Source organism: Sciurus carolinensis, chromosome 6, assembly GCF_902686445.1.
Source record: "Sciurus carolinensis chromosome 6, mSciCar1.2, whole genome shotgun sequence".
In the NCBI taxonomy this organism is placed as follows: Eukaryota; Metazoa; Chordata; class Mammalia; order Rodentia; family Sciuridae; genus Sciurus; species Sciurus carolinensis.
The window spans coordinates 37,497,160-37,785,517 of NC_062218.1; the positions used below are offsets into that span (position 1 = coordinate 37,497,160).

General features: G+C 35.9%; 4 protein-coding genes and 1 long non-coding RNA gene across 21 annotated transcripts; 2 read left to right on the top strand and 3 right to left on the bottom strand.

The window, feature by feature from the left end:
• Positions 1 to 1,446: 1,446 nt before the first annotated feature.
• On the bottom strand, positions 1,447 to 25,890 carry Tmem267 (transmembrane protein 267). Of its 7 annotated transcripts, XM_047556152.1 has the most exons (4): positions 16,514 to 16,630; positions 16,225 to 16,412; positions 10,237 to 10,622; positions 1,447 to 3,567 (listed from the first exon to the last, which is right to left on the bottom strand). In XM_047556152.1, exons 3-4 carry the CDS (start codon positions 10,549 to 10,551, stop codon positions 3,232 to 3,234), a joined length of 651 nt encoding a protein of 216 aa, XP_047412108.1. In that variant the 5' UTR covers positions 10,552 to 10,622; positions 16,225 to 16,412; positions 16,514 to 16,630; the 3' UTR covers positions 1,447 to 3,231. The 7 variants fall into 7 exon arrangements, with proteins under 7 accessions (XP_047412108.1, XP_047412106.1, XP_047412109.1 ...); XM_047556150.1 differs by lacking the exons at positions 16,225 to 16,412; positions 16,514 to 16,630 and adding an exon at positions 25,594 to 25,890; XM_047556153.1 differs by lacking the exons at positions 16,225 to 16,412; positions 16,514 to 16,630 and adding an exon at positions 25,219 to 25,250.
• On the top strand, positions 24,997 to 46,905 carry LOC124987150 (uncharacterized). The gene is made up of 3 exons (XR_007109145.1): positions 24,997 to 25,382; positions 43,711 to 43,814; positions 46,244 to 46,905. It is a non-coding gene; the product is annotated as an uncharacterized LOC124987150 (long non-coding RNA).
• Positions 27,026 to 51,487, bottom strand: C6H5orf34 (chromosome 6 C5orf34 homolog). 2 transcript variants are annotated; one of them, XM_047556141.1, is made up of 13 exons: positions 51,216 to 51,487; positions 46,185 to 46,412; positions 45,938 to 46,027; positions 43,143 to 43,789; positions 41,567 to 41,665; positions 40,300 to 40,423; positions 35,831 to 35,922; positions 34,900 to 34,969; positions 33,900 to 34,070; positions 32,913 to 33,007; positions 31,611 to 31,709; positions 28,201 to 28,241; positions 27,026 to 27,434 (listed from the first exon to the last, which is right to left on the bottom strand). In XM_047556141.1, the coding sequence occupies exons 2-13, from the start codon at positions 46,377 to 46,379 to the stop codon at positions 27,241 to 27,243; spliced, it is 1,917 nt and encodes a 638-aa protein (XP_047412097.1). In that variant the 5' UTR covers positions 46,380 to 46,412; positions 51,216 to 51,487; the 3' UTR covers positions 27,026 to 27,240. The 2 variants fall into 2 exon arrangements, with proteins under 2 accessions (XP_047412097.1, XP_047412099.1); XM_047556143.1 differs by lacking the exons at positions 27,026 to 27,434; positions 51,216 to 51,487 and adding an exon at positions 27,676 to 27,710 and having other exon boundaries at positions 46,185 to 46,434.
• Positions 51,488 to 55,663: 4,176 nt separating this feature from the next.
• Positions 55,664 to 83,001, bottom strand: Paip1 (poly(A) binding protein interacting protein 1). 3 transcript variants are annotated; one of them, XM_047556146.1, is made up of 11 exons: positions 82,850 to 83,001; positions 81,305 to 81,474; positions 74,800 to 74,985; positions 71,391 to 71,503; positions 67,743 to 67,854; positions 65,144 to 65,269; positions 64,080 to 64,186; positions 63,469 to 63,586; positions 62,735 to 62,789; positions 58,777 to 58,870; positions 55,664 to 56,817 (listed from the first exon to the last, which is right to left on the bottom strand). In XM_047556146.1, the coding sequence occupies exons 2-11, from the start codon at positions 81,401 to 81,403 to the stop codon at positions 56,724 to 56,726; spliced, it is 1,104 nt and encodes a 367-aa protein (XP_047412102.1). In that variant the 5' UTR covers positions 81,404 to 81,474; positions 82,850 to 83,001; the 3' UTR covers positions 55,664 to 56,723. The 3 variants fall into 3 exon arrangements, with proteins under 3 accessions (XP_047412102.1, XP_047412100.1, XP_047412101.1); XM_047556144.1 differs by lacking the exon at positions 82,850 to 83,001 and adding an exon at positions 82,087 to 82,594; XM_047556145.1 differs by lacking the exon at positions 82,850 to 83,001 and adding an exon at positions 82,327 to 82,591.
• Positions 83,002 to 95,258: 12,257 nt separating this feature from the next.
• On the top strand, positions 95,259 to 188,879 carry Nnt (nicotinamide nucleotide transhydrogenase). Of its 8 annotated transcripts, none has more exons than XM_047555540.1 (24): positions 95,259 to 95,440; positions 97,217 to 97,299; positions 99,679 to 99,801; positions 100,227 to 100,420; positions 104,428 to 104,657; positions 107,329 to 107,546; positions 111,346 to 111,433; positions 115,191 to 115,279; positions 120,216 to 120,403; positions 135,705 to 135,838; positions 136,235 to 136,426; positions 137,149 to 137,302; positions 139,887 to 140,048; positions 141,186 to 141,296; positions 142,528 to 142,673; positions 144,020 to 144,215; positions 146,776 to 147,009; positions 148,104 to 148,264; positions 150,525 to 150,704; positions 155,606 to 155,765; positions 157,925 to 158,006; positions 184,893 to 185,011; positions 186,105 to 186,220; positions 188,118 to 188,879. In XM_047555540.1, the coding sequence occupies exons 4-24, from the start codon at positions 100,270 to 100,272 to the stop codon at positions 188,265 to 188,267; spliced, it is 3,261 nt and encodes a 1,086-aa protein (XP_047411496.1). In that variant the 5' UTR covers positions 95,259 to 95,440; positions 97,217 to 97,299; positions 99,679 to 99,801; positions 100,227 to 100,269; the 3' UTR covers positions 188,268 to 188,879. The 8 variants fall into 8 exon arrangements, with proteins under 8 accessions (XP_047411496.1, XP_047411492.1, XP_047411498.1 ...); XM_047555539.1 differs by lacking the exon at positions 95,259 to 95,440 and adding an exon at positions 95,687 to 95,841; XM_047555536.1 differs by lacking the exon at positions 99,679 to 99,801.
• Positions 188,880 to 288,358: the final 99,479 nt, after the last annotated feature.

The window sequence follows — 288,358 nt, forward strand, 5'->3', positions numbered from 1 at the left end:
ACTGCCTACCAAATGATACATAAACACAACTGCTTTCAGTTCTGTACATTTCTAGTGAAATTCAGTTGAACACAGCAGGAAAGAAACCTGCACAGTTCTCAACAATGTTTGCTCACAGACCTGAACCAGTCATTGAGGAGTGAGAGTTGCTTCTCCACTCCACAAATGAAAAGACTTTGCTGATTTCTAATTTCTAGTTTTCTAGACATTTAGACTCATTATAATATTTGCATTTGACTACTTAGCTGGTGTAATCATATGAAATAGTGTGCCTTTAAAGGGGAATTTAATATACAGCACAATATACATCATTATTTATGCTTAACAGACTTCAGTACTTAAAATATGGCAATTATATTTAAAAGTTTTCACAGAATTTCATACCCAGAGGTTTGGGCATCACCTATTCTATCATTCTGATGCTTTCCTGGTTGCCACAGAACTGTGTAAGATGCCTGTGAGCCTTATAGCTATTATATCATAAATGGGACTTTATACTATGCAGACTTTATGCATATAAATAACTTGAAAGGAAAAAAAACTGTGCTGTTTTTTTTGCAACGGGATATAAAAAGCAAAAGTACTAGAAATTCTCTTGAAAGTTATAAAAGTAGGTTTGCTAATCACTGGGCTTGTCCAATTTGAAGGCAGAGCACAGGACTGAATGGCCTCAATCATCCTTCCGTTGCTCTGGAAACTCAAAGTCCAACAACGGAAACTCTCAGTATAAAAAGTGTGTTCTCCCACATATGTCCATAGACCTGATTGAAAATGCCCTGAGGATAAGTTGCTTTAGGATAAGTAGAAAATATAAACCTTTAGAGTTGTGCATACTGGATCTGTGGCTTATCTTCTTGGTCAGAGTTCCTTCCCCAAGGGTCTGTGAAGACTCTAACCTGTTACCATTTGGCAACACTTGGGGATGAGCAGGAAATGTTCAGTGCAAGCAGTTTTCCCAAAGTCAGAAGGAATAACATGGCTCAAGAAAACAGCAGACTGGGAAGTTAAACGGTCAAGAGAGAGACAGTAAGTGAACAGATTTGTAGAGGATGGGAAAACACAGGCAAACAAAATACAATCCAACTATTAGACGTGATGTTCCATTGACCCAAATTCTTTCACAAGGAGGAAAAGCCAAGTAGTGACTTTTGGAGATGGTTGCTATTTTCCTAGAGATTCCAATCATAGCTTTCAGGGACCATTTAAAGGAAGAGAAATGTTTCTGACAGTAGAGGTTAAGAACTGAGATAGACCCACATGTGAAGTTCGCAGTTAATGTTTAAGCAGAGTCATGGTCAAAGTGAATTCTCATTCTAATTAAGAATAGTTGGACAATTCCCCAAATGCCAACATGACATTCTTAAATAAGGTCCTCTATTTCAATATTATTTGTTTAATGTAAAGAAAAAAAGCAGAAAGGGCTTTGTAACTTAGACAAAGTTGCACAGATACAGACTTTATTTCCATGATTTCTTAAATCAAGATGCTTAAAAAAAAACTCTAATCAAATTTATCCCATCATATAATGTTCACTACTAAACTAAATGAATGTACATAACCATTACTCTTGAAAGATAATAACAGATCATAAGATCTAATAGACTGTAACATAACAGATTACAACAAATTTAACAGTAAGAAAAATGGTTACTTCTCTGAGGATCTTGAACCTAACTTTAACTTAACATATAAGAAAACTCTGCTTTGGATAAGGCATTGCTTTCTGAATTGTCCATTATTTCTAGAGAAAAAGGCACACAATCACTAGCATTATAAGTCACAAATCTGTAAGAAAATCTGAAGACAGCAGATGGCACATAGACCACAAAGAAAGGCAGGTTTCCTCTGAGTTACTGACTTTAATATCAAAGTAACATGAAACTGCAAATATAAAGTCTACAGCAACTGAAGTTTTCTACTAATCATTTAGTAGATCAGTCTGAAAGAACAAAGGAAAAACTACTAAATTTGGGGAAAAAAAGTTTTGTCTCTAAGTATCAGGCAGATTTTTTAAAATGATCTTATTAGTATAATATTTTAGAATAATGTATAGACAAAGTGATAGCAACTAAAACTATTTTAATGGCACAATCAGGAGTTTCATTTGAAATGACATGTACCAATGTTTTGTTAATACTATTTTTGTTAACATTTTGTTAAATTTAGTTATGGTTTTCAAAACAGTTAAAATACTGACATGAGATTCTTTAAAAATTTTTTTTTTCAGTTGTAGATGGACACAATACCTTTATTTTATTTGCTTATTTTTTTATGTGGTGCTGAGGATCGAACCCGGTGCCTCACACTTGCCAGGCAAGTGCTCTATCACTGAGCTACAACTCCAGCCCTGACATGAGATTCTCAAGTGAAGATTCTAAAAAATACTAATTTAGTAAATGTAACTATAGTTAATGTGTTATAAATATTTCTTAAATTGGTTTCTGAAATCTTAACCTAGGTCTAATGTGAGTCACTGTCTTTTATAAATATTATGTTGTCTTACAAGGGCTCTGAATCAGATTTTTGCCAGTAATCATAACTCATAAAGCACTTTGAAAGTTAAGTTTCAGTCAGAATTGACATATGTGGAACAAATACATGCTAGCCCTCACTCTATATCTTACTTACAATCTCATTTTTGGCTACTTCATTGTTTCAGTATCTCAAGAAAAAGTAGACCCAAAAATAGTTAACTTTCCACAAATTTGTCATCCTTAAATTTGAGCTTTTCATCAGGAAATGGACTAACTTACAGGTATAATACCAGACAACTAACTGGATGTTAATTTAACAAAAGTACTAATAAAGCCACAGAAACACAAGCAGCAATAAAAACATATCATGGCAAAAGTGAAAGTCTAATATTGCACTAGAGTGACATATGAGAGATGTAGAACAAATATAATTTTTGATGGTATTGAGGATTGTACTACCACTGAGCTATAAACGTCAGCCCTTTTGTTATCTGAGAAAGGGTTTTCCTAAATTGCCGAACTTGTGATCCTCCTACCTTAGCCTTCAAGTCACTGGGATTATAGGTGTGTGCCACTATACCCAGCTATAACAAACATAATTTTTAAAAAATAATAGATGCTTTCTGAGCAAGAAGTACTCAAAATTATAAAAATTAAATAATATAAGTATCTGTGTTTTCAAAAATTCACTTTAATGTTGGCTACCCTTTGTTATCATCATCTGAACCATTTGTTCTCTAAAAGCCACCTAGTTACATCAGACATCAATTCGAATTCCATGTTTTGAAGACATCACTTGTCTGGTCCCTGTTAAATACATAGCAAATGAACAGATATGAGGTAAAGATGATGTGGTTATAACATAAAGCCAGAATGGCAAAGGAGAAGTTTTTCCAAAAGGGCACATCCACAGGCCGTGACGAATTCCATCTCGAATATGGTGTGAGGTCCAGGATATGAATAACATCCAGGGAAGAAAACACCATGAGTCTTTGAGCTTGAAAAGGTGCATAGCAAACTTCAGGGTCAGAACCACAACAGGAATCACAGTAGAACAGTGAAGGAAAGGTCTTCTCGGAAGGCTCAAAGCTGCCTGCAGGGGAAGCAGGAAGTATCATTTCCTGCTTGGCAAAACAACACTTTATAATTGCTTCTGAATCTCAATGTATCCAAAGAAAATGTAAGTGAAACTGCCAGCTCAGAATACATATGCCACATTTATATAAAGCAAAGAGGATAAAAGCATGAGCAGGGTATCCTTTGCATTAAGAATGAAATCAAGGTCTCAGGACACAGTGATTAATTTTTTAAAGTTTCCTATTATTTGCTTAGAAAAGCCACAATATTCAAACTATGTTCACATAGTTCATATCCTAAATATATGGTTTGTGTAGTTTTGATTTTTAAAGTTAAGTTTTTGATTGACGCATACTAATTGCACATATTAATATTAAATGTACATATTTAATATGTAAATATACATATTAAATGTAGTGTGACATTTCAATACATGCATGTGATATGTGATGATCAATTACAGTAAATGGCACAGCCATTGGGTTAAACATCTGTCATTTCTTTGTTCTGGGAACATTTAAAATCCTTTCTATTAGCTATCTTCAAATATAAAATTAATTGTTGTCAACCACAGTCACCCTGCCTTGCTATAGAACATTAGAAGTTATTCCCCCTATGCAAATGCACTCCTGTACCCATTACCTATCCTCTCTCCATTGTCCCTACCCCCTAAATTTGGATTTTTAACGATTTGTCTGGGCCTAAGAGCAACAATAACAACAAGAAAATCTCACAACCAAATAAAATATTCCTTAAGTAATGAAGGCAAAAGGAGAATGTTTTTATTACAACCATTATGTATAAGCCATGACCACCTTTGAAATTTACTTACCATATTTAGAAACTTCATATTATTTTAAACAGGTATTCTAAAGTGGTGTTAAATAAACCTCAGTACATTTTTAAAATCATTGCAAAAAATATAATCGTTATTTGAACAAATGAAAATTTCAGGATTAACCCTTGAATGATCTGTAAGATTTTGTTCCCATCCACTTTAAAGGCTAATTTGAAGTTAGATGTTTCCTAGCAAAAAGAAAGTTGAGGATAGCAATAATCATTTAAATCTGAATCTCCCCACACATCCTCCAAAAACCCACAGAACAAGAAGGAAAAGGAAAACTATACAAAGCCCCAAACTCTCAGCATAGCTAGAAGTTAGAGAATGCTCCAACTCCAAGGTATGTGTAAGTATTAAAATAAACATCCAATCAATGCCCTCTCATGCTCCAGAATTCAAAAGCATGAATTTTGGAGAAGAGGGTAAAAAGAAAGGAGTGAAAGGAAAACAAACAAACAAACAAACAAAAAACTGGTTTCCTATTAAAAAAAAAAAATCCACTAAAGAGACTGTATCTTGTCTCACTGTCAAATCAGATTATCTTTAACTAAGAATCTTGTAAACCCACCCCCATTGAACTAGCATTCTTCAAACATCAGAGAGTTCATTCCACAGTCCTCTTGAGCCCCTCTTCTCCTCCATATTTTGGGTTGTTTTATTTCTAATTCATCAGAATACGTAACATTTCTGTGTTATCACTTTTGTCTCTACCTCTGTATTGAAGTTATATATCCAAAATACATTTAGCTCATCATCAGTCCTTTTCTCTGACACGGCCTTAACCAAAAATACCTTACAACAAGGATCCAGGCAATATCCCAAAATGAAATCATGACACAGACCAAACTTATAAAAAGTTCATATAGGAATAAAACAAAAAACAGAATAAAAACACTGCAGTTCTTGAACCCCATTCCTAAAAACAAAGGAACACAAAACAACAACAAAAACAACTACATAAAGCACAAGAAGGATATATCCCAAGACTCCAAACTAAATTTAATATCCTCAGAAAACTGTAAGGGAATATGAAAAAAGCATCTTGAATCAGAAATTAAAAGATGAAAGAAAAATAGGTTTTAAAAAAGATAAAAAAAACTAGTTGATTAAACTCAGTACAGAATACAAAAACAATTTATAAATGGCTATAATATAATATGCCCAAGGGAGAACCTGTCAAATGGAAACAGTGAAAAAATGCAGGAAACCAACCAAAAGGATGAACGTGATATGGGGAAAAAGTACAAAGAATTGGTAAGGATATTATTGAAATGAAAGTAAAAAAAAGAAACAGTACTGTATAACTGAAATCTCTAAAGAAGAGAAACAAAAAACCAGAATGAAAATAATATTTAAAGCTATACTCAAACTTCAAGACAATTTGGTAAAACTATTAATGTAAAGGAAAAAATTTTAAGATCTCTAAGAAAAATGACTAAATAACACAGAAAAGCAAGAGTTATTAAACTGACTTTGGACTTAACAATGACAACAAAAACAAAGTAAGGTAACAGAGGAACAGTATTTTCAAAATCCTTAGGGAAAGAAAATGTGAGCCAAGGATTTTATATTTAACCAACCTGCCTTTAAACACCAAGGCTATAGTAATAGTATATTAGTAATGATTTTAATATGTAGCATTCTTCTATTAGTAATTATTTTATACAAGGAAGAGCTCGCAAAAAACGTAACCTTATTGAGGAATCTGCAAGAGGATAAGCTTCACATAAATAAGAAATGACTAACACCTGAGTAAACTGACTGATGGTGAATATTTAATATATTTAAGTGTAAATAAAAGACTAAATGGTAAGGACAACAGTGTAAAAATAATACATAAATATTGTATGTTCTTAGAAGAAATAAAGCAACCAAAAAAGTAGGAGGAGAAGAGCAGAGAAAGAGAAAAGTAAAGTGAGCTCTATGATTATTGTTTAGCTGATAATTGAGAGTTAAAAGATATTATTAACAAACAAGATAGTAAAAGGTTAATTAAGAAAGTGGAAGCCTATAAATATTAAAAAAATGCACAAAACAATACTAGAATAAAAATATGTCTTCCTAAAGAACAAAAGAATTTTTAAAAATAAAATGACAAACTACATCATAGAGATATATCAAATATATCATAATACACATAATTGAATAAAATAATGGCCAATTTTAGACTAAATCTACCAATCAGGTTCATAAGTATGAATGGGTTTATCTCACTCATTAAATAAAAAATACCTTCAATTTGGCAAACCAAATCCAATGATATACTGTATATTAAGGGAAAAAATAAACAAAGATAAAATTCAGAAAAGCCAAAAATAAAGGGGCAAAGGTAAAGCAGACATGGGGGTGATGATACTGATATCAGACAATCATAATTTGAGTCAAAAGCATTTATCTTTAAAAAACCACTAAAAGGCTGGGGTTGTAGCTCAATGGTAGAGCACTTGCCTGGCATGTGTGAGGCACTGGGTTCAATCCTCAGCACCATATGAAAATGAAATCAAATAAAGGTATTGGGTTCATCTACAACTAAAAAAAATTCTTTAAAAAGCCACTAAAATCTACATTTCACCATAAAAATATAACATATGAATATCTATGTACCAAATAATACAGCAACAATTTTGACAAAGATGTAAGGAGAAAAAAAAAAAGATGTAAGAAGACACAGGAAACACACTAACAAATAAGGAGGCTTACATACAGTGCTGTTTAGGAGAGATCAGGAGAGGAATAAGGAAGGACAGAGAAGATATAACCCATAGAGTCAATAAAACTGATCTTACAGACCTTTACACCCAGAAAACAGAGAAATACACATTCTTCCTCAAGTGTTCATGAAACATTTTAAGAAACTAATCATATATTAATGAATATAACAAAAATAAATTTCAAAAATAAATACACAAGTGATTAAAAATATTAAATAATTACATAAGAGAAAGGGCCCTACACCTGGAAACTTAAAATTTTTCTATTGAACAGCTGTTTTTAAAAAGGGGAATACAAACAGAAGTACAGGGTTTCTCAAAACTAATCACAAAAAACTTCAAATTAGAAACCATGGAATACATTTAAAGTACAATTAATTAGAAGAAACTTTATAACCTTAAACACCTAGCAGTAAAAGTAATATGACAAAAATAGACGAAGTCTAGTCCCAGCTAAAGAGATTTTAAAAAGTGTAAACCAAAATAAGGTATGAGGAATAAAATACTATAGATCTTGTTGGAGTTATATCATTTCCAGTACTCTGCAATTACAAATAGCACACCAGTGAACAATGTGTGTGTGTGTGTGTGTGTGTACTGTTAGAGGTATATTTTTTCTTTTATGCTATGAGAACCAGACGGAAAGATTTCTGTACAGATAATCAGCTAACTAAATTCAAACAAAATGCTCTAGAACTTTCATTAATAGCAATATACATAGGAAAATGCTAGCTTTTATGGTAGCAGGGTTATTTCGAGCAGATAAGCTATAATATTTCTGATGTGAAAATCAAGTAAACTGTACAGAAAAACACACATGATCATTATCAGTACCTAATTTATGAATAAATAGAGTTCAGATCAATGACAGTTTCTGATGGGTTTAAGAGAACTTCTATAGATAACTTTACATCTAAATTAATTAATTCCCTCCCACCACAGAGCACTTTCATGCACTATCATAATAAAAGTTAGTTTGTAAAAGATCAGTCATGGCACTGACTGGAAAGACTGATAAGCCTATAAACATTTTAAAAATGTACAAAATAATACTAGAATAAAAATGTAAGTCTTCCTAAAGAACAAAAGAATTTTTAAAAATAAAATGACAAAGCACTTTCATGCACTATAAAAAGAAAAGTTAAAGTTTGTAATTCTTGTTAGTAAAAGATTAACCATGGCATTGACTGGAAAGACTGATAAAACTTTTAACAGGAAGAACATGGTTTTCAGTGGTAGGTGGGGTCAAGCAGCTTACAGTAATAACTTAAGAAAGCAATAACCTGATGCTGAGATGACTCAGTTATGCTCTGGATCTGTGCTGAGGGGTATTGATTCTTCACACTTTTATTTATGAATATAAAAAGATGATTAAAAAACCCTCAATATATTCTTGTTGCTTGTCTGATTTCTGAAATGTCAGTGTAGATTTCTCATGGATAGAAAAAGAAGAAATGGACTTATCATAGAATCCTAGAAGCAAAAATAGATCACTGTAATGAATACTTATTCAGTTTTGATATTTATTACTAATAATCATGTGCCACCTGACAGTGAATGTGAAAAAAATTCTAACACTTCATTCAAAAATAAGGACCAACACAATTCTATGCATCATCCCATTTAATCCTCTTAATCACCCTATGAGATAGGTGGTATTTTAGAGGACAGGGAGACTTGGAGAGGCAAGTCAACTTCCCCCACATTGTGCAGTTAATTGCAAAGCTGGGATTTGGTACTGAGTCTGACTCTATAGCTCATGAATTCTTTTTTTTTTTTTTTTTTTTCGGTACTGGGGATCGAACTCAGGGCCTTGTGCTTGCAAGGCAAGCACTCTACCAGCTGAGCTATCTCCCCAGTCCTAGCTCAAGAATTCTTAACACCAGTACTTCTATATGAATTTTTAAAAATACATTTATTCAACCCAAATGTTTTTCAAAATTACAACAGAATAAGTTCCAGACGAATGCACTTATGAATTACATTTTCTATAATGCTTCATAGCTTATCCTATCTCTGCTAACATTGTCAACTGTTTACAATCAACATGCTCATTTATCCCTCATAACAACCCTATGAAGTAAATAATAGTATAATCCACATTTTATAGATGAAGGAATGAAAACATAAAGAACAAAAGTGCTCTGCTAACTTCACACAACCAGGATTCAAATTCAAGTCTTCTGATTCTCATCTTAAGCAAAAATATTATGCTGCCTCTGCTCAGAGCAAAAAAAAAAAAAGGTTGAATTTTGTTTTTAACTGATAATTACTGACTTCCTTATTGAGTTAAGTTTCTAAGTAAGTTAGGCAACTTCTAAGAAACAGCTGGTATTTAATACATAATAGGAAGAAGTAATACTTTTTCATTCATTCCACAAATATTTACTCAACACCTACTAGGTGACCCAGGTACTGTTCTAGGTCAGTGATTTCTGAAGCAAAGTCCTTGCTCTACGAGTCTATATTTGTTTTCTGAAATGTTTATAGATCAAAAACATACAAAAAATAGGCAAATCTGACATTTAAACAATATTATCTCCACTAGACATTATTAGACAATATTATTCTCCATTAAGGACTGTATTCTAAACAGTCCATGGATATACATGCCTTTGGCCCGAAGAGGAACTGGAGGAATGAATCCATTCAAGTCATTCTCCAGGACTGAGAACCATCATAAACTATTCAACTTTCATGGTGCATTTAGGAGCTGCACACTAACTGTAAAACATGAAGAATAAGGGGAAAATTTAAGTGTAGTCCTAGAGAAAGAACACTGATGCAAAAAGAACTGAAAATGATTTCTGTTCATTTAAATCAGTTTGCTAATACGTCCTTGTAAGCTAGCACTGAACTTCTCAGGTACAATGGGGGTCCTTACTCTATGTGCATCCATAGCACTTTATAGTGGCAAATAATCTGATTGTAAACATGCCCATGTGCATCTATAGGGAAGTACCAAGTGTTCAAAAAGGCTGAATGAATGAGCTTTCTTACTGTAAAATAAGACTCTAGTTCTAGACCTTTTAAAATAAGCTCTCGAGCTCTAAATGACGCTATGAAGAAATCTGTAAAGCATGAAAGATATTAATGAAAAAGACCAGAAAAATTAAACATACATACTTCTTACCTTTAAAGACAGAGATCTAGCTAGAAGAAAGTGGTCCACATCAATAACAGAGGCTAAAAATCCAGCTAAAATGATTTCTCCAAAATCAGTCTTCTTCTTAATTCCAATGACTATTGCCCATGACCACATGCCAATCACACAATGTACTGCATTATCTGAGAGGGCACGAAGCCAGTCATTTTGCTGGATTATGGAAAACTGAAGAAGTTTGTCAGCTACTAAGCAAAATATCCCCAGACCAAGACTAGAAATAAGAGACTCGGTGCTACAAGACTGGAGTAAAGCATGAGTCTTCTCAGTCTCAGATGCCATCATAAACAATATGTCAGCATATACTAAAAGCCATAAGGATAAAACAGCATATTCTTGTTTTCATTTCCAGTACCCTAAAATAAAAAGCAGAGAAAAATATTAATGAATTAAATTAAATGTCATATAATATTTAAACAAAATATCAGCAATAACTTCACAAATATAAACACCAAGTTGTAAAAACTAGCATTTCTTACATGTTATATACAGTATGTCATATGGTTCAAGAATAATAGATTGGCTTTGCAGCAACAACAGTTTAAATGGTAGTACACAGCAAGGAGACTTTAAGAAAGCCCATTGACTATAATCTATTACCTTGGAGTCATCAAATAGTTCTGTCTCTCAGAATGTATGACATGGTAGTGGACATCCACTGTGTCTGTGTACCTAATAACTACTTCCCATACTTCTTTTGACAACAGAGTCCTCTCCCTTTGGGAAAACTGTGAATCATTATACCTAAACTCTAGAGTTGATCAATTGAGTTCTTTGTCTCCCTTGAAACAGTGACAATGTGAAGAGTAAGGGTTACCCAAGCTGGGCCCATCATACTCTACTTCAGAATTTTCCTAAGTAAACCTGGTGGGGAAAAGTCCTCTCCTTGGAGACCATGGACTCCAACACATGAAACAGCCTAGGAAAATAAAATCCCAAAGAAACACAAAGACAAAAAGCTAAGAAAATCATGAGTCCATACTGCAGGTTCTCAGAACTTCCCTAGTTCTTGCAGCTTACCATTCCATCATTATTATTATTATTATTATTATTATTATTATTATTATTAGGAAGTACTGGGGATTGAATCCAGGGACATTCTACCAGAGAATCACATTCTCAACTCTTTTATTTTTGAGACAGGGTCTCACCAAGTTGCCCAGACTGGTCTCTAACTTGGAATCCTTCTGCCTCAGCCTTTGAGTAGCTGGGATTACAGACATGAATCAATGTGGTTGGCCTCCCTTCAAACTAAAAGCTAGCTCAGAATTTTCCTAGTAAATTCCATTTTCACTTCTGTTGCCTCTAACCAAGAAACCCTAGCTGATATAAAGAAGCAAGCATAATTTTAAGCTGAGTTCTTATCCAGAATAGATTATTGCAATCATTTGTCCTGTTAAAGTTATCAATATTGTATGACATTGAAAGTTTTAAAATACTGTTTTAATGCCACGACTAAAGAATAAATGATTTACTGAGAATGATTCAATGTCCATTCTTCAATAAAAACTGCACATAGCTCACTGCAAAGATTATGAAATTTACATAGAAACATAAAGGACCTAGAAGAGGAAAACCACTTAGAAAAACAAGAAGTAAGTTGGAGGACTTAGACCATTAGATTTTGTCTTATTATAAAGCTACTGTAATCAAGATAGTGTGGTTTTGGTACAAAAACAGATAAGTGAATCAGTGAAACATAATAAACTGTGGAATAGGAAAGGACCCACACTTATATGGCTGATTAGTTTTTGACAAATATGCAAAGATAAATCAATAGAGAATATTCTTTTCCACAAATGGTGTTACGATGACTGCACATTCATCTTCGGTTCATACTTTACTCCACGTACAAAAATCAACTCAGAACAAACCACAGATATAAATGTAAAATAGAAAACTATAAAAACAGGAAGAATATTTTTAAGTCCTTGGGTTCTATAAAGAGTTCTTAGATATAACAGTCCACTAAAATATTGATTAAACTCAACTTCATCAAAATTAAGAGCTTCTGCTCTTTGAGACAGTAATAAAGGTCTAAAAAACAAGCCACAGACTAGGAGAAAATATTTTCAAAGCTCATGTCTGATAAAAGGCTTGTTTCTAGAATGTAAGAATCCTTAAAACACAGTAAAAGGAAAACAAACAAGCCAATTCAAAAAGTGGGTAAAAGATTTGAAAAGGTACATTACCGAACATGATACAAATATCCGACTAATAAAAAATGTGCTCAACATAATTAAATACTAGGCAATGTAAATTAGAACTACAATGTGATACCAAATACTCTTATTAGAATCGCTAAAGACATACAAATCCAAGTGTTGGCAATGACGTGGAACACTCAGAACTCTCATACACTGATAAATGGTACCATCGCTTTGAAAAACATTTTCCAAACTCTCAAAAAGTAAAACATTCCTACCATATGACCCAGTCATTCCACATCTAGGCATTCTCTCAAGGGAAATAAAACTTACAACTGAATGTTGATAGGGATCTTATCTGTATTAGTTCCAAGCTAGAAACAACCCAAATGTTCATCAACAAGTGAACAACTCAACAAAATATGGAGTAAAAAGAAATAAGTGATATGCATAAAACAGAGTTGATTTTCAAAATAATTATATTAAGTGAAAGTAGTCAAAACAAAAGTATATAGTTAAACCCCACAAAACTGTATAACCCAAAGGATGAACCCTAAAGTAAACTATGGAGTTTCGTCAGTACTAATGTAGCAATATTGGTTCTTTAGTTATAACAAATGTACCATGCTAATACAAACATGAATAATAGGGAGAAATGTGTGCAGTGGAAAAGGGAGCATATTGGAATTTTCTGCAATGTCTGCTTCATTTTTTTGTAACTCAAAAACTGCTATTCAGGTTTATAAAGTCTACTAATTTAAAAATAACAGTCTATTAACTTGGAAAACTTAAATGAAGCAAGTATTATAATTGTTAAATCTAGGGAATGAGTGTAGTGTAGTTCATCATACTTCACTTTTCTGTATGTTTGAAATTTTCATTTAGAAATATGCTTTTAAAAGAGTACACAGTATGATTCCATTTATATAAAATTCTAGAAAATGCAAGCTAATTCAGAGTGACAAAAACAGGTTAGTTGTTGCCTGGGGACATGAAAGACAAGAATTAAAAAGAAGCAAAAGGGGGCTGGGGTTGTGGCTCAGTGGTAGAGCACTTGTCTAGTATGTATGAGGCACTGGGTTTCATTCTCAGTACCACATAGAAATAAGTAAATAAAATAAAGGTCCATCAACAACTAACAAACATATTTTTTTTAAAAAGAAGCAAAAGGAAACTTGCAGCCAGATTTGTACGTTCAGCTTGCTTGTGGTGACAGTTTCAGGTCTCATAGTTTAATGTATATGTCAAAATGTTTCAAACTGTATATTTTAAATATATAGAGTTAATTACATGTTAGTTATACTCCAACAAAAATGTATAAGAGTTAGGAAAATACATTGATAATAAGAAGCAGGTTTTCTTGAAAGAGGAACAATCTAAAAATAAGACACTATGAAAATGAAAAACCTGATTGCCCAACTAAAAAGTCATAGGGGCAATGAGTAGTAGAATGAATTTTTTTTTTTAAACCAAAACAGAATCAGTTACTATGAACACTTTAAAAGAATTTTTCTGAAGTGTAGGGAGAAAATAAAGGACAAAGATTTGGGTAATAAAACAACAAAGAGAAAACCCTCAGTTTCTAAGTCACAACACAAAAGTTACCTGCAAAAGAGAGACTATGATCATTATCAGCCCCAAGTGCCAGCGTGCTATGGATTAACATTCATAGAGCTCTGAGAGAAAAGAATCATGACCGTAGGACTGTCACTTTTGTGACAATCATGAATTTTAAGAGTTTTACCTTAGAATTTATAACACCTGTGTATGATTTTAGGAGATGGTGGGGTTGAAGAGTAGATGTTCTAAATCTCTGTGGGGGAGGGATAAAGAAAACTTGACCAGTACAAAATGAAAAGCAAAAAATGAAAAGAAACCCTTACTCCTCTGCCACCTGTGCCCCAAAGCAACAGGAACCAAAGACACCAACTATAAATACTTCAACAAATGTAAATGTGTTAAATTTCTCTATAAAGAGACAAACATAATTAGACTGCGATAAAAGGAAACAGCCACTATTACTGTTCATAAGAGAAAACTTCAAATGAAACATCTTAATAATATGTAAAAACCTAGAAATGAGAAAAAACATGTCTAGAAAAGAAAATAAAACAACATTGGTAATATTAATGTCAAACATAATTCAAGGCAAATATGATTAAGTAGGACTAAAAAGGATAAAAAATTCACATCATAGTAACATTATACAAAGTTACATAAGTTATATACAAGGTAAGAGGATGTTTACCTGTCAATAGAGCAGTAAAACATAGAAATTAAATTAAGCAGTCAAAAGAAGGTAGAGCTGCAGGGCACGGTGGTTCATGCCTATAATTCCAGTGGCCTGGTAGGCTGAGACAGGAGGATCCCAAATTCAAAGCCAGCCTCAGCAACTTAGTGAGACCCTGTCTCAATTTAAAAATAAAAAGAGCTGGGAATTGAGTTCAGTGATTAGGTGTACCTGGGTCCAATCATTAGTGAAAAATACAAAGAAAGAAAAATGCAGTAACCTAATTAGCTCAAAAAATCTAAGCATAAACAGTGTGCAAGTAATACCCTTTGGACTCAAAAGACTTGTCTATCTTTCAAGTGTTTATGCCCTAAAATCATTTCAGAAAAGACAAGAGAGAATAAGAACTTTGTCTACTTTGTTCACTTCTATATCCTCAGCCCATAGTAGGTGCTAAGTATTTGTTGAATCAACCAATGAAAATTTATCACATACTGTATTTGCAATGTATCAGACATTGTATATGAAATATAGTACTTGAAAGGCATTTAGTAAAATGTAACCTCCATTCCTGGGAATTTGCATTTTAAGCAAGTATATATAATTCCTATGTTCACTAAACATTGAGAACTGCTAGTACTAGTTTACCAAAAATGTTAAGACCACGTGGTTTAGAAACCAAAATGATAAAAAACCAGAAACATTACCTTAAAAATTAAAAACAGCATTTCTATTATAACATTGTTCTGCCAATTTTAATCAAGGCAATGTGAGGGGGGAAGGAAAGGAAGGAAGGAGGAGATAAAGAAAACATCATTACATTATCAGCAAAAAAGACAATTACATTAGTTTGCAGGTGAAATGACTGCCCATCCATGAGGACCAATTGGAAACTGTTGGAATATAAATTTAAAAATGTGGAAAATTCAAGATAAATGCTAAAATAAATTTTCAATAGGTCAGAAATAATCATAAGACAAAAAGGGAATATGAACATTTATAATAGAAACAACTCCAAATACTAAGGAATACACTAAAAAGGAAATGTGTCTGAAGAAAACTACCCAACCTCACTAAAGGATGAAAAATAGTAATTTTCTTTTTCTTTTTGGTGGCGGGGTGGGGGATACCAGGGATTGAATTCAGGGGCACTCGACCACTGGGCCACATCCCAAGCCTTATTTTGTATCTTATTTAAAGACAGGGTCTCACTAAGTTACTTAGCGCCTGGCTTTTGCTGAGGCTGGCTTTAAACTTGTGATCCTCCTGCCTCAGTCTCCCAAGCTGCTAGGATTACAGCACCCAGCAAAAAGCAGCAATTTCTTGCAGAGGCAGTTGGCAGCACAAGTCTTCCCAAGAGGAAGAAATCTTCATCCAAGGAGGAAAAAGCTAGTGATCCAAAAGAAAAAGGCAGAAGGAGCATTTCCAAGAAAAGGCAGAAATTCTCTTCCAAGGAGAAGCAGGTCAGCAGTGGGCCTGAAGAGGCTCCTGGTGGCAAGAGTAGTGCCAAGAAAAAGAAAAAAGTTCCAAAAACTGTCATAGGATGACTAGAATGAGCATTCCTGGGGAGAAAGTTCTTACCACTCAGAGACATTTCCCAGTCCAGGTCCCAAACCCCAATAAAAAGAAATTCACACACAAATACAAAAATCAATTGACTAGAGTTCTGGTGGTTTTGTATTATGTCATCTCAGATGAACTGGACTTATATTTCCCTTCCTTGCATAGTTCTGGGTAGTGATGTTCACAGGAGACATTTTGCATGACATCTGGAAGGCAGAAATGAAAACAGTAGTTATATTTTTTAGTCTGAAGGTTGGTGCACGGCACACTGTAGAACATAAACATCTTGTCACTGATCTGAGCTCACCTTGTTAGCCTAGGGAAGCAGATGGACCTACTGTTCCTTCTGCTCCCAGGAGATGATCTTTTTTTAGTGTCTCCAAAACTTGGACCCACACAGGTCCTGCACAACATTAAAACTGGAGTTGCTAAGAGGCTTTGCAGGCTGTGTTTTCTCTCTGTGGATTTTGGTTTGTCTTTGTTCTCATCCACATCCAGCATCCCTGCCAGTCTAGCTGATCTGTAGCTATTTCAGGTTCAACCAGAGACTCAGAGACAACAGCTTGTATAGATTGCACTACCAGCTCCCACAATTTCACAAGATTTAACCCTTGTAATAGCTCTATTCTTTAGCATGCAAAGTAGTTCTGCTTCTTTGATGGAACCTAACAGATATACAAATCACACCATTTTATTACATCAGAAAACATTAATATTCCCTTCAAATTAATTTATAAATTTAATCTTATTTCAACCAAAATCATAAAAGGGGTTTCTTTCAGGAACTTCACAAAATGATTATAAATTTCATTTGAAAGAGTAACTGTTAATAAACTTTTTAAAAAGCAGAGTAATATAAGTATGAAAAGGTGTACCAAGTCTAGAACCAGACCAAGCATGTATATAGTTGGGGGTACTGTATACACAATTCCAGATTGGAAGAGGAATGATGTATTATTTAACCCAGATTCTGTTGTCAGTTGAAATTCTTAAGTGCATGCAACAGAAAACACTGTGGCAGTACAAACAGAAAACAAATTTATTAAGGCACTGAGAAATCATAAACTTGCCAGGTTTTGAGGGCCACTGTTTAAAGCTATCTTTAGAATCTCAGTCAAAATGACTTCAGACAACTGGTCTAGTGAAGACCTCTATGCCACCAGGCCCAAACCCCTGTCATCAGATATTATCTCTGGTATTGCTGCCAGTGCTGCTCTGTTGTTGCTGCCTGTCATAAAAAGATTCTTGCTAGTATTTGTTTCTTTGCTCTCCATACAAAATTCAGAGTAGAGGATGGTTTGTCTGTTTGGCCTAGTCTAGGTCATCTGCCCATCCTCTAGTTGTAAGAAATGTTGTAAAAGATAGTAAATGACCTTTTCAACATGTAAAGTGTCTATCTTTCAACATGGGTCTATCTTCTTTCAAGATGTATTAGAAGACTCTCTCAAATACACTACATACTAAATAGGAAATTACCAGTCCACACTGGTAATTGGAAGGTTAGAAAAGTTTGTAATTGCTAAGGACAAGAAAAATCAACCATCAGATGAAACCTAGCTTGGATAATCAGCTCTGTCTGTGTAATGCACAGTTTATACAATCAAGCAACTTTAGATTTTAAAATGTTGTTTCCACATTAGGGTTTTGCAACATAGACCACTCTCTAGTTAAATTAAGAAAGGGAATCAATTGGGTTGCCTAGCTGCCTGGAGAAGTTCCATGGTTGAACATTTCATTTCAGATTGGTTACCAAGTATTTTATGAATCTGTAAACAGACTTCTACATAGCCTAGATAGCCAAAGGAGCTTACAATTTTATAAAAATTTTTTGATAGAGATGACTACATAAAAGTGTTAAACATCTGCATGACAAAATTAGAGCAAAATCTAAAATTTTAGAACATTCATGAAAAAGAAATTTAGAACAGTTATGAAGAAAAGAGATTAGTGGCCCTAATTTATTAAGAGCTTTTAAAATTTGTAAGAAATATAAGTATCTAAATAATAACATGGGCAATTCAGAAAAGGAAGAAATACAAATGATCAAAAAATTATCAAAAGATTTCAACTTCATCTTAATGTGATTTCAACATAAAATTGACAAAAGAATACTAATACTTTTTTTGTTGGTAGTAGTGGAGGAAATGATCGCTCTCATAAACTAGTAGCAAGAATAAATTGGTATATCCCTTCTAGTAGATAATTTGCATATCAAAAGTCATTAAAAATGAGCAAAAACCTTTGACTTAGCATTTCCAATTCTAGGTCTTTGTCATAGGAAAATAATTAGATAAGTGCAGGGCTGGGTTTGTGGCTCAGTGGTAGAGCACTTGCCTAGCAGGTGTGATGTACTGGGTTCAATTCTCAGCACTGCATATAAATAAATGAATTAAAATAAAGGTCCATCAACATCTAAAAATATATTTAAAAAGAAAAGAATTAGATAAATGCAAAGAACTATACAAAGAAGTTAAGCATAGTATTGTTTGCAAGGAAAAGTTAAAAACAATATATATTTTCAAAATACATCACTTCTGAAATAAATTCCACATAATGATAGAGCTATTAAAAAATACTTATTCCCACCAGGCACAGTGGTGCACACCAGTAATCCCAGCAACTGGGAAGACTAAGGCAAAAGGATCACAAGTTTGAGGACAACTTCAGCAACTTAGTGAAACCCTGTCTCAAAATAAATAAAATAAAATAATAAAATGGGCTGGGGTTGTTGATCAGTGGTAAAGCATCCCTGAGTTCAATTCACAGTACAAAAAAACAAAAACTGGGCTGGGGAGATGGCTCAGTTGGTAGAATGCTCACCTCGCAAGCACAAGGCCCTGGGTTCAATCCCCAGCACTGCAAAAAAACAAAAAACAAAAAACAAAAACAAAAGAACAAACAAAAAAACCCCTTATACCCATATTTATGCACACAGAAAAATGGGCAATATTTTAAAAGAGAGCCTCTAAAATAGTAGATAAATATTATAGTTTTTCCTGCATCCGCCATTGCTGCCATTCCGCACTAGGATTCACTTGCACTTTCTGTAGTCCCCGGTTGCTCTGTGAGGGGGTGCTGAAGATCCCCAGGGAGCAGGCCTGGTTTTTGAGCCCCAGGAAATGAAAGAACTCAGATACAGCAAGTGAAGTTGTCAACATGTCATTACCAGTGCTAAGGATAAATGACACAAATATCCCTATGGAATAAAAATGGGCACTCTTCAAGACACTGCACTGTGACACAGAGATCAAAAGTATTGCACCACCACTTCCAACCTCCTACAGTTCTTCCTCATGGAAGAGGTTCCCCCTAGAATGCAGTGCCAATTCATCCTGAAACCCAGGCACCTGGCTGTGTCTCAGGATTCAAATGACTTTACCAGCATTGGAAGATATCATGCTTGCCATCAACCCTTCCAGGTAACTGCTAAGGCTGACTCCCTGCACAGAGATGATGGCTTCCTGAATCAGAACTGTCCTTTCAGCGTATTAAGATCAACTACAGAATATTCTTGCAGTTGTTTTGATTCTTGCTGCACCAATAAGAGACTTCAGGGAAGGAAGGAATTCCCCACTGTATGCTGAGAAGTCTGTGACTGCACAGCTTTCTAGAGGGATCTATATGTCTGTTCAGCATATCAACTCCAACTACATTGAAGTTCAAAGGGTTTGGATATTTCTGCATTGCAGCTGTTATAATTGTTTCCTATGGGTGGTTGAAGACATGCTCCAAGGTCCAGAGCTTCCTGGTGCAGACAGCCCAAGCCCTGTACCAGCTCTGCTGGGGGACAGTGAGTCACCCAGGCACTGTCCCACCCAACATGCATCCAGTGGGCCATATAGTGTGCAGAAGCCATCAGGCCCCAAGAGAGAATACTCCAAAGTGAGATCCCTTAAATGTTTGTATTTTCCTAGTTAAAGGTTTCCTAATATGTTGTGTTTATATAAATATTTAATACTTTATTAACTATAGTTTTATGTTTCTAAATACAAAAATTTTTAACATTGATCAGTACTGTATATGCTTATAATAAAACTTGTAAGCATAATTTATTATAAAAGGAAAAGTACCAAATTATTCATTATTTATATCTAGGGAGTTTTAAGGCTGAGTTCAGTAAGTTGTCATTACACAATAATTACAGAAGATACTCAACTGTTTTACCACTGAAAGACCTACCAGCAAACTTTGTATTAGGTAAGTATACAGATCTGTTATTTCTATTCTTACCATTCTTGCTGTAATCCATTACATTTAAAGCATTGGGGAACTCTGATGTTTCATATACAGTTTTTCCCTCCATCCCTCCCCCTGCCCTGCAATATGTTGTTCATATGGTTTCAATGCTGCACAAATATGCATTTTCTCATGCCTGTTTGCTTTGAATGCTATATGCTGATTGGTAGCAAGTTGTTACTTTTGTTATCTGTATACAGTTGCTTGCTGTAAATTAGCAGATTCTGAAAGAACTTTCTTGCATGTCTAAAATAAAAGTATTTTGTGTAAAAAGGAATATAATTGCAACTATCAAAGTTCCATGTAGACTAGCTTAAAAGCAAAAAAAAATTAGTTTTATTTTAAAATACATATATATTATATAAATTTTTCAACACTACCACAGCTACCTGAGAAAATCAACTCTTTAAAGTTAAAGAAAAAAGAAAAGTAAAAGTAAAAGTTTATTTTGGCTCGTGGCTTCAGTCCACAGTCATTTGGCCCTGGCAGCAAAGCACACTGTGGTGGGAGTACACAGTGGAGGAGGCTGCTTTACCTCCTGGTAGTCAGTAAGCAAAAAGAGAGGAGGATGAGGCCAGGGACCCAGTATCACCTTCAAAGGTGACCTAACTTCCTTCTACCAGGTCCCACTTCCTAAAGGTCCTTACCACCTCTCAACAGGTGTACAGGCTGGCAAACAAGTCTTTAATACATGGGCTTTTAGAAACATTCCTGAACCAAACTATAGCACATAGATGTATTAAAATCCAAATGTTGTTCATCTGGTTTGTTTCTCAGTGGTGGGATCACAAATGTGATCATTAAATTTTTGTCTTTTTAAAAATTTTCTAAAGACTTTCAATGTCTTACTACTATAACCACAAAACTAGTAAAGCTATTTTTAAAACTTAAAGCCAGAAAGCCTCTTAAAAATATAAAAAATTGAAACATATTTATGACACTGTAAATATATATTAATAAAAACAGTAAAATATATAACCATTAGCCTAATAAAACTATGTACAATCTCCTAAGTCAAATTTATTGTACAACATAAAAACTTGTTCACTGTTGTATATTAGTTGATACATACAAAGTCTGTACTGCCAAGAGCAGTGGCCCACATCTATAATCCCAGCAGCTGGGGAGGCTGACCCAGGAGGATCACAAGTTCAAATTCAGCATCAGCAACTTAGCAAGGCCCTAGGCAACTCAGCAGGACCCTGTCTCCAAATAAAATATTAAAAAGGGCTGAGGATGTGGTTCAGTGGTTAAGTGCCCCTGGGTTCAATCCCCTGTACCAAAAAAAAAAAAAAAAAAAAAAGGAAAAAATCTGTACTAAGATTTATATATTTTTGCATGAAATAAACTTAGGTTCCTTATGGGAACAATACTTTGCAGAGAAAAACTATTCTGTTAAAGATAATGGAGTCTACAACAATCCTTAAATTCTTAGTTATTTGCAACAATGAAAAATGTTTTCTAAAGCACTAAGATTGGGTTATATTCTATAGATTCTTTCTAGATGAAGAAACAAGGATTTCTAGGTACTTTCAACTAAGACATATGAACAAAATACAAAAGATACCTCCATTACAAGATGGTGAATCCCTTCTATAAACCTCAGGATGTATGATGCCAAAAATTATGATTAATCATTGTCTCTATTTTAGAAAATAAACATTTGATACTTCAGTGGATAAAGAAATTAATGTGTTTAAAATTTAGAGCATATAAAGTTTATAAAAATATCCCCTTGAACCAAAAATGCCACTGTTCATTCACTTAGCTGGATAGAAACCAGGACACAGAAACTTTGAATTAATGGCCAAGCCAGACAGGCACAGCAACTGCAGGAATAGTCCCTTTCAGTAAACTGTGGTCTATAAGTTAACCCTAAGGAGAAAGAAGGCCACACAGGTAGGTGAGTATGAGAACGTAGGCTGGGCACAGGACACCCAAAGGCCTAACGCAAAAGCTCTGCTACCACCCAAGCTATGTTTATTAATACATTTAATGGCAAATTTGTTTTCAAATCTCACCCCAGAAGACTGACAAAAATAAAAGGTAAGTATCTATTTAACTACAAATTCATGATGTCACTATAATCCACTGTATTACATCTTCTTTTGAATCATGAAACTATTTTTATGAGCACAATATTGAATTGTTACCCTGCATTTTTCATAAGTCCAGATTCTAAAAGGACTGGAAAGCTAACAATTGTCAAAAGTAAAGTGAAAAACCAAAAGATTACTTCAAATATTTAAATGATCCAAATTTAAAGTAATGGGAAAAAGGAAAACTTACTGATTACAAATAACTGTATCAAAGTTCATGAATAGGAATATATACACATAATAGTGCAGTAAAAGATGTATTTTATAACTGAAAAGATTCAAACAGATTGCTTGAAGAGAGGGGGAATAAGAAGCTCCTGAGTGACCTTGGAAGCAGATCCCTTAGCCTGTCAAGCCTTCAGAGGTTTGCAGTCCCTACCAACAACAGGACTACAACTTCAGGAGACCCCGGGCCAGAATCTACCAACTAACCCTCTTTTGAAGTCCTGACCCATAGAATGAATGAGATAATTGTTAACAGTTTAAAGTCTGTATGTTTTGTTGGAATTTATTTTGTAGCACTAGATATCTAGAATAGTGAGGTGCTGTCCCTAGAACAGTCTGTTTTTAAGATAGGACTGTTGTTCCAGGAACACACATTTCTGGCAACTATTCCACTCCAACTCTTGATGCAGATATTTAACATCTCTAGTTAAATTCTAAATATGAGAAAGCTAAATGTAATCACTATAATTCCTCTATTTATTGTTTCTGATTAGAACATTGCTATGGTCTGGACATGGTTAAATGTTCCCCAAAGGCTAATACGTTGGGAGACTTGGTCTCCAAAGTGAGGATATTAGGAGGTGGTTGGATCTTTAAGAGATGGGACTTAGTGGGAGATCCTTGGGTGTCTGCAGGCCCAGCTCTTGAAAGGCATTAAATTAGTTCTTGTAGAACCTTTGGTAGTTCTCCTGAAAGGGTTGTTATAAAAACCTCAGTTGGCTCCACCCAGTTCTCTGGCTTCCTGATTGCTTGCTCCTGCATGTGCTGCATCTGCCAGGACTAGATGCAGCCAAGAGGGCTCTCACTAGAACTGAGGAGATACAGACATCAAATTCTTGAACCTCCAAAACTGTAAGTTAAATAAACCTCTTTATTATAAAGTTAGCTACCTGAAGGATTGTTATAGCAAAGAAAAATAAACTAATATAGATACTAAGTGTACTCATTTTTCTTAATCCTTTTTCTTTCTTTTCCACTTCCTACTCCTCTCATTACAAAAAAAAAAAAAAAAAAAAAGGACTTCTGAACTTCCTAAACTTCTAAGTTTTATGTTTATTTTACTCCTTCACTTTTGTTGGGAGTGTTCCTGAAGAACAATAATTATAATTTTCTTTTAAACTTGTCATGCATATAATCTGATGTGCTTCCAATGTTTAACAAATGTTTCATTATACTAATACAAGAGGTGACCAAGTAAGCAATCCTTAGTTTATCAGAATTCCTTCCAGGTCTCTGCAACAAGGTGTGTGTCGTGGTGCTGGAGATTGAACCCAGGGCCTTAAGCCTAGCAGGCAAGCACTCTACCACTGATCTACATCCCCAAAGAATTCTCTGTCTATAAAGATATTTAGGATGACCTCTCCACCACAATAGTCAGACACCCAAACCACAAAATTTTCTCTGACTTGTAGAAGGCACTTTCTCCAATGGCCAACAACAGTCCCATTATAGCAAATGCCATTAATTACTGGGCCTTCAAAGGACAGAGGAGTAACTCCCATCTCCTTAACTCTGCAAACATATAATTAGTTGGTCTAGTTTTATTTGCTACTTGTTTCTTAAACATTATTTCTGCCCAAACAAGTAAGAACAAATTTCTAAAGTAAACCTCATCTTCTGATTCAATCTTCCTGCATCCCACCAATATTACAAATTTATAAAAGGTAAAAGAGGTCCAAAATCCAAAAACTTCCTTTATTATGCTTTACAAGTAAGTCCTCTTCATGGAACTGCAGTTGTTGTGAAACTTAGTATATTTCATTTCTTTAATGCTAAAACACCAAAAGCAGGTGCCAAATCTAATGCACATAACTGGCAAGGGGAGAAAACACAAATATTGCTCACTTTCACTGAAACTTTTTATAGCCATGAGATCTCTGCACATACAATTTTTAGTTTCTATGATCGCTACGAATAAAACAGTTCTTAATTTCAACATGTTCAGCAAATTCCCAGTCATTCTTTTCTGAGGTTAATGTGATGCAATGATTTTTAGAATGTCAATTTAAAAAATGGGACAGGAAGTCCTAGTGTTTGTTGGAAGAGACCATATCAACACATCAAAGAACTCTCCAATAACCATGGGCGCGAAGGTCTCTTCTACCTGTTAAGGACGGTAGGGGGCTCTTTCTGCAAGACCCTCTCACCCTGCCCAAGGCCAGGCGAACTCCAGGAGCGCAGTCACGGAGAGGTTGGGTATCTACGGGATTCAGAGGGCGCCGGCAGCCGGAGGGAAGAGTTGGGACTCCGCGCAGACCCCTGGACCACCAAACAGCGCCGGCCCGCGGTCAGAAACACTCAGCTTGCTCCGGGATCCCTAGTGCCTGCCCTCCCCGCCCCTTCAACCGGACCTTCCAGGATTCAGCATCAGGCGGGCGCCGCCTCCGGCTTCCCTCAGTGCGCAATTTCGCGCATCCATCCGGTCCCCCAGCAGCAGCTTAGCCATACCCACCCTGAGTGCTCCCAGCTGCGCCAGCAGCGGCCCCGCCCCCGGCTCGGTACCATCGAGACGCCAGGTGCGGGCCAGAGCGTCACCAGTCTCAACGTCCGCCCAGAGGACGCCGGGAAACCGACCTCACTCGGAGCTGCGAGAAGCGATGTACTACGTTTGAGCAGGTGGGTTCCTTTAACTCTCCACCAAACCTCCACAAAGGAGACCTTTGAACGACGGGGCAGCGGGTGTTAAGTGCCTTGTTGGTTTCCTTCTGTTGAACGTGAGGATTCCTTTCTCGGCTTAGGTGGCGCCAAGTCATAGACTTAACCGCTAATCTCCCCACGACGCACCCAAATGGAGGCTGGGAAGTTGGGGACCAAAGAGTGACCTCACCTAATGCGGGGCGCACCAACCGGTGTGGGTCTTGAAGTTTTAGCGATACTTCCAGCTCCTTTCAGTGGATCCTTCTGGGCTGGCGTGGAGTTTTTCACGAGAGGAAGGGAACCCACGGCTGCTCAGACCTGACGCTCCTCAGTAGCGCTTTACCGCCCCCTTGGGGATTCCTCGATAATTCTTTGCTACTGCGCTGGTAGATGTTGGAAGCCAGACTTTTGCACAGCGACGTGGCTAGAACACTTAAGCACGACTACCAAAATGTTCAGAAGACAAAAAAGCAACTGCATACAGGGCCGCTTGAAACTAACTGGACTCACTAGTTTGTTTACAGGAACTGCGGCCAGGTGCATCCCATCTGCCTGCCTCGCAGTTTGGGGTACTGTCTTCTTCAAGGAAACATCTACTTTAGAAAGCACCAGCCCCACAGAATCTCAGTTTCTCAGTTACAGAACTTTGATTGCTTGCCAGTCTAAATTTGAGTGCTTTTAGTCACGTTAAGGACAAACTTTCTGTCTGAATTCAGTAGTTTCATAGTATATTTTGGGCTTCTGGAGCTGAGGCATAACATAGATAGCCTGTGAACCAAAGCAGAACAGAATTTTTTTTTCCTAATTAATTACTACCCAAAGACACTGATACAACATATGCTGAGTGCTCTGTATGCCAGACACTGTAGTAACAAGGGTACAGAATGATTTTACGGAGGATATTCTACTGGAGGATTTTGGCCATAAGGAAGCAAACAAGCTGGGCAGACTGTGGTACGTGTGTCTCAGAAGTAAACGGGGCGATTATTAGAGTTGGAGAAGTTAACCAGTCAGGTAGTTTCGGAGGCCTCTCTGAAGATATTTTTGCTGATAACTGAAATGTGTAAAAGTCCAGAATGAGGAGCTAAAAAGAGAACGTTATGTTCATTCAACTCACTGACACAATCACTACGGATCTAGTACATTCTTTTCATTGTTTACCTTTTTTCTTTGTTGCTTCTTAACCTGTTAGTGAAGAGCATGATCTTTTATAATAGAAAATCAGAACATTTCTGGTTGTCTGCAGTATAATCTTACATTCTTTTCAGATGTGTGTTTTTGTTCTTTCATAGACAAGGCTATCATAAGTAGCACTTTTGGTGAGGACATTTCTGTTAATTCCACACAGTTTGCAGCATAAATCTTTTCATATGTTCAAAAGAAACAATTATCTGGTTCATGAAGCAGTTTAAATAAAATAGTCTTGGCTACTTGATCCTTAGCTTGCAATATTGCCTAGGTTGATTTTTTTGTTTTGTTTCGATGTAGTTATCTTTTCATAGTTCTTTTGGAGTAGAGAGACAGAATTGCAATGACTGAATGCAAAAAAAATAAAATTGAAGAGTAATATTAAATATGCCACATGATAAAAACAGCAAAAAAAAAATTTTACAAAGTTTTCATAAATCTGACATGAAAGAGCTCAAAATTGTTCTTTATTAATAAAACTTATCATATATATTTTAAAATTTTGCAAGTTAGGCAAAATAAACCGAAGTTAATTGTCAATTCTCACAGTCATGTAGAAATAACACATGCAATTTTTTTGGCTTACTAATAATTTTGTACCAGTCATTTGAAACAACATCCTCTTGAGATTTAATAATAATTCCATTTTTCACTTTTTAGAGTTTGATAAAAGACAGTCAATATCCTGAAGAATTTCAGAAGTTTTTTTCAATGCTACTGATACTCTCTTTTCATTAACTTCTTCTAACACGATTTCTGAAGATCTTGATTTAGAATAATCAGAAGACTGTTCATTTTTCTTGTTAGAAAACAAGTTTAGGACACCACTATTTTCCAATAGCACTGAGTTACTTAATTAAGGAGCTTTTCCCCACATTTTTAAAATTATATAAATGTTTTTATTTTTAGAAAGACTGGCTTTCATATCAAAATACTTATTTCTAAATTGCAAGTAAGATTTCTTGGATTCATAATAAAGTAGGGTCTTCAGAAATTAGAGTTCAACCCTTTACAGATGAGGAAACTATTAAGGCAGGGGAATATTTACCTGTTTGTTTGGATTGAGGCTTGGTGATAAGGAGGAAATGAATGAAAATCTCAGTAACATTTCTTGATGTTCTTAAGTGTTATAAAAATGGAACAAGAGTAGCAATGATAGGATTATAAGCAATCTGTGTAGTGTCTTTATTTTTTCTAAGTAAAAATAGATTTGTCCTCTGTTCCAGAACTACTTTATTATTTCTCTTGTTTTCATAAGAGAAAACAAGTTTAAATAAGTGGGGTAAGAATGAAAGATTTCATGAAGTTTTCATAAAAGAAGTCAGAAGTAGGTATTTAATAATTTTAATAATTTAGAATAATGCAAGTGAAAAACTTCCCAAACGACACCTTTACCTTAGTTCACTGTTCCTTGTTCAGTTTAAAATAAAGAGAAGTGTTAACATGATGTACCTTCCACAGACAAGAAAACATCTTATATATTTGCTGATTCAGTAAAGTTCTGCAATATATTAAGTATGGATTAATATTCATAAAGTACAATAGTGAATTAAGCCTCGAATTGAAGGGGATTAATTATGCAGGACAGTACATTTTTTTTAAAGGATACAGTTAAACTTCTGTATTTTTTCAAGTTCAGAAGCAACAGACCTGTGCAAGGAAAAAAAAAAGTAAGTTTATGCTAATTTTTTTTTTTTTTGTACCAGGGTATTGAACCCCAGGAACACAGCCCCTTTTTATTTTTAGTTTTGAGACAGGGTCTCACTAAGTTGCTTAGGGTCTTGCTAAAGTGCTAAGGCTGGCTTTGACCTTTCTATCCTTCTGCCTCAGTCTCCAGAGTCACTGGAATTATATGTGTACTTTCTTATCTTCCTACCTAGATTGTCTCTCAGAAGAAAAGATCTTTTTAAATTTTTCTGTACTTTGTTGGTTTTCTGATTAATTTTTTTTTTTTTTTTTTTTTGTACCAGGGATTGAACGCAGGGGCACTCCACCACTGAGCCACATCCCAGCCCTATTTTGCATTTTATTTAGAGACAGGGTCTCATTGAGTTGCTTAGCACCTCACTTTTGCTGAGGCAGGCTTTGAACTCCCAATCCTCCTACCTCAGCCTCCCAAGCTGCTGGGATTACAAGTGTGTGCCACCGTGCCTGGCTGGATTGCTGATTAATTTTAGAAAGGCCTCGTTTATATGCAACTCTTAAAATTAGATGGTTTGGGAGGTCCAAGTTTTTACATAGTTGAATTAGACATTAAAACAACTTTAAAAAAAAAAAAATTTCTTCGGGTATAGACTATCTACTCGTCTCATTTCTTAAGCACAAAGGCTTAACATAAAAACATTAGCTCTTACCATTTGAAAAAGAGAAAATGGGACAGTTGGTATGAGATATAGGTTTGAATGTATAAAACTATCAGAACCCCTTACATGTGTGTTCATTTATCCTATCAAGCTAGAATGATCTATGAGCAGTGACATACAACTACAAACTTGACTATTTCTATAAAAAATTAATGAGGACATTAGTCCAAAAATACGTCTTTATTCAAGTTACTGGAAAAGGCTTTTGTAGCTGGGTGCACAGGCACATGCCTGTAATCCCAGTGTTTTAGTCAGCTTTTTCACTGCTGTTACCAAAAGACCTGACAAGAACAATTGGAGGAGTATAGTTTATTTTGGGGCTCATGGTTTCCTAGAGAGCCAGCTCCATTCCTCAGTACTCTAGGTGAGACAGAACATCACAGCAGAAGGATGTGGTAGAGAAAAGCAAGTCAGGATATGGCCACCAGTAAGAGACAGGGATTAAGCTCAGCTCTCAAAATACATTCCCCAAAGGCACACCCCTAATGACCCACCTCCTCCAGTCACGCCCTTCAGTGTGCCTCCAGTCACCAATCAATCCCTGTCTGGGGATTAATGAACTGATTAGGTTAATACTCTTGTGACCCAATTATTTTACCTCTCAATTTTCTTTCATTGTCTCATACAGGAGCTTTGGGGGAAACCTAATTTAAACCATAACATCCAGTGACTCAGGAGGCTGAGGCAGGAGGATCACATGTTTGAGCATGTGATCCTCAGCAGTTTAACAAGACTCTGTCTCAAAATAAAAAACAAAAAGAACTAGTGATGTGGCTCAGTAGTAAAGTACCTCTCAATTCCCAGTGCCAAAGAGAAAAAAGTTTTTTTTCACAGTAAATGTGGCTTTATTGACTTTACTACAATGGGTCATATGCACCTTCTTGCCAGTTTGCAATCTTTTCTCTTGCTTGTACTCTAGTTATGGATAGTAAATGAGAAAGATCTTTGATCATTTTAAGCACCTGTGGAAAAGAACTTAGATATGACTTACTCCAAAGCCTGCTGATTCTTTGTTGGAACTGATGACATATTAGCTAACTCAGGCTGACTCCTTACTTCCTGGCGGGTGAGCAAGATCAAGGCCTCAAAGGCAGTTTCAAAAGTTAATGATGATAAATCGGACCACTGTCAGGGATTGGTTAACAACACTTCCGCGATCCTGCGGGCAGTCAGTCGGCCCTACCTTTCCCGGTCTGGCCTTGTTGGGGAGTGCTCCCTTCCCTTGTGTCTGGTCGAGAAGAGCAAGGGGGCTAAAGATCCCAACAATTCTTCATCATTGCAAAACACCTTTTGCATAATACAATTTTTTTTTCCCTGGGAATAAGCAACCATACAACCTTTAATTCTGTTGCTCACATGATGAACCAACTTCTTATGAAATAGCTTCTGTACTCTTTTTTTTTTTTTTTTTACTAACATCCATATTAAAATGTTGAACTGATAAGCTAATAATGGTGAATGAGAAAAAACTGAAATATGATTTAGTATCATTTTACAGTCTCTTCTTCCTTCAACTATGAGAAGACAAATCACAATGGAAATGTCTTATCCTTTGCAAGGGGATGGAGCACTCCTCAATTCCTTTAGCTTGTCTCTCTGCTGCTGCTTCCTTTTTTCTACCCATAGCTTCTATAAACAATGTGCATTTTCACTTTATAGTATTTCTTGACAGCTATTCTCTTTCAGTTTTTATATAAGAGGTCTGCATTTTACAAATGCCAGTTGTGAAGTGATCCCTTTTATAGCCATGGACAATTTCCCTTTCTTCTAAACTGTTTTCATTACCTATTCAAGCAACTTTTCAGCATTAGTTGAAGGATGAATCTGGAAAGGCAGATCCTTACATACTTGAGATTTTCAAGTAGCACCTACTGATTTGATTTGATTTGTTCCAAGAAGTAACTTAGGCTCCTAAATTGTTTCTGGTATCCTTTCCTGGTACATTCAGATTATACCCTAACTGATATGAATCTGCTGAATGACTTCTTCCTGCCATTTTCTATTTTAGGCCTTGTACTGCCTTCAAATTTGAACTCTATTTTCTACAAGATACATAAAAACCCTTCCTATACCCTAGCAGAGAGCATCTGCTCCACAAAAACTATCTTCTCACTATCTCCACAGGCCAAAAGATTCTTTTTGCCTCTGCTCTTGCTTTCTCCCTACATTATCTTATTTTCCCTAAATATTCTTTTAGAGCCCAGTCCCAGTCCTCTGCAAACTGAAAGGCACACAGAAGGAACTGAAATACTTGATTTGTTATTTGCTAATTAATTTGGGGCAGGTAATTAATATGATAAATTGTTTAAAAATCAAACTGTGCTGAAAGCTTATGTTAGTCAACATTTTATTTCCATTAATACTGATCCCCTTTATATTTTCCATTGAGTTTTGAATTTATCATGATAAAAGCCATTCATTTTGAAATTTTCAATGCAAAGTTTTTGTCCCTCAGATAAAATATGATTAAATGTGATAAATCAGATATCTGATTTGAAACAATTTTCAAGCTTAAGCTATCAAAAGCATTATAGGAGTTAAATATATTTAAAACTAATAGTTTTCTTGGGAAAACAGTTTCAGGGATTACTATTCGATACTTTAATTTCTAAATATTAGTTGGCTCTTCTAGACAGATTAAAAGAAATATAAATACCAATTTTCTTCAGGAATAGAAGCTGAAGGATGTGTTTGCATCTCTCTTGGACTAGTCTGAGTCAGTCTTCTGCACCATGATGTTACTTTTGTTACATAACTAGAGTGCACATATTAAAAGAAATACTTGAAAATGAACTTTTATATATTCTACACAAGTATACAAAAAATGAAAAAAATCATTAAAACAGTTTGGAAAAAAGGACAAAGAAAAAATTTACTCATTTTCTAAATCTTCCTCACTACACAGAAAAGGCAAGTTTTTTCCATTATTCATCAAAAATAAAATGATTTATTCACATAATAAAGATAACATTTAAGTCAAAATGAAGGTAATACTTGAATTTCATTTAAAACTCAAATTTAAATGTTTAAATTTTCAAAGTAAAATGAGTTTCCTTAAGTTTTATCACAAAAATGTATCTACACATAAGACTATGTGAGCATTTTGCTTACAAAATTTAAACTAGAAAAAATAAACACATATGTAAACACACACAGTTGTAACAATGTACAAATATTGTGTTTGATAAAGTCTAATAGGTAAAAAAAGCAACACTTCTTGAACATTCTCAAGTAAAATCACTAAAATGTCAAGATTACCATAAGTAGAATTACTATAACTAATAACAAATCATAAAAACCCAAAGAGTATATTCATAAAAACGATTTCAGGAATCTTCCCAATTTTAAGAATAATCATCAGCTAATCTAAATTTTACTTTATAGACACATACATATTTTGCTAATTATGATTGCAAACCTTATTTCATATTGGTTAGGGGATCAGAATTGGTTAGCACAGCTGACCACAGTGCAATCACCATAGCAAGTCAGTTATACCTGTTACACATATCATTTTTAAAACAATAACTTGAATACAAGGAAGTGAATTAAAGCTGAACTGATTTAGTCAGTTATTCTAAACGTCAGCAGAGCTGAACACTGAAACCTGATGGAATTACTTCATTCACATTATCCACATGGAGAAACTAAAAATGTATATAGAACATTTAAATAATGTTATATGCTTCTTTTCTGCCACTTAAAACATGAAAAAATTTTTTTTCAGTGATGGTAATCAAACCCAGGGTCTCAGAGTGCTAGGCAAGTCCTTTACCACTGAACTGCATCCCCAGCCTGAAAATAATTTTTTAAATTAGTTGTTGATGAACCTTTATTTATTTATTTGTATGCAGTATTGAGAATCAAACCCAGTGCCTCACACCTGCTAGGCATGTGCTCTACCACTGAGCCACAATCCCAGCCCCTAAAAATAATTTTTAAAACTGCTTTTCAGTACCTTTCATATGGTCCAGGGTGTTCAATTTCAATTAACTCATCTTGTCCATCGGGAAAAGTTAACTTACACCAACCTAACTTGAGCCCTTGATTCACCTTAAAAAGCAAGGAGGAAAGGAAAATGTTATCACTCTAAAACTGAAAACAAAAACATAAGCAACCTCTCCTAACTTCATTATTAGTTTAAGAAAAATAAGTAGAGTAATCATTAAAAATTTATTTTCACAATTTAAACATTACATGGCTATGGGTATTATTTAGTCACCACTCACATAATTATTAGAGAGAATAAAAATACTAATCCCTCGTGCTATAATGAGTTTATCTTTGTAAAAATGACTAATTTTGTCACACTGTTCTGACTTGTTAAGGAATTCAATGAAATCAGTAAAATCTCTTGACAGATTTTATACCTAAACAATAATTTGAGATGTGATATTTTATTTTCTTTGTTTTATATTCCATGGATAAACAACCAATAAAAATTATCTTTCAAACTATAGTTAAGAAATTACAGCTAAGGATAATGTATATTTCAAAAGAAAACAGAAGACAGAAAGATAGAATTTTGAATGTTTTCATCACAAAGAAATAATAAATGTCTAAGGAGATGTTTATCCTGATTTGAACATTTACAATAAATACATGCATCAAAACATCACATGGTATTCCATAAATATGTTCAATTTTTATATCAGTTAAAAGTGCTTCAAAAATCTTTACATAAAAAAGTAGATTTCAACTAGGCATGGTGGCACGTGCCTGTGACCCCAGTGACTGGGGAGGCTGAGGCTGGAGGATCACACATTTGAGGCCAGCCTTAGCAATGTAGTGAGGCCCTAAACAACTTAGTGAAATCCCGTCTCAAAATGAAAAATAAAGAGGACTGGGGATATGGCTCAGTGGTAAAGCACCTCTGGTCAATCCCCGATTCAAAAACAAAAACAAAACAAAAAAACATGTAGATTTCAGTCTGAAGGATACTCACCTGTCTTTTTTTGGTAGAAAAGCTGAAATTCCAATTTAGGGTTACAGTAATGCCATCTACAAAGGTAGCATGTACTTTGTCATCAGAGTAGGCAAGAAATCTTCCCACACTGGGTATGACGGATTCTTTCAAAAGCAAAGGCAGTATATTCCTATCGTTTATCCCAGGTTTCTAAAACCAAGTAAATTTAAAAAGCAGGAAATTAAAGTTATTCATTAACAAGATTTAAATAGTAATGAACTCTAAGGCAATTTCACATTCTGATTCAGAAGTTTAAAACTGCAGAATTTCTTAAGTATGTTTTAACTTTTCCAGAAGTGGATACCTCAAATAGTCTTATTTTACAAGTAGATTAGGTTTAATCATTGTAAAGTTACTGTTCTCCTCTACTTTACATAAAAAATAGACAAAAATTAAGAAGTATGGTAACACATAGGTTTATAATTCAATAAGCATGGATAAAGAAATAAACGTCTGGGGCTGGGGATATAGCTCAGTTGGTAGAGTGCTTGCGTCACACGCACAAGGCCCTGGGTTCAATCCCCAGCACCACAAAAAAAAAAAAAAAAAAAAGTCTGAGAATCACTTCCTTCAAATCAGAATTAAAGAATTTACTTTTGCAGTTACGATAAATGTAATACCATGATTTCTACTGATTATGTTTTTACATCCTTCAAATACAATAAATTCCCAGTCCCTTCCCCTCCATTAACAGCAAAAACAAAGTGGGCTTGGGGTGTGGCTCAGAGGTAGAGTGCATGCTTATCATATTCAAGGCCCTGGGTTCAATCCCCAGCACCTCCCCCAACCTCACCCCATCCACACAAATAAATAAAAGCCTGATTTTTCAGTGTTTGTCTGTTAGGGGAGTATTTTTCTGAATAAACCAATATTAATGTTACAAAGAATTTCTCACATAGCTTAGATGAAAGCAGTTTGAACTCAGAAGTATGGATGCAAATAATAAAACAATTTTTTAAATCTTGCTTTTTTAACATACCATTTTCCAGCAGCATATGCGATAGTTATGGCTTAAAGAAAGTCTCGTCTTGGCACAATGTTGAAGAATTCTGTGAACATGAGAAAACTCCTTAAACATTTGCAAATAATGATATCTTCCCATTTTAGTAACCCATCCACAATGCCATATAACATTTTAGATGGTCAATAAATCATTTCCACTGAATGGTTGTAAATTCTTTTCTTCTAGAAACCTTTAATTCCCTAGAAAATAACTACTGTTGTTTTCCTCTGTGCTAATCTTGCCTAGTTAAGGCTATTCCTTCAATTTTTATCAATAAAATGATTCCACAGACAGAATTAAAAGGTGTTCCTTTTTAAAGAGGCGATAGATTCACAGGCCTGAAAGGTTAAGCATAATCTAAAAATGGTGGGTAAGGGAGTCAACTAATTTCTGGGAAATCAAATTACAAATTCTGCTCCTTTAAATCTATTTTGAAAATTGTTTATAGACATAAATTTATAAAAATAAATTATTTAATTCAATAATTCATTTTCATTATTTTGGTTGCCACAAATTAAGAGAATGTTAAAAATAAATGTACTTTACCTATAATATGCTCTCATAAATCTTTATTAATTTGAAGATAATAAGGAACTAGGAAATTTTTCAAGGGTGTCATAAAAACCCCAACTTGATTTGAAGGAATAATAATGATGCCACACTGACCTAGAGTAAAGGTACTTATTTCCTTTAAGCACTTGGCTCACCATCTATGAATGTCTCTCCATAATTTAAAAGCCAGAAGTAGTCTTGTAATGATATAGATTACCTCATTTTATAAATTACGAGAAAAGTTAACACATATACTTTTACCTGCCAATTATTAATCTTATCTTTAACCACAGGGAAGTATATCCAAGGTTTACAGATGTTCAGCACTTGGTTCAGCAGAATATGAAGAACTTACCTGACTGCCTGCTTAATCAGAGAACATACAGAGAATGGACTTCCTGGTCTATCTGGAGGAAGGTTATTTACTGAGTAAATTTTCTCTTCTCTCTGAAAATTAATTTAAAATGAAAAATCTCATTGATAATATATTTTGCCAGCTGGGTGTGATGGCACACATCCATAATCCCAGTGGCTCAGGAGGCTGAGGCAGAAGGATCACAAGTTCAAAGCCAGTCTCAGCAACTTAGTCAGGCCCTTAAGCAACTCATTGAACTGTCTCTAAATAAAATATACAAAAGGGCTGGGGATGTCTTGCCACACATCCAATGTGGATGAGGGAAAGGGTTTCTGTCAGAGGGATGAGCTGGCTGTAAATTAATCACTAAGAAACTTATTTAATAGAGAAACCACAGGATACAATTATCTTTTGAATCAAGGGGCATGACAGATTGAACCATGCTAAGATCTGGCTCTAACAAGAAACGGAGCTCACTCTTGGTTTATGTATAGCAGTACAGATCAAAGGGAGAACAGTAGGCGCTTCTTCCATGAGAAACAGGAAGGGGTGGAGTTAAGCAAGCAAGCCATTTTGCTCTAGAGGGTGGTGAGCTACTGCACTGAAACCACATACTCCAGGCAACCTGGAACAATCGCTCAGTGACTGCCAGTTTCTGGGAGCCAGATTTCCATGTCTGATACTTACCAAACCTGATTTTATTTGCTAGTCATGGATGGCTTCCTGCAGGGATGTGGCTCAGTGGTTAAGCACCCTTGGGCTCAACCCCCAGTATCAATAATAGTAATATTATTTTGCCCTTATTACCTTTTTCTATGAAAAATATATTTATATAGTATTAAGGTAGCAGTTATTTTAATAGTCTAAAGCCCATATTTCAAAGGTTTTTTATGATGCTTTTCCATTGTCCAATTTTTTTAAAGTCCAGTTTTTTTAAAGTATTGAATTTCACATATTCACTTTAAAAAAAAAATTTAGTTGTAGTGGACATAATACCCTCATTTTATTATTTTTTATGTGATGCTGAGGATGGAACCCAGAACCTCACGTGTTCTAGGTGAGCATTCCACCACTGAGCCACAACCCCAGCCCCCGCATATCCACTCTTTTTAGTCAGTTTTTTTTTTTTTTTTTTTTTTTTAAAAACATAGTTTATTTTGGGCCTCACTGTTTCAAAGATATCAATCCATAGAAGGCTGGGCTCCATTCCTCTGGGCTCAAGGTGAGGTTGAACATCTTGTGGAAGAGTGTGGTAGAGGGAAGTGGCTAATACGATGATCATGAAGCAGAGAGAGACTCCACTTGCCAGATACAAAATGTATACTCCAAAGGTCAACACCCAATACCCACCTCCTCCAGCCAAACCCTACCTGCCTCAGTTACAACTCAGTTAATCCCCATCAGGAGATTAATTCACTGTTTGGGTTAAGGGTCTCATAATCTAATCGGTTCACCTCTGATGTTCTTACATTATCTCACACATAAGCTTTTGGGGGACACCTACTATCAAAAGTTATATTACAATAGCCTATAACTGACTGTCCAATTTAAATCTTGGCTATAGACTAATATAGTAACAAAACTAATTTTTCTACACATTAGCAGAAAATTTATCACATAAGCCACTCTTTTACCTGAAGAGAAAAGGCTACATAGGTTCTAACAATATTTTAACTGAATGAATATATCACTTTGTTATATTTATTAATGGAAGACCTACTGCTACAGTAGAAGACAATATTATTACAAGGGTTTGTTTGTTTGTTTGTTTTGTGGCACTGGGGATTGAACCCAGGGCATCATGAATGGGAGGCAAGAACTCTCCACTGAGCCACATGCCTAGCCCTTCAGGTTCTTAAAATTAAAAGAAAGAATAATTTGTTATTCTTCTGCATTTCCTCTTTCTCAGACCTTCTAGTGTTTCCTAGGGCTTGTCTCAAGGCTTTTCTTTTGACTTCCTGATTTCTTTTTAGGTAATCCCAACAGGGCTCAAAGCTATGTCACAATAAATAATCATGGTAGCAATAGTTAACATGTATGGAGCTCATTTATTCCTCAATTCTGAAATAAAAATTATTAATACCTGGTTTCTAGATGAGAAAACTGAGGCTGAGGGCTAATTAGCAATAGAAATCTTATTTGAACCACAAGAGAGTATATGTAGCTCATATCCTTTATTATCAGGGAAAGAAGATGGGTTTCTAAGTCAGACAGATCTGGATTCAGATTGCAGGTCTGCCTCTTACTAACTACAATGATGGCCAGGCTATACAGACTTTTTAAAACAGAATTTCTGGTCAATTTTACTTGATGTTATTAAGTTGTCAATTTCTACTCCAACCAACACTGAGCAGCACCCTTTTGTCACAGCCTTTCTGGCAGTGAATACTACCAATTTTGTTTTAGACAATTTGATAAGTGAAAAATGGCATATCATTATTATAATTTGTATTCCTGTGATGTAAGTAGTAAGACTAAACATGCTTTCAAATATGGGATTTTCATATATATTGCCTTTTCTAAGGCATAAACCATTCTTAAACTTCCCTCATTTTTCTATTCGGGGCTTTGGTTTGGGGTTTTTTGCTTTTGCCAGAATTTTGCATATTTAAAAATTAACAAAAATTTGAAAATCTTGTCAATTTTTTTATACTGTTTTTCTGTATTTTATACCTTAAGACTTCTCATACCCAAAGTTTATAAATGTTATCTTCTATATTTTCTTCTATCAATTATAAAGTTTGCTGTCTTACATTTACTCTTTTTAATTTACCTGGAATTTATTTTGGAGTATGAGTTAAAGCAAGAAGCAAAACAATTTTATCCCCCAAAGAGAGTCAATTGTTTTTAAAGCTTTTCATCAAAGCAGATAGAGAAGAATGGATGTGTTACACAGAGGTCTGAGAATAAAGCCCAAAGTAATCCACAAATAAAAAACCTGTTTGGAAATTGGGTGTTTTTATCTCATGCTTCTAAAGAACGCTATGAAATATTTGCCTTAGTAAACAAAAAGAAAAAAATCATTCTCCCGACAGCTTTGAGTAAAACTGAAGCTCCATGAAGATGTACTACATTTATCTTGCAATACTGCACACCCGCTAATAGCAATCAGCAGTGTGACTATGTTTACTCACCCTATTTGCCTGTTAACTTGATTGTGCACCACACACACACACACACACACACACACACACTTACATATACATTTGCATTACTGGTCACACTTTCATCTTTTTTCCTTATTTGCCTCTCTGATTGACTACTAGATTATGAACTGTTGAGGGCAAAAACTCTTTCATCTTCCTAACTCCTGGTGCTTACCAGTGTGCCTATCAAAGGGTAAGTGTTCTATTGATGTTTATTGCCTGAATGAACACTCTCCTAGAAACAGACCTCTGTAGATGATCTGCTCTAATATATACTGAAACATTTATACATGAAATGATTATTTGGGATCTACTTAAAAATGAAATCAGGAATGGAATAGGTAGGGGGAAGTACGGATGAACAAGTTAGATAATGGAAACTGAAGAATTCATTTAATTTGTTTCTCTACTTTTTTTTTTTTTTTTTTTTTTTTTTTGCAGTGCTGGGTATTTGAACCCAGGGCCTTGTGCTTGTGAGGCAAGCACTCTACCAACAGACCTATATCCCCAGCACTGCAAAGAGATATACAGTATATATCTCTACTTTTGTATGTTTGAAATTTTTTCCATAGTTTAAAAAAAACTCCCTACTGACTCAGATAATTTTATTAAATACTCCACTCTGTAAATGGAAAGGGAAAGCATTTTATTCTCTTCCTGCCTACAAAACAAAATAGTGTGATATTATGGTAATTACTATAATAGGGTGGACATCACCTGTCTGATTATCAAGAAACAACTTAAAACTCATTAACATATATCCACATTATTATTGTATGATCAGGTAAATATGTTATGTTTCAGTGTTTTCAAAAACAGAACAATATTATTCAACCATCTAGTTGTACATAAAGATGAATTGAGGTACTTAAAGCTGGGTTCCCTGGTACATGCCTATAATCACAGCAACGTGGGAGACTTAGGCATGAGGATCGTAAGTTCAAACCCAGTCTTAGCAACGTAGTGAGGCCCTGTCTCTTAATAAAATATAAAAAAGGGCTGGGGATGTGGCTTGGTAGTTAAGCACCCCTGGGCTCAATCCCTGGTACCAAAAAAAAGAGGTGCTTAAAACAATTATACAGTCTCTGTCTCTGTCTCTGTCTCTCTCTCTCTCTCTTCAGGGCAGACACTGTTCATCTGCCTAATAAAATCTCTTGTGTGAGTTCCCACGACCAGAATGGTTTGTCCAGACGCCTTTTCACTAACCTGGTGCCAATGCTGATATTAATTCTCCAGACTAAAGAGTTGGAAGCAATATTATATAAAAACAATTTTCCTATATATATTCTGATTTATAACAAAACTCTCTCATAGCTTGCTTACCTCTAATGATCCTTCTAGTCTAGGGTAATATGTAAAATAGTTCCCAAAATAGGCTCCCTCAGATTTGAAAACAGATCCATCTCCAGGATATATCTCTATTGAGTTCACATTTTTATGAGTAAGCCTAAGGAAAAGAAATAATAATTAATTTTTTTTCTAATTGAGATTAAAACATCTATGAAGGCAGTCATCAAAAAAGGGCCCAAGCAAAGAAATACTTTTTTGCTTATATGGAGAAGTGGATCATTTCATATTATGAACCTGAGCAGATAAGTCAACTTTTTTGCAAAAGATACATAGAAAGACAGAAGTTGTTTATGTATTTATTACTTCAACAACTAAACTCAGAGCTTTTGGAATTCAGTATCTTGTCTCATCCTCATGGCATCTCCAATGCCAATCATTGGGGCTTGTACATAAACAGTCACCAAGCTATGTCTACTGGATAGAAGTTCAATTCAACACTTCCAGGACCTGAAAATAAACTTTAATAAAATAACTAGTATAACCAATACCTGATGGTTGAAATAAACCGTCTGTACAGGAAGCTGTCCCTTATAGGTGACCAATTATACCCAGAGCAGCCACAAACAATCAAGGTATTGGTCATATACTATATAAAAACTGAAGTCAAGTTAATTTTATTGGAATATATATGAAAACTATATTGTCAGAGGGGGTGGATATTTATGCAGGAAATGGAGAGCCCATGCTCACACACACAAAAAAAGTTTACCTGTGCTCTTCTAACATTATTCATAGAAGTCAAACTTTCCATCTGGCCAATAGCATGATACCGTAGTCATCAGAGAGGTACCCTCCATTGGGTAGGATATCAAGGACTAGTGCTGGCAGAGAGCAACTACTCAATGAGTACTGGCTTTGAATCTTCCATTTGCTATTGTCTTCTCTAATTCCAAGCTCAATAGGTAACCTTGTGATGTGGTTAATTCAGACAATTAGGTCTTCTGATGCTTAGAAGGAGTATTCTAAATAACTGATATGAATATGATATTCACTAGCAAAATTGATTCCTCAATGGCTTTGAAATTACTGCAAACATCTTATAAATATGATTAATGTGAGGGGGTCGCAAGACCCATATGCACCAATAAAACAAGTTCTGAGACCTATAAAAATGCAAGATGAAACACAGGAACAAAGTCTGCCCAGCAAAACTGTGTCCTTTTTGCAACTCTGTCTGCAAGGACAGTCCCACCCCTCTGTGACAATGTAAACAGCTCTAACTCCAACACAGGTTCTTTACCTATATGTGACACCCTTATACCAAACCACTTTCACTAATTCAGGATAGGAATATTCTTCACCAGACTCTCTCTGTGCAAGTGAATCACAAAAATTCCACCTGTGGAGGATAAAATATAGGTTATTTAATTCTGGTTGCTCCAAATAATTGTCTTAAAAGTCAGGAAAATAGTGCCACTGTAACAACATTTATTTCTTGCTTAAATCATTAGATCAAAGTAAAATAAAATATGAAAGTATATTAATGAAGTATAAAAACAAATCTTATTTTTCCATTTATTTTTTCAGTATTTTCAATTGTCTAACTATTGCATCTCAGCACAATTACATAAATCAACAGCTTTACTAATCTTTAAAATTTAGACTGGATTCAAACAACTATTTCCTGAAATATTTATGGTGGTACAGACATTGTGCTCTTAGGACCTAAGAACCCAAAAAAGCAGATATGGTTCCTGCCCTCAGTGGAGAATTCACCCAGGCAGGAATGTTATATAGTAATTGTTGAGTATAAAGGGGAAGTATTGAATGCTATGGGCTTATCAAGAACCTAGCTTATCTAAGGTCATTGGGAAAAATACCTTAAAGAAGTGAGGTTTAGGCTGAGATATGGAAATAAGCCCAAGTCAGTCAGTTGAGGGAGAGTGCTCCTGACAAAGCAAAGAACAAGTATAGTGGTAAAAAAGAGAGCTTTGAGTGAACATTCTAGAGATTGCAAAAGTTCAGTTTAGCGAGAGTACAGAAAATGGGTAAGAGTAGTGAGAGAGTTGAGGATTACAGATACAGGAAGAGACTGGACCACAGAAGACCTATGAAGGTTAAGGATAATGTTTAAGGAAAAGAATAATGGCTTTCTACCTAAAGCCAGTGGTACGTAATTGAAAAACTTAATTTAGAAGCATAAAATTTCTTCTGAAACAAAATCCTGGATTTTCCAATTTTAACAAGATAATCATAATTGTCATTCCCTTATTTTGTTTTAAATAACAAATGAGTACTTATAGACTACCTGGGATCATATTTCAGTTCTACAAATACTTTCTGTGTGATTTTGCTCAAGTTATTTAACATTTCTTGGTCTCAAGTTCCTCTATAAAAAGGGGATGGTAATAGTACCTACCTCATGGATTACTATGAGGATCAATTAAGTAAGGTACAACAGTGTGTGGCATATAAGCTGTTGGTATTAGCTTACCCAAAGAACCCTGGGCAGATTCCTGTCCCATCACTTACCACACTTAATTAATCCCTTTAGGGTATGGTGACACTCACTAAACTCTGTGTTGATAAAAAGCAATGCCCGGGTCTTAGTCATCTCTACAGTCACTGCGCTTACCAAAGTATCCAGTACTACAGAGTTAGCCTCCCCAAAACATTCAATGCATGGACACAGAGTAAGAAACAGAAGTAACACCTTTGCTAAGAAAATTATTTACTATCTGTTAAAAGCAAAGATTTGTGTCAATTAAATTAACTTTCCATATAAGTACTGTCAGGTAATTTAGGAAGAAAATTATGCTTATGTAAAGACCAGTTCTCATAAAAGCTTTACGACCAATAAACCATTCTTTCATTACCTGTGCAGGTGTGGGGCAGAACAGCTAAGTAACAGGGTCCTGGGAAGAACAGAAACCTCTTTTCTTCTTTCCTCTGAAACATCAGAAGTTAAAATTCTACTCGTGATGATATCTACATCAGTTTTAGACATGTTGCTAACTTTATTGTGAAAATGAAGTGCTAAAGACAAAGGGTATCTCCATTCCTTTGGACAGGAAGTCACAGACCAGCACTGTTTTACCCATGTGTATACACATGTGTGATTTGCACCAGGAAAAGGCAGCTCCCCGCTCCCTTCACTTCCATTTACACAATTTGTCTTCCCTAAAGTTTCTTTGGATTTTAAGACCTGGCAATAAAGTTCATTTTCTTTATTCTTCAGTCTTTGTCCTGATAAGCCCTCATATGTACAGATTTTGCTGGTTTTTTCAACTAGTCCATCTTTAGGGGCTTGATTATTTTTTTCTGAAAATACTATAGATGACTCTGGCTTCTGGCTAACTTTACACAAAAAATGCACTGTAAATTCATGCTGAGATTTGGGAAGGCAAAGATACGCATGACCATCTAAAGATGTTATCTTCACAGTGCCACTCTCCATACATATGGTGCTATCATCTGGATCAAGACTGGGCCACCTGACTTCTGAGATGTCAATGAAGATGCACTGCATTAAGAAAAGAAAGGACACGGTGAGTAATTTCTGTTAACAGTCATATTTTTCAATACTTTTGATATTTAAATACTGTGTGAGAAAGCTCTTATTGCTTGTTTGTATTTTTACTGAAAAATGGAGAGCCTATATATAATTTTCTAGAGAATGTGATAGTTAATATTCTCTCTTTTAGAGAAAGAGGTGTAAAATACACACAAAATGAGAGAAAAGAAGAAAAAGAAAGAACCTTGATTATATTTAGTGTTAAACATATTTAGGTTTAAAATGTACAATGAAATTAAGTAGACTGGGAAACCTCCCACCCCAATACTCTGAAAAAGAATATAAATGAGGAAGGACCTACACTGTGATATATTACAATAAAAGCAATCAGAGCTTAACTGGTATGGAACCTGCACAAAAGTGACTTCCAGAACAATTCAGAAAATACAAAAACAGACTCTAACATATCTTAAATTGTTACAAGTAATAATATATGCTTTTCAAAACAAAAGGGATAAGACAGAATTACTTAATAAATGGTACTGGAATTACTGAATAGCTTTTGGGAAATGTTGTCTTAGAAGGTTATCATATTGCATGGACTAAAAAATAAAATAACATGTATAAAGTACCTGCCAAATGGTACCTGGCATATCATAAACTAAAATAAATTCCCAATGGCTTGAAGAGTAATTTTTAAAAATTTAACTACTCAAAGGTAAATTGATCCTGACAAATAAGAGACCCTTAACAAGTAACAGCGCCTATGTGTTTTTTCATCTAAGATATAAAAACAGTAGGTGTCGCATAACCGTCTTAATTAAATGTTTAATTTAATGTTTCAGTTTCCATTTATAAAAAACTTAATTTTAGGAAAACTACTGTCAAGAAATTCTCTTGAATTTACAGTGCTATCTATGTCATAATGCTAAAGTAAAGGCGTATATATTTTATGGCAAACCTGGTTTGTAAGAATGGTCAGGAATAGTTTTTTCTTTTGGAATTAGACTATCTAATTATTCTATTGCAGAACTAGTGGCAAGCTACACAATTTCAATGAATAAAATTACTCAAAAGACACAATGAGAATGTAACTTAGTGGTAGAGTGCTTGCCTAGCATGCATGAAGCTTGGTTCCATCCCCAGCACTGAAAAAAAGACAATGGAAAAAAAAAACCCTCCAGACTAAGTTAAAGCTCACGACTTTTTATCACTCCTTTGCGACATTATAAAATAACAGAATTATTCAGTAGGAAGAAAAGCATCATGACAGCACAAACAGGTAGCAGAAAGTTAAAAGATAGTCTGGGGATATGGGTCAGTGGTAGAGCCCTTGCTTATGCCTATCATACCTGAGGCTCTGAGTTCAATTCCCAGTTCAAAAAAAAAAAAAAAAATTAACGAAAGAATAAGAAAAATATACAGTCTTCAGAGTTAAAATAGGGTCAAATCCTGACTCTGCCACTTAGAAAATACCTCCCAACAAATTAGGTAAATTCTCTGAGACTATTTTCCTTGCCTATAAAAAGGGACTGATATCTAGTCAATATACCTGTTCTGATCAGCAGGTACCCATGCCATACAGGTGCAATTAAATATTTCTAATATTATTCCTAGTTCTTGGCATATATAGTAAAGCTTTAATAAATGATGGCTATTATTACTATTATTCTTCAAAGTGCAAACTCAAATATAAGCAAAAGAATAAAATTTTTATACATGTAATTACATATTCCTACTACACATTAATAAATATTACTGAAAATGCTCATGTAATTTCTTAATTTTGAGATTTCTTACAATGATAAACTCCCCAATCTGAAAAGTTATAATCCTTTTGACTATGAAGAAATTGTCAGGGAAATGAACTATGTAATTTAGCCCTTTTGTATTCTATAACTTGTTTTTATTCCCAAGTGACCTGGGGAAAAAAAAAGACAAAACATTAAACTACCAGTTTCTAATTACATATTCTCAAATATTTATTTATTTAAATGAGGGTTTTTAAAAAATATTTTTGTAGATGTTGATAGACCTTTATTTTATTCATTTATTTATATGTGGTGCTGAGACTCAAACCCAGTGCCTCACACATGCTAGGCAAGTGCTGTTGAGCCACAATCCCAGACCTAAAAATGAAATTTTAAGAAAAATTACCTTTTTTCTTTCAGAAGGTATGATGCTTTCAGATAAAAAAAGGCAAGTAGCTGAAGAGTTTCGAAAATCTAGGGCTCGCTGTAGTTGCTCCTAAAAAAAGAAATATCAGATTTAATCTTTAAAAATGTAAAACAATTTGAAAATAAGTTTACAGTGACAGTAATCAGAATACTAATTACTTTTCATATTCTAGCCCACTTCAACAATATTTAGTATTAAAAAGTGTAGTTTTTGTGACATTACTTACTCGGTAAGTGCTAATAACGAAGTGTGTCCTTTGACGAATTCTTTCTGGTTGTTCTAAAGGGTGTGCTGAAACAGGAGGTGACTTTTCAAATAAAAATTCAGAGCCACAGGGAGAAAGTTGCAATTTGGAACCATCAACATATTGGACCTGCACTGAATCATCTTCATAAAGTACCATCTGCACTTCCGCTGCCATTCCAACACGATAAGAAGTCCTTTCAAGGTGAGACTGAAGGAAATGAAACCACAATAGCATAGACAGTTCTCTTAATGTACAAAAGTTCTACCAAAGTAAATAGACACATTTTCTAAGAATATAAGAAAAACACACTGCCACTGCATTTACTTTTGCTGGAAGGAAAGTGATTTTTCTACAAATACTTCAATGATATAAAATTAATATCATTAACAAAATGCCTTGATTAGCTCCTAGGAATTCACTCTTAACATAGAACATTTGCGAAGATAGCTCACAAATGTTAAAATTGTCTTTATCATTTTTTGTAGATTTACTTTTCCTGAGATTTAATTGTTATAAATTATATGCTCAGGATATCATTTTAAATAACAAGCAAATTACACTATTGGGATAAGAATGCAGCAAATCCCTACTTGTTAACGCAATCCATATGAGTGATATGTTTTTCCCATCCTTTCAACCTCAGTCTGTTGGGTCTTGTTTTTTAATCCAATCTGCCAGTCTATGTCTTTTGACTGATGCATTTAGGTTGTTAACATTCAAGGTTATTACTGAGGTATGATTTGTATTCCTAGTCATTTTGGTTTATTTCTGGTTTTTAATTTGATTTAGTTTCTCCTTTGCTTGACTATTCCCTTAGTGTAGTTCCTCCTTTTGCTGGTTTTCACTTTTTTTGTTGTTGTTGTTTTTGTTTTTCACTTTATCCTCATGGAATATTTTGTTGAGAATATTCTGCAGTGCAGGCTTTCTAATAGTGAATTCCTTTAACTTTTGTTTATCATGGAAGCTTTTCATTTCATCTTCCAATCAGACTGGCAATTATCAAGAATATAAGCAACAATAAATGTTGGCAAGGATGTGGGGAAAAAGGTACACTCAGATATTGCTGGTGGGAATGCAAATTGGTACAACCATTAGAGAAAGCACTATGGAGATTCCTAAGAAAATTTAGAATGGAACCACCATTTGACCCACTCCTCGGTTTATACCTAAAGGAGTTAAAAATCAACATATTACAGTGACGCAACCACATCAATGTTTATAGCAGCTCAACTCATAATAGCTAACTATGGAACCAACCTAGGTGTCCTTTAACATGTAGGATAAATGGGTAAAGAAAATGAATGAATATAGAAAATGTGGTGTGTATATATATACACACACACACACACATACATGCACAATGGAATATTACTTAGCTTTGGAATTATGGCACTTGCTGGTAAATGGCTGGAGTTGGAGAATATCATGCTAAGTGAAATAAACCAAACCCAAAAAACCAAAGGCCAATGTTTTCTCTGATATGCAGATGCTAATTCACAATAAGGTGGGGGGGGGGCGCTAGGGAAGAATAGAGTTACTTTATATTAGGTAGAGGAGAGTGAAGGGAGGAGAAGGGGTGGGAAGGGTAGGAAGGATAGTAGAGTGAAACAGACGTTATTACCTCATGTACATATATACCACATGACCCATGTGATTCTACAACATGTACAATCAGAAAAGAGATATTATACTCCATTTAGGATTTATTAAAATGCATAAATGCATTCTACTGTCATGTAACTAATTAGAACAAAAATAATTTTAAAAAAAGAATGCAGGGCTGGGGAGATAGCTCAGGTGGTAGAGTGCCTGCCTTGCAAGCACAAGGCCCTGGGTTCAATCCCTAGCACCGCAAAAAAAAAAAAAAAAAAAAAAAAAGAATGCAGCAAATCATCTATAGTACATGAGAAGGCGAAGGTGAGCCACAAGAAACTATTAGGCCTAAACCACTGAAAAAGAAATCCAACTACCTGGATGCTTGTCCCTAGCCTGGAATTAAAAAAGTAATTCCATGTCACTACTGAATAAGTTAATTAAACTCCTAGTGTCTTAGATTTATCCTTGTTTCCTGAATTTGATTTCTTACCTTGAAAATGACTATCTTCACTGTGTTCTCCATACAGGTGTGATGGAAGGGGAATTAAAGAAATGGGTTTCATTCATACTCTGCCATTTACTAGCTAATAGCCCCAGATTGTCTCATTTGTAAAATGGGGTAGTAACAGCATTATGAGGATTAAATGAGAAAATACACATGACAGTGTCCAGCACTGTGAAAGTTGCCTCTTAAGAGCTCAATAAATCTTATGAAGCATTTTTATTCCTTTCTAATACCACCCCCCTCTCCTACCATATTATCCCTATTACCTAAATGATCAAGTTTCACCTATAGGAAAAATAACTTTCCATAAATCAGACCTCCCTTGGTTTATCCCTATTTCCTATCCATAAACTTCAAGTGTAGTAAACCTCTTATTGCCCACTTTCTCTCCTATCAATCTTGGATTCATTACAATTCAGCTTTCTCCTCTCCCTTTCTATTGAGACAGTTCCACAATGGTCACCAATGTCTTCTTAATAACCCAGTGACTTTAGTATTCATTCTACTAGACCTGAAAATGCTATAAACCTTCCTTTGCACCAAACTTTCTCTTCCCTGACACCACCACATTTGGAATGCTAAAGATTTCTTATCTACTACCATTGCTGTTTTTAATCATTTTTCTTCATTACCTTAAATCAAGGATTCTTTGACCCTGATCTTAGTCATTTCATTTCTTCTTACTATACTCATGTTCTTTTAAGATTTGCCCTGATTTTTTTAACTGTACCTCATTTAAATATATGTAAATAATAGCATGTGATATAGTCCATAATCTTGTGTGGAATATTTCTGAATATAAGTATTTAGGCATATGGTCTCTTCTGAGGAGATTCGCACAATTTTATTTATTTTAGTTCTCTAAAGAACTTCTGACTTCCTCCAGAGCTTTCAGCTAGCTGCTTGCTATCCTAGTAAGTTGCTCTCCATGGGTCCCATAGCTAAATCAAACTCAGTATGACTGAAATGGAACTGAATCACTCCTAGCAAAAGCAGACTTCTAGGCTCAGTGGTAGAGCACTTACCTAGCATGTATGAAGCACGGGGTTTAAGCCTCATAAAAATAAATAAGATAAATAAATAAATAAATAAATAAATAAATGGAATTGTGTCTATCTACAAAAAAAAAATTAAAAAAGCAGACTTCTACAATATCCCCTAATTTCACTTTCACTCTTATCCCTTCTAAGTCTAGTCTAAATTCAGTAGTCAAAGGAATCTTTTGAAATAAAAATCAGATCTATCATTTGTTGGCTTAAAACCCACTGAGACTTTCCATTTGAACTTAGAATAAAATTCAAACTCCTAGCCATAGACTACAAACGCCACACAATTTTGCTCTGTCTCTAAATGTCATCTTCTAACTCCCTTCCCCTTGTTCAGGACATTCTAATGTTGTCTTTTTAACATTCTTTAACCAATTTCTTTCCTACCTCAGAATCTTTGCACTGGTCTTTCTGTCCTTTCCTAGGCTCATCACATCATTAGTTCTTTGTCATCCTTAAGGTCTCAACACAAATGTCACTCCCCAAAAGGCCTAACCTGACGAACTAAGTTAAAGTTGCTCCCAATCATCTCCTATCCTACTTTGTATTTTTTCTTCATAGAATTTATCACTATTAAAAGTGACTGTTTTTGCCCTCTTCCATTAGGGTATAAACTCAAACAGGCAAGGATCTTCCCTGTCACATTCACAATTTTATCTCTGACACCTAAAACAGTATTAGGCAAATAATAACAGTATAATAAATATTGACTGAATGATTAAAGAATAAATAAGTACATTTTAAAATTCTTGCTCCTCTCAAGTTTGCAATTTGAGTTAATGGCACTTCAAAGTATGTTAGCAATATGTATTTGACTACTTACATGCCCCTGTAACAAGTCCTGTCAACTCTGTAAATCTCTCTTTAACTTAGCTTTCTTTTTTAAAAAAAATTTTTTGTAGTTGTAGATGGACAGAATGTCTTTATTTTATTTGTTTATTTTTATGTGGTGCTAAGAATTGAACCCAGTGCCTCATACATGCCAGGAAAGTGCTCTGCCACTGAGCTTCATACAGCCCCAGTCCAAACTCAACTTTCTTTACCTCCTTTTTTTTTTTTTAATCAACTTTCTCCTCAACTTCTGCAACTGTCTAGGATCTTTTCCCAGTTTTTTTCCTCTCTACTTCATCTCTAGTATTGCTGTCATAGGGAGCTTTCTACAAGTCAGGCTTCACAACACTTGTTTACATACTTGTTAAATGGCAATGTTTCTATTACACACACACCTCTCATATGTCTCCCTGGTATTTCAAGAAAAAACTGGTGCTGTTGCACAGTTGGAAAACCCTGTATTTTCTCATTCCAAATTGCATAAAACGGTTTCTATTACTGGCCAAGTTAAAAAAATAAATAGCTTTATTGATGCCTAATTACTTTTATTTATTTATTTTTGGTCCTGAAGATTTAACCCAGTGGCGCTTTACCACTGAACTTCATCCCCAGTCCTTTCTGCTTTTTTATTCTGAGTCATAGTCTCACTAAATTGCTGAGGCTGTCTAGAACTTGCGATCCTCCTACCTCAGTCTTCCTAGTCCCTGGGATTACAGGTTAAATCACTGTGCCCGGTTATAATTGCCTTTTTTAAGGCTTAAATAATCACGCATACACAAGAAACTGTAATGTTCAAAGTCCCTGGCATATCGCAGGAACCGTAATCTGGCTTCAACACTGATTTCCAGCCTCATCTCCATTGTCTTGTTACTGTTTCCGTTCTCATACCCAGCATATTAAGAGGTTTAACAACAGAAAAAGAAACACAAACTAATCTGTTCTTGACATCATTGGGAACCTCACTCATCAAAACAAGGTATCTAGTTACAGAAAAAGTCTCATCCAAACAACCAGCAAATGCCTTGCACTCACACAGCAGTTCTGAGCTGCAAGTTGTGGGGAGGTCGCCTCTGGGTTTCAATTTGCCAAAAAGCTTTAAGCCGCAGCGTCCGCGCCTGCCCACGACTCTTCTCCAGCGATATTTCTTGAATTTTAAAAAATTCTTGATGAAGGAAAACAATCAGTTGCAGAGACCTGGGTCACAGTTTTGGCTGAGTATTGTGGTCAAATCCCGGCAGCGGGAGATTGGGGGCAGAGCCAGTGGCAACCCCTAGGAGCAAGTGTAAGCTGCGGCGGTTCGAACCTCCGCGCGCCCAGGGGAAGCCGCTTTACGTCTCCGGAAGAAGGAAAGCCGGAAGTCCCGCCCCTAACCGAACCACGCCCCGGCTCGCTCCTTGCAAAGGGAGGGGCAGGAAGCGCGGAAGAGGATGGGGTTTCCCAGACGGGAATCTGGTCTAAGCCCCTAAGGTCTCTACTTGGTCTTTACTTCCCTACACGGAAGCGGACCTGCTGGTACGTAAGTTGGTAAGCACCAGTCTTGCAGCGGCTCAGTCAGCCACCGACCAACCTGGAGGGCGGTGTTAGCGGTGTGGTCCTTATTTAAATAACCTAAACAGTTAATACCTCGAGGCCGTTAAAAACAAACAAAAGAATTGGCCTGCCTGTTCCTTATGAGGTACCAGGAAATGTCTTCCAACCATATTTACTTAACTGCCGTTGAACAAAAATTTATGGAGAGCATACTGTTTGTCTTTGAACGGGCTGGTTGAAAGCAAGCGGCTCGTTTAAGCATGATTAGGGCGGAGAGAGGTCTGAAGGGGAGAGAAGCCTGAAGTGTGGCTACTGGGCAGGGGCCAGATCGTTATGAATTTGAGTTGTGGACTATTTTCTGATACCAAATTAGGAAAAGAAGAGGTCCTGTCTGGCCACGAGTTTTGTTTTAAAACAGCTTTATTGAGGTATACTTGTTTATTACAAGGACTTTAAGCAAAGGCGGCAATACCAACTGATGGGAAGACTTCTAACTTCCTAAATTCACCTTCATTTCTAAAAGGCTAATAGGCATTCTGTAAAGTATAAAATGTCAGATAGCACTATACAATGCTTAGTTCTATTCCATCCCCATTTCCTCCTCCAATGTCTAAGAACCTCTTAAATGGAAATTCTGCTAAAGAGGGATTTCGTAATGCTACTTGTCCTTTTGAAAGATTCCCGTTACTGCTAAAGAGAATGGATTGTAGTACAGAAGAGCAGATAGAAGGCCTTTGAAAAATCAACAGGAGAGAAAAATAGAACTTAGAACCTGGGCAGTAAGGAAAGAGCACAGCTCCAAGAAATATTTAAGGGACTCCACTCTGTTCTTGGGGCATTACTGAACCTGAGACTTGAGGGAGACGTAGGAGTCTAAAACAATGCCAGGGTTTCTGGTTGGGGCAAGTGGAAAAGTGGCAGCACCACCATTGAGAGGGGTCCTGTTCAGGAGAAATAAATTCAGGGATAGCGTGACTTAAATTTTAAAAGTCTACTTAGTGGAAATCGTAAGTTAGTTAACGGTCTGGAATCAAGAGATATCAACAAATCTGGAGGCCACTGACTGATAGGTACTAACCGCAGCTACAGGAGAGGATGAATAATCCAAGAACATTGTGACATGAGAAAAAGAATGGTTAGTACTGAGCTTTGAGAAACACCAATATCTAGAGATTAGGTAGAGAGTTCACAAAGGTATTAAGGACAGAATAACCACAGAAAGCAAGTTATGTCTTAAAGATTTTCAATTTTTGTGTTAACACTGCCAGAAGACAAGCTAAAAAGAATTGTTTACTGGATTTAGTTTAGAGGTCGTTGGTGACTATAGTGAGGCTCATTGTATATAGTGGAGCAGAAGTCATAGTGGTTTTGAAGATAAAAAAAGGGATAAGGGAATGGAGAAAATGGGATGAGAAGGCTATGAAGCAGACATAGGATTGTTGTTTGAGAAATACCAGGGCCAGACCTCTTTGAATGACATGTTCAATAGCTGATTCAGTGTTAGCTCAGGCAGAAGTAATCAGAAGATGAAGGGGTAAGAGTGGAAAGGGTATGAAGCAGTTAAACAGGGATTGAAGAGAGAAAAACAGATCGTTGGAAGCGCCAAGAACCTAACTGAAGGTGGTGATCATGAATTTAGTTACAAACCTATAGAAAACATGCCTTCTTAATCACAAGGATACAGCACTGTTGGGTTCCTCCAAGGTTGGTGTTTTGCCAGGCTGACACAATAGGGCAGCAGCATATATGAACTTAAATTGTTTACAACTTCTAAATCTAGTCAACCAAAGACCACTAGGCTTAAGCCTATCATCTGGTAAAAATCAAGTATTAACTTGCAAAGAGGCATATTCCAGGGGAACTGAATATGGTATACTCCACAAGGGGGAGGATTAAGCCATCTTTAGTAAGGTTTGGATTTCTGATGAAGGATTCTGAGGACGTTAAAAGGGAATCTTTGGGGTGGGATGTTGGTTCTGCAGCAAGATTGGAAATACAAGTTCAGCAGGGTGTGCACACCTGCAACACCAGTGACCCAGGAGGCTGAGGCAAGAGGATCACAAGTTCTAGGCCAGCCTCAGCAGTTTAGTGAGACCCTGTCTCAGAAAACAAAAAAAACACAAATGGAGATTAAGGTTTTGGGTGCTGCCATGAGGCAAGAGAAGTCAAGCAACTGGATATCCCCCCTGTAATAGATGAACAGAAGCTGTTCTCAGAGTTTCATTGTTAACAAAGCAGTGGTCACAAAGTGAAGGTCATGATGGCACTTTAGAGCTGCTACAGGACCTCGGAAGGAAATGTTAAATTTACAGCTCTTTGTCCTCCCAACCTAACAGTATAGGTGCTTTTCTCTTCAGTTTGAGCCAACTTTGTCACCAGCAGGTTTACTTTCACACCAAACATCCTCTATTGAAAGACTGAATTTTTAAGAACAAGTACAACTTAATCCACACTCATGGGTCTTCCCTACAGATAAAATTCAATAAAATACTTAAAGTACTACCCTTGCTTTCTGATACCCAATCCAAAGTGACTTTCCAATGTCTTGTACCATTCCCCTAAATTGCCCAACAAAAACCCAAATTCTGTTTCATGTTCCAACATGCCCTGATATACCTCAGTGCCCCCAAGGTACATGTTCTCCCTCATTGCAACATGCCTAACGTGTTTAGGTTCCTGGTAGTCTTGGCTGGAGGGCATTGATGACTTGAACAACTGAGTTGATGACATGAAAGCCAAGTTAAAGATCAGTATTTGTACTTTGTTGCCAGAACACAGCATTATAACACACCGGCACCCATGTTTTTGCTCATGGAGACTTTTTACTAATAATTCTTACAAGAGACATTCATACATGCTCCTGAAGACGTGGCCATTCTAACGGCCAATAATTGTTGACTCAGGGCCACCTCTTCATTAAAACACATCTAAGTAATCCTTGATGACCTCTTGATATGGCTTTAATAACTCACTTACAACCAAGAAAATGTATAAGTAATGCTACATGATTTTTGAAAGCCGCTTTATCTTGAAATGCCCAATTTCAGAATCTAGCCAACATGCCATGAGGGGTCCAAATGACATGGACAAGCCAAGTGTAAAGTGTAGATTGCTCTAGTCAATAGTTCAAATCTTGTTGTGGCATCAAGTTCTCAGTTCAATCATTAGCCACATGAGATGACTTATCAATTATAATTCTGAGCTGCTAGAGCCATTTCTAACCCTTAGTTTTCCTACCAAGGCCTGAGATATTATGCAACAAAGAAAAGCCATCCATGTTGTACTCTTAAGTTCCTGAACCACAGAGTCCATGAGAATAAAATGGTTGTTTTAAGACACCAAGTTTGGGTTTCAAACCCCTGGAACTGGCAATCAAATCAAGGTCTTGTGCATCCTAGGCAAGAGCTCTACTACTAAGTTACATGTCAAGCCCCCAGGTGGTTTAAGTAGAAGTAATATCTAGAACATATACTGATCCTGTTGGTAGCTACTATGAGTACCAGTAGGTGTTAGTAAAAAGCTAGTGGACAAGTATTGGATGGCTATTTACAGAGCTAAGGCAAGTCTTAAGTACAGGATTAGTGTTCCTTGGTCCCTGGTCTAATGTACCATAAGCACCATCTTTGGAGAACTGCAGATTATGCTAACAGCTACCATGTTAGAGCCATTTTGAAAAATAAATTCCCTTACAACCTTCCCATACCCTAATTACATATATACTCTCCCCTTTACAACAAGGGATTTAAAGTTTTAATGTATACTTGCTGTTTTTCCAGGTAGAATTGTTACTCAAAAAGGTAGAATTCTTATTAAAAAAAGGCATTGAATCGAGTATCTTTCTTATGGTTTCTAATTTTAAACCTTTTAGTAAATTTATTATATAAACAAATCAGTATCAAGTTCTTTAAAATATATCAGAATACCACTTAAAAACTTAGAAGAAACAAAACTATTTTCAAAGTCTAATTTTAATTCAGACTGAACAAACAAGCAGAAAAGTGAGAAAGCTAACTGTATTAGCAGACACAGATGTACCAAGTGTAAAACAGTGGGTTATTAACAGAACTATTTACATGCATATTTACAAGCAACCCTTTTATATACAAGTTTCAGTTAGTTGGAAAAAGATTTGACATTAAGTAAAAATACTACTTAAATAGGGCTGAGGTGGTACATAGAAGTATTAGAAAAGTGATCCTCAAGGTATATTGATTACAAAGCAGATGAAAACTTGAATGACAAATATTTAGTAAAATTCTCTAGTTAAAAAAAAAAAAAAAGGTCAATGCAAGTCATGCTACAAAGTAAAAGTGAGAAAGCCATATAAATAAAAGCAGAATAATGTTCTAGGTCTTCGGGCAATGAAGTTAGTGAGGTGAAACAAAAGAACAATTCTTGAATTAGAATAAATTCTCAATGAAGGGTGAGTCTTGGTTGTTTAGTAGGGGAGTACTAAGATTTTTTTGTGTTGTTTTTTTCCCATTAATGACATTTTTAAAGCCCTTGGTATCAAATAGCATCTACATATGTAAATCAGTTGTTGATATATTCCAAGACTTTAAAGATTTCATGATTGTGATTAGTATGAGACATAAATGTCAAACTGAAATAAAATCTATAATAGTCATACCTAAAAAAAGAATGCTACATTTCTGCAGTAATATGTATTTCTAGACTAAGACTTTTCCCCCTCAAGAACTTAAGATATAAGTATCTAACCAGCTAGCAAAATTTACTTTCAACATTTCATTTCAAAATCAATTTTATTGCAGCCAAAACAGTGGAATTAACTGTACATAATAAACTATTTTATATATATACACATTTTAAGTTATAGGGAATAAAGTTTATTTTGGCAGATAGTGTTAAACAAAATTAAAGTTGCATACATTAGTAACATAACTCAACATCCTTAATTTGGTATAAGTGTGACATTTTCTTGCTTTCCTGTGTTCTGCTAAATCACCATACCTAAACTGTTTTATAAAACTGATATGCTGAAATTTAACTTTACTGTTTTCGCTTACGCTCTGATTCCAAACAAAACTTTTCATAAGCTTCTTCAATCTCTGGGTCCATTTCATCATCAATATCATCCAAATATCTGTAAAAGCCAAAGATGATTCAGAAGTTTAACGTTTCAATTTAGAAAGATGTAAAACCACAAAAAGAATTAGTGACATTTTCTTAGCTTGAATTATAATAAAACAAGTCTAACTTCAGAATTGCATAAAAGTGGCAGTCCCCAGAAAACCAAATGCTTATTTTGACAAGTAAACTTTTATACAATTCTGAGTTCCTTGTGTTGAAGACTTATATTTTTATACATTTATTGATCTAAAGTTAAAAATCAAGGCTTGACATATAAACTTGGGGTTCAAGACTGATATATCAATTTACACCTTATGGATAAACAAGTACACTTTAACTAGAACATAACTTCAGATATGCCATTTACCTTTGGTGGTGCTTTATTATTTCATGCCTACTTAACATCAGGAAATACTGTCCTTCCTATTGTTACATCTACTTAACATCAAAAAAGTGTTATTCCTGTTATGGTTTCTGCTAGGTTCTTCCTAAAATGACTAGTTAGTCACGCTCCCATTTACCTGGAATTAGACTTCCATAATAGAAAGTTACTTTTTAGATCATCTATTGCAGAATTTTTCCCCTCAATTCTTAGGAAGTTTAAAATTATAGAAAGCAAGGTTTTCCTTGCTGAAGTATGAGAGGGACATAAAGTGCTAACTAAAAACTTAATATACTCGTTCTTACTGAATTTCTATAGTCATCTTAAAAAGATAAATACTACCATCATTTTCATTTTAAATATTTGAGGAGATTTTTAAAAAGACACCCTGGGAAGTTTAGTAAATATAAAATTCTGATTGTGTATTTGGCAGGGATAGAATTTGATTCAAGATCTTTTACCTTTCTACATTTTTGCCCACTACATGATGCTATCTACACTGCCCTCCCATTCTAACCCCCAACAATCCCTCTATCTACAAGTGCAACCAAAGTATTTTGCCAATGCTATCACTGGTGATGAGTCATCATCTTTCAGATTCTTCCCCATTTCCATTATAAGGCTGTGTGCTGAAACAACCATGAGCACATTAGGGCAAAAGAGTATAATGTTTACTGAACAAAACTTTAGAGAATAATCTGAAGTTCAATGCCAAAAGTGGCTTTTACTGTCTAGTGGTATACTAAACAGGACTGAACCTTCCTAGTCCTGCCTGGGTACTTAAATCCTTGTAGTTTTCTGTTAAACAAGTATAAAAACATAGCAACATTGTATTTCCAGATCTTAAACTGACTATAATTAACATCACTAAAATGAAGGCAGTTCACTTTAAAAAACAAAACAAACCAAGAACCCACGAGATGAGAAATAAGAAAAATTAAAGTCAGACGTAATTTATCCCCTCTACCCACCACCTCTCACTTAGGAAGAAAAGAACCTAAATAGCTTGTTGAAATATACAATAACTATTAACTGAGCTGGGAAAGTGGCAGGTGAAGAAACAGATATGAGAATAGGACTATAACTTACATCTTGTCAGCCCAAACATTTCTATATAGTAACCTGTTTTCTTCACTTTTCATCTATCCTTTAGTAACTAAGATTTGAGCCTTTTACTATTGCCAAAGGCTGTCAGGTATTTTAAATTCTCATTTAATTCTCAAAACAACTTGAGGAAGGTACTACTTATTCCTATCTTATAGAGAAACAGGCAAAGAATCTGCCCAGATCTTCTTACTAAAGTATTAAAGTTCTTAAAATCTAGGTATAATAGAAACTGTTTAAAAAATTATACTTAAGCATACCACCATTTAAGTTTTTCCTTCTTGACTTTAAATTTCCAGAATCAGTCTATGAAATTTCCAAATGATTTCTGAACATTTTTGGCATATAAGCACTTCTATGTATTGTACTGTAACAGCATCAAATCAAGATGCTACTCTTTCACGATCGCCTTTTTTCTAGTCTAATCTCCATCTAAAAATTTGCTACAGAAACTTCACAAAGAAAATCATATTAATGAGAACTTACGGATCACCACCCCCTGATAAATCTGTTCCGTTTTCTTCATAATCTGGAAAAAAGTCCTCTCTTTCAAGTAATTCTTGATATTTCTCTTGGTAATCTGTAAGACAACAGGAAAAAACTAAATGCTGAAAAAAGAAATCATGAAATGACCAGCTGCTTTTAAAAATCCTATTTAACATTATGACTGACATTTAAATAGAATATGTAAAATAGCTTTCATAAAACTTATATTCCAATTGGTTTGCTGTTATGGTTTGGATATAGGATATCCCTACAAGCTCTTGTTAATGAAGAAAAACGCAGAGGTAAATTGATAAGCTTACTAAAACTGTAACCTAATCAGTTCATCAGAATTTGAATGGACTGATTGAGTGGTAACTATGGTAGGTGGCATGTGCCTGGAGGATGAGGATCACTGGGCACATGTTCCGGAAGGGTACATCTTCCTTGTAGCCCTTTCTTTGCTTCTTGACCCTGCCATGAGTTGAACAGCTTTCCTCTACTGGGTCCTTCCCCCATGATGTGTTGCCTCACCATGGGCCTAGAGCAATGGAATTGGCCAACCATGAACTGAGACCTCTAAAACCATAAGCCTCAAATAAGACTTTTCCTTCTTTAAGTTCTTGTCGGGTATTTTGATCACAGTGACGAAAAAGCTAACTAAATACTTGTTTTCCACCACAGTAGGTTCATAAATCTTAAAATAATTATATACATTTGGAAATCAAATTTGGAAATATACCAGAGTACATTTCATAGTCAAGTCTCTACCCTGCTTTCCATCAGACAAAATACTGGCTATATGGTTGTTTTGGAAGAACACTTTCTTCCATACTCCTATTCTTCCTTCCCTTCAAGGAAAATTTCAAACATTCCTAGCTTCCAGCTCCCTCATTGCTCCTCCAGCGGTAAAGTAAGCTCTCTGGCTATCAGGTAATGGCAAATGGTTTAATCCAAACAGGCTAACCTACCGAAGGTTCTGAGTATAGAATCTTTTTTTCTTCCTTCCCTTACTGACCAGAAAAGGAAGCTATCTGATCTAGGTTTCAGCTCTGCCAACTTTCACTAAGTTGAGTCTTCTAAGGGGATAGAGGTGACAGCTCTCCACTGGCTAGCTGTTGTAGGAAGGCAGTTAGTACCTTTATAGATTAATATGAATCTGTTGAGTCCTTACCACTGAATAATAAAATGGATTAGTGTATATTATGATTACCTTAAAATTAGTTTCTTATGAACAGAAGTCACCTCAAATTTTGAGAGGGCATAATAATTACATTAGACTGGGTAAAGTCCATGTTTCTCCAAGCCTGTCAGTCTCTATAAAACTAATTCAGTTTTAAAGGTTGATAGTATTTTGACTTCAAATGTGGCAACTTAAAGACATTTTTAATCATAAAACCTTTCTGTTACAGTGCTTGAGGTTATTAGATGAGATGTTCTTTTAAATATTATGGATACAAAAAAAAAAAAAAAAAAAAAAAAATCAAGCCACCAACTGACTAATGAAAAAGAACTGAAAGACATCCATAAGCTACTACAGCTGCTGCAGCAGAGAAGCTGACAGATGGTACTGATCTCAGTGCCCAAGAGGCTTGGAAAGATTTTCAAAACCAAGGTCTTAGGTCCATGTTAAAAGGAAGATGAATCCATGCTCACAATCAATCATCTGACCCTGTACAAACCTGAGACCTTCCAAGGGCTAATAGCTTAAACAAAAGATGGGAAGAGGAAAAATAACTCAGTGGCAAAGAGATAGCATGGAAGTTTGAATGTCAGCCTGGGTTTGGAATGGGGTCAGGGCACTTGAGAAATTGCTTCCCCAGAGAGTTTGTAACAATGAGCCTATACTACCAAATTTATACTACCCATATAAAGAACTCTGACAAAAAAGCTAACCTGTTCCAAGTCAGTAATATCTCTGTGGCTCCTGACAGAAGTGAATCTAAAACCATTTTGAATAAAGGTTCCTAAAATCCAAGCCACGAGAGATTTTTCATAAAGAAAAACAAAAGACAGTTAAAATACTGAAGCACTCATACAGAGCCATAATATATAATATTATGTATTAGTATAGATACTATATACCTATTGTCTATTATATATTATCATATAATATATAAAACTTAAGTTTAGGGAAAAAAATGTGGAGAGGACAAAAAATGGTAAACTTAGTAAACTATTAACAAAAATTATATCTGAGTAAAGAGTAGATGGATATTCTTTGTATTTTTTTTTTTTGCTACTGTTCTGTTAAGTTTGAAATCATTTCCAAAAGAAAGTTTTAAGACAATTAAGGATGAACTTTCAATAAAAATATCATGACATAGGCTATAATCTTGTGTGAAAATCAAATAGCACAGTAAGACTAAAAAGAAAAGTATGAAAACAAAACCAAGCTTACACAGAATGAGAAAGAATTTGAAACTCAGTCAAGATAATTTGGAAAAAATGTAAAACAAAATTTAGTTTGACAAAATCTAAATTTCCATCAATGAAGTAGTCAATGGAAATAGGACAAACAGATTAGACAAAGATGAAGAACAGAGAATCAATGTGAATCTAGGTAACTGAAGATTAAGAAAGATTTGTATTACCAGACATGGCAGACTTAGAGCAAAATAAGAATTAAAGGTGTGGTATTGGTGTAGAAACAGCATGAACAAACGAGGTACAAAGTGTACAACAGAGGGACTTATAACTAAGAAGGATGATGACTAAATACCTGTTGCTGAGATAAAACTACAGTAATATTTAATTCCTACTATATCCCATACATAAAAATTAGCTAGGCAGGTTAAAACATATGAAAAGCAGGGTTGGGGAGATAGCTCAGTTGGTAGAGTGCTTGCCTTACAAAAAAAGAAAAGCAACAAGGCAAGATTTTTTAAAGAAAAAGAATTTAAGAGTAAGTAACAATAGAAAGTACAAGCAAGACATATATAAACAAAATAGAAAACCAAACACTGGAAGAAGATAACAAACCCTCAGCCAAGATCATCTTTTTCTAGACTACATAAGGAATTACAAATCAATAAGAAAAAAAAACACAAACACTGGCAAAAAAGTACAAATAGTAAATTTCCAAAAGCAGAAATTCAAAAAGTCAATAGGAAAATAAATTTAATATGACTAGTCAGGAAAATAAAACGACAAGATAGAATTTCATACAATCTGACTGGCAAAAATTAAAGTCTGATAACAAATGTTGCCAAGGATAAGGGGCAGGACATTTCATAGGTGCTGGTAGGACTAGTAAGTGGCATAATCACTTTGGAAAGCAATTTAGCAAGTAACTTAATTCTACTTCCTCACCCTAAATAGGCAATCCTTTGTAATAGAGGCACATAACAATGCCTGTTATTCAGAGCAAACAAACAGAAAAATCCCAACTATAAGCTGCTTATAGTTTGTACCAAATAAAAATTCTCTTGCTTACCCTACAGTTCCATCTATCACAGCTGAAATCATCTTTCTATAAATGACCCTTTTCTAGAAGGGGAAGTATACAAAGATTTAGATTTTAATTAACTCTGAATCAGTGAGTATTAATGAAATCTGTAATTCTTAATATCTATAATATTAACCCACATAAGCTGCTGACTATGTAGTGAACTAGAACCATCTTTCCCTTCTACCCTAACCTCTTGAAAGTTTAAGAGTATGAAAACAAAACATTAAAAGGAAAAATGAAATAAAAATGACTGCATTTAATTGAGGGATTCTTCTAATTCTTAATTATTAGAGTAACAAACACTATACAGTCAAATTTCCATTTGAAATGGCAAGTGGTCTTTATAAAGACTATACTATATAAGACAAATCTTTACCCCAATATTTGAGAGTGCTGTGAAGTCATCAAAAAACTATAATTTTGTACTGGTGAGGAGGAGTGGTTTTCTGTAATTTAATGGTTTAAAAAAAAAAAAAAAAGTGGGGGTGGGGAATATGATAGAGAACATACCTGGATCAGCTGCAGTGAAAGGAACACCATCAGATGTATAAAATGTTGGTTCATTCTAGGATGAATCAAAGTGATTAAAAAATATATAATCATTTTCAGAATTTTTAAAAGTATATTAGTGCAGCATAGCTGTTACTATCTGCCACTTAGTAATGCAAGAATAAGCAAAAAACCTTTCACTTTTCAGCAGCTATTCCATTTCACCAGGAAAGTCTATGACTTTTAGATTTTTATTCCATTATCTCATGCCCTTGTAGTTCTAACCCTGCAGTCTAGTGTCTGTCATATTCCTGGTGAATATTCTGTTATGCATTGTGATTTAGTGTCAGTTCATTTTTAGGTGTGGTTTCCGCCCCCACCCCCAACCCTACACAGCTTTAAGAATTTCTAAGACCAAGGTTGTGGGTGTACTTCTCCATAGCTGCTTTATGTTTAATCATATTAGAAGCTTAGCCCTGTAGCTTCATTTTATTTTACTTTGCTACAACATGTAGAATCTGAGATGCAGGACTATGGCTGATTTTTCTAGAAAAACTCTTGGCATCTCTATGTTTGCTCAAGTCTAAGCCTTCACTGGAAGAACTCCTCTTGATTTACCTTGTCTGTTGATTCCTATGTGAATTCTATGCCAGTGAAAAGTGTTATTAGGGACTGAATTATTAGAATAGCTTTACATAACTTCCAAAACTGAATTCAAGCAGTAAGCAAAACTTAAAATATAAACATTGACATACCATAAAGTAGTTAGGATCATTTTCGGGTGTTGCTTCTCTGTACGTTGAAGTTGCATGAACTCTACCCCAATTACTTGACCGGAGTTCTACAAGCTTTAAGAGCATCTGTTTTACATCTCTGCAGACAAAAGTTGAAAATGAATTCATGTATCCTGTTAAGTGCTATTGGGGTCTAACATATAGACTCATAAAACTTTATATCCCAAATTTAACATGTACACCCAATGCTTTAATTTTTTAGATATTTCCAAAAATGATAAATTTTTAATTTTTTTTTTTTAAAAAACAGAACCTTGAAATCTGTCCCACCTAACTATGACTATATGAGTCTTAAAGCCAACAATTGCCCTTTAAACATTTAGTCTCTTACTATTCTTGTGGTAGTTCTTTATGCAAATAAAGTATTTTTGACAAGACTCATCTCACCACAGGAAAATCGTAATTTTTTTTTAAACATAAGTGGATGAAAGTGACTAGTGAGAAGCCACATGTAAAATATACCTTTGAAGAAAATGTGTGTAGATCAGTCTAAGATTTCTATTATTCTGATGAAGTATAGCAGATTAAAAAGAAAAGGCAAGAAATTGAAATCTACTGGCTTCTTTTCCTACCTGCTGCAGTTTGCATCTAGGACAACATTTTCAATTCTCTGAATAATTTCTTCCATATCGGTCTTTCCTTTTTCCTTCCAGGCATCTTCCAAAACTGACCCTGTCAACTAAAGAAGCAGGAGTCAGCGAACTAAGGAATTCGATAGTGTAGACAGAATTTTTGTTTCATTTCAATGATTATATTCCCTATATTACCAAAGAGAGGTTATTACATTTTAATGAGCATGTCACTTTTTAAAATGTACAAATACAGAAGCTTTGATTTAAAAATTCCATCAAGAAAATAAATTGATATAAATAGGCAATTCACAGAAACTAATAAACAAGTGGCTAATAAACATGAAGGAATGCTTAAATCACTACTGATCAGGAATATGCAAAGTAAAATGAGGGTTTGTTTTTATTCATCTATGACAAAACCCAAAACTTATTTTATCTATCATTGTCAGATGTGGAGAAAGAGGTGTTACTCATTTACTATTGGAAGTACTTCCCAATTTAGTCATTTGAAAAGAAACTTTGGTGTTACTTGTAAATATGAAGTACACATGCACAGTGACCCACCAAGTCCATGTTAAGGGATTTAACCTACAGAAATATCTACACATACAAAGACATAATTAAAGATATCTAGCAGTGTTACAATGGCTAAACTGTAAATAACCCAATATTAATAAACAATGTTTATGAATATAATGGAATACTAGGAAGTTACTTAACACAGAATAAATCTGTATGTCACAGAAAGACCTAAGATCTTTTCATTAGGTGGGAAAAAAAAAGTCAGAAGAATAAGATCTTTATTAGAGCACACAATCAAACATGGGAAGAGAAGGAAAGGGACTTTACAGATGGGAATGGGGGTAAAGAACATTTATTTTTCACTTCTAAATCATGATTCTTATATATACAATAAATATGTGGTATGGTTCTTCCAACATATTGAAGACTAAAGTAAAATATCAAAGTTCAGTTTTAAAAAACAATCTTGAATTCATTTGTGCACTACACATTCCTTTCTCTACATTATAAATGAGCAAACCAGTTAAATTTTTAAAGAGTACCTTCAGTAATTTTACTGCACAAATTAAGTTGTCATCCACAGGATTAGAGAAGAGGGCATTCAGCAATTCCCGCAGACCAACCTGAAGGATATCTGCTCTTGTAACCTGTCCATTTGTTCCCTTGATCTTTCAGGACAAAAAGAAAATTAAAAACAACAATGCCCAAATATAATAGAGATATAAGTGGTCTAACAATTAGATGGTGGCAAAGTAAATCTCTTAAATACAATAATCAGAGTAACACACTCTAGTTATCTCCACGGATTTCATTATAATTACTCTACATGTAAATACGACCTCTATTATATAAAACTGAAAACTATAGGTAAATTTTAATCCTATTTATCATATACAACATGAACAAGAAAATTTGATGTTACCGATTCATAGAGTATGCTTTAATTTAAGCTACCCCTTATCAATCACAAAACATTTTATTCTACTTCTTCATTATGTTTTATCATACTGTTTTGCATTAGTGGTATACATATCCATCTCATCTGCTCTAAGAATTTTAGGTGCAGGAACCATGCCATATCTTTATACTCTCACCACATCATTACTTCCACACAGGAAATGCTCAAAAGTGTTCTTAAAAATCACCCTTAACAGGCTGGGATTAGGGCTCAGTGGTAGAGAGTGCTTGCCTATCATGTGTGAGCCACTGGGTTTGATCCTCAGCACCACATGTAAATAAATGAATAAAATAAAGGTCTATAACATTTACAAAAATATTTTAAAAATGACTCTTAGGGAATATTTTAAACAGGTGCTCTTATTTCGGCTCATAAAAAAATCAGACTGAAAAAGAGTAAGGTATGAAATTTTTTTAAAACTTAAATCCTCCTCTGGTTTAAAAAAAAAGGATAATAAATTAGGGACTGGACAGAGACTTTTAGGTATCCTGATGGAGATGAACATTTGATAGATTCATCTGTCTACTAATGTTTACAATATTATGGTATTTGTATTAAACTCTTAAAATTTTTAAGAAGCTCTAAACTGGCCGGGTGCAATAGAGCAATCCTGTAATCCCAGCAGCTCGGAGGCTGAGTCAGGATCACAAGTTCAAAGCTAGTCTCAGCAAAAGCAAAGCACTAAGCAACTCAGTGAGACCCTGTCTTTTTTTTTTTTTTTTTTTTTTTTAATTGTAAACAAATGGGATACATGTTGTTTCTCTGTTTGTACATGGCGTAAAGGCATACCATTTGTGTAATCATAAATTTACAAAGGGTAATGTTGTTTGATTCATTCTGTTATTTTTTCCCTTCCCAGAGACCTTGTCTTTAAAAATACAAAATAGGGCTAGGGATGTGGCTCAGTGGTCAAGTGCCCCTGGGTTCAATCCCTGAAAACCCATCCCACAAAAAACACTCTTACACATGTTTTTAGGATTCGATTAAAAAATAAATTACACAGTAAGAATTCAGCATTTATCTACTAACAAGCATATAATCGAGCATATCACCTCAATTTAGAAACATGTTCAATTATAGGCTTTGTACAAATACAATTTTTCTTTTGGTATTGCAGATTGAACCCAGAACACTCTACCAATGAGGCACATCCCCAGTCCTTTATTTTTGAGGTAGGGTCTTGCTAAATTGCTTAGGGCCCTGCCAAGTTTGCTGAGGCTAGCCTCAAACTTGCTATCCTCCTGCCTCAGCCTCCCAAGTTGCTGGGATTATAGGCATGTGCTACCACACCTGGCTACAAATGCATTTTTATGTGGAAGATGAATATAAAAACAGGAAAACAAACTATTCTTGGGGCTGAGGATTGAGGAGATATTGATCAAAGGGTACAAAATGTCAGTTAAACAGGAAAAGTTCAAGAGATCTGTTATACATCATAACTATAATTAACAATACATCATATACTTAAAAACTGCTAAGTAGATTTGAAGTGTTCTTACTGTAAGACAGATACCTGATATAATTCACATGTTAAATAGCTTGATTTAGTCAGTATCCAGTATATGTACACCAAAAAAGTTATATACCATAAATATTTAATCTTTACTTAAAAATAAATAAGAAAATTTAAAAAATGAACTACTCTGGGTGAATCAGGGTGAAAAGTATAAACTCTATTCTTCACTCAGTTTTGTGTTCAGGGCTGGGGATGTGGCTCAGTAGTAGTGTCTGCCCAGTATGCACAGGCCCTGGGTTCAATCCCAAGCACCACATACACACACAAAAAAGGATCAAAGCTTTGCGCTCTGCTGAGTAAGTTGCTCTGAGCTGTGGTCTAAAGTCAACATACTAAATGTATTAATATTTACAATGCAAGGACTCACAAGTATGACTCTCTCAAAAGTCCAAGCACACATGTAAACAACTATCGCTTCCTAAAAACACATAAGGACTTAAAAGCTCAGTAATTATTTTCCAACATCCTGCCCATAAGAAACAAAAGTTACAGCATAGGCATTATGACATTACCACTGAGTAGGTACTGAAATGTTTTCTTTCCCATTTCCCCCTTTTATTTCACTTTTGATGTTGTAGAAGTACAATATGAACAAAAAATTCTTGACATCAATTTACATTTTCAGGTCTATTGTTAGCACTTAACGAAAGAAAAAATATCTTCTCACCTCCAAGTTAAGATAAAGTTCTCCCAGAAAGAGTACAAATGCATGAAATCGTTTTCGAGTCACTTCATCTCCTTTTGCAGCTTGATCTTTAACTTCATATTCAGTCCGACATCTAACAGAGACATATCTTTAATAATCTCACATTATTTTGTCTTTTTAAGTGGTCAAACAAAATGACCACTGTTAGTTTGGTTGTTCACAACAACAGATGCAAGCACAATGACCCAATGCCCCAATTTTTTCTAAGCGTTCTCTTCTATTGTAAAGACATCTAGCTACATTATCTTTTCAGACTAAGCCTCCTAGTTTTAAGAAATTACAAATAAAACTATCTGATCAAATGTGTATTATGTTGTTTGTTTTGTGGGGGAATGGGGAAGAGTACTGGGAATTGAACCCAGGGGTATTTTACCATGAAGCTACATTCCCAGTCCTTTTTATTTACTTTTGAGACAGAGTCTAAGTTTTTGAGGTTGGCCTCGAATTTGCCATCACCCCGCCTCAGCCTCTGAGTTGCTAGGATTATAGGTGTATGCCACCACACCTGGCAGTTTGTAATGTGTTTAAGCAATATAGGTTCCATGAGGTTCAATGCATACTGGTGCCAAAAAGGGGGAGGGAAGCCTCATTTTGTTTTATGGGGCTTATTGTTAAGAAAGCACTGCTTTTATTCAAATTGTCTGTTTTCTACTTTTTTGAATATAAGAACTTTGAAGTGGATCTTTAAAAATACAGATGGCCTCTAAGCTAAAAATAAATGAATTTTTAATTCATTATTCTTTTACTTCTCATTATACACATAGAAGTATTCTAGGAAGAAAAATCTTAGTTGAAACCACCAAAACAAAACAAAAACAAAAACAAAAAACTTGGCCCATTTACCTCACACAGATAACAAAAAGTAATGCTTCTGGAGCTTTTCATCACAGTTCCTACGAGGCATCTAATTGGTCATGGTAAGCCTGTCACTGCCTCCCAAAGTGAATGATGACGCTAAGCTACTGATACTAAAATGGATTTTTGTAAGTTTACTACTGTTAAAGAGGTAAGTCATTTGTTTTATAAAATTGATTTTAACAGTTGTTCTTTTAAAGAAAAGGGAGAATGAATGGCTTCCATATAGCCAATTTATGTTTGTCGCAACTTTTTTTTTTTTTTTTTTAAACAAAGTCAAAGAAATCATGTCTTGCTCAGGCATATACCGTTGGTCAGTATGAACCTAGAATAGCTTATTTGCCTATGTGACCAATTCCAATGCTCACAACCTATTATTAATTGAGCAATATCTTCTGAGCCAAATATTTTAAAATATTAGCTACTCATACACACTAAATTCCTCATCAGAAAAGTTGGGAAGCTTATAGACAATGCTCTGGTTAATAATGAAAAACATTAATCAATGCTAACACAGCTATCCAAGCACCACGCTGGCTACTTTGTGTTAAACTTTGTAGGTACGAGTTTTGAAGAAACCACCTTTTTCTTTTGTAAAATGCTAAAACCATGAGATTATACATTAGGACATGCTGATGTATGTGCAAAAGCAAATTAAATCCCTGTCCTGGTACGAGGTCAATTATTAGGTGAAAGTCCCTAAGCTGTTTAAAGCTAAGTATTTGATTACCAAAGCAATGTGCTTTTATTTCAGAAAGGTAAAAATGGAAAAAGATCAAAGTTTTCCCCAATACCACAGTAACCAAGTAGTAACTGGTGGTGAAGTTACCTTCGCTCTGCCAAAGTATGTACAAAAGAATCATGCCCTGCTCTCCACTTGTATCATTAGCATTTCTATACAATGTCATCTTTGACAATATTATAGTACTATAGAAGTGCACAGAGTCAAAGAAAATCAGAATGATGGTTCTCAACCACAGCTATACAGAACCACTTAGTTAAAAAAAAACAAAAACAAAAACAAAGACAAAAAAACCCAAAACACCAGTTTTCACCTCAGTCTAATTATACCTGTACTTCCAGAGGAAAGGTGAGGGTCTCAGGCATTAAGTGTCTGGGTAACTGGAAGGTACAGCCAGGAGTGAAGAGCTCTGGGGAATATGATAAGGGAAGCTTTCTAGCATCCTATGTTCTAGAAGTACCTACTTTCTATCTGTCCAGAAGCTATAATTTGCATTTCTTTAGAAATATGGTTAGATTTTTTTTATAACTTTGTTATTTACTTTTTTCCTAACTGTACCCATACAGAACCATTCCAAATTTTCTATTAAAATACTGATCTTTTTCTTATTCCTAAGGTCTTTTAATATCAGAAAAATGAGCTTACTGTCATGTGTTTTAAGTTTTCCTACTTTTACTTCATATAAATTAATGCTTTACCCCCAAATGTAATAATTTATATGTAACTAAATTTGTTACTCTCCTGTTTTAGGACCTGTGGTTGTCTTGCTTGAAAGAGCTTTACCAATCCAAGATTTTTAATTATCATTGTTTCCCCTTATTATTTACTATTATACTTTTTGTTGTTTTGCTTTTTTTTTTTGTACCAGGGATTGAACTCAGGGGCCTTGACCACTGAGCCACATGCCCAGTCCTATTTTGTATTTCTTTTAGAGAGACGGGGTCTCCCTGAGTTGCTCAGTGCTTCGCTTTTGCTGAGACTGGCTTTGAACTTAAGCTTAATTATCTCTCAGATCTAGTTTTAGAATTTTTTGTTGTTGGTACTGGGGATCGAATCCAGGGCACTTTACCACTGCCTGCGTCTTTTATTTTCTGAGATAAGGTCTTGCTAAGCTGCTGAGACTAGCCTTGAAGCTGCGATCCTCCTGTCCTGGTCCCCCAAATGACAGGAATTACAGACGCGACCAACCCAGCTACTTTTAGAACTTTTATTCAGTCCCACTGTAGTTTAACCACACAGTTAGAAGGCTGTGTTTTGTTTTGTTTTGTTGGTGCCCTGTGCTAAGCTCATGTTTTACTGCTGAGCTACATACTCAGTCCCATTAAAGTATCTTTAAAGAAAGTATGGACAGAAGTATAATAAACTTGAAGACAACCTGTTACTAAAAACTACTCAAATGTTAATTTTACCTATATTAGTTTATGAATTCAATACCATCCCCCAAATATCTAATAAATAAATTCCCACAGGATTGTACAATCCGAATACTGATTCTAAAATTCACTAGTGGAAACATAGGAGATACCACAAAAAAAAGGAAAAATAACTATACCAGATATTTAAAATTGAAGAGGCGTTTTATAATTATGCGGTAACTAGAAGGAAGTGATAAATGGAATATAAGTCCTGATTTAAAACTCAAATTTAAGAATGTAGTGTGATGAAGGTGGCAATTCAAATAAACCATGAAAGAAATGAAATGTTCACTTTATTCTAATTTAAATAAAATCAGATCCTTTCTCAAAACTATGAAAGTACTCAAACATGTAAGTGATCATTTTTAAGATCTTGGAAAAAACAATTCCTTTCTGAATACAAAACCAACAGCAAAGATCATTACAGGGGAAAAAACTGATATACTGGAATATAAGTTTTCAATATCATGCAAATAAGAATGATCCACCCTATTTTCCCCTGCAATTTTATATAATGTATGATCTTTAGAAATGAGGATACATTTAATTCTAGTACATTTAAATGTAGTTTTCCTTTAATTTCATATTCACACTGACCTTTGAAGTAGCAACTGGCGAAAGTTGCCACTCTGTGGGCTTATTGTCAGATGATGGGACAGGTAATTACACAGGCGAGCTCCCATGTAAGAGAAATTTGGGATAGATGTAGCCTGAAAAAAATAAGTAAATAAAAAGATTTTGTGTGACACAGATACATTGCTATTAATGTAAACACTTAGCAATACTCTAAAGAAAAAACATTTTGGCTCACAAAAATAACCATATTGTACAGAGAAACATGGAAGTCTTCTGTTAGGCATAAGGTAATTAAATTTACTCTCCCTCTCAACCTTACACCAACAACAGGTAGAAAAACAAATGGTTTAGGTAAGTTCTCCCATAACCCATATTTACCTAGGTTACCAGAAAGCAATGAGACAACATCTCTTGGTGCTAATACACTTCTGCAGAAAATATGGATATGTATGCAAAAGAATGATAATCATGAATGAGAATAGCTGCAGAATTATTGACAAGTGGTGCTTCTCAGGGACAGAATAGGAGACTTTGTTGTATAGCAATATTGGACAAAAGTTCAAAGCATTCTTCTTTGTGACCCTGGACATAACTAAACCTTCTTGAATTGCAGTTTCATTCCTAAAGAGAAGTAATTAGTAGTAACTGGTGTGAGAAACTAACAGTTAAAGAACATGCCAAAAATGAATGGGGTTTATTAAGAGGAAATCAAAACACCTAAGCTACAAAAAAGTGAAAAACCACCAAATATCAAAGATTGTATGATGTAGCCAAAGCAGTACTCATTTAATTGCAGTTTAGAAAAATATAATAGAGTACATAGTTTACCCCTTAATGGTAGGTTTAAAAACACACACACCACACACATTAAGAGTTTGAGATCTGGTCAAGGTCAAAAGGTAATCAACCAGATCTCACAAATGGCCCGATGCTCCTCCAACCTCCTGCTGGATCTACTCACTAGGGGTGGAAACTTGCGACGAGACACTTACCCTCTCTTCTTAGATATGCATACAGTGGGGATAAGAGTAATAACATAACCACTGAGGATTAAATGGGTTAATTACACGTGAAGTGCTTAGCACTGCCTGGCATACAATAATTATAAAGCACTTTATCTTTTTATTTCTATTTCTTTGCTCGCATGTGATCCTGTACATATCATAAAGGAGAAAAATGATTTTTCCTGATATGTGCTTAACAAAAGACTTAAAAATTTAAACTTATACTTTTCCCATTTGTGTTTCCTTTAGTGTCTTAGAAGTTATCACATAATATGATTTAAAGACAAGTTGTTCTAGGCTATCATTGAACAGTTTCCTACTTCCTTACCTGCATTCCATTTACTCCTATAGACAACTGCTTTCAATTCTTTCAACTGAAAGGGTTTTAACTGCTATATTTCCATGCTATGTGGTCTTTTAGTTTGGAAGTTATTTCTTTCTAATTTCCCGCCATGGAAGATAAGCTCAAACTACCTCATTCTATTACCCACTCCCTTCACTTTGCTAACAGCATTATCATGATTTTAATTGTATTTCCATTTGCAGCTTAACCATGCATCACATTAGGATTTCCATTTTTGCATAATTTTTCCCTATATTCATTTTTCTGGGTTTTTATTTTTTACATTTCTCATTGATTTATCTATAAACTCACTAGGTTGTAAATTCATTCTCAATATCACTGAACACAGCAGCTATGCTCATCTTGCTACGGAAATCTTTCCTGTAGTCTTCCAACCTACTCAGTGAAGCCTGGCTGCTCTAGGCCTGATGTGCATGTGGCTATTGTTCAGTTCTTCTTCACCATCAACTGGATAATTCATTTAGCCTACCCATAGAATTCCCGATTCATGATTCTCATGTCTTCACCTTTGGCTTAATTTTTCTTTTGGTGGAACACCTCCTTTGTTAACTTCTAGAGAAGTGTTAGAGTGAAACTTCAAAATGGCTACTAGGTAGAAAAAGATCCAGGATGTCTAATTTTTTGAGACACTCAAACTTTTTAGCCTCATTCCAACCTTCTCCTAAGAGCCTTTTAGAGATTCTGCACAGTAAGCCACAGTGATTCTCAACTGGTTTGGAAATCAACATTAGATCTACCAAGTCAATTACCTACCACTCACCCATCCACTGGGCTTTTATCTACTTTCTTCTTCTCTATCCTTTTAGGGTCTCTGTTAAAAATTCCAGTTATTTTAGTGGTGTTTGAGGAGGAATCAAAGTTGAATGCCTATGTTTAATATACCATCTTTGATAATAGGTCATCTTTTGTTAGTTGTGATGAGTAGATTTCCATAAGTTACCTCATTAAAACGTAAAAACTGTTGAAAAACATCTGCATCAGGTCAATATACCACCGAACACAAAATGTTAAAAACCTCAAATAATACTAAGTACTATTTAAAGATTTGGTTTTGAGATGATCACACAAATAGCTGAAGCCTGTCAGGTGGTAGACCCCTCTATTCAGGCCTGAGGAACCATAATTGTGCAGTCTACTGAACAGATGAAACTCAACAAGGAAATAAGAAAACCAAAAAGTATTTTTATTTTTTTTTTAATTTTTATTGTAAACAAATGGGATACATCTTGTTTCTTCATTTTGTTTTCTTATCTCATAATTCTTTTAAATCCATTTAGAAGAAGAATGAATCAGATTTCCTGAATTTCAGACACTTCTTAAAAGTTAACAGTTGGCTACTGAGTAATCTTAGGGTCCAGTAACAGTCTGTAACTTGGAAAAGTAGCCAAAAAGCATTATGTAGGATATATAATCATCAGCTTGCTATTATGACCACACTTCCAAACATTCCAAAATTTAGTTGCTCTTTTGGCAATAACTTAAAAGAACACTAAAATTTATATTTCTTTTCAAGCCCTACTATTTAGAGTCAGTCTCGCACTGATCTTAGACACTGTTGTCTTAAAAATAGAAAAATGTTAAAACTCAAGAGAAGACCATTTTCAGTCTGGCTTTTTGTAAGAGACTTATGAGGCGAGAACATTTTCCCATAACATTTCCCGGCTTCTCCAATAATGCAATATAATTTGACGCTTAGGAAAAAATAGGTCTTTTTACATTGAGTTTTAGATCCTACAAAACAGAGTGGGAGAGGGGAAGGTGACACTTACGTTGTCTTCCTCCTAAGTGCCCAAATCTCTTTCTACATACTACTTATATGTATAGACCCTTTGCTACAGCTATGAATGTTGCCTGTACAGAGCTGTGGCTACCCAGGTGAGTCAGCAATCCAGTCTTGGATCTCTAACTATAGGAATTTTATACAAGATAGACTTCAAAATTCCCAAGAACCATTAAGAATTTGCAAGTGTGGAGGCAGTTGAACTCAAACCTAGTATTCCTCAAGAGTAGCCAGTATCCTTGGGCCTGAAGGAAGGTTGCCCTATGCCATCAGCCAACCTACCTGTTGGTAGATGAGTTCCACAAGTTCTTGCAAAGCATCATCTGTTGTAACCCAGCCATTCAGGGTCTCTGCAAACTGTTCGATTTCAGTTTCAAAACTGCCAGGCTGCTCTGTAAGATGATTCAAAAAATCCTGAACATATTCTGATAGAGTGGGATAATCCTCACAACCATCCTCGTAGGATTCCTACAGACCAAAATTAAAAAACACAAAAACCAACACTTTAATCCATGTAACTTAAAACAAGTATGCAGTGACTTTTAGTTGGGTTATCACTAGCATGAATTTTTTTTTTTTTTTTTAGTTTCATAAGTATCCCTCCTCTGATAATTCTTAAGAATAAAACAAATTTTAGGTCCACTGGGCTATCCTTCTTTGCTTAACTTAAGTATTTTAACAATAGAAGTGCTCTATTTAGCTGGACAGGAAACTGTCTTCCTATTTTGGTAGATTTACGAGATAGCTATAAAGTTTAAACCAATTTCACTACGATAACAATATAAAAGTGAAGTCTATGTACCAAAGAAATAAAATTTAGGACTTGCTTGAAAAATGAGAGGAAAAGAGTGAACCAGGGATACAAAAACAAGAATGACCACATGTAATTTACTATTAAAGCCATGGAGATTCATTATATTATTTTTATAAGTAAATTTTTTTTTTTTTTTTTACAGATTGCATTTTGATTCATTGTACACAAATGGAGTATAATTTTTCGCTTCTATGGTTGTACATGATGTAGATTCACACCATTTGTGTAATCATACATGTACATAGGGTAAAGTTGTCAGTCTCGTTCCACTCTCTATCCATATTCTTGTAGATGTTTGACAGTATCTATATTGAAAAGAAAAAACCAGTAAGGTTTATCACCTATCTGTTAATTCCCAAACACAGGGAAATGCACATAGCTAGAGTAGTATGAAGTTTCATCATGTTGTAAATGGAAGGAAACTTTTTGGCTCGTACAGCTAGGTTTCTAACCAATTTTGATAGTAGCAATAGTTTCCAGCTAAAATTTCCACTACTGGGAATACCACTTTGGTAGTTGCCAACCTCATAATTAATGGCAGTGGGGCTGATCAGGCGAGTTTTGTAAAAGGTATCAGGCTAAAACCTTCCTACTCTCAATGTCCAAATATCATCCAAAGCATTTTAAAGTTTACTCAACAGATACGGTCAAATAATAACAATATTCCTTGATGAAACTCTTGTCCAGAGACTCAAATTAGAAACTATCTGAAAAGAGACCCAAAATATAGTACTTTTATCAAGAGGTTAAGTGTAAAGTTAGTGCATACATTTAAAAAAAAAAAAAAAAAAAAAAAAAAAAAAAAAAAACACACATGGTCAAAAATGCCGAGAAAAGCTCTATGTTGGAGAGAGAGACAAACAGCATTTCAATATTTTAATGGTTTTAAAAAAGGACTTTAAGTAGGGGATTTGCATGCAGTAACTGAATTAACACTAGAAAATTGAGATAAGCATTACTCCTACACAGAATAAACAGGTGTCAGTTAAGTCCCTTTTGTTATTCATTCAAAATTGTGTGAGTTGAGCACCTACTAAGTGCCAAGGACTATTTTAGTGTCTGGGAATATGGCCATGACTTAATGTCTCCCATGAATAAAGCATACAAATCCCTTCTCTCATATTCTATGACAGAAGACACATTCAGAAGCTAAAAAATATGGCTGGGCATTTAAACTGAGGGGGAAAAAAAATCCTGTCACACCGAGTATCAGGAAAGATCCTATGAAGTGGTCACAGGAAGCATATGGGCACCAAAGAGGTAGTATTTGGCCTGATACCTTTGAGAAATAAAGAGAATAGCTAAAATCAAGCCTGTACCTTTATCTTCTATACCACACTCAAAAACAATGTCTTAAAACCCAACTTTGACATTATGTGGAAGGATGTTTATTGTTAAGAAACCCATCTAACAATCTATGAACAGAAGTTGGTTAACTACTTGTATATTCATATAATGAACCATTATACAGCCATTTAAGAAAATATATATTTAAATGTATCCACACAGGAATATTTTCAACATAGTATGTGAAAAAGAAAGTACCCAACCTTTCTTCAATATATATATACACACACATATATATATATTTTTAATTTGTATAGGCAGAAAGTTCTGGGGTGGGGGGAAACAATACTTACCTCTGGAGTGGAGAAATGTTCCCATTATAAATACTGACACTTCATATTTTAAAGTTGTGAAAGCAGTTAAGCACTTATTAACTAACATTCTTTATTGTAATGATGTACATGTGTGGACTTTATAATTAAAAACTTAAGTTTTCCATATACAGTTGGTAGTTTTACGGACTTGTAGTATCTTATAATTATTCATGATAAAAGAGAAAGCAAGTCTACAAGTCCCAGCTAAAGCTACTAATTTTCTGTTACTATCAAATGACACTGAGGTTAAAATGCAGTTTAGAAAGTGATTTCCAGTCTTCTTTTAAAAAGTCAACAAAACTCTTAAGAAAATTTGAAGTCCAGTAAGTAAAAGTGGAGTTGCTCTGAATACAGCAGAACAGAGGGCTGACTCCAAAGCCTGCCACTGTAAGCAAAAAAAAGGAGACACATTATTCTGAACAGACAGGCATTCCAACATGTTCAAAGCCTGCATTAGTTCTCTAGCACCAGATTTTTCCAAGCACACACTTCTTCAGTCTTCAATGTGGAGCTAAATGGTTTTTAAGCTCAGGAATATTTTTGAGCTCTGTTTTTCTTAGAATTCTATGGAACAAACCAGGAGATCAACTGGAAAATGCACCTTTCATGGTATGTACTTGGTATGCATTGTCAAGAGAAGAGACCCTAATCCAAGGCACTGAGATGGTGAATTAGTCAAGACTACTTAGGTTAGCTGGATTGAACTAGAGCAAGAGTGTGAAAGAGAGACGAGTCAATATACCATCAAATTTTTGGTTGCAGTTAGTTAGAAAGATCTGCAAAAGATGAACTGTTTCATACTTGAGTTTGAACATGAGATCCTCATGAAGTCAAACAAATGTAAACAAGTCTGGAGTTCTGAGGAAGAATTAGATTTCAGGGTTATTAGCACTTAAAAAGGTGATGGTCAGACTCTCGGGTCATGTAGGATTAATAAGAATAAAATAGGAAAAAATGACAGAACCTCTGAGACTGCTATTTGAGGGAAAAGTTGGGAGGAAGAGCCACAGAAGTCAAAGGAGAAGGTAAGTGAGGAATGGTGATGCTCATAACATTTACTACTAAATAAAATAGTTTGAAATCTGCAAGAGAATAATACTTGCAATATCTTGGAAGTGAAAAGTAATACATATACACACACACACACAAATCAGAAAATAGTATCTTAAATACTCAGTTCTTATAACATTATAAAAGGAACTTTTGAAAGACTAATAATAAACGTAACTGACACCTAGCACAGGACCTGGCACATTAGGACTTTTAAACTGAATAGATCATGTATATTGTGTTCATGGGTCCTATTGTATTCAAGATCTAAGATGAGGATTAAAATGACAACTGACCAAAAAAAAATAAATAAATAAATAAATAAATAAATTAGAAAATGTCTCTACTAAAAGGTAGAGGTAAAAGCAGAGTGACTCTTAAAAAAAAAAAAAAAAAAAAAAAAAAAAAAAAAAAAAAAAAAAAAAAAAAAAAAAGAGGGAAATAAATGCTTTACGAAATAATTTATGAATTCCTACGGGGAATTTTTGGTACTGCTAAGTAAACCATGATTAAATATTCAAGGCATACTGGTTTGTCTGAAAAGCAACAACCAGGAATAGATGGATACAGCAACTCAATGTAATAGAAACTAGGAAATTCTAGCAGGAGGATTAGAAGGACTAAAGAAAACAGTTTGGGACAAAAGTTTAAAAAGCACAGCAAAAATACCATAAAGTCTTAGAAAAAGAATGTATTCTTAACAGAGACTTAGTTCAGGAATACCAGACAACACATTTTCATGAATACAACAAAAGCCAACTCAAGAAATTTCTGGAAACTAAAGGAGACCACTAGAAAAGAGTCTCTGAAGACTGGAATTATTTGTTTTCTGGTGTATAGCCAGTGTTTGACTCATAACAAGTATTCAACTACTTGAATGAGTGAATGAATGTAGCTCACTACATTTGAATTACAGATACTGTAAGGAAAAGTTTCCCTCACAAGTTCTTATCCTAAGAGTCAGGAAAAACAAGGATTCTGCTGTGACAAAAATGAATTGAGAAATACTCTTAGCCTTGACCAAAGGTAATCATTAAGGTAAATCTGTAAGGCTAGAGAATATACCAGAGCAAGGGAGCAAGCCCAAATGCCTACGGAATCTGGGTGAGAAATGAATGAAGAAAGCCAGAAAGAAAATTATGCCTCTATTCTGGTACAGCCAATTTTTGCTCTATCAGAATGCTAGTCCTCTTTAGCCAGATCTTACAATTTCAAAAGAAATCAGAAAACTCAAATTTGCAACATCTAATTTAAGTGTGGAAAAACTAATTAAAACAACCTTCAAAAAAATATTTCTTAAATCACACACCAAGGGCCATAGACGATACACCTGTAAGCTAACAGACTTCGAGTTCACAACTTGCTCTGGTAAACTGGGCACAGAAGGAGCTTATCTTCTAAGACAACAGCGAAGAATGCCTACAAGATGACAGTGACTCAAGATAAGTGGACTAACATGACATAATACACTGTTCCATAGCCCAGGAATCATTTGTGAAAAAAATCCTCCCCTCCCATATCATAAAATAGTCCAAGTCAATAAGAAGGAAAACAAACGGGGAACTGTTTAGAGTGGCTACTAGAAGGCAAATATCCTTAAGGGTTTATTCAACTATTCACAACTCCCCCATCCTTCTTTTACTCTCTGAGCTAAATACAACTTTCTGGCAAGAACCTAAGCTGTTCTCATTTCTACTTTACTAGACAGATGGTCCTTTTCACCCCAAATCAACCACTCTTCCCATCAGGTCTATAATTTTCCCTTTCTAAAATTTCAAAGTTTTTTCTATATAGTATAAGATAAAGTTTCTATGAAGTACAGCTCCTCCCATCAAATATGAGTCAAAAGAAAAAAGGTTACAAAAAAGATGTGCCATCATTAGTTGTAAGAAAAACACACTAAAATCACAACCAGATACTACATACCCATCAGAATGGCTTACCAGAAAATGCCAAGTGCTGACCAGAAGTGGAGCAACTAGAAATCATGCTGTTCATTATACAGTGAAATGATCTCTTTGGAAAACCATTTCAGTCTCTACTAAAGTTGGTGATCCCAAGTCCCAGCAGTTCTACTCCTTGGTATATACCAAGGAGAAATAAAGGCATATATCCACCAGGATATGGACAGTAATAGCAATCCTATTCATAATAGCTCCAAAGTGGAAGCTACTCAATGTTCATAATAGACAAATGGAACCTTCATATGGTCATGCAACAATTCTATGAGGATCACTTCAAATTATGTTAAAATGTGAAATTATGTTATAATTCTTGTGTAGAGAGCAAGAATATATCCTGTACACCTTCATTTATATAAACTTTGAAAACAGACAAAACTATTTTAAGTCAAAATAATAAACCATTTTGGATGTTGCTAATGTTAATAATGAACTAGTTAATAAAGGTTGTGAAGCCTTGAGATGATCCTTATGTCCCTTATATTTCAATAAAACTAAGAAAGGTCTTATGCTGAAGTATTAGCAATCATTTTTTTCCATAACTCCCTCTCCCACTTTTCTACAATCCATCCTATGCATTTACTCATCTGGGCTTACCTAGCACACCAAACTCCTTTCTATATATCCCAACTGTGCTTTGTACTGCTAAGAAAAATATGACTTATTTTAAGAATTGTTATATTGTTGACAATATGAAACGGAGTTTAAAAGTTCTCCATACCTATGTAAACACTTTATCCACACCCCTTATAACATCTCTACCTATAAGTAACTAACACTAGAAATACTATTTTAACATATTGACTAACAGCCATCAGAAATAAAAACCCAGATAAATATTTCTCAACATTCAAAAAATTACCTCATAATTAGTGTACAGTAAAACCAGTTTAATTTACCCTAAAGCTACCAATGAATATTCACCTATCTTGCTAAAAATCAAACTAAAAATCAGCCTTGCTTGGCCAGTACCTACAGGTTGTCCATAAAGTTTGGAAATAAGTTTTAGTTTTCAAATTGAAGATGTCCTTAATATGATGTTCATTAGTTTATGGATACTCCATAGATGCTAAGACAGCAATCAGACAAGAATTCCTACTCTCAAGCTTACACCAATGCCTTGAATGTAACTACAAAACATTCCTGAATCAGCTGTTCCCTCATGAACGACTCATGAGTTCAATTAATTTAAAATAAAATGTTTTTATGTGGAGTTTAGAAAGCACCAGCATGCTCTTTTTAATGAATAATCACATTATTCCAGTAGTATTAACACAGTTGTAAGAAAAGGGTGTACTCACTGTATAATTAGAAGAATAACCTGATGGGTAAAATTCAGGGGCGTTTGCAGACAGTTTAGACATTAACACAGGAGCCACAACCACCTGGGGTTTAGCCATTGCTGACTCGGAGTTCTGTGGTGGGATTTTATCCTGTGGACTAGGTGGAGCTCTCAGGGGCCTCGTTTGTTCTGAAAAAGAAAAAGGAAAAAAAAAAAAAAAAAGGGGAAAAAAAAAAAAAAAAAGCGGTGTGAGAAGCGTTCTTTCCTTTGTATAACAACTTGGTACCGAAAACACCATCAGAGAAAGCACCGGACTTTAAGAGTTTAACAGAAAATTGAAGATTATCACCAAGATACGTACAGAAAGCCTGCAAAAAGGAACAATAGACTTGCTTTAGCTCATTTATAAACATACCTGCCTCCCAAATGAAAGCTTGAGAGTTTTGGTTTTTTTAACCCTCCCTCTTTTTCAAGGAGTTGGTTAAAAATGAGGATGGTTGCTTACCCCAGCCCCGACGGGGCTGGGGACCGGGAGGCGATTTTTACTTCCTCCCGGGACGCCAGAACTCGGAGACCGCGCACCCGGCCCCTCCCCCCAGCCAGGGCGCACAAAGGATTCCAGCAGCCACCTTCCAAACCCAGTTCCGGGCCCGTTCCTACCCCGTAACCAGCGGGGCCCTTCGGAAATGCTTTCGGGGAACCGGGGGACGGAGGACCTGGCGCGCCGGGCCTCGGCACACACGGGGAGCCGTGGGAAAGCGCTGGCCCAGGAAGTCGGGGGTCCCTAGAGCTGCTCCGTACCTGGGAGCGCCCCGGGCCGGGGAGGCCGCTGGGAGCCTGCGGGGGCCTCGCTCTGGGCCCCTGGCGGCGGGGCCGTCCTGGGCTGGCGCAGCGGCGGCGGCTGCAGGAAGCCCGGGGCTTTGGGCTGCGGCGGCGGCTGATGCCGCGTCCGCTCCGCAGGCCCCGCTCCGTCCGGGAACCCGCCGCCCTCAGGCCCGCCCCCTCCGCGGCCCAGGCCCCGGCTCCGGCCCCGACCAGCACCTGGAGCCCGATCGAAACCGTCCGACATGCTCCTCCTCCTCCTCCTCCGGGGGCAGCTGCGCTCCGGATAGGACGCGGAGGGAGGCGCCGCGGGCCGGCTCTCGCCGCTGCGCCTCACTCAGGCCTCATGGAAGAGCTGGGCGGCGGGCCCGGTTCCTCCGCGCTTCGGGCGGAGCGGACCGCAGGCTGATCCCCGGCGGAACCCGCCGCTCCACACCACCCGCCCCCCTCGGCTGCCCTCAGCTCTACGATTCTTCCCCAAAACCCAGCACCCCGCCCCCGGCGCGGCGGAGGCCAAGACGGGTCACAGCGGCCCCCCGCGGCCCGGAGGCCCCGGGCGCACCCGCCCGCCGCGGCTCCTCCTGTGGGCGGATGGCGGGCATCCGCGGCCCAGCAGGCCGCCGGGCGGGCGGTGTATCGACCACGGGCTGCCGTGCCCGCGACCCGGCTCGGGCTCGGGCTCGGGCTCGGGCTCGGGCGTCGGCTCCCGGGGCCAGGCTGGGGGAAAGTGGGGAACGCTTACCCAGGCGGGCCGGCAGCTCGATGATTCTCAGGAGAGAAGTGCGAGACTGACGGTTGATGCCAGGAAAATAAAAATACGGGGGGAGGGGGCGTGGACCCGGCGGCAGGGTTCGCGGATGCGCACCTCGGTGGGCGCGCAGGTGTGCTCGATGGCCCGAGCCAGCCAAGCCCGAGGACGGGTGGGGAAGGGGGCTCTGGAAGAAGCTCTGCCACCTGCTCGGGTAGCTGCTGGGGAAGGGAGCAAAAACAGAATCGAAACATGCCCTCCCCCTTGGATTCACAGTAGGTATTTATCACAGTGTCACACCTACTGTGACCAGGCTTCAATCTCTTCCCTTTCCCGGCCCACCAGAAATTTTAAGAATGCACTATCTTCACGGTAAGATCACTCTTTTTTTTCACCTTCTACCAATGCTGTCCAATAAAAATATAATGCGAGTCGAAAATACTAAGCCACTTAGGTAATTATAAATAATCTAGAAGACACGTTAAACAAGTAAAAAAAATCAAGTGAAATTAGTTTTAATGTAGTTTATTTAACCCAATATGTCCAGAATAGTATCATTTCAACATGTAATTAATGTAAAAATATGAATGCGATATTTCCTAATTTTGCATGTTAGTCAAAATCCAATTTGTGTTTTACACGTAAGGCACATCTTAATAGGATTAGACACATTTAGGGTGTTTAAGAGCCTCATGTGGCTAGTGACTACAACACATTATACAACACAGTTCTAGTAATTATGTATGAGTTATTTTGCCAGGTCTAATGGCACTAATGCCAAATGAAGCATTAATGTAAGAAAAGAAAAGGAGGGAAAAATATTTACCTTTGGACTGAAATATCTTCACAAATTCTGAGTTTAGTCCTGTGATTTAAGCAGAACTTGATTTTTAAAAATCTTCATCAGAAGCCTTTCAATTAGGGTCAGAAACTCATTAAACATGTTCTCACTAATAAAACATTGTCTTTACCTAAATGAATGAGAAGAATGGCTTTAATGAAGGCAACCATGAATAAAAGGATCATTTCGAATGTTAGACAAGATTACAATTTAAAAATTAGGTGAGATGATGCTCTTTTTGTACACACTTTTTCTTTTGAATCTGGAGACTACTTACATATGAAGACTTATTCTGGGAATCCCTGATTGAAACTCAAAAGGCATTTCCAATAAAAGTACCATGACTTAGATATGGTTTGAGTGTGTCCCCCAGAGCTTGACATGATGGAAGCTTGGTGCCCAGTGTGGTGGTGTTGAGGTGTTAACATCTTAAAACCTTGGTTGTATATGACCATCAGTCCTTTCTTATCTGAACTTTGTTTTTTTAAGAGGATCCATAAACTATGCTCAAAAAACTTAAAATTATAGCTCAGCTGGTAGAGTGCTTGCCTTGCAAGCACAAGGCCCTGAGTTCAATCCCCAGTACCGCAAACAAAACAAAACAAAACCTTAAAATTAGTTACTCTGGGGGCTGGGGATACGGCTCAGTTGGTAGAGTGCTTGCCTTGCAAGCACAAGGTCCTGAGTTCAATCCCCAGCACCAAATAAAATAAAATAAAATAAAATAAAATAAAATTAGTTACTCTGGATGTTCCACTGAAGTAGATAGATGTCCCAATTCTGTCATAGGTTTTTGTTTGTACTCACACCTTTTTGTTTCCCCTCAAAACATTAATGGTGGATAGCACCCTTTCTAACACCCATAACTTTCCTGTGTGAAGACAAGAATATTCTGCATTCATGGGATGTCAGGGCATCTTTACACCCTCCTTTTATCAAATAAATCAGATAATCAGTGATATCTTTCCCTTCCTTGTTTGCTATATGTAACTTTAGCCCTATTCTTATAACAAAAGAAATGAACTTGGGGGTAAAGTAAATGAATTTAGCACTGTGATAATAACAACTAATATTTACTGAGTACTTCATTATGTACCAGCCACTGTTTCAAGAGCTTTACCTTTATCATTTTATTTAGTCTTCAACCCTGTGAAGTAGGCATTTAATATCCTCATTTTAACAGAAAAGGTGTCAAGGGCTCTGATCCATCTGGGGACGTTGTGCCAACTGGTAGGTACTAGGTACTGCAGAATGGCAAGAGGCTACACATATGGACACATGAAAATATGAGCACCATATGGGACTCCCTGACGAGAATTATCAAAAACAGCTCCTCCTCCACATTCATATCTTTTTTGTATTAATTTATGGTGAAAGGAGTGTTGGAAAACTAACTTCAGAGAGGTTGGAAAATGTGTTGTAATACAGGAAAGGGACCTTCTGTGAACAACCATAAAGATGTGTTTCCTTAAACTAGGCTTGAAAAATGTTTTCCAGGAAGACATAGATTCATTCCCTTATGATAGTTGCATCCTGGGAAAACTCTGTTTTGGTACCTAGCGTGCCAAATTGTTAGTATTTGGTTTTATTGTCTTCTCTAGTAAATTAGCTTTCTGAGGACAGAGGATACCTTTTTCATTTCTATACCTTTAGGTCCTAGCCCAGTAATTGGTCCATCATAAGCTGTAATAACAGAACTCACCTTTCCTTGGTTCACCAGTGTAGGGACGATAAAGAAGACTGGTTTTCACAACTTCATTGACCTCAAGTTTATCATTGAACCTTATGGGAGTAAAGAGTGCAGCCTTTCAAGTCCAGCTAAAAGAAATTTTTCACAAATATGATGGAAGGAATATTTGCAAACCACATATCCAACAAAAAACATGTTTCTAGAGTATATAAAGAACTCTGAAAACTCAACTATAAAAGTACAATCCTGTAAGAAAATTGGGAAAATATATGTATGGGTATATACAAAGAGCATGTAAGCTCATGAAAAAATGTTCAACATAATTATCCATTAGATAAAATTAAAACCCAAAGATATTTCATTACCCACTTACCAGACTGGCTAAAATAAAAAATGACAACAAATGTAAGAATGCTTGTAAAGATGTAAAATAGTTTAGAAAATAAGTCATTAAAATACTGTTGGTAGGAATATATAATGGTATAGTCACTACAGAAAACCACTTGACAGTTTCTAAAAAAACCGGATAACTACCATACAACTCAGCAAGGGCACTCCTGGGCATTTATCCCAGAGAAAAGATTTATGTTTGCACAAAAACCTGCAATAAATGTTTATAGCAGCTTTATTAATAATAGCCCCAAACTGGAAACAACTCAGATATTCTTCAATGAAAGAATATGCTGTGGACTACTCAGCAAGAAAAAGGAACAACTATTACTATAACAACTTTGATTGCAAAGGAATCATGTGGAATGAAATAAACCAATCTCAAAAGAATATTGTTGTACAATACCATTTATATAGCCTTGAAATGACAAAATTATAAAGATGCCGAACAGGTCGCCATGATCAGTGAGAGGGTGAGTTTTGGAGGGGAATATATATGGTTATTTAAAAAATAGGAATCCTTATGATGAAACTATTCTGTTCTTTTTAATGTAATCATGGTCACATAAATATGCACATGTGATAAAATTGCGTAGATCCTAAATATACATGCATAGGAGTGCATATAAAATTAAGGTATGTGGATTCTCTTATTGTCAATTTCCTAGATGTGATGGTCATGCAAGATATTACCACTGGGGGAAAATAGGTGAAAGTAAACAAGATTTCTCTTATCATCTCTTACAAGTACATGTAAATCTACAATTATCTTTAAATAAAAGGTCTTATAAAACTACCACATATAAATAAACCTTGTATCATCTTATTCTATCACTCCTAGTACTTCCCTAACTAATTCAGTTCACTCCTCCCCCACTGAAATCATGTCAACTGATATACTATTATGAATGAGTGGAGGCATCATTAAGATAGGAGAATTAGCTGATATGTTTGTTCTTATGGGTCTCATCTGTGTAAATTATCTTCCTCTTCTAATCTCTTGGGCCTGCTATGAAATGTAAGCCCAGACGGTGGGCACTTGAGACTCCCATCTGGAGCAGGGTTCCAAGCTATCACAGTCTCAAATAGCCAGGAATGCTACTTGAGATCTCCAGATGCCTAGTGATACTTGTTTGATGTTGATCTCTCAGCTGAACCGTAAACTCTAGAAGACAGGAATTCATTCATTCACTTTTTCATTCATTCAGAAAATAATGATTGCATGTCTACTTTATGCCAGACACTAGGTGCTGAGGATATGCAGGAGTGTGAGATTAGTAGGTGAAAGGTAATGAGACTGGAAGTAGGAAGGCTCATTTGATGGCTGTTGCAGAAGCTCTGGGTAGAAATGATGATGCTACTAAGGAGGTAGTGGAGCTGGAGAGAAGGGCCAAATTCAGTAGATATTTAGGATGAACTTAACAGAATGTATGTAAAGAATTAATGAGAGGCCAGAGATAAGGCTTTCAGAATTTTGGCTTGGTACTTCAGCCAAAGTGGGAATACCAGAAGAGATCAGGTTCAGGAAAACAGGAACTCTCTCAAATTCCATTCTGGACATTTCATTTGACACCTGGAGCATCCAAGAAGAATTGTTCAGTGGACAGTTAAATTTATGATATTGGAGCTCAGAAGAGTGTTGCTTGAGTTAGGGATTTGATGGCTAAAGCCACGGGAAGAAATGAGGTGGCTTAGAAAATTTGTATAGCAGCAGATGGAAAGAGATACATCAAATCTAATGACTGGATTGATGGAGAGAGATCTGTTTTCTTTGTTTACATAGGACTAAAACAGAGAAGCCAGTAGAAAACAAAAGGCTTAAAAGAGAGAGAGAAGACTGTCAAATGTTGCAGAGGTATCAAGTAAGTTTCTAAAGAGTCCATGAAAGTGCACTCTTCCCTGAGATTGATTGCACCAGTCCCTAGATCAGGTGTTTCCTATCTGAGGTAACTAAACAACTGAATAAACCACCACTTCTGAAATCTAGCGCACATTCACTAAGTAATCTTCTCATTATAATTTTACTGTCTAACATTGCATATTCAGAGGAACATAACAAAAAATAATAGCTAATATTTAGCACCTAGATTCCAAGTACACACTTCACATGAATTCTCATCTACTTAACTAAGCTTCAAAACAATCCTATAATGAAGGTATTGTTACTCATCTCATTTTATATATAAAAACACTGAGGTTCAGAGAGGTTGATTAATTTGCTTAAGATCACATAGTGAGCAGCCCAGTTCTAAGTCCAGAGTCCATAGCTTATATTGTCTCCAGAATAAATGGATCGCTGATGCAAACATTCCATTCTTTTTTAGTTATATTTTCTCATTATAAATCAGTAAATAGGCATTCCAATGATATTAGCAATGGGAATAACAGACTTGTGAGTGATTCAGTTGCAAGTAATTGTCAGTATTAAGAAATGAAGACAGTGAGTATAGGCAACTTTCTATAAATTTGACTAAAACTGGGAGGAATAGTTATGGGACTAGTTTGCAAGCAAGTGTATGGAAGAAGTTTTTTCTTTGCTATTGGAAAAAAAAAGTTTTTTTTTTTTTTTTTTTTTTTTAAGATGGCATAAACATCAGTATGTCAGCTAAAGACAATGAAGCAAAGGAATCCACCTGGGAAAAGGATAAAAATTGAGGGAATAATGGATTAGAGGAAGGTGGCAGATCACAAATTCAGAGGACACACATCAGAAATAATTGGAAGAAAAGCTATTTCACTAGAAATGGAAACAGATGCAGATAATGCAGGATGGGAGAACACTGGAAACTTAAGAAAGATGATCTCCATGTCCTCAGTAAAAAATGAGGAAATGTCAGCTTAAGGAAATTGACAAGGGTTATAAAAGGTGTTCTGGGAGAGAAAGCAGAGTAGGAACAGATTGGTCACAGGAGAACTGCAGGCTGGTACAGAGGCCCCAGTGAGGGTGGATCCCAGACATTTGTAGAACAACAATTTCATGACAACCTGATGTAGGAACTGAGAAGCCTGTTAGTGGGAATTTAATTTCATTATGCAGTTGAGATAGAAGGATAAAAACGGAAGAGGCCAAGAAGTTGTTTGTAGTTGAGGCTAGATGAAGAAGAGTTGAGGGGCGGGGGTGTAGCTCAGTGGCAGAGCACTTGTCTTGCACATGTGAGGCACTGGGTTCAATCCTCAGAACCACATGAAAATAAATGAAATAAAGGCATGCAAAAAAAAAAGTTGCAAAGCGAAAACAGGTGATGAAGGAAAAAGGAGATCAAGAGTCAGAAATAAAGAAATTGAAAATAAAGTGGTGGTCAGAGCATGAAATAAAAGAGTTAAAATTTTAAAGGAAGTTCTAAGTAAATAATTGCACAATTCAACTAATTGAACTAAGTGCTTGTTGGCCAGCACTAAGGTAATGTAATAGTTGGAAATATTCATTAATCGGATGATGTACCAAGTCCAAGTCTGGCACTGAAGAAACAGGAATGCCAAAGTTTAATATATCAAGCAAGAGGTATTTTGCCCTGGCATATTCTGTTTCTCTTTCTTCCTGGCTCAGTCTATTCACTGATCTTTTTGTTCGCACACAATGACTAAGATCTTTCCATTTTAACTCATAATTTTTCCTTCCTTTTAACAAGTATTTGTTGACTGCCTAGTAAAAGCCATACATTCTGTTAGGTGTCGATGACCTGTGAATGAATAAAACAAAATACAAGTCCTCAAGGAGTTTACACTTAAGTGCAGGAAATCAGACAAATAGGCAATAATAACAGAGTGCAATGGACCAAGTGTTTATTCCCCCTTAATTCATGCATTGAGATCCTAACCCCAAGATGATAGTATTAGGAAATATGGCCTTTGACGGATGATTAGGTCACAGAGATTTATGAATAGGATACCCTTTTATAAAAGAGACCCTGAAGAGATCCTTTGCTCCTTCTGTCACTGAGCTATATCCCAGCTCCCCCTGCCCCTGTTTGTTTTGTTTTGTTTTTGACAAGGTTCAGCTTATTAATTTTTCCTTTACTAAATAATGCTTTTGGTGTCAAGACTAGTCTTACGTTCTGGAGAGTTTCTCCTATATTTTTCTGGAAGTTTTGTATTTAATTCAGTATTCCATTCCATTCTGTGTTATTACATAAACTGTGACAGACTGAGGTGGTTTTTTGTTTTTGTTTTTGTTTTTTGTACCGGGGATTGAACCCCAGGGGTGTTTAACCACTGAACCATATCCCCATCCCTTTTTAAATATTTTATTTTAGATACCGGGTCTCACTGAGTTGCTAAGTGCCTTGCTAAGTGGCTGAGGCTAACTTTGAAATCCTCCTACTTCAGTCTCCCTAGCTCTTCGATTACACCTGGCTTGGGGTTCACTTTTATTTTTGCCTACAGATATCCAATTGCTTTAGTGCCATTTATTGAAAAGTCTGTCTTTCCTTCTTGGAATTACTTTTGCATCTTTCATGGAGTCTAAGTAAATAATTACAACATGCAATGTCCTAGTACTTGCACATATCTGTGACTTACAGGACTCTGAGCTATATTCCTTCTACATTTTTTTCTCCCTTTCATAATAACCTGTGAAATAATTGTCTCCATAATTTTATAGTTAAAAAACTTTCCCAAGAATACTTGCTCAGAGGCAGGATTCTATTCTTTCTTCCACAGAAGCTGCTTCGTATATATCTAGCTCTCATTTAGCACTTGCTATGTCTAAGAATTGTGTTAAGCTTGAGAATTAAGAGCTGAACAAGACTCTTCACAGCAGAAAAGCCAGAATGCTTCATTGCAGAAGAGACAGCAGCTAGACTTGAAGAATGAGCACAAATCTGCACAGAAAAGGGAAGGCAGGAAGAACATTCCAGATAGGAGGGAAAGCATGAGAAAAGCCTGACAAGTGCAGAAAAGCATCAGGAAACAGCATTTTGTTAGAGCTAAAAGGAAGGAAGCAGAAGGGAATTTTCTCTTGTTGGGCTTGAGATCTATGTGGAAATTGCACTTGGCAATGACCAGCAGGCAGTTGGTCATAGGAGTCTGGAGCTCAGGAGTGAAGTCCGGACTGGACATTGAGCTTTGACAGTTGTTACAGCATAAGTGACATTGGGCTGTCAGGGAGAAAGTATTAGAGTTAAAATGACAGAGTCAGGGAACATTTGAAACATCTGCACATTTAAGTGGTAAAAAAAGTGAATGCTGGTTTAGGAAGTAGGAGGGGATAACAGTAGAAAGTCAGAAACCAATGGAGGTCAAAATTTCTTATTTTTTCTTTTTCTGTTATGGGTAACATCTGCATAAAAAAAGATCTTCAAAGACATGTTTCAAAACCAGTTAAAATATTTTATCTAGAGTTATTATCAAATGCAATTTAAAAAGTTAAATATTCTAGGGTTTTATAATCAAGTAATTTAATAATAGTGCTAAGAATATGATATATATAGATTGAAGGAAAATTTCATTTAAATAGTTTTTTCAGAAAGCAAATGGAGTATATAACTAAGGAAACATTTTCAATTTTTAATACACAACAACTTTCACCTTCATTTTCTCAAAATAATTTGAATTTTTATTTTAAACCCAAGTACTGGTAGATCCATCTGTCTTTGAAAACAAACAACCATGCTCAATACATTGTGATACCCTTAAATGCACAGTACCCCTGTAGTGTGTTGAATACTGTTCCCCAACCCCAAATTCATATCCACTCTTATTTGGAAATATAATCTTTGTAGTTGTAATTAGTTAAGAATCTTGATATTAAATCATCCTGGGGTTAGGGTGGTCCTTAAGTCCATTGACTGGTATCTGTTTAAGAGAAAGGAGAGCGAAGATTGGAGACAGATACACGGAAGGCAGCAATGTGAACATGCAAGCAGATATTAGATGTGTCTTCAAGTCAAAGATCTCCAAAGATTGCTGAACACTGCTGGAAGCCAGGAGAGAGGCATCAGAAGGTTTCTTCCTCAGCACTTCCAGAAGGAATACACTGTACTGAAACCTTGATTTTGAACTTCTGGGTTCCATAACTGTGAGAGCAACAATTCCATTGTTTTAAGCCACCTAAATTGTGGTTGTAGGGAAGCTTTAAATTTTCTCTCTTCCTTCTGAAATCTTGATGATTTTAGTCTATGAAATAAACTGGCAATATAGACAGATTAACAGGGAAAAAAGCATATAAATTTATAAATGTGATAGCCACACCCAAAGCATAAGACTTAAAGAAAGGTCAGACAATTGAAGCTTAAGTAACATTTTGAATGTTATTGATGCAAGTCAGAGAAGGGAGGAAAATGCGCTGACCCAATGTCCTGCAAAGTTCCCAGGCAGTCATCAGAAGGCCACCTGTGGTAATCTCTGTTGGGGCTGATGTCAGACCCCCATCTCTTCCTCTTGTGAAAGATCTTTCCTTGGCAAATGGGGGACAGGGCTGTCAGAGAAAGCCTGTTTGCATCCTTTGTATGCTTCTACAGATTCAAAGTTGTAACATCTCCCCTTCCACCCCCTTCCGCCAAAGGACAGTTTTCCGAGCCATTTCTTTGTCTGCAGCTCCTCTGATTAACCATCTTGAAATATGCTAAAGAAGGATATTTTAGGAAGGGATCTTTTTGATCTCCCTCATAGTAATTTCTTACAGCAGCCCTAGGATACTAATCCAGCTCTTATCTCTTACCATCTTCCCAGGCCCCCAAAGGTAACATTATGCTGATAATCTTTATATTGATAAAAAGATATAGATTTTTTTCAATTGGCACTTATTTGGAGAGGACAGGTTTCACACAGGTATGCCAAGAGTTTTTTATTTTCCTTTTAAAAGAAGGGGCCTCTCTAAGTTGTCCAGGTTGGTCTTGAACTCCTGGGCTTAAGTGATAATTCCTGTTTTGTCCTCTTAAGTAGCTGGGACTACAGACCCACACCATCTCAACTGGCAAGAGTTAGTTTTTCAGATGATCATGATAAATTCAAATACACTCTAGTTTTACTTAAATAGCTTAAATAAATTGCCAATTATTTAGCCTTGTTCTGGCTGTGTAGTGTCAGTTCTCCTTCATCCTCTTCCAGTTAATGTTGATTAGCATTAATTCATTTAGTCAGTTAATATTTATTTCCTAAGATCAAACACTTGATTGCCTTGCCTAAGGAACAACTAAGATTGTACTAAATATGTTTATCTCCCTCTCTCTATTTTTTTTTTTTTTTTGGTAGTTCTGGGGATCAACCCAGGGCCTAGCACATGCTAGGCAAGTGCTGTGCCTCTGAGCTACACCCTCAGCTCTGATATGATGGTTCCTTTAATACTTATCAAGTATATGCTTTGGTAGATATTACTGGAATGTAAGAATTCTATCACATTAGAGCTGTTTATTTAGATAATAACTGCTGTCCTTTTAAAAGTGAAGCTTGAAATAATAAACTGCTGATCACTGTTTAACATAATAAACACAATGAAAGTCTACCAATTTTCCGACCTGGTTTTAACTAGAGGCTGGATTTTTGTAGCAAGTCATCTTTGGAGTTCAGTGTTTAATAGCATATCTTTTCAGGCTCAGTCTACATTTTTGATTTTTAAAAATATGTATTTTTTAGTTGTAGATAGAAACAATACATTTATTTTATTTTTATGTGGTGCTGAGGATCAAACCCAGTGCCTCACACGTTCCAGGTGAACACTTTACCACTGAGCCACAACCCTAGCCTCCTACACTTTTATTTTTGTCTATTGAGCATCTTTGTGGTTTTCAGGCTTCAAAGTTGATCCTAATGCAATGTTGCACTTGTATAAAATTTTGTCCTTTTTATTTCTGATACATTAGGACCCTAAGTATTAAATATTATTTTTAAGCTGTTGTGGCTACAAAGTCTCTTAAATTTTCAAGGTTTAAATTTTGAGAAGTATCCTAATTTCAAAGTATAGTTAAAATTAAAGTATCAAATAAAAGCAATAGTTAATAAAAACGTGCATTTTTATCTATTCTAAGATGAGCATTCAGAGGCCAAAATAGCCAAAGAGGAAAGAGTAGAGAGCAAAACAGGTAGGGTCATTACTACTTCATGGGGAATATAGAATTTTTACAAAAAAAATTTTTTTCTTAGTGTCTAAGATTCAGAAGCAACTTCCAAGCAAACCTTTGGAACTTAATCCAATTTTTGGCGTCCTCCCTCTGTGAATTAATATACATGATTATATGTAAGAACTTACACTTAAAACCTAGCTTTCCAAATAAGAAGTTTCACCTGAAGCAATGAAGTCCAAATTGTTATACAAATGAGCAGAGTGAAATAATCATGCTTACTATTAAAGTTATAGTTCACTATTTTCAAAACTGATAAGCAGTGTATTATCTTTGGATTTGTTCTTATGTAATATAATCATACATTAATTTTAATAACATATTGAACATTAACTTAAGTAGGAATTTCTTATGCTTGGCACTACTGAATTTGGGGCTGATAACGCTTTCACAGGGCCTGCCCTGTGATATATGAAGTGTTTAGAAGCATCCTTGGTTTCTAACCATTAGAATTCTCGTCTGTATTTGCAGCAACGAAATTGTCTCTGAAAGTTGCCAGATGTCCCTTTGAACAAAATTGCCCCTAGCTGGGAATCACCGATTTAAGCCCAGAAAGAGAACCATCCCCCCAATGTTTTATATTAAGAGAATTTATTGATTGATTGTGGTGGATCAATCCCAGACCTTGTTCATACGCTCTTATTTTGAGCAACATCCCGAGCCAAGAGCTGTTTTAAATCCTTATCTACTGCACCTGCCTCATTGTAGCTGCAGTATCTTGAACCTGTTTCTGTGGTTGTACTTACCATGCTTCATTATTATTTTAAAACATAGGGCTGTGTCCTTTCCTGTCTTTGAACTCTCCAGGACAGTGACAATGTTTTACCTCGTTTGGATCGCAGCGGGAGTCCATTAGCCGATTGACCTTTTGTGCCGGTTAACGTAAAGCACTTTCTCAAAGTAAGCGATTCTCTGCGGTTCAGTTCTTTTTAAAGATGTGGAATACCTGTTTTGCCTTATGCCTTTTAAATATTTCAAATAAAATATTAAAAAGAAGTGACCTTACTGTGAGACTTTATGATGATTCTACTTTGGGTAAGTGATCATTTTACACTACATATTTTGTTCTCCCACTTCTAGCCAGAATACAGTGGCAGAAAAAGTAACAGAACTACTCGAAAAGAAAGATCAGGTCATTAGTTTTTAAGTTCTTTAATAATGTTGCCGAAAGCAGCGTAGGCCTGATTAGTAAAGTTAACCAAAGTCCACTGAGGGTGCGTTCCAACGTTGGGTATGTAACAGTATTGCAAGAGGACTTCTAGGCTGGCTCTGTTGCTGGAAGACAAACACGCAGATATGTGTTAATTTTCGGGCCTTGACTTCGTTTCTTAAGAATTTAACTCCACCTCCCACGCCAGAATGGAAAAACAACGCCCCTATTCCCGCCTTCCACCTCCTCCCTTTTCCCTATGGTCTTCTCTTGTTACAGAAGTTGGGATTTTTTTCCTAGAGAGCTAGAAGAAAGGCAAGCACCAAGAGTGGAGTTATATTATTCGTTCATTTGTTCTGGTGGGACACCAGAGAGGAAATTACACTTTGTAACTGATTCTCTAGGGGAAGAGGACAAATGAATTCCTGAAAACTTCGGTGGCCGAGTTTGGCACCAGGTTTGATTGACAAGGACGGGCCTAGGGAAGGCGCGGAGGCGGGGCTGGGGTCTCCGGGCCCAGGCCGAGACAAAGAGGTTTGGGCTGCCACTGGGAGTGGAAAGACCCCTTGCGGGTAACCGGCTTTTGAGCTCAAAGGGGGCATTTTCTTGAGGTCTCTTTCGCATCCGGAAGGAGGGGACCAGGCAGGAAAAAGTCCAGCGCCAAGAAGGGGAGTGGGGAGGGGGCGCCGGGCCCGAGCGGGGGGGTAGCGCTGCAGTCACGTGGCGGTCGCCGCCGCCGCAGGGTTGGGGCTGTTCTTCCGGGTTGGAGGCGCAGCTTCGCGGCCCGAGCCCGGGTCTGCCAGCGCGGCGTTCCCTCGCACCCGGCGGCGCGCACGGCCGCCCGGCCTCCCTGCCCAGGTGAGCGTGGCAGCGCTGGCGGAGAGAGCAGCATGGGCACGCGCCCAGGGCGCAGCTGGGGCAGGGGGCGGCTACCGGGACCACCCAGGCCCGGGCGGGGAAGGAGACCTGTCAAGGAGCAGAAGGGGGCGGGGTCGGCAGTGCCCTAGAGACTGGGTGCGCCCGCAGGCCTGAGACTTGGGGAAGCAGAACTGTGCCTTGAGGGCCCCTTTCTTATGCCTTCCTGGAGTAACATGGAAGGGAATGGGCGGTTGGATTCGGGAACTGAGTCCCTCGGGGGCAGGGCAAAGGCGGCACCTGTGCAGGTGCAGATCTTGGAGCTTTGGAGAACCGCGATAGTCCGATGGGGTCATTTCGGCCACAAGAGCGCGGGGCGGGGTGTTGAAGAGAGAGGTCAACGAGGACTTTTGATGGGGGTGCAGCTGGCTGCTGGCGCCCCATAATTGTGCTTGAACCTTGAGGGAGTTCGGGGTGGGTACCCGACTGGAGACATGGGCGATACCAGCAAAAGTTGTGACTATGTTAGGCGGGCTGCTGGTGGTGGATGCAAGCTTCTGCGTGGCCAAGAGGGGCCTGGACTGGCGAAGGGGGGAGAGACGGCTGAGCGGGCAGCTTGGACAAAGCTGATTCAAACTCCAGAGCAGAATGATTGTTATGCAGCTTGGGCCAATGTGCTGCGGGGGAGGTTATAAATAGCGGTCCGGGGCAGGTGCTGGAGGGTGGCAGTTTAGTTGCCGAGGGAGGGGTGCGCTGATGTCGGTGGCTGTGGCACTGGTGGCTTTGGGCGAGGTCACACCGCCCGCCAGACTAAGCTTGCCTGAGTATTGTGTCCTTGTTGGTATGTCTCGCTTTTAAAAGCATGACTTGTTTATGTTTGAGGTGTCCTTTATTCGCCCTGTGGTGCCTGCAGTCCTTTAGAGGACTGCTGTCTGGAGTCTTGTAGCTCAGACTATTCAGAGGGGGTGGGACTTGTGTGCCTACTTTCTCTTATTTGAAATGTTCCCCTCATCTCACTCACCCCCTTTTTTTTGCAAAGCTTGGCTTTTTTTTTCCTTCCAGTTTGGGATAAAAAGTTATTGGTAGGCATGCTAAGGGTGACTTAAACTTTGCTGATAATATCTGTTTTCCACAAGGTTACACTGACATTTCATTTTCAAAGGAAATTTACTGAAACTGCTTGCAGAATGTGTTTATAGTTACTTAGGCTTCAGTATACCTAGCCCTAGTTATTCAGTCAAAAAATACTGAGGGATTAGGAATGTAACTCAGTGGTGGAGCGTTTTCCTAGCGTGTTCAGGAGGCCCTGGGTTCCATTCCCAATACTGCAATAAACAAAACAACAAAAACTTACTGACTTCCTCTGTTTTGTGCAAAGGACTGGGCCAGAGGTAATAACAAAGTGAATATAACAGCTAATCAGGATATTGTGTTCCTTTGATCCTCTCCACATCCTATGAGGTAGGTGTTATGATTATTCCCATTTTAAAGATGAGGAACTTGAGTACAGAGATTTAAGTGACTTGCCAACCTCACACACAGTTCACCCTCACCCTCTATGTTGTCCTCTGCTGGGTTGGCTATTTGCCTTCAACAATTTGAAATCTATCAGGGGAGATAGTTACCCAAATAATTTACATGAAATGACCACATCATGAATGCCATACTGAAAAAAAAAATTTTTTTTCTTTTCAACTTTGAGTTGTAAAATGTTCTTTTTATTGCTTCAAAGCCATAAAAGCTTTGACAAAATAGCAGAGAACTTTAAAGTGCAGATAGGGGAAATATGATCATTAAAATGGGGTGCAATCTCTGGAATATACAGATCCCAGCCACTGATGAGGTAGTTCAGATATTCCCTGAATATCTTTCAGATCATGTGTATTTAATTTAGGTTTACTGAAATGGACTGCTCTTGTCAATAAAATACTTCCTGATCTTTGCTCTCTATGTTTATAACTTGAATTATGTGGACCTTTTTTGTTTTTTGGAGAATTTGGCTTCCGAAGGCCTTGGTTGTATTGATGTCTCATGCCCTTAAGAAGGAACTGTTCAGGATCACATTATCATTTTTCAAATAGGCAGGACAAATTTTCCAGACTCCAGGCCATGAAATAGGACTTCAGCTTTAAAATACTGTAAAATCTTATCTAATCATAGGACTTCTAGAACCTAAAACCCCCCTGGAAACCTGGGCCTTTTATGCTTTTTCTTTTTTTTAGCTAGATGAGCAGAGGAGGCTCAGAGAGGTTCAGATGGAATAACCAGGGAGTGGCAAACTTGGACAATACAGGACTCTATTAGAGCCAACTTCATTCATTTGCTGATGAAGTCTCGGAGAGCTTTGTCAATCCTGTGAGAATGGTGTTTGTTGGAGAGAAACTAGGTGGGGAGGTTGGGATAAGCTGAGGTCATTCAATAAGGGTAGGAAAAAAGTCTCCCTCAAAACAAGAATTATCTTGTATTTCTTTATATCTCCAACAGTTCTTGGCATAGCTTTAATTAATTTTTTGAATGGGTGGCTGAATTTTGAATTAATTTGCTCTGCTTTCTCAGCCACAAATAACCCTATGTGTGACCCATGAATGAATGAGGAGAATATTTATGGGACTTGAGAATGCTTTGAGACTGAAATGAAATGACATGTGGGAAAACCCTGTAAATGTAAAACCATCTGTTCACATGCAAAGGATTCTTCATATACATTTTAAATTGTGTGCCTGAACTTATCTTGCATGCTCCCTCTTCTTCTTCTTCTTCTTTTTTTTTTTTTTTTTGTGGTGCTGGGGATTGAACCCAGGGCCTTGTGTTTGCAAGGCAAGCACTCTACCAACTGAGTTATCTCCCCAGCCCCAACAAGCTCCCTCTTCATTTGCTTTTTTATTTTATTTTCCTCTAGTACTTTCCCTTTCTTTTCTGAGCCCTCTAAGAGGACAGGATCACCTTCTTTGATCCATCCAAGAACTCTGAATTTGTATTACTACTTTGCCTTGTAGTGTTATTACTTGTTGATTTTCTTATCTCCAAGTGGATAAACCATTCCATTTTGATTCTATAAGTATTCCTAAGGGCAAGACCTCTGAGTAACAGGTGAAGAAATAAAACTTCAATCTTAAAACACCGCAAAATCTCATCTAATCTTAAAATTTTTAGAGCCTAAAAGGGCCCTGCAAACCTGCTCTCCTAAGTAGTTTTTATAGATGAGCGAACTCATCTATAAAAATATAAAAAAATATAAAAATATAAAAATATAAAAAAATGAGGCACGTGTTTGTTGAATTAAAGGGCATCTTGTATATAAGCCCTGGCTGCTCTGCTCTATTGTCAACGTTTCTTTCTGTTGTTTTTTTTTTTAGTTTCTTCAGGGAGTTGTGGCAGCGGTCTTGCAATTAAAAAATAAGTGAAATCTCTCTTCCTCTGGTGTCTATAGAGTGTTCATAGAGTGTGTTGAGATCTGGTGCTTGGCCCCATGAGTGCCCACCTAATAGATCAGAACCTACAGGCAGAATGAGTGGATTTAGTCCTAGGTCCTTTGCTTCTTCCCTTTCTTGAAGGAAAGAAGAGAAAAGTGGAGGAACATTGGGAGTGTGAGGATGGTGGGAGTGTCTTCCATGCATCCCTGGGAATCTGTCAAGGAGGGCAAGAGCCTAGTAACAGCAAAGACCAGTGACCCTTTACTCAGCCTGGTTAGAACTGGCAAAAAGTAGCCACTTGTCACAACCACTAACAAAAATACTTTATTCCCATATTTTCAAACATAAGTCTATGTGGTAAACATGGCATGGAATTTTTCTTTCTTTTTCCTGGAGCCATATTCCACGCATGTTTACTTTTCTTCAGATGTGCACTTGGCAGATTAAGAGTTTCCAGTTCACTTAGTCAGTCTTAGTTCAGAGGATCTCACTGACTGAGCATCTAACTACCCTGGATGGCAGTGTTTTCTTTACAACCTGGTGGCCTAATGTAAGTCAGACTTGTAGTATTTTAGATAATTTGAGGGAAATTTAGAGGTAACTTTGATTATATGCAATTTTTTGCTGCACATTGTTGACTTAGAAGGTAAATTGCACAGATGACTTGATACAGTGTCTTTAAATTCTTAGTCTACATTAAGGATCAAATACACTTGTGTGATTAGCTTGGAATTAAATAATGAGTTTATGATTCCAGTTTAGTGGGAAAATGGATTTCAAATTTTAAATACCTGAATTGGAAACGAATTTTGAAGCATCTTCTTGAAATAAAGGATTAGGCAAATAAATTCTTTGTAGATGTCTATCTATAACCATTATATTCCAAGCTCTTTAGATTAGAAATCTATGTTTCTTTATGTTAAAAAGAAAGTATTGTTTTCTTTGGTACATAATCCTTTTCTTTTCTTTCCTTAGTAATTTGTCTTGAGGATTTGGAACGTTGGGAGCTCTTATCATCATGGCGAACCTACTAAAAACAGTGGTGACTGGGTGTTCATGTCCTTTACTTAGCAATTTGGGGTCCTGTAAAGTTCTACCTGGGAAAAAGGATGTTTTACGAACATTTCATACTCATCAGGCACTGTGGTGTAAAGCTCCTGAGAAACCAGGTAAAATCTTCCTTGAGTGTTTGATTTAAGTCATAGGTACTAATAGCTCTCCTGATGGTAGATTAAAGGAAAAGCCATACAGTTTTATAACTTGGTGCTTTTAAGTGATTATTTTAAATAAAAAACAAGTGAGTGCTGTCTTGTATTTTCCATGTGTAGAAATTCCTGATTACCTTTATTAAAAGAAAAGAAAAGAAAATAGAAAAAGATAAAAGATAAATCAGTTGTACCTGGGAGGCTGTTGGTCATCATATCCATTTCTTCTAGCAGCCTTCCCTTGTTTCCAATTAGTATTGAGGGTTTATACCATGTATAGCTCATCTGTGCTCAGGAATTAAGAATTAAATATTAGTGTTTCCTAATTTAACAAAGAGCAACTTCATCTCAGTCGCTCAGGTCAGAAACCCTGGAGTGATCCTACATCCTCTGAATAGGTAAAGGTCAGCTCTACATTGTGTCTACACTGTCTTCCTCTCAACATTCCTTGGTCCAAGTCACCACCATCTGCCCTGGACTGAAGCACCGATCTTCTAAATGGTCTCAGAGCTTTCTACCTCTGCCCTCCTACAGTCTGTTCTGCACTTTATGGAAGAATCTTTAAAAGATATAAGATCAGGTCTCTTCTCTCCAAATTGACCACTGACTTTCCAGTGCATGCAGAATAGGAACTGAAATCTTCCAGGGTCCTACTAGGCCTTCCCTCACGTGACCCTCCCACTTGCTTCTGTTCTGCAGAATTGGCCTGAAGAAGGAGAGGCTGAGAGGGGACTGTTCTAAGTTGAGTAAGCTCCCTTTCAGCAGTCTTCTCAAGACCATCCCGGGGTCTCTATTTTCCCCTCATTGACCACACTTCAGGCACGTGACCATTTATGAAGAAGACTTGGACATTTTTTTTTTTTTTTCCAGATGGCAACATACCTAGCTAAAAATGGCCTTCTGGTACTAAGGTAGAGGGACAAAATGGATGTTTGGAGTCAACTTTTGATATAAAAAATAATACCTTTCTTCATTTTTAAATTTGTGGGACTGCTTGTTCATTAAGGTACTCTACACCGCTGCTGAGTTTTATGTCTGCCTTAAGTAGACTTCAGAGCCTCTTTCCTTGTTCTTAGATGAAAAGTCACTATTTCCAGGGTACCTTTACCTAAGAGCTCCCAAATTTATCTTCAGATGCTTTCTTTTAAACTGCTATGGAAAGCCAGATTACCCAGTGTGCATAAAATAAATAACTTGAGGACATGAGACTTGCCCTGTGAATAAACTAATAAATTTCAAGATCTCTATTAACTGCATGTAAGATTTTTATTTAATTTCTGGTTCTTAATTATTTTCTGGTTACTTTTTTTGTCCCTCAAAGATAAAAATTCTATTTGTCCCTTAATATAGTTAATTTACCACATAGAGAAGCATGGAAAATAATTCCAGTCAGATTTTCTCAGTTGTTTCTTTTCTTACCTTTCTTTGTTCCTTTCCTCCTTTTTTTCCTTTTCTTTTTCTTCCTCCTTTTCCTCTCCCTTCTTTCCCTCTCCTCTTCTCCTCCTCCTCTTCTGGCTTGTTCAAAGAATGATCTATCTTTCTTTCTACATTGTATTTGTTTTTGTATCTAATATTGTATCATTCTATCTTCATATATTAGCTAGAATTTTTTTTTATAAAGAAACATTTTCCTCTTATTAATTAGTTAGCTTGAAATTGTACTAGAAAGGGGGGAATGTTTAATTCTTTCCCATTCTTTACTATTTTCACTAATAATCAGTTGTTTTCCTTATGTATTAGTTTCCTTTCCAAGCCTAGTGGCTTCGTATGTGGCAGAATTATTATACTTCAGGAAGTCAAAGTCTGAACTAGATTTCACTGGGCCGAAGGTGTTGGCAATTCTGCATTCCTCTTTGAAGTGCTAGGGGAGGATGTTTCTTTGCCTTTTTCAGCTTCTGGAGAACATCTGCTTTTATTGACTTGTGGCCATTCTTTCTACCTGCTCTTTAACTCTATTCTGCATTTTTCCACATTTAAGGAACCTTTTGATTACAGTGGAACAATTCAGATAATCCAGGATATCATTATGTGAAGACCAAATGATTAGCAACCTTAATTCCATCTGCTTCCTTAATTCCCCTTTGCCGTGTGTTGTAACATACTCACAAGTGTTGGGCCTTAGGACATGAATACCTTTGGGAGGCTATTATTCTGCCTATCACATGCTATTTCTTCCCAAGTTGACCAATGAAGCTTTAAAAAAGTATTTTATTTATTGATATCAACATGAAAACATGAGTTATAACATCTTTGGATGTATTTTATTCCGTTACTATTAATTATTCTTTTTGATGCTTCAAATTTTTATAGTTGGCCTATAGAAGCCATTTTAAGTTGGCTTCTAAATGCCTTTGACATGACTTTAGTCCTCTTTGGTAGCTTCCTTGAATTTTGACATGTAGGGCCTAGATTTGATGATAGATAAGTGAACTCTAGGTTAGAGTATGTGATTTAATTTTGCACATTAATCTGAATGTTTGCCAGCTATCTCTCTTCCTCTCTCTCTTCCAAGTAAGAATAAGCGTTTATTTACCTTTGGTTTACTGTAAAGTTTTAATGCATAAGTAGTATAGAAATCTAAGACAATGTTCAAATTCAGGTAGTTTTAGGTTGACTTAATTTCTCTAAGATCTTACTTATTCTGAATTGATAATTTGATTCATTTTTAAATCTATGAGTTTAGATTTTAAAGAAATTTCCTTAGCTTTAGTAAAACTTATAAAGAAATGGATACTCTTTTAAAAATTGTACTTGTATCCACATATTGCATGAAACAGCAGAAGAAAGCAATATCCTTAAGCTAACACTGGCCCAAACCATATATAAATATAAATATATATCTTGTAGGATCCTTTGGTTTGCAAAGAACAGAATGTTAATGGGTTATATTTTGTGATGAGGGTGTATTATATGTATTTTTGGGAAGAATGGGAGCCAGGAGACCTCTCATCTACTTCTTGGTAAAGTGGAATGTTATTCTGGATTTCATAACCTTGACTCATCTTCCCTCTTTAAATATCCACTACTGCTGTGTCTGCCACTCCTGCTGCTGACCTCCCTTTGATTGTCTCATGGCTATACTTGTATAACTTTTACACCATTCTTCTCTTATCTCTTTTCATGAGTCTCCCATTCAGACTCTCAGGGAGAACCTGATTGGGTTGGGTAGTCAACATGAATGTCCTTGAGCAGAATTCCTGTATAAACTGTAGCTGCTGGTTTTCTGAATGTTTGCCCTATAGTTGATTATCTAAGACCCAATTGCTGATCTTTTTTCTTATCAGTTATTTGCTGAGCATGTAAGGTCCCAAGAAATCTCTGAGAAATTGCCTGTGGCCAAATTGCCAGGAAGGGGACTTTAGGTGTGGTGGCAGGCCACCTAAGTATGTAACAGGATTGCTCTTTGAAATAGTGAAACACCATGCATGGTGGCCCACACCTGTGATCCCGGTGACTTGGGAGACTGAGACAGGAGGATTTTTTAAGTTTGAGGCCAGTCTCAGCAACTTAGCAAGATCCTGTCTCAAAAAAGAAAAAGGACTGGAAATGTGGCTCCATGGTTAAGTGCCCCTGGATTCAATTTCCAGTAACAAAAAAAATGAAAACAAACTAAAAAACACAGCAATTTACTTTTGTCTTTCATAAAGTTTAGGACAGGGAGACTAGAATCCCTGAGTTTTAGAGTTAGCATGCTATGTAATCTCTCAACCCATCTTTTTTCCTCAAAGAGTACCTTAAAGAAAGCTGGTTGATTAAATGAAATACTTAGAACATTCAGAAAAGTGGGCATAAAAATTTCTCATCATCTTTCAAAAAAAGTAAAAGAATTGTGATTATGAATCAAAAACATCGTTTTGGATAGCAACATGTGCATGCAGTATATTTTGAAGAACAGACTGTCCATTTCCATTTTCTGAAGTTTGTTGTTAAACTTTTTTTTTTTTTTCCTTATTGCCTTTTTCTGTTTGTAGGAATTCCATATAAACAACTGACTGTCGGAGTCCCCAAAGAGATTTTCCAAAATGAGAAGCGAGTGGCATTGTCTCCTGCTGGTGTCCAGGCCTTGGTTAAGCAGGGTTTTAATGTTGTCGTGGAATCGGGTGCTGGAGAGGCTTCCAAGTTCTCAGATGATCACTACAGAGCAGCCGGTGCCCAAATCCAAGGGGCAAAGGAAGTTCTGGCTTCTGATTTGGTGGTCAAAGTAATTATTTCTTTTTTTTCTCACCTTAATAGCATGCTGACTTTTGGAATTCATTTCACAGAAAAATTAAATTACTTTCTTTGGTTTTGTAGTTTTTCCAATGTTCTTTCTTTTTAATTGATACATAATATTTATACATATGGGTACATATCTGTTTGTGTATGTATTTGTGGGAAATGATCAAATCAGCATAATGAGAAATTGCACTCCATGGTCCATCTATATTCAGGATACTCAAAGGCAAGTATTTAATTACAAGAAGATGTGGATGGATCTCAGCCTGGGACTGAATGTACAGCGTCTGATACCTAAGGGCTTGGTATTCAGAGGGCATGACTATTCAGAGAAAGCAACTTCCTGTTGAGTGGCACGTGGCCTCCTTACAGATTTTAAAAGAAAGTCTTGAGGAAATGTCTGATAGAAACTATATGCTAATGAACTTTAGAATTAAAATTTGAAGTAAAAAAGTCATATATAAGTGGGAGAGCCTGTATCAAGAGTCTAGTGTGGATGATAACTAGAAGTGAGCTTTAAATTAAATCCTGTACTTCCTACGACCATGGTAAGCAGTGAAATATGGTTATAGATATATGATTATCACTAAACTCACTTTTCAGAAAGGTATGCTTTTATATATTAATTTCTAAGAACACTCAGTGATATAGATGTGTGTGTGTTCTTTTGAACATAAAGTCCACTGAATAACTTGACAGTATCTTTTTTTTTGTTTGGTACTGGGGATTGAGCTCAGGTCCTTGAGCATGCTAAGCATGAGCTGTGCCACATAGCTATACTCTCAGCCCTGATAGGATCTTATTATTATTATTTTTGACACTGAGGATTGAACCCAGGGGTGCTTAACCACTGAGTCATATCCCCAGCCTTTTTAAGATATATTTTTTATATATTTTTTTAGAGACAATGTCTCACTGAGTTGCTAAGTGCCTCACTAAGTTGCTGAGACTGGCTTTGAACTCTTGATCCTCCTGCCTTAGCATCCTGAGCCACTGGGATTACAGGCATGTGCCACCGTGTCAGGACCTGATAGGCTCTTAAGTGGTGATTTTGACAGAAGATAAAAGACCAGTTTTTATTGTAGAAAATGATAGTGAAATTTATGTATAGAGATAAATTATAATTTAGCTAAAACTTTTAAAATTTTTAGGTTTATAGGTACTTAGTGATATACTTTGATATATATTAAAAGAACTTAGGGAAAATAGAAAAATAAGTACAATCTATTGCATCAAATGTTTTAGGGGGCAAAATCTTTAGAAATGTCCTTTAACAAATAGTTATAAGAATGTACATAAATTTGGAAGTGGTTTGTTTTTCTTTTAGGGATTCATAATGTGTACAAGCATGTTAAAGTTGTGCTGAGAAATCTGTAACATAGAGTCTTATATAACTTTATACCAGCACTACTAAACTATTTGATCTGGGAGCTCTCTCTTGAGTCAAGCCTATTAATATCCTGTGGAACACATTCAGAGGAACATTCAATTGGCTTGACATATTCAGATGTCAGCAGTCTAACTGAGCATTTCATAGGAGCCAGTACAATCCATTCAGAGTTGTCCTCTAATTTTTATTAAATCTATGGATTTTCATGGAGAAAAAAGTAGACAGTATCAAAGAAGTGTTTATTTTCTGGTACTTGGAATTGAACCCAGGGCCTTACACATGCTAGGCAAGCACTCTATCACTGAGATATACTCCTACCCCAAACTGGGTTTTTTTTTTTTTTTTGGATTTTTAGGGATTAAATTCAGGACCTTATGCATACTAAGTAGGTTCTACCACTGAGCTACATGCCTGGTCCAAAGTCTTGAATCACAGGCATTACCAGGTCAACCCCTGAAATGGAAATAGCAGGCAAAGGTGTCTCAACACTAAATGGAGATGATATGCTATGATAGGAAATCACTGATCCAGCATTTGTATTTAAAACATAAGTCCCAGATGCTGTTTTCTGTGTTTATTTGCCTAAAAACTTACTGCAAACTTGGAGCTAATAAAATGTCTTAAACTTCTTAACATTGTAGCTTTTTGTTTAAGCTCAGTTCAGCAAATCTACTAGTTTGACTTGTGTTCATTTATAAATAGTCATCTGGAATTTTAAGGTGTCATAAATCTATACTGACTACCATGAGACTTAAGTTTACAACGTTCCAAAATTAGCAACTATTGAATCTTTGAACATTCAATAAAAGCTTCCTATTTAATTTGTCTTCTAATTTTATCAAAATAATAGGTTTTGGGAGGACAGGTTTGTTGTAAAACCTCCATATTATCTCACTGCTCAATAGTTAATTGTCAAACCTGACCCAATCTGTGTTTTTCCTAGGTGTGTGTGCTGTTTACTCAGAACAGTCCATAGGTCATTAGTCAGAAGATAATATATTTCTTCATGTGCCTTACCTTGCTTATTAATTTGGGCAGACACTTACTGATGAAAGAATAACTTCTAGAGTATTATTTTAATTATTGCATATTTTTTGAATTGCCCTGTTTGCTTAAAAATATGATCAATATTTTTATATTTTTATTTTCTTTGCCATGCTGGAAATAATACCCAGAGCTTTGCATATGCTAGGCACACACTCTACCACTGAGCTACATCCTCAGTCAGTATTCATATTTTTAATCTGTGGTTTGACTTTCTTTTCAGGTACGAGCCCCCATGGTTAATCCAACATTAGGTGTTCACGAAGCTGACCTTTTAAAGACATCGGGAACACTAATTAGTTTTATTTACCCAGCCCAAAATCCAGACTTACTAAATAAACTTTCCAAAAGAAAAACTACAGTTTTGGCAATGGACCAGGTTCCAAGAGTCACAATTGCTCAGGGATATGATGCACTAAGCTCCATGGCCAACATTGCTGGGTAGGTTTATTCTTTTCCATTTCAATTGAACAAAAGCACAATGGTGATACACAGACATTCTCTCTTCTAGTGACGTACTTTGCAGTAATCATCGGAGATTGCAGTATTTTGAGACTGTACTTAAATTATTTTTACGACTTATTGTTTCACAGTGATCAGATTGGAAGTGAACTCTAATGCACACTCCTTTTTAGTCTTCATTGGTGGAAGAGAAGTAGTATTTCTATCTACCAAGGAAATAACTGTCAGATTATTTGTATGAGGAATATACTATATTTTGTGTGTGTACACATGCATATATTAGGTTTAAATTGCTGTTTTCATAGGTCAAAAGTAATTGCATATTAGCAGTTTCATATGGAAAAATGCAGTACAGGTTGAATATATCTGATCTGAAAAGTTTTGGACCAGAAGTGTTTCAGATTTCAGATTTTGGAATATTTTCCTATACATAATGACATAATTTGGGGCTGGGACCCAAGCCTAAAGATGAAATTCATTTACATTTCATGTACGCCTTACACACATAGCATGAAAGTAGTTTATAAAATATTTTAAATAATTTTTTTTTTGCATGAAACAAAGTTTATGCATTACAACTGAAAAGCCTGGGAAGTTCTTTTTCTGTCTGGGTGAAGCTGAAGGAGCTATGTATTGTGAACCTGAATTTTGACCTTACCTGTCACCTAAGGTCAGGTATGGAATTTTCCACTTATGGTGTTATATAGTACTCAAATTTCTGGATTTTGGAACATTTTGGATTTCAGAGATCCGGATTAGGGATGTTCTATCTGAATATACATATTAGCAGATAGACCATCTCTTCATTAGGTTTTCTTTAGGTAAATTCATAAAATACTTAATGAGTAGGGAAAATGTCTATATTAAATAAAGTTTCATCTGGAGTCAAAACCCTTACTTATGACTGAGGGCCATGTCCTCTTTATCTTCAAGGCCACCATGGTAATAAGCTTTATTTATCTCCCAGCAGTATTTCATTCCCTGTTTTTTTTTTTTTTTTTTTTTTTTTTTAAACCTGGAATGCTATGTAGAGAAGAATTCTAAGTTCCATTCTGCTCAGAGGAATGTGACTATACTGGAGTAATCCTGCCTGCCCTGAGTGAGGGAGAGGAATTAACTGCATGAATGCAGTGTATTCCTGCAGTGTATTTCCCACTCTACCCGACAAGGTGGGAAAAATCTGGAAATGGGGTTTATGAATTCAGCTCCTCTAAGAAATTAGTAAATTATATTTTAAGTGTGAAAACTGTTAGTAGTTGACAATTTACTATTGTAAATGAGGTACCAACAAAATAAAATATTTTTGTAAAATGGTTCATAAAAAAAGACTATTATGGATAAAGCCCAAATTTATAGCCTGATATACAAACTGAAAATTTTCTTAGGTTTTATATTTTAGGTGTACTGTATCAAATATACCACAGGTTCTACATTGTGTTTTAGCTATTTACTTTTGATTTGAATGAGATGCCTAAAACAAATGACACATGACACATTAAAAATATATTTTCTTGTCTTTTTTTTTTTTTTTTTCCCCCCACAAGGGGGATTGAACCCAGGGGCCCTTAACCACTGAGTTACATCTCCAGCTCTTTTAAATTTTGAGACAGGGTCTTGATAAGTTGCTTAGGCCTCACTAAGTTGCCGAGGCTGCCTTTGAGCTCATAATCCTCCTGCCTCAGCCTTGTAAGCAGCTGGGATTACCGGTGTGTGCCACCATACCTGGCTTCTTTGTCCCTAATGTAATGTGGTAAATGGATTATTTGAAGATATTGTTTGTGGTGTATATAATATGCCAAGAGACACAATAAAGTGTTTCTATATTTGTGTAGTTTGTAGAAGAATTATATAATGCAATATGGGACTTAAATTTTTATGTAGGAAATGTGTGATATAAAGTTTCAAGTGTGCTGTTGATTCTAACATGTGAAATACATAATACATGAAAGAATCAAAACCAGCAGATGGGTGCATATAGTCTGAGCTATTGGGAGGCTGAGCAGGAGGATTCCTCAGCCGGGAAGTTTGAGACCAGCCAGTGCAACATAAGAGCCTATCTCAAAAACAAACAAACAAATAGAAACTCAATTTAAGCTGCAAAATCATTTGAGCAAAAGAAAGTATTATGAGGCAATATAAGTAAGTCCAGTAAGAGCTGAGTGACCTTGGCTGCATTTAGGAGGGGAGGAGTACCCAGAACCATGCCTATCTCCATCCCACTCACTATGGTCCCAGTTTGTCTGAAGTTTGAACTTTTGTGGATTCATGGGACACAGTTTGAAGAATCACTTATCTTATGTCCTGAGCTGACATATGCAAAGGACATGCTGTAAAATGAATTATCTGGTGTACATACCCACATGGTGTGGAATAAATCATTATCCAACACAGACACTAACCACATTATGGTGAAGATGAGCTGCTTCCAGTTCAACTGTTCATTTGGAGCTTTTGTCAAAATGCCCAGTTTATCACTTTTCTTTTTTTTCTGTTATCAACACTCTTGTACATTTTTTGGTATAATCTCATTTTTGTAATTTTCAGCATAGCAACAGCATATTTTAAAACATAATTCCCAAATTAATTTCTTCCAGTGGTCTTCGGATATTTATCACATGATCTTTGAAAAGTTCTATCATTTGAATTCAGAAGTAAGACTAACAGATAAAGTAATCTCTAAAATACTATTTCCTGCTTCAGTATGATTAATCAAAAGTAAAGTAGTGACCTTTTGGCTTGTTATATCAAGTACAAAATATGATCAGGGAGAGATTTTGTTGCCAGTTAAAAGTTGGGTCTTAACATTAAGTGATTGTATTATAATAATGAGACAGAGGATATTACTGAGCAAGACTGTACAAGTGCCTTTTAAGTATAAAATGCATGAAATTTAGATCAGTGTAGTATGTCCACATTCTCCTATTAGAGTAAGGATGGCATACACTATTAGTTTTTATTGCACAATTTGTTTCTTTAACTGAAACACTTAAATGTATTTAATATATGACAGGCAGTCCTACAACAGGTCTCAGAGGTAGATGCTCTTTTTGTCTCCACTTTATAGATGAGGAAACCAAGAATTAAATTTTCTCAAGGTTACAAAGCTAATCAGTGGTAGATCTAGGACATAAATTGAGGTTAGTTTATCTGAGAGTCCGTGCTTTCAACCATTAGAGATCAAGGGTAGTATTCTTTGTTCTCTGAGATTGGAATCTCATTATGTACACCATATGGTTAATCTAATTCTTTTATTTCAGAGTTTCCCCCTGTAGTATTTAAGTGCTACATAGTCATCAAAGAAAACTTAGGCAACATAATAAAGTAAAGTATTAAGGGCATGGAGTCTCAGCATCCAAAGAAAAGCATTGCTAGCATTTTCTTGTCTTTCCTTGTTACTTTTTCTATCTCAACTGCTCTTCTGCAGGATTCTTTATGAAGGTGCTGGGTAGCTTTATGGATAAGAATGTGGCTCAGAGCCAGGCTACTTGGATTAGGTCACTGGCTCTGACATTTACTGACTGGGTGACTTTGGGCAAGTCTTTTCATCTCTATCTCAGTTTCCTATCTTGTAAATAAAGGTGATGATCATACTTACCCATGGACATGTTGTGAAGATTAAAGGAGTGAATATGTGTGCACCACTTAGAGCTGTTCTTGACACTTTAATGCTGTATAAATGTTAGCTATTGTCTTGACAAAGCAAAATTGATAACCTGCAATAATGTATTGGCCTAAGACCTTTCATTTCATGGAATTATCCATGTATTTACTTTTTAAGGTATAAAGCTGTTGTCCTAGCTGCAAATCATTTTGGACGATTTTTTACTGGTCAGATCACAGCTGCTGGAAAAGTTCCTCCAGCTAAGGTAGGTACAACTTTGAATGATTCTACATAATACAAACTAGAAGCAAGGGTATGTATAGTCTTAAAATTAATTGTTTTTAAAGTTTTATGTATGTTAACTTCACTGCTGACTTCTGTGGAGCCTCAAAACTGAACATTTAAGATTGCTTGAGGAGAGTGAAATTTGACTGCTTTTGACTTACTAACTTGAACTCTTAAAAGGATCTTGGACTTGGTCTGTGGACCTGTTCACACTAATTTTTAAAAAACTTCAAGATACTATTCAGCAAATTCTGTGTTTCCCAACATTGCAACATCTTGCAAAGAAAATATTTCTTTGGTTTCTTCACTCCTCAATTTTTGGGTCAAGAAGACAGAAAATGGGAGGTGATGTAATCAGGGCATTTGGCAGAGGGGAAAGGTGCTGCAGCTTTGAGTCCAGACTGGGAGCAGAGAGGAGCAGTTAGTGATGAGAAGCAGGGGAGGCTTGATGAAAGGACAGGAGGTTATGTTTTGATCCTTTATCTCCAGTTCCCTAAATGTCTTCATACATCCTGAGGTGAGGTATAGGAAACAGGACTTTAAATACCTGCCTGTAGAGTACAGGTTTACCTTGTGCTTCCTCCTTTTAAATAAGTCATTGTGTAAACCAGAGTGCTAATTCAAAAAAAAATTTTTCTAGCGAAAAAAGCCCAAAAGCAATAGCACCTGATAACAGCTTTGTGAAATCTTGATATTTATTGCTTTGAGGAATAGGCCATGTGAAAAAAATAGCAAGTTCTTCAGTGGAGCCAAAGTACCTAGTGAGAAAGCAAAGGGCACAGATGCGGTTTGTGAAATGAGGATATTTTGACCTATTCCTTAGGATTACAAGGAAATGTCTTGCGTTCAAGGTGGCCTGAAGCTCCAGGCTGTTCTAAAACTGGCTAAATACTTCTATGCACAAAATCCACAATTCAGTTTTGATTAGAACCTTTCTAGAAATATGTGGAAGTTGATAGGAAAGCTGTGAATAGAAGGAGTTAAGAAGTGAAACAGAAGGCAAGAGACTTAAACAAAGGAGTCATTCAGCTTTTAAAAGGTGGAGAAGAGATTATTAGAGTTTAAATTGCAACTTAAGGGATTTGGTTACATGTCAAAAATTGATTTTTGAAATTTAGGAATTAGTCACTAGCTGGGCTCATCCAGGTAGACTGCGTGACATTTTACGTGGGTTTCTTGTAAACATAGAGGGTTTTTACTTGTGTGGAATGAACTGAAATCAATCAGTTGAGTCCTATGAGATGAGAGGCATTGTTCTAGGATCTGGGGATGGATTGAAGGAGACAACCTTCCCAGCCACCTAACACTTACATTATAGTGGGCTCACAGTGAGGACACAGCACCCCCCCCCCCCAATATATGAGAGAGTTTTAGATGTAAAAGAAATGAACCAGATGAGGTGATAGTAATGAAAACATGTGAGTCACTTGAGCTGGGGGATGGGGACGCTCCTCCCTACATTTGAGCTGAGACCTCAAGGATGGGAAGAAAGAAACCAGGAACTTAGGATTTTAGGCAAAGAGCCAACACACATAGAGGTCCTAAGATGGGAACGACTCTTGTGTGTTCTAGGAAATAAAGAAGGCCGTTGGTCTTGGAGTGTGGTGAACAAGATGGGGGTGATCCGAGATGATGTGAGAAAGGAAGGTTAGGTTGAATCATGTGGGGCCTCTCTGATAGGTCATAGGTCATGTTATAAAATTTAAGTTCTCTTGAAGGTGAGGGAAATGTCTCCTTTAGGATTTAAAACAGTTATCTGGCTGTTATGGGTGAGAGCCGTTAGGAACTGGTTGTGCCTGGGAAGGTGGTAGCAACAGAAATGTAGAGAAAGGTGTGGACTGGGAGATTTTGGGGATTAAAACCAGTCGTACTTGTTGGTGGGCTGAAGGTGGGAATATGTGCAAAGGGAGGATTCAAGATGACCTCCCTATCTGGTTTGAAGAATTGTGCCCAGTTAGTAGTACCTTTTACTGAGAGGGGGAAGCTGAGAGGAGGATCAGGTGATATAGCTGAACCTCAGGAACATTGCTATCATGTTCTCTTGCCCTTTCCCTTTCCATTCCTTGACTATATGTCCACACTGTGCCAGTTAGCAGTAAGTGCTTTAGTAAGATTCCATCACTTAATGGAATAACATTTTGGGAAGGTGTTTTCACTACTGTAATGCAGATGCCAAGCAGCTTGCCAAGGTCCTCCAGAACTGGGTAGTAAGGGAATTTCAACCTGAGCTCTCTGAGTCTCCTTTACTTTACCCCATGCTACAGAGAAAGAGTAAATTGCTATTGTAGTATCTACATCACTTTATTCTTTTTTTTTTTTTTTTTTTTTTTTTTTTTTTTGCGGTGCTGGGGATTGAACCCTGGTCCTTGTGCTTGCAAGGCAGGAACTCTACCAACTGGGCTATATCCCCAGCCCTACATCACTTTATTCTTAAGCAATTCTGTCTTTTAAATTGTGGGGTCTTTGACTATTTCTTTTTTTGTTAATTAAAATTTTTTTTTATAGAGTCAGAATAATGGGTGACTTTATCATGTGTGTGTTTCAAAGAATCTACATGTTTTGGAATGGTTAAATCTAGCTAATTAACACATACATTACCTCACATCATAATTGTGGTGAGATCTCTTGGCATTCATTCTATATTTTTCAAGAATACAGTGTATTGTCATTAACTGTTGTTATCTCACTGTACCATAGATCTCTGAAAATTTATTGTTTGAGTGTAATCATGCATCCTTATTATTTCAGGATAATTTGGTCAAGCCCTGTGACTTTTACTAATTTCATTTATTTGTACATGTTTGTTTGTCTATTAATTTATAAGTGATAGGACTTCAGTTTGGAACAGGGTTGGTGTCTGAGAGCCCTGTTTGTTCCCTCTGGTCCCCCTCTAACCCCTTTCCTATGGATGCCTCCCACTTCCCATGACAAACCATCATCAAGATCAACTGGCATGGTCTGAGACACTGCCCAGGGGTCACTGGGGCTGTTTGACAGCCTAGAGTTCTTAAAAAGGCAAAAGCACATGTGGGCATGATGGGTAGGTGGGAATTTATAAGCTTGACTGTTTCTGTGGGTGGCTTTTTTTTTCTGACAGGAACAGGGAGTTGCCTTCAATGGGCTATTTGTGGGATGTGTAGCAGAATTTTTCTTGTGGAATTTTTCTTCTAGAGACAACATTGTTCTTGCTTTGTTTTGTGAAGGGAGGGGAGACTTGTTTCTGAAGAATTCTTTAGTTCTCTTGGCTCCAATCCTTATGTGGTTAGGGAAGTTAGTGATACTGCTTCAGATTTCAGGTGTAGTTCATTCAGAATGGTTCAGATGATATGGGTGGTTACCAGCTGTTCTGTTCAGAAGCTTTTGAGCTTAGAATAGGGGTTGGGATTGATGTTCACTAAAGTTGTGCACATCTTTGAAAGGTGTTTTTGGTATTTTATGAATGCAGGAAAACCTTAGAATGTGAGAAGGCAGAGTAGTTTGAAAGCCATTTGGGGATTTTAAAAGAAGTTGCTTTTATACAGCAAGAAAGAACCTGTTCATCTTTAATCGTGTAATGCCGATTGTGCTTACATAATTTTTACGCTGAGAAACTGATTGTCCATGTATGGAGGGCTGGTCATTACCACCACTGTTTATTGCAAGCCGTGTACAGGCACAGATAGTTGTTAGCTGATTATTTTTCTTAAATCAATTGATAATGAACTTAAATGAAAACACAAGTGACTCTTCTCTTCTAGATTCTGATAGTTGGTGGTGGTGTTGCTGGACTTGCTTCTGCAGGTGCAGCAAAGTCGATGGGTGCAATTGTTCGAGGATTTGATACAAGGTAAGTGCCTTACTAATGAAGGAGTTTAAGCTGAAAACATTTTGTTTCAAATAGGGCCTATTACATTTTCCTTAGAATTTATAAATTGCAATTGTGAAACAGTTCAGTAAACTACCAATTTGAAAATGGTCTTTTTTTTTTTTTTTGCGTGCAATAATGGGGGAAAATGGTCTACTTTTTAAAAGTTAACTCAGTGAAAATGCATTCATGGAAAAATATGACAGGTCCAATCTCAGTAAAGTAGAGGTATTAAACAAAAGAATTGAAAACTAACAACTCACAGTTCTTTTTCTGTGTGGATTAGCAATGAAACTAGAGTTACCTCTGTCCTGCTTTCCAACATGTTGCTTTGCTATGTCCTGCTTCTCTTCACAGTGTTTTTAGGCTTAGGTAGGGCATGAACAGAGCTGTTTGTGAGTATGAAGAGGATGACAGAGGAGACATCTTAGTGAACAGAGTGAGAGCACCCTGCCTTGAATGGATGGAAGCAGGTAGAAGACTGGGCAACACTCTCCAGGCATTTTTATCTAAAGAGTAACGCTACTTAAATTATTATTATTGTTGTATTTATGCTAAGGTCCCTGTTTTGAACATAAAGAGAAAGTTGAATATCTTTTTCTGATAATTTTAGAGCCCCTAGGTGAAAGTACTTGGTTACATTTCCACATTTCTCTAAAGCTGGCATAGAAACATTTTCCTAGATTGTGTTTAAAGAGAAGTTTGATTAAATTCTTTATCTCTAAAGACACTAGATATAGGACTTTATTAAATGCTTATTGAGTATCATTATCATTTAGGTATTTTGCTGCTTTTTTGAGGTTGAAACTTGTAGTTATTTATTATCAACTGAGGGGAGTGGAAGCATAAGGGCACTGCCAGTCTTATTTATTTTTTCATGCTGGGCATTGAGCCCAGGATCTTGTGCATGCCAAGCACATGCTTTACCCCTGAGCTACACCCCTCAACTGCCAATCTTGAATATACAATGCTAAAAAAAATTCAGTTGGAAGGAATGTGACTTTTCTGAGTAAAGAATGTTCCTTAGAATATTGTCTTATCTGAAGTTTAGAGAAGTGATATACTGATAGAAATCAATTGAAATGAGAAAATGAGACACTTCCAAAGTAGTCAGGCCACTAACCAAGGGTAGCCAGGTTATCCTTGCATGACATTCATCCCAGTCTTTTTTTGAAAAATATTTGCTAATGTGAAGATTTTTCTAGACCTTAAAGCCTTTAAAAATAAGTTTGTTCATGCCTAGTGTGGTAGTATAAGCCTGTAATCCAGCAACTCAGGAGGCTGAGGCAGGACAATTACAGGTTTGAGGCCAACTTCAGGAACTTAGTGAGATGCTGTCTTAAAAAAATCAAAAAACAAACAAAAAAAGAAAAAGGGACTGGGGATGTAGCTCCTTGGGTTCAATCCCCAGTACAAAACCAAAAAAAAAAAAGAAAAGCAGGTTTCATTGTAGTGAACAATGTATTAAAGTACAAATGCATCTACTTGAACTAGAGATGATTTGAAACTTGGAATTGGGACAGACTTCTGAGAATTTATTGATGCCATTATTTTAGATCATGCATGGAATAGCCAGCTAGTCTATAACTGTGGCTTAATTCTATTTTTGTTTATAATTAAGTTTAGTGTACATATAACTCAAGCATATAATGAAGATGTGACCAAGTAATATAATAATTTTCTAAGAATTATAGTGTATTAATCTATTCTTTATTTTGAGACTGGGGGTTGGTATCATATTATAAATATTAAATCCAGATATATTGGAAAATATACTTGATTGATTGAAAATTCTTGTTGGAAGACTAAACCATATACATATTTTCAGTTAAACATTTTAAAAACTTAAGGACAACTCATTGTCCTATGATATTAAAGGGTGTGATGTTTGAATTTTTTCAAACAGCGACTAGGAACTGGACTGTAGATCAGTGTTAGAACATGTGATTAGCATGTACTATGTCCTGGGTTCACTGTCCATCATCAAAAGACAAAGAAAGAAAATTGCTGGGAGATTCCCCTCTTAATAATAGTGTTTATAGTGCTTACTACCTGTATTATAAAGTTAATGTAAAAACTTTTCTTTCTTTATAAAAATAACATGTAATTATTTCCCCATTCAGAAAAATATAAAAAGGTACAAAAATAAAAGTAAAAATAAATATTAACATTTAATATTAATATTAAAAGTACAAAAATGAAAGTAGAAATAAATATTAACGTTTTAATATATATTCCTTTTTGCATATATTAATAGAAAATAGATTTTTACTAATAGTACTATTTAGTTTCTTTAGTAGTAGATCATGAAGATCTTTCTTTACCTACAAATATTTTTAATGCCTGCATAGGAATCTATTGTATAGGATAGTGATTTACCAAACTAGTCCTCCAAAAATGCACATTTTTACTATATAACAATATTGTGTATCTATATGTATATATGTAAAAGTAATTATATACACTTATATATAATTGTATAGAGAGATATAGGTGGAGATTATATATTATAATATATATTATATTATAATAAATATATGTTTCTTGAAATACTTGTCAAAAATTTCCAGGCTCCTTCCAAGAACCACTGAATTATAATCTCCCACAGAGAGGCCAGAAGCTATATTTTTAGCAAGAATAGCCAGTCATTCTTGCCATCAAGGAGGTTTGGGAAATCATGGTCTAAGCCAATAAATCCCTAGCAACCATCATGCTCTGAAGTGTGTACATAAAGGGTAGGACATGCAGTCCATGCTGAGCGAGTTCTCTGCTAGCTTCATTAACAAGGCATGTTAATTAATGGCCCACACCAGCCCAGCCTCCCCCAGGACTGATTCATATTCATTCTCTCTCTCTCTCTCTCTCTCTCTCTCTTTCTCTTTGTCTCTCTCAGAACATGTATTTGGAGATATCTCATTATTTCCTTAGGATAAATTCCTAGAAATGGAATATTAGGGTGAAAAATACATACACTTTAAATTTTGATGCAATAGTCTTATGTGATCAGATTGTTTTGTGAACAAAGATTTAATAATAAAGGTGTCAAAATAGCATTTATATTTCTCTAATTTTTCATTTTAAAATTGACTTTATTGAGCTATAACTTACATATAAGAAGATACACCTATTTTTAATACATGGTTTGATGAATTTTGAAGAACGTTACCATTTGTGAAACCACCACCATTTCAAGATACAGAATATTTCTATTATCTCAAAACATTGCTTGGTGCTTCTTCCCAGTTAGTCCTGGTTCAGCCAACCATGTATATGCTTTCTATCACTATAGATTTGTCTTTTTAGGGTTAAAGAAACTCATACAATGTGTATTCCTTTCATACTTAGAATATTATGAGCAAGAGAGATGTTAAACTCGCAGAAACGTGATAAATGTTAAGGTCCATATGTCCATAACAATAAGTGAAAGCTGTACTTTATAGCATTTATGTGTCTAGTGGTATGTGTTCATTATTGAAAAATACAAAGAAACTAGAAAAGAAAATTAAAGTACCTTTTATAATACTACTGGCCAGATGTACTTGCTAATGATATTTTGGTATAGTTTCTTAGGTTTTATGTATATATACCTTTTGTATGAAATTGGGGTTTTATAATATATGTGTCATTTTATACATATATATAGTTACATGTATAATTTTGAATCCATCTTAATTTTTATTAATAGCAGCAGACATTTTTGAAACTTTTTAAAGATGGTCCTGTGGCTTTGATGAATGGAAAATACCAATTCAAATTGGCTTAAACCCTGAGACAATGCATTCTCTGTCCTTAATGAAATTCTGTGGGAAGGACTCTCTTTTCACACTAGAGTCACCTGCTCACTGGTCCTATTGAAGGCCAGCTCTTTCTGTCTTTCTTCTCTGCTCTCCTCAGCTTTGGCTTCCTCATAAGGCTGATTCCACTTGTGCTGGCAGCTTGACCTGCAGAGGCATTCTGGGTCTGCCCATGCCTGTTAATGAAGCTAGCGAGAGAGAACTTCTTGCTCAGCATGGACTGCATGTCCTACCCTTTATGTACACACTTCAGAGCATGATGGTTGCTAGGGATTTATTGGCTTAGACCATGGTTTCCCAAACTTCCCTGATGACAAGAATGACCTTCTGTTCTTGCTAAAAATATAGCTCCTGGCTTCTCTGTGGGAGATTATAATTCGGTGGTTTTGGGAAGGGGCCTGGGAATTTTTGACATATGCTTCAAGTGATCATTGCCATTAAGGAGATTTGAGATTTATTGTAGTGGAATGGATATTAGTGAGTACCATCACAGAACTGAATTCTTTGTTGGTTCCAGTTTTCCAACTGACCTATAGTGGTTGGGTAACATTTATTTATTCATTTTTAAACTGAATTTATTTTTATGTAACTTATGTAAGTTATTTTTATGTAACTTGACTTTTCACATTTTACAGTTTACTACCATTTATAGGTTACTTTCACAATTTAATGAGGACTAGAGGTGAAAATCACTTTGTTAAAATATTTCAATGTAAAGGAGTCATTGATGTGGGAAAAGCCCCCAATAAGAACAAACTCACAACATTTACAAATGAGTGGTATGAATGATATAAAATTTCAGTGTATGTCAGATATCACATCTTTATCAATAGTGGGGCCACAAGGAACTTAACCAATTACTGGAATTGTCAATAGTGAAAGTCTTTTTACCAAGTGGTTAAGTTGCAACATATTTTTATCCCCAGAAAAAATATTATCATGAAAGTATCACCTGCCTTAAGAAAAAAATACTTGAGTCAGTTCAATCAGAGACACCAAAAGAAGTTTTCAAGTTTTGACCATATGTAGTTTGCATTCTTTAAAATGTGTATGTAAATGAAGATCTTGATTCATGTATCAGGAGCCTAAAATAACAACTGGTTTCTCTTCAATAATCACTCTAGAGCTGCAGCTTTGGAACAGTTTAAGTCTCTTGGTGCTGAGCCCTTGGAGGTGGACTTGAAGGAATCGGGTGAGGGACAGGGAGGATATGCAAAAGAGATGTCCAAAGAGTTCATTGAAGCTGAAATGAAGCTCTTTGCCCAGCAGTGCAAGGAGGTGGACATCCTCATCAGCACAGCACTTATCCCAGGTATGCCACTGAGAAAATGGTATCTTTAAGGCATTTATACTAATAACTTTTTAAAAGCTAAGGCTGAATTTTTTTTTTTTTTTTTTTTGTGCTGGGGATTGAACCCAGGACCTTGTCTGAGCTACATCCCCAACCTTGAATAACTTTTTAATATTTGAATTCCTTTAAGTGAAGATCAATTTTTCTATTATAAAAGTGCTAGAAAATGAGAGAGCACATAACACAAATCATTGTAGCCCTTGAGATAACAGTCATGAATAATTTGGTATGTTTCTTCCAGTTTGTTTTATATAACCCTGTTCATAGCTCATTCTCCTTGTACCATATTATATTCCTAGTACTTCTATTTAAATTTTGATAAATTTTTAATATTCTGTTCTTTTTTAAGATGCTATGTTCTTATTGTAGAAAATTCAAACAGTATGGATGTACAGATGATCAGAAGTTCTACCAGAGATGACCATTACTTGTGTGTGTGTGTGTGTGTGTGTGTGTGTGTGTGTGTGTGTATATATATATATATATATATATATATATATATATATATATGTTTTTTTTTTCTTTTTCTTTTTTGCAGTGCTGGGGGTTGAACCCAGGGCCTTGTGCTTACAAGGCAAGCACTCTACCAACTGAGCTATCTCCCCAGCCCTATATATACATGTTTTTGATATTGGGGATTGAACCCAGGAGTGCCTAACCACTGAGTCACATCCCCAGTTATCCCCCCTTTTTTTAAAATTTATTTTTATTTTACATTTTGAGATACGGTCTTGCTAAGTTGCTTAGGGCCTTGCTAAGTTGTTGAGGCTGGCTTGGAACTTGTGATCCTCCTGCCTCAGCCTACTAGGCCACTGGGATTACAGGTGTGCACCACTGTGCCTTGCCATTTCTAATATTTTTTTTGTTTTTGTTTTTGTTTTTGTGGTGCTGGGGATTTGAACCCAGGACCTTGTGCTTGCAAGGCAAGCACTCAACCAACTGAGCTATATCCCCAGCCCCATTTCTAATATTTTGATGATCATTTTCCATACGTGAGAGAGAGGGGAAGAGAGAGAGTGATAGGGGAACTTTGTGTGTGTATGTATATATTGGTAGAATTTCCAGTATACATTTTTACTTAAGGATATGGTGCTCTGTTACTTTCTAATTACTTTTTTTTTTGACATGTTTGTTCTTTCTAACCAAATTGTGATCTTTTCAATAGCAGGAATTACTTTTTAGACCCTTCACAACATCTTCTAGATAATATTTTATACTCAGTGAATGATGTGAAATTGATAAGCTTTTATTAATCAGTAAATAGTGGCTTCTTCTGGGAAGATATTGTAACAAAGAAACTTTCCACTATTTATTCTTTCCTTTTCCCCTGCTCTTTCCTTCTGTTATTGAATAATAAATACCATGCTGACTCTAATTTTTTCCTTTCTGAAAGAAAGCAGTCCAGATAAGAAGACCTTAAAGGATTCATGGTTGATTGTGTTTGTTCCTGCTGAGGGAGCTAATTTTCTCCAGAGGACTGTGGAGAATTAGAAGTTTCTTTGTCATAGGGACGGGGTGAGGAGAAATTCTCTCTTGTCACCCTCCCTCACTAAGACAATCTGGCTAATATCAACCTAAGGACAGGGAATCAATTGACATGAGATCTATGAGTTTCTGTGGGAAAACATGTTCTCCAAGTCTTTCTGTCCTCTATTTGCCCAAATGATAGGGGAGCTAGTCCTTCCAGATGCCTCATCCCACCAGAGCTGGCCAGGTGAGGCACACAGGAAAGAAGGTGATTTGGGCTCAGCATGTGGAAGCATCTGTGAGTGTAGGAATGAGACCTGTGGCTTAGTACTAGAGGTGAATGCTGATCAGGAACCATTGACCTAGGATGGTGTTTATTAAATCTGTCAGTCAGGATAGAAGTCTCACACAAGCAGCAGCAGGGGAGCACTTCAGGATCCTGCCCTTCATTTTGGCAAATGCTGCTGGTTTATCTCTTAGACAGGTATATTTAGAGAAGAGATGGGGAGACCACCATCTGACCATTGAGAGGTATTGGGGAGTGAGTGAAGTGACAAGTTGATTAGATGTAACATTTGGCCAGCAGAGGGCACTAAAACATTTACTAATGGAGTCAAGGATGGAAACTAGCTTTAGTTAACAGATACTCTAATAAAAGAACGGGAATAATTTGGACATTTTGTGTGTGTGTGTGTGTGTGTGTGTGTGTATGTAAATATATATATATATATATATATATATATATATATATTTATTTTTTAATTTGGTACCAGGGATTGAACTCAGGGGCACTAGACCACTGAGCTACGTCCTCAGCCCTATTTTGTATTTTATTTAGAAACAGGGTCTCACTGAGTTGCTTAGTGCCTCACTGTTGCTGAGACTGCCTTTGAACTTGCAATCCTCCTGCCTCAGCCTCCTGGGCTGCTGGGATTACAGGCATGCATCACCGCACCCGGCTAGATTTATTATTGATTATATAGGGTGGCAGTTAAGTGATAGAACTTAAGACTTCTTGTATAAACACATACTGAATTTTAGGATCTACTCCTATAATAACTTATTTTTTATAAGTAGTTTATAGTCAAGTGTGCTTTAGTGAAGAGTTATATTGTATGAGATGGTCTTGAAGACTCATTGAAGAGTTTTGTTAATCTGTTCTGCTCAGCTTTTCCTGTTTTCCCAAGCCACGATTTTTATATTAAACTTGCTTGAAGTCCTTGATTGGTACATTGACCCAGAACTCACTCTCAAAGGCTTTCTGGAAAAAAACAAAAAGTAAAGTTAATTATAATATCATAAAGATAAAGGTGATTTTTCTAAGGATCTTTCATATTTTGGGGGGACTGAACATTGAAAGCCTGAGCATTGAAAAACAATTGAAAAGATTATGTAAAGGTCCAAACAGCCCTTGGAAAACTGTCCTTGGCATTGTACCATTATTGGTTTATGTCCTGAACCTTTACATGGGTCACCTGATGGCGGGGTGGTCCAGCTCCTGAAAGCCGAGAACAGCAGTTGTTCTCAAGTTTTCCTTGAGTGGATTCAAAGAGGATTAAATCAGCTGTCAGAAGTTCTCTAACCTGAGACTTTGTGATCCAGCATCCATGGAAGGCTGGATTGTAGATCTGGCATGGATCAGAATGTTAAAGAGGGACATGGGCACATAGCTGTTTTCAGGTAGCAACTTTAAGGAGTCAATAAATTTTCATTGCTCTTGAGTATATATCAGTCAGTGGACTTAAAAAGAGAATCACCTTGTACTTACATGTAGATCGTACATGGAATGAAATAGTTCTGCAGCCAGCTAATTGTCATGCTGCCTGACATCTCCTACTTTCATCTAGTTCCCCTGCTGGGTTGGGTGATGGGTTCAAGGTGAAAATGTCTCCTTATGCAGATGACTTCAGGATAGAGCCTATCCACTGTCCCATTTTCTGGTGCCGTGCACAGAAGAGAAAGTTCCCAGTCTTCCTGTCCAGTTCATTGACCTTGAAGCTATCGTTAAAGTTAGTCAGCCCTGCCTTCCTGGAAATGTTCAGGCTTTTCTATTAAGATTTTAAGATGCAAGACATTTTTTTGTACCCCTATGATTTGGAACCCTTGTAGAGAGACTTAAAATATTTTATGAGGAAGGAACTGAGTCCAGTTAAAAATCTGTTAGGTAGGTTAGTGGGAAGGGAGTGTTGAGGTGGGGTGAGGAGGAATCATAATGATTTTGCATTGACTGTGTCCTGGGCAACTTTTACCTTAAGACATTTTATATCTTTGCATGTCTGTTCCTTCTGTTTGGAATGCCATTCCTGCTCTTCCCTGCCTTTTGAAGTCTCACTCCACTCAGCTCTTCCTCCATGGTGTCTACTGTGCTCTACTCAGTAGATGCTCTTTTTTTCTGTACTCATATTGCCTTACATGTGCTTTGTATTATAGCAGTGCTCAATACATCCTGTGTTCTGTGTCCCTGTGAGTGCAGCAGGAATGTTCCATTTGTCCCTGTCGTGGCCAGTACTTGGCATAGCACTGTGTACACAATAGCGGTTCAGCAAATGTTGCTGAGCTCTTAATTCTGAATGCTTTCCTTAGATCTTGACTGGTACGATCTCTTTCATTTTTCTGGTGCTATCTAAAGAAAGATAGCACACCCTATTGGCTCACTTTGAGGTAGGAACATTGCAGAGGCTAATTTAAGAGTGGAAACTTAGCTTTCTTAAATTATTCAAAACTAGGACACATGCCCAGTCTGCAATTTGAGGAGGCTAGCTAGGCCTTTCAGGAGTTTGAATTAGGAAATAGTGAAAGATCTGTTTAGGAATCAGAAAGTGTCTTGTCAGGAAGGAAGATATCCAGTGCTTAATTATAAATTATAATTCCTTAGGCCATCTATACTCGGACCTCTTTATGGAATCTAGATTAGGGTTTTTATCAGTACCAGATAGGGTCTGTAAAATACACCTTTTAGAGGACATTTGTGGTGATTTTCCATGACTGGAGAATTGGGAGAGAGTTAGTTTCCTTTGATATGCTGTGGCCTTACATATATGAGACTGAACCTAAGAGATGTTGCGGTCTCCTGGAAAGTTGCAACATCGATTCTCCTTCTGGTGCCACCTGTTTCTTCGAATCTGTTTTTCACATGAAGTACAATCATAGTGTAAAAATGACTTTTCAAATATCATACTAAGTGAGATAAGCCAAACCCAAAAAACCAAAGGCCAAATGTTTTCTCTGATACGCGGATGCTAATTCACAATGAGTGGGGGTGACAGGAAAGAATAGAGTTACTTTATATTAGGTAGAGGGGAGTGAAGGGAGGAGAAGGGGTATGAGGGATGGAATGATAGTGGAGTGAAACAGACATTATTACCTCATGTATATATATATGACTGCAAGACTGATGTGATCCTACAATATGTATAATCAGAAAATGAGATTATATTCCATTTATGTATGATCTATCAAAATGTATAAATGCATTCTACTGTCATGTACAACTAATTAGAACAAAAAAATTTGTTTTTAATTAAAAAAAAAAAAAAAGACTTCAGTGGGGCACAGTGGCTGTAATCCCAGTGGCTCTAGAGGCTGAGGTAGGAGGATCTTGAGTTTGAAGCCAGCCTCAGCAACAGTGAGGCACGAAGCAACTCACAGAGACCCTCTCTCAAAATAGGGCTAAGATGTGGCTCAGTGGTGGAGTACCCCTGAGTTCAATCCCTGGCACCCCCCCCCCAAAAAAAAAAAAAAAGACTTTTCACAGTAATTTGCAAAATTATACTTTTAGACAGGAGAATAATTGATACAATAATAATTGGTACTCTCCATTTATGTAGTTCCACAAAGATTTTTCCAAAAGTCAGCATTCAGGTTGTTCTTTTTGCCTGGTCTGTTTTAATTTTAGAAGTCAAAACTGTAGACTACATATCAGGGATTCCTGACTTCTTTGGAATTATATTACTTTTAAGAAACTGATTATCTGATTTGTCCGCCATCTTTCCTTACATCTATTTTATGACTATATGGAATTTTGTAAAATTACCTCCACAAAGTTTTCATTCCTTTTGAGAATTTTTGAAGGACAGGGAGAAATACTTCCATGTTGCAACATCTAGGGTTAGTAACCACAGGCTGTCTACACACCTCTTGGTAGCTTTCAGCACAGGCAGGGCAACTTGTCATCAGGAGAAGAATGCCAGGAGTTTGGAGTTTTCCATTGCCATTTGTCTGTCTTGATTTCTTAGGGTGTGTTTGAAGAAACTTATTGAGTGACTGGGTCAAATTTAACAAATGTTCTTTTAGGAAAATTTATGACATAGAGTTTTGTTTTAGTTTGTTCTGTTATTTCTCCTGAAGTATGTTGCAATCTCAAGAAGGCTTATGCTCTCCTCTCTGGCAGTGCCTGAGGTGAGAAGGATTGGGAGGTTGAGGCTGCCTCAGTGGTGAAACGGCACTGATAGTTGGTTGCTACTCACTTACTGGCACTTCCCACCATATACATTTTTCTGAATCTCCTGTCTTCCATTTTTGTTGTACTTTCTTGTGCTTCAATATTATTTAGGTTGGTTTAGCTCTACCAACTCTCATAGAGTAGCCCCAAAATGTGACATTTATAGAAATTTCCTTCTTGCTCAGTTAACATTGATAGGTAGGTTCACACATTGGTGGGCAGTTCTCTTTTCCAATGTCACCTGGAGACTCAGGCTATGGCAGTGTTGCTGTCTTCATGATGAGGCTCTGGAGGTCATTCTGGGCACCAGCTCATTGGAGAAGTGTGTGTAGGAGAGCTGCAAGTGGCACATGTCACTCCTGCACACACTTCTTTTGCTAAGACTCGATCACCGGGCCAAACCTAACTGTGAAGGAAGCTAAGAAATGTTGCCTGGTTAGGAGCCCAGGCATAAGAGAACATTATCTTAGTTTTAAGGCTACTGTTGCAAAATACCACAGATGGACAGCTTAAACAAAAGAGATTTATTTTCTCACAGTCTTTGGTGTCTCCTGGGGCTTCTCTTCGTGGTATGTTGCTGTGTTCTTTCCTCTCTGTGTGTGCATCCTTGGTGTCTCCTTTTGTATCTAATTTTCTCTTCTTTGAGGATACCAGTCAGGTTGGATTAGGGTGGGCCGTAATAGCCTCAGTTTAACTTAATCACATTCTTAAAGGCCCTGTCTCCAAATACAGCCATATTCTGAGGTGTACTGGGGGTTAGGCTTCACCACATGAATGGGGGCAGGGGTGGTGGTGTAATTCAGCCCAAAACAAACATCGATTTCCGTGCATAGCTAACAGTCTCTTTCCATTTATCCTCTTTGTTATTTTATCTGTTTATGTTTAATCCATTCTTGGGAACTCAGAGGAAAAAAGCATAGTTTTAGCCCCAAGTTAAATAGATTTAAATTCTGGTTCCATTACTTAACTGTTGATTTGTCTCTCTGAACATCAGAATCCTCATCTCTGAAATGGGGATAAAAATTTCTACTTTGAAGAGATGTTTTGAAGAATAGATGAAGGAAAAACCCAGTGTAGGGCCCATGGAACGTTAGCATAATACCTTTTTCACTGATGATGCCTTGTCTTGTGCATGACATTCAGGGCTAAGATGTTTATTGGCTTCTGTGATGAAAGTCCATACTTTTTCAAGGATTATGTGGAAACTTGGAGATGATGGGTCCCCTCCTGAGGTTACATACCAGCATGTATTAGGTGGCAGTTTGGCATTGAATTCCTTGGGGAGAAGCATGACTTAACTGCTTTTTATCTGAATTTTCTGAAGATACTCTTTTTTTTTTCTTTTTGTAGTAGGGATTGAACACAGGGATGCTGTACCACTGAGCTATATCCCCATCCTTTTTAGAATTTTGTTTTGAGACAGGGTCTCACTAAGTTCCCATGCTGGCCTTGTGATCCTCCTGGCTCTGCCTCCCAAATTACTGGGATTACAGGTGTGCTTCACTGCACCTGGCTTGAAGATAATCATTTTTTAAGGCACTTTTGCCAATTAACCTCATTGTTACCTAAATTGAAAGATATGGGAAGGGAAATAAATAATGCTCTATTTTTTAAAAAAGCCTTTTAATTATTTTATATTATCAGAACAATAAAATCGAAATTTGTACTACATATTCATTGCCTCAGTTTTGAAGGGATATTGGTAGCTAATGTACATCCATACAGTAAATATATGGAAGGAACACAAAGAATCTCATAGTTTCTATAAGAATATCATATTTCCTTATTTGAATGCCTTATTTGTGATGCCTTCTAAGTTTGGCAGATTATTTTCCTGTTCCTATATGTTATGAAGTCATGATGAAATTTTGATTCCTTTGGTTTTTATATAGATGAAATTTTGTAGCTGTGTGAGATCAGTTATTAAGATAATAATTGAAAAATTGTTATATACATGTTCCCTAATTGTGAGATAAAAGCTTGTTTATAGATTTCTTCTTTAAACAGATATTTAGAGACTTCCCCAATCTCTTAAAAGATGCTGTTGATGGAGTCATATTTTGTGAGTATAGTATTACATATAGAAACATCTTCAAGAATCCCATTTATAAAAGCCAACTATTTGCCAACCTAACATTCTCTTTGTTTCTGCAAAGAAATAATTGATTGTGCAGAAAAAGTTGTTCTCTGGTTCTAGGGGTAGAGCTCACATGTGAGGCACTTTGCTTAGCTATTTAGGCCTGGGTTGGAATCTCCTGGTGTTCATGAGCACATCTGTCCATAGCCTCTTTATAGTGATGGAGGTGGCACATCTGTACTTCACCCCACCTTGGAGCTGGCTGAATCAGAGATGTGCTAAATAATGGGTCTGTGGATCAGATGTTCAGATATTCAGTAATTTCTTGCCACACCCATTTATTTTTTTCTCATATGTACATGTTTGTGTAAAAAAATTATGTCTTTACCTATGACTTTTTTTTTAAAGCTCAAGATCCAATATTTTAAACTTCATCCAAGATCTTGAAATTTCATATGAACCATTGGTATAGATCAGTTATAGTGCCTTTGGCTACCAGAAGCAAAATTCCAACATGATCTGCTTCAAGAAGGCAGTTTTCTTGGTTCATGTTAACAGAAAAAAGTTCAATTGTGCATGTGGAGTAGTGTTTTTGGTCAGGAGAACTCTGGGTATGCTCATTTGTGCTCGTTCAGCTTTGTCCTACTCTTTGAGTTGACCTTGTCCTCAGTGGAATGTAGAAGGCAGCAGCAGCTTCAGGACTCCAGTTTGTTCCACACAATATCCAGGGGATGAGACAAGCTGCTCCTCATGGTCCCTTTTATCCCTTGTAAGAAGGCCAGAAATCTATTCAGAAGCCCTTAGCAAACTTTCTCTTGTTCTTAATTGAATTATGCGCCCATTTTTGCACCAATTCAAGTATGCAGAGCTATGAGGTTACACCTGGATCTCTGTGCCTGTCACCAGTAAGGTGATGTGGTTACCCTTAGGCCAGCCAATTTGCTGCTGAATTGGTTTCAGAGGCCACCTTTCCTGAAGCTCATGGACTGTGTGGAGGAAATGGAATCAGAGTGGGGACAAAAGGAGTAAATGGGTGTGGGTAGATACTAACAGTGTTGTTATAATGAAATTCTAAGCTATGTAAACACTGAAGTTCAGGTTGATTTTCTTTACCTGCTCAATTTTACATTTCATCAATATACAGTACGACACCACATTAAGAACTATCCTTGTCTAATACTTGTTCATGAGAAATCTATTTTGGTTTGGATAAATACATTCTATAATTTGTCTTGCTAATCTATTTGCTAATATGGAGTTAGGTATATCATGTTCAGTTAAAGCAGAGAATTTTTCTTGAGCCTCTGTCTAATTTGATGCTTCACAGGCCAGGAAGTGAAGAATTTCCCCATGATTACACGCCATTGAATAATTCCAGTAAATAATGCTAAATGCTCTTTGGAGTCATTATAAAATTTTGTGGTAAACCATTTCATCTTGGTGTCTTTTTGATCTTAATATTTTTAGTGGTTTCTTCTTAATATTTTTTTCATTTTAGTGTGATTGAAGTTGTCTGCCATGGCTTGATTCTTTTCCCAATAAGATAGAGTCTGAGAATTTATTGATTTCAGATGATCATGTTAGACCTGTTTTATTGAGAGAGGTATATTACAAATTTTTTTTCCAGTAAATTTTTAGTTTTTGGCATTTAGGTACATTACCCTTTTTGAACTTAGTGTTGTAGAGAAGTCAATGATATATTTTTTTGCTTCATAGCAATAAGTTGTTGAAGCTGTTTTTAGAAATTAGTAATTTTTCTAGCAATTCCACATTTTAATTCTTTTAAAATTATATCAGTATAAATTTGTTGAGAAATATGATTATGAAAATATACTATAAATTCAATAACATTTAATAGTGAATTTATTTGTGCATACATCAAGAAACAATGCACATTCGTGAAACCTTTAAAAAGTCTGGAGTTGGGGGCTGGGGAGATAGCTCAGTTGGTAGAGTGCTTGCCTTGTAAGCACAAGGCCCTGGGTTCGATCCCCAGCACCCCAAAAAAAAAAAATTCTGCAGTCAATTCGTGGTACACACTGAGGTTCCAGGAGGTCTTCCGGTATCCTGTAGTACTCCTGTTCACCCCAAATACTGACTGGCCAATTGGGAAAGTATGTAATTAAAAATTTCAGATAGGTGCTTTACGTACCCAGCATTTCTAGTAATGTTAACTGTTGACTAACCTTTGAATGCAACCTCTTTTAGCTAAGTTCATCCATGACCAAAAAAAAAAAAAAAATCAGACCTCAGTGTTATAAGTAAAAGTTTCCTTAGTCTACACATGGGAGTCACTACATAATTACAAATTGAGTCAATGAATGAATGACTACTTGAATGATGACTGTGAGTGCTTGATGTCCTGCCATTGTCTTGGCAAAAAGTATGGAAATAACTTCCAAATGGGAAGGAACTGAGTAACTTTACCAGAGGAACTTAATGTCCATGAACCAGAAAGGAGCAAGCAGTATTTCATAATGTTGGACATCATGTCACATCTTTCACCCAGTTTGATTGTGCCAGGAAATATTTTAAAATTTCTTTCTTAATTTTTTTTATCAAGTGATTTTTAAAAGAGGGGTAATGTTAGGAAATGTGATAGTCTTGGCCTTTTTGTATATTCTATCTTTTGCAGATAAATGATAAATTTAACAGAAATGAACTTCAACAGAGAAAATCCCAATGGTGCCTTCATAAAAGAAAATATCTTTCATCTGTGTTCTTTTATTAGCTCTTCTGCAGTTAAGTCTTAAAATACTTAATATGTGCATTTGTCTTTTATCCTTATTTGTAGGACCCTCACCAGACTCTATATTTGGAAGATTTTGCAGGAAACATTGGTTGTATTTTTCCCCTATGTTATACATTATAAACAATCTGTCCACACCTCCTGTTCTCCATCTTTGTGTGTATGTGTGTCTCTCTCTCTCTATATATATATATATATGTATATGTATATGTATATATATATATATATGCTTTATATATATATATGCATATATATATAATCTCTCTATGTGTGTGTGTATATATATACATATATATATATATATATATGCTTTTTATGTGGTTGTGCTGGGGATTAAACTTATTGTCCAGTGCAGGACAGGCAAGTGCTCTACCACAGAGCTACACCCCCAGCCCCTTTTATAAGTGTTTTGGTGTGCTCTTTGATAGACTATCCTAACTACACATTTAGGATTTTGCCATACTAGGGAGGGTAGGTGATTTTGCATGAAGCCTTTTCAGTTAGTGAGTAAAGATGTTTGGTCTGGTGCTTTTTCAAAGTTATTCTAATTCTCTTAGGACCAAATCTTAAACCACCTTCTCTAATTAAAGGAGAATGTGGTTGTGATTATGTGGAAATACTTTTTTATTAAAATGGTATGTGACTTTTGTTAGAGAGGCAATTAAGTACAAAATAGAAAATAGGAAATAAGAAATAACTAGAAAAAAGGAAATAAAGAATTTAAGTGATCCTTCTACTTAGTGAGAAATACTGTTCACATTTTACCATTTCCTTTCTGCATTTTTTTCAGTGTATTTTTATAATGTTAAGATCAAGGTGTACTATATCTTTTTCCTCATTTAGAATTGCAAACTTTTCATTTGCTGCCATATGATATATCATTAAGAACCCTTGTCAATGTATTTTGATGGTTTTGTAGAATTTTCTTATTGGAAATGTACTATATTTTATTTAATTTCCCCCCAATATTGGACTTTTAGTTTATTTCCAGTTTTTGCCAATTAAAAAAAATGTTCTTATAACATTTATTTCTGCCTAACTCATGTGTCTGCATTTTTACTTACTTTCCCAAGGATTAATTAGATGTTAAAAGAAGCATCACTGGATATCAATAATGTTTTTGGCCAGTTGATACACACTTTATAAGCTGATTTTTGAGACTGTGTAGTTCATAATGTCATCAGTAGATTTTCTAGTTGTTTTATCACAACATTAAACATTATGATTTTTAACTCTGCTAGTCTTAAAGGCCAAAAAAAGTAGTTTCTCACTTTTTATCTATATTTCTTTGATTTGACTGCAGTAGACCATATTTTTTTCATTTGTTTGTTCCCTTTTTTAAAAAATTGACCATTTATATTTATTGGTCATTCATCTATCAGGATTTTAGCATTTTGTTTTTATTTAAATTTCTGTGAGCTTTTTATTAGACTAATTTTTGTCATTTGATTTTTGAAGATTATAATATGTACATTTTTCAAATTTAAATCTATTGATGCTCTTCTTTGTAATTTTCCTCATTGCTTTAAATTTATGAAGTAGTTTCTGTATTCACTGATTAGAGAGGTTTTTTTTTGGGGGCGGGGGGGGTTGGTTCTTTTAGTTAATTATGACCTACCTAGTAAAAATATATTATGTTTGGGTAGATTCTTTTCCTCCAAATACCTAACTCATCAATTTATTCCATTTGTTCTTTCCATTTTGTGATGCCACATTTATCAGCTTTAACTTTTATCATATTAGGCTATTAGAGTAAGATAGCATTTTGAAATTGTCTTCTCAGTCTTCCTCTTGACCTATTCTTTTGAGGATTTGCTCATTTGGAATTTTTATTTACTACCCTGCTTCTCTTTTGGCTCTCTTTTTTCCCCTTCTGTTTTTAATTTTCATTTCTGCACTTTTTCCAGAATTAAAAAAAATTGCTTCATATGTGAGTGCTTACGCACAGCTGCACTGTTAGATTTATCACTGTATTCCCTGTAGCCCATATTAAGATTTCTTAATTTTAAAATTAGAACATTTGAGAGATAAGGAAGAGTACAGAGAAAAAAATAAGTTAGTCTCTTCACTCAAATATACCATGATATTGTTAAATGCTATTTGACAGAATTTACCATAGTCTATCTATATAGTATATGGAATACACACACACAAAACACTGAAATATACATGGGTATAAGCATATACCACTTTGTTATGTGTTTTTTACTTATCATAATTACATATCTTTAAATATTCCTTTCCAACTGAAGTAGATTTTTAAATTATTCTGGTGATCCCCACCAGTCTTTACGCTAAATAATCACTCAGCATGAAAGAGTATGCTGTTGTTTCAAAAGTGATTGAGTTTTGGAGAAATAATATGGACAGAACTACCTGTTATCTCTAAGATGCACATATGTGTATGTTTTTTAAGACTGTGTCAGCTATTGCACAGTTGTTTTGAGCAGGTTTAATAAGTAAAATCAGAGAAGACAAATAGATTATGTATTTTGTGTTTTTGAGGGATTCTATCTAAATGGTTTGGCCACTTGATGTCTTGCAAAGTGGTAGCATTGCAGTCCAGGGACTAATCTTGGCTATTGGTGTCTCAGACAGGAAGAAGGAATCCAGAATTTCTAGGGCAGGAGAAATTAGATGCCAAGAATTTGTGAGATTGGTAGCCTCAAACTCTGTTCAGTCAAGTCAGAGGGGTAGACCTGAATTCAAAGGGTCATTTTAGGAATAAAGGGTGAGGGTACAAGTAAGATGGGAGAAAAATCTCTAACAAACAGGAGATTGGAGAGTAGAGAAGAGGCTCTGGATGAGAGTGTGGGGATGGTAATGACAGCACATATCTGGAGAGTACAGGTGAGCACTTTAGGTTGACTTCATTGTGAGGATGCTGCTACTGGATGATTGGTGCTATCTTTCAGTGGAGAGCTGAGCAGCATGACCTTTATTATGGGAAGAGCCCTTGGTGTATGTGGTTTGCATCCTGAAATTCTCATGGTTGAGTACAATTTAGTCAACATTTAAGGATGCTTTGCTAGACTATGTGGGGAGGTAGGGGGAAGGAATACTTTCAGGGAATTTTGAGAAGTTATGAAACTACCAGAACTTCAGGGCATTGTCTTTTGGGAAAAATGTCTCTTGATTCTTGTATCTGTGGATACTCAGAAGAGAAAAATCATGTGACAGCCAGCCGAGTGTGGCTGGGGTTAAAGGTCCAATGGCGGTAATGAGAGGGCACACTAGAAGAGGATCTCAGCCCAGGAAGGAAGGCCTTCTAAGGAGAGTCTCAGGATTTGAACTTGATCACAGTGTGAAGTTTGTAGCAGAAAGGAGGTACCACATAAACACTTGTATCTTCACAGACTTTTTTCACATGTGCTATGAATGAGTGTTATTTTTCTTTTTGAATCATAAGTATACCAGTCAAGTGGATTGAAAATTAGATGATTGTAACACAAATTTTAATTGATTCTACTTATAAAATCAACAAAGATTTTCTAAAAGCCTACAAGTAGAATTGAAAACTTTCAAAAAAAGAGGTGAAGATAATTAGGCTATTAATACTTCCATCTCACCATCTTACAAGTTTATTTCCTTTTTCTTTTGGTTTAGGGATTTGTTTTATTTTATGAAGTGTGAATATGCTAATATGCTGGCAGCATGAGCTTGAAAAATCCTAATGTTTAAGAATTTATTTTCTTAAAAATAAATAGTGACCTTCTTAAAAATACACTGTGAATGTGCACCATGAAAACAGGTACTACTTCTGTTAATCCACCTCTGTGTTCCCAGCACCAGGCATAGACGGGGCTTGACTCTCCCCAGGCGTGAAATCAGTAGTTGTTGGGTGGGAGTAAACATGTATGAGTGATCTCTTAAACTTTGAAATTGCAGTATTTCATTGTTTTGATTTCAGGGCACTTTCTGGTCTCTCCTAGAATTTATCCTTGTTAAATTATGGTAGATTAATACAATGTGTTGGGAAATCTGGTGATATTTGTTAAGATGTGTGGAAATATTCTATTTCATAGTTTATAAAGTAGTACCAACTATACTCTTGACATTTGTGACTTTTATGGATTGCTTAATTTGGCTGAACATAGTTTCTGTAATGGCTTATTATTATGCTTTTTTTAAAAAAAGCCAATTGTTTCTCTCTGGGTATATAAGCCAGTTGGGAAGATTGGCTTATTATATTATATTATGGGCTTATTATATTGGTATATAATTCAGTTGGTTGAGATTTCCATGCTGAGCAGGTGGCAAGACTCACTCACTACATTTTGTAGTATTAGTGGTTTGACTCACTCACCAGCTGAATGGCTCCGTCCTATACACTGACCTTACAGCCCACATTCATATTTTTTCTTGAAGAGAATGATCTATCTCACCTGTTATCTATGGTTTTTGGGACTATCTTGGAAAGAGTTAAAATTGCAGATGTTAAATTCCTGAGTGTTGAGAGATTCCTTAATAATTAGAATACAAAGCCTTTTGGGGTGATAATTTGTACTGTTTTCTTTAATTTTATTAGGTAAAAAAGCTCCTGTTTTATTTAGTAAAGAAATGATCGAGTCAATGAAGGAAGGTTCAGTTGTTGTGGATCTAGCTGCAGAGGCTGGTGGAAACTTTGAAACCACAAAGCCAGGAGAACTTTATATTCATAAGGTATAGCAAAAAAGCATTTTCCTGCCCGTGAATGAATGCTGCTATCTTTACTAATTTGTGAGGGTTTGTCTTTTTTTACAGTGCTGGGAATAGAACCCATGACCTTGCACATGCTGGGGAGGTGCTCTGTCACTGAGCTACATCCTAGTTTCCTCTGAGGGGGATGTTTATTCCTTTAAATGTTTGGAAAAATTGAGGCCCGAAACTTTGTAAAATTAAAAAGAGGTGCAGTTAAAGCTCCTTTTGAAATTTGTACTTAATGTTTGAGAAAACGTATGTGTATGTACAAAAGATATATAGTTTTTAAACTTAGTATTGACTGTGAGTGAGAATTGTTCTTGAAGGGCTGTGAGCTTAAGGTAATATATCTCTTTGACTGTATGCTTTTTCGTTTAGGGAGTCACTCATATAGGCTACACAGACCTTCCCAGCCGAATGGCCACTCAGGCCAGCACTCTGTATTCTAACAACATCACCAAGCTCCTGAAGGCCATCAGCCCTGACAAAGATAATTTTTATTTTGAAGTGAAAGATGACTTTGACTTTGGTACAATGGGTCATGTCATTCGAGGAACTGTAGTGATGAAGGTAAGTAAAGAGATTTCTTCCTGTGGGCTTTTTTTTTTTTTTTTTTTTAAGTTTTTATTTTGTAGTATTAGTGGTTGCATCCAGGGGCTGTACCACTGAGCTGCATTCCAGCCCTTATTATTATTTTATTTTGAGTCAGAGTCTTTCCAAGTTGCCAGGCTGGCATTGAACTTGGCAATTCTCTTGCCTCAGGCTCCCTAGTCACTGACATTACAGATGTGCACCACCACTCCTGGCCCTTCTTGTGTTTTTTTAATGTAAATTCATTTTAGAACTTTTGTTCAGGCAAGAATCATATTTTCAAATATAGTTATATTCTAGTGAAATACTGACACACCAGGTTTATAAAATAAACAATAAAATTGTTTAAAAATGAAGAAAGATTTAAAGAAAAATATTTCAAAGACTCATATACAGAACTCACTGAAAATATTCTTTGCATTTGAAAATCAGAAACAAACAAATTGAATAAAATAATAATTAAATGTTCTCCTCACCAGCCTGCTTTTTTGGGTTTGATCTGTATTTCTATGTATGTTCTAGACACAAATTATAGATTATACATTAAATATTTGTGTATGCATGTTATAAATTATGTGAATTTATAATATATTAAATTATATATAGACTAGTTTTTTTAAATAGTAGGCTATCTTTTGTAAGTGATGTTTGAAATATCGGTTTGACTTTTTAAAATAATGCTATTTTCTAATCTCTGTTAGGATGGTGAAGTGATTTTCCCTGCTCCAACACCAAAAAATATTCCTCAAGGTGCCCCAGTGAAACAGAAGACAGTGGCCGAGCTAGAAGCTGAAAAAGCAGCTACTGTTACACCGTTCAGGAGGACCATGGCCACAGCTTCTGCCTACACAGCAGGTGAGGATACTGGCTACCAGGACCGAGACCTGATTGTGTTCATTTTATATGTAATGTCTTAATTGTCACACTCGGTAAATGCAGTGGTGTTGTTCTTCTTTGGATTCCATTTGTAATTGGGCCCAATAGACTTGACTTTTTATCGACATGTTGCTTGTCCCACCTCTCTGGGACTGATCAGCCATTCCAGAAAGACAAGCTGTATGCTGAATCCTGGAAAGCAGCCATGTGAAATAACACCCAGGCTATGAACACATTTCCTTTTATAGAAAATATTTTAAATGTAGTCATTGATATTTCTATCTACATTGACTATGTCGAGTAGTGATGATATCAGATTGTGCTGGTGTTAAGTATGTGTAAATGGAGGTGAATGTAGGTGTTTTGTGCTTTTGTAAAACACCTGCTATGATTATCTGAGTAGTTGGGTAAGACTGGGGAACCAAATGTTTGCCTTAAAGAATAAACACTGCAATTATATAGCCCTTGGATATTTGACTAACAGTCTAAGTTACTCACCTAGTAAAAATTCACCATTTTGATTTTGATCTCTTTGTTTACAGTTTAACATAAGTTTTTTTGTTTTTAAATTCATCTTTTTGAAAACCTGAAAGAATTATTGTAAAATAGTAACAAATATTCATTATGACTATGCATTGTTAGAAACTGAAATCTGGGTATTTGACTTAAAATTGGTTTCTCTTTCACAGAACAAATTAAAAATGTTTAGATCTATTTAGAGCCAAAATAAAAATAAAAGCAAACTATAAAGAACTAAGGACCAGCACCAGGCACACAGGATTCTTGTAACCTCAGCATTATCCAAATTCCCATATGAGCCCAGATGTTCTAAAGCTAAGTGTGTAACTCTCCTTGAATAAAGAGCTCTGTTCAGCAAAATGAGGGGAAAGCTTCTGGTGGTGAACATTGAGAGTAGATAGGGCAGTGTCCCTACTTGCACTCACTTGTCAAAAAAAAAAAAAGAAAGAAACTAGATTATTGTATCATACATGGAGTGTTTTCTGAGTAGGATTGTAAATTTCCATTTATCTTTGAGATTCCTAAGTAAATGATAGGAAGGCACATGGAATTTTACTTTTCTAGGTTTCGGTTATATTTATTGAGTCAAAGTATATTGCTTTTTGCTAGATTATTAAATGTTTGATCTTTGTGTGTCTCTTTGATGCCCCAAACAAAAGACTATGGATTATGATAATTCAGTCTCTCCTGACTAATGTGGTTATAAGAATTATCATTTAGTGAGTGCTAGGGATTGTGCTAAATATTTCATGTGCCTTAGCTAATTTTATTCCTTACAAAAATTCAGTAAGGTGGGCATATTATTATATTCTTTTGCAGATGAAGACAGGGTTACTAATTTTATGAATGAAGACACCAAAGCACAGAGAACTTAGGCCACTTGCTTTAGATCACACAGCTGGAGAACAGCAGAATGAGGATTTGAACCAGGCAGTCTGACTTAAGAAAACGTATGATTAACTACAACCCTAAACAACTCTCTGATTTTTAACTGGAAGGCCAAACATTTTATCTGACTTTCTTCCAGATGGTTAACCGGCCATGCATTAGAACCCTGGAAATATTGTATGTGGTTAGAAAAACATAAACCTTCAGTCTTATTGAATGACTTAAAGTAAAATTAATGTCAATTTGTAGATGTTCCAGCTATGCCGCTTAGACCCTAATAGCAAAGAAGAGAGGTTCCTTATTCAGGATAGTTAAATTCCAGCTCCCTGGGAATGGACTGTTGTTCTGTTTTCATTGACCACTAGGTAACCCTTTCTCCTGCTGCAGAGCAGCAATCCACATGTTTGCTATTAAGGAAGGTGCTAATTAAAGATGTATGTTCAGAGCTGACTGTTTGTATTCTGCACATTCTTAATTTAATTTGTATTTTTTTCCTTTTCTTTGTAAAATCCTGTTTGCTGACTTGGTGTTGAGGCTGGAGCTGACTGCCCAGGCCAGCAGTCCAGTCCAGATTCGGGAGCAATTGCAAAACTTCTGTCCCGGGTGGGTGGAAGCCATATGTTTTGGGGAGGTGCTGGAGTGAATGAAATCCTTCCTACTCTTTTAAAACCTCTCTTCCTCGGCCAAATCTGAGAGTGACATAAAATTGGCCTCATAAAAGTCCTGTCTTATAAAGGTTATGTCTTGCCCAAGTAGAAAATGCTTTGTAGCTCTTCTGTAGGCCCATAATTCTGGAATAAAAATGTTTGTATAAATACATGTGGCATTGTCAATGAAAGTTGAAACAGGGAAGAGGACAAAGCTTTGCAAAGGAAAATGTGCAAATTGTTATTAAGGTGACTCATAAATACTACTAGATCTTTACAATTTATTTGGGGGAAGGAGTGGTCAGAAAGTTGGGTTTTGTCCATAATATCTTCCTCTCTCCCCTACTTCTCAGTTGCCAAATACCTAGAAAATCTGCTCATTATTGGCAAGGGAGTGGAATTTAAGACACTGACTCTTCACGTGTTTCTGTGTGTGGAGGTGTGTGTGTGCTTTTAATCTTACTAAGATCATGGGAAGTCATCTCACATTCTTTACTTTCTTTCTGTAGGTCTCACTGGGATGCTGGGTTTGGGCCTTGTGGCTCCCAATCTAGCCTTTTCTCAGATGGTGACTACTTTTGGCTTGGCTGGCATCGTGGGGTACCACACTGTCTGGGGGGTAACCCCTGCTCTCCACTCACCACTGATGTCTGTGACTAATGCAATCTCAGGTTTGTTCTTCATGTGTTTGCTTCATCTTAGGTTTTCAAAGTCTTCTTAGTTCGAGTAGTACTTTCCATGAGATTTATAAAGTCTGTGTTTTCAAATTGTTTCACTTGGTATCAGAGGTGGTTGTTAAGGTGACTCACAACTCCCAAAGGGTAGGGGGTTGTAAAGTAAAAGGTCATAGAGCATCAGCCCTTGGGCTGCTTCCATTTCAAGCAGTGCAGGTCCAGTATTTCTTTCAATTATGATTTCCTTTAAGGAAAGGGTTCCATTGATGAAATGTGAAAATCAGTGTTTTACAGAATCAGTTGCCATATCCTGTGGGGGCTCTTCTAGAGTCAACCTGACATTCAACCTAGCAGGGTACAATAAGTCACGCATGGTATCTGTTCACAGTGAAGCACAGGAGGCAGGAACCAGCTTGTTGAGAGAGCATCAAGCATTTCTTCACTCTGTTCCAAGCTGCCGTCCGTGTAGCTGCCCAGGAACTGTTCTTTGATCCCCAGTGATGGCTCAGACATAAGGAAATGATACCCACACTGGACAGGCAACAGGGCCCTTGGTCATTTCTTTTTTCTTTTCTGGTGGTGCTGTGGATCAAACCCAGGGCCTCACATATACCAGGCAAGCGCCCTCCCACTACATTCCCAGTCCTTCATGGTCATTTATAACATTGCCAGGATTTCTGCAGAGAGCATGTCCAGTTTTAAGAGTTTACTCAGGAAAGCCCAAAACTTTGGCATCCCCATCTGATATTTATAGTTCATAATTAGTCCTCCATTCTGGATGCAAGGTATCTACTTGTGGACTCTTCCCCATAAGCAATGTTTTCTGGTAGAATCACTGCTTTATATCAGTCAGGGGACAGAGCAAAAAAAGTTAAAGGAAGGTCAGATTCTAATGCAAAAGGAGGAAAGGTTTTGCTAACATTTTACCCATGATAGCACTTTGAGTGAGAAAGGTGTGGAGGTGTGTTGTCAACAGTCCTCATCAGGAAAATTGTTCATATCTGAATGGAGGCACAGGGAGGCTGCTAGGTGTTTGGTAGTGAGAACTTTGAATCTGTGTATGACAGGTCCCTCAGCTGGGACATTTGATTTGGAGGTATTATTATAATTATTACATGGATGTTTTCTTTCTAGGTTTGACAGCAGTTGGTGGGTTGGCGCTGATGGGGGGACATTTGTATCCTTCCACAACTTCTCAGGGTCTTGCTGCTCTTGCTACATTCATCTCCTCAGTCAACATTGCAGGTATGATGATGAAAGAACCCAGAGTACTATTTTTTTTTCTTCTTTTTGGTACCAGGGATTGAACCCAGTGGTGCTTAACCACATCCTCAGCCCTTTTCTGTTTATTTATTTTTTTGAGAAAGGTCCTTGCCAAGTTGCTGAGGCTGGCCTTGAACTTTTGATCCTCCCTTCTCAGCCTCCTGAGTTGCTGGGATTATGGCAGTGTGCCACTGTGCTCAGCTCAGAGTACTATTTTAATGGAGATATAGGATGCAAATTCAAATCAGAATAAAGTGGACTTTCTGATTTTAAGAAACTAACTGTACCATGAAAGAATACTTCACTCAGACTATAAATGTTCTTTGTGAAGGAAACTTAATTATTTTGTCCATTTGTAATTGTTAAAAACTCTGTTGATAAAAGAATGACTCTCCCCACTTCCCAAAACAAACAAAATGATGTCTTGCTACAAGTTAACTGGAAAATTATTGAATGCATAGTTTTGGATTACATTGACTCAGTGCTATCACCATAACATCTATAAAAGTGTAATTTTATGTAACATTTTAGTCTTTTTGCATTACCACAGCCAGTGTTTGGTCCTAAAAACTGAAAGTTAAACATGTGATTCATGTATGAATCTCATTTGGTGCTATTTTGAAACTGAAATTCTTTTTTTCAAAAAATACTTTGTTTTAGTTGTAGGTGAATATCATACCTTTTTTTAAAAAAATTTTTATGTGGTGCTAAGGATCAAACCTAGGGCCTTACACAAGCTAGGTGAGTGCTTTACCACTGAGCCACAACCCCAGCCCTAAAATTCTTTAATGTGTCCAAGAAACCTAGTGCCTGTCCATATGGTATTTTTTCTTTATCTTTTATTACAGTTTAACAAATGAAATAGCCTAATATTAAGAAAAAAAAAATACTTACCATTGATCTTTTGCATTTCCAAGCTTTTTGAAGGGCTGTTTGCTTTTAGTCATGCAGAAATAGTTGGTTTTGCATTTCGATAGTAAGTTTTCTTCCTGAATATACATAAACATATGTATGTTTTTTTTCTCTTTTTCCAAGCTAATGAAATTGGCTCGAATAGTAGAATGACTTTTATTTTTGACATTCTAAAATGTTACTTAAAATTATATGTATACATAGGTGAAAAAATATGTTTAAACAGAAAAATTTTAACACTGAAAAACATCTGCTCAATGGGATACCTCTTTTTGTTTCGTCTTCCCTTTCTTTTGATAAGGTGGCTTTCTGGTGACTCAGAGAATGCTGGACATGTTCAAGCGTCCCACGGATCCCCCAGAATATAATTACCTGTATCTGCTTCCTGCTGGCACCTTTGTGGGTGGATATTTAGCTGCCCTTTATAGTGGCTATAACATTGAACAAGTAAGAGGCCTTTTGAATGCTTGCATTTTTACTACTCTGTTTTCTTCTTTATTAGATTTAACATCATTATTACCAAAATTCAAACTCAAGAAAATACAACTCTGCTAAGCAAGTACAGTAATCACCATTCCTTAAGTATCAGAACTCTGGATTCTTCAGATAGATTTCCCTGCTAACATGGGTTTACCTGTCTTTTCCTAAAATTTTCAAATGAAAAAGAAGTTGAGAAGGTATTAGTACCTTCTTTATGTACCTGACTGGGTTGTTGTAAGATTACAATGAAATAATCAGTGATTAATTTGAAAAATTTTTGTTATTAAGATTTTGTTATTTATTTGTATTAAGAACTTTTAGTCCATTTCTTTCTTTTTTTTTTTTTTTTTTGACACTTTATCACTGAACTGTATCCCCAACCCTTTTTACTTTATATTTTGAGATAGGGTCTTGCTAAGTTGCTCAGGACCTTGCTAAACTTTTCCTGTGTTCTTTCTTCTTCTATAAATGCTGTAAATCATGTTGTTACCAAGAAATGTCATGCCAATTGAGTTTTAAAAAAGAAAATTTAAAAATTAATGTTGAATAGTAAAAGAGAAATAATCAAGTTGAACTTTGAAAGTTCCCAGTCAAAATATAATAAATATAATAGAGCCTTAACTTTGATCTGAACTATTTTCCATTTCTTTTCAATGACTGTCACTGATTGCAACTTCTGTGACAGAAAAATCACGTCTCTCCTGGCTTCTTCTGTATTTCTAATTTGCAGTAGTTGTTGAATTAACAAAATATTTTTTAAGAAGTCAGGGAGATCAATGAATCAGGGAGATCCAAGTCTGAATTCCAGATTCGCCCTTATTATTTGACCTTGAAGAAACCATGTAATCTTTTTAAGCTTAGATTTTCTCTTTTGTAAATTAAAGATAATAATTGTTTCTTCATGTCTGCCTCATGAAACTAAGTCCTCAGTGTAAGTAAAGTCTCTGCACAGTTCTTGGCACTTACAACATCAGGGGTTGGCTCCTTTGTAGCATCTGGTCAGGTTTAGTATTTTCACATCCAACAATAACTCCATTAAATTTATCTACCTTTATATGTATTTGTGTATGACATGAAACCCAGAAGAAACCAATTTATATAATGCTATAATTGCAAATACAACCTAAAGTATTTAATGTGCTAATATTCCTAACAGGAAAACATACTAAAATATGAAAAGAGCTCAGATTTATTCCTTTGTTATCTGAAGTTAATTTGTCCTTAGAGAATCATGCTTCCACCAGAGAGGTCTTCTCTAAGCTAATAGACTGAAGGTTTTAATAATCTCTCTCTCTCCCCTTTCCTTTGAAAAGATCATGTACCTAGGCTCGGGTTTGTGCTGTGTTGGTGCTCTGGCTGGCCTTTCTACCCAGGGAACAGCTCGTCTTGGCAATGCATTGGGTATGATTGGGGTTGCTGGAGGCCTGGCAGCCACACTTGGAGGCTTAAAACCGGACCCAGAATTATTAGCTCAGATGTCTGGAGCGATGGCTTTGGGTGGTACCATTGGTAAGCACTTTTAAGCTTCGGCCTTCATGGACACTCTTGTCCTTCAAATATTTGAAGGTATTCAGCTCAGGGATTTTAGTGTGCCATTCTGTATTGCTTAACGATGGGAATGCCTTTTGAGGAATACATCATTTCCTTGCGGTACAAACATCATTAGAGTGCACTTACACAAATATTAGCCGCCTGTATACCTGGGCAGTATATAATATGTAGGCTATTGCTTCTAGTCTACAAGTCTGTACAGTATGTTACTATACTGAATAGGTTTGCAATTGTAATACAATGGTAGGTATTTGTGTATCTAAATATAGAAAAGATACAGTACAAATACTGAGCAATTGGAATTTTTCATCTTTATTATAACCTATAGGAGCAATGTCTTATTTTTATTGAAGTGTCATTATATGGAGCATTCATGGATGTACTTTGTTAGAGTAAGTCCTTTTATTAGCAACCTGATTTTTGAATATGTATTTCTGTTTGAGGCCCATATTGATGAAGGAATTAATTGCCTTAATGGAAATTGCCTCAGTAAATATTATCATTTATTCCAGTTGGTATAATTCTCATTAAAATGCCAGTAGTGAGTACGTATGACAACTGGGTCAAAAGAGATGACAAAAATATGAATGTGCTCAGTACTTTTTTTCTTTACTCTGTCTAGTTGGCTGATAGTAGAATAGGGTGCTGGAATACTTATGTTTGTACTATATATAGGCACATCTTTTGGTTTGCTCTTAAATAACAGTAGAAAATTCTGCTTCTTAGACCTGTTAAAAACTTGAAAATTACATGTGTGGGCAAAGAAACCATTGTTAATCATGTTTAGTTGTGTATTGGACTATTGTTAAATATTCAGGAATTTTGCAAGTTAGTTTTTAAACACAGCCACTATTAAAACCTAAATTACATAAATTTAAAGTGAAATATATTAGATGCAGAGGTAACAATACTAAAAACATACTTTTGTAACTAACATACTCGACTTTATCAACCATGCTCTTGGGATTATTTATGTCTATTACATGTGTATAACAGAAATACTGTGAGGTAGTAGACTATTGTACATTTATTCTAAGTCCCACATGCAGTGCCATCACATTGGCAGGTAGAAATTATGGTTGGTAGAGGTATTTATTGAAGTAAACACATGCTACACATCTGGGCTTGATTTATTATTTTATTTTTTGTTCAGACCTAAGAAAGCAATGGAAATATTCATAGGAAAGTTTAAGCTTAAAATATGTTGTGACAATAGCCCTTGCATTGTAAGTAGCACAAAAAATTGAACCATCTTGCAGTGTTTGAAAACTATTGTCAGATTCAGCAAGGAAGTCCCTTGCCAAATTGGCAAATGAGTCAAGTTCTCACGTATGTCTTGCACGTACATGCCACGAGCATACAGTGTTGTACTTTCATCCTACTTGTTAATGTAAACAAAAATATTAGCCAGTGTTTCAGTAGGAAGTATGCCCATTCATCAGTTGCAAATACAAGGTTGGCTGCAGGTACGAGAATTTAGCAAAAATCAACAAAAGCAGCCTTTGAAAGCCACTTATCTATGTGGAAGTTGGAATCAAGAGTATTGTGTATTTAATTCTCATTTGAGAGTTGTGTGCTATATACCTTTAAAAATTTTTTTTTAGTTGTCAATGGACCTTTATTTTATTTATTTACATGTGGTGCCGAGAATCAAACCCAGTGCCTCACACATCCTAGGCAAGTGCTCTACTACTGAGCTACAACCCCAGCCCCATACTCTATACCTTTGTATCAGTAAAAACTCATGTATTTATTTGCTCATGTACACCGCTACCCCCACCCCTGGTGAATTGGTTGTTAAATATTTACCAGTGCGATGTTAGCTTTAAGCTTTCTTTTATACTTCCTTAGGGAAACTTTTTAAGTTCTTGACAATCTGTAAAAAACACTTGAAGGAAAAAAACCTGTGCTTATGTCAGGAAATCCCGTAGACATGATCTTAGCAAATATTTTGAGCATCACTTCTTCAGTTTACCTACCTAGAGCTATGAAATTCCTTCAGTCTCTTCTTTTGGGCATTCTCTGCCCAGAATCTTGCAGTTCTTTACTTTTGGATTTGGCTGCCACCCACCTACCTGAAAACCTGTTCCTGCCACTACACCCCCAAAGGAATATGCCCTGCCCCCATATTCCAGCTGTTTCTTACTGCATGGGAGCAAGCACTGCCTATATAGAAGAGGCCTGGAGTAATCATTTAGTGGGGAGAATTTTAGGAGACCTAACTGGCATAATCTCAAGAAACTTTTATCGAAGAGGCAGGCGTTGATGCTATGTTTGTGTTGTTTGAAGTTGGGCCTTGGTTAGATGTTTGGAGGAAACCTGGTATTTGAAAGAGTACACATGTAAAACAATGTCTGTACCTTCTGTAGAGTCCCTGTAGAGAATATTTAGTCCATATTAGTGACTAGGTAATACTTTTTGGTGAAAGTGATGGAAACCTTTACGTTTGATCTTTGATGTGGTTACATCTCAAAGGCTGTCAAGTTGTAATTTCTCTTTGATCTTCATTTCCCACCAGGATTGACAATTGCCAAACGCATCCAGATTTCCGATTTACCTCAGTTAGTTGCTGCTTTCCACAGTTTAGTGGGCTTGGCAGCAGTGCTGACTTGCATAGCTGAGTATGTCGTGGAGTACCCACATTTTGCTATGGACGCAACAGCAAATCTCACCAAGATTGTGGCCTACCTTGGCACTTACATCGGCGGCGTCACCTTTAGCGGGTCACTTGTTGCCTATGGGAAATTACAGGGTAAGCAATTCAGTATAATGTGGAAGTAAATATCCACCGTTTAGGGTATGGTGAGTCCATTTACTTTCCGAAATCACCTTCACTGCAGAAACTGTTGGGTGAAGAGTCTTGGATAGCACTTGGAAAGATATAAGAGATTTATTTCCCCCCATAAAGATGACTCCCTTTTATTAATTCTTACAAATATCAAAGCTTTGGAATTATTTCTTCTGCAGATAGCTAGTGGAGGAAATTAGTGCACAGAAATTTGTGCAGAGAGACTAGTTGACATTTGATAACACGTATGAACAAAATAATAGCTTCGTGATCTTTGGTTAGAGATGTCTGTCTACATGGAGTTCACACAAATGGACTTTATATATTTCCCAGAATAGGAGAACAACTTCTTGTGTAAGTTCATGTGATTGGTAAGCAGTACTCATTCTGAAAACAGATACATATTTTAGGCTGTAGCTCAGCAACTGCTACTGCTGTACTGCATCATGGAATTGGAAGTGGTGGAAAAAAATCCAGGGAGGCTGTTTTCAGAAAAAAAATGAGTCTCTAGGGAAACTAGTTTGTGATTTAAAAATCAGGTTTGCCTCTCAGTAATTAAGTCATTAAGTAGGACACTTTCATGAAACTTAAAAAAATCATGAAAGAACTTCAAACCTAAAACATTCTTTAGAAACAACTAACAAAGGTCCTTTTCCCTTGGGCTGAGTTGATAGAATCAGAAATGCTAATGTACTAGACTGTATTGAAGTTTTAAATAAATAAAACCACACTTAACAACTTCTGTGTTGGTCATACGGGAAAAAAATCACTTTTTAAGATTTCATGACAAAGAGTAAAGAAATTATGTGATCAAAGTAGGGAAAAGAACAGTTAAGTTGAACCATACTTTTCTTGTCTCCGTTAGGGTTTGCTCCATGTAATAATTTTAATATGCTTTGGGTCTTGTATCTGGTGATATAAAGTGATATTTCAGATACCATGTCATTCTAATATTAAATTTTGGTAGTTTGGGGTTAAGTGACATGCACCTGAGTGCTTGTGTGGAAGGGGTTTCTTACAACACATTTGAGATTTTAATACCATGTTCTTTGGTCTAGGTATCCTGAAATCAGCCCCTCTCCTCCTACCTGGAAGGCACTTACTCAACGCAGGCTTGCTGGCGGCTAGTGCTGGTGGAATAATCCCATTTATGGTTGACCCCAGTTTTACCACTGGCATTACCTGTCTGGGCTCCGTGTCAGCTCTCTCTGCTATCATGGTAAGAAGTTGGAGATGAACAAGCACATACTTTCAACTTAATTGTTCATTTAGAAGTTGTCACATGTGACAACTTGCTCTGGAATCTCATTGGATCTATGTGTTGGTGAATAGGAGTTTTAAAAAGTTGAGGGTTTTAGTTTGTTTATTGGGTGTTCCCTGTATGACAAGTCCTACAAAACAGTGCTTTGAGGTTTACACAATTAGTCTGCTTGTTAGTTGCTCTCACATTCATTGGAAGGTAGGACACTAAATTAAATAATCGCATAAAAGAAAATTCAGTTAATAAGCCCTGGGTGCTTAGGGGGTTCAACCTTTCATAACAGGTTTGGACTTCTTTTCCTCCCTGCCGCCTTTTGCATTTAGTCTATTAAGATGTAGACTATTTTTTGTTTATATTTCTCTCTTTGACATTTTTTTTTTTTTTGGGTGCTGGGGATTGAACCCAGGGCTTTCAAGGAAGGCACTCTACTGACCGAGCTATCTCCCCAGCTCCTCTTTGACATTTTTATTGTATCAGTATTTGATGATAGTACATGCAATTCTGTGATTCTCATTGATTGCCTCATGTTCCTCTAATTTGGTGTATATCTTGTAGACAGGGTTTATATTTAAAATTTTTTTTTAGGGGGTGGTACCGGGGATTGAACTCAACCACTGAGCCACATTCCCAGCTCTATTTTATATTTTATTTAGAGGCAGGGTCTCACTGTTGCTTAGTGCCTCGATTTTGCTGAATCTGACTTTGAACTTTCGATCCTCCTGCCTCAGCCTCCCAAGCCTCTAGATTACAGGCGAGGTGTGTACCACCTTGCCCACCTATTTTAAGGTTTTTAAAAAACTAGCTACTGTGCCTAGCTCAAAGTTAGATGTTTAGCAATTGCTTATCAAACTCTTAATGGTTCTTTGATTCAGAAACACAAGATTTATAGTACACAAATGATACTTATTTTTGTGGGATCCTAAGAATTAGGTCATGTTCAGTACAGAAAGTTTAAAACACTTGTCACTTCAAATTCTATCTTTATATGCCAGTTTTAGTCTGCCTTTTATAGTGACAATTTTTGTTTTATTTTGCCTTTTTTAATGACAATTTATATTTTAAATGGAAGAAAAATAATTCTGATATTTTTACTCTAGCAAAGCAAAAGAAGTTAAAGTCTCAAAATCAAACCAATAGTATAGAATTATAAAACTTCAATAATTCTTACTTTTTGAGATTTAAAAGGTACTTATTGCCTTATGAGAATATCTTCATAAGATGATTTTTTTTACTTATTTTAATTGCTTTTGAGTTAAATAAGTGATAAATGAATACACTCAGTAACAAGAAAAATATAGGAGAATGAGGAATAAAAAGCAAAAATCTTTCTTTCTACCAGCATTTTTATTTTCCTGGTTTTGAAATTCATGGGCATTATCCACAATGTGTTACACATACTTTGGTTTCTGTTATATCCATCTAAAGAGTATTGATTATCATTTTTAAATTTGTTTTTATAGGTAGCTAACTTGATGGATTGCAGATTTCATATTCTGGCTCCTTTATGGTGGGGGTAGCTGCAGTCTATTATTTTATCATTAACAGGATTGCTTGGACTCTGCCCTACAAATGGCATAATTTAAAAATCAGCCAGATTTGGGCGTCCAATACAGCTAGCTTGCTCCTTTGCAGCGTTCCTCTGTCACTTTCCAGCTGCTTAGTCACCACAAACCCTATGGTCATGATCTTCCAACCAGGAAAACTGTGGACTTACAGTCTTAGTTTTAGCTGCTCCACTTGCTACTGATAGTGGTCTGACTTTAGTCTAAAGCCATAAAATCTGGACAGTTCACTTAGTGGTATTATATTTTTTTAAAATATAGACCTCTCCATTTCTTTAAATATATTTTTATTGGCACATTATAATTATACATATTAAATGGAATTATAGCAGAGTTTCTTGTTACATATTCGTATGGCACACAGCATAATACATCAGTTTCATTCCCCAGTCCCTCCCCTTCTCCATTTTCTGTCTGCTTTTATTTAGAGATTTTTTTTTTTTTTTTTTGAGGTAGAAGGGGTGGCTGAGTGTTCACAGCTGTGCTATCTATGAGAGAGTTGGTCAGATGGAAGACACTTGGTCATTACCAGAAGTGGGACTTGTATGGAACTCTATTAGTTGAAAAGCTAGAATGATGAGGAACCAAGATGTTAAATGTCAGAGGTTTTATTTTAGTATTCTGAAAGTTGAGTTCTGCTTCGGTCTTGGTCCTAGGGTGTGACTCTGACGGCTGCCATCGGGGGTGCCGACATGCCTGTTGTCATCACTGTGCTGAACAGCTACTCAGGCTGGGCTCTGTGTGCCGAGGGCTTCCTGCTCAACAACAACCTGCTCACCATCGTGGGCGCGCTCATCGGCTCCTCTGGGGCCATCCTGTCATACATCATGTGTGTGGTAAGACCCTGAGTAAACAAAAGGAACGGTCTTCTGGAAATATGGAAGTGCCGGTCATTTATCTGCAGTAAAAAAGCATCTGTCACTTTCAATATTCAGCAGAAATATCAAAATGTATCATTTAAATAAATTTCAAAAACTGTTTTTAAAGTGCTCAATGATGGAGAATTAGGAAATTAAATGTAAAGATAAAAATTTTCTAAGGCTCTCTCCATTTGAAGACAAATACAAAAGATTTTTGGTTATTTTTTTCCATTCTTTTTCTTTGTGCATTACATATCTGTGTAGTCACTTGTCCGATCTTATTGCCTTTTTCTCATTCAAATAAAAAATCTTACATATTCTTAACTTTTTACCTTTAAGATGCTTTTAAAATTTTACTTTAAGACCCTTTGTATTAATCCATCATATTGATATACAAAGTTCATTTAACTTTTCCCTAATGCTGTACATTTTAGTTTGATTTTTAATTTTATTTGCATATAAGGACATCTTTGATTGTTTTCAGCTTTTGTCTTAGAAGAGAGAGTGTGCTCAGTTTTCAGGCTTTTATTTATTTCCTCAAAGCCTTGCCTCTCTCACTAGTCATCTATGAGAGGGCTTCTCTTGAAGTTTTATGGGCAACACGATTACAACAAACAAACAAACAAACAAAAAACACTGTGAATACTTGCTTGCTTTGTTTTTAGTTTCTGATTCTCTTCTTAAATGGCAAGAATATATCCTGCAAATAATTAAAGTTTGACTAGAAAAATTTTTCTAATTATAGGCATTATTCTCTACATACTTGTTATGAATGATTGTTAAAAGACAAGCATGAAACTAACAGAAATCAGAATGTGACCTTTCACTGATAAATAATTTAGACAAGAGCTGCTACTGCTACCTTCATTTTTTTTTTTTTTTTTACAATTAAGAAACCCCCTTATTTTGCAACTTAGAATTATTCTTAAGTTTTAATTGAAAACTCTTAGTTATAATTTAAATCCTGGTTATCTTTCTCTAACAAGAATATTTTTGTTTCTTTGGCCATATTGTAAAAGAAAGGATTTGATAGCCCAAATTCAAAACCAGCTAAGAGATTTTTAAATTAATTTACCCAAGTTATTTAGGGAATTTGTAAAGGTTATGATGTGTATCCTGTTTTAAAAGCATCAATCTTTGAGGTTTTTAAAGAAAAAAACATATTCAATTGTATTAGAAATACAGTTTATCTAAAAATGAACTTTTAACCCTTAGTTCCACTTGAGTCAGTTGGAGAATTTGACCAGCAGGGGGCAGCAGATTTTTCACTATTACTTAAACAAGGTTTGCCAGAAAACTGATTTTAAATTAAGTGGGAGAATTTGAATTTTAGGCACCTTCCTGCTTTTCTCCTTCCTTCTTTTTTTTTTTTTTTTTTTTTGTGGTACTGGGGATCGAACTCAGGACCTGGATGCTTTACTAACGTTAGCTCATTTCATCCCCACAATAGTTTTGGAGATAGGAAATATTCTCATTTTAGAAGATATTTTTAAGGCTTCTTATATAACTTTGTGTCCATGAAGCCTGGCCTAGCACCTGGTACATTCCGATGTATATACTGTTTACTAAATGAACATTAGATGGATATTTTATTAGTTCATTAACTGGAGTTAATATGGTACCAGTATGTTGGCCTTCGTTATTATAAACTGAACAAAAATTCAAGTCTAAAGCAAAATAGGGTGATTTTGCTGGGTGTGGTGGTGCACACCTGTATTCCCAGAGGCTGAGGCAGGAGGATTGCAAGTTCAAAGTCAGTCTCACCAACTTCGGGAGGCCCTAAACAACTTAGTGAGGCCCTGTCTCAGAATAAAAATAAAAAAGGCCTCGGGATAGGGCTCAGTGGTTAAGCACCTGTGGGTTCAATATCTGGTACCAATGCCCCCACCCCCCAAAAAAACCCCAAAACCACCACCATAAAGGGTGATTTTAGTCTATGGGAAGAAATGGAATGTACCACAAGTGGCTAACCAGCAATCCCTAAAATTGTATTTGTTCTGACAATAAATTCTTTTGGGTGTCTTCTGAGCTATGGTTACACAATATCCACTATTATAAAAAACAAAAAAATGTTGGCAATGTCTAAACAAAAAATTCAAATCAATGATGTGCTTTATATCCAGATGTCAAGTAGACATTACCTTTTTTATGATTTTATAGTCCCTCTACTTGTGATAGAATTCAGATCACTTGGGACATAAAGGTCTTGCAAAAATGCAACAGCATTTTCAGGCAAAATTTTTTGATTTTTGTACTTTGCTATTTGTTGACAAATTAAAATAGAATGAAGTGTTTTGAAACAAAAAATTATGTTTTTTGCTTTGTAATTAATTAATACCCCCAAGGCACTGAAATGAGAGGCTGGTGAATGGCATATATGTTATTATTTTGGCTTTGTCTATTTTATGACCTTTTCTTTGTTTTCAGGCTTATTTCTCCCAGTGCACTTAGAATTATATGAAATAAGGGTCTCTTTAACATAGAATACAATTTTCATCATAGTGCTTAATAGTTTGGAAGGAATAGTTTTGGACAGTGTTGCAAATTTTTTTGCCTTGAAAGCTGGAAACTCTTCAAACTGTGGATCAGTGCCCATAGGATAGATTGTTAATCACATAAGCAAGCAAAAAGTAAAAAAAGAAAGTCATAAACCCTAAACATTTGTTGAGAACATAATGTTGCAATGGTAAATTTAGAGATGAAAATAATTTAGTTTTTAAGAGACCACATGGAATTAGTATAATGGTGATATAATTGTATCTATGTGCTTTAACAAATAGACTTTGATTATTAAACTACTATGAGGGCTCCCTCATTTTTCTCCCTAAGTTGCCATCTGAAGTGTGTACAATTTAAATGTCCTCAGAAATCTTTCCTTCTCCATCCATTTTATAGGTTCCTTTTAAGTCAAGTTAGAATAACACGACTCTATCTCTATACATCTGTCCCTCTGTCTCATAGCCCTCTGCGATCTGTTCCTTTGCAAGACTGTGATGGAGCCTCTTTGTCCATTTGACTTTTTTTTTTTTTAAGTTATTTATGACAGAAATATCTCAATGTCTAAAATAATGTTATGAATCAATTTTAGAGGCAAAATTTTGGTAGAGCATTTTTTTTGATAACTTAATTTCAGAATCTTGTAATTCAAAGCTGGAAAAGAATTATCAAATCTTCAAAAACTGAATGTTTGGGAATTCTCAGGTGTGTCTATCTGGGATTTTATTTAAACCTCAGAAATAAATATGAGAGGATATGTTAAGAACTTAACACTTGAAGTCAGATCGGGATTATGAACTTAATTAAAAACATTAATTTTTCCCTGACTCTCTTATCCATTAATAATATACATAAAGATATTTCAGGCTTTATTTTGTGTATATTAACCTTGGACTAATTTACCAGACTTGGAGCTCTATAAAATGTGAATGTGTTTGATAGGTGAGCTTAGCATGAAAGAACAATTTAAAAAATTCTGATATTGTGACTCATCATCTTTGCAGTTTGTCATTTATGAAAGCATGGCTCTTTGCTCATCTTCTGTTTTCCTTACAACCTAAGCAGTGAGGTAAATGTCTCCACCAGAGTGCTAGCCAGGCTGGGCCCTTATTCTGGGTGGTTGTGGTTTTGCCCTGATGTGGTGCTTATCATTGGAGACCTCTAATTGCTTTTTAAATAATCAAGTGTTATATTTATCTTTTTTAAAAGTAATAGATTGATCCTTATATAGATTTTACAGTGATCAATGCTATGTTTATTATGACCCTTCAAATAGGGTTTAATAACATTTGGAATTTTTTCCAATTGGTAAGATCAGTTACAGTCCTGTAGAATGTTTTGTTTTGGTCGTGTACAGTAGTGATTTGAATTCTTAAAATGCCTTTGATTACTCAAAAGGTCTAGCTCCTTCCCCTTTACCATCCCACCTCAAGACAGCTACAAATGAGGTTTTCCACACCAGGACAGTTATTTCATTTGAGGCATTTGGTACATTCTGGGATGATTGTGAGTTTGCAGTGAGAAGTCCCTTTTGCCTGGTTTTTCTCCTGAGATTATTTTACAATTTAGAAGTGTGGGTATAAATTTAAAGGGAGTCTAGCCTTATGTGCCTGCCTTTCTGAAAGTGAAATATTTTAATGCCTGATGATGGATCCATTTACTTCTGTTACAACTTAGGTGTAGGGTTTCATGGAGTGGTAATAGATTTGAAATATGTCAGCCCCCATGTTTCTCTTCTTCTTGAAGACAGAGGGCAGCAGAGTTCTAAATCAAATGTAGCCGGTATTTTGATTCCTTCTGGTTGCCTCTTTTTTTTTTTTTTTTTTTTTTTTTTTTTTTTTTGGGTGCTGGGGATCGAACCCAGGGCCTTGTGCTTACAAGGCAAGCACTGTACCTTCTGAGCTATCTCCCCAGCCCCTCTGGTTGCCTCTTGACAGCTTGTTTCTAGTAGCAGAATTCACTGGAGAGGTCTGAAGGGTCAGTGTAAAAGTTTTTATTTCTGTCATTCTCTTTGGTTTTGGTTTACCTCTGGTGAAATGCACAAAGTATGGAGAGAAGTAACTCAGTCAACCTTTGGATAATAATAGTGAATCTGAATTTTTCATTTTTAAATTTTACTGGTAGTTTTCATTAAAATCTTTGTCTTTATCTACATTTTACTGAAAATGTATCTGTGTAATTGAAATTGACTTGATAGGAAAAAAACATGGTTCTCTTTAAATTTTGAAATAATTTTCAGAAACCAGCTCATTTTAACCTAGTTAGAATACTCTAAATCATCAAATAAGCCCTTTTTAATGGTTCTGAATATCATATATGCAAAATTTATACTACTCTCAAAGAGTTATGTGGATTAAACAGTTGATAATTTTTTTCTGTAGGCAATGAATCGTTCCCTGGCTAATGTGATTCTTGGAGGCTATGGTACTACTTCAACAGCTGGTGGGAAACCCATGGAAATTTCTGGCACACATACAGAAATCAACCTTGACAATGCCATCGACATGATTCGAGAAGCTAATAGCATTATCATTACTCCAGGTAAAAAAATAAAGGCAAAACCCAAAAGCAAACAATTTATAATTGTTATAATAGATTCAGAGATCATTTCTTATAATGGGAAAAAATGGAATTGGAAACATAATCTATAAGCTGATGCAATGGGTTCTGTAGTGTTTAAACCTGTATGTTTAAATCATGTTTGAGTCTTAGCTATTTTTTTCTCATTGGTAATTTTTCGGTCTGTCATCAAGATTAAATTAGATATAGGTTATGAAAGTGTCTGACTTAGTTGACTTGCTTAGTCTCTTTTCAAAAATAAATATTTTAAAGATGACATCAAGAATCATGTGGTTTTGGGTGGGGTGTGGCTCAGTGGTAGAGCACTTGCATAGCATGTGTGAGGCACTGGATTCAATCTTCAGCGCCACATAAAAATAAATAAATAAAGGTCCATCTACAACTAAAAAAGAGTATTAAATAAAGAAGAATAATCATGTGGTTTCAACAGCATGAGAGAGCATGACCTAGTAGACAGAGCTTGGTCTGGGAGTCACAATATTTCACTTTTGGTCTTAATTTTACCAGTAGTAGTTTGCATGACATTGACCAAGTCATTTAATCTCTCTGGGCCTCAATCCTCCCTGCCCCCCTCCCCCTTTTTTTTTTAAGGTTTAGCCCAGTTCTTTTTCACTCTTATCAGTACTATGGTATTATGGTAACACATTGATTTCAGTTCAAAATTTTAACTGCATTCAGTCTTTTGCGTTGTCTATAAGGAAAATCTCTTGATTTGACATGTGGGTAGTTTACCTGTTTGTACTAAGGTAAAAATAATAAACATTATTCTAGTCAAATGTTAAGGTGCAAGACTTCTTAAGTTGGGGCAGTGTTACTTTTTAGGGGCATTTGAAACATGTGACTTGGGTTTTTGGTTGTCATAAAGATGGGGCTGCTATTGCCAATTAGTGAGCAGAAACAGATTAAACAGATACACCGAAGTGTGTAGGACATTCCTGTGTATTGAATTGTCGCAGCCAAAACAGCCTTGGTATTGCCTATAGAGAAAGTATGCTGGAGCATAAAGAAGTTGAGAGCGTGGTCTTTTCCTCTAGGCATTTTCCATGGAGAGAAGAAGTCAGGTAGATAAATGATGCAGGGGTTGGCTATCATAAAGGCTAAATGGAGCAGTGTGAACTGTTTTTCAATCATGAAGAAACTAAGAAGGTTTGTAGGCAAGCAAGGATTTGTTTTTGGCTTTAGAAGGAGGGATATTGTTGGGGTTGGGTTAAGGTAGAGGGAATAGCTTAAGCAGAAACTTGGCATTTGGTGAAAAGGATTAGAAAAGTAGTGACAGATGGGAGAGTCATTGTATAGGTAAACTGGACAGAATGTGGGAGTTAAGGGAGAAGGAAGGTGGCTGAAGTTCTTGTTATGTATAAAAACATCAATATGAAGATCATTTTTATTTTTCATTTAGGTGTATGGATGGGAATGTTGTTATTTTTTGGAGATATAAAGTTTGGACAATGAGCATGCTATATGAGAACTCAAATGAGAGGCAGAGTGGGAATCATCAGATGGTTACTGAAGCCATGGGATGAGCTGGGATTTTCAAGGAGAGGCGAGGGAAAAACTTGGTCATTTAAGAAGGTGAATAGAAAGAAAAACTGTTCAAGAAATTTGAGAACGGAGAAAGTTAGGAGAGTGCCAGAAGATTGCAGTATTTTCTTTTCTTTAAAATATTTTTCTAAGTTGTTTATGGGCACAGTGCCTTTATTTATTTTTATGTGGTACTGAGGATCGAACCCAGTGCCTCACACGTGCTAGGCAAGTGCTTCATCACTGAGCTACAACTCCAGCCCAAGACTGCAGTATTTTCAAAGTATGCACAGAGTTTGAAGACATGAGAGAGAGATATAAGAGAAGAGAGGGCACGTGCAAGTATGTCTGTGGTTTGTGGACAGCGGGTGCCCAGGAATATCATACTCTGCAGAAGATTGAGGGATCATTAGATTTTAAATTTCAAAATCAGGTTAATATTTTTTGAAGGTCAGATTATAAATTTGCTTTCATTTCTAGTTCTGTTAACTGATTGCCTGTGTTGGCATAAAAATGTGTTTTGAGCAAGAGGCATGTTATAGTTTGTAACATTTCAAAACAAAAACCACATTCTTCTGTGTTCTTGATGTTTCTTGCAGGCTATGGTCTGTGTGCAGCCAAAGCTCAGTACCCCATTGCTGATTTGGTAAAGATGCTCACAGAGCAAGGCAAAAAAGTTAGGTAAGTGTTTGCAGGGAGAGTTTTGTGTGATGAAAGGGAATGGGCGATTTTTTTAAAAGGACTGTTTCTTAAAGTGGCATGTTACACGTGTAATCCTAGGTAAAGCGTCCAAAAAACCTCTATTCTGGTCTTAGTCTACTACCAATTTTCCCTGCTTTTATTTAATAGCATCAAATCTAAATATAGACTCCTTTTCGAAAGGGAAAGTTTGTTATTCCAAATTCTAGGGTATTTTTTAATGGGGAAAATAGAAGTTTGTGTTTCTCTGTGGTTCCATTTGGGGAAGAAGATCAAGCAAAGCACTTTTGCTTTTTTTTAAATTAAAGCATTATAATGATACAGAGTAGTTGGGTTCCTCTGGACATTCATGGAATTTGATTTTAATTCATCCCCTCCCCCCACCATTCCCTTCCCTTCTCCTTCCCCACATTCTCCTTTCTCTTCTCCACTGATCTTCCTTTCACTCATCTATTGATTGATTTATTTATTTTTTTCTATCAAACAAAGCGTTTTAATTATATCAAGTTGTATTCTTTTGGTTTTTGTTCACATTGAAAAATGAAAGACCTCCAAAGAGGTTTTCAAGGAGTAACTCTCTATGGGCTGGTCATTGATGGCTATTTTAACTCTCATATTCTCAGAGCGGGGAAGACTGCTGAAAATGTTTTTTCTAAAGTCATACTTTTTTGTCATCTGAATTAGTACAATAACTATTTTTGCCATTTCGGTACTGGATTCTGCTCTCGGTAGGATGTTAAGCAGAATAGAAAAGTTGAAGACTCTGCATTCCTAGATTCTCCATGATCTTTGATAAAACATTTGACAAGTGTAAAAATGGGGCCACAACTTGGTGACCATTGAAGTGTTTGCATTTGTCCTGTCCATCTCTGGGTCTCCACTCTGGAACTATGCTGTCACTTACGTGTCAGAGGAGAGAGCCCCTGGAGTCATCCTTAATAGGACCACCACTGCCCATTTCTTGGGGAAACTGGTTCACTAGCAGTTACATTGACATGGCAAAATAGGAAAGAGCGACAAGATAACTTATTGAATAGGATTTGTTCATCAGGCCATTAATATCTGTTGACAAAACTATTTTTATCTGTTAACTATTCCTTTTAGATGTCGACTATAGACTTTTGTCTGGAGGTAGATGATAAGAAAATAAAGCAAGCCAGACATGGTGGTAAATGCCTATAATCCAAGTTATACAGGAGGCTGAGAAGGAAGATCAAAAGTTTGAGGCCAGCCTGAGCAATTTAAACTATGTCTCAAATAATAAAGGGGGTGGGGGATGTAGCATAAAGGTAAAGCACTTGCCTAATATGAGTCCAATCCCTGATACTGCCAAAAAAAAAAAAAAAAAAAAAAAAAAAAAGGCCCAACAGTGTGGCCTAGAACTAATCAGAATATCTGTGCCAGAATGGATACAGAATCCTGCTTTTTGGACTGAATGTTCCAGCTCTAAATGGTGGTAAAAGAGACTGAGATGATGAAATGAGGGGGTTACTTAAATGGTCTTAGTGTTAGCAGTTATGTGAGCTGCATTTTACTTTTTCCTTTTTTTTCTTTCTTGCTCTTTCTGTTTTCTCTTATTCCTTCCCCACCTCTTACTGAAAAATATAGTTTGTGTTTTCCATATACACAGAATCAAGACACTGTTTTGTGGAGGGCCCAGTATTTCTGTGACATGGGTTATTTTTATAATTAGTGAATTGAAGATAGAAGGTGATAAAAGTTCTTGACTATATTTTTAAATTGTTACATAAGAAGTCTCTCTTTTAGTTCCTTATTCCATAGAGGATATTAAAATATGCCTTATTTTAACCATAGTCTTACCTCTTAGAGCATTTACAACCCTATGAGTGAAAGGATGTGTTAAAGCACCTTTTATGATTTTCCTGAAGAAATTGTTTTCTTTATTCAGTCCACATGTGAAAAAGTCTAATGTATTAGTAATGCCTTCTATCACCATGTAAATGTTTTGATGAGTGACATTCATATAAAATAGAATAAGATGGCTTTCATGTCTCCGTTATCCTTAGGGAAGGGAATGCTTAGTTCTTCAAAACTCTTGACACTCACTCATCAACTGAGGTAAGCAGACATCTTGGAAAGTGAGGCCAGTGTGAGGTGAGTGGATGCAGAATGGAAAGAACATCATAAATAAGACCATCCAGCAGCTTCAGGGCAGGCAAACCAAGAGAGGAAACTAATCAGGGAGATGGAGAAAAGTTATCTGAAAAGAAAAGGACAAGGGGATTTTTAGTTTCTGACCTGTTTTCAAAATAATTTATTAGCAATTTATAATATAGATCAGAATGAAATTATTGCTCAGAAAAGTTACCTATTTATATTCACCTGTCCTTCATATATAAGCTGAAATGCTGTATTAATATATTGTAGTGTTTTTTACCAATGTATGTTGAATTTCCAACATGAGATTTGTAATAAGTTATATGAATCTTGCATTTGAATTAAATGGAAGAGGACTGACTATTTCTTGCAAACATGATGACAGTAGAATATCATGTTTTTCCTTTCTAGCTTCTGTGTGGACTTTTTTTTTTTTTAATTTAAAGGGGATCACAGAAACTTGGTTGATTTTGCTTTGTCGGTGTCATCATCTTTTCTTGGAGAAATATAAATTTTCTTGACAAAGTTAGGAATATACACATAGATGCTAGCTTTTTTAAAGAGGCAGATGTCTGAGCGAGAGATGGCTGCAGCAGTTACCTCGTATTTTAATGAAATAAATCTGTATTTACAGTTTGTGGTAATTTGGTCCTTTCATCACTCTGTGGAGCTCCCACGGTGTTCATTGACTGCAGCTGCTGGGCCTCTGGTTTTAGTAGGTCTTTGTGCCTCAGGACCCCAGCATGCCTCACATCCAGATGTGGTGACATATTCACACACATCCCCTGTGGAAATGTGCCAGTGTGGACATACGATTGTCATCAATTAGCTATGCCCAAGTGGTGCCAAGAAAAATTGCATCTGTCATACAGTCCGTCTGACTTCATGGCCCATGATTGATTTAGAGACACTCCTGTTTTCCCTTCCTTTGGCTATAGTCATAACATGCTCACAAAGGGCTGAGATTATATAACGAAGCGCATGACATTTCATGACAAGAACTCATTTCAGCATGTTGACGTCATGAAAGTTCACTGACTTAGACTTTGTTTAGTGGCCAAGATATCGTCACTTCATGGTTGTTCAAAATGCCTGAGCAGCTTACCTAACTAATGCTGGATCTTTAAAAGCATTTTATGACGAATATCTATGACACCAGGGCACAGACTTTTTTTTCCTCTTTACTTCCCAATCTTTGGATGACTTATATGATAGGCTTTTTATTCTAAGGTTGAGATAACTTGCCCAGTTAATAAATCTTAGAAAGAGGATGTAATTTTTTCTCTTTTGTAATTAATAACTGTTTGATTTTATTTCTACAAAGCATTATTGCTTGGATTATCACAGAAGTCTTTTGAATTTATGGAAACACTTCTTAACTTGCTCCACTAACTGATGTTATGTATTTTATGTTAAGGTTCCATTGTCTTTCTATTCATGTTATTAAAAATTATTAGAAATTTATTATGAGGTTCTGAGAATACAAGGATACAGAAGCTCAGTTCTGACTCAAAATTTTATAATTATGAAGAAACAAATCCATGAACAAAGGAATCAGTGAATTCCATTTAATATGATGGCATGCTAAGACAAGGAGAGGAGCAGTTAACTAGCCAGGGGACGTTTTCAATTTTTTATACTATTTTTAAAGTGAAATTTTTTGAAGGCTTTTTAAAATGCGTGTATGAGTGCGTATAAACACTTCATCCTGTCTTAACACATCAAGTTGCTGATGGTATTTGCAGTTTGATAGTGTTTCATTATGTTATTTTTACAAATACGTCAGTTCTTTGAATACACTTAAAGATGAAATATTTTGTTCCTGTAACTGGATTTTTCTGTTTTCTTTTTGGTGGATTGCATGTGACTTAAGTAAGAGAGTTCAGTCTTCTAGGATTTGTTATGCTTTGGGGTCAAGGAAGAGCCAAGGCATGACATTTGTAAAGTAACAGAGGCACTTGCTTCTGAAGAGAATGGAAATCAGGCCAGCTAAAAGACTTAGTGTTTAGTAAATAAATAGACATTGACATCGTTGAGCAGTTTCATGTCAGCTCTGTGATTTTTTTTTTTAAAGCCATGACTATTCATATCAATGTTCATTCATTGAACAAATAATAGCACAGTCCTTTGTGTTACATGCTGTTCTAGGTCCTGGGGAAATATCAGGGAATACAACAAAAGAAAAGACCTTACATTCATTAGGAGGTGAGGTCATAAACTTCAAGAAATTCTGGAGTAAGGACGCATTACCCCCTTGTATCTCCAGTTCAGATGCTAGTTGAAAGGAATATCTGTAGGACAGGGGATGGGATCACGGTTTCAGAATCACAGCTGGCACTATTTGGTGATGAATTAGCCAGTGCTTCTGGCTCTTTCAAAGAATGTGGTGTGGTATTTTGCACCGAGCCTGCCTTCTTGAAGAACACAGTAGCAGAAGAGTGGATGTGAGGGAGTTAGTTGTGTAATTGGGCAAGCACGTGGAACTTTTCATGTAAGAGAGGAAAAACCAAAGGCAGTGTGTGTGCTTGCTCACATATATGTTGAGTCTGTTGTATAGAATTTCCAGTAGTCCCCAGATCAAAGGTGTCTGTTGAGTTGTTTAAAAAAGGCAGCCTTCTCCCCAGATTGTTTGACTTTATGCTGTCCATGGTGTTCTGGAGTGGCAAGGCCTGTGTGCTTTAGGTGCTTTGTAAGGCCTTTTCTAGCCATGTCATTCAGGGACCCATTCCTTAGAAACTCCTGTCGCAGATATTGCAGTGGGCTGAGGAGGAAACCCTCACTGGGTGAAGCCAGTGTTCCTATCAGGGTAATTTTTTGGCTTCTGGTTCTAGTATTGGTTATAGTAAACTCTTTGAATTTAGTTTCTTCAATAAGAGTCCTGTGAACATAGCAGAGTATAAATAAATAAAAACCCTCATTTCATGTTCATCTGTATCTTTCTTATAATTTTTACTTCATAGTGCTTGTTAGCTATTGCATTCCAAGAGCCATTCAACAATATCATTAAATGTATCCAGGGAGAAAGATGAAATTATGTATAATTTTAACTAAAATCTCTGCAATATGTTAGAATATAACATTCTAGAGCATTAGTCACGGATTGAATTTCAGTTTTTCCTGATAACATTCTTCATGGTCCTGTTGCTTATTTTGGGAATAAAAAGAGAATCAGTAGTCATGCAGTTTCTATTCTGGGTTTGGTAGCTGGATTAGGTTGAAGGATGGAAAAGTCATATTTGGGCACAATGTATAATTAATCTCCTGGAGTGGAGAAGGTAGTGTTGTGACATGGTCCCAGAGGACACTGTGTTGGTGTTTGCAGTGGACTGTTTACCTGGTCCTCAGTAGACAACTTCTCATCTCTTTGGGTGGCCTCAGTGTCACAGGCCACATGGTCTGATGGAAAATGTGACTGTAGCTGTCAAACATTTCCTCATTCACATTCAGAGAATAGGCTCTATTATTCTATATTAGAAAAATTGTGCCCCTGAGACATTTTCATAAGCTCTTTGATTTTCATAATTTTTTTTTTCTGAAGAAGGGAAGGATATGGATGAGTACCAGATTTCAGAACCAGAGAGCAGTTCAATCCTTATGTGCTTTCAAATAAATAAAGAAAGGTACAAAGTATTCTCTTATTCTGGCTTTTGGAAAGTTCTAGGATTTTTCTTTTTCCATTTGGAATTGTACAAGTGACTGAAGTGTTGCTTCTAAGAAAGACTTTCACAATTTTAGAAAGCTGGATGTCTCTTTCTGTCTAAGAAGCCTCGCCAGAGAGGATGATTCCATAACCTTTCTCATTAATCAGTTTTTGTGGACAGCAATTGCCTTGTCAGGAAGTGTTTTTTCACTTCTTTACGTGCTTTTCTCTTCAGATGGACATATTAGCCCCACCCAGGTGGTCCCGGCCTTTTCACTACCAAGGGTAATTTAGGTAATATTTACCATGCTGACTTCATGTTTTAGGTTTATTCCAAACTGACTTATAATTGTTAATTAGAAATTCTGATAAACCAAAGAAACTTGCCTTTTTAGTTTGTCATTTTTTTTCCACAGGGGAAATACATCATTACGTGTAAAAAGTATTGAATCTAGTAACATATTTTTGTGTTACCTCCATGGACCCTCCTCAGAGTGGAGCATTGTCACGTGCACATGCAGGATGTGCAGGGTCCTTGAAGGACTTTTGCTTCTGCAGGGGGGTCTCCAGCCTCTTTTGTGACAACACAATGTGAACACGTTTGGTGTAATTCCTAATAAAGGAGTAGTACCTTAGGAATTGGACTGGAGGATCTTGAAGGTCCGTTTTTACTACTAAGGTGCTTGTGATATGGATCCTTTTTTTTTTTTTTTTTTTTGCAGTGCTGGGGATTGAACCCAGGGCCTTGTGCTGGCAAGGCAAGCACTCTACCAACTGAGCTATCTCCCCAGCTCAGGTAGTTGTAATTTTCCTCTGATTTGGTCTTGGGGGTCTCTCTTAGGAGGGTGGCTGTCCAGTCTAGCCCTGTCATGACAGGGGTGCAGGGAAGGTGGTTGTGAATGTTCACATGGGACATTTTTATCTTGGTGGATGACTTAATGCCTAGGTGTCTGAGCTGTGACCAGGTGCCTCTCACAGGAAATTTGTTTATACCAGTAGATACCCTTCTGGCTCTTGTCTGACCTGTGCCCAGACTGTTCCTATCAGGATGACTACTCACTGGAAGAGCCCTGACCAGGAGGAAAGTTAGGCTTGGGTATGTTGGTCAGGGGAGACACAGGGAGGCAGCACAATTAGATGCATGAATAACAGAAGCAAGTTTAATTACTTCTAGATCCCACAGAGAAGAGGGCTGCAGATGAGGGCTGATGGGAAGATTGGAAGGGGGATGTGGTGTTCAACCAGTAGGAGGGGAGGGAGAGAGGGAGAGAAGACCTGTGGGTCTTCCAGCTGTTATTTGGACCCAGGATGGTACCCATGCAGTTTCCCCTGGAGGAGTTCTAATTGGTGGGTTTGGAGAAAGTAGGCAGGAGACCAAAGGACTACACTGTGACTTTAGAGTGGCCACCATAGCATATCTATGGTCCATGCAGGGTGTGGGGGTCAGTGGGGTGAATCAGGGAAGTTGTAGCTGTATGTGCCATAGGTGGGTAGTTGTCTAGGGATGGATCATGAGGAGGAGGAAGAGGCAGAAAGCTGGAAATTGTGTCACAGGTGACTAAGCTCTGCTGCTTGTATTCAAAATGTGCCAAGGCAACCTAAGATTGCAAGTATTCACTACAGCAGTTTTGTTGATTTATGAATATTTGTGGTTTAAAAACAGGAGAAACGAATAGACCTTCAACAAAAAGTCTTCATTTTCTCTCTGTGTCTCTTTCCTAGTTAACTGTCAGCCTCCTAAGAGATTAGAATAACACATTTAGGGAAATTATGGAATGATGGTATTGGGAAGGCACAATCCCAAAATGCTGTCAACACACATTGTCCTATATACAGTTTGATTTTAAATGTAAAATAGTATAATAAGGGAAATTAACCCTTGAAATATCCTGAGTATAGAAATAAATTTTGCACAGTGACTCCCAAAACATAAAACCATATAAGCAAAGGTTGCAAAGAATTTCTTTAAAAAAATCTGGAGGTTTTTAAAAACTTTATTTATTTATTTTTTTACTATTTATATTATCAAGAGACTGCAAAATGGAGAAAACACTCTAAGTACTTTAGAAAGGGATCCAGTGATTCCTGTAGTTTCTTTGTCTTATTGATTTAAAATGCTCAATGCAGTAAACCACTCTCAGTGGTTTATTGCTGAACTGGATCTGGATATTTCCATAATGCCAAAAGGAAAATGTAGTTTATTTGGACAGTTGTGGTAGGATCCATGTGGTGAATGTTTTATATTCTTAACAGCCTCATATGCCCAAGAACAACTGCTGTAATTCTCCCTGGTCAGGACATATTGTCTCCATGGCCTGTGATCATGGAAATTTGTCTTGTTGTTTCCCCTTTAAAACATGTGGTATCAAAAATCTAATGTGAGGTTGCAGAAAAACTCTAGAATGGGCTTATGTCATCATGTATTATAAAAGAAGCTTTAAAAAAGTGATTCTTTAAAAATTGTTCCTTTCCCAAATTTTATCCAGTTGCTTGGTATTCATGAACAGTTCTTATAGACACTCCTTTCTTTTTATTCTTTCTCGGGTAATTTAGAAGGCTCTGAAGATCAGGTTATTCATTAGAATAGATCATTTCACTTTTTTCAAACTGTGCCTGGGTTTTTTCTTAGCTGGTGACTGAGGCCTGAGCTCTTTTATTATGTGTTGTTCCCTGAAATATCTTCTTCAAGATATTAAAGAGATTACCCTAATTTGATGACATTTATTGTATCTGTCAAACAAAGCAATGACCTTTTTTTTGCCTAATTTGTTTTATGGTAAAAAGTGACTTTTTGAAGTTTGACTTTATCAGCATAAATGTATAACGAATATTAGTTATGATCAAGTTCCCAAAGAGTCCATTGTTCATAATTATTTTATTTTATTTCTTTTGGGTGCTGGAGATCGAACCCAGGACCTTCTGCTTGCAAGGCAAGCACTCTACCGACTGAGCTATCTCCCCAGCCCCTGTTCATAATTATTGACTTCAGTCTACCTTGACTATTTAATTTCTCTTGTCTTTTTATGTAGTTGCAGGTACAAAAAGCTTCTAACCTTTATTGAACTATTTTGATGTTTACTGAGCTTTCAAGGTAAAAAATTAGAAGAACAACCCAGAAAGTGTTGGTGTTAAATCAACATTTGTTTTAATGTAAAAATGTTTTTTTTTTTTAAATAGTTTCTAGTTGTCTATGGACCTTCTTATTTTATTTATTTATATGTGGTGCTGAGAATCGAACTCAGTGCCTCACACATACTAGGTAAGCACTCTACCACTGAGCCACAACCCCAGCCCGTAAAAATGGTTCTTAAAAGTATTATGGAACCATTAAAAAAGTACATTTATTTGAAAAATATGAGCAAGCATTTATATTATAAAAATGTATTTGAATAGAATTTTATAATTGCAGTATACATTTATTAAAGGCATATGTCAGTCAGGTGCTGGTCTGAAACAATTTGTATGAAAAACTCTTGATGTGAGCTATCTCATTTAAATCTCATAATCATCCTCTGAAGAGGTTTTATTATCAGTTCCATTGTATACATGAGACTGAGGAGCACAGAATTCTTAACTACTTCTCTACTTCCTTAAATCATTTCTCTAAAACAGATGGAAAGTTGATGACTCATTGTACCTCATTGAGCACACTGTTTAAAGGCCTTCCCTCCTTCTGTCCCTTTGAGTGCCCAGGAACTGTGGAGACTGATGAATAAGACATGATTCCTGTACTCTAGGAGCTCCCAGTTACAAGAGCATAGTGTGTCTATTGGTTATTATGGTGTGGTATGCTAAGGAAGAGAGGCATTAAGAGTTCTGGGAACATGGAAGACCTTTATTTTTCTTCTGTCAAATCTTGTCATGGTCAGGGATAGGTGACTCTGTTTTTAAAGTATGTGCATAATAAAGGATAATTGTCATTATCCAAAGGAAAGTATTAAAAGAGTGGTAGTGTTTGCATGTTGGAATTCTGGATGGTCTTCATGTGATGATGGAACATTGATGAGCTCTGGCCATCAGTTCTTGGAAATTGCTGGTCTTGGCCAACCTGTGTCTAATACAATTAATTTTCATACACACATTGGAGCTTAGCCAGTTTACATGGGCCAGAATTATTATAAGCTCACACTGACTCATCAGCCTGCATATGTATTTCTACAAGTTTAAGTGTGTTCTGTTATTTCTCTCCAAATGTTGGCATTCTCTTTTAATAATTCTGCATGTTTTTTTCTCCAACCTTAGAGCTTTGAAGTTTAGTGTAATAAATTATTATGCAAACAGATATAAAATGATCTGTCCTTTGGGATACTTGGCATAACTTGATGGTTTGCTTGGTGATTACCCTTCAAATTGGCCAAACAGAAACATTGTCTTTTTGCAATCTGTAGCTAATCAAGACATTAGAATATGAACCAATATATTTAGAGGTCTTTGATGACTCTGGTATAGCATAAAGATGATAGTCAGATGGATTAATTTAAAGATGTCAAAGATAGATTTAAAAACAAGTAGATTAATTATAATTAAAAATTTTACAATCAAGGGGGATATAAAATCTAAATCCAGAGTTGAATTACAAGATGTACATTGGATCATTCATCTAAAATAGAATCCCTAGTTCCCAGGAATTTTGGACAGAAAGGGGGCTTTCTCATGGGCTAAATAGTGGTCCTCCAAAATGTACACATGTTAATACCCAAACCTTAGGTGTTATCTTACATGGCAAGAAGAACTATGTAGATTTAAGGTAAGGATTTGGGGATAGGGAGATTACCCTGGATTATTTGGGCTGACCCAGTGTAATCACTCAGGTCCTGATTGGGGGGAGGGTGCAGTAAGATCCATGTTAGAGAAGGAAATGTGACAGCGGAAGCAAAGGTTGGAATGATGTGGCCACAAGATAAGGGATGGTATAGACTCCCAGAAGAAATACAGCCCTGCCAACACCTTGATTTTATAGCTCAGGGAAACCAATTTTGAACTTCTGACCTCCAGGAGAATAAGAAAACAAATCTGTGTTGATTTAAGGAATAAATCTGTGGCATTGTGTTACAGGGGCAATATGAAATTAATACAGACCTTAAATGTCATATAGTGCATGTTCTTAGTCTTTCTTAAGTCTCACCAGGCAGATTTTGGGACCAAGAAGGGGCTGGGGGGAAGCAGGAGAAACACTTTGGATGATCAGAAGGATTGGGAGATTAGGAGAATTTTTTGTTTTTTAAGATTACTGTTAACATCTCAGAAGAGCACATGTGAGTAATTTGAGAGGCAGTTGGTACTACAGGATGGAGGCAAAGCAACATCGGGTAGTGTTCTAGATCCTGGGTTCCCCTTGAGCTGCTTCTTTCTCATAGTAGTAGTTAAGACCATTGTAGGGGATCCGTCTCCAGGTAAGGGAAGGTCTGCCTCAGCTGCCGTAAGTCTCTCGATCATGTCTATATTACCAGTCATCCTCTGCAGTTATACAATACTCTATTTTATGTGAATTTTTTTTTTTTTTTTTTGGTGCTGGGGATTTGAACCCAGGGCCTTGGGCTTGTGAGGCAAGCACTCTACCAACTGAGCTATATCCCTGAACCCAGGGCCTTGGGCTTGTGAGGCAAGCACTCTACCAACTGAGCTATATCCCCAGCCCCCTTTTATGTGAATTTTTAAAAAATATGTTCTCATTAGTTATACATGACAGTAGAATGCATTTTGACACATTGTACACAAATGGAGCATAACTTCTCATTCCTATAAAATACTCTTGAACCCATTTTGAACTGAACTGGTGGTGTCCATCTGCTCTAGTTAATGAACTTCTTTCTCTGATCTACATAAAAGAAACTTAAAACTGCATTTGTTTTAATTCATTAGTAGAAAGTCTTTCTTTAAAAGAAATTTAATTCCAGTTCTTTTTTAATTTGAAAATAATTCTCTTTTCATCTGGCCTATGAAAAAAAGTATTTAGTCAAACCTTGTTTTATTTGAAAACCAGTTTTTCTTTTCTTTTTTAGCCAGTTGATTTTATACATATGTACATCTATATATGCATATATATAATATTTTTACTTAAAGTATGTTGTTTTCTAAGTTTGTACCAGTCGTCTTTCTGTCACAATAACAAAATATCTGAGAAAACTGGCATATAAAGATAAAAGGTTTATTTTGGCTCACAGTTTTGGAGGTTCCAGCCCAGGATCGATTAGCCCATTGCTTGTTGGCCTGTGGCAAGGCAGCCCAATGTGGTGGTAATGTCTGGTGAAGCAAAACTGCTCATCTCATCACCAGGAACAAAAAATGAGCAAGAGGAAGGGTATGGGGTACTACTGTCCCCTTCAAAGGTATGTGACCAATGACCTAAAGACCTCCTCTACTAAGCCCTATTTCTTAAAGTTTCTATCACTTCCCAATAGTAACCCCTGGGGACAAAGACTTTAATACATACACCTTTGGGGGACATTTTATGATTCAAATTACATAGATATTTTATGTTCTTGAACCTTATCCAAGCATCATTTTAACCTTTTAATTTGTATTTCCCGGAACTAAATCTAGTTAATTAGTTTTTATCATTGAGTCTAGTCAGTGATAATAGTAAGAATAATTGCGTAAATGGGAGAAAAAACCTCTTAGTTAATATGGAATGTTGATTTGAAATTGATTCAATTGAAATACAAATTGGCATTAACTTTGAAAGAAAATCAGCAAGTTTATAATGCAGTTTGTCTTGGATATGTTACTAAGAACCTCTGTAAAATGAATTGACCTTTTCAAATAAAAATATCTTAGGATATATTTTTTGAAATTATTTTATTCCATCATTGTTCAAAAATAATCATATGTCTGGGTCATAATATTAATTATAGGATCTCTTGTCTTTCTTGGGGCACATTCTCAGTGCTTTTATTCTCCCATACAGTATTTTTTCCTTTTTTTTTTTATTGGTGCCTATTAATTATATAGAGTGGTGAGTTTCACTGTGGCATATCGGTACATGCATATAACATAATTTGATTAATTTCACTCCCCAGTGCCTTTTCTTTAACTCTCCTCCACCCTCCTCCTGGTCCCCTTCTTACCAATTGGTGTCTTTTTGTGACATCCTCCCCCACTTTTTTCTCCTAGCTTCCAGATATGAAAGAAAACATATGGTTCTTGTCTTTTTGAGTCTGGCTTATTTTGCTTACCATGATGCTCTCCAGTTTCATCCATTTTCCTGCACATGACATAATTTGTCTTTCTTTATGGCAGAATAAAATTCCTTTGTGTATTATAGCACAATTTTTATCCATTCTTCTGTTGACAGATACCTAGGCAGATTCCATAATATGTCTATTGTGAATTGTGCTGCAATAAACATGGATATGCATGTATCTCTAAAATATGTTGGCTTTAATTCCTTTGGATAAATAGGGAGCAGTAGCATGACTGGATCATATGGTAGATCTAATTTTAGTTTTTTTGTGAACCCTCCATACTGATTTCCATAGTGGCTGTACTAATTTATATTTTCCCCGTATCTTTGCCAGCATTGGTTGTTAATTTTATTCCTAAGGATATTCTTTCTCTCTGGAGTGAGATAGTATCTCAGTATGGTTTTGATTTGCATTTCCCCAATCACTAAAGATGGTGTACATTTCTTCATTTTGTTTGGATATTTGTACTTTTGAGAAGTGTCTGTTTGTTTGCCCATTTATTGAATGGGTTAATTTTTTTTGGTTTGGTGTTGAGATTTTTGAATTCTTTATAATTAATTCCATCAAAAGAGTAGCTGGCAAAGATTCTTCATGTTGTTTCTTTTGCTGTGCAGAAGGTTTTCAATTTAATGCTATTTCATTTATTAATTCTTTCTATTATTTCCTGAGTTACACGAATCCTATTCAGGAAGTAGTTGCCTGTGCCTTTTATGTTTCTGGTCCTAGGCCTAGATCTTTGATCCATGTTAACTGATTTTTATACAGTGAGATACAGGGATGTGGTTTCATTCTTCTACATATGGATAGCCAGTTTTCCCAGCACCATTTATTAAAGAGGTTGTCTTTTCCTCAATGTATCTTTTTGGTATCTTTTTAAAAAATCAGATGACTTGAGCTATGTGACTTTGTCTCTGTGTCTTATATTCCTTTCCATTGGTCTATGTATCTGTTTAAAACAATTTTTTTTTGTGGTTGTAGATGGATAGAATGCCTTTATTTTATTTGTTTATTTTTATGTGGTGCTAAGATGGAACCCAGTACTTCACATGTGTTAGGCAAACACTCTGCCACTGAACTACAATCCCAACCCCTATGTATGTGTTTTTATACCAGTACTGTGATGTTTTTACTACTATGATTCTGTAGTATAATTTGAAATCAGGTATTGTGATGCCTCCAGCTTTACTCTTTGCTCAGGATTACTTTGGCTATCTGGGCCTTTCATTCTTTTATATGAATTTTAGGATTTTTTTCTAGTTCTGTGAAGAATATCACTTGTATTTTGATGGAAATTTCATTGAATCTGCTCATCACTTTGGTAATATGGTCATCTTAATATTAATTCTGCCTATCCATGAACATGGGAGTTTTTTCCATTTTCTAGTGTTATCTGTCTTTTCTGTTCTATAATTTTCATTGTGGAAGTTTTTTACCTTCTTGGTTAGGTTTATTCCTAGGTATTTTTTTCCTTCTCTAGGTATTTTTTAAAGCTATTGTGTGTGGAATTGTTTTTCCTGATTTTTTTCTCAGTGGATTTATTATTGGCAGATAGAAAAATATTGATTTTTGTATGTTGATTTAGTATTCTACTTTGCTGAATTTGCTTATCAGTCTTAGAATTCTTTTGGTGGAACCTTTAGGGTCTTCTATACAGTAGAACCATATCATCTACAAATAGAGATAATTTGATTTCTTCCTTTCTATTTGAATTCCTTTTATTACTTTCTCTTGCATAAATGTACTGACCAAAGTTTCAAGTATTTTATTAAATAGGAGTGATGGTAGTAGATATCCTTGTCTTGTTCTTGATTTTAAAGAGATTGCTTTCAGTTTTCCTCATTTAGTATTATGTTGCCTTTGGGTTTGTCATATATAGCCTTTATTTTTTTAATTTTTATTTTTACATTTATTTATTCATTTTTCATTGTTTTTTTGACTGATAAATATTTTTAAACAATTTTTTCATACATGTATATAGGATAATAATGTTTGTCTCATTCTACTGTCCTTCCCAACCCCACTACCCCACCTCTCCCCTCACTCCCTTCTGTACAATTGAAAGTTTCTTCGTTCTTCCCTACCCACCCCCCACTATGGATCAGCATCTGCTTATCAGAGAAAACATTTGACCTTTGGCTTTTTGGGATTGACTTATTTCACTTAGCATGATATTCTCCAGTTCCATCCATTTACCTGCAAATGCCATAATTTCATTCTTCTTTAAGGCTGAGTAATATTCCATTGTGTATATGTATCACATTTTCTTTATCCATTCATCAGTTGAAGGGCATCTGGGTTGTTTCCACAATCTAGCTATTGTGAATTGAGCAGCTGTAAACATCGATGTGACTGTGTTACTGTAGTAGGCTGATTTTAAGTCCTTTGGGTATAAATCGAGGAGTGGGATAGTTGGGTCAAATGGTGGGTCCATTCCGGATTTTCTTAGGAATCTCCATACTGCTTTCCAAAGTGTTTGCACCAGTGTGCAATCCCACCAACAATTATGAGTGTACCTTTTCCCCCACATCCTCCCAACACTTATTGCTTGTAATTTGATTTTTGCCATTCTGACTGGGGTGAGATAAAATCTTAGAGCAATTTTGATTTTCATTTCTCTAATTGTAAGAGATGATGAACATTTTTTCATGTTTGTTGATCAATTGTATTTCTTCTTCTGTGAAGTGTCTGTTCAGTTCCTTAGCCCATTTATTGATTGGGTTATTTGTTTTTTGAGTTCTTTATGTATCTTGGAGATTAATGCTCTATCTGAGGTGTGTGCGGTAAAGATTTTTTCCCATTATGTAGGCTTTCTTTTCAAATTATTGATTATCTCCTTTGCTGAGAAAAAGCTTTTTAGTTTGAATTCATCCCATTTATTGATTCTTAATTTTACTTCTTGCGCTTTAGGAGTCTTGTTAAGGAAATCAGGTCCTAAGCCAACATGATGAAGATTTGGGCTTACTTTTTCTTCTATTAGGCGCAGTGTCTCTGTTTTGGTGCCTAAATCTTTGATCCACTTTGAATTGATTTTTGTGGAGGGTGACAGAAGTTTAATTTCATTTTGTTACATAAGGGTTTCCAGTTTTCCCAGCACCATCTGTTGAACAGGCTATCTTTTCTCCAATGTATGTTTTTGACACCTTTGTCTAGTATGAGATAATTGTATTTATGTGGGTTTGTCTCTGTATCTTCTATTTTGCACCATTGGTGTACATGTCTATTTTGGTGCCAATAGCATGCTGTTTTTGTTACTGTTGCTCTATAGTATAACTTAAGGTCTGATAGTGTGAAGTTAAAGGGATACGAATGGGAAAAGAAGACCTCAAACTATCACTATTTGTCGATGACATGATTCTATATTTAGAATATAAAAAAAAATTCCACCAGGAAATTTCTAGAACTCATAAATGATTGAAGGTATAAAATTGATACCCATATTTCAAATGCATTTCTATACATAAACAATGAATCCTCTGCAAGAGAAATTAGGAAAACTACCCCATTCACAAGAATGTCAACAAAAATAAAATACTTTGGAATCAATCTAAGAGGTGAAAGACCTCTACAATGAAAACTACAGAACACTAAAGAAAGAAATTAAAGAAAACCATAGTATCAAAAGTATTCTACAAATTCAATGTAATTCTTATTAAAATCCCAATGACATTCTTCATACAAATAGAAAAATCAATCATGAAATTCATTTGGAAAAATAAGAGACCCAGAATAGACAAGGTAATCCTTAGCAAGAAGAGTGAAGCAGGAGGCATCACAATACCAGACCTTAAATTATAGTACAGAATAATACATAGCCTTTATGATGTTAAGTTCCCTTTATCCCTGATTTCTTCATGGTTTTTGTGAACCGTGAAGGAGTATTGTATTTTGTCAAAGGCTTTTTCTTCATCTGTTGAGATGATTATATGATTAGTGTTCTTGGTTTTATTTATGTGTACATTATGTTTATTGATTTGTGCATGTTGAACTATCTTTGCACCTCTGGAAATAAACCAATTTGATTGTAATGTATGATCTTTTTAACATGTTGTTGAATTCAGTTTACTAATATTAAGGATTTTTGCATCTAAGTTCATCAAGGATATTAATGTGTTTTCTTTCCTTGAAGTACCCTCATCCAGTTTTGGTTTCAATGTTATATTGGCTTCACAGAGTGAGTTTGGAAGTGTTTCCTTTCTTTATATTTCATGGAACAATTTGAGGAGCATTGATATTAGTTTTTCTTTAAATGAATCTGTCTAGTTTGGGACTTTCCTTTGTTGGGAAGCTTTTTATTACTGCTTCAGTCTAAATTGCTTGTTAGCAATCTGTTTAGGTTTTCTGTGTTCTCTTAGTCCAGTGTTGGTAGGTTATATGTGTCTAGAAATTAATTAATTTATTCTTTATTTTCCAAATTATTGGAATGTAAGTTTTCAAAAATAGTTCCCAATTATTCTCTGGATTTCAGTGGTATCTTTTTCTGATAACCTCATTTTCCTCTTTTATTTTTTTATTTATTTAAAAAAATTTTTTTAGTCATAAATGGACCCAGTACCTTTACTTTATGTATATATGTATGTATGTATATATGTATATATGTATGTATGTATGTATGTATCTATCTATCTATCTATCTATCTATTATGTGGTGCAGAGGATAGAACCCAGTGCCTCACACAAACAGGCAAGTGTTCTACTATTGAACTACAATCCCAGCCTTCTTATTTTATTAATTTGGGTCTTTTCTCTCTCTCTCTCTCTCTTTTTTTTTTTTTTTTGGTTAGTTTGGCTAAGGATTTACCAGTTCTGTTTATTTTTTCAAAGAATCAACTCTTTGCTTCATTAATCCTTTGTGTTATTTTTTCATTTTTATTTCACTGATTTCAACTCTGACCTTTATTATTTTTTTCCCTTCTACTAGTTTTGGAATTGGCTTATTGTTTTTCTGTGACCTTTGGATGCATCATTGGGTTGTCTTGAGATCTCTTTCTCTTTCTCTCTCCCTTTTATGTGTTCATAGCTATAAACTTCCCTTGTAGAACTACCTTAGCTGTCTCTCACAGGTTTTCATATGCCACCTTTCCATTTTCTTTTGCTTTTGAGAATGTTTAGCCCCTCCCCCTGCTAATTTCTTCAGTGACCCATTCATCATTCAAAAGTCTATTGCTTAATTGTCATGTATTTGAATAGTTTCTGTAGTTTTCTTGCTGTTGATTTCTAATTTCATTCTGTTATGATTCAAAAGAATGCAAAAGATTTTTCAGTTTGTTTATATTTGCTAAAACTCGATTTCAGGCCTAATACATTTCTCTAATTTTTGAGAAAGTTACATGAGCAGCTAAAAAGAGAGGGTATCCAGCTGGTTTTGGATAAAATAACCTGTAGATGTCTTTAAAGTACATTGATCTATGGCATAGTTTAACTCTTTTGTGCCTTTGTTAATTTCTGTCTGGGTGGCCTGTCTGTTAGTGAGAATGATGTGTTGAAATCCCCACAACTATTTTATTGGGGCCTAGAAGTCCATTTTTATTGAGTAAAGTTTGTTTTATGAAATTGGTTGCATATTCAGGGCACATTTATGCACTTCAGGGCTTGAATATTTACAAATGTTTTATGTCCTTATCATACGTCCTCTTTTTCAGTACATACTGACTTTCCTTGTCTCTAATTTTGTCAGGAGTTCACTTTGAGAGTTGCCACTCCTGCTTATTTTCAGATTCCATTTGCACAGAATCTTATTTTCCATTCTTTTATTTTCAGTCTGTGAATGTCTTTGTGAGGTGTGTTTCTAGGAGGCAAAATATAATTGGGTTCTATTTTTTAAAAATCCAGCATGCAACTCTGTATCTTTTAATTGGAGCATAAAGACCATTAATATTCAATGTTATTATACAGAGGTATGTATTACATCCTATCACTTTGTTTTTTCCTAATGTTTGAATCACTGCTACTTCTCATTTGGTTTTCTATTTTTTATAACAAGAATTATTTTTTCTTATGCTCACTCGATCATTTTTATTTTCTTCTCGTATGTGTAGGATTTCTTTAAATATCTTCTGCAATGCTGGCTTAGTGGTCAGAATTTTTATTTCTTTGTTGATTTTAAAGGATAGTTTGCTGGATAGAGTAACCTAAGTTCACAGTTGTTTTCTTTTGTGGCTTGAAATACTTCATTCCATGTCCTGGCCTGTAGAGTTTCTGTTGAGCTATTTGCTCTTAATGTGGTGGGTTTGCCTTTATAAATTACTTGGTACCTCTTTCATAGCTTTTAATATTATTTGTTCTGAATTTTTCTCTTCTGCACTTTGATGTTTTATTATTTCCAAATCTCAGGCTTATGTACAAAAAGTAAGAGCACTGATAAAATAAGAAACAGACCTAAATTGGCCTGGTTGGTGTGGCCAGTTGGCCACATAGAGCAGCAGCCCTTGTCCCACCACCTTCCCCTCAGAGGGAGTCCATTGCCTGGGGGCCTATTGGCATTGTTTGGCTGGTATGGCCCCTGTGACCAGCTGCCAACAGCCCCAGGCTGGCACTGTAGGGCATATCTGCTGCCACGAAACACTTGAGCAACCTGTGACTCCTTCATTGTCCAACTAGTTTCCTAACTGTCCTGGCAGAACTAATGGCAGAGACAACAGTCCTGTCCCCAGAGGTCTAGAGTTTCCAGTTGGTGCCCTGAATTTCTTATATTTTAGCTATCATACATTTTAGAACAGTTCTTTTCTGGTCATGTCTTTTTGGAGTTCTAAATGCCTCAGTTATCTGCATATTCTCTCATTCCCAGGATTAGGGAAATTTTCTTACTTCCTTGAATAAACTTTCATGCCATCAGTCTCTCTGTTTTATTTCTCAAGACCTAGGAGTCTGGCCTTTTAATGTTGTTCCGGAGCTCTTGTTTATTTTGTTCTTAGTTTCTTCTTATTTTTTTCTTTATAATGTCTGAGTGTTCTAATTTGCCCACTTGCCTTTGAACTCTAATAGTCTTTCTTCTGCTCAATCTAGAAGACTTTGCACGGAGTTTTTTATTTTTAAATCAGTTTTTTATTTGTAAGATTTCTGTTTGGTTCTGTTTAGAATTGTTATCTCTTTATTGAAATGTTCTTTCACACCTTGTAATTTATACCTTAGTTTATTCCTTAGATCTTTTAATTCATCAATCATTCTAACAATCAGTTTTTTGAATTTTTTGTTCAGCATTTTCTCTGATCGGTGACTGGAGAGTTATGAACATTTGGAGGTATTACCATGCTTTCTTATGTCTCCTATATTTCTGTTTTGAGATTTGCACAGCTTCTGGGATGGATATCTCATCCTTTGTTATGTGGGAGTATTTTTAGTGAACTGCTTTCCCTTTTCTGTGTGCCCTGGGTTGGTGGTATATCTCAGTGTCAGAGGACTCACCCAGTGTGTTCCCTGTGCTGTGGTCGATCCCTCACATCACTTTCTGTGTAAGTGTTCTCCAGTTGTTTCTGATTCCAGGCTGCAGAGGAATTGGAACTTGCAGCCTCTGTCAACTCTACCATCTTACTCTCTCCTAGACAGTATTCGGAAGAACATTGAATTAAAATTTTTGTCAGTATAAAATAGTGCATTTGATTTATAATAAACTAAAGTTCCAATTTAAGCTCTTCTTGGTTGAGATTTGGATTGTTAATCTTGGTAATCTTTATTGTTACATATTTGCAAGGAATTACCATCTAGGGAAAAAACAAATAATGAATTCTATCCACTTAATCCAATGCCCATTGAATAAAGTAGCTTCCATTTAAATATTTTCTCTCACATCAAACTTTACCCCTCCCCCATTGAATATATGTACCAATACTAGTTTTTATTGAGATGTTTACAAAATTTTGCTTTAAAAACCTCAGAACATTTATCAGCCCACTGTCCACCACTGTAAGAGGAAGTGCTTCCTTAAGTTGCTTATTTCTCTTCTTATTGACTTATGAATCTGTTACCAGTATTAACTATGGGTTTCCCATTTTTCCAAGTAGGTTAGAATCTTACTCTCATTTATTTTGATGTTTAAGTGGCTTTATTTTATACACATTAATATCATGTATCTTATATATTCTTGTCACTCTTTCATGTGTATTTTGTTTTGAATTCTGCCTCAATTTTCACCTAATGCAAGAATGACAAATTCTCTCTCTCTCTCTCTCTCTCTCTCTCTCTCTCTCTCTCTCTCTCTCTCTCGTAGTGCTGGGGACTGAACCCAGGACCTTGTGCATAGTAGGCAAGTGCTCCACCACTGAGCCATATATACCCTCAGCTTTTCTTTTCTTTTTAATTTAAATTGTTATTACACTTAGATGAACTTTACCTTTCCTCAGTCTGTTTTGTTTTTCATATTGCTTCTATAACTATCCATTAACCTAAGGGATTATTTAGCTATCCCCACCATAGAAGAAAATGTTAAATGTTCTGAGTAGAAGATTGATGTTCTTTCATAAAATCAAGTACTATTGGAATTTACATTTATCATATCTTTTCTGTTCCCAAGTTCATGACCATTAATAGGCTTAGGAGTACATTTTGGTTATTGCAATGTAATGCATTTTCTTTCTAAGTCCATTTTTATATTCAGGCTTAAACTTCATGTTAAAAGATATTTATGTTCAGATTTGAGGTTTAGTAGAATACCTACCATTTAATGAGTGGACACTTTGATGCTTGGAGAATATTTTTTTTGTTGTTTGAGATTGGTTCTTGCTATTTGCCCAGATTGGAGAGCTTAAGTGATCCTTTTACCCCAGCCTCCTGAGTGACTGGGACCACAGGCATGTGCCCTGTGCCCAACTTTTTAAAAAAAGTTTTATTTCCACTGCAAAAATTTAAAAATTTTAGATATCTCAATGAAAGCATTTTAGAGATGATTTTTTTCTGGAGCAATTTGGAAAAAAAAAACTATGGTAATGCTAAATATAGCATATATTGCCACATGAAGGCTGCACATAAGTTGTCTATATTTTGCTTCATTTCAGTTGTCAGAAGTGATTGAAAAATATCATTTGGTATGGATGATGACAGGTTAACAATGTCTAATTTAAAAAATGTAATCTTGTTTCTGGAGAACTAAAAACATTTTTTTTTTTTTTAAATCTGTGCATTCCCCAAAATGATAGGACAGTTTATAGCAGGAACCTCTAGCCAATCAGAGACTGAAAGCTGTCAGAACATGACAAGGCAAATGCTAACTACATCCCATCAGGTTATTTCTGTATGTTACAGCCTTTGTGTGTGTGTGTGCTTGTGTAAATATAACCCACACATGTGGGATGGGACATTCTGTACCATGTTTATTCTGGGATCCTGTCTGGTTCTAGAACCTTTTCCTTGCTCAAGTGAACTTTGTAAGTTTCACTGGTCTGAGTTTTTCTTTTAAAAGGTTCAAACACTAGTAGCTAATTACTTAATCAATCTTGCTTACATAATGAAACTTCCATAAAAACCCCAAAACTTAAAGGTTCAGAGAGCTTCCAGGTTTTTGAATACACTGAGGTCTTGGGAAAGTGGCACATGGAATTTCCATTATTCCTTTCCTGCAAACTGCTCTCTGCACCTCTACCATTTGACTGTTCCCAACTTGTGTCCTGTATAATAATTTGGCAAAAATAAGAGTTAGATGAGTTTTGTGAGCTGCTCCAACAAATTATCAAAACTAGGGAGGATCTGATTAGTTAGAAGTATAGGTAGAAATCTGGAACTTATAAGGACATCTGAAGTAGCAGCAGTCTTGTGAGACGGGCACACACACAAAAAAAGTGTGGAGCCTGATACTCAAAATTGAATTAGATGATAGGACCCCTGGCCTGTTTGGAGAGTAGAGAACTGGTTTTTGGTATGCAGAAAGCCTACACATTTGGTATCAGATATTGTGAGTAGAAACACTATCAGACCATTCCTATATATATATATTTTTTTGAATTGAATTCCTCAAAGTTTAAGGGATGCTTATAAATGTTTTGCTTTGTAATGGATAGGGTCAGACTAAGAGGCATTTTTCTTCTCTGCATATTCGTCTATTCATGTCTTTAATGATTTTTAAAATTTTATTGCTTGTAGCATTATTTAAACTATTTGGAACTCTATTATTTTCAAAGAACATTATACATTGTATTCTTGAAACAGAACACTCTTCTTATCATATTATTTAACCCATTCTAGCACAAATAAATAGGTCTTTTTCAATTCTTTTCTACAAAGAGTTCCATATTCTTTGGCATGATGTGGACTCATTATAATAGCTATTTAATATTCTTTGGGAAAACTGAGATAGAGTAACTTGCCTGAGATCACCCACCTAGTTAACCTGAACTGTTAAAAAAAGTATCTCTTAAATTGTTTTTTTTTTTTTGTTTTTTTTTTGTTTTTTTTTTTTTGCGGTGCTGGGGATTGAACCCAGGGCCTTATGCTTGCAAGGCAAGCATTCTACCAACTGAGCTATATCCCCAGCCCAGTATCTCTTAAATTGAAGGACTATGCTGACTATATTTTTATAGTAGTTAAGAGTTCAGGCTCTTGATGCTGGAAGACCCAGGTTTGTATCGTGCTCCTAAACACATCCTATTACATATCAACTAAACAAACAGACACCCCTAAGTTTGAATCCCATCTTCACTACTTACTAAAAAAAGAGTCATATACCTACACAGCACATCTTGAAGAGTATTAGCCATTATTCCAAAACATATGTCAGTGGTCTTTTTTGATTTGGACACATGGGAACATAGCTCTAAAACCCAGTTTATTTAACTGAGTTTGCGTCATCTGCCTAAATTCTAATTCTAGATGGAGATTGCTAAAGATTGTTGGAGATGGGATAATATGTGAGAAATCACTTTATAAAACATATCATAATGTAAAAGCATCAAGTGTTAATTTATTTCAAATGGTAAATTATTTTTTTCCACTATAAAAACTATACAACCTTGTGTTGGGGATGTGACTCAGAGTGTTTGTGTAACATGTGCAAGTCCCTGGATTTGATCCCCAACACTGCAAAAAGAAACAAATAAAAACTATACATCCTCATAGAATATTTGAAAAAACATAAAAAGAGAAAAAGAAGAGTGATTACTTATTGTACTTCTGCCTAGAGATAATTGTTATCTTTTCATTATAGCACTAGTTTGTTTCTCTTAAAACATAAATTGGTTGTTTTAGAACATTCAGTGATCACAGATGGAAAATTACATAGAAAGGAGTTTGATAAGAGGGAATGTCTTGATGTCTATTTCCCACCAATTATAAGTTCCCCAATAATTCAAGCTCTTTGTCATCAATTTTTAAGATGTGTAAAACCATTAGTTATTTATCTGTGCAAAATAAGTGGCTATTGTATAGTTCTTTTCAGGTCTTCTGTTGGGGAAGGGGTCAATTCCTATGCTCTTTAATCTCTTTCCAACAGGGCCTCCCTGTGTTAAGAGCAAGGAGACCTGTCTTGGTAGCAGCTCATATGAAAAATGTCAGGCATCTTAAACGACTGAAAGTTTTGTGTGAACCAGCAATGTGTTGCGGCAGCAGACTTAGGCTTCACCAGTGAAAAATTTTGGATGTGATTTTCTTTCTGTGCCTTGATGCATCTATATTATGTACAGCATTTTATATGCACTTTAGGGTTCTGAGGTTTAAGGTGGACATTGACATTTGTCGAACAGGTGACTAAGATAGTAGTGGATAAGGAAATCCTGTCATTCATCAAGCAGTTGAAAGAACTGAGGCTGTTGTGCTTGTTAGGCATCCTAGAGACAGTTGAGGAATCCTCATGTGAAGGTGGGAGTAGATTCATTATGGTTCCACATGGCAAAACTGCAGACCTTGGAAAAAATGAGGTGGCGTTTCTCTTTGGCTTGATATATATTTTTGTGCACACATACAAACATGCAATTTATTTTCCTTTGGTTTAATATAAATGAATACATATGTATGAATGAATATATACATGTATGTGTATATGTACACATACACATCTGTTCATATAGTCTAGCCAATCAGAGACTGAAAGCTGTCAGAACATGACAAGGCAAATGCTAACTACATCCCATCAGGTTATTTCTGTATGTTATAGCCTTTGTGTGTATCATCTAGTATTGGACTAGGCCTTAGAAAGGAGTGTCTGGTCACTGAAGGGAGCAAATTTCTAATCATTGTATTTAACCTGAGTTGGATGGATCCCAACTAAGTAATAACATAAAATGCATTTATTGAATTTAATCATTCATTCACTTCTTTTTTTGGGGGTGAGATGCTGGGGATTGAACTCAGGGGCACTCGACCACTGAGCCACATTCCTAGCCCTCTTTTGTATTTTATTTAGAGACAGGGTCTCACTGAGTTGCTTAACACCTTGTTTATGCTGAGGCTGGCTCTGAACTCGCAATTCTCCTGCCTTAGGCTTCTGAGCTGCTGGGATTACAGGCATTCTCCACCGTGCCTGACTTCGTTAACTTCTGTTCATCTCATCCAAATTTCGTTGGTAATGTCCAAAGCATCATAATCAGGAGCCAAACATATGTTGTCTTCTCTCCATGAGTCCTGATCAGGATGTTCATCTTGACCACATCATGTGTCTTAGAGCTTCTTTGCAGCCTTTTTGACTTGGTACTTGCTGACCTTGACATCCACAATCAGCATGAATATGTTGTTGTCTTCTATCTTCTTCATGGTCCACTCAGTGGTCAGGGGGATCTTGTGAAGGTGTAGTGGTCAAGCTTGTTTCTCCTGTGGGTGTTCTTCTGAGGGTATTTGGTCTGCCTCTGGAACCTCAGTGTCTTGGGATGCCAGAAGTGGGTGACATCTGTTTTCCTTGTGACTGTGGACACATTTCAACACTACCTTCTTGACCTTCAGAGTCTTTGCTTTGGCTTTGACTTTGGCTCTGGGATGGACATGAACGTCCTTCTTCGCTTTCAGCACCATCTTGGTGAAAAGCTCATTCACTTACTTTTCATGGAGACCTTTCTATGTGCCAGGCACCATGCCCAGTGCTGCGAGATAAATCAGAGGGTAAGAGGTTGAATTAAGAAACTTTAAAGATCCCGTTTTATCTGTGGTTGAAAGAAATTGCTTGATGTTTCTGTTTTCTTTGCCTTAAATGTGGAGATCTGATTGTGTGTTATCCATTTTCTTTTAAACATTCCATTGTGTTACTATCATATTTCCTCTGTGATATAGAGTAATGCTTTATATCATTCTCTGAAAGATTGTGGGCCTTTAACATCATGTTTGTGCAATATTTTATTTTCCTACCTTTGAGCTTAAAGGTTAAAGTTGAATGTGGAGTCAGTTTTTGATGGAATAATATTGATTTTTTTCATTGGAAATGTTTAATTCCAGGTTGACTTAACATGTTTTTAAAGATTCAGGATTTATTACTAGGTGCAGTGGTGCATGCCTGTAAATCGCACTACTTGGGAGATTGAGGCAGGAGGATTGGAAATTTGAGGCCAGCCTGGGAAACTTAGGGAGACTATCTCAAAATAAAAAGACTAGGGCTATATCTCAGTGGTAGAGCACCACTGGCTTCAATCCTCAGCAATGCAGGAAATTAAAAAAGGTTCAGAATTTATCCAAAAGTATCATAAGAGAACATAATGTTTTTAAATGTAACAGGATATTATTTATTAATATTGTTTGAAGTTCATTGCACTTAAAATATATATGAAGGAGTCAGACTCCAGTTACACCCTCATTTTTATGAGGGAAGTTATAGTTTGTGTATACTATGACCATGAATCTTTAACTTCAGTTTTGTAGATTGATCATCTATCTGAGCAAATCCTACTTCTGCCTGAAGAGATCAGATAGTACCAAGAGAATGCAGAGGTGCCAAGAACAAAGTGTACAGATTTAGAGGTGATATTGGTCTCTGTACATTTTGGCTATCAAGTAAGGCCAGCTGTTCATTTGTTTCTTGTCTAGGTTTGGAATTCACCCAGTTGCAGGCCGAATGCCTGGTCAGCTTAATGTGCTGCTGGCTGAGGCTGGGGTGCCATATGATATTGTGTTGGAAATGGATGAGATCAACCATGATTTCCCAGGTAAGTGACGGGGATGATGAGGATGTTTAAATATTCATAATGTGAATAAAGTGATGCCAGACTTAGAATATCAGATATGTAGTCAAAATTAAATAAACTGAAAGTATTGAATAAGGCATGTAAGCAGCATGGTTTAATTTTGCTCCTCTGTGAAGAGCTGGAGGTCGGCGCAAATCCTGCGGTTTAATGCACAGGTGAATCTGAGGTCTGGGCAGACATGTCTCTTGAATCCAGGTCCTGACTCTCAGTAGCTTGTGGCCTTGAACTAGCTCATTCTTGCCAGTGTCTGAGGTTATACTGGTCTTTTTCTTTTTTTTTGAAGTACTAGGACTTCATGAGATAAGGTGCTGTACTTCATAGCTGTCATTTGTAGATGTTGAATGGTGATGACATTTGGCCCAAGATCGTGTTTGTTAAAGTTAGACCAGTTCCTTCTGGCAAGTATCCACTGTAAACTTAAAAAACACTGTTTATTTGAAAAAAAAAAAAAAAAAAAAAAAAGAAATAGTGTGTATTTCTAGATGCACGTGGCATTTCTGGCAACATCCTAAGATATAGTTTAAATTATAACCTTAAAGAGAGAATCTAGGCCATTTTAATTTTATGTCCCTTTTAAAATTTCCCTGTTGCTAAATTATGTATAAAACCAGCCAGTTCCAGGAATTATGGAAACAGCTTTAATATGGTACAGACTTTTAGACCATTGTCTTTTAGACATTAGATTGCATCTTAATTGGTCATTTTAAAAGTTGAAAATGGATGCAGATCTTATAAAATCATATTACTAGCAAGATCATTTTGGGATTAAAAAATTATAAAGTCAGATTAGGCAGATCCATTGGGTGGGGTAAGTGTAATAAAGCAGGCTCTAGTCAGGAGGCAAGTTTCAATGCAGGACCTATTACAGCTTTTTAGCTGTGCAACATTGTCTAAGTTGGCTGATTTCTCTGATAAAGTTGTTTATATAGTGCTTGCCATGAGTGAGCATCCTAAAAATATCAGCTTTTGCTATTATTATTTTGAATTCAGATCACTATAATTTACCTGACCTCCTTTGTTTTTTATATTTTCTGTTTTTTCTTTTTTCATATAGACACTGATTTGGTTCTTGTAATTGGAGCTAATGACACTGTTAATTCAGCAGCTCAGGAAGACCCCAACTCTATTATTGCAGGCATGCCAGTCCTTGAGGTCTGGAAATCAAAGCAGGTAAAGTTTCAGACTTGTATTTCATCCTGATGATCAAAGGTCACTTAAAATATGCACATAGGACTTTCTTTGGTCATGTGATGAGAAATAATGCCGCCTTTTAGGAGGCCCAGGATTAAGTACATGTTTAGAGTCTGATTCTCTGTGTCCAGCTTCTGTCTATGCTCTGGCCACGAGAGAACCTGAGAGAAAGCCTCATCATGAGTAGAACCAGATGAGATTATGTGGACAGATTAACAAAATCCGTAACCACAGCTGAAAAAAGAGCTGTGAGCTTTTGGAATGAGTCTGGCCAGTTTCCAGATGGAGTCCAGTGAAGCAGATGGCTTCCCTCTGGGACAGTGAGTCAGCATCATCGCCTTCATATACCAAGACAAGCACATTTTTTTAATTTAATTTTTTTTGAAAAGGAATTTGTAAGTTGTTATGGAGTGTCTAGCAGAAAGGTGATTTAGAAAGCCAAACAATAACATGGCATAAGAGAGCAAGCTTTGCACATGTACATTATTTGTGAAGAAAGCTAATTGCTAGATTCTGGAGAACTCAGAGGCTTATAAATTTTCTTCTGTCCCAGCAGAGGGTATATCTCTTTATTACTCCTGAGTCACATCTGCATTTTAAGAATTATAGCATAATGCACATTTTTTCTTTTAATTTTGTTTCTTTTTGTTGTAAATATATGAGCTTAAAGCAGTATTTGAGATTAGTGTGTAGACATAAAATACACTTGTTCATGTGCATATAAAATATTAGTGCATCAGTAATCAATATTTGAGTTTGCAGAAAGCATTACTTGACTAATGTCATGCAGTGCATGAATACATTTTCACTGTCTGCATTTCATTAATAACTGATGAGACATTCATTAGGACAGTATCCATAATGCATGTCATTAGAAATATCTGTAGCACATCAATACTGTGGATTGACTTACCACTTTCATTGTGATTTTTAGGAGCATTCTGTTAGTGATTAGTTCTGTCCTTGAGAGATGCTGGATTGCTTTTTGGGATTTTTTTCCCCAGAACTTTCTGATATCCTTTAATAGAAAAGAATCATACCATTTCACCACTCAACCTCATTTATTTTTAGAATTTGTAGTAGGTATTTATGAACTAAGTTCATTCTCTTTAACTTATTCATAGAAAGATAAACTAAATGCTATTTTCCAATCTAGAAAATGTTATTCATAATCATTATAGAGAAAAACAAAGAAGAAAGTCACTGTAATCATTTCACTTAAACAACTATTAACATGATCTTTTATCTAATTAACATAAGAATATGGCCACACATTAAAAATTAACATTGATACAAAGAAAAATACATTTAAGAGGGCTGGGGTTGTCACTCTGTGGTAGAGCACTTGCCTAGCATGTGTGAGGTACTGGGTTCAATCTCCAGCACCACATAAAAAGAAATAAACAAAACAAAAGTATCGTGTCCCACCTACAACTAAAAAAATACATTTTAAAACACTCCTGATATATTTTAAAAGTCTCTGTATTAAAGACAGTAGTGGTACATGCCTTGAGTTAGGAAGAAGTCCTGGTATGCTGTTGCATAGTTTGGTAACATTTGACAATGTACTGTATATTTCAAAAAACTTAAAGGAAGGAATTTGAATGTTTTTGCAATAAATAAATAGCACTGGAGAAGACAGATATCTTTAGACTGACTTAATTATACAATGTATGCATGTATTGAAATGTCACCTAATACCCTATTAATGTGTGCAATTTCAATGTTTTCATGTAGCATATAAATAAAAAAGAAATGTGAAAATTATAAAAAATAACAACAGAAAGCAAAGTTAGGGAAGGGCACTGTTTGTGTGCCCAGCAGACCCTAAACAGGTCCGTTAAATACACTCTCTCATTTAACCCTTGTTTCTTAGGTCATTGTCATGAAGAGGTCTCTGGGTGTTGGCTACGCTGCAGTGGACAATCCAATCTTCTACAAACCCAACACGGCCATGCTTCTAGGTGATGCCAAGAAGACATGTGATGCGCTGCAGGCAAAAGTTAGAGAGTCCTACCAGAAGTAAATACTAAAGCTCAAGCCGGTGTCTGATGACGTCACTGCTTCAGTGTAGAAGTGGGCAGAAAGCATCAGTATATGTGGCTGATCCACATCTGTAGCAAAGCTCTTGGAAAAAAGGAAGACTAAAAAAAGCCAAGAAAATAGAGGGACATTTTTCAAGAACAGGGATCCCTCAATTTTATAAAAAAGATTGAAAATTCTGAATGTTTATCTGTGCATACATTTTTGGGGTTATGAAGCAAAAGTATTTTATAAAAGGAGAAAGAACAACCTCATTTTAGATATAATTCTGTTGAATTTTTAAATTCCGCTTCTGTAACCAGAAACATTTTCAGAAGTTGAATGTTTAGAATTTCAGGACTTACATAATGTTTGGGTCTAAAAAATACGACACAATATAAACATTGCAGATACCTGCATTTTTGTTTTCTCAACAGATGTGACTAATTTGAAACTTTTGTCAGTTCCTAAATTGTCCCATTGCATTTTAACCATAGTTTGAATTGATCTAATTAAATCTGTTTTAAGTTTTCAAACTTACTTCAGATTGTAGATTTTAATGGTATATTTTCTCACTTCTATTTTAATACATTAAAGGACTAGATAATCTTTCAGAGATGCTGGAAACAAATCATGTGCTTTCTATGGTCAATGAAACAACTTGAAATGAACATTGATAGTATTCTTGAAAACCCCATTTCCAATTGGAAATCTCTTTAATTTCAATCAGTTTAGTACTCTATTAAGTGCACTTGATGGAATTCAGCTATTTGACAAATAAAATGAATTTATCATGTTTGCAAGTGATGCAGCAGTTCTCTGGTGACGAAAGGCTAACACTGAAAAGCTCTGTCTACTACTAACTTTGGGGGAAGACTCACTACTAGGAAATAGATGAAATTAATCTATCTTAACTAATAAGAATGGATTTTTTTTCAAACCAGTGAGTTTTGGGATCTCATATAGTTGATGACATTTGAGATGAATGGTGATACTTTTTTCAAAGCTATTTTTTTGTGTTTCTGAGCACCTGTAAAGATCATGACTTTATAGAAGTCTAGATTTTCTTTGTGACTTTGGTACTGTGCCCAAAGTTCTAATGTAGGTGAATGTGTGGATCACAATTAGAACATGTTTCTTTGAATAATCAAATTAGTACTAAATTTCTCAAAATAGTTATTAACCTATAAAAAACTATCTCTGAGCCAGAAGATGAAATAACTGGTGCAAAATGTTAATTGTTTTATTCATATTTACCAAGTTTACACTGTATAGTATAGGTTGGTTTGGTAATCAGTTTGTTTTGCTATGCTGGTGTGTGTGTGTATGTATGTGTGCATGTGTGTGCATGTGTGTGTTAAAGCAAGAAAGACTCCTTTTAAATTTGTAAGTAATAAACATAATTTGTTGATGGATTTGAGGTCATTAGTAACCTCAGGACTGACGTTTATGAAATTTCTATTAGAAGAAATTAAACAGCATATATTCATGTCCTTTTCCTTCTCTTAAAGTAGTTGTAGGTATAGCTAGAAAGTAGTATCTTAGAGTTTTTAAAAAAAGATAGTTCCTGCATTTAATTTAAATTGAAAACAATCATGCTTGGATTTATTAACTTATGTTTGTCATTTATAGTAAACTTACATATATATCATTTTTATATTGTATTAACTAATTCTTTGATACCTGCCAATCCTTAGACATTCAGTTTTACTAACTGAATTGAAAATTTATGTTCCAGTTGGTTTTATTTAACTTTATTGGTGAGAATATTTTAAGGATAATTTCTGAAAATTTTTAGATTATTAAATTACTACTCTGAAAGGTTTATTGTCCTATTATGTCATAGTCTAAAAGTAAAAAAAAAAAAAATTCACACACATCTATCTACCTGCCTATTTGCTTACTTACCTCTGACCTACCTGGACAGTTTTCTTTTATAAAATCTTTATCATTTTATAGACTCTTTTTTCCTAAGGATTAAAATCAGGAGAACAGATCTCACCATGCAGTAGACTTCCTTTACTTAGAAATATCACTTAAGTATTTGTTCATGAATCTGGAAAGTGGACTTTGACTTTTCTGATTCTACCCTTGACCCTAACTTTTAGATTTTCTGTATTCTGTCATCCAACATAAATATGGAACATATTATGTATCAGTGAGTTTTAGGGCTTAGTTCAATTTATTTGAGCCTTATTCTGTATAATTAATAACTCATAACCCATATGTTTACTTAAGTTAGAGGCAACTTTTCTAGTTCCTAAGGTGTAAGTCTTGAGAGTTAGGGCATCTTCGTGCTAGAAGGTTGGATGATTCTTGCATAGCTAGGGAGAATGATTTAAAGGTCTGATTTACAGCTCTTGCCAGTTTTTGAGAGTCTTTGCCAATAAATATTGTCTGGTCAGAATAGTAAAACAAACAAATAAAAACAAACCAAACACACTTTACCCACCCCCCCAATAAAAACCCAAACCAAATCCTTCCACTCCAGTGGCAGCAACTTGCACAATCCAGCTGCTCTTTAGATTCTCAAAGGGAAAAAAAAAAAAAAAAAATTAAACTAATTAACAGGGAGTAAACAAAACTTTTCAAAGTGAAGCTTTTAAAGTGTTCAGTAAAGCAGCAGAAATGGTCACATATGAATTTCAAAGTACTCAAGATTCCTTTTAGAAGTTACAAGTTGGACTAAGGAACTGCTTTTTTTCACTAAAAAAACATTTATGGACATTTGACATCCTGAATATTCTATTTCTGAATGAAGATCTAGATGCTGGTGACAGTGATATATATGACAAGATAGTAATTAAAGCAGCTAGTATTTGAAACCCCTAAATATAATAAGTATGATAGTGTTAGGGATAATTCATTTGAAGGAAAAGTGAGAAATCATATTGTATAGGTACAGGAAACCCAGTTAATGATTACAGAGAACTTTAAAAGTTGGAATCTTAAGAGGAGGGCCATCTCACTGTCGAAATCTATGCCTGCTTCATTCTATTAAAAGTATTTGTACCTTATATGTTGCCCACCACCTTTCCAGTTGCTCTGCTTTCCAGTTCCTGCAAAAGCATATTTGTGAAGAATAATACTCATGGAAAGATTGCTTAAAAGATGTGGAGTCCAGTTTGCCCCCTGGATGTTTGTATTTTGCCCACAGACCCAACCAGTCCTTCAGAGAGCTCTTCAGAGAGCTGTGTACTTGGACTGTGCCGTTTTGGGATCCTATTAAAAAAAAAAAAAAAAGACACAAAGACATTGGAATGGAGAGAATAAAGGTGATTCCACCTGCTTAAGGTGATGGTGAATTCAGGGGAGGATGTACCCATGGCAGCTACAGAATGGTGGGGAGCGGACATGACTGCCCTGGACTTGGAGAAAAATCGAGGAGATGTGGATCTGGGGAATGCACAGGACCCTTAGGACGATGGCAGCTAGTCCCACAATGGGAGCAGTGAACAGGGCCAGTGAGATTTTTGCTTAAATTTTCCCTATGTAGAAGATCTAATAAACTTTCACTTGAGAAGATGAAAAGCATGCAGTAGACATGTGATAGGATGTAGGAAATAGTAAAAACCCTTGGAAACCCATTTAGAAATTGAAATTGTCAGTTTTTTTTTTTCTTTCTGTTTTCCTACTTCATTTTTGGTTTCCTATAGAAAAAAGGAGAACATAGAAAGGTCTACTGAAAAGTATGGATCTATATTCAGCTAGTGAACTTCTATCTAAACTAAGTTCTTTTCTGGAACTGATTTTGCAAAAGTTAATGAGTTGTTATAAGCAGGACTTATATTTTTGTTTTCCCAGTTAGGAACTACACTTTTCATAAGAATACATCACTTAATGCTAACATAGCCAGACATTGCCTGGCTAATTCTTTTTTATGTCTTGTGCTTATAATCCCCTAGGACACTCAGGAGGCAGCAGCCTCAGCACGTTAGGGTTGAAAGTTCATTACTAAAACTCTCCAGAGAAATGGGAGAATGTGGAGCTAAATATCCCCTCTTGTGCTACCTCAGGAGGAAGATGTATTATTCCTGGGGGGGGGGGGTCAGAATATCATGTCTTTATCTTTAGAATGTTTTGTCACTAGTGTCTAAGTTTACTGGAGCACTATGTTTCAGAAATTACTTGTTTGAGAAAGGGTCTTCTAAAGTTTTCAGGGGTTTACTGATTCATGGGAAATTTTGTGCTTGTGCATTATAGGTAGCTCTGTGGTTTTGTCCTTTTGGGATATGTATATGAGAATAGCAGCGAAGACTTGTAGTCCTTACCCAGAAGTCCTGGATATAATTGCTTAATGTTGGATATCATTATAGTAACTTGGAAACATGATCTTGTAAAGATGAGAATCATCATAAATGAGAGCAATAGAATATTCAAAGATTATAACAAATTTATGGAGACACTGAACAGGTAAAGATTTTAGAATATCTGTACTGTCTTTTGTTCTTGCCATAGTGCATCTAACCCAGAATACCGTCTGTACAGTAGTGGACCTGGCATGGGTATTTGGGTAGTGGCATCATTAGGAGAGATGCTATTGTTTTCTACTTTTGGTCATTTTTGTATTTCTAGGATGTGTCACCCTTTGATAAAGTAAGCACAGGATGTGTGTGTGTGTGTGTGTGTGTGTGTGTGTGTGTATGCTCCACGTTGACCTCTGTTCAGGACTCACTCATTATCTGAAAATTCATCTTAGGTCAGGGATTTTATTTTACTCTTTTTCTTAGTTAGAAAGACCGTTCCCTCATTCATTTCAGGTGAATATCCTCAGGTGGATAACTCTTAACAGTGGCTATTAGTTAATAATTGCTCATTTAGTGCCAAGCAACATCCTGTCTGCATCCTGTGGGGTTTAGTACATCCTGCAACAGAAAATGGCAGTGGGATTTGTGTTAGAAGTAAAGAAAAGGATGGCATTCATGACTGGGAAGAATCATTTCATACAAAATCATGAGTTCCACAAACCCCAATTGTATTTCCAGCAAGAAGATGCCATCCATTTACAAAATGACCTAGGAAATGTTGATGACGTTGAGAAAATAAGTGCGTGGTGTTTTTACATAATGGTATGAAAATTGCTGGTTATGTGTGCATGACTTGTGCTGCCTCCCATTCTTCCTTCAAGTGGTTACTGAGATTTATGCCTGAACCCTCACAATGCTTCCTCCTTAGATGCAGAAGGAGGCTCAGGAGCAGATCTGCACCTCTCTGGGATTTTCTTTCCATGACCATACCTGCTGCAACTCCTTGCCTGACTTGACCTGCACCTTCCTCTATCACAGCTGGTCAAGGAAAAGCTCATTGCTGTGGATTTTCATCCCTCACAGGCCATAAACTCAGATGAGCCAAAATATAACTTTTTTTTTCTATAACTGAATTTAATTCCTCTCTTGAGTCTCTATTTTCTCTGGTAATGGAAATTTGACCTTAATTCAAGGGTGTTTCCTTGTTTTCCTCCTAGGGATTCAACTTCCCTCAGAGGCAAAGGGGAATAGGGATCAAGATTAATGACATAACATCACATTTGGGAGGAGTGAGCTGGGTCCTTGGTCTTCATGTGTCCAGTCTGAGATGTAGATTGTCCTTTCTGTCTTGGTTACTGATATATTTGCATATGAACCTCCTTTATTTTTCTTTCGTTTAAATAAAAGAAGTTACAAGATGTATGAATCAGTATAGAATGGGAAGGAAGAAATATACAAGGAGAGGGTCATGATAATCTCAATATATTTTGGCAAATTTATTACTATAATTTGTATTTGTGTATAATTTGAAGAAACCTTTAAAATTATGAGACTGGAGTATTAGTGCTATTTCTACAAGAAAAATAGTAGGTTCTCTATTTAAATAATTTGGAATGGAATTCATCCAAATATTTCATGCAAAGATATTTTAAGAAAGAGCCATTTAATTTATCTCCTGATATTAACTTAATTGCTTCAGAAATCTGACCTTTTAGAATTTTAATGAGGCATTAAGTTGTTTTGGGGGAAGTTTTTTTTCCCCCTGTCCTATGAGGAATAAAATGTGCACTATCATCTAATTTTTATTAGTTTATCAGCAATACTTTGGTACTAAATCTATAGCCAAAAGTTGAAAAGAGCAATTAATTCAGAGCTGGAACACATCTGAAACAAAGACAGGGAGGTCAAAACACAGCCCTTTTGATAATCATTCTCTTCTTAAGAACACAAGTTAGCATTTCTAGGCCATCCAATTTTTTTGTATTGCTGTATTACTCATGGAATCATTTTTTTAAAAAAAGTGGTTTTGGTGCATGTTATTAATTGCAATTTTCACTGAAGAAATCAGAGCACAAAACACTACAACCTTCCCATGATTACTCTGTGGCAGATGGAACAGCAAGAATCATCTTTAGCCAATTAACTACATTTTTTTTTCTTAAATTACAAGTGTTTGGTTATTTCAGTAAGTGTCATGGTTTCTATTTTATGCATAAGATTTTTGCTCCTCTGGAATAATATTTATCCTCTGCAGAAAGAGAAGGAAGTCAAGCAAAATGGAACAAAGATAAACATTTAAAATTGCCATGATTGAATACTTTCATACCACTGTCTGGACATGAATTTAGAATAGATTGCAGGGACACTATGAAGAAACAGTGTAATAGGTGTTGTTGATGTAGTGAGCCCCTGGCACAAGGAGAGCTCGGCAAGGTGGAACACAGGTCGAGAAGTGAGGTGACATCGAGTGATCTTTTGTATTCCATGAGATGGGAAGGAAAAGCCCCTGGAAAGGAGAGAGACCACAGGAGCATTTGTGTGACAGTGAAAGCCAAACTATCCTGGTTCTTTTAGTTTCAAAATGGAGGTAGGGGAGGGCAAAGGGGAGAAGAATCAGAAACCTTTGGTATGTGAGTCTTGGGGGGAGAAAAGGAGTGGATGGTGGTACTAAATAGCACTTTCTAGATTTTAAGTAATGAGAAGTTGGTTATACTCGAAATGTTTTGAATTATGCTCCTGTCATTGTTGACTTGGTTTGATCTCCTCTCTACAAAATATATGACCAAGTGACAATGACAAGTGCACCATTTATTACAAGTCATGTATGATATGGCCCCTCCTCTCAAGAAGCTTGCAGTGTGTCGTGGGACTCATATAAGGACAATTAAATTATAATTCGATGCAAAATTAAATGATTTTATATATATTTACTTATGTATGTATTTGTGTGTATATATATATAATAACTCCTAGAAGAGAATGGAATAAGCACTGCTGTCTGAGTTGGGGATTCTGGGGAACTCCTATAGAGGAAAGGTTCTAGAAGATAATGAAGAGAAAAGTAGAGAAGGAAGGCAGTTTTTTTTAAAAATAGTTGAAAGTTGTTATTTTAAACATGAAAAAAAGAAAAAAAAAATCCACAGGCTACAGGTACATGCTATCATACGCAGCTTCACTACTTTTTAAAAAATTACCGTTCAGTAGATATTAGCCCATATCCCTCTGCTTAAGCTGTTCTCAGGCAAAAGTAAAATAAAAATAACATTTCCAGTATTTTTCAAAATCTGTGCCTTACTCTACTTTTGTCAGAGCACAAGTGAAGAAAGAACACTATGTTCTTTTCCTTAAGGAAGGCTCGATTTACTGAGAAAATATCAAGTCAATCAAAATCAGGCATCAGTAATCGTTGTACCAGTTTCTCTATTTTCTGGGATCTTGTTTGCCTTCTAGCAGATCTCAGAAGATAACAGTATTAGGCAAGAAGCAGCCCTGTTTCTGATGGGTGGTGGGCATGGTTTTGGGTCAATTTAGCTTAGCTTGAAAGTGTGTTTTCCAGAATGTTCTTCCTTGTCTGATTTTAGGTTAGCTCCAACAGAAATTGTATGAATTTGAAAGGTGAGGTGAAGCAGCTGCCATTTTGCTGTGAAGGTTTGTTCCAAGTACTGCTGCAGCTCTGTGCACACTGTCACTGATCTCCAGACTGATGTGTTTGTTTGGCATGGTGGCTGGAACCACTATTTCTCTTTGCTCCTGCTGACTCTTTTCTTCAGCTTCTCTACATCCTGGCACAAGCTCATAGACAGCTGCATGGGGAATGGCACCAGCTTCTGCAGGGCCCTGTACTGTTGGGCATCAGTGTGGTGAGAGACAGACAAAGATTCTACTCTGTCCTTGCTTCCTCCACTTCATGTCCAGTTAGTAGCCCTGCCCACCTATGGTCCACAGGCACAACTACAAAATGAAGACAAGAGCTGGCCATAGACTTCTTCACCAGCATTCACAATTGTGGTAAAGTCTAATTCCTAGTAAACCTCTTCTTTCCCATCACTTATGGTAGTTACTGCTTTTCTGATTGAGCCTTAACTGGTAGAGTTCCCTTACAACACATCAAGAATGGTAATGGAAATAAATTGTGGTTATTAATGGTGTTGAGAGATTGGGATAGCATAAGTCATTGAAATTATAGGTGATCAGAACATCTCATTTAATCATTTCAACCACTTCTAACATAAAAATTAGGTGACTCATATTTCACTTCCTTTTACAAATGGACTGAATGATGAATATAGTTTATTGTTCTCCCATACAAATGGTTGATTTTTTCCAGAGGACAATTTAATATGATGAGAACTTCATCACTCATAAAAATCTATCTTCTTTGTGACAGAGGATGGGTATGTGTGTGGAGAATGACTACAGATATGAGAAAATGAGGTGGCTAAATATTTTTGGTGACATTTTGGTGATAATGTGTACATACATATAGAGAAATAGTAAAACTGTTTTTAGAAATATCAAAAGCACTTGTTCCTGTAAATGTGAATCAATTCTATTAGAACTCTGGGTTTGACCATCTGACTTGCTTTGGTCCCTGGGACATTGGGATGTAACATATGAAAAGAGGTTTGGTTTTTGCTTGTGCACTGGGGCTTAGCTTTTGGGAAAGTTCTTTCTTGGGAACTAGTTGTCATGTTGTAAAAATGCTTGAACTGAATCATAAGAAGCAATGTGGAGAGAGTCTTGGAGAATGAAGAGTCTTCTTGGGCTTCCCACCAGAAGGCAACTATATGAGACAACATCACATGGAGCAGGAGAACCCAAGGAGGATCTTGGCAGAGTTCCTGAAAAACCAAATTCTGGAAAATAACAAATTACTGTTCTAGGATGATTTGTTGCACGGCAATGGAAGACTGAAACATGCTATAACAGAGCCTTTCCAACAAACTTTGTTTTTTCTTAAAAACAAACCAAAAATTATCCATTGACTTGGTTTTGATTAGTCTTCCTTTTATCTCTTGGTTTCTTTTTTTCTTTCTTCCTCTTGTCTCAGCTTCCCTTTTCCTGTGGAAGTACAATGGTAGATCTGGTAGGCAGTGTGAACTGAGAGACATTGGCAAGCCCTGCTTATCCCAGAGTATCATTCATAGCCTTTTCCAGTACTTGGAGACTTCAACATTATATAAGTATTTTTTTTCTTTGTTTAAGATTTTCCATCTTTAAGAATAAATATGCAACTCTCTATGTAACAGGAATACTTTGTCATTCAACCATTGATCCAGGATTAGTTTGTCATTTTGCTTTCCTAAGAAATAGGTGAGAGGGTTTACATACCAGGACCTTTCTTGACAGAGGCCATGGCCATGTATTGACTTCTGACTGCCTCTACCTTTCCATCAATTTAAATCCTGATCTTCCTTCGGCTCTTGGTCCCAGTGACTCCTAGTACCAGGTATTTTCTCTTTAGGACCTTTATCACAATTACAATTCAAACTACTGTATATGCATTGTTTTGTATTTATGCACCTGGGACTACAAGCTCCAAGAGGACAGAGATCTTGTATATTTTGCCCACTGTTGTATAGTAGTCATGCCTTATCTGTGGGAGATACGGTCCCAAGAGACCTGGTGGTTGCTGGAACTGCAGATAGTACCAAATCCTTTATATTCTATTTTTTCATATATACATATATATATATATATATATATGTATATGTGTACACACACACACACACACATATATATACATATATACTTATTTTTTAAAATATATTTTTAGTTGTCAATAGACCTTATTTTTAAAAAATATATATGTGTCGAGAATTGAACCCAGTGCCTCACTCATGCTAAGCAAGTGCTCTACCACTGAGCTACAACCCCAGCCCCTGTATATACTTACGATGAAGTTTAATTTATAAATTAGGCACAGCAAGAGATTAACAATAATTAATTATAAAATAAAATAATTATAAAACTATAATGAAAGTTATGTGAAATGTGATCTCTCTGTCTTGAAAGTCAAGATAAATATTGACATTTCTGGATGATGGCTGGCTGTGAGTAACTGAAATCATGTTAAGTAAAACCAGTAATAAGGAGGAACTACTGTCTTCCAATACCTCATACATTCTGACCATGGAATATTTTTGGTATTTGTTACACTAAAGGATGAATGAACTGAGATTTTGAACCACTAGATTCTTTTTATCTTCTTACTTTAGAGATTCTGGTGCTTGGACTTGCTGTTTTATTGGGGGCAAGAAAGCAGGCACTTGGCATTATAAAAGTTCTATGAGATGTTTCAGGAGGGGAAATGAAAGCTAAGAGTGCTACCATGAACAAAGACTTACTAGACCAATGTGGACTCCCTTACAATGCCTTATCCATTTAAATTCTAGCCTATGAACCCAATCATTCCCAGAAAGAGGAAAACTAACAAGAGCTAACATGCATTATACTAGCATGCTTTGTAAGAACATCACTGGGATGCCATAAATATTATTCCCATTTTTCCATGCAATAATAGTTAAAAGCGTCCCTTTCTTTTATAATTAAGTAATTTCAGATTTGTTAAGGAAGAACTAAAATGCTTTAATATACTTTGCTGTTCTCAGATTTAATCGTCATTAAAGCCTGTAATAATTAACTTAAATACAGAAATTATTTATAGTGGGTTTACTAATATGGTCAGAAAAAGGAAGTGATGGGATTTCAGATTTTATTTTAACATAGCTATTCTGACTTTGAATGGGTTGAGCAAGAATAGCAATCATGGTTTGGTCAATATTCAACTTATGAATAGCAGTTTTATAATTCTCTAAGGGGTGTGAGTCAAAAGTCTCTACTTTTATTTCCCTAGGGATGACTTCTGTTTGTTCTTTAATCAGAGTATCTAGGAAGTAATTGACCTGGAGAAGCATTTCCTAAAGTGTATCAATGGTAGTTGAGGAAAAAATGGGTTCTGTGGTCCCATGAATATAGAAAATGCTAGACTAAACAACATGCTTTTTTTCCTTTAAAAGTCTTATGATTGATAATGCACTGGAAATTTCCAAGAAGAAACAATACAGTCTGCACATTTCCTATTGTCATCTGATCACTGAAATTTTAATTTTTTTTCTTTTTTTTATTGAGTTCTTTGGAATTTCAATGATCTCTGCTAAGTATTTTTGGGACTGTAGCATAGTCTATTATGCATATGAGAGATATGTGTGTGATCAGATCCCTGGTGGGGCGTGGCATTTCTGTCTTACTTATTCCCACAGTCACAGTCCTATGATCCTCTGGCTCTAGGAAGTACTTTCTGAGCTTCTGTTTCTATAAGGGTGCTGATGCTCGTAATAGCTAATTTTTTTTGAATTCATCAAGTACAAGGCACAGTTCTAAAGACTTTCTGTGTTGTGACTTGGTAACCACAACAGGTCAATCCTTGGAGCAGGTATCCTATTTTACAGATGTGTGTCTAATTAAGTAGGTGGTGGAGTCAGTGTTTGAACCCACACATTCTGGTTTCCCTGAGAACTACAGGACTATGCTGTTAAAGAACTGATTTGCCAACTAACTTTTAGAAAACAACTTCTTGGTAATTTGGGAACTACTTGTCATTTGTGAACTCTTTGGGATACTAAACAAAGAAGCAAAGAAGTATAGTTTAATATACCTGTTTGACATTTGCTTAACTTCGTTCATATGTTTGGCAGGGTCAATTTTTCCAAAAGATCGTTTTCATCATCTAGAAATACAGACTCTGTCTTTTTGGTGTGGCACTGTGAGAAGAATCACAAGCCTTACTCCTAAGATCTTATCTCTTCCTTCTGAAATGTAAGCTGCTGTTGAGTTCTTGTTCTCTTTCTCTTTCTGCCCCTGCCAGCTTTTCTTCCTTCTTTCATGGTGTAGCTATAGACCTTATTGTGTTTTTAAGCATATGCATCCACACAAGCAGCTACAAATAGTTCAACTACAGAACACATTGTGGTTCAGGAGTTGATTACTACTTCTTTGCTTGCTAGAAAATTATGAAGTCTTTAGTAGCCTGGTTAGGGTAGGATCTCTATCCTATTTCTGACATCCTCTTTTTATTCTCTGGGTTCTTTATCATCTTCTGAGCCTCTTCTTTCTCCCATGTTGGTCTGTGTTTCCTACAGAGGATTTTTCTTTATGGCAGAGCTGAAAGAATTTTTGCAGAAAATTGTCCTTCATATGCTGCTGCTCATGGTTTAGATTCCTGTCTTCTTTTTTAACTAGTCCAGTAATTCTGTTAACCCATATTGTAGTTTCTCTATATTACCTCACAACTAGCTTTTCTGATATAAATGTGCAATAAATGTAAATTCAAATAATACATGGATTATTGATTCTTAGAAGCAGAGCACAGCCAAAGCTGGATAATCATCTAGAGATAGTAAGCCTATAGCTTCTGAGTTTTAATTATAAAGATTTTCCCCTCTAAATTGCATAAAATTACCAGTTTTCTAAAATTAGGAGAACTTAACATCAATCCAATGTTAGTTTATCTTCTCTACTTAAAAATTATTTTCTTTCTTTTACTAACTAAATTGCTCAAATGGATGATTTACTGAGGCCTACACCCTCCCCATGCCTCCAACCGTTTAGATGTTGTCTCCTAATTATTTAAGGAAATCACTCTTGAAAGTTGATGGTGACCTCCTTATCAACAATATAAATCTCAGAATGCATTTTCTTGGATGTTTCTGTGACCTTTGACACTATGCACCAGCCACTATGGAAAACATCTCTCTAGGTACTATGACATTACCTGATATAAGTCTAATAATTCTTCTTCTCTTATATGGGACTTAATTAAATCCCTTAACTTTTCCCACACATACTGCTGATAATTTAATTTTCTCCCCTTTATATTTTTGTTTTTTTAAATTGTATTTATTTTTATTTTTTAGTTCATCAATGGACCTTTATTTTACTTATTTATTTGTGGTGCTGAGAACCGAACCCAGTGCATCACACATGGTAGGGAAGCGCTATGCAACCAAGTTACGACCCCAGCCCATGATATTTTTTTTTTAAATATTCTTTTAGTTGTAGGTGGACACCTTGATTTTTATTTATTTATTTTTATATGGTGCTGAGGATCAAACCCAGTGCCTCACATGTGCTAGGTTTGTGCTCCAATGCTGAGCTATAACCCCAGTTCCCCATGTTTCTTTCTTTCTTTTTTTTTTTAACTTGACTCATTTGGTGCATTTTCTGTTTTTTTGAGAGCAATTTCCTGAGTTTTCTGCATAGGAGTTGACTCTTCCTTTTAATTTTGTCACCTGCAAGTACAGCAGCAGTATTCTCACTGAATTCATAGGGGGTGGGAGTAAAACTTTCTTATTTTATAGAGCTTAGGGCAAAGGTGAACTACATGTGCACAGACTATTCTCCAAGGCTGATTCTGATCTGTTAATAAAGACATTTTAGGTACAAACAGCAATAAATATAGTATACGGAACTTGCATTTCTTCACTTTTTGTCCAGATGGATATCTTTAGAAGCTTTGTCAAATGTCTTCTAAAAGTACACAGATAGGAAACTGACTAACCCAATAAACATAAAAACAGAAATGTGTTAGTTCTGGTAGGACTTGTTTCCTGTGAACTAATTCTGATTTGTACTCAACATGGTTTTGTTTTTAAAATCTCCTAGTCTGAAATTTTAATATACATATATTAAAAAAAATATATATATATATATATTTATTTTTTTTTTAGAAAGTAGCTGAGAATGATAAGCATTTTTTCAGTTCATTATTTGCAGTATCTACCTTTTGCAATTTTTGGTCAGGAATGTATTTGCCCGTGATCAATCTCGCAGCACTTTTTCTGTTTGTCTTGATTCCTTGAAGATGGCTGACAACAGATTCAGTAATCTTAAGGCACAGTTTGGAGCAGTTAGGATGTCTTTTATGAAGTTCTTTCTTTTACCTTTTCCAGCTACAGTTCACTTTACTTTTACAGTAAACAAAGCAAATTTCTTTGCTGCTTGTTTTTATGACATTGTCTCCCATAGTCCAAAGATGTGTATTTTCTCATGCTCTAATTTTTCTCTAAATACAATTTAAAGAGCCAAGTTTATTGTTCTTATTTTTTCACAATCTTGAGCTCATTTTGTGTTTTTTGCTTTCTTTGACACTGCTATCCTTATTTTTTTTAAAAATATTTTTCTTTAGATTTAGATGGACACAATACCTTTATTCTATTTATTTATTTTTTATGTGGTGCTGAGAATTGAACCCAGTGCCTCACACATGCTAGGTGAGTGCTCTACCACTGAGCCACAACCCCAGTCCAATACTGCTATACTTCTGTGCCACTTTTTCATATTATTCTTTGTTATGAATCCTTTTATTTTTTGTCCATGTCATTTAAAAATTATGCTGTGCATTCTTTTTTTACAGAAAACATACCCATAAGTATCAGCTAAGATTTCCAGTTTAAAAAAATAGAAGCAAAATCCAAAAATCTTCGATTCAATTTGAATGTAGAATTCTTTCAGATTGTTATGATTTCTCCCATCTGCTACAGTTGTTTTACTTCCATTTGATTTGATGTGATTTCTTAAACTTATATTTTATTGGTTGATATACTGTTTATTCAAATTGTGTAATTAATATTTTATAGCTTCAAGTAAAACTGGCATGGATGTATTTGGAAATGAAATCCAATTGTCTCTCATTAAGCATACAACTCAGATGATAGGGACAATAGTCCATGAGTGTTTTAGAGTATTCTGCTAGCCTTAAGCACTCAATGTGTAGTGGGCCTGAGTCAATGCATTTTACAGATATGGAGAACTTCAGTTAATTTGGAGAGTTGGCTAAAAGGAAATTGACTAAGAGACTGTACCCGCCAATGAAATTGTGAAATGGTAGCCAATTCTATCTGACTTTTGCAATGAGAATGGATTAATTCAGCTCCATATCATAATGTGTATGAAAATTTATTTCCCTAAAGTCTAAATCTATTGGATTTTGAGGTTCTTGAGGGCACGTTGTACACAATAAATGGTTAGGTGAATATATTAAAACAATTACCATGTGATAATGGAAGTGTATGGACTGATATAAAATAAAACAGTTCAAAAATTATTCCGGGATATTGGTACCATGTACTGTCTGAGAACCTCTAGTCATCGGTAATAGAAAAGTGAATAGGGTTGAAGGTAGAGAGCAGGCTAATTCTCAACTTCTAAATTCAAAATAATAAAAAATCTAAAGTACATAATATTTTTAGTATTAAGCCACAATGTTTGCATTTAACAAATCTTATCTTGTTTTAGAACAGTTGATGAAACATTAGGCTTTATTGACAGATTAAACTGGAACTCAGGAACCACTCTGTAATTATCCTGTTTCTTCACTAGATGGTGCTTGTGAGCCAACGAGAAGAAAAATGGAGTTTATGGTTTATTCACTTAAGGGGAAACAAGAAATTTGTGAATTAAATGGAACAAGGCAATGAAAAATTAGAACAATTTAAGACAGCCCTTTGTAGTTAAGTTAAACTACTTGGAGAAATGTTCATCTTTCTTTCTGGTAAAAATGTTAAACTCTTGGAAGAAAAAAATTACTCATTAAGGCCATTACAATCACCAACTTCTGAATGTTTTGCGGGTTGTCTAAGCATAGTGAATTAAAAGATCCTTAGGCTCAAAATATAATGTTAATCTTCAGCTGGAAGAAACCCACTTAAAATGTTTCTAGCATAAGAACACAGCTTCTTTCCCTAAGTTATTCTGTGAAATGGGTCATTGCCAACTTTTCAGTGCTGTCTGATATACAACCTTCCTTTACCCTCACTCAGGACCACTGAAATATAGAACATAAAAGGAAAAGTCTCTGGACCCATGATACTTCAGTTTAAACACTAGATCTGCCTCGGTTAGCTGTGGAATCTGGCTCTGTAGTCTTGGTACTTCTCTAACCTTCCTTACTCTCATCTTACAAAATGAAGGTGGTTTGGTTCCCACCTAAAGAGAGTGCTGTGAATTAATAGATGTAGAAGACTTAGAACAGTGTCTGGCACTCAGTGTAGGTACTCATAAAATGTTAGTCATCTTGAAAATTTTCATTATATTTCACTTACTAAGGATGATTGACATATCCCTAGTTATAAAACAATTGGCAGAAATACCAATTTCAGTTCATGTTTCTTTCCTTCCTCTCATTCTGATATTGAAACCTATTGTTACTTTGTCAGTGAAACTGACTTGTGTTTTACTCAGGATTGCCTTCATTAGAGGCAGTTACATTCTAATGGTGGACTTTGGCTTAGCTTCTGAACCGGAAGAAATGGATTTGGTTTTACATTATAGGTCCTGGGACTGAGATACTGCGGTGACTGACAGGAAACTTCTGTCAGTGGAAGTTCTGTTACAGACAGGTTTCTGTGGGTGGTTATCTGTTGTCATTGCAGATAAAGGAAAATGCACAAGGGAGAAATTATTCAAAAGAAATAACTTCTCAAAATAGTAGTAATATGGATGTGAAAAGAACATAGGACAAACATTTCAATAGATGTATCAAAACTAAAGAAAGGTTATGTCTACAACTAAGAAGAACCCTGTACAAATTCATGAGTCACAGTTTTTGTTTATAGTTCTATTTTTAGTGTACATGAACCCCTGTACCTGAAAGGATGGGTGGGATCTCTGTCCTTTACTCTTGAATATAGGAGGTGACATGAGAAAATAAAATAAATGTTATCCTTTTTGAACACCAGTAACCAAAAGGCAGTAATTACTCATAACCAACTCTTGCCAGGTTGTGGTGATAGGAATTCTACCTGAACCATCACATTTAAACCTTACCAAATTCTCCAAAGTATCCATTATTATCATCATCCCCATTCTAAATATGAGCAAATTGGGGTTTTCCTACATGAGCCAGTGAATGGTAGAGCTAGTATTGAAACCTAGTTCTCTCTGACTAGAGCCTCAGTGTTCAGTTGTTGTCTTCAGATGTCAGTTCAAAGGAGGACATTGTTTGATTCTGGAAGTACAGGCAGAGCCCTCAATAACACGCTTCCTGTTGGCCTTCCTTATTGAGACATCAACTTGTCAACATAAGGTATTATCCTTCATTGGTTCCCTGCCTGCCAGGGTAGTTAAAGAATCAAACTGTCCTTCATAATTTGGAGATGATACCACCACATATGAGCCTGTGGCTGAAAAAACCAACCTCTGACAAGCAGTTCTTTCCACATCGTGTATACATGCAGATTGCTCTTTGGTTTGTGGTTCGAGCCTGTGTTGGCAGAGCCTTACTTCATGTTTTGTTTTGTCACGATGTGGTTGGCTAAAGTTTAATTTGAAGAAGGCTACACTATCATTGATCCTATCTGCTCATCGGGCCTCCTCTCTTCTTGTTCCCAGCCATTCCTAGCTTTGTCATGCCATTCTTTGGACTGCAGGACCTCCGGAGGTTTTTTGACCTCCCAGGTTTTATATGTGCGACCTGTTTAGCATATGTGGTCATTTTAAGTATGCCTGGTTCACTCGACCTGAGCTCTGTGATGCACTCTTTCTAGTGAATGACAGGTTCTTGTGGTTGGTTGTTGGGCCTTGCTATTTACTGTTCTCAGGCTTGAGATAACTGTGGGACAGTAGATGGTGGCTGTGTCAGAGTTACAGGAAGGTCACTCATCCTCCTTTTTGATAAAATTTGATTTTGTTCATGATCTTGATTCCCCTTCCAGAGTCTATCAGTTATCAAGTTACTCTATGACCAATTTGCATGTAGAAGGATAGTTGGGGGCTGGGATTCCGGATCAATGGCAGCAGGTCATGATGTCTTGGCATTTAGCAGTACAGAAGGCAGCTATAGGGTGCCCATCTCCAAAGCACTGTTCCTCCTCCTCCTCTCCCTGTCCAGCTCCTCCCTCTTTCTTCCTCCTTATCCCCCTCCGTCTCGCCTCTCCGGGTGAGATTTTTGACTGCACGCTTCATCTAGGCTTTAGTCTAAGTTAGGGTTTCACAGCCTCAGGACCCTTAATATTTTGGTCCAAATTATCTTGGCTTTGGAGGACTTTCCTGCACATGATAGGATATTAAGATCACCCCTGAGTTTTACCTATACTAGCCTTCCCAAAGGGAATCAAAAATGTCTCCACACACTACTAAATGCTTCTTTTTAAAATTTTTAATTCTTTTATTTTTACAGACTGCAATTTGATTCATTGTACACAAATGGGGTACATCATTTTGTTTCTGTGGTTGTGAACAATGTAGATTCATACCATTCGTGTAATCATACATGTACATAGGGAAATGCTTCTTGAGGGCAAAATTACCTGCAGTTGAGAACTACTGATCTAAGGGTATTATTTGATTTAATAATTAAAATGACTCCATGAAATAGGAAGAATTTTGATTTCCTATTTTAGAGGTGGAAAAATGTTGACGTATCATGTTAGGTAATTTGCCCAAGGTCATAAGAAGAGTGATTTCTAAATCAGAGATAATAGCACAAATCTAACTCCAGGATTGCACGTCTTACCTATATGCCAGACTCATTACCACTATGCATTTGTGTTCTTTGATTTACTCAGGAAATGTTTCTTTTTATAATCTGTTCAAGTTGAAATTATTACCTTTCAGATTTTAATTACTTTATTTCCTTTTTAAAAACTTTTAATTTGTTCTAATTTGTCATACATGACAGTAGAATGTATTTGTGTACTTTGATATATCATGCAAAAATGGAGTATAATTTCTCATTTTTCTGATTATACATGTAGAATCACATTGGTCATGCAGTCATATATGTACATAAGGTGATAATGTCTGTTTCACTCTACTGTTCTTCCTACCCCCACTCCCCCTCCCCTCCCTTCACTCCTCTCTACCTAATCTAAAGTAACTATTCTTCCCTAGCACCCTCACCCCTTATTATGAATTAGCATCAACATATCAGAGAAAACATTCAGCCTTTGGTTTTTGGGGGTTGACTTATTTCACTTAGCATGAAATTCTCCAACTCTATCATTTACCTGCAAATGCCATAATTCCATTCTTCTTTAAGGCTGAATAATATTCCATTGTGTATACATACCACATTTTCTTTATCTGTTCATCTGTTAAAGGGCACCTATGTTGGTTCCATAGTTTAGCTATTGTGCTTTGAGCTGCTATAGACATTGATGTGGCTATGTCACTGTACTATGCTGATTTTAAGTCCTTTGGGTATAAACTGAGGAGTGGGATAGCTGGGTCAAAGCATGGTTCCATTTCAAGTTTTCTGAGGAATCTCCATACCACTTTCCATGATGGTTGCACCAATTTGCATTCCCACCAGTAATGTGTGAGTGTACCTTTTTCCATACATCCTCGCCAACATTTATTGTTGCTTGTATTCTTAATAATTGCCATTCTGACTAGAAGAATAAAAACTAGGCCCAAATCTTCACCATGTTGCCCTAGGATCTGACTTCCCTAACAAGATCCCTAAAGTACAAGAAGTAAAACCAAGAATCAATAAATGGGATGGATTCAAACGAAAAAGTTTCTTCTTAGCAAAAGAAACAATCAACGATGTGAAGAGAGAGCCTACAGATTGGGACAAAATATTTACCACATGCACCTCAGATAAAGTATTAATCTCTAGGATATGTAAAGAACTCAAAAAACTTAACACCAAAAAAAAAAAACCAATCAATAAATGGACAAAGGAACTGAACAGACACTTCACAGAAGAAGAAATACAATTGATCAACAAATGTACGAAAAAATGTTCAACATTTCTAATAATTAGAGAAATGCAAATCAAAAATATTTTAATTACTTTCAATTCCCGAATATGTTACATTTTTTGTGATCCTGTGCCTTTGCCCATGGTATTCCTTCTGTTAAGGTTAACTTTGCTCCCCCTCTCCATCTAGGGAAAGCTAATTAGTCCTCATAGCCTGAGCAATGCTGTCACCTCTCTATGGCACTAGACCTGGTCACTACTCATGTGCCTACCAATTCCCTTTCCAACTAGATGCCACAGTATTTTGAATCTGTAGACAGAACATGGATGTAGCAGTAAGTGACCTTGAAAAAATACAAAAAGGGAAATATAAGATTATATTCTGAGGGTTAAAATACATAAGAAACACATATTACCCAGGTTAGAAATTTACAAAGTTACTTTAAAGAGACAGAATAGTTTCCTGGATGAAAAGGTATGTAGACATCCTACTCATCTTGCTTAAGTCTTGACCTCTGTACTAGGTCACTCACTGTATGGAAATAAAGCATGGTCTAGACAGTAGTGGTGTTAGGGGATACCCTGTTCACCTCACTTGGGCTGGGCCGTAATATTCTGTGGCTGGTCACAGTCCCTTGTGAAGGTTCTCTCCTTGTTTGGGATTTTGCACCTCATGGCCCATTTCCCTTACCCAAGTGGGCTCACCTTGTACAGGCCATTCCTCTGTTGGATTTCCCACATTAGAGTCTATTGCAAGGATGTCTTATTAAACCATGTTTAGGCTTGGACGCACCATGTTGAATTTCCTTCCATATTGGTCCTCTCTTTCCTCTGGGCTATGATTCTTATCCTGGCAACCTCTCTCTGTGGATGTCCTCCTTATCACACTCCTCCCTAACAAATCTCTGAATCCCCATCTTATATTTAAGAGACAGAATCCAGAGTAGAAATTGGGATTAGTGGTCAAGAAAGTATAGGTGGAATTTAGAGATCAGGGCTCACTTAGAAGAGAGTATGGACAGAGAACAGAAGAGGTCCTAATACAGAATCCTAAATAAAAATAAGTGATAGAGAATCTTGGTTAAGAGTAAGGATTCTGGGCTGGGGATGTAGCTCAGTGGTAGATCACTTGCAGCCCTGGGTTGATCCCCAACACCACAAAAGAGAGGGGATTTGGGAAGAGAGAGAGAGAGAGAGAGAGAGAGAGAGAGAGAGAGAGAGAGAGAGAGAGAGAGAGAGTCCTAGATTCTGATGGATTGAGTCCTCATTCCAATTCCCCCGGTATCATAGCTACGTGAACACCAGGAAGATCTTTTATAAGCCTCAGTTTCCATGTATACAATGGAGACATTAATAGTATCTTCTTAATAGGAATGTTATTAGGATTATTCTAGTTAGTGCATTTTAGGCACTTAGAGCTAATAATGTATGATGAGTGCTCAATGAATCACTAACTATTATTATAATTATCAATTTTAATTCATATGAAGTGTTTTGGAATGCCAAAGAAGGAACAACCAACTGAAGGCATGTCTACTCTTTTAGCCTGATCTGTAAATGGTAACTTTGCAGAGCAATAGGTAAAAGTCAGCCTATGCAAATTATCATGTATTAGAAATGACCATTAAGTAAACTTGTGCAATTATACTATGAAAAATGGAATCCTTGCATACTGTTGATGCCAATGTAAATTAGTAATATATGGAAAACAGGTGGATATTTCTCACAAAATTAAAATAGAACTACCCAGTAATCCAATTCCTGGATATATTCAAAGGAAATTATATCAGTGTCAAAGAGATATCTGCACTCCTATGTTTATTGCAGCACTCATTCACAATAGACAATTAATGGAAACAACCTAAGTCTCTATCAAATGATGAAATGATAAAGAAAATGTACACAAATATACGAGATGGAATCCTATTCAGTCATAAAAAATGAAATCCTGTCATTTGCAACAACATGGATGGAACTGAAGATTTTTATGTTAAGTGAAATAAACCAGGGAGAGAAAGGCAAGTACTAAAAAACGTTAATATTGCAGTTGAGAGTGATGGTTTCCAAAGACTAGAGAGAGTAGGAGCCGGGGAAGGGCAGGGAGAGGTTGATCAATGTGCACTAAGTTACAATTAGATAGGAGTAAGAAGCTCTGGTGTGCTATTGCATAGTACGATGACTATGGATAACAAATATGTCTTGTATATTTAAAAAAAAGCTAGAGAAAGTATTCTGAATGTTTTCATTATAAAAACGTTTGAAGAAATAGATACATTTAACCTGGTTGGAACATTGCACAATGCATGTATGTATTGAAACATCACTTGGTACCCAATTAATATGTATCACTTCCAAGTTTTTATAAATAGCTAAAAAACAAATTTAAAAAGTGAATCTTTTCTTCAAAAAGTCCATTCATTAAGAGTAGTTTTAAAGTTTCATAAATAATATTGAGATAGAAAAATAATAAAGTTCTATCTCAATGACAGAAAAATAGTTTGAAATTTGAATATTCTAATTTTGCATTTCAATTCATGAAAAAATGAATTGTTTCTTTCTAGGCATTGTAAAATGGCAATTAAAATAACAGACACTCAAGTGTTTACATGACACAAAGAAAAAGGCAAATGCACTTTAGAGGTGAGGAAGGGGATGGGTTGTTGCCATGGGAACTGCACACGAGGCTGGGGAGGAATTGATGGGAAGTCATCAAGTGATGTGGCAAGTGGACCAGTGGAAATTTCATGAAGTGGTGGCAGGAAATGGCTGAAATTTCCACTGACCAACTGATAGTTTTCTGTACTCAAGGCATTTTCAGTAATGTGTTATGCCTTTTGATTGTACGGTTAGGTATCCATTCCTGCCACATCAAGGAGACATGTATTCAGCACTGATAAATGATCCATAAAGAGTTCATGTTTTGTTATATGTCTGAAATAGTCTTAAAAATGGTTAGTTGAATTCTCTTTCTTCTAGTTTTGTAGCACAGTCGTTTTAGAGCTTCCCATTTTAATTGAATAGAACATTTCATCCCTCTAATTCATATAATATAATAGCCCCTAGGTTTTTAGTGCTTCTGTGTTTTACTGAGCACTTAATATGTGTGTGTGTGTAAATTTTCTTTAATCCTTACCAAAATTTTGCTAAATAAACTCCTTCATATCCACTTGATACATAAGGAAAATGAAGCTTGGAGAAGTTAAAGAGGTTGTTCATGGGATACAAACCTGGGCAAGGGGTGGAAGTAGGATTTGAGGGCAGGTTTGCTGGATTCCCAAAATCTGACGCTGAAGTATTTTTTATGATTCTATAGAATTTTTTTAGAAGTTTACATTTATCATTCAAAGTGGCATAATAGTAGTCTTATAGCTGATCTCTATGTCACATTTAAAAAAAAATAGCACCAAATATTACTTAAAGGAATTAAAGCAATTGTTTGGGGGATCATTTGGGAGTGCTGTTGTTTGCATATCAAGTTCAGTAGGCCTGAAGAACCAGAGAATAGCAAAACCCTCATATGCCCTGTCTGTGTATCATGTTTCTAATACGATCCTTTTGTGATTGATCCTTAGAGAAAGCAGTAGCTCTAGTAAGGGGTTGTAAATCCAGTTTATGAATCTTGGAAAATCTCCTTTTTCATTCAGCTTTCACATCTAAATATTGTCATTGTTTTGGAACACCTGCAATAAGGGTCCTGACAAACACACTTCTCATAAGGAAACCCAATATTGCCTTCAACTAGGTCATCTTTCACATCAAATGTTTTCATGATGTCACTTGTCCTTGGAGCCAGCTGACGCACACAGAATCTATTATTTTTTAGGACTTATTCAATCCCTTATTTCCTTGACCTGAGGGGAGTGTGGAATTGGGACACTCAGTGAGTAAAGAGGATGGAAGATGAACAGAGCATTATGTAAGTGTATCAAGTATGTGAGGCATACACTGCTTAGACATGGCAGGGAATACCAATTAGCACAGGTCCTGGGTAGGATGTTGATAATTGACATGTCACACTGGAATGCAACCAAGAGTTTAATTTTTTTTATTTATGATGGAACTTTTCAAATGTGCATCCATGCTAGCAGAATTAGTATACTGAACTCCAATATATCTGTCACTTGGCTTCAACAATTGTCAGCTGTTTGTTAATTTTATTTGATCTCTTCTCTCATCCCTTTACTTGTTTTTCTTCCCTTAATAATTGGGAACAAATTCCTTTTATATTATTTTATCTATAAATACTTCAGTAGGTATTGCTAACAGACCAAAGCTTAAAAGTATAGTAACAATCCTATTGTTATACTTAACAAATGTAACACCAATTTCTTAATACCATTTAAAACCTAAGGCCATTCTGGAAAGCCGTATGATTCTTCAAGAAACTAGGAATGGAACCACCATATAACCCAGCTATCCCACTCCTTGGTATATATCCAAAAATTTAAAATCAGCGTACTACAGTGACACAGACTCATCAATGTTCATAGCAACACAATTTACAAAAACTAAGCTATGAAGCCAGCCTTAGTGTCCTTCAACAGATGAATGGATAAAGAAAATGTGGTATATATACATGATAAAATATTATTCAGCTATAAAGAAGAATGACATAATGGCATTTGCCAGTAAATGGATGGAACGATCATGCTAAGTGAAATAAACCAGTCCCCAAAAGGCAAAGTTTGAATGTTTTCTCTGACATGTGGAAGCTGATACAAAATAGGGAGCAAGGGATAAAAAATAGAAGAAAGATCAGTGGAGTAGACCAAGGGGATTGAAGGGGAGGGAGAAGAGATGGGATAAGGAGAGAGCAGTAGAATAAATTTGCCCTAATTTTCCTGTATATATATATTATATAAAAATATGTGGCATATATATAAGTAGGCCACAGAGAACCTCACCATCATGTATATCCATAAGACAATAATTAAAAAACAAACTATAATAGCAGAAAGATTAATAGAGTACACAAAAGGGAACATGGGGAGGGAGGAGGTGAGGGAAAGGGGAAGTACTGGGGACTGAATTAGAACAAGTCATATTCCACACTTTTATAATTTTGTCAAAATGAATCCTAATGGTATGTATAACTAAAAAGAACCAAGAAAAAGAAAAAGAAAATAAAAATAAATAAAAAGAAAAGAAAAATCTAAGTCCCACTTAAAAAATTTCCAAAATTTCCTCAGAATTGTCTTTTCCAGTTTGTTTATTAAAGCAGGATTTCAATAAGGACTACATTTGTATTGATATTTCTCTTAATTTTTCTTCAGTCTTAACTACCCTTTCCTTCCACCCTGCTTTGTTGAAGAAACCAGGTCTTCGGTGCCATCATTCCACATCCCTCACTGTGGCTGCTTGCAGATCCACAATGTTATGTAGTTCCTTTATTCCATATATTTCCTGAAAATGTATTGTTAGATTTAGACACGTAATTATATTCAAGTTCAGTTTTTTGATGGGGGCAGAAACTAGTGTACTTTTTAATTCACATCAGGAGGTATATGATGACAAGTTCTGTTGCTCATTTTTATTTTATTTTTAAATTTTTATCAGTGCATTATAATTATACATAATAATGGGAATCATCATGCTATATTTGTATGTGCAGGTAACAGAAATTGATCAATCTCATTTCCTAGTATCTTCCTTTTCTCTTCCCTCTTCCCTCCCTCATTCCACTTGCTCTACTCTACTAATCTCCCTTCTATTGCTATTACTATGATTATTATTTCAGTTAGTGCATTATAATTATGCATACAAGTGGATTCATTGTAGTGTATTCTTCAAGGACATAACATAATTTGATGTCATTCTTAATGATGGTAATATGAACTAATATCTTTGGGTGTTTTTGGCTTGATCCCTATTTAAAAAAATTCAAATAAACTTTTTATTAGAGCATTATAGTTATACACAGCAGTTGGGTTCATTTTGATGAAATCATATATGCACTGAGTTTGATTTCAATTCCCATTTCCTCTCTCCTTTCCCCCTTTCTTCCCTTTCCCATTCTTCTTTCTATACTCTACTGATATTCCTTTTGCTTATTTATTGATTTTTTATTTGTACTTTCTGTATGTACATAAAGGTGAAATTCCTGTGGTGTATTCATATATGCATATAGCATGCTTTGTTAAATTTATTCCATATTTCCTCCCCTTTCTCATCCTTCCTCCCTCACTCTCGATTGGTCTCCTTCTTCTATTCCACTGATCTATCTTATATGTTTGTGATATACAATCTCCCTGTCTTCCACCTTCTTAATTTTGTTCTAGTGTCCTCAAGAGAGAAAACATTTGACCCCTGGATTTTTTGAGTGTGCTTTATTTCAATTAGCATTATATCCTCCATTTCCATTCATTTATTGGCAAATGCCATAATTTCATTCTACTTTGTGATTGGGTAAAACTCCGTTGTACTTATATACCACATTTTCTTGATCCCATTTATCTATTGACAGGCATCTGAGCTGATTTCATAATTTGGCTATTGTGAAATGTGTTGCTATCAACATTGAAGTGACTTATCACTATAGTATGCTGATTTTAGTTCTTTTGGATAAAAACCAAGGAGTAAGATAGCTGGGCCATATGGTAACTATTCCTAGTTTTTTGAGGAATCTCCATACTGCTTTCCAGAGTAGTTGTACTAATATGCAGTCCCACTAACAATGTGTGAGTGTATCTTTCCTCCCACACCCTCACTAACATTTATTATTTGTGTTCTTGAAAATTTTCTTTCTTACTAGAGTGAGATGAAATCTTGGTGTTGTTTCAATATGCATTTCCCTGATTGCTAGAGATATTGAACATTTTTTCATACATTTGTGTTTCTTCTTCTGAGAAATATCTGTTGGGATTTTTGCCTTTTCATTGATTGGGTTATTTGTTTCTTAAGTGTAAAGTTTTTCTGAGTTTTTATATATTCTAGATATTATTCCCCTGTCAGAGGAGCAGCTGACAAAGATTTTCTTCTATTCTGTAGGCTCTCTTTATGCTATTAATCAATTACTTTGCAGTACAGAAGCTTTTTAATTTGATGGCATTCCACTTACTCATTCTTGGTTTTATTTCTTGAGCTTCGGGGGTATTGTTGAGGAAGTTGGTGCCTGCACCTATATGATGGAGTGTTGACCCCATGTTTTCATCTAGTAGTTGTATGTTTTCTGGTTTAATTCCTACATCTTTGTTCCATTTTTTTTATCCATTTTACTTTTATGTAGGATGAGAGGTATGGATCTAATTTTATTCTTCTACATATGACTATCTAGTTTTCCCAGAACCATAAAAAGTTTATCTTTTATTCCAACATGTTTTTGGCACCTTTGTTAAGTATCAGATGGCTGTGCGTGTGTGGATTTGTGTCTTTTATTCTATTACATTGGTCTTCATTTTATTTTGATGCCAATACTACACTGGTTATTTTTTAAAACTACAACTCTGTAGTATATTTTGAGCTCAGGTACTGTGATGCCTCCTGCTTTGCTTTTCTTGCTCAGAATTGTTTTGACTATTCTGGGGCTCTTATTCTTCCAAATGAATTTAAGGACTGTTTCTTTCTAATTCTGTGAAGAATGTTATTGGGTTTTGATGGGGATTGCATTGAATCTGTGTATTGCTTTTGGTAGTTTAGCCAATTTGACAATATTAATTCTGCCTATCCAAGAACACAACTTGATCCTTAAAGGTCCTCAACAACCTTTAACCTAACACTTTTAGCAGTCATTCGTGATGATTGCATAGTTCTATCATTCCTTCTGTATTAGAGTCAGAATTCTTTCCTTTATCAACAATTTGGGGAAGCTCAAGATGGAAGTGAGCTCGGCAATACTCCCAGATCTCCTCACAGCAAGAGGGGAGAGAGCAAAGGAAAAGCATAATTGAAAGGTGGGTGATGAAATAAATACACTAGGATTTGATATTGCATGGTCTCAAACCCGGAGACACTGGAAGATAGGGACAGGATTAGAAAATAAACACAAGTACCCTAACCCACCAACCCAAAATGGTGAATAAGCAGGGAGGGACATCGGAGAGAGTAGTGGACATTATCTCAAGCTCACTGACTTTAAAATGATTGGAAAGACAGACAAAGCCTAAAGCCCAGTGGTAACAGAAAGCTTTTTAAAACAGCGCAAACATCTTAAAACCAAATTATGAAAAGAAAGCTGAGTTGGGGGGTTCTGCAGCCATTTCATGGAGCCCTCGACCAAGCAGCCACCTTCTTAAATCAGCATGTCATCTTCCTGTGCCCAGACAGTGGCACACTAAACCAGGGGGAAGTCCCCTGCAGTGCGGCCCCTTAAAAATCTGGCCAGAAAAAACTTCTAGAAGGACCACTACAAGCCCCAAATCACTGAAACTGCCCTCCCACCGCCCCCTCACTGCAAACTCGGGGAAAGAGTGAGCTTGAGACCAGTGCCAGGGAAGTACAGCAAGCCCTGCTCAGAGTCTGTGCCCTCGGCAGGGGCAAAAGCTCTGTGCAGCCTCCGCTCACTCACTCAACACAGGCACAGGTGACAAAGAAGCAGAGTTGGCACTGAACAAAGGAAGGCAGATTCATCAGGCTCCCAATTTCTGACTCTGGGGGAAGGCACTGTAGGCTAGTCCCCAGGATCTGGATTGCAGGGCCAGGATTGAAGGGCCTACCAGAGGGAAGTTGCCTGAATATCCAGTGGCATAGAGACCCAGGCAGAAAGTGCCTGAGGCTATGCAGCAGATAGGGACCATACTAGCATAATCATAAGTAGCAAGTGACAGGGCATTGTTTGGGATACTTTGGGTCCTTGCATTGGGAATCAATGCATGCCATTCGCAGCCTGGGGCAGTGTAATTTAGAGTACATGTGAACAACTGGAGTCCCTTCACTGACATATTTTTTTTTTTGTTTTTTTTTTACATAGGGTAATGATGTTTATTATATTTTTCCCCTCCCCCCCACCCCTCCCACCCCTCCCACCCCTCTTTTCCCTCTACACAGTCCTTCTTTCCTTCATTCTTACTACTCTCCTTAGCCTAACTCTAAACCTAACCCTAAACCTAATGCTAGCCCGTCCCACCCCCCATTATATGTTCTCATCCGCTTATCAGCGAGATCATTCGTCCTTTAGTTTTTTGAGATTGGCTTATCTCACTTAGCATGATATTCTCCAATTTCGACCATTTGCCTACAAATGCCATAATTTTATCATTCTTCATTGCGGAGTAATATTCCATTGTATAAATATGCCACAGTTTCTTTATCCATTCATCAACTGAAGGGCATCTAGGTTGGTTCCACAATCTGGCTATGGTGAATTGAGCAGCAATGAACATTGATGTGGCTGTATCTCTGTAGTATGCTGATTTTAAGTCCTTTGGGTATAGGCCAAGGAGTGGGATAGCTGGGTCAAATGGTGTTTCCATTCCAAGCTTTCTGAGGAATCTCCACACTGCTTTCCAGAGTGGTTGCACTAATTTGCAACCCCACCAGCAATGTATGAGTGTTCCTTTTTCACCACATCCTCGCCAACACCTATTGTTGCTTGTAATCTTGATAATCGCCATTCTAATTGGGGTGAGATGAAATCTTAGGGTAGTTTTGATTTGCATTTCCCTTATTACTAGGGATGTTGAACATTTTTTCATATATCTGGTGATTACTTGTACATCTTCTTCTGTGAAGTGTCTGTTCATTTCCTTAGCCCATTTGTTGATTGGATTATTTGTATTCTTCGTGTAGAGTTTTTTGAGTTCTTTATAGATTCTGGAAATTAGCGCTCTATCTGAGGTATGGTTGGCAAAGATATTCTCCCACTCTGTAGGCTCTCTCTTCACATTTCTGATAGTTTCCTTTGCTGAGAGAAAGCTTTTTAGTTTGAATCTATCCCAGTTGTTTATTCTTGCTTTTATTTCTTGTGCTATGGGAGTCCTGTTAAGGAAATCTGATCCTGAGCCAACAAGTTGAAGATTTGGACCTACTTTTTCTTCTATAAGATGCAGGGTCTCTGGTCTGATTCCGAGGTCCTTGATCCATTTTGAGTTGAGTTTTGTGTAGGGTGAGAGATAGGGGTTTAGTTTCATTCTATTGCATATGGTTTTCCAGTTTTCCCAGCACCATTTGTTGAAGAGGCTATCTTTTCTCCATTGCATATTGTTGGAACCTTTGTCTAGTATGAGAAAATTGTATTTATTTGGGTTTGTGTCCATGTCCTCTATTCTGTACCATTGATCTACCTGTCTATTTTGGTACCAATACCATGCCATTTTTGTTACTATTGCTTTGTAGTAGAGTTGAAGATCTGGTATTGCAATACCCCCTGCTTCGCTCTTGCTACTGAGGATTGCTTTAGCTATTCTAGGTTTTTTATTTTTCCAGATGAATTTCATAATTGCTTGCTCTATTTCTGCGAGGTACATCATTGGGATTTTAATTGGAATTGCATTGAATCTGTATAGAACTTTAGGTAGTATAGCCATTTTGACGATATTAATTCTGCCTATCCAGGAACATGGGAGATCTTTCCATCTTCTAAGGTTTTCTTTAATTTCTTTCTTTAGTGTTCTGTAGTTCTCATTGTAGAGGTCTTTCACCTCTTTTGTGAGATTGATTCCCAAGTATTTTATTTTTTTCGATGCTATTGTGAATGGGGTAGTTTTCCTAATTTCTCTTTCTGAAGATTCATCACTTATGTATAAAAATGCATTGGATTTATGAGCATTGATCTTGTAACCTGCTACTTTACTGAATTCACTTATGAGTTCTAAAAGTTTTCTGGTGGAATTTCCAGGTTCCTCTAAATATATAATCATGTCATCAGCGAACAGGGATAGTTTGAGTTCTTCTTTTCCTATTCGTATCCCTTTAATTTCTTTGGTTTGTCTGATTGCTCTGGCTAGAGTCTCAAGGACGATGTTGAATAGAAGCGGTGAAAGAGGGCATCCCTGCCTTGTTCCAGTTTTTAGGGGGAACGCTTTCAGTTTTTCACCATTTAGAATGATATTAGCCATGGGCTTAGCGTAGATTGCCTTTATAATGTTTAGGAATGTTCCCACTACCCCAATTTTTTCTAGTGTTTTGAGCATGAAGGGATGCTGTATTTTATCAAATGCTTTTTCTGCATCTATTGAAATAATCATGTGATTCTTAACTTTAAGTCTGTTGATATGGTGAATGACATTTATTGATTTCCGAATGTTGAACCAACCTTGCATCCCTGGGATAAAACCCACTTGATCGTGGTGCACTATCTTTTTAATATATATTTGTATGCGATTTGCTAAAATTTTGTTGAGAATTTTTGCGTCGATGTTCATTAAGGATATTGGTCTGAAATTTTCTTTCCTTGATGTGTCTCTGTCTGGTTTAGGTATCAGGGTGATATTGGCTTCATAGAACGAGTTTGGTAGGGTTCCCTCCTCTTCTATTTCATGGAATAGTTTGAGGAGTATTGGAATGAGCTCTTCTTTAAAGGTTTTGTAGAACTCGGCTGAGAACCCATCTGGTCCTGGACTTTTCTTTGTTGGTAGGCTTTTGATGACCTCTTCTATTTCATTGCTTGAAATTGGTTTATTTAAATTGTGTATGTCCTCCTCGTTCAGTTTAGGAAGTTCATATGTCTCTAGAAATTTGTTGATGTCTTCGAGGTTTTCTGTTTTGTTGGAGTATAGATTTTCGAAATAGCTTCTAATTATGTTTTGTATTTCACTCGTGTCTGTTGTGATGTTTCCTTGTTCATTCCGAATTTTAGTAATTTGAGTTTTCTCCCTCTTTCTCTTTGTTAATGTGGCTAAGGGTTTATCAATCTTATTTATTTTTTCAAAGAACCAACTATTTATTTTATTAATTTTTCCGATTGTTTCTTTTGTTTCGATTTCGTTGATTTCGGCTCTGATTTTAACTATTTCCTGTCTTCTACTACTTTTGGTATTGGTCTGCTCTTCTTTTTCTAGTGCTTTGAGCTGTAGTGTTAACTCGTTTATTTGTTGATTTCTACTTCTTCTTTTGAATGCACCCCGTGAAATAAATCTTCCTCTAAGTACTGCTTTCATAGTGTCCCAGAGATTTTGATATGATGTGTCTTTGTTCTCGTTTACTTCTAAGAATTTTTTTATTTCCCTCCTGATGTCTTCTGTTATCCATTCATCATATAATAGTGTATTATTTAGTCTCCAGGTATTGGAGAAGTTTCTGTTTTTTATTCTGTCATTTATTTCTAATTTCAATCCATTATGATCTGATAGAGTACAAGGTAGTATCTCTATCTTCTTGTATTTACTAACAGTAGCTTTGTGGCATAAAATATGATCTATTTTAGAGAAGGATCCATGTGCTGCTGAGAAGAAAGTGTATTCATTCTTTGTTGGATGGTATATTCTATATATGTCCATTAAGTCTAAATTGCTGATTGTGTTGTTGAGATCTATAGTTTCTTTATTCAATTTTTGTTTGGACGATCTATCCAGTGGTGAGAGAGGTGTGTTAAAATCGCCTAGTATTATTGTGTTGTGGTCTATTTGATTTCTGGAATTGAGAAGGATTTGTTTGACGTACGTGGATGAGCCAATGTTCGGGGCATAGATATTTATGATTGTTATGTCTTGCTGATTTATGCTTCCCTTAAGCAGCATGTAATGTCCTTCTTTATCCCTTCTGACTAGTTTTGGTTTGAAGTCCACATTATCTGAGATGAGGATGGATACTCCAGCTTTTTTGCTGTGTCCGTGTGCATGGTATGTTTTTCCCCATCCTTTCACCTTTAGTCTATGGGTGTCTCTTTCTATGAGATGAGTCTCTTGCAGGCAGCATATTGTTGGATTTTTCTTTTTAATCCAATCTGCCAGTCTGTGTCTTTTGATTGATGAATTCAGGCCATTAACATTCAGGGTTATTATTGTGATATGATTTGTATTCCCAGTCAATTGACTCATATTTGTTTTTGACATGATTTGGTTTCTCCTTTATTTGGCTATTCCTTTAGGCTAGCGCCTCCTGTTGCTGATTTGCATCGTTGTTTTTCATCTCTTCCTCATGGAATATTTTGCTGAGAATGTTCTGTAATGCTGGCTTTCTTTTTGTAAATTCCTTTAGCTTTTGTTTATCATGGAAGGATCTTATTTCATCGTCAAATTTGAAGGTAAGTTTTGCTGGGTATAAGATTCTTGGTTGGCATCCGTTTTCTTTCAGGGCTTGGTATATGTTGTTCCAGGCCCTTCTAGCTTTTAGGGTCTGGATTGAAAAATCTGCTGATATTCTTATTGGTTTCCCTCTGAATGTAATTTGATTCTTTTCTCTCGCGGCCTTTTAAATTCTGTCTTTATTTTGTATGTTAGGTATTTTCATAATAATGTGCCTTGGTGTGGGTCTGTTGTAATTTTGTATGTTTGGAGTTCTATAAGCCTCTTGTACTTGGTTTTCCATTTCGTTCTTCAGATTTGGGAAATTTTCTGTTATTATTTCATTGAATAGATTGTTCATTCCTTTGGTTTGTTTCTCTAAGCCTTCCTCAATCCCAATAATTCTCAAATTTGGCCTTTTCATGATATCCCATAGTTCTTGGAGATTCTGTTCATGATTTCTTACCATCTTCTCTGTTTGTTCAACTTTGTTTTCAAGGTTAAATATTTTGTCTTCAATGTCTGAGGTTCTGTCTTCCAGGTGTTCTATCCTATTGGTTATGCTTTCTATGGAGTTTTTAACTTGGTTTATTGTTTCCTTCATTTCAAGGATTTCAGTTTGGTTTTTTTTCAGTATCTCTAACTCTTTATTGAAATGATCTCTTGCTTCCCGTATTTGGTCTTTTAACTGTTGATTGGTGCGATCATTTAATGCCTGCATTTGCTCTTTCATCTCCTCCTTCAATGCCTGCATTTGCTCTTTCATCTCCTCATTAGCTTCCCTGATCGTTTTAATTACGTACATTCTGAACTCCCTTTCTGACATTTCTTCTGCTGTGCTGTCATTGGGTTTTATTGATGTAGTATCTAGGTTTGTTTGGGACATTTTCTTCCCTTGTTTTCTCATAATGGTCAGTTGTCAGTGGGACCCTGAGATATTGCAGTTTTCCACTATTGGCTTATAGTGTCCCAGTAGATTTCCAGTGTATCACCTCCCAGCCTTCAGTAGCCTGATGTCTTGGAGGAATCTGATAAAGCAGCTCATTCGAAGAATACTGCCCCTAGCCCCCTACTGGTTCCACGTTTTGGAACTGGCTCTGTGCGGAAATGCTCTCACTGTGGGCCTGCACCGTGCAGCTGGCCGTGTGGAAAGAGCCCACTGCCGGAGTGTGGAAGACTACCTTGGGAAGACTCAAGCTGCCCTGCCCGGCTCTGCTAAGCCACCTCTATCTGGGCCTGCCACCCGGGCTGAGCTTTACCCAGTGGGCAGACTCACCCGTGGCTCTATTTCAGTCCGAGTCTCTCTATGCCTCCCCCTCTTAGCTCCTGGGTTCTGGAGCGACCGGGGGTGCAGTCTCCCTCTAGGCCGCCATCTTGGATTGCCCCGTGAAGAGAGCCCGCAGCCGGAGTGGGCAGAGCCGCCTGAAGAGGTCTCCGGCTGCCCTGCCCTTATCCCTGAGGCTGATTGCAGATCGAGGCTCTCCGCTGGTTCTTTGCAGGAGTACACTGCACTGCAGCGGCTCCGGGACTCAGAGCCTGCTCTGTTCAGACAGGCTCTCACTAGCGGGCCAGTTCCGTTCCGAGAACCTGGAAAAGCTGGCTGTGTGGGCGGGGCCCACCGCCGGAGTGCGCAGGACTGCCTGTGGATGACTCTAGCTGCCCTGCCCGGCTCCGATAAGCCACCTCTATCTGGGCCTGCCACCCGGGCCGAGCTTTACCCAGTGGGCAGACTCACCCGTGACTCTATTTCAGTCCGAGTCTCTCAATGCCTCCCCTTCTTAACTCCTGGGTTCTGGAGCGACTGGGGGTGCAGTCTCCCTCTAGGCCGCCATCTTGGATCGCCCCGTGAAGAGAGCCCGCAGCCGGAGTGGGCAGAGCCGCCTGAAGAGGTCTCCGGCTGCCCTGCCCTTATCCCTGAGGCTGATTGCAGATCGAGGCTCTCCGCTGGTTCTTTGCAGGAGTACACTGCACTGCAGCGGCTCTGGGACTCAGAGCCTGCTCTGTTCAGACAGGCTCTCACTAGCGGGCCAGATCCGTTCCGAGAACCTGGAGAAGCTCCACTGACATATTTTAGACAGATGTATCAGCCATGGGAATACTTCTGCACAACAGATCACCTGTAGTAAATTCACAACCAGCATTCCCATGCCCACAGACAGCCAACAGGACCTCCACTGTTGCTACTAACAATATGACATTTAATACAGTTCATTTTTTTTTTTTTTTTTAGTGTGTGTTTTTTTGTGTTTGGAGTTATTCCAAATTGATACACAATACAAATGTCAAACTTGAAATTATTGAAACAATTCTTTAAGTGGCTATACCACCAACTTAATGTACAGTTAGGTTTGTTTATTTTTCAGTTTGGGTGATTGCTTTTTTAAAACAGACTTGGTTTTTAGAATTTTGATTCACAGCAAAATTGAGCAGAAAATTCAAATATTTCCTAGTATCCCCACCCCAATATGTCACAGCCTTCCCCATTATCAACACCTTCCACCAGAATAGTGTGTCTTTTACCATGGATAACCCAAATTAAAACCCTAAAGCAATGTGCATTCAGGTAAAGCTTGCTTCCATTATTGTGCAACTCCTGTTGCAAACACCATAGGTAACTGTTTCTTTTAGTTTTTAGTTTGTTTTTCTTTCTTGACAAAAATACTAATGAATACATATATACTTTAGAATTATTTTTGTTTCTGGATAATAGGTAACATAATCTTTAAATACTTTTCTTTTTCAACTTAAAATATTTTAGAGACAACAGATTGAAATAAGAGTTTTTTTTTTTAAATCTCACATTGGTGTCAATGTGGGAACTGTTTTAGTTCTCTTTTGATTTACAAATAAAAGCAATAATAATTGGGCTGAAAAATTCTGATAAATTTTTGCAGAAAAAATAATTGATTTGTGGGTGTTCATTTTATATCCTGCTGCTTTCCTGAATTTGTTTATGGGTTCTAGAAATTTTCTGGTGGAGTTTTTTGGGTCTTCAAAATATAGGATCATGTCATCAGCAAATAGGGAGAGTTGGAACTCTTCTTTTCCTATTTGTATGCCTTTAATTTCTTTCTTTTTCCTAATTGCTCTGGATAAAGTTTCTGGGACAATGTTGAATAGAAGTGGTAAAAGAGGGCATCCCTGTCTTATTCCAGTATTTAGAGGGGATGCTTTCAGTTTTTCTCCATTCAGAATGATGTTGGCCTTGGGTTTAATGTATATAGCTTTTACAACATGGAGGTACTGTCTTACTATCCCAAGTTTTTCTAGCTTTTTCAGCATGAAAGGATGCTGTATTTTGTCAAATGCTTTTTCTGCATCTATTGAGATGACCATTTGATTCTTGTCTTTAAGTCTATTGATGTGGTTGATTACATTTATTGATTTCCATATGTTGAACCAACCTGCATCACTGAAATGAATCCCACTTGATCATGGTGCCTTATCTTTTTAATGTTTTTTTGCATGTGATTTACCGGTATTTTGTTAAGAAGTTTTGCATCTATGTTCATCAGCGATATTAGTACGAAGTTTTCTTTCCTTGATGTGTCTTTGGTTTTGGAATCAGGGTGACACTTGTTTCATAGAAAGAGTTTGGAGTGTTCCCTCCTTTTCTATTTCATGGAAGAATCTGAGGAGAAATGGTGTTAGTTCTTCTTTGAAGGTCTAGTAGAACTTGGCTGAGAATCCGTCTGGTCCTTGAGTTTTCTTTGTTAGTAGGTTTTTTTTTTTTTCTTCAATTTTTTTAGTTGTAGATTAACACCACACCTTTATTTACTTTTATGTGGTGCTGAGGATTGAACCCAGTGCCTCACATGTGCTAGGCAAGTGCTCTACCACTGAGCTACCACCCCAGCCCATGTTGGTAGGTTTTGATGGCATTTTCAATTCATTTCTTGAAATTGACCTGTTTAAATTTCTATGTCCTCCTGGTTCAATTTGGGTAGGCCATATGTCTCTAGAAATTTGTCAATATCTTTAAGATTTTCTGTTTTATTGGAGATTAAGTTTTCAAAATACTTTCTGATTATCCTTTGTTTCTCAGTGGTATCTATGGTGATATTTCCTTTTTCATCACAAATTTTAGAAATTTGAGATTTTCCCTCTTTCTCTTGGCAGGCATAGCTATGGGTTTATCAGTTTTATTAATTTTTTTTCAAAGAACCACCTTTTTGTTTTGTTGAAATTTATAGATTTCCCCCCCCCAATATTGTTGATTCTGGCTCTGATTTTAATTATTTCCTGTTTTCTACTTCTTTTAGTTCTTTAATTCTTGATTTATTCTTCTTTTACCAGGGTCTTAAGAAGTAATGTTAGGCTATTTATTTGGTGACCTTTTACTCTTTTAATTAGTGAGCTCAGTGCTATGAATGTTCCTCTTAGAACCACCTTTATAGTGTCCCAGAGATTTTGATATGTTGTATTGCTATTCTTTTTACTCTAAGTATTTTTATTATTTCATTCCTGATTTCTTCTATGATTCATTATTCATTCAATAGCATATTATTTAGTCTCCAGGTGTTAGCTTCTATTTTTTATTTTATTGTTGATTTCTAATTTAATTCTATTCTGATCTGATAGAATGCAAGATATTACCTCTATGTTTTTGTATTTGATAAACATTGTTTTGTGGCCTAAGCTGTGATCTCTTTTATAAAATGATCTGTGTGCTGCTAAGGAGAAAGTGTATTCAGTCTTTGTGGATGAAATATTCTATATATGTCTCTTAAGTCTAAGTTATTAATTGTACTTTTTAGTTATATAACTTCTTTGTGTAGTTTTGTTTGGATGAGAGCTCAGAAATATAAACCAAAGGAATGCACAAACTTTTCAATGAAATAATATAAGAAAATTTCCCAAACCTCTCTCAGTGATGAGAGAGGCATGTTAAAGTCACTCAGTATTATTATGAGGTGCATTTTTTCCTTGAAATTGGGAAGAGTTTAATGTATGTCAATGCTCTATTGTTAGGGGAATATTTATTTATGAGCATTATTTCTTGTATAATTCCCTTAAGCAGCATGAAATGACCTTCTTTGTCTCTTCTGATTAACTTTGGCTTGATGACCACTTTATCTGATTTAAGTATAGAGACCCCTGCTTGTTTACAAGACCCTTGTGAATGGTATGTTTTTTTCCCATCCTTTTACCTTTAGTCTTTGTATGTCTTTGCCTATGAGGAGAATCTCTTGGAGACAGTATATTGTTGGGTCTTATTTTTTAGTCTAATCTATCCATCTATGTTTTTTGATTGAAGAATTTAGGCCATTTGCATTCAATGTTATCATTTAGAAATAATTTACTCCTTGTCATTTTGATTTCTTTCTTTTTTTAAATTTATTTTCTTCTTTGATTGGATCTTCAAGTGTAGTTCCTCCCTCTGTTTTCAATTTTATTTTCATTTCTTCTTCATGAAATATTTTATGAAGTATGTTTTGTAGTGCGGGTTTTCTAGTTGTAAACTTTATTTTATTATTTCATCATCAAACCCAAAGCTTAATTTTGTCAGATATAGTATTCCTGCTTGGCATCCATTTTTCTTCAGTGCATGATATATATTATCCCAAGACTTCCTATCTTTTAGGGTCTGGGTTAAAAAACCAGCTGTGATCTGGATTGGTTTCCCTCTAAATGTGACATGACTTGTCATTTTTCTATAGCAACCTTTCAAATTTTATCTTTATTTTGGGCATTTTCATAATGTATGCCCTATTGTAGGTCTATTGTAATTTTATATATTTGGGGTCATGTAAGCCTCCTGTATTTGATTTTTCACTTAGTTTTTAAGGTTTGGGAAATTTTCTGATATTATTTCATTGAAAAGTTTGTGCATTCCTTTGGTTTATATTTCTGAGCCTTCATCTATCCTGATAAATCTTAAATTTGGTCTTTTCATATCCCATATTTCTTGAAAGTTTTGTTCATGGTCTCTTAAATCTTTTCTCCATAGTCAACTTTATTTTCAAGATTATATATATTTTGTCTTTGTTGCCTGAAACTCTATCTGTAGATTGGTCTTGTCTGTTGGTGATGCTTTCCATTGAATTCTTTTTTGTTTTTATATTTTAATGAACTTCAAGATGTAACACAGCTTCATGGCCTTTTTTCTTTTCTTTTTTCAAAAATTTATTTATTTATTTTTAAATTTTTTACAGATTGCATTTTGATTCATTGTACACAAATGGGGTACATCGTTTTGTTTCTATGGTTGTACATGATGTAGAGTCATACCATTCATCTAATCATACATGTACATAGGGTATTGATGTCTATCTCATTCCACCATTTTTCATACCCCCCTCCATTGAATTTTTAATTTGGATTTTTGATTCCTTCATTTCAAGAATTTCTGATTGATCCTTCTTCAGGATTTCTATCTCCTTATTAAAGCAAGCTTTCAGTTCTTGGATTTTCTCTTTGACTTCACTACTTCCATTGCTTTTACCTTGCAGATCAGTTTATGCACTTTTTAAATTCCCTCTCTGATTTTTCCTACACTGTGATATCATTGGATTCTCTTAATGAGGTATTTTGATTTGTTTGGGGTGGTTTGTTCCCTTGTTTTTTCATGTAGTTTATATGTCTACTCATTTATCCATAAGAATCCAAGATGACAGAGCTTCTACCCTATGGATTTATAGTGTTCCTGAAAGTTTCTAGTACCTTGCAGTTTGGAGGGAGACAAATAATAACAACAACCAAAGCAATCAATATTCAGCATTAAACTAAATACTTAGTTCCTATTTTGACTTCTACAATGTTAATTGGCATTATAAACAGAAATGGTATGGTAAGTAATTGCCAACAGTTGAGATATTATGTTTACAAAAGGATTTGCTATTTCAAAAAATGTGTAGAGAGAGACTGCAGAGGAGATGTAGCATGTAATAATTGAGAAGGAGAATGAAAGAGTAGTATTAAAGAGTGAAAGAGAGAACATTAGATTTTGGCTGTTAGTGAATACAAAAGAGAGAGAAGGGAACTAGGAGAAAAACAATATAAAACAAACAAATAAAAAAAATATAAAATGAAACCAAGGTATACTAATAAAAAACCATAGACCTCAAAAAAGAGACAAGAAAATAACTACCTTCAAGAAATGCTAGAAATGAAAAGAATGATACAAGTGTATATGTAGAAATGTCCTTGAACCACACAAAAAATTTAAAAAGAAAGGAAAAGAAAAAGAAAAAAAAATTTTTTTTTTTTTGGTACTGAGGATTGCATTTAGGGGCACTCAACCACTGAGTCCCAGCCCTATTTTGTATTTTATTTAGAGACAGGGTCTCTAGTACCCTGCCTAGCACCTCACTTTTGCTGAGGCTGACTTTGAACTTGCCTCCTGCCTCAGCCTCCCTAGTTACTGGGATTACAGGCATATGCCACCAGAAAAATGTTCTTGGTGGAAGATTAAGGAATCATTTCTGTTATGATGGTCAAAAAATTGTTATAATATTATATGTTGGTTGTCAGTTCCCAATAAACTTTCTTTCCATTTTTTCCTGAACATGTATTGTGTGTAAGAGTAGTAGTCAGGGGCCGACGATTCCTTCTTTCTTTGGATCTAGTCAGGTTGCTGGTCCTCAGCTTCCCTTCTCAGTAGTAAGAGGTAGGGCAGGTTGGACCCCTCACTGCTAGGGGTCGCTGTAGAGTTTGGTGACTAGTGTTCCTAGAGGTGGAGCGCCTAGAGGCAAGGTCTAGTCAGACCTCTGGTGCTTTGTGGAATGACATTTGGTGAAGCTTTAAAATAGCACACCTGGTCTCTGAACTGCTGGAATCTCCCCTGGGTTCCACCTGAGCTGCGGAGGAGCCAGTCCTTCACTCCTGCTTCCTGCTGCTTCCATATCTCAGCCTCCTGGGCTCAGTCTCAAAGTGCCCCTGCCCCCATTCCCCACCGATCAAGTTCCTGGCAGGCCCCGTCCTGTGAACAGGAGACTCAAAGAGAGAGGCATGTAGGATCTCTCCCATATGAGTGTCTTGAATTCCCCTGGGTGCAACACTTTCCTTGCCTGATTTTCTAGTCACACTCTGGGTCACATGGCGTGCCTCTGCCAGGTCATGTTTTTGGACCCAGATGGAATTACACAGGTCTGGATGCCTGGATTTGGACCTATACCTGCGGGCTGCTGTAGCACAGTGGGAAAAGATGGCGGCTGCCTGGCTTTCTGGCGGCCACTGGGAGACATGTAGCACCTCTCTCTCAGGAAATCAAAGAGCAGCTCACCCACTGGATCAGCTCGACAGTGTCCTTGATCACTGTCCTCTCTGCTTCAAGACCTCCACGGTGCCATCTGAAATCTGGGCTTTCTGACCTGCCTGTGGTGAATCTGCATCTGCAACTGCTGGTAGGTTTTTTCCCTTCTTTTATTTTTATATTTTTATTCTATCCAACCTTATGAGTCCCTAGGCTGTTCTGAAAGTCCAGTATTAAATCCCAGTAGGATTTCTGTTTTCACCCATCTCAGAGATGCTGTTTCTCTGCTTTTCTGATCTCCTGCCATAGAGCAGCTTGGAAAGTAACCTTTACTTCACCATCTTGACCCCCTCCCCTAGGCAGATCTTCATTCCATTTGATGGTTACATAAATTCCACTGTGTGGATGGATGTACCATGGTTTATTCAACCAGTGCTGTTGATTGAAACTTGGCTTCCAGTCTTTTGCTATTACAATAACACTGCCAGAGAAAACCTTGTGAAAATGTTGTTTCATATTTTTGCTAGCATATTTTAAAAACAGATTCCTAGAAGAATGGATAAAACAAAGGGTAAATGAATATGTAACACAATTCTCCAGTTGTCTTACATCCACATTAGGAAATCAGCTTTCTAATTATTTGTTGTCCTGTGCTTATCATGTATTAAATTTGTATGTGCACATTGGTCTATTTCTGAATATTTTTATTTTACTGGTCTGTTTATTGTTGAGTCAATATCACACTATTTTAATTGAACAGACTTCAAACATATGTGGTATCTGGTAGGGCTACCTATTCTCAATGCTTTTTAAAGGACAGTAAATTTTATTGTGTTTATTTAAGTTATACAACAAGATGTGTGGAATACATATAGATAGTAAAATGGTCTCTTCAGAGAAGCAAATTAACATATACATCATCATCTTAAATAGTTACCCTTTTCCTGTTTCTGTAGCAAGAATAGCTAAAACCTACTCATTTAGTATGAATCACAAATATAGTAAATTTTTTTAAACTATAGTCCTCATATCGTAACTCAGATCACTAAACTTGTTCATCCTACACATATACTATTTTTAATCCTCTGACCCATCTCTATCCTTTTTCTCCTCCACTCTCTCACCCCTGGTAATCAGTGTTTTATCTTCTATTTCGATATTTTGAACTTATTTTTTTTTTTGAGACTCTCCTTATGGATGAGATCATTGTATTTGGCTTATGTCATTTATCATAATGTTCTCCAGGTTCATCCATGTTGTAGCAAATAGTGGGAAGTTCTTTCTTAAGGCTGAATAATATTCTCTCTCTCTCTCTCTCTCTCTCTCTCTCTCTCTCTCTCACACACACACACACACACACACACACACACACACCAGTTTCTTTGATCTGTAGACTGATGTTGTTTACATATTTTGGCTACTGTGAATAATAGTGCTAAGAACACGGCAGTGTGGATATCTTTATGAGGTAGCGATTTCATTTCCTTTGGGAATTTGCCCAGAAGAGGGATAGCTAAGTCATATGGAAGTTCTATTTCTAATTTCTTTAGGAACCTTTACACTATATTCTATATTGGATGCACCAACCTATGTGTTCATTAATAGCATACAAGAGTTTCCTTTACTCTGCCACCTCACCAACATTTGTTATCTTTTTATTTTTTTGATAATAGTCTTCCTGATGGGTGTAAGGTAATATCTTATAGTGGTTTTCATTTAGATTTCCCTGATGATTAAAGATGTAGAACACTTTTTCAAATATGTTTTGGCCATTTTCCTTCCTTCCTTCCTTCCTTCCTTCCTTCCTTCCTTCCTTCCTTCCTTCTTTCCTTCCTTCCTTCCTACCAGGGATTGAACCCAGGGGTGCTTAACCACTGGGCCACATTTCCAGCCCTTTTTATATTTTATTTGGAGACAGGGTCTTGATGAGTTGCTCAAATCCTTGCAAAGTTGCTGAGGCTGGCTTTGAACTTGTGATTCTCCTGCCTTAGTGTGAGATTACAGCATGCATTTCTGTGCCCAGCTCCATTTCTGCCATCTTCAGAGAAATATGAATTGAGGTTCTGATTTTCATATGTTGATTTTGCATTCTTCAACTTTATTGAATCCATTTATTAGTTCTAACAGATTTTTTTGGTAACTGGGGATTGAACTCAGGGGCACTCAACTGTTGAACCACATCCCCAACCCTATTTTGTATTTTATTTAGAGACAGGGTCTCACTGAATTGCTTAGTGCCTCACCAGTACTGAGGCTGGTTTTGAACTCGTGATCCTGTCTCAGCCACCAAAGCTGCTGGGATTACAGGCTTGGGCCACCACACCAGGCTTATTTCTAACTGTTTTATAACGAAATATTTGATATTTTCTTCCTGTAGGATCATGCTGTCTGCAAATAGAGATTATTTTACTTCTTCCTTTCCAATCGAACACCTTTTATTTCCTTTTATTTTCTGACTGCTCTTGCTAATTCTTCCAATACTATGTTGAATAGAAATGACAAAAGTGAGAGTCCTTGCCTTGTGCTCACAGATCTTAGTGGAAAAGCTTGCAACTTTTCTCCATTGATTATAGCATTAGCTATGGTTTTTTTAAAAAAAATAATGGACCTTATTATGTTGAGAAACTTTTCTTCTATACTTAAACCATTGAGAATTTTTATCAAGAAAAGATGTTGAATTTTGTAGACTACTTTTTCTACATCAACTGAAATAATCATGTGGTTTTTATCTTTCATTCTGTTAGTGTGATATATTGCATTGATTGATTTATATATGTTAGACCAGGCTTGCATGCCAGCAATAAATCCCATTTAGTCATGGTGTATAATATTTTTGATGAGTCATTGAATTTGGTTTGCTAATATTTTATTGAGGATTTTTGCATCAATGTTCATCAGAGATATTGGTTCGTAGTTTTCTTGTGATATTTTTGTCTAGTCTAAGTATCAGCATGATGTTGACCTCACAAAATGTGCTGGAAGTACTTCCTTTAGTTCTAGTTTTCTGGAGAGTTTGGAAAGTATTGGTATTAAATCTTATGTGAATGCTTTGTAGAATTCAGTTGTGAAACCATCTGGTCCCAGGCTTTTGGGAGTTTTTGGTTACTTCTTTCATCTCTTTATTTGTTACTGGTTTGTTCTGGCTTTACATTTCTTCCTGCTTCAATCTCAGTAGGTTGTATTTTCCTGAGAATTTGTCTATTTCCTCTAGGTTATCCAGTTTGTTAACATATAATTTTTCTTAATTTTTCCTTAAGGATTCATTTATTTCTGAGGTATCATAATGTATCCTCTCTCAGTTTAGATTTTTTATTTGAGTCTTCTGTTTTTCTTTGTTAATCTAGCTAAGAGTTGGAAAATTTTATTTATTTTTTAAAAACAACTCTTAGTTTTATTGGTATTTTCTGTGATTTTCCTATTCCCTATTTGATTTATTTCTGTTATGTTCCTTTCTATTTCCTTCCTTCTGCTAACCTTGGGTTTAGTTATTTCCTTTTTCTATTTTCTGTAGAAAAAGAATCTTTGTTTGGAATCTTTCCTCTCTTTTATTGTAGGTATGTATTGCTATAAACTTCCCTGTTAGAGCTCTTTTTCTTGCATCCTATAGGTTTTGGTAAGTTGTGTTTCCATTGTTATTTGTGTCAAGATATTTAAAAATATTCCCTTTGATGTCTTCTTTGGCTCACTTGTTCAAGCGTGCAGTCTAATTTCCACATATTTATGAATTTTCCAAGATTTTTCTTGAAATTGATTTCTATTTTCATACCATTGCAGTTGAAAATGATATTATGTGTGATTTCAACCCTCTTAAGTTTAAGATTGCATTCATCCCTAACTTATGGTCTATTCTGGAGAATATTCCATGTGCTCTTGGATAGAAGGTTCTGTTTGTATGTGTTAAGTTCATTTGGTCTAAAATGCAGTTAAAGTCAAGTATTGCTCTATTAATTTTCTTTCTGGTTGATATATTAATTGTTGAAAGTGGGGTATTGAAGTTTTTTGCTTTTCTATTGCTATTTTTCCCCTTTGTGTCCATTAATATTTGCTTTATATATTTAAGTACTCTAATGTTGGGTGCCTATATATTTATAACTGTTATGTCTTCTTGATTAATAAATTTCTGTATTATTAGATAATTTTTTTTGTTGCTTGTGAAGTCCATTTTGTGTGATGTAAATATAGCCCTCCCTGCTTTCTTTTGATGACCATTTATTTGCAAGGAATATCTTCTTCTATCCCTTTGTATTCAACCTGTTTGTGCCCTTGAAGTGGGTCTCTGATAGGCAGCATATAGTAAGCATATAGTTGGATCTTTTTTCTTTTTTTAAATTCAGTCAGTCTCCATCTTTGGATTGGAGAATTTAATCCATTTGTATTCAAGGTTATTATTGATAGGTAAGGTCTTACTACTGTCACTTTGTTATTTATTTTCTGGTTGTTTTATAGATCCTTTTTTTTCTTCTTCTGTTATTATATACACTTATGAGTGACTAATTGTTTTTGGTGTTAATATTTGATTCCTTTCTATTTATTGTTTATGTATTTGCTGTAGTTTTTTGCTTTATGGTTACCATGAGGCTTACATAAAATATCTTATAACAGACTTTTTTAAGGTGATAACAACTTCTGTCTCATTAAAGATTGTAGATTTTTATCTTCCCCCCACAATATATATTTTTGATGGCACAATTTGCACTTTTATATTATGTATTCCTTAGCAACTCATTGAAACCTCAGTATTTTTTTGACATTGCTTTGTTTTAGACTTTTGCTTACTGTTATTTCTTGCTTTTTTTTTTTGAACTTTATAAATTTTCTAACTTTTGGGAAGAAAATCTGAGAGCTATTTTTTATTTGGATTTCACAAATTTATAAAGAAATGTAGGGAGAAAGTTTATCAATGTGATGTGGAGTTCTCTTGAAGAATCATGTCTTTCTATTTGTTCTGCACTTGTAAGTTACAGAGAATTAAAACAGTTTTCATATAGATTTTGGATATTTCTTCAAATCTGCTTTAAACATGTCTCGTGCATTCCTGCTCTTTTGGCAAGATAGGACATACTTTTTTAAATTGATTTCTTAAATAAATAGAAATTTACTCTATTGCACACTGAGCCCAGCAGCCTAGATTAGCCACCAATCTAATCAAATTTTTCCTTTTGAAATATAGAGAGAAGATTTTGAAATCTCAGATTGTGAGATGAGAGGAACTATAAAATGCAAGCCAGGGTAATGATATTCTTTAACTTATTGTTATTAGTTTGTATATTTTACAAAGTTTTTCCTTGTTATTTTCCTTTCCCAAAACATGCAATCTCTTTAAAATTTCTGCCTTGTATTACACAGCATGAAACAAATTTCCCATAATACAAAGCATTCTGATATATTGCTTTAAAATTAAATTAGATATAATAGGAAATTGAGCTCATATATTCTTAATTACATATGATCAAATATGTATACAACACAAATGTATATTCTAATTTTGTTTGGACAAATTGTGTAAAAGAAATTATATAGGAATTAAGCACAAATTACAAGGTTTATAAGTGGATCTTCTGGTGGAATAGAGCCAATTTTTGGAAGAGTTTTTAAATTATCAATGCAAGTAAAATTATTATAGACCAATAGTTGTGGTGTAGCATAAATCCAGGACATTAAGTGTTAATATTTTACTCATTTTTTTTTAACTACAAACTTTCCTCTTCAAGCTGTATGCTGCTAACATGGTAAATATGGTTTAAAACAGAAAAAACTGTTAGTTTTTATTGCTATTTCTTTTTTTAATTGAGTTTTTAAAAACAAATAACTTTATTTTCAATTGAAAGGAAAAGTTGTAGATATGATTTTTTTCTCTCCTTATACTGTTAAATACAATGACATTATGGGGCAACATAGTCATGGTTATAAGCATGAACTTTGGAGTCACACTGCTGGGGTACAAATTCTGTCCCTGCTGGTCTCTAGCTATGTGTGTTGGGCAAATCAACTAGCCAACCATGGCTTTGATCTTCCAGGGTAGAAGTGAGGATTAAATGAGGGAATAGTTTAAAATGCTTGCATAATGTTGACAAGTAGTAAGCTGTATAACTTTTTGATAAGCTAGAAGAAATGTGTACACTACATTTTCCTCTCCTTGTCAGCATCTTGACGTAGACAAAGGTAAGTGAATATCAATATTGATATCAAAGAGTCCTTCAAGTCAAGGAAAAGATGAAGGCAAGGGAGAAACCAGGAGAGGCACTGCCTCTGCTACACTGGCTGTGGTATGGTGGAGGGATGCACAGGATGACGGTTCTCTTATAAATCCCAGTCTCTGCCATCTGGGAACCTACCTCCTCCGACCCTCTGGAAAATTCCTCTGCATTTTGCCAGTATAAGCAGCAGGATTCCACAAAAAGCTTGAGGTGGAGGCAATCAGCTCAATTTGTCACTCCTTAAGAAAGGCCCTGGGAGGGAAAACAACAGCAAAATCATGACAAGTCAACAAATAGATCCTTCTATTAAATACAGTGTTAATTCTGTCTCCTCATATTCTGCCTAATGGAATCTTCAGCCACTTCCCATTTCATGGAATCTTTGTTCCAAACCAATTAAATTGCTCTATTGACTGAACCTCAAATCTGTGTGCAAACTATGAATATTTTGTAAATAGCAAATGATGAGGTTGTATTTCTTTCCATTACTTCGGACTCTCAGGAAAACCAGAAACAACTTAATACAACTCAGCATTCGTTTTTTCCAGGATTCTTTTTGATACCACACCACAAAGCGAAACAGAATACCACTCAGATGTGAGGACATTTTTCTCTCTAGTGTTGTCATTAGTCTTCACAAACAACTCTGCAGTTCATGCCCAGGGAGACCACAAAGGGTGGAATTAAATGGAAACTCAGGCAACTGTGTGCAATGATACAAATGGCATAATGAATCCTTAGGGCCATTATACTATTGTCTGCTTTCATAGAAAGTTTTAACTGTCTATTTTTTGTGGAGAAGATTTAGTAACATAAAGTACTAATACAAAACGAAGTCCATGCTGGAGACAATTCAGGCAAAATACCTCCAAGCACAACTCTTCTAAAGACTCAAAATCAACAGGGGTTGTATTTGTCTCATAGTGTTTCATTTTCAGTCTTTTTTTGTGCATTCATTTGTTCATTATTTATTCAACAAATATTTATGTAGTACCTACTCATGCTATGTACTCTTCTGGGAACTGGGGATACTGTGGAAGCCAAGGCATGAACTTACATTCTAAAGAAGAAAAATAAATAATTATGTAATTTTATGTTTTTGTGTAGTGATCAGTGACTCAAAGACAAATACAAGATAAGGGGTGATTTTAATATGGAAATCAGGGAAAGCTTTTTTCATGAGAAGATCTTTAGGCAAAGGTTTGGCTGAGAGACTCAGGGCTTTATGGGAAGAAAGTTCAGGTTGGAAAAAACGCAGGTGCAAATACTGGTATTGGGAGAGCTCTTGGTGCAGTTGAGGAACAGCAAGAAGGGAATGCGATTAAAGGAATGAATGTGCATGGGTGTCCAGGAGCAAGCACGGTGACCAATGGCTGGACATGGTCTGTGTGAATAGAAGTTTCTGGAAGGTTCTGAGCATGGGGATGAAATCAGATGATTTGCTATTTCAATGGCTCACTGGTTGCTATGTGAAGAATAGAATGCAGAAGCACAAGAGGAGAAGCAGAGATGAGTTGGGAACTACTAAACAGTTTGTGCAACAATGCCAGATGAGAAGGGGGATGTAGGAATAGTAAGGTCTATGTATATCCTTCCTTGGGGTTGTATTTGGAATATTCCTCTTGTGCCCTTTAATACAATTTTGTATATATCTCCATTGGTGTGTTCCTTCTAAATGAATAGTAGTATCTTAAACATCAAAAGACAGGAAACTAAGACGTCCTCCTAAATGGAAGAATTGCTGAATTAAATTCTGACAAGTCCATACTATGGATTATTAGTCAATCATTTAAAAAATGAAGTAAATGAAAACTAGGAAGGATAACCAAAATATACTCTTAAGTAAGAGAAAAAATATATTTATGTATGAATGTATGCATATATGCATATATGCATTTGGTCTCAATATTGAAAATAGAAATTCCCAACTTCTCTATTAGTATATATATATAAAATTGTACATGTGTACACAAGCATATATTATTCAGTGCTTATATCTAAGATTATATGAACATGGACAAAGGTATAAAAAAAGCACATAAGTGGTTAACAGACTGGTAACATTGGTTACTTAGGTTCAATATTTAAGTAGCATATATGAACACTGAAGTAAGAAAGGATACAACACAGTAGAAGCCAGGTGGGGTAAACCTAGTGTGAGACAAAGAAGAGGATCTAGAATGGTACAAGTATTAGTCCCTTGGGCACAATAATTGAGCATTATTACCAGTTCCTTGAGAGGAGGAACTGGAAATTCACTGTGTATCTTTTGCATGTAGTTTACATAATTGTGTATGGTAAAGTACATAAAATTCTCAGTTAAAAATGTTTGGGACATAAATCAGCCTAAGAAAAGATTTAATTCATAAGTTTTTGCATGTTTAACATAAGTATGATACAAATGTACTCCTGAGTATTTTAAAGATTAAAACGAGCAGGCACTGACTTCTGAACAGTGTGTATGTTGTGAACCATGTTGAATGATCAAGAAATGTACAAGCTCTTAAAGAAAGTCCTTACCCTTTTTGTCTTGGGTCTTCTCAAGAGAGATGCTAGGCTCAGATAACTTAAGCCAACATCATACACCTTTTATTTGGGGGAAAATTCTCTGATATTTTTCACCTTCAGTCAGCACTCTTCCTTAAAACCTGTATTTAAGCAAGAACATCTGGTCTCTGAAGTAACATTTGGTAATTAAAGCAATGCCTGTATTTGAACCTCCGTCACTGTGACGACAACTAGATTCAAAGGAATTCTGGGAAGAGGAGTGTTTCTTCACCTTCTGAACTCTCGCATGCGACCATCATTGAGAGACTTGTCATTCTGGCTAAGAAGCCTTGGCCTGCATAGTTCCCCATGTTGAACATTTGGCAGGTTAGCTCAATAGTGACCAAATGGTCCTTTTAACAAGCTCTGTTGATCATTGGGCTGTATTTCTTCATCTGCTTTGACTTTTAAAATGATTATTTGTGAGTAGTATCTCTTGGGAGATGGAGGAAAAGGAAGAAGTTTTTTTTTTTTTTTTTTTACCTTTTGGAAAGGCTGTTCATTCAGCTTTAAAGAAATTGCCAGAAAGCTCCATTGTTTACAAATTTTTCTATTGTGTTCTGTTTATTTGCCAAGAAAAATCTTGCACCATACCATCTTGTGTTAGTAAAACAAATGGCTCCTTTCACAATACAGCTCAGTGTATTTGTATATTTACATGAGTTTTCCAGCACTGATTTGGGAGGGAAGTTTCAGCTACACTTGCACATGTTTTGTTTTCCCTTGTGTGTAAGCTTTGACCTCCCAAATCAGCTCCCAGCCGAACCCACAGGCCACGGATTAGTCGGAGGCATTTTGCTAAGCCTTTAGTTAGACAGACTTTTGCTGGATTCCTTGAAATAAATAGTGTTTCTCAGAGTTTGAGCTACTTTGCATATCTGGGGGAATTATGAGTGAAGAAATGACTGAAGCCTATTCCCCCATGTCTCCCACCTTGTTAGGATTATCAGAAAGTTCCTGACACTTAGTTGGCCATTATTTCTTTTGTGGATGGTAACAAATAGCAACTTGTAGCAGACTCACAAATATGGTGCTAGCCTGTTTAGCTTGTGTGGATTGGAGTCTGACCTTGTGTGCTCTATGCTCAATTAACTATATTCCCTACAATTTCATGGTTACTCAATAAATAGTGTCAGAAAAAATTTTCAGAAGTTTCAAATGACTTAGAGTTTATATGATATATTTCTCCAGGGGTTGAAAGAAATTTTCAATAGCCTCACACTTAACTTGTTATTAGGGTGATTTTGGACAAACGACTACTGCTCTTTTAGTTTTCTCCTTTGTAAAAGGAGGGTAATAATTTCAATTTCATAAGCCTGTTATTAGGACCAAATAAAACAACATAGCAAAACACCTAGGCTAGGACTAGGTGTATAGCAGGTCTTCTGTGAATAGGAACTGCTGCTATTATTATGGGTGTTATTATTAACTTTGGCTAGGATGATATTTGTTATTTCTATAGAGGCAAGAGATAGGTGAATGAATCTGGGTAAGTGAGAATGCACATAGGTAGGTTGTTATTCTAGACCTTGATACACTAAAGAGTCCCCAGGAAATGAAATTGAGAGACTCTGGAGGTATGCCCAATGATCATGTTGTTTCATTCAGAAGCAAGAAGAATTTATTTTGGGTAGATATAGTCTAACTTTGGGCTGGAACCAATCTTGAAAGTGTTTTGGAAATCTCAGTTCTACACTGTGAAATAAAGCTCTACATTTCCAGGGACACCAGTCTGCATGTTGACATTTACTATAACATGACCACATCTCACCAAGAAAAAGACCAGAACAAACCATCTATGCCTTAAGATGAAACTTTAACATTAGTCTAAAACGTTGCCAGGGTTTTGGCTAGTGTAGAAAGGTCTTTAATTCTTGCTCTGTGTTGTTGTCTTTGAAGGATAAAGAAGTATAAAACAACCTCAAGAGGCATTTGTGCCTTGTTAATTTATTATTTAATTAATAATTAATAATAATTTGTGACACCTTTAACATGACAAGGAAATTAACATAAATTTTATTTACTGAATTTTGTCTTACTCTTATTTTTCTTCCCTTTAGTTTGACTTTTTATTTTCTTGCAGAATTCTATCTTGCAGAATTATAAAGTTATTGTATCTTGTAGAATTATAAGCTTCTTTTGAAGCTGCCTTAAATCCTTTCTGGAATAAGTCATACTACCAACAAACAAATAAAAAATAAATATTCATTTGTAATAATTGGACCACCCTGTTGAAATATGCTGGTAGTTTTTCTCCTTGAAAGGGTGATGGCATTATTGTTATTTCATCATTCTCCCTTTCTTTCTTTGAAACCATTATCCTGTGGCTTTGAAAATTCTCATGGAGGAACAAATAGTCCATTTGCTTCTGGAATTGCCAGCAAGTATAAAGGAATTGTAACAGAGGTAGCTTGTTAAAGGGGCAAAAATGAAGCTTCCTTTTTTCTGGCTTTGCTGAAGCATAAGAACTGAGGCCTAGGTTGTATCTTACATTGTATGTCATTAGTCAGTGAATTGACGGTTGGGCAAGTTCTTTATCTTTCCATGAATGATGCTACAGCTCATCATCTCAAACTGGGAGCAGGCCCCTGTCAGAACGTGGAATGGGTCACCAACCGATGAAAACAACACACTCATTTGGCAGATTTCAACAAATGGCAGGAACTACAATGTGTTCCCCTGACCCTGCCACTTTATTAACTATTTTAACATTCACTTGGACTCAATAACAGAAAAGGAAAAAAGATTTAAGCACCAGACCATGGGTTTGTAGAATGAAAATGGAAATTGCAGAAGCTTCTTAGTTCATCTGCCAAACACCTGTAGAGTTGCATTTCAATTGTGTGTCTGGGTTAGGTAGAAACTGGCTGTTTTCTGACAATGGTCTTTTGGACGGGATGTCACTGAGTAAGGGAGATGTACAAGGGGCATTTCCTATGAAAGGAACTGAGGATGTCAAAGTAAATTGGAACAGATAGAATCTGGGCAGGCATCTGGTGCTTTGGCTTACACTTCAGGGAAATGTTGTGTCTAGTGATTGCCCACAATTACAAAAAGCAAGGGAAAGGGGGCCTGCTGGACAACAATTTGATTTCAATAAATTTTACTGTTGAATCAACATCAGGAGGTGGGTTTTCTTGGAGGTGGGTTTTCTTTAAAAAAAGTTCTCAGTAACAGTCAAGTATTCACTGAATTCATTATTCTACAGACATCTGCATTTGAAAAATACTTAAAATTCTTCTCATATCAATGGATTTAAATGTTATTCACTAGTAATTCTTAGGGTCTTTGAAGCCTTCAGCTAAAGTTTTGGTTTATGACTCAGTGTTACCTTATGTTATTAACTATGTGTTGCCATTTTTCATGTCAGGAAAGCTCTTCAGCTACAGAAACTATTTGTAACAATATGGTATGCATTCTTCCAGGAGAACAATTGTTTTAATGTGCCTTGTTCAACCAAACTTGTTTATTGTATTCATTTTAGCATTTTCATTTGAATTGTCATGAGAGAGGAAATAATATATCTAGTATTAATGTTGAAATGAAATATCAACATATTCATTTATTCTGGATTTTCTCTCCAAATGAAATCTACCCTCTATGCATAATGATAAATACTTTAACAAAATTTAAAATAGAACTGTAGGTATTGACCTTAAAAATTCTCAAGTAGTAGCAAAAGATTCCTTCTGGATTTAGAGGGTTATTTTTGATAAAACATTTTTTTCTCTATGAGTATTTTTTTATTTTTTTATTTTTACAGATTGCATTTTGATTCATTGTACACAAATGAGGTACTACTTTTCGTTTCTATGGTTGTACACAATGTAGATTCACACCATTTTCACCATTTGTGTAATCACACATGTACATAGGGTAATGATGTCTGTCTCATTCCACCATCTTTCATACCCCTTTCCCCCATCTCATTTCCCTCTATGTAATCCAAAGTTCCTCCATTCTTCTCTTACCCCCCTACCCCTCCACCCCCATTATGTGTCATCATCCACTTATCAGAGAAAACATTCTGCCTTTGGTTTTTTGGGATTGGCTTATTTCTCTTAGTATGATATTCTCCAATTCCATCCATTTACCTGCAAATACCATAATTTTATTCTTCTTTATGGCTGAATAATATCCCACTGTATATATATACCACAGTTTCTTTATCCATTCATCTGTTGAAAGGCATCCAGTTTGGTTCCACAATCTAGCTATTGTGAATTGCGCTGCTATAAACATTGATGTGACTTTGTTATTGTAATATGCTGATTTTAAGTCCTTCGGGTATAAACTGAGGAGCGGGATAACTGGGTCAAATAGTGGGTCCATTCCAAGTTTTCTGAGAAATCTCCATACTGCTTTCTAGAGTGGCTGCACCAATTTGCAACTCTACCAGTAATGTACAAGTGTGCCTTTTCCCCCACATCCATGCCAACACCTGTTGATAAAACATTTTTTAGAAAAGTTTTAGCAAACCTCAGTAAATTATTCCTTAATTTCTGAGTCATCCATTAACTTATCAAGTACTTGGAGACACTAATGAATATTTTTTTCTTCTTTCAGAGTGCTCCCTAAACCCAATATAAACTGTAAACCTTTTAAATACCTGCAAAGTCAGATTGCAGGGAAATCGAAACTGGGGATCCTTTTTATCAGTGAGAATGGTGATTAATAATATGTATTATATATACATATATATATATATATATGTAACTTTCTGATCATGTGTTATATTAACTCACCTATGTGTGAAATTAGTACAGCACTACAATCTCTGTAGTTTCATTCTATGTGGGGAGGTTTATTTCTTTGTCTTGTTTCTTTAACTGTGAATGTAATTTGGTATTACTGATACCACCATCTTTTCTTTTTGTCACCCTGACTTTCTCAGTGGGGATGGAGAAAGAATTTTCACAAATAAAAGTATTTTACAGATTACATCTTTGCCTCTTAGTATGATCCATTTGTTTACTCCTACTTCCCTTCAAAGTTACGAATCTGTGGTGCTTGCGAAGGCAACATATGAAAAAGCAATAAAGTCTCTTCATATTTTGCTTTTGTATTGTTCATCTCATAGCATTTCTTTTGGTCTTTTTAGGTCTTAAGTTGTGGAAACATTAAAATCTCCACAAATTCTGTAGGTGATGGAAGTACTTAAATAAAACTGTTGTAATTTTGGGAGTTTGATATTTATACCACTCCATGAATATTGCTTTTACTATATATTTAAACAATGTATTAAGGATGAGTGAACTGACCTACACAGTGTCAGCTTGATACAAACCAGAGGCAGACAGAACGAGGGGCCCATGTCCTCCATCTTTCACTAGAATATTGGGCTATGTGTAAAAGCCCTGCATGTTTCACTATTCACATAGCAAGTAACCAATGGTGAATCTTGAGACAGAGATGATTTAGAGATGTTGTGTAGAGGTATTACTAAAACTTAAAATAAAAACCTAGGTCTTAAACATTGAGGAATTTCATCTTTGATGTTGAGATTGAAGAAAAGTATGGAAGAATGTAGCAAGATTTAAAAACTGTCTTAAAGTACCCATAAAGGTGAAATATTTGTTGGTTATGTAATTCCAATTCCCTGCAAGGAGTAACATTTTTCTTGTGAGAACTACACTTTATAATGGAACAACAATGAAAACTCGACTCTGAAAAGTGTTTTCTACACGTGGTGGTGTATGCTCTGTGAATCATTAAAATGCCTCTATTTTACAAATCATTAAAATGCCTCTACTTTTGGTAGCATTGTTTACCAAAAAATATAGTTTTCAGTCAACTCTCTCCTCAAATCACTTTAACTGTGACACTTATTTGAAATGAGGAGCTGGGTCCTGTTTTTTCTGCTTTATGTGGAAACTGTTTCTAAGCTTCTCATTATTTCTTCAGTGAGTTGAGGGATTAGTTGATAAGTTCCACTGTGTTTTCTAGACATCTTAACACAGTGGTCAAAATGTTAGATCAGGAGGAAGTAGGGCCAGAAGAAGGCACAGCTGGGGTGGAGTGACATGAGAGTTTTGAGGGTGAGTTGGAGGTGAGAGCCTCAGTGGATAGGCCAAACACGGGTTTTTTTGGATTTTAGAATGTAGTTTTGGGTGGACATTGAAAGACTCAAAATGAGCAGAGGTTATAGGCAAATCCATGGCTGGAGTATACAGAACTCAGTATCTGAAGTAGCCAGATGGACTGGAGAAAGCAGATTCATATTTAGGAATTCCAGATGGGGTTTAGAACAGAGCTTAGGTGGGGCAGGTGGGCACAAGTAGAAATAATGATTTTAACTAGGGGCATTAGCCAGTGCAGGAGAAAGAAAAGAGCCAGAAGGTGAGCAAAAGTTTCTCAAATCCTAAACAGTTAAGAGGGTTCATAAAATTGCACATTGATTTCAGGACAGGGATACTCTTTTCTTAATTGTGAAAAAATCAGTAGTGTGTGTGTGTGTGTGTGTGTGTGTGTGTGTGTGTGTGTCTGAACTTGATTAAATTCTCTGTTGGGCTTTTATAGTTTTTGTAATCTTTTTCCTATTCAAGAGAAAAGAGGAGTAGAGGGAATGAATTGCTGTAATTTGTCCCAGAGAAACTTGCAGCCGGATCAAAATGGGAGGTGCCTTGAAGGAGAATGGATTTGTTACGCAGGACTCATCTTCTGGTGTTGACCTCCAATTTTGCCTGGGCTTCTCTTGAATTGAATTTCAAGAATTTCTTCTTTCTCTTGCATGATCCTCTGTTGATGGGATATAATAGGTTTCAAAAGGTAGAACTCCAACAAAGAGGCACAGAGGATGGATTTAATTCTGAGTGGTCTTGATAAGCCTTACTGCCTTGTACTTGTTGAATAATAAAAAAGATGTTTGACATAGAATAGAGTTGTTGAGTTGAGAAGCAGCTTTTTTTTTTTTTTTTAGAAAGCTATATGCCTTCTACTCCATTGAGAATTATGTTTTATTCAAAAGTGATGCTTGGGCTGGTCAATGGAAATTCGTTTTTCTTCCTTCAATATAGAAATCAATGTAGAAGGAATCTTTTTACTATTATATAATGAGGGATAAATGTATCAAATAAGGGTGCCAAAAATCATAGTTTTGGTAGAGAAAACTGGTTCAAGAATAAAGGTTCATGAGTGTCATGGCCTGAATACTTGTGTTCCATGCCAAAGTCATTTGTTAGGGTCCTAACTCCCAGTGTGAAGATATTAGGAGGTGAGACTTCTGGGTGGTGATTAGGTCATGAGAGAGGAGCCATCATGATGAGATTAGTCAGTCCTCTTGTGAGTTTCTGGAGAGTTCCCTGGTTCCTTCCCCCATGTAAGCACTCAGTGAGAAGATGGTTATCTTTGAACCAGGAAGCTGGTCCTACCAGACACTGGATCTGCCAGTACCTCGACCTTGGACTTTTTAGCCTCCAGAACTGAGAAATAAATTGATGTTGTTCACAAGCTCCCCAGTCTGTGGTTTTCTGTCATATCAGACTGACTGGAATAAGATAATAGGGAATAGATTTATGTGGAATAAAGTTGTAGCAAGAGGGTTAGGCGTTGTTTTGACATTATCATCCTAGGAAGTGTTATTGTTTAGATATGAGATGTCCCCCAAAAGTTCATGTGTAAGACAATGCAAGAAAGTTTGGAGGTGAAATGATTGGGACATGAAACTTTAACATAATCAGTGAATTAATCCCCTGATATGGATGAACTGGTCACTATAGGCAGGTGGGGAGTGACTGGAGGATGTGTCCTTCCACCATTATGTTCTACCTCATCTTGGGTCCAGAGCTACTGAGCCAGCTGATTATGAACTGAATCTCTGAAACTGTGAACTCCAAACAGACTTTTCCTCCTCTAAAATTGTTCTTGTCATATCTTTTGACCTCAGTGATGAAAAGCTGTCTAAAACGGGAAGTATTTCAGATACCAAGGTAGTGTATTATGCTCATTCTGTTGTATGGTAGGCTTTGGAATGCTGAATAGTAAATTCTGGAAGATTAAGGAGAACCTTTGGGGGAGTGAGGTGAAAGTCTTGATTGAAAAGATCTCTGTTAGAAAGCATTATGTTTAATGAAAAATGAATTCAGAACCATTTAATTTTTTGAAAATATACTTGAATAACATGGTTAGTGATGATCTTCCAAAAAAAAAAAATCCTGTGGGAAAGTATTTGACATTTTAAAATAAATGATTTCACAGGGAAATGACAATACTTTATTGCTTAATAGGAGCAAACACATAACCCAGAGGCCTAGATTTTCTGTTCAGAGTCATTCACTTTCTAACACAAGGCATTTTAACTGAACTCTTAAAGTATTAAAATTGCAGAGCTATTTTATTTCACATATTTATCTTATTGATCTTAGATGTTTCTTTATTTTCTTCTATTGCTTCTTCTGGATCTGGTATCTTTCATGGGTCAACAATTATTAAGCATCTAAAGATGTATCTTTTGTATATATACCTTTGGATAGTTCAGTGTTTCTCTCTAATGTGAATTTCTTCTCTTGACTCTGAATGCTATGACTGTTATATTTCATTTGCATGTATAGCATTACTTGAATGATGATCTCTTGGTCTAGAAAGTCAAGAAGTAATTTACATTTTTGCATTATCATTTCTGATAATATGGTAGCCTTGTTGGGAAAAAAAATGATCATGGGTTACTTGAGGCTTGTTTTAAGTATGTGAACTAGCTGGCATCTAATTCAGGGTCCTGCTCAATAATACCTTGTCAGTATGTCTATTTCAATGTTTTAAATTTTCTTCTGGAATCTTTAAATTTCACACCTTATTTGGTTTTTTAAAATGATCCAACATGGACAAGGTGTCTGATATTAATAGACCCAAAACACCGACAGTCCTATTGGAAAAGGAGTAAGATCAAGTAGAAAAACAGGCCTCATTGTGTGTTAGAAAAATGTACACAGGAATGAGAATAATTTAAGAAAAGTGGCTTGACAAGAAGATAAAATAAAAGCACAGGACATGGAGAAACAGCATAATAGCAATGGGCACTTCATGATACAATGTAAATACTATCTAGCTCTTATAAAGTTTTGACCAGAGAAGTATAATATATGAACCCCCAAAACTGACTTTAAGATTATTAAGTTTTGCCACCAAGAAAGATTTATGTATATTCTTCCTAAATAACTCCAACCCACTCCCTATCTTAAAATAATTTAAAGAAGTAATTGGAATAACTGGCATAGTTTTGCCTAAGGTAGGTGTCTAGCCTTTCCCCTAAAAAAATACAAGAAGGAATCTGAATCAAGTCAAAAGACATAAAACAAGAAAAGAGGAGATAATTTTTATAGAAATATACAAACCCAACCTTACATGATTGGGAGATTCTCAAATACTGGGGACCTGTTGCTTCTCCTACTGATTGGTCAGAGAATCATTAACTGAATACAGTCATAGATCATTGACAGTATATACATAATATAGGAATATTATATGTTAGTGTATTATTCTATATTTAGAATAATAGGTGAGGCCATATATATATATATATATATTTTAATTTTATATATTTAAAAAAAATATATATATTATTCTAATAGGCATTCCCTCCCAGTAGGGAAATCCAGTATTTTAGCTCTTTAAATACTGTTTTAGAAACTAGTAGAAAATTCTTCCCTCTCCTCTACTATGCCTGATATTAAATTTATGGAATACATATGGAAAGTGGGAATCCTACAGAATTTCATCTTGGCAATGGGAGATCACTCAGGCCACTGAGTGGGGTGGTGGGGCAAGGAATTTTCCAGTCCCCCAAACTCTGATTTGGTGAAATCTGGTCCATCTCCAGTGGTCCCACTTCAACTTTTCAGGAGAACACTTTCCCAAGTCATTTGGTTGGCACTTCACTTTCCATACTTTTTGTATGAGTGGCCATTATTCTGTTCTTGGCCTCATTACTATCTACTTCTTCCCAAATTGAGAAAGAAAATAAAAGTTCCTTTGTTCCTAAAGAACAAAGTTCCTGGACTAGGGTTGTAGCTCTGTGGAAGAGCACTTGCCCAGCATGTGTGAGGCACTGGGTTGGGTCCTCAGCACCACATATAAATAAATAAATAAAACAAAGGTATTAAAATAAAAGAAAAAAACTTTCTTTTTCCTCCTCTTTAGTGCTTAGTTATATCACTAGCTACCTTTACATCCCTAACACATTTTCTGGAATGGTGGATTATTGGGCACTTTTTCAGAAATGAATAAAGCAGAACCCAGTTTCCATTTGGTTATTATTTCCTTGAATAGCAATTACTGCCCTTGCCTGGCAACTTGAAAGGGAAGTGTGTGGTAATAAAGCGCCAAAACCCTAACAAGTTCTGCAAACTACTGTTTTCTTCACAGAAATGTATTCATTTGCACTTAAAACAAAACAAAGTAAAACAGCAAAACCCCTTGTCAGGGATTTTGTAAAAGTAAATAAAAAACTTTCATTGGTATCTTTAATAGTAATATCTACCATTTACGAGTCACCTTTTTGTACTAGGAACTAAATCTTTTCCAGGTATGCTTTCTAGCTCTTTTAATCATTATGTAAGTTAAGGTAATATTATGCATACTTTATAGGTAAGAAAATGGAGGTTTGGAAAGTCAGTTACCTGATGGAGCTGGTGTTCAAATGAGGATGCCACACTGATTCGTGAAACTCTTATACATAGAAAGTGATTCAGAACTTTTGAATTGACACTGTGCTTAGAAATTGCATCTATTAATCTGATGTTAACTCTACTCCCACATCTGTGATTATCCTGGCAGTCTAAAAAAGTTTATGAATTTCCAAAGTATCTTAGCATTAAGTTAGATGGGAGAGGAGGAGGAGGAGGAACAGGAGGAGGAGAGAGAGAGAGAAAGAGAGAGAGAGAGAGAGAGAGAGAGAGAGAGAGAGAGAGAGAGAGAGAGAGAGAGAGAGAAAGGTGTGTGGTGGAAAAGAGAACACTAGTAATTAATATTTTCAATGCTGCTTTGTCAGGGCATAGATTTTCCTGTCCCTACTCACATACACTATAAAGCAGATCCTTTCATTCTAGTTCAAGACTGAGCTAAGTAAGTTTCTGAAAGGCTAAAACTTTCTAAAATTTAGAAGTCCTTTGTGAGGAAAGAATTTATACCAAATTCTAGCTTTGAAGTTCAGATTCTATGCTTTTCAGCCTGTGAAAAATCATATATTTCAAAAATATCACATTGTACTTAATTTTTTTATCCGAATAACTTAAGAAGAATTTACATACATTATTCCCCGTTTATTCTCTAAATATTATATATATCCGAAGAAAAAAGGATATTCTCTTATCTGACAATAGCATAGACATTGAATTTCAAAACTTAACAATGAGGTGATATTTTAATCTTCAGTTCATATTTCAGCTTTTTCCACTGCCCAATAATATCCTTTTCTTAGCATTTTCCCCTTTCAACACAGGATCCAGTCTAAAATCCATATTGCATTTAGTTTCTATTATCCTTTAATCTCCTTTAATTTGAAACAGTTCTTTAAAGTTTCCTTGCCTTTCAAAACACTGAGTTTTTTTTTTTAAAGAAAATGGGCCAAGTATTTTATGGAATAAAATGTCAATTAGTGTGAGTTTGTCTGAATATTTTCTCATGATCAGAATCAAATTGTGCATTCTCAGCCAGACTATTATACAAGGATGTCAAAGCTTTGTTGGGCAGTCAGATATGGAAATGTGATGTTTGCTTTTCAAAAGTGATGTTAATTTTGATAAATTGGTCAAGGTGTTCTCTGGTTTCTCCACTGGATATTTGCTTTTTTTCTCTTTTGCAACCAATAAGCAACCAGTGGGGAGATATTTTGAAGACATGTACGTATCATGGCAGTCATCAAACTTTAGTATCCACTGATGATTTTTGCTTGTCCCAATCATTACTAGGATAATTGCTAAATACTGATTTTTAAACTCCTGTACTCTGAGCTTCACATATATCAGTTGGAATTTCGTTGTAAAGAAAACTGCTTTCTTCAGCCCTATTTATTTATCTTGTTGTCAGTATTGACTCATGCATTCCTATTTATTTGATAGGTGGTAATTTACTTTTAGTTTTATTTCTTTTCATGCCAAAATCATCATTGCAGTCCCTTCAAAACAGTTCCTGTGTCCTTTCCATATGCTCCAATCATTTTTAAAAAGCATTTTCTTATTTATTTATTTATTTATTTTTGAGCAACAAGGCATTTCAGGCTTATATAGTATTTTATTTGACAGTCCTGAAATCAGCCATTTCTCTTTTTTTCTTTCAGTGGAGAGTGGTATTTAGAAGATAAGACTGGGGCACTAACTGTGTTCATTGCTACTAGGGTTCTTTTCTTTTCTTTTTCCTTCACAATCAGGCCAACAAAATGTATTGTTAAGCTTTTCAATTTTTGTCAGTTTGATGAAAAAAATAGTATTTCTGTATAGTTTTGATTGGAATTTCTCTTATTAAGAGTGAACTAGGCACCTTTTCATATGTGTAAGGACCTTTAAAAATACATTTTTTTTGCTGAACTGTCTGTACAAGTCTTTTGCCCATTTTTCTGTTAGTTTTTCTTTCAATTTTTAATAAGTTTTATAATATTAGGAACGACCAACCCTTTCTGTTCCAACTTGTAATTTGCCATTTGTTTTTTGTCTTTGATTATGATATGCTGAAGTTTCAAAGTTACTAATATTTCTTTTATTATGTATGGACTTGGAATCATCCTTAGACAGCTTTTCCCTTTAGCCAGATATGTTTCAGGTTAGAGAGGAATTCTCCCTGTTTTCTTCAAGTATTTGGATGGCTAATATCTTTTACTCTTAGATTTTAGAACTCTTTGGAGTTTATTCTTATGCATGCTGTTAGGAATGGGTCTAAGTTTACTTTTATTCCAAATGGTTATCCAGTTGTCCTGATATCATTTATTAGGGAGACCACCTTCTCCCAGTCTTCTGAGGTGCCACTTTTATCATAAACTATTTCCACAAGTAGTTGGGTTGGTTTTGGACTTTCTCCTCTATTCCATCAGTATGTTTGGCTTTTTGTGTGCTAATACCATGTGGTTTTACTTACAAGTAGATCATATTCTAACCTCATCTTTTACAGATGAGGAAACAGAAACATAGAAGGTCAAGTGTCTTTTCCCAAACCAGGGAGTGGCAGGGCCAGGGCTGGAAACTGGTTTTCTCCATTTACGACACAATACTTTTCCTCCTACGCTACATTGTTCTCATCTCTCTTTTGCTGTCTTTGGCAAGACTGGAAAATCTAGTTATGGAGACGAGTTTGCTTTGTCAAGAGAAAAACAGCTACTGGATTATGCTCTTCTTGGAACAGACTTGCAGGAAGGGTCATGAAACAAATTCTTCAGAGGCAGCATGTAAAGGAAACCTCTGTCACATGGACTGTGCTGGGAGTTTCACCTGGAAAGACAGGGTGAGCAGTAGAGGGGTCACATATAAGGAAGCTGAGAAGCAGAGGGGTTAAGTGATATGTCCAAGGTCATTCAGTGTACTAGTGACAGAGCTGTGATTTTAATGCAGATGCCCCTGCAGCCTGCCCAGCCCTGTGGCAATGATTTATTAAACACTTTTTTGAACAACTGCTTCTTTTAAGCTGCTGTACATTTGTGTGTACATTAAAATTTGACCTTGTTATATCACGTCTGGCACAAGAAGTTATTGGTAGCCTGCCTATACTCTACTTAAGTTCCTGCTGAAGTTTTTACCTAAAGAATGAAAAAATTGTTGGATGGGTTTGGAGAGACAATTCTTCTTATAAATAGTGCTAAAACTCCTTTTTTATATGGACCTGTTCAGCTAAAATCTAAACAACAAAGACATTTGATTTACTGCAGGCATTAGATTGGAGTGTTAAGTGGCTGTTTTAATTTCAGAGTTTTTATAAAAGAGCTGCTCTCACCCTATAGTTGATTACAGTTTAAAAACAGAGACATATGATTTATTATAAACAGTGTTTTTGAAAACTAAACTTTTTTTTCAAGAACTAAAAATATGTATTTCAAAAAATTTCAACTCTAAGGGATGTGGGACCTGACTCTTTTTTTTTTCCTCCTTTGGAAATGGTATGTGATTGTTGAGTTTTAAATAGAGTCTGTCTTCATCAGTGGCATCAAAGAATAATAAAAAGGAAATAGAAACTTCTGGATTCTGTGTTTGGGTGAAGACAGGGCTCCAGGCAGCCGGCTAGGCAACCTGCAGCTTGCACTTGGTTTGACTGGTCTGCTCTTTGCTTTGTCACCTTTAAATATGCGTCCAAGAATGGAAACATCTTTGAGAGCAACAACAGAGATCTACTCACACAATTAAAAAGTAAGTTCTCTAACTTTCACCATACAGTTGTGTGGCATCTGGGATGCCAATGTATGGTTTTTAAAAAAACATGCAAACAGTTTACAAAAAGGACACAATTTTTCATTTGGATAGGATGAACATGATGACTATAATTAATAACAACGTAACCCATTCTTGAGTACCACTAAGATAGTAGAACATTCAAGTGTTCTCATACACACAAAAAAGGCATGTGAATTAACGCATATGTTAATTACACTAAGTCATTTCAAAATATATGCATATTTAAAGTATGTACATAAGAAATTTATGCATTTTATTTTTTAATTAAAATAATAATAATAAAATAATGGATCTAGTACAAAAAGGAGTTTAGTTAGACATCAGATAGGAGTTCAATCAGTATCAAATTCTTCTCCTCTGTCATTTTACTTTTATTGTAAGAGAAAACAGTTTTCTATCTTCCTTTGTCTGACTCAAGCATAGTTCCCCAGGGGCAGGGATAGCATCTAGGGGCTCCAAGCTTTCTCTTCCTCATTCACCTGGGTTTCTACTCTTCCTGGGTCTTCAAACTGAACCTCTCTGTTGACTGCCCACATGGAGAATAGCTCAGGGACAGCTCATAGTTCTATGGGGTTACTCGGGAAAGGTGGTGGGGTGGTAAAGGGGGTGGGCAACTTGAGACCCTCACCTTGCATTCTTTCAAGTCAGACTAGAGTAATATGATCACTGAGCATATGTACATGATAAACCTGGGACCCTAAAAACTAAAAAGAAAATATATACTTAGCCTTTTAGCAGAAAAACTCATGAGGACTTGGTTTGGAAATGCTCAGTTTGTTGCACTGTCACAGATACATATTAAACTATTTTGTTCAATTGCTCCTGAAAGATGAAATAATTTGAGATATTTTTCTTGGGAAGCTGTTTTGAAGTAGTAGGGTCTTTGCTGTTTAGAGACTTTTCTAAATGAAAAGCAAAAGTAATTCTGAGAAAGGTCTGCATTGGGGAAGAGCCCAACGGTGACTTTCATTTACTAAATGTCCAATTATTATACAAATTTGAGCATCCCTCAGCTCAAAGTCCAAAATCAAACTCCTTGAGCAACAACATGACACTACAAATGGAAAATTCCATAACTAACCTCATGGGATGGGATGTAGTCAAAATACAGGTGCACTAAAAGTATTGTGTGAAATTAACTTTGGACTGGTTGAATTTTTTCTCTTGTATGTGGAAGTAGAATAAAGAGTAAAAAAAAAAAAAAAGGGTGAGGGGAATCTCAAGAAAACATAATGTAGAACAGTAGAACAGAGGAAGGGGACCAGGGGAATGATGGGGGAGAAATCAAAGGAAAGTCCTGGGGAATGAAATAGAGTAAAGTAGGTTTATATGCATGTATGAATATGTCACAGTGAACTCTACTACCTGTGTAAGGCTAATGCACTAATAGAGACATTCAAAATTGCCTCCAGGCACATATGAAGTGTAAATGAATTTCATGCTTAGACTTGGGATCCATATCCAAGATATCACATTATATATATGCAAATATTCTCAAATCTGAAGAGGTCTGAAATCTGAAACATTCTGATCCTAAGTCTTTTGAATAAGGAATACTCGACCTGAATCCCATTATCCATGGAGGTTCTCCTTTGCCTCTTTATATCCTGATTGCATCATCTCTAAAACTGGCACAAAATGGAAACAAAATAGCTAAAAGCAAATGGTGATGTCTTAGTGCTAGACTAAGACCTGAAGAGCCTGAAACTGGAAAGATGTTCCCTTATGTCTCTTACCCCTGGTCTGTTATTCAAACTCAAACAATGCAAAGCTACCTGAAACTTACACGTATGCTGAAACTAAAATGATTCTACCTAGATTTTCTGATAAATCCATTAAGGAATGAGAATTCTTTTTCTCTCTTAATCTCTTTAAGAGATTATTTGCTCTGTCCTTGCCCAGGCTGACCTAAGCATGTACTTGATTTACCTTATGGTTAATGTAGTAGTAGGTATGTTACAAACCTTCTATACATTTCCTTGGAATAAGTAGGGAATAACTTCAGCAGGAAAGGGGTTAATTTCCAGGTATGGTTGTGCTATAATTAACCCAAATCTTGTTTGAGACAATAGCTCTTGAGTAAGCAGAGTAACAAAATGATTTGTTTTTTGCATCTCATATACACTGGGCTGTTCTAAATGTTTTATGTGCATAATTCATTATATTTTCACACAACTCCGTAAAGGTTTTACTTTTAGCCCCATTTTACAGAATAAAAAGCAGGGGTGGAGAACTTAGGAAACTTGCTTGAGGTCACAGTTCAAGTAAGCAGCAAAGTTGGAATTTGAACTTCAGCAGGGTGGCTTCAGGTCATTATACTGTACTGCTGCTCTACTCAAGAAGAACTAACAATAAATAGTAAGCACTTTCACAGTGCCAGACTTGCTCTGAGTACTTTATGCATACTCACACTTGGTCTTCACGAAACTCTGAGTTGTGCTCATTTTCTGTTCACTCTTTTATGCACTCCACCCTTCCAAACTGTTCTGTAACTAAAGAGGTCTAGCTTTGGGTCTGAATAGTTTGCCTTGTTTTCTGGTTGTGTTTTTCCAATGGAAGTTCCCAGCATGAGTCCAGAAGCTAAATGAGCTTATGGTATTTACTACCCTGCATCCCTCACTTTGCGGGCACAGTGAGTTGATTGCCTCTCTCTCTCAAAGATCATAGCGCCTATATTTGGTCTTTAGCAGTTATTCTTTTTTGGATTCAGGTAACAGCTATGTTTTGGCACTCATTAGACCTAGAGATGATAATCAAAATCTTGTTGCTGTTACTACCTCAGGGGTACTCTGATACCCTACTCAGAACTTTGGGAACAGTCTTTATATGAACTTTCCCAATTTCCCCAAGTTTGCAATTTAGGTATTGTGTATCAAGGATAACTAATGGATAGCTAATTGTACTAATTATAATGATATAAAAATTTATGGGGTAAAAGTGAAATGGGATAAATGAAATGTCATTCACTGATTTATCAAACATTTCTCAAAGATTTTCATGTGTCAAACACTTTGATAGATTTTGGAGATAAAACATCAACAAAACAGTGTTGGTTTCAAGGAATTATGAATAGTTCAAAGACCTACTTATTTGCTCTCAAGTATTTTGAATTTGATTAGCAAGAAGGGATACAGAAAATAAGGCTTGGTATTTGATGTACCTGTGCTGTTACTGTTCAATATGTGTAACTTTAAAAATTTTTCTTCTGATTCATTGATGTTAATCAGTAGTAGATTGTGTGTTTTCATAGGCAGTAGCACTTCTCTCAGTTATTTATATACATTTAAAAATAGCTCAGTTGGTAGAGTGCTTGTCTCACAAGCACAAGGCCCTGGGTTCAATCCCCAGCACCACACACACACACACACACAAACACACACACTCAAAAAAAAAAAATTGACACGGTGTAGTCAAGGTATAGAGTCTAAGTAAAAATCAAACAACTCTTTTTTAATGCTAGTACTACAAATAGAATTCAATTAATATGTATGTACCATTCTTTCCCCTACTAATTAAAATAGTTTCATTTGGAGAATCATTCTGCTATTAGCCTTTAGAGAGAAAACCCTGGATTAGGAATAATTTTTCTGAATTCTGATGCCAACTTTGCCTGTAATTGGTGAAATCTGGCTTAAATAGGCTAATTATTCTGGGTTTCAGTTCTCATATGTGTAATAATGGAGCTGAACTAAGTGCTCTTTCAACACGAAAGTTCTATGATTATTTGATTAAATTCTATTGTTTTTAGTCCCCTCCTCCCCTGCAACATGAGGAGATACAAAAAAAAAAAAAAAAAAGTGAAGGAATGAATCTTGGAGAACAACTGTATTTGGTAGAGTTGGAATGATGTATAGATCTCTTGATGTCTGTTCTCTGACCAAAGTCCCAGAAAAGAATGTGTTTAATTAGGGCTGCTATAACAAATAGACCCAGATATATAGTAGTTCAAGATAATAAAAATTTATTTATTTATGAGTATCTCTCCTTTACTTAGATTGATCAAGCCTTTGCCATTTTCAATATGTGACTGTCAAGATCTTTGTTCCTCTCCATCACCAATAGCCAAAAAGACAAAAAGAATATAGAGGAACATATTCAAAGTTCACATAGGTATCATGGAAATGGCACATATCACTTCCATTCACATTTCATTTACTGGAACTCAATACATGGGCCAATCTAAATGCAAGGAAAGCTACGAAATACAGTATAATTGTGCATTCAGGAAAAAGAGAAGCACATGCATGTTATTGAACCATGAGTAGCCATTGCTTTAGAATGGAAGTGATATGAGCAAGGGAAATTTCCTTAACTTTAGGGAAATTGCTTTATTCTTTTCAGGTTTTCAGGTAGCCTTATTTTGTCATATTTTAATAACTTTTATTTACAACTCATCTTTCCATTAGCTCTGTCATTTCCCTTTACAACTTTGTTTCTCTTGAAACATATCAGTTACTTCAAATGAAATAAGAGACTACCACTTAGGCAGGAAGAAAAAATATTTTTTCTGTATGTGATCCTGAGGAAACTATTCAAAGAGGAAGAGCTGAGGAAAAATAAACATTAAAGAAGAAAGAAGCAACAACAAAAATTTTTAAAAGGATGAGAATGGAAGATCTGGAAGGAGCAGAGGTTTTGGAGTACCATTCTTTCAGGAGAATTGAGTCAAGGGTCACAAAATGAAGATCACAGTGTTATGTGCTATCTTCAGGAGTATTCTGGCAAAGGAGACCACAAATCGTGCCTTTCGTGGTTTCCTTCTTTTTTGCTAAGAAACAAATGCAGCTACAGGCATATCAATAGTGTCTTTTTTCCCCTCAATTTTCCTCTCTTCCTCAACAACCACAAAATACTGCAAATGCCTTGAGATAGCATGTTTTTCAACCAAAAGCACAATTTATGAATCCCCTTTGTGTGTAAACTGACTTGTACAATAGGGGAAACAAAAAGGTGAAGGCAGGAAAAGAAACCCACATTTTGGGGGTTTACGATTTTAAGATTTAGGTTCTGGGATAGTCCAAGAACTTCAGTGAAATTTGTCTTATTGTCATAGCACCATAGCATCTTTGAAAATATAAGGGGATCCAAGATGGCAGACTAGAGGTAGGCTGCATTTCTTGTTGCTCTGTAACTCAGGATTCAAGCAGAGGAAATACTGTTTCTCTATGAGGCATTCATGGCTGCCCACTGATCCCCTACTGTTTACCCCATTCATCTGCCATGATCATCAGCCATCTGTCAGCATATCGCCTGCCTTTTGAGTGCAGATGGCTCACTGACGGCAGCCTATCATCTGCCATTTGCCCATTTGTCTGCCTCTTGCCTGGCAGTCATTTGCCTTTCACCTACCCATCACCCACTGCCTAATGTCCACCCTCTGAACATCTGATGTTAGCCTGCAGACCACCAGCAGATCGCCTGCTGCCTGCTGTTGCCTGGAAGTCCATTGTCACACTACCTGCAGGTTTGGTTACACGTGGCTGCTGCCATTTTGGGACAACAGTCAGGAAATGCAAGTTTGCCACCACCTCCAGGCATGGACACCTTGGTCTGGGGATTCAGGTCAGGGCCTGAAAATATATTGGGGTACCTGCTGGTCTGGTTGTACCTGAGGTCTTTCTGTTTGGTGTTGTAGTGGCTGCCATCTGGCTGCCTCATTTCAGGGTTGATCCTTTGTATGAGCTCGTCCTTGGTGGTCTTTCTGCAAGTTGAAAGGACATTGAAATCTTGGTACTGCAGCAAGACAGGATCTGGGGAAGCTGAAGCCCAGGTACATCAGATTGCAGCTGAGTTTGTGTGGGCCAATCTGGGTTTGGTAAGCCTGTGGAAAGTCACAGACTAGGGGCAATTCTCCAGTTGAAGAAACTGGAGAAAACTGGGTTCTCTTTCTCACTTCTTTCATACTCACAGTCAACCTCTATTAATTCCTTCCTCATTCTTAGTATAAATTTCTATTTCTATCTTCTCTCCTGTTCCCTTATAAACATCACATCTTATACTACTTCTGTTTCCTCATTGTCTATCATTTGAAACAGTAAATCCTTTTAGCAAACTTACTGTTTATATTGTAGACAATTGAACACTTCATTTCTGTCTATTGTGACAAATCTGTAAATGCCTTAATAGGAGCCATTTGGTTTAAGGTAGTATATTGTTTGCATTGGATGCTGTTAATATTGGTCTTGCCCTTAAAGGTGTGGTACTGGAAGCCTTTAGGAACACTGTAAGACCACAGGGTAGAATCTGTACTGCCTCAGCTCCATACAGCTAGATGAAAAGACACACAAACTACTTGAAAAAACAAAGGAAAAGAAGTGCCTCAAACAAACCATGATGTTCCAAGAATAGAATCCATAGACAACACAGTAGAAGAAATGTCAGATAAGGAGTTTAGAAAATACATAGTTAGATTGATCTTTGAAATAAAGGAAGGAGAGAAAATACAGGAAGTAAATTGGAGAGAAAATACAGGAAGTAAAAGATCACTTCAATAAAGAGGAATCAAGCAGCAGTCCTCAAAATGAAGGAAAACAATAAACCAAATTAAAACTCAATGAAAAGTATCAACAATAGACTAGACTACTTGGAAGACAGAACCTCAGACAATGAAAACAAAATATATGCTCTTGAAAATAAAGTCGACCACACAGAGAAGATGGTAAGAAACCATGAAAAGAACTTCTAAGAAATATGGGATAACATGAAAAGACCAAATTTAAGATTTATTGAACTAGATGAAGGCATGTAGATACAAACCAAAGGAATGCACGATCTTTTAAATGACATAATATCAGAAACTTCCCAAATCAAAAGAATGAAATGGAAAATCAACTACAAGAAGCTTTACAGTATCCCAAATGTACAGAATTACAGCAGACCCATGCAAAGCACATTTTAATGGGAGTGACTAAAATACAGAATAAAGGTAGAATTTTAAAGACTGCAAGAGAAAAAAAAAATCAAATTACATATGGGGGAAGCCAATTTGGATCTCGCTGATTTCTCAACCCAGATCCTTAACATCAGGAGGGCCAGAATGACATATATAAAGTTCTGAAAGAAAATGGATACCAACTGAGAATTTTATATCTAACAAAATTAAGCTTTATATTTGAAGATGAAATAAAAACCTTCCATGTTAAACAAAAGTTAAAAGAATTCACAACTAGAAAGTCTACACTACATAACATTCTCAGCAAAATATTTGATGAGGAGGAAATGAAAAAAAAAAAAAATGAAAACCAGCAAAGGGAGGATCTACACTAAAAGAAAGGGATCAATCAAAGGAGAAACTAAGTCAAGTTAAAGACCAAAAAATAAAGCAAGATGACCAAGAATACAAATCATATCTCAGTAATAACCCTGAATGTTAATGGCCTAAAATCATCAATCAAAAGACATAGTCTGGTAGATTGGATTAAAAAAAAAAAAGACCCAACAATATGGTGTCTTCAAGAGACTCACCTCTTAGGAAAAGATATCCACAGATTGAAGGTGAAAGGTTGGGAAAAACATATCACTCACAGGAACTGTGTAAATAAGCAGGTGTTTCCATCCTCATATCAGACAAAATGAACTTCAAACCAAAGTTATTCAGAGGGATAAAGAAGGACATTTCATACTGCTTAAGGGAATCATACACCAACAAGACATAACAATTATAAATATATATGCCCTAAACAATAGAGCATCTATGTACATCAAACAAACCCTTCTCAATTTCAAGAGTCAAATAGACCACAACACAATAATACTGGGTGACTTAACACACCTCTCTCACCACTGGATAGATCTTCCAAACAAAAACTTAACAAAGAAACTGTAGAATTAAATGATACAATCAATGATTAGGCTTAATGGAAATACACAGAGTATTTCATCCATCATTGAGTGAATATATTTTCTTCTCAGCAGCACATGGATCCTTCTCTAAAATAGACCATATGTTATGCCACAAAGTAACTCTCAGCAAATACAAAAATTAGAAATACTACCCTGCATTCTATCAGATCATAACAGAATGAAACTAGAAATCAATGATAAAATAAAAAATAAAAGTGATTCCAACACCTGGAGACTAAATAGCATGCTACTGAATGATGAATGGGTAAAAGAAGAAATAAAGGAGGAAATAAAAAAATACTTAAATGTAGAACACCAATACAACATATCTTTGAAAATATAAGCAAGAACATAATAACTCAAGATAAGAAAAAAGCAACCACTCCAATGAAATTCCAAGGGGAACTGAGATGGATGAAGTAACTTTGGACTATCATATATCTTATATAACTTATTTTACATATTCATTTACGAAATGTGTCTAATTATGTCTTTTGGGGAAGCGAGAATCATGTTCTATAAAGGCTGGCTTTGATATTGTTAGCCCATAGCATGGTATTAACCTAGCTACTTTCCATATTTGCAACACTTGTCAGTTTATTTAGAACTATGACAAGAAGGATGATTGAAGTCACAGTAGAGTAGAGGGCACTTCATTATCGAATCGGAGGCCTGGTTCTTAGAGGTTTGCCATGATACGTAACATTAGGTAAATTATTTAACTCTCTAGACCAAGATTTCCTCATTAGTAAAATTTGTCATTATAGTTGATCTTTAAGGATTCATTCCATGATGACTTTCTACAACTCTTGGTTGTTGTCTTTTTCCAGAAAGAAAAAGGTAGCTTTTTCTAAGAATGTATATTTTTAGTTTTGTATGCCAGGGTATGCCAGTAGCTCTTTAATAATGTATTACAGAATAAGACACTTAAATTAGAATATATATTAAATTAGGATCTACATCGTGTACAACCATAGAAATGAAATGATGTACCCCATTTGTATACAGTGAATCAAAATGCAGTCTGTAAAAAATAAAAAAATTAAAAAATTTAAAAACATTTTGAACTGTAAAAAAATAAATTATTCAATAGTCATAGACTATTTATAGAGGTAATCTGAAATGAGTATATTCAAAATATTATTTCTGCCTACTAGGGGAATCTATCAATTGTTAAGATTAAAAGAGGCCTATGGAGGACAGGGAAATTTTAAGACTTTTATCCAGAGAACTATATGATGAAATATTAAGTATTATTAACTGACTTGCTTCTCATCCAGTGGGAATTCACCTGGCAAAAATTCTATCAACATTTTCTTTTCCTTCCATGCCAAATTATCTTTCTAAAAGTCTAGATGAGAGATAGAGTGGTGGGAGGGAATGCAAAGATTGTCTTGAGAGTACAACCATGGTCAAGGCTGCATGGATATAAAATAGAGAGGTAGGCAGAACCTATCCTTGAGAAACAGATAGTAGTGTATTTTAATATCAAAAGGTGTAGATGTAAGCCCTGGATTCTTTAATATATTATCTTTGAAAAGTAAATTTCCAGTAACCAAAGTATGTAATAATTATTTCTTACTAGAAAATAACTCTAGTTGTTTTCAGGACAAAAAGATTAAAAAAAAAAAGTTTTTCCTGTGTGTTCCAATATAAAGACCACATGTTTTAGAACCAGAAGGAACAAATTTTGATGTTATTTTTTATTACCTTAAACCAGTTGTGTTAATTCTCACTATATAAAAGTAGAGGTAATAGTATTCACTTCATAAACTTGTGCAATTTAAAAAATAAATGGCACTCACTGAATGCTTGCTTTCTTCTTTCATGGTCAAGGAAATGAACAATATTATATTTATTTGTTTAATTTATACATGTACTCATTCACTTTCCATTGAGAAAGCTATCTTTATTGCTACATTAACCAAAACTTAAGACATTTGCTCTTTCCTGTTAAGAAGATATATTGAGTAAACCCTCAAATCTTCATATACGACTGTATTAGAGACAATGGAGTCTTATTTCATTTCTGTTGTTTTACCAAAAGATAGTCAGAAGGCAAGGTATTTTGGTTGTAATTCATCATCTCAGATGCAAAGTCTATGCTAAAAGGACAATGTTTGTCATCATTTGCATGGATGCCTTACAATAGTGTTAGCGGTTTTTAAAGACTGATGTCATAGGAGAATGACCGTCAAACCTAGAAAGTCTCTGTGCCCCACATCTCTGTTCCTGTCTCTGTTTTTCTTCCCCTTAACAGCTCTTGCACAAACTAGACTGTGAATCTTCTTGCACATGACTCTGAAGAGACATCCATACTCTTGTTTTGTTGACATCTAGGGAGAATTCCACTGAAGAAGAAACAGCCATCTGGATCATGAGAAGGTGGCCTATACCACACTCACTCCATCAGTTTATCATAGTTAGTATGATAGATACCAAAGGAGGTTATTTCAGCCCTTTCCTTGGAGATATTAACTGTTTGTTATCATTAGGGACCGTCTGACTTGGGTACAAAAGATGGGGCTATATGACATCTGGAGGCTTTTTCAGTGCTGTTAACTCTATGTCCCAGATGTTGGTATGTAGTTTGCAGATACTGTAATCAGGGGCAGCATGCAAACCTCAAGGGATTCAAATTCCCTTTCTGGGTTTGCATTTCTACATCTCCTTAACTCTCAGGCACCTCTTCTGGAAACATACAGAAAGGAAATAAGTTGTGGGGGAGCAAATAGCAGTGAGGCCACTGGGAGTAGATAAAGGGTATACACAGACTTACCTAAGACTTTGAGATTAGTCTCCATGGAATCTCACTTTCTCAAGTGGCTTCATTAATTGCTCTTGTAATTTTTCTCCTTTAAGGCAGAGAATCATATGTACAGTAACACTACACAAATAGCAATGAGATATATGTTTTTTTGTTTAGTGGATTTGAAAGTGAATTAAGTTTATGAATTCCTATTGAAGTTCACATCAATATACTTCAGTGTCCAAGTCAGTTATATATTACCAAATTGACAATGCATACAGCAGCTGAGCCAATAAAATTATACTCAATAAACAAAGTCACTCCAAATAGAGTAGTTGTTTCAGGACTCTGTATGGGTCGGTAGTTGGGGTTGTAGTGAGAAGAAGAGCAACATTTAATAACAACACTGATAGATGAAATTGAGGAAATATTCAACTGAATGAATATGCTGTATCATTTGAGCTTCCTTTCCAGGTTATAAAGTATGAATATTTATTCCTTGGAATATTGTTTCTTGAAAGTGTTATAAAAATAAAATCTTATTGGAAAACTCACAGGATCAAGGGCTGGGGCTGTGGCTCAGTGGTAGAGCATTTGCCTAGCCCATGTGAAGCACTGGGTTAGATCCTCAGCCCCACATTCAAAAAAATAAATAAAATACAGGTACTGAGTCCATCTACAACTAAAAATATTTTAAAAAGAAAACTCAGAAGATTAAGCATAATATTGTGGAAAATGAGTTATTGCCATGTCAGCTACATAGCTGTGGAATTCTGGAAAAGTTCTCAAGTCTTTGAGAAGATAAAATTTCTTCTAGCCTGTTTCTTTATCTGCAAAATAAGAACTTGGATCACATGATGTCTAGGTCTACTTAAAAAAAAATATTTTAAAAAAATTGTTCTAAGTAGTTACATATGACAGTAGAATGGAGTATAACTTACCATTCTTCTGGTTGTGCATGATGTAGAATCACTTGGTCATGTAGTCATATATGCACATATGGTAATAATGTTCGATTCATTCTGCTATCCTTCCTACTCCCACACCCCCGCCCCTCCCTTCACTCCTCTCTGCCTAATCCAAAGTAACACTATTCTTCCCTAGTGCCACCCCCACTTTGTTGTGAATTAGCATTCACATATTAGAGAAAATATTTGGCCTTTGGTTTTTTAGGATTGGCTTATTTCGCTCAGCATGATATTCTGTAGCTCCATCCATTTACTGGCAAATGCCATCATTTCATTCCCCCTTAAGGCTGAGTAGAATATTCCGTTGTGTATGTATATCACATTTTCTTTATCTATTCATCTGTTGAAGGACACCTAGTTTAGTTCCATAGCTTAGCTATTGTGAGTTGAACTGCTGTAAACATTGATGTGGCTATGTCACTGTAGTATGCTGGTCTTAAGTTTTTTGTATATAGTCTGAGGAGTGGAATAGCTGAGTCAAAGGGTGGTTCCATTCCAAGTTTTCTGAGGAATCTCCATACTACTTTCCATAATGGTTCCACTAATTTGCAGTCCCACTAGCAATGTATGAGTGTACCTTTTCCCCCATATCCTCACCAACATTTATTGTTGCTTGTATTCATGGTAATTGCCATTCTGACTAGAGTGAGATGAAATCTTAGTTTTGATTTGCATGTCTCTAATTGCTAGAGATGTTGAACATTTTTTCATATATTTGTTGATTTGTTCTGTGAAGTGTCTGTTCAGTTCCTTAGCCCATTTATTGATTGGGTTATTTGATTGGTTATTTATTTGGGTTATTTATTGATTGGGTTATTTTTTGGTGTTAAGTTTTTTGAGTTCTTTATATATCCTGGAGATTAATTCTACATTAAACTGAGGTGCATTTGGTAAAGATTTTCTCCCTTTCTGTAGACTCTCTCTTCACGTTATTTTCCCTTTGCTGAGAAGAAGTTTTTTAGTTTGAATCCATCCAATTTATTAATTCCTGATTTTACTTTCTTGCAGTATAGGAGTCTTGTTAAGGAAGTCAAATCCTAAACTGACGTAGTCAAGATTTGGGTCTACTTTTTCTTCTATTAAGCACAGGGTTTTCATTCTAGTGCCTAAGTCTTTGATCCACTTGAGTTGAATTTCATGCAGGATGAGAGATAGGGATTTAATTTCATTTTGTTACATGTGGCTTTCCAATTTTTCCAGCACCATTTGTTGAATAGGCTATCTTTTCTCCAGTGAATGTTTTTTGGCAACTTTGTCTAATATGAGATAACTGTATTTATGTGGGTTTGTCTCTGTGTCTTCTATTATGTACCATTGGTCTACATGTCTGTTTTGGTGCCAATTCCATTGCTGTGTTACTATGGCTCTGTACTATAGTTTAAAGTCTAGTGTTATGATGCATCCTGCTTCACTCTTCTTGCTAAAGATTGCTTTGGCTATTCTGGGGCTCGTTTTTTCCAAATGAATTTCATTCTTGCTTTGTCTAGTTCAATGAAGAAAGTCATTGGGATATCAATAGGAATTGCATTAAATCTGCACAACACTTTTGGTAGCATGGCTATTTTGACAAAGTTAATTCTGCCTATCCAGGAGCATGGGAGGACTTTCCATCATCTTAGGTCTTCTTCAGTTTCTTTACTTAGTGTTCTGTTGTTTCCATTGTAGAGGTCTTTCACCTCTTTTGTTAGATTGATTCCCAAGTATTTTATTTTGGGGGGATTATTGTGAATGGGGTAGTTTTCCCAATTTCCTTTTTAGTAGATTCATCACTGATGTATAGGAATGAATTTGACTTATGGGTGTTGACTTCTTATCCTGCTACTTTGCTGAGTTCATTTATTAATTCTAGAAGTTTTTTTGAGGAATTTTTCTGGGTCTTCTAAGTAGAGAATCATGTCATCAGCAATAGTGATAGTTTTAGTTCTTTTCTTCCTATTCATATACCTTTACTTTTTTCCTCCTATCTAATTGCTTTGGCCTGAGTTTCAAGGATGATGTTGAATAGAAGTGATGAAAGAGGGTATCCTTATCTCGTTCCAGTTTTTAGAGGGAATGCTTTCAATATTTCTCCATTTAGAATGATGTTGACCTTGGGTTTATCATAGACAGCTTTTACAATGTTGAGGTATTTTCCTACTATCCTAGTATTTCTAGTGTTTTGAACATGAAGGGGTGCTATATTTTGTCAAATGCTTTCTCTGCCTCTATTTAGATGATCATATGATCCTTGTCTTTAAGTCTATTAATGTGATGAATTACATTTATTGATTACTGTATGTTGAACCAAACTTATATCCCTGGGACAAACCCTACTTGATAGTGGTGCATTATCTTCTAAATATGGTTTTATATGTGATTTGCCAGAATTTTACTGAGAATTTTTGCATCACGTTCATCAGGGATATTGGTCTGAAATTTTCTTTCCTTGATGTGTCTTTGTCTGGTTTTGATATCAGAGTGATACCAGCTTCATAAAATGAGTTTGGAAAGTTTCCCTCCTTTTCTAGTTCATAGAATAATTTGAGGAGTATTGATGTTAATTCTTCTTTGAAGGTCTTGTAGTACTTGGCTGAGAGTCTGTTTCGTCCTGGACTTTTCTTGATTGGTAGGTGTTTGATGGCTTCTTTTGTTTCATTACTTGAAATTGATCTGTTTAAGTTGTGTTTGTCCTCCTAATTCAGTTTGGGTAGTCCAGATGTCTTTAGAAATTTGTTGATATCTTCAAGAATGAACATGGGAAGAAAAAAATTTAAGAACGTGATAGTTATGGGTTGGGTGGGCAGTGACAGGTTTACTACATTTCTACACTTCAGTATATTCAAAGTGGGGAAACTCCTTGATTAGTGAAAGATGAACTTTAGAAAAAATAGTATTTTCATGACTATACCAGTAAAGTTTTTATGAATAAATTTTAAAACAAAAATATAGTAAACATCAGTTTTAAATTAATTAACATATAATAAATGATAAGCAGATTATTAAGGAAAGTTTGAATGTAAGTGTGTTTCAGAGAACATAACTTTATTTTAGGAATGAAAGTATTGTTACAACTAAATTGTATGGGCAATAGACCTGATTGAAGTTCTTATATTCTTATGAACTGGCTTTTATTGTCAAGTGACTATGTATTATATTTAAATATCTACTAAATAGTGTGTGATGATAGGTTTATTGTCTAAGAATGTGTTTCAGTGATGGCAAGACACAAAATCAACATATGAAAATCAGTGGCTTTCCTGTACATAATGAATCTGCTGAGAAAGAAATCAGGAAAAAATTCCATTCACAATAGCCTCAAGAAATAAATCTAAAAGAGTGAAAGAGAACTATATAAAACTAAAGATAGACATGAAGAAGACACTAGAAGATGGAAAAAAATTTCCCATGTTAGCAAGTAGGGAAATGCAATTCAAAATTGCACTGAGATTTTATCTCACTCTAGTTACAGTGTCAGCCATCAAGACTACCAACAATAATAAATATTTGGGAGGATGCGGGAAAAAGGAACACTTTTACACTGTTGGTGAGATTGTTGATTAGTTCAAACTTTCTGAAAATCAGTATGGAGGTTCCTCAAGATACTAGGAATAGAACCACCATATGACCAGCTATACCAGTCCTTGGTATTTATCTTAAAGAATAGTCATCATACTATAATGAACATGCACGTCCATGTTTCTAGCAACACAATCAATCATAAAGAAGAATGAAATTGTGTCCTTTGCAGGAATGTAGATGGAATTTCAGAGAATTATGTTAAGCAAAGTAAGCCAAACTCAGAAAGTCAAGCATCCTTTGTTTTTTCTCATATGTGGAAGCTAGAGAGTAAAAAGGAAAAGAAAGGTGAGAATGGGAATCTGATAAAAATTGATCAGTAGAGTAGAGGAAAGGGACCAGAAGGAGGGAGATGAGGAAGGAAAGGGCATTGGGGAATGATATTGACTGAATTTTATTGTTATATTGTGTGCAGGTACGTATTTGTAACAACAAATCCCATTATTATGTATAATTGCATTGCACCAATAAAAAATGGAAAAATAAGTAGTTGGAGTAAGGTTAGTAACTCAGTGGTAGAGTACATACTTAGCATATGTGATGCCCTGGTTTCAATCCCCAGCACACATGTGCACACACACACACACACACACACATACACACATACCACAAAACCCATGTAAATATAAACATAAACATAAATATAAATATTATTTCAATTATCTGATTTATTGTTAAATGAATTAATAAAAATGTATTTTAAAATAAAAAATAATATATTTTGTTGTTATTGGAGATGGGGGTCCTGCTGAGAGGGAGGACGAATGATGTCTTCCAGTAAACAGACATCGGTGACCAGGCTTGGAAGGCACAGATCTAATTTTACTTAGGATTGTACAAGATATGTATAGGCACATTATCCAATCAGGTTAAAACATAACGAACCAACCTATAGGTAAGCTATACGTCATACTCATGTAAACAAACCAAGTATCCCTAAGTGATTCTGTCTGGCAACAAGTCTGAGACAAAGGACTGGGGGAAGGGCAAGTTCCTGCACACAGCATGGGTCGAGGCAGCACAGGCAAACTCACACCACAGCTTGCTGGGATGCCTGCTGAGCGAGGCTTTCCCTCAGCTCGTAGCTCAGCCTCAGTAACTGCAAAGGCCTACAGTCCATGGCTAGTCTTTACCATTTCTTCAGTTTCTCCATCCAGACAGTTAGGTTTATTTAGACCATGTGTCAGCAACTGCTGACAAATAAGCTTGAGGAATGTTCCCTACAGTATTTCAGTTATAAGCATAATGAACTAGTGTTAAGTCTGTAGAATAAATGGCTCAGTTTTCCAATGCATGGTTGTAGAATTTTCTCATAGTTTGAAGTGTAACTCAGCAATTTGGCTGAGAATTGCAGAATTCTTAATTATCTGCTGAACTTTACATTTTAGCATCAACAAATTAATAACCCATGACTAAAAAGTTTTAATGTTCATTAGCATAATAATTTACCTGGAAAATTTGCTTAAAATGTGACTTTCTCTGTTATGGTATGGATGCACCCACCTACTGATAAAAGAAAATCTGGGTACAGAAGATAAATCAGGGTATGATTATGCTTGATGAAGAGTAAGATCTTTCATTTTTATGGAAATCATTATAGAATATTTTATATGTAATTGGTTGTATATAAAGATACACAAATAAAAAGTGAAAAATAGTCATAGCTATGCCATAGTATATCCATTTTATATATTTGTTTTTCAAAAGAGCTTTTTATTTGGTACTGGATTATATGTATAGAAATTGCTATTACTTAACTTATTAATAATTTATAAAGCAAATATAGTCAAAATGTGATGGTTTTAAAATAGGTCCACAAAGTACTGAAAATATGTCCACTGAAAAGTATAGTCTGCGGTCTCTCCTTTCAGAACTGAATGGGCTTTTGAGACTGCTTCAACCAGAAAAGTATGAAACTGCTGCCTTCCCTGCTGAAATTCTCAAAGCCTTTGGAAGTCAGGTAAGCAGTATGATTGCCGTGAGGCCAGGGTGCTGTGTAGAAGCTCAGACTAACCTGGGGAAAAGTCACATACAGATGCCCTGAGTCTCTAAGAACAGATCGAGTTGCCAGCCAACTCCTAGCTCTCCAGACTCAAGCTTTTCTGACTTTGGTCACCATCTGATTGCAACTCCCTAAGAGACTCTAAGCCAACCTTACTCAGCCAAGCCCTTCCTGAATTGGTGACTCAAAGAAATACTGAGAGATAATAAAGGGATTGTTGTTTTAAACCATTGACTTTTGGAGGAATTTGTCATGCACCAATAATAGCTGGAAAATAAAGAGAATTTGAGAAGAATTATGAAAAGCAAGAGATTACAAAGCATTTAGGAAGTCATTTTTAGCATTTGTGGATTGTGTCATGAACTCCTTTTGAGATTTTGATGAAAATGATAAACCTTTATTCCAGAAAATTTTGTGTAAAATTTCAGAATACTCAAATTTCATGAAGCGCACACTTGCTCAAGACCTGTTTTGAAAGCATTTCAAAAAAATTTCTTCAAGCATCTGAGAACATTTTTGCAATTGGGTGCAAAATTTAACCCCAGCTAGTTGGTTAAAAGGGAGATCATGTAAGTTACACCAATTGCTCATTGTCTAGTGAATGGAATCTTACACATTTGTGAGCATCTGATTTTCCGTAGCACAAAATTCTTGAGAAAATTTATAGTTTGGAAACTAGTTTGACCTGGCCTGATTAACCAATGGACAAAGTCATCAATTTTAGGTTTTCAGGAAAGGTGTTCACATGATTATTTTCTATAAAGATTGGTAGGCTTAATTATTGGCTAAGTGGATATGGCCTTAGGGAGATGGAGAGTTTTTTCAGCTGACTGAAATTATGTCAAGTTTTAAAAAGTGTTTATTACATTATCAACTAAAGAGAAACAAAAATCTTAAATTTTATGTTCTTTATTAGTAAAGATTTGCTTTAAGCAAATCAACTATAAAACCAAAGAGGTGTTTAGTTTTTTTTATACCAAGTAGTTGTGCAGAGATAAGTAGTCCTTGGGGTTGGATTAGCCAGTCAAAGATAACAGGGTTGAGGCCTTTGTGATTCTTTTGGCTTTACTTTGATAGTTGTGCTGGTTATTGAAGTTCAGTCATTAAATACAAGAATAAGAAGAAAAGGTAGGAAGCAAAGCTGTCCCAGAAACCCTTAAGCTGGGTTTCATAGAAACCTCAGACAACTCATATAGGTGAAAATTGTCACAAGGTTTCTCCTAACTGCAAGGGAAGCTGGGTAAAGATTTTTTTTTTTCCCCATTTTTAACTTCCTCATGGTTGCTACTAAACTTTTCCTTTTCTTGCTATCTCTTCCTCCCATTCTCCAGGTAGGGCTTGTCTTGAAAAGGAGGAATCTAAGTATGAATATTATGAGGAGAACTAGTTGTTGATGCCACATATTTAATTAGTAAAATTTTTCATAATTTTAAAGTCATATCCTACTTATATATTCTGAATTCCCTGGCCTTATTTCACATTTAAATACTTTTTATTATGTGATCATGGTATTTTCTTATGTGTATAATTAAACAACATGATATGAAATTTGATGCCTGGACAATGGGTGATATATTTGTGCAAATATGGACTTGTTCAGGGTGAATAGGTAGAAATAAGCTTACAACATTTTTTTTTAATTTGAGGAGTCATTTGGAGATGTAAGCCCAAGACAAAAAAATTTATATCTCAATCTCTATATGTATGTGTGTATTTCATTATAAACATATTTAAATATTGTTTATAATACTCATATAGTTTTCCTATATACCCTAGCAGTGAAAGCAGTTCTTAATAAAAGATGCCTGTAAATTAGTTTGCCATACTGCCCATTGATGAGTTGAGCTATTGAGCATAATTATGGCGGAAGTTTAAAGTGTAATGTAGACACATTGCAAAAGTTTACTTTCAAGTAATTGTCAATTTCTAGAAGACAGTGTGCTCCACATTCTTTTCAGAGCTATTACTTCAAATTTATTAACATTTATAACTGAATGTTGGGATGTCTTATTTTCAAGACTTTCAGCAAGAAAAATCATAGATCTCTAAGAAGGAAAAGAATGAGAGTGTTTTGTATTGAAAAGATATCGTACTTTTCATGGTTGATAATAAATTTTTCTTTTTTTTTTAAAAAAAATCCTTCCTTTTAAAAGAAGAAAAATCAGAATTTGAACTGATCACAAATTGAGCAATAAACTTGAAAATTCTCTAAGGATATTGGTTATTCTTATTTCCTAGGAGAAAAACCTCAATATCACCAGTTTTAAAGACTAATCTCTATGACCTAAGATGGCAAAGATTTGAATAAATATAAACCATGTAAGTGCGTTGGGGTATATGGAACCCAGAGCTATAAAATGGGCAGGTATAACCTATCAAAGCATCTGGAAAAGGGTTTTGAATTTCTTTTTGAAGTCAAATTCTGTATGATTAAAGGTTAAAAGTGTTTTGAGAATAAATTAATAAAATATTGTTCAAAACCACATTTTAGACTTTGAGATGAAAAATATATTTTAAGGGACTGCTAATGCACATTTTATTTACTTTTAAAGAAACAGAACTATGCTTCAAGCTTAAAAGTAAGTGTTTACTTGGGTCAGTGGAGTGATTTGCAAGTTAGTTTTACTAGTAAACATAAATTGTTAATTCTTTCAGCACGCTTCTGTGTCTAGACAAATGGGTAGGGAAATGCAAACACACTTTTCCCCCAAAGTTTTTTAATAAGGTATTGTTTTCATTTAAATTGGAAATTATGAAAGATTTGGAAAAAATACAGAAAAATAGCAGGAAAGAAAAATAATTGCTCAGAGAAATCCAGTATTAATATTTTAAAACAATGTTCTTCACTTTTAAATGTGTTTAATGGCTGCTGAGTACCAAAGTAATTAAATATATAACAATTAAAATATATAATAATTGCTCTTTAACAAGAAATTTTATATTTTTTATTTTTTTACAATGGTACTGGGGTATGAAACCAGGGGCCCTGAGCTACATGTTCAGTCTTTTTTATTTTCTATTTTGAGATATAGTCTCGCTGAGTTGTTGAGGGTCTCACTCTATTACTGAGGTTGACTTTGCATTTGCAATCTTCCTGTATCGTCCTCCCAAATCTCTGGGAATACAAGCTCATTTTTCTTCTTGAACTCATATTTCAATTCCATTTCACCATGTAAATTTACCATAACATAATATCCTTTCACTTTGTATCATCTTTTTATTGATCATCCTAACATATATCTTTGTCAAATACCTGTGGTAAGCATTTAAATATAAGTTTAACAATTTTGTGGACCTTATGACTCTTTAAAAATTTATTTTTGATATACTTATCTTTCTTGTAGTCTTTCACTTTTCATCAAAAGAGGAAATATTTTAAAAAATTTTAAGTAATTATTAAGAATGAGAAAAGGTATAGCATTGTTCTATTTATAATTTTTCTTTTTATAGATGTAAATTCTGAGAAATCTTATTCACATAAACAGATAATAATGGAAAAAAACATTTCTGAGAAGTAATTTTAAGCATATCTTTATGAAACACTTCTTTGATACTAGATATTTTAACATAAAATATTAGAAATATTTCTGAATCACATTCGTAAAATGATTACTTACAGAAAGAATTTTTATGACAGAAAGAACTATGAAAATTTAGCTTGATGTAAAAATACAGATAACTGAAATACCAATTTGACATTTATAATATTTCAAAGTTTATATTGTACTTTTAATATGGATTTCTAGAGAAATCCCTTGGCTAACTTGTGAGGTTGATATTAAATTGCTAAAATTTTCTTATTCCATAAAAGTATGGCTATTTAATATGATAGGATAATTTAAAATAGATAGTTAATAATGTTTAATGGCTTAATATTACTATTGTGCTTCTTATTAGAATCCACTAAATACAGATTGATGTCAATGAATACCAAGGATTGTAGGGGGGTGTTATATTTTAGTCAGTTACATATATAGTTCTTAACTCTATGTATGTGTGAAATTTAGTCATCATTTTTAAGAATATTATTATAATAAGAGACCTAAACTGTTACATATGTCATCAGTATGATATTCACATCACTGTGGGTGAGGAATATTTTAAAATACAAATTTATAAATGAACTCATGTATCAAATGAGTTAATAATAATCATGATCTAAAAAATAGGTTTTTGATATCAAGTTAATAATGTCAAAATATTGAAATATTTTGTTCATATTTTCTAGCATATTAAAATAAAAACATCAGAATTAGAGAATTGGTAATACTGCTTTCAATATGTTCAAGGATTCTCAGATAAACTATATATTTCAGTATATAATAAAATTGCTACAATGATGTACAAATGATTAATAATAATAAGGCATGAAAAGATCATGTGACAAGAGGTCAAGGTAGTCATAGGTCAGAGGGATATGTGATAATAATTATCAACAAAGATTTTTCTATGTAAGAAATCTCTTTGGTCTGAGTGTTATGACATTAGTACTGGGTTTTAGTGACATGTTCCTATTGTCTCCCCTCCATTTCTTTTCTTACAGATTTTCTGAAAGAGAAATGAGCAATCACTAAAATGGAATTCTTAAACAATAGAGTTATTACTTTTACCTAAGATAAACTTGGTACTTTAAAGACCCTTTCAGAAGTTCTGATCCTTCCTAACATCAATGTTTAGCCAGTCATTTATGTTGCCACACTAAAGGAAACCATACGCAAATATGACTCCAATAGTATTCACAGGTAATATGCATTTAAGGAAAGTTTATGGTACACTCAGGAATGAGCTGTGTTATTGAGCAAGATTACCTAAAAATCTTCTAAGCATCATCATTGAGAATACTGTTATCATTGAGAACCCTACCAGGTCAAACATTACATAAAGAACATTTACTTAATCTCCCTATATTCTTGTTTTCTCATTCCCTATTTTCTAGTTTTCTCATTTGTAAAATGTAGCATCATCGTTGAGAATACTGTCATCAACCTGATAGGGTTCTGTAAACTGAGAAAGAGGTATGTGTACCTGGTGGTACAATCTTGGGATGATCTTCCCTAGGGACTAGTATCCAATCCTAGAAAAAAGAAAAGGAAAGTAAGTCAGAGACTGTTCTCTTCAGAGCCTGTTTCAGGTAGTTTTCACTAATTTATTTAGGTAAGTGTGTGTTTGAAAACCTGAGGGGTTGAGTCCTCGCTCCACCATTATTTAGTTAAATAATACTGAACATTTTAATTAATCTCCCTATATTCTAGTTTTCTCATTTGTAAAATGTAGTTAGTGATAGTCTCATTTCGAATTGTTATTGTGAAGATTAAGTGAAGTTGTGATTAAGTAAACTACTTGGCATATCCTCAACATGCTGAATTTTCAAGTTGGGCTTTAAAAATAGTGCCTTCTAATATTACTGTTATTGTTAACTGGAAGAAGTGGAAAGTGTTCAGTAACTGGCTCTTAAAATAAAAAAGTCCTGATTTTTCAGTGTTTGCCAATTTCTGTGGTGTAAATGCTTTCATCATGGCTGATTCAATCTATCAAATGATGTTAGCCAGATGATCATCCAAATAATTGAATGGCTCTGGAAAAAAAGATATTCCTTTTCCTTTTTCTTCTTTTTAAAAATCAGTTTTTGAATTATCTTCCTTAACATCTTTATTCTGAGAACCAATGACATTTCATTGGTTACAAATGTTTAATGGAAATGCTATCCTAGTTATTCAGAATAACAGATGCCAAGCCTTTGTAAATGCTTATATTTATATATATTTATGTGTGTTTCAGGGTTTATTGGCACTGATTTGTTAAGTGAATGAAACTGTTTTATTGGAAGTTGTTGTGTTCACTATTTATTTTTTAATTATCTGTCCCTTCTACTAGAATATAAACTCCATAACTTGGATTACATTATTGCCTTGTTTACTTTTTATTGCCAGTAGCTAGAATAGTACCTTGTGCATAATAGGTGCTCAGTAAATATTTAATGAACAAACAAATGAATGAATTCTTTATGTATATACACTAAAAAAACATCTTTCTATTTTATTTGGCCTTTAGAGACTTGGCTTTTATTTTCCTTTTCTTTAGCATTTTATGACTTTAAAATTTTTTAATTCAAGGTAAAAGAAATAAGCTCAAGTAACCTAGAAAGTTACAGAAAGAAATTATTGTATAGCCACTGAATTCTGGCTATCTGCCAAAATCTCTTTGAGAAGTTCAAGTATATAAGAGAACAAATTTCCTATACCCAAATGTATAATTGTTTCTTCAAAAGAAGTATATGCAGAAAGGCAAAGTTTTATTGCAAATTGCATACGGTATTGGTAATCAGCTACATGGATAGGATCCCTAACTTTCCTCCCCCAAATCTCTATGACTTATAGGGAAGAGAAATAGTTAACTAAAAATATAGTTTTCTTAATACAAAAGCAGATTTAGGATAAGATGCTTCCAAGTTATTTTGAAATCTTTTAGAGTCTATAAGACTGATGGTTGAAATTTTTCAGACAATTACATCATTTTGCATTCATTTAAGTCTATCTGAGAAGCTCAATTACCTAGATTGCTAGTTCCCTTTTTTCCATTTAATTATCCTGAAATGATCAAGGCTTGAAATTCATTTAGGGACTTTGGGACATTTTTATTTGATAGGGAATCTTTTAATGTATCACTCTCAAGTCCATTAAATGGTCATTAGAGACCAAATGGTTAAGGCAGCTTATCAATACTGTGGGTTCTCTGAGATTGAAACTCATTCCCAGAAGAGTTCATGTTCTAATACAAAGCTGAGTAAAAACATGAATCTATAACATCTGAAGTCATGCAATAGTATAATCAACTTTGCATCTTCTGATCTTAAGAAGTCTTAACAGAGGACATAGAAAAATCAAGAAGTTATCTAATGCCTACTAACAAAACAATTATAGCCAGCTTTAACAATGTTGGTTAAATGTATAGAAAAGTGAAAACATGCTTAAAAATAGCAGACATTTCAAAAGTGAAAAAAATTGGAAATAAAGCAAGAAATATGTAAACCGTAAAACTGTTACCATCTCTCCTAGCAATTGTTTTCTCAGAAAGACTAGCCATCCTCAGACCAAAGAGCTAGCTAAGAGATATAAAAAAGATGAAACTTTGTGATATCAATGAATTTTAATTTTGGGCAGTGCACTCTTACTCCATTCAAAAGATAAACTTCAAAACCTTTGTAACCACAAATACTAATTTGGAATTCCAAATGAGATTCAATAAATCATAATGCAATCTTTAAATTCTGCCATATGGATCTTTAATAATTTATTTTTGCCACAAGAAAGGGGTTGATAATTTTTCTCTCCATCCATCCATCCTCCATTTACCTCTTATCCATCTATAAATATAAAACTACTAGTCCATTGATAGGGAGATTTCATGTAAAATAAGTCTCATGTGAAAAATTATGTTTTATCATAGATATGCCTATATTCAAATATTCTTTTCCCAAGGCAGTACCAGTTCTGTAAGTAATTTGGATCACAAAATGCCTAAGTGGGATTTCTGCTTAATCACCGATTGAGTGGTATGACATTTCATGTTAATGGTAAATTGAAATCTTGAGTTTGATATTCTTCTTTAAAATTGGGTATTTAAAAAGTTTTACTTAATATATTTGAAAATTGATATTTTTAAAATTAAAGTTATTTTTCTAGTGCTCATATTTTTCCATAATACTTGCCTAAAATTAAAGATAGTTTTCACAAGAGACTAGAAAGATAATCTTGTTCTTTAAATTTTCTGAAAATGAGTGAGCTCACTCTTTGCCGTCCTCAGAATTCGTGTTTATTATTCCCTCAAGTTTCTCCTGCTCTAAGCCCTTGTGCCAAATCTCTGCTATTTCCCTTGTTTTGCATCGTCCTCTTTAAAACTCTGATTGGGGCCCAGAGAAAAACTCTTGGGGGTACCCTGTAGCCCAGATGAGGCAGACTAGTCTGAGGCTTAAGTGAGATTCATTCCCCTTCAAATTGAGAATATCTAAGTTTCCTTCAGGTTTGAAACAATGTTAACCTTAAAATCAGCCTGCTGTCCATGTATCAATTAACATGATTTCATCAACTGGTGTCATTATATTTTGGAACTATGTAAATAATTTTTTTGTGATGTACTTATATGTGTGTGTGTAGTGGGAGCAGAATGATCAGGGTTATTCTCTATGATTTTTATTTCTTTACTCATATTCTGATTTTGGGTCTTATGCTTCATTCCATAGGAAAAAGAGAATGTACTTAAAACTTAATTATCTACTTGGTATCTAATGCCTGAATACTGCTTTTAGCTTCTTAAAGTATTGCCACATTTTATATTTGTTGAGTTGATATGTTAACCAAATTTTAATAATTGCAATTAAAACAAAATAGTTATTTACCTACCTTAGGAAAGATATGAATTAGCAAATTTGTAAAACTTACTTTTTTTTTGTAAAATTCTTTACATCAGTTTGAAGAATAACTAGGCCCATTTTGAACAAAGTGGGGACTAGAGGAAGAAAAAAACAGTTATCAGGTGTTTTCAATTTAGGCTTGTTAGAAATACTGTAGTTGAGCCAATCAAATTTAAAAAAAAAAAACCTCCCCAAGTAAACTATAAAATTTTGGATTACCTACTTTTGGATTCATCCATCCCTGCTCCTTCTTATTCATTTGGCTATTGGAGACATGCATTGTCTCTTTCCCAGTTTTTTTTTTTAATTAATGTCTTCTTAATTAGTTTAAATAAAAGTCCTGCGTCACTAGGTCTCGAAATTTAAAAAAAATATAGTTCAAACTCATTAATTTGGGTACAATTTATTCAGAATTTGTTGTAATGTAGTTTAAGACTAGCTTGAGCTTACTTTGCACAGTCTTTAAGGAAATTGTTGATGAGTAAATTATTTGCCTTAATGGCATCACAAGGACAGTTGTATTTACCGATTAAGCATAGAAGTTGAGAAACCATCTCACAGTCACATATTAATTAATGGCAGAGTCAGGACTATAGCCCAGGACTCCTCTTTCCCATCCAAAGGCAACTTATGAGAAGAAACTTATGAGAAGAAACTCTTTTCAGACAATTTAGAAAGCTCCATTTAGAACTTGATGAAAGCTTACAATTGTTCTGATTCATGTACACTTTTCTACCCCCTCTACAAGTCCCCCTGTCCCTGTTCCAAATAACAGAATGGGAATATTTCACCCAATTTGGAGGTACAAATTTCTAACTAAATGAAGTTGGGGTATAATTGAGAGAGTGAGAAGACCTTTAAAGAACTGTTGTATCATTGTTAAGTGACTCAAAATTAAATTTAGTCACAGGGTAAACTGATATGAGGAATTTGGCTAATGCTGTCTGGGGAATGCAAAAAACAAGGGAAGGGTTTTATGGGAAAAGATAAATACGGGGTTATGGAAGTGTTCACCCACTTGGACATAAACTGGCCCACAGGATGTTAAAAGAAATCATTTTAACTCCAAGTTTGTGTACATGGTAGGGAACTGGTTGGTTACCTAATATGGACTTTAAAGGGACCATCAAGAAAGGAAACGATTTATGTCTGTCTTTTGAGTAACACAGAGGAAATGATCAGTGATGTAGACATAAGGGACTGCTTAACCGAGTGATAGCCATCATAATTCAGTTAGATTGTAATTGGGAATCAAGTGAGACCCAGAAAAGTAAAACTCAGAATGATGATTACCAAATAAAGTAGAGAATGCTAAGAGAAAGGCGATACTTAGATATAAAGTCAAGAGAGAACAAAAATGAAAGTGTAAGAAGAAATGGTCACCAAAAATATTTGTCAGTTTTGTTTTTTATATTTCAGAGTGACTAAGTCATGTATTATTATCCACAGAAAGAAAAACATAATATGTGAATAATAGAATATAAAAAGCAGGGGCTGGGGTTGTGGCTCAGTGGTAAAGTGCTTGCCTAACATGTATGGGCACTGGGTTGGATCCTCAGCACCAGATAAAAATAAATAAATAAAATAAAGGTATTGTGTTCATCTACAACTAAAAATATTTAATAAAAGCTACATGGGCAAAAGTAAACATTATTGCACAAGAAATCCGCATAAATTTTTTTTTCAAGATTCTAACATATAGAATATCAGAGAAAGAGCCAACTAGCCCGAGGAAAATGCAAGGAAAAATTCCTGGGTGGAAGAGGTGGGCGCATAGTTAAATTGGAAAAGGATTTTTAATCTGAGTTGACAGCAAACATGGCCTTTACTGCCTGCTTAGGTTTGAGGACATGGGTAATTATTTCACAGAGGGGTTGGAGAAAAGCCGTGATTTATTTGAGCTGTAGGGAAATTCTGTGAGGAGCATCACATAAAGATTGACCTGTTAAGGAAATTGAGGACTTTGCAACTCCTGCCCAGTGAGGTGGTGCTTTCCTTTAGCAGAAGTGATGGAGTGGAGAAAAGTCTTGGTCTTGGGATATGTAGATATGGGTCTGCCACTAAGCACCTGTCAGAATTCGGGAAAATCAAGTTAGTGAAGGCATCCAGTTTCTCCAAAATTATTGGTTAGATAAAATCATTTCTCAGTTTCTCTTAAACTGATGTGTGTGGAAAAAGAGCATATAAAAAATCAAACCAAAATAACCCTTTCTCTTGTTCCTGGATCTGTACAATAGAAATCTGGGACTTAGGAAAGGGAAATATCTGAATTCCTTTCTTTTTTTCTTAACCTCTAACTTCTAAGATCAAATGCCAGATGGGGAATTTCATAGTAATTTAAAGCAATCTGAAAATGGAAAGACCCAAAGTCTTGCCATTCTGTTGGAATTTGGCTAAGAGATAAGACTGAGAAGTTGAGGCATCCTTTTTATTTACGAGTGCAAGACATTTGTGTTCATTCCCTCCTTCAGCACGACAGCCTACATTTCGATGATATGCACTAGGGTGTAAGGCATTGCTCTTTTTCCCAGGAACTCATTGTAATGAGTTGAATTTCTTGTGTTTTGTGAGTGGAAATGAATATGGTATCATTGACAGTGACTTGGATACTTTTATGATGGACTTAAAAATTAGTTCCTTGGGGCTGGGGTTGTGGCTCAGTGGTAGAGTGCTTGCCTAGCATGTGTGAAGCCCCGGGTTTGATTCTCAGCACTGCATATAAATAAATAAATAAAAAAAAAAAGGTCCATCAACATCTAAAATATATTTTAAAAAATTAGTTCCTTGACATCAGTATACTTGTCTGTTATATGATTTGCTGAATTTAATATGGTGCTTCATCAAGATCAGGATATCATCAGTTGTTAGACATTAGCAATATCACAACTACTTTTAGGGAAAAGAAGAAACTGCCACATTTATGTACACAGTGATTTTCAAACATATCCTGGTTTCTAACCTCTTAAAATATGAAAGAAATGTGATGTATAGTTGAAGAAATAGGGTCAATATGTAAGAAAATAGTTAATTTTTAATTACTTGTTTTGGAGATGAACATGGCCTGAGTAGTTAGAAAGCAGTAAATTATCCCTAAGTTAGAAAATATTTAGTGATGCATGCCTCCATTTACAGTAGGGTAGAAAGGCACTTGACAGTTAGGGCATCTGCTGCCTTTCAAACAAATCACAAGACCATTTGCAAAGATCTTATTTGTGAGGAGTTAGGAAGTGATACAGCTTCCTCATGTCAACCTGTGTTATTTATCTCAGATACACATTCCCTACTGAAGAGTCTACACTGAGCTTCCACTTGAGAGGTCTCATTTGTAGTAGAAGGTGAGGAAGAGCTGTATGGCGAGAGAGCAAATATTGTTTCTTTTTAATATATTGTTTACACATCATGAATAATGACAAGTCATAGGTGTAAATGATTGAATGGGGGGAGGGGGAGGAGGTTGCATAAGTAGCTGCAACTGTAAACAGGGCAGGGAAGTACATTTCCAAGCTGTTGCCTTGAAAATATTCACATCAGCGAACATACAGGATGGTTGGATGTATTATTTTTGTTTTGTTTGTGTGTGTGTTTTATATAAATCACATTTTTAGCTCTTCCAAGAATATAGCACACACATAATTACACATACTTACCTATCATGGGACTAAAATGCATGCGCATACAATTTCTGAAACATATTTTCTTAAAAAACTAGGTTTCAAGTGACACGAACAGTTAACTTTGGGCCAAGTGGATGTAGAAATGGATCTTGGGTGCCAAATCTGATTTGGACAACAAATTGTCTACAGAAATTCCTGCCAAAGATATTTGTTGTAGCTCAGAATTTCTTTTTGTATAATCTTTGATAAAAAAGTCTGTATTAGGTGTATGGTGTCATATGACTAAAATCTTGAAAATAGGCCAACAAACTGTTTGCTTTAAAATAAACACATACTTAACATATTTTAACTTAATTAAAACCCACTAAGCTACAAGAATACTCCATCTGATTCTGTAGGATGTTTTTCCTGAATAAATCATCCGTCCATTGCAACAGACTGAATGTCCTTTCCTCCCTGAAATTAATATGTTGAAATCCTAATCCAAGGTGATTGTATTTAGAGGAGGGGCCTTGGGAGTTGATTAGGTTATGAGGGAGGAGCCCTTATTAATAGGATTAGTGCCTTATAGAACTTATAGAAGAGCTCTTGGAGAGACCCCTTGCTCCATCTGCCATGTGAGCATGAACCAAAAAGATGACCATCTATAACCAGGAAGAGTGCCCTCCCCAGACCCCAATTCTTCTGGTATCTTGATTTTGGACTTCCCAGTCCCCATAATTATAAACAATTAATTTCTATTGTTTTGTAATTCATATGATATACTATATTTTTAAAAATAGGGGCCTGAATGAACTAAGTTATTCGTGAATAGCTGCTTATAATTTATTCAGCCAAAATTTATGGAACATGGTAGGAGATAGAGGAATAAAAATCACCCAGTGATATGATAGGGCTCTTACTATTGTCATCACATAGTGCTCAGGGCTCCCTTGACTCTATTAGGGGAAGAGCGGCAGGGCAAACTCCATAGAGGGGTAGGAATCAAGTAATTTGGCCTTGGAGGATATGATCAGATTAGAGCATGAGATTTCTCCAGAGGTGGTACAAACTCAGCAGTGCTACTGAAGTAGCTGATCTGGGAACTGTTGACGAAGGTCTCCAAGAAATAAATAGCTTGTGCCAGCATGCAGAACAATGCCCTGGTTTTCATCCAGCAAGCCAAAAGGAAAAAAAAAAAAAAAGCCAGCTAATATGCTGGCATCATCCTCATTGACAAAGATTGGCAACTAAAAAGTCAGCTGAACAAAGCAGTGTGCTTAGTGACATAGCAGACATAGTTACCTCTGGTATGAGCTCCTTAGCCCTTCATGGATGGGAGAAAATAACTTCTAAATTGTCACTAGACCCAGGAACTCAAGACTGCTTACAGAAATTAAAGTTGGAGTTCATTAAATAGACTGAATCAAATTAGTGACATGCCGGTGGGAATGCAGAGTGGCACAGACTCCTGGAATATATAGGAGGAATGATATGCAGAACTTGGATCATAATTAGATATGGCAATGAGAATGAGCAAGGAAGTGGTTGAAATAGTCAACATTTTTGAATTCCCAATAGATATTTGGAAATGTGACTCAGGATGTCAGGATGACAAGAGGTCTAGACTGAACTATTGGTTGCATGTGAGATCATCCAGGGAGAGTAAATAAAATAGGGAGAGAAGAGAGGCAAGGAATTTATTTAGGAGACAACACTGAAGAGTAGTTTGTAGAAGAGCAAGCAATGGAAAGTATTAGAAAAAAATTGAGCTAGCATTGGAACTAATGCTACAAAGAGTTTCAGGGAAGGTCAATATGGTCAAATTCTCCAGGTAATAATCGTAAAGCTCCTTGGATTTAGGAACTGTTCATTTATGCAACAGATTTTTACTGAGTGCCTATTGTAACTGTGCTAGATGCTAGAGAGTCAATAATGAACAAAAATGGATCTCCTCTTGTTCTCATAGAACTTAGAGTCTCATGGGGGAGAGTGACATGAATCAACTACTAAAAGAAATATAAAATTGCAACTCTGATAACTTCAATGAAGCAAAGATATATCAGGACCTTAATTAAAAAAATAGGTTTGGTGAAGAAATAAACAGCAAAATCCAATTTCTGAATTCCTTCATTGACCAATGGTTTCTTATTAACTGCATTCTCAACTTTCCCTTATCTGTAGATTTTACTAAAAGAATAATGGTTTAACACAAAAATCATAATCCTCAGATGTCCTGAGTCCCTGATTCATTATTTAATCAACTGAACAAACTCTGATCCTTAAATTTCCTGATATGGTTTTAATAGGATCAAGCCAGATGATGCCTTAAAATTATTTCTGAAGATAAACAGAACAGAACAAATGTAGTAGTTACTGTTTTGGTAAGCAGCTGTGGAATGTGGCTACTTCACTGACTTAGCTGTTAGACTGAGTGTTCTTGGTTCAATCACTAATGTACAAATTCAACTAGTTATTTAGTTTTCTTTGCTCTCAGTGTACTTATTGGTGAAATGGGAGTGGGTGCTTATGCATAAGCATCTGGAAAGTAGGAAAATGCTTCATAATGTATCAAGCATGGCTTGACCAATCAGACTCCAATATTAACTCTTTCAGGTTCTGGGGGTTAATAATTTGTAAGTGGTTAAGTTAAAGTAATGATGGATAAGAGTTTGCACATAATGCCTAACTTACCTAAACATTCAGCAGTTGACCTCAAATACTTGCTTACCTTTCCAGTTGTGTTCTAGACTATTTTTCTAGTTCTAGCTATAGACAGTTTTATATTTCTTAATCTTGCCTGCAAACTTCTGCACATGCTATGTATTCTATGCAAAATAGTATTTCCCCTTCATTGTCCTGAATAACTCCTATTCATTCCTTAAGATTAAAAGTCACTTTCTCAAGTCATAGAATGATGTATGATTCCTCATGGCACATGCACATTTGTGTCAGGATTACTCGTTCATCATCTTTTTCAGAGATTAAGAGGATATCTTACTAGGGGTACACCCCAGTATCTAGCACATATGCTCATGCAGTGAAGGAATGTGGTAGTGAAAGCTGCTTCTGAATTAAATGTTTAGAAGTATGGAAAGAATTACTGGTCATAGAGATAATTGCCATCCAACACATAGGCATTGAGAATTGAATTATTGATGCTATTATCTCCCATGCATAGGCAGTTACATATGCTTTTTGTTTTCAATGGTTATTTCTTATAATTTTAAATGAACTGACTAGTAAGGTATAAAACACAAGTACTTTCAGTTTTGATTTTTTATTGAAAATGTCTGAATTCCTATAATTATAAGATGTTACCCACTTATTTTATATAAGAAGATTTCCATTTGACTTTCTGACCTTTGAAAAATTCAGTACTGTTATGGTTTAGATATGGTGTCCCCTGAAAGTTCATGTGTGAGACAATGCAAGAAGGTTTGGAGGAGAAATGATTGGGTTATAGCCTTAACCATTGAATACATCCCTGATGGGATTAATTGAGTGGTAACTGGAGGCAGGTGAGTTGGGGCTGAAGGAAGTGGTTCATTGGGGTCATGGCTATGGGGTATATATTTTGTATCTGGAGAGTGGAGTCCTCTATCTTCTTCCTGATCACCTTGTGAGCAGCTTCCCTCTGCCACTCACTCCACCATGATGTTCTGCCTCACCTTGAGTCCTGAGGAATGGAGCCGTTCTTCTATGGACTAAGACCTCTGAAACTGTGAGCCCCCAAATAAACTTTTCCTCCTAAAATTGTTCCGCTCAGATTTTTTGTCATAGTAGTGAAAATCTGGCTAAAACAAGGATTTTCTATTTATTTCAGAGGACAAAGGCCCTGCTCCGTAGGAGGGAATAATTATTTCATAATGTAAGAAACACCATTCATATGGAGAGCTGCATGGCTTGTTCAATATTTGGCTGGAATTCTGGAGAAATCATTAAGTGTTGGTCCCTCCCTGTAGTTCTCTATCATTGTTTTCATCCTGTTTTGTGCCAAATAAGAAGATGAAGTTTGTGTATCAACACAGAGATAAGGATTGGCCAGGGGCATCTGGAAATAAACAAGTGGGTCGGGGTGGATCCCATCCTGTATCCTGGCAGTGGCCACTGCAATCAGGTATAGACAGTCTCTGGAGAAGGGGTAGCATGAGGTGGGTAGATTTACTGGTCTTTGGTATTTGAGTTGAATTAGAGCATTTTCTCCTTTTACCAAGGCCTCTTGTCTGAAATGAGTGTGTAGGTGGAATCCTAGTTTTGAAAAGTTTCAGGGGAGAGGAAGAAAAAGGAATGGATTCAAAATGAAATGACCACAGTTGGAGGTAGATGGATTCCTCAAGGTCCTTGAAACCTTTAAGAGAGCAAAAGAGGAGAGAGAATTACAATGTAGGCTGGAAGGGCAGATTGGGGTGGTGGTGTGTTGGTCTGAGAGTGTTTTGACTTCAAAGCTCAACTGTATAGTTGAATAGGGCAAGTCCTGGAAAAATGGTAGCCATGAAGTTTTGCTTGTTGTTTGTATTTCTTTTTCTTCTGAATCTGCATTTCTTTTCTTCTCATTTTTTAACTTTATTTTGGATACAGAACTGTTGATTAAAAGGAATTCATGTGATAATTTATTTTTGTGTCATTCTTCCTTAGGAATACTCACCTGCTGGAATATATTAATTGGTAGAAAGTATTGATTTGGTTGCTTGTAATGAAGGTTGAATATAAGTCTTTAAATAAAATAAAAATTTCTTTTCCTTCTAAAAGTCTGGAAGGCTATGGTGACTATAAGATTGTTAGGGGCCTGATTTTTGTTTTATTCCATTCTGAGTGTTGCTTTCATTTGCTCACCATCCACGTTACTGCCTAGCATGAAGGACACAGGAAGAAAGGGGAAGATGAAGTTTTGCCCCTTCCCTACAAGGACATGTCTTTGGAAGTTGCATGGCATCTCATAAGTATAGATTCGTTTGTATGATTCCACTGGGATCCTGGGTATATTGGGAAATGTGGATTTTATTTCCTGAGTACTTGCCTTTGTCAGCATAGACTGCTATAAAAAATATCACATCCTTGGTTTAAATGATGGACATTTTGTTTCTCATAGTTCTGGAGGCAGGGCAGTTCATGATTGAAGTGGTGGCTTGCAGATGATCACTCTCTCCCTATGAACTCGCATGATGGGGTGGCGGTGGAGACAGAGAGAGAGAGAGAGAGAGAGAGAGAGAGAGAGAGAGAGAGACACCAAGAGATTTTGGTCCTTTTAAATAAGTATTTTACTTGTAGATGGACATAATTCCTTTATTTTATTTATTGATTTTTTTTTTTTTGTGGTACTGAGGATCTAACCCTGTGCTTCACACATACTAGGCAAATGCTCTGCCACTGAGCTACAACCCCTCCTTTCCTCTTCTTAAAAGGATGCTAATTCCATCATGTCCCTCCCCAATTCATGACCTCATCTAAGCCTAATTATCCCCCTAGGGTCCCACAATATAATTATATTGTGGTTGGGGCTTTAACATACATATTTGTTGTGGGGGGCGGGATTGGGAATACAGACATACAGTCCATCCAGGTAAAAAATTGGCAGTTCTATTTTAATAGAGATGAAGAGCAGATATTGAGGGCTAATTTTAAGTATCTGTGGTTTTAATTGTAATGCCAATACTTAATACCTTGGGGGTAGGGTTTTAATGGAATTTTATCAGAAGATAATTACTGGACTGGGATAATAGTCTACCATTCATCCATTAGAATATTAACTGAGTGTGGTAACCGTAATGCTAAGTATTGGGATATATCAATGAGTAAAACATACCATTTCCTATTCATGACACTTACATTCTAATCAGGGTTGAGAAAATTTATAAAATAAACTTACATATAAATCTACATTGTGAGTGGTAGTAGATATTATAAAGGAAAAAATACTAAGTCCTCAGTGATTGTTTTACAGGGAACTCTGCCCTTGTCTAGCATTAAGAAAAAAACTTCCCTGAGTGAAATTTGAGTTCATATATGAAGCATGAGGATAGAAAGAAGAGCTTCCTAGTGAAGAAAGAGTATGTGCAAAAGGCCCTGAGATAGAAAGAAGTATGACTTTTGGGGGGATCTTAAGATGGGATATGAGAATTGAAGGGAAGAACATACATAGTGAGGTTGTAGGATGTCAAAAGGGGCTACATTAACCAGAGGTGTTGATCTTTATTCTAAGAGCAATGTGAAGAAATTGAAGTTTTATACCAAGCCTGACATGATCAGATTTGCACTTGGAAAACCTCAATCAGGTGGTTTGAGGGAGAATAAATTGAATTAATTTCAGTGGATATAAGATCAATCCCCAGTACAGAATAAAACTAACAAACAAACAAAAAACCCAAATCAAAACCCAAAAGAGATTATTGGCTAGCTTGGTGTAGTGTTGTGTGCCTGTAATTTTGTTACTTAGGAGGCTGAGGCAGGAGGATCACAAGTGTGGGGCCAGCTTGGGCAGTTTGGTGAGATGCTGTATCAAAATAAAAAATTTAAAAGGGGCTAGCTCAGTTGGAGAACACCTGCCTAGCATGTTCAAGGCCCTCTGTTTAATCCCCAGTAATCCCTGCCCCCTGCAAAAAAAGGAAAAGATTATTGGAGGGGT

Bases quoted from the DNA above. Each gene is read 5' to 3' on its own strand.
- Tmem267 (XM_047556150.1), bottom strand. From the start codon at position 10,551: ATGATGGCATCTGAGACTGAGAAGACTCATGCTTTACTCCAGTCTTGT. The intron at 3,568-10,236 runs GTAAGAAGTATG...CTTCCCCTGCAG, and splicing joins CTAGATCTCTGTCTTTAAAG to GCAGCTTTGAGCCTTCCGAG.
- C6H5orf34 (XM_047556141.1), bottom strand. From the start codon at position 46,379: ATGGCAGCGGAAGTGCAGATGGTACTTTATGAAGATGATTCAGTGCAG. The intron at 40,424-41,566 runs GTAAAGAACCTG...TCTTTTCCTTAG, and splicing joins TATAAGGGTGTCACATATAG to GCTTACTCATAAAAATGTGA. The intron at 34,071-34,899 runs GTATGTTAAAAA...ACTTGGTTTTAG, and splicing joins GCATATGCTGCTGGAAAATG to AAACCTGGGATAAACGATAG.
- Paip1 (XM_047556144.1), bottom strand. From the start codon at position 82,354: ATGTCGGACGGTTTCGATCGGGCTCCAGGTGCTGGTCGGGGCCGGAGC. The intron at 63,587-64,079 runs GTAGGAAAAGAA...TTTTGTCTGCAG, and splicing joins CTAGATGCAAACTGCAGCAG to AGATGTAAAACAGATGCTCT. The intron at 62,790-63,468 runs GTATGTCAATGT...GATTCATCCTAG, and splicing joins ATGATCCTAACTACTTTATG to AATGAACCAACATTTTATAC.
- Nnt (XM_047555540.1), top strand. From the start codon at position 100,270: ATGGCGAACCTACTAAAAACAGTGGTGACTGGGTGTTCATGTCCTTTA. The intron at 100,421-104,427 runs GTAAAATCTTCC...TTCTGTTTGTAG, and splicing joins TAAAGCTCCTGAGAAACCAG to GAATTCCATATAAACAACTG. The intron at 111,434-115,190 runs GTAGGTACAACT...CTTCTCTTCTAG, and splicing joins GAAAAGTTCCTCCAGCTAAG to ATTCTGATAGTTGGTGGTGG.